The 280,439-nt window shown below is 56.6% G+C and overlaps 2 protein-coding genes and 3 long non-coding RNA genes across 18 annotated transcripts; 1 reads left to right on the top strand and 4 right to left on the bottom strand.

The window, feature by feature from the left end:
- Positions 1 to 8,758: 8,758 nt before the first annotated feature.
- On the bottom strand, positions 8,759 to 10,241 carry LOC121817281 (uncharacterized). The gene is made up of 2 exons (XR_006057121.1): positions 9,918 to 10,241; positions 8,759 to 8,994 (listed from the first exon to the last, which is right to left on the bottom strand). It is a non-coding gene; the product is annotated as an uncharacterized LOC121817281 (long non-coding RNA).
- An 81,796-nt stretch (positions 10,242 to 92,037) lies between these two features.
- LOC121817280 (uncharacterized) lies at positions 92,038 to 95,211 on the bottom strand. The gene is made up of 2 exons (XR_006057120.2): positions 95,088 to 95,211; positions 92,038 to 94,391 (listed from the first exon to the last, which is right to left on the bottom strand). It is a non-coding gene; the product is annotated as an uncharacterized LOC121817280 (long non-coding RNA).
- Positions 95,212 to 109,526: 14,315 nt separating this feature from the next.
- LOC114109385 (uncharacterized) lies at positions 109,527 to 128,592 on the bottom strand. Its single transcript, XR_003586027.3, has 4 exons — positions 113,977 to 128,592; positions 113,552 to 113,645; positions 112,627 to 113,365; positions 109,527 to 111,503 (listed from the first exon to the last, which is right to left on the bottom strand). It is a non-coding gene; the product is annotated as an uncharacterized LOC114109385 (long non-coding RNA).
- Positions 128,593 to 129,267: 675 nt separating this feature from the next.
- Positions 129,268 to 211,083, top strand: SLC6A6 (solute carrier family 6 member 6). 11 transcript variants are annotated; one of them, XM_042236441.2, is made up of 16 exons: positions 129,485 to 129,544; positions 141,264 to 141,301; positions 161,459 to 161,574; positions 172,909 to 173,150; positions 175,049 to 175,183; positions 176,471 to 176,705; positions 185,801 to 185,933; positions 192,470 to 192,604; positions 193,776 to 193,879; positions 194,016 to 194,140; positions 197,789 to 197,901; positions 201,690 to 201,827; positions 202,863 to 202,965; positions 203,540 to 203,640; positions 204,728 to 204,898; positions 207,199 to 211,083. In XM_042236441.2, the coding sequence occupies exons 4-16, from the start codon at positions 172,922 to 172,924 to the stop codon at positions 207,337 to 207,339; spliced, it is 1,863 nt and encodes a 620-aa protein (XP_042092375.1). In that variant the 5' UTR covers positions 129,485 to 129,544; positions 141,264 to 141,301; positions 161,459 to 161,574; positions 172,909 to 172,921; the 3' UTR covers positions 207,340 to 211,083. The 11 variants fall into 11 exon arrangements, with proteins under 11 accessions (XP_042092372.1, XP_042092373.1, XP_042092375.1 ...); XM_027957815.3 differs by having other exon boundaries at positions 172,905 to 173,150; XM_027957819.3 differs by lacking the exon at positions 161,459 to 161,574.
- A 17,224-nt stretch (positions 211,084 to 228,307) lies between these two features.
- GRIP2 (glutamate receptor interacting protein 2) lies at positions 228,308 to 272,619 on the bottom strand. 4 transcript variants are annotated; one of them, XM_027957813.2, is made up of 24 exons: positions 272,576 to 272,619; positions 264,036 to 264,116; positions 263,417 to 263,552; positions 262,004 to 262,149; positions 261,253 to 261,339; positions 260,343 to 260,418; positions 258,872 to 259,017; positions 257,628 to 257,775; positions 257,348 to 257,517; positions 255,584 to 255,709; positions 255,145 to 255,294; positions 251,288 to 251,474; positions 250,631 to 250,776; positions 249,854 to 249,934; positions 247,813 to 247,879; positions 247,569 to 247,714; positions 238,540 to 238,684; positions 237,466 to 237,605; positions 236,680 to 236,859; positions 235,569 to 235,746; positions 233,787 to 233,892; positions 232,487 to 232,630; positions 231,393 to 231,539; positions 228,308 to 230,433 (listed from the first exon to the last, which is right to left on the bottom strand). In XM_027957813.2, the coding sequence occupies exons 1-24, from the start codon at positions 272,613 to 272,615 to the stop codon at positions 230,275 to 230,277; spliced, it is 3,132 nt and encodes a 1,043-aa protein (XP_027813614.2). In that variant the 5' UTR covers positions 272,616 to 272,619; the 3' UTR covers positions 228,308 to 230,274. The 4 variants fall into 4 exon arrangements, with proteins under 4 accessions (XP_027813614.2, XP_042092369.1, XP_042092370.1 ...); XM_042236435.1 differs by lacking the exon at positions 249,854 to 249,934; XM_042236436.1 differs by lacking the exon at positions 255,584 to 255,709.
- Between the last annotated feature and the right edge of the window lie 7,820 nt (positions 272,620 to 280,439).

Here is a 280,439-nt window from a genome sequence, read left to right as displayed (position 1 = left end):
AACACGGTGCTGTCTACGTGGTGCGGTCAACACAGTGAGGTCAGCACAGTGAGGTCTATGCAGTGAGGTCAACACAGTGCCGTCTACACGGTGAGGTCAGCACAGTGAGGTCAACACAGTGCAATCGACGCAGTGTCATCTACACAGTGAGGTCAACACAGTGCCATCTACATGGTCCAGTCAACACGGTGAGGTCTACACGGTGTGGTCAACACGGTCAGGTCCACGCGGTGCGGTCCACACGGTGCGGTCCACACAGCGTGGCTACACTGTGTCCTCTGCTCTGTGCCCTCTGCACTGTGCCCTCTGCACAGCCACACAGGTGCTCACAGCGCCAGGCTGCCACTCTGCGTCCCGATTCCCCCGACAGTCAGGCCAGAACGAGCCCTGAAAGCAGTGTGTCCCACACCCCACCCGCCTCCACTGCCAGCCCTGCCGGGCTTTGGCGTCAGTCTGAAGAGATCACATTCTCTCTTTCTGCCCAGAGTGCGTCACTGCGAGAGCCCGATCTGGGCCGGGTGACTGGAGGAAACTGGATGGGTTCCCGGCCTCTCATGAATCAGGTGTTCACAGCCTCATCCTTTCGTTCAGAATGAATTCCTGGAACATAACCTGCTTTCTGATCAGACAGAAACACCTCCACTGACACATGGTGTCCTTTGGGATCACGTCCGTGGACCCTCAGGGCAGCCTGTCTTCAGAAGGAGAGTCGGGCGGGGAGAGGCAGGCAGCTGTCCGCTTGGGCAGGGCCTCTGGCAGCAGAGGAGCTTGGACTTTGAACAATGGGAGCCACTAGAGGGTTTCAGGCAGTGGCAGGGAGTGACCAGATAGTCACTGTGAAAGTCAGCTCTGTCAGCAGAGGGCTGTGGGATCCTGGGAATGGAAGGATGGGGGAAGCGGCCTGGGAGGCTGCTGGGCTGCCTGTCCATCCACTCATTTCTTCCTTCTCCACAGAGCACTGCCCTCCAACCCTGTGTGCAGACCCGCTGGACCTCAGGTTCCCTCCCCTCTGCCAGCTTGTGGGAGAAGGACCCCAGGAAGGTGAACGAAGGGAAGCGATCATTCCGGAGTGCCCGGATGGCCCAGTGGTCCAGGGCCTGAGCTCAGCCACAGCCTGAGCTCCGTCTGTGCTCAGGGAACATCCTGCAAGCCATGAAGTGCAGCCAAAAAATTTACTAAACAGATAAATAAAACTAATTAATTAATTTAGAACAGAGAAGAGATTCATTCAGATGGTGGCACCTGCTACGCAGAAAATAAAACAAGGTGTTCCGACAAAGAGCTAGCAGGGGGCTTCCGTGCTGGCTCAGTAGTAAAGACTCTGCCTGGGCATGCAGGAGACACGGGTTCGATCCCCGGTCCGGGAAGATCCCATGTGCCACCGAGCAGCTCAGCCCACGCGGCACAACCACCGAGCTTGTGCTGCAGAACCCGGGAGCCTCGGCCGCTGAGGCCCTGCTCCGCAACAAGAGAAGCCCGAGCAGTGAGGAGCCAGGCGCTGCAGCCAGAGAGAAGCCCCCAGAGCAGTGAAGACCCAGCGCGGCGGACAGTGAATACACTGTACATTTTAAAGAGCGAGCAGGGAGGGAGCTGACGGTCACTTCGGAGGGCTGAAAGAATGGTCTTTGTGAGACCTCAATAACAGGAATGGTGAGTCATGTAACAGTGAGAAGTTGGCCCCTGAGTGCTCTAGGCAGAGGAAGCGGCCAGCACAAAGGCCTTGAGGCCAGAAGGCGCTTCTTGTGGCACTGGGGGACCCACCTGCCCTGCAGCTCCTTGCCGCCCACATCAGGAGCTGGGTTTGACTCTGCGGGGATGCGGAACCATCACAGGGTTTTGAACAGGGGCACCGATGAGCTGCCGACCACAGCCTGAGATCAAGCTTGCCGCCTCTTTTTTGAAAATAAAGTTTTATTGGAACCCAGTCTCGCCCATTCATTTCCGTGGCGTCTGTGGCCTCTCGCAGGCTGCATCAGCAGAGCCGCATGGTGGTTGGGACAGAGGCCGCCTGGCCCCCGAGCCTTTGGGTGTTTCTCATGCTTCCTCTCTGGCCCCTTTAAGGGTAACGTTCCTTCCGCTGGTGCAGTTGATGCAGGCAGAGGCTGTTCTGGCCCCCGGGCGGGTGGTGTCTTGGAGGAGAGCTACAAGCTGCCGCAGGGCAGAGGACAGTGAGGCCTTCCCCCAGCCCCTGCGGGTGCATGCGGCTCTAGCACGGAGACCGTGTGTGCGGGGCGAGCTGCCTGGCGCACGGCAGCCAGCCGAGCCGGCCCTGCCTCGCCGGGGGAGCTCGGCTGCTCGGGGGCCCTCCGCCCAAACCGCAGCTGCCTGTCTCTTGTCTGCGGCACCTCGTCACCGATCTGGGGCTTCGAGCCGCATGCAGGCCAAGCAGCTGCTTCCCATTACCTGCTCGTCCCCTTTCAGCAGCCCGTGGCGACTGCCGAGTGTGCCCACCCCACTCCCAACAGACAGAAGAGACTCTGTGGGAACGGATCTCATTTCCAGACTCCAGGGCAGATTGGTTTTGTTCGGTTTCTGGAGAAAAACATCAGCTAAGGAAAACAGTTGAATATCGTGTTAGAAGCCTAAACAGCAGGGGTTGTTCATACCATGGGATCTTATTTTCATTCCTTTGGTTGTAACTGATAAATATTCACAGAATAATTGAGTTAGTACTTTTTTCAGAAGAAAAATCTTTTGTGTACAGAAAGTGATGCTGCGGGCAGGGACGAGACGACAACACTTGAGGTGACGGGTCAGCTGTCCCTAGGCAGCTGTCGGTTGTGGGGGGTGGGGGGGTCAGAATGTACTTCAGATTTACCTGAACAAGCATTTATCGAGGCGGCACTAGTGCTAAAGAACGCACCTGCCCATGCAGGAGATGTAGGAGACGTGGGTTCGATCCCTGGGTCAGGAAGGTCCCCTGGAGGGGGGCAGGGCAACCCACTCTAGTGTTCTTGCCTGGAGAATCCCCACGGACAGAGGAGCCTGGTGGTCTGTGGTCCATGGGGTCGCAGAGAGTCAGATATGACTGAGGTGCCTGGGCACACAGGCCCACTGTGTGCTGGGGAACCTGAGGCCCCTGCTGTCAAAGGCGCCGTGACGCCGTGGCAGGCTGGCAGGAGTCGTGCACCGGCAGGAGCCCGTGCGTGCCCACAGCGCCCTCCTGCATGGTTCTGTTTCCCGTTTTCATCAAGATTTGACAAGTAAAGTCAGCTCTGGGTTATGAAACCAGATCCGCTTGCCCTCAGAGCCCTCTGCCACCCCTCGGACTGGCAAGGCTGAACCAGTCAGTGAACGCTGCAGCAAGGCTCTGTTTCAGCTCAAGAACAACAGGGGCTACTCGGGGACGTAAGAGCTGCATGTCGCGGGCAGTGCAAACAGGCACTTACAGAGCCTTAGAGGAAACGTCAGTAACCAGTCTCTCTCTGTGCCTTAGCTCCGCTTCCCTCGGGCGTGGCTTCCCTGGCAGGTGGGTCCCTCCCAGTGGGGGCCAAGGTGCCCCCAAGGCTCCAGGCTAGTGTCCTGTCTGCCTGGTAACCTCAACAGCAAGAGGGCCCACTGGCAGCAGCCCAGGATTAGCTCTGACCAGCCGGGCATGGCCGAGCCAGTCCCTGGGCGTGGGTGTGGACTTGCACTGAGTCAGCTGCCCCGGCCCGGAGGACTGGGGATGGCCGGCCCTGGTCCCCCTCTCCTGAGCGCCCCCAGTGCCGCTCCTCCCGTTGACGCAAAGGCGCAGGCTCCTGGAGGTGTGTGGACGGAAGGTCACAGTGGCCAGCAGAGCGGGAGGAGGGTGGAACCAGGGCTCAGCCACCCGGGTCGGTCACGGACGTGAGCGCACACGCCCCCCCATCTGAGCCCCGTCGGTAAACTGGGGGCTCACAGCCTCTCCCTTGCTGGCCACAAGCGGGATGAAACTGGTGCGTTCACAGTGCCTGGCCCAGGAAACGAAGCCCCCCTTTCCCCAGGGAGGGATTTATGTGAGAGGGGGTTGCGGAAAGCCAGGGCTAGTCTCAGGACCAGGATGCAGGATGAGGAGGGTGTAGGGGGGTGGCCAGTGATTCAGCCAGGCTGACAGCCGCAAGGCCACATCCGGCTGCACAACGGACACGGGGTCTCCACAGGCTCTGGGATGGGGCTGCTCAGATGGCTGCTCGTAAAGGCCCAGCCAAGCCTGTTTCCCTCTCTAGCTTCTCAAGCTCCAGCCAGATCACCAGCAAGCACTGTTCCCAGAACCAACTGGCTGAGCTGCTTGCAGAAATGCCTCCAGGAAAGGACAGTCAGCTCTGGGCCCTGGGCTTTGGTAAGGGTCTGCATTAGACCCAGCTGACTGGGCGGAAACGCACTCAGGGTCTTCTCTACAGTGCCATCAGAAGGAAGGCCTGGCTGTCTGCAGGTGAGCCTAGCTGTGCCCACCGCCAGCCACCTGACCAGAGGCAGGACAGCCCTTTCGCATCTGCGGAGTGGGGCGCTGGTGGTGAATACGGTGTCTGCCTCAAAGGTCGGCAGTAAGGATCACGCGGGTCCTTTTTATCTCCGGCCGGTGTCGGTCAGCAGCTGGTCACTCAGCAATTTCACCCGGTGCAGGCTGAATGTCTTGTTACCGAGCAGGTGGCCACAATGGGCACGTGCCTTCTGCGGACATCACGACAGTCCTGTGGGGAGGGCACCACTGCCCCTGTGCGGTGGGAGCCTGTGGCCCCTGAGACAGGAGGGCGCTGCAGACGCGGCCCGCACCTGAGACCCCGCCTGACCGCTCTTCTTGGCTCACTCGTGGCTGGCCTCCACGGCAGGACTGAAGACGTGGTCCTTTGTTCTAATCGGAGTCCTTATCTGAGGATCCAGGTGATCAATTTCTCTTAGAAGTCCATGCCAGGGGGGTTAAAAAAAAAAAAAATCTGTCTCTGCTAATAAACTGGTGCAGGTCCTTTCATCTGAGAAAGCCAGGGGGTCGGAGCAAACACCTGGGCTGGATTTCCAGAGATGGTGACTTTTTATTATTCTCTTTATCGTATCTGCCACTGTTGTGTGAGTCGCTCAGTCGTGTCCGACTCTTTGCGACCCCATGGACCATAGCCCTCCAGGCTTCTCTGTCCACAGGACTCTCCAGGCAAGAATACTGGAGTGGGTGGCCATTTCTTCCTCCAGGGGAATCTTCCCAACCCGGGGATAGAACCTCCGGCATTGCAGGCAGATTCTTTACCACCTGAGCCACCGTGGAGCCGGTGGAAGATTAATTATGAGCAAGCCGTGGCGTTGGGGGCACCGCATGAACGATCCTGGCTACTCAAAGTGTGGTCATTAGACCAGCAGCAACGGCATCAGCTGGGAGCCTGCCGGAAATACAGCGGCTCGGCTCCTCCCGAGACCTGCTGAGTCCAAACCTGCATTTTAACAAGATGGCCGTGGGTCTCGTAGGTGCAGTGACTGGGGCATCCTGCACCGTGGCACAGTCCCCGCCCCATCCGGGAGGTACAGATATCAGTCCGCAGAGTGAGCTGAAGCCCCTGACTCAAATCACATCACTGGGATTCTGCCTAACCCAGAGTTTGCATCTTCGCTGCTGCCCAGCCCTTCAAAAGTCGGAGGAAACACTGTGAGCAAAGCTGCAAAGGTGGGCAGGACTGAGAACCTTGGGATGGCCAGATGGTTGAGGGTGTTTCTGAGCCAACTCAACACTCTGGGCAGCTTTCCCAGAGGTTCAAGGAACTCAGAGCTGGCAGGACTCCTAGGTGCTCACGGCCAGGTGACAGTTGGCAGCCCTGGAACCAAACCCTAGTGTAGAGGGGAAGAAGCTTAGGAGTCAAATCAAAACCCACTGCCGAGCATCCTCAGGCCTGTTGATACAACCTCGCTGAGCCTCGGTTTCCTCACTTACAAATGGGGTCGAGTGTATCTGCTGTATTCTTTAGTTTCATATTTTGAATAATTTCAAACTAACCAAAAGTTGCAAGAATAGTTCACAGAACTCCCATATCCCTGCCACCCAGGCCCATCAGTGGTCATGTTACACCCCGTCTCCTTACCTTTTCTTCCTTCCTTCGTTTCTCTGTCTTTCTCCCTCCCTTCCTTTCTATATAGCACGTATTATATATTTAATATATATCACTTTATGTTTTATATGTTATTGTTTACAAATTGCCATGTACGACTTTGTGTCTTAACTGTTTGAGAGTAAATCACAGACCTGATGCTCTTTACCCCTAAATGCTTCACTGTTTCTAAGAATAAGAACATTCATTTACATAACTACAGTACAATCAACATCGAGACGATAACGTTATCTAATCTGCAAATGTTCAAATATCACCAGTTGTCCCAATAATATTTGTTTAGCAATTTTTTTTTTTTTTTGCCCAGAATCTAATCTGGGATCGTGTACTCTATTTAGCTTTCATGTCTCTTTACTTTCCTTTGATCCTGAGAACAGTTTCTCAGCCTTCATTTGTCTTTCTTTTGTAAAAACCAGTTTTGTGAGCGACTGAACTGAACTGAACTGATTCATCTTTGGCCGCGCTTCTCTCTGCGGTGGCTTCTTCTGCTGCGGAACGCAGGCTCTCAGTTGTGGGGACAGGCTCGGTTGCTCCGCGGCTCGTGGGCTCTCCCGAGACCAGGGATCGAGCCCACGCCTTCTGCGTTGGCAGGCAGAGGATTCTCTACCACGGAGCCGCCAGGGAAGCCCCTATTTGTCTTTCCTGAGAGGAGTCCGGGCCAATATTTCACAAAGCGTCCCCCAGTTTGTCTGGTGTTTCCTCCTGACTGACTCAGATAATGCCTTCTAACAAAGATTTCTCTGCAGTGGAGTTGTGTCTTTCTCCAGAGACCTCATCAAGATGTGAATTTGCCCCATTATTGGTGATGTTCACTTTTATCTCTTGGCTAGAATGGCGTCTAGGTTTCTCCACGTAAAGTTACTATTTTCCCCTTTGTAATCAGTAAATAATTTGTACGGTGAGACTGCTCTCCCATCATGCAAATATCCTCTGCCTCATCAAATGTCCCCCCACGAGGTTTAGCGTGCTTTGATGAAGATTCTTGCTCAAATCAATTGTTCCTGCCATGGTTGCAGAGGGTACCTCCTCACTCCAGTCATCCACTCTACATTTATTAGTTGGCGTTCTGTTGAAAGGATGTGGTTTCTTCTTGTGGGCCCTTTTCACTTAGAAAGTATTAATACCTATTTCAGCATCTCAGTGTAGGGCCGGCACTAACCACCTAGAGATTCCACCAGTAAAGGGCACAGCTGCCAGCAAGACTGCCTTACTTCGGAGGCCAGCTGCACTTTGGGATTCACTAGGTCACCATTCTGACCAACTGTTGCTAAGTCGCTTCAGTCATGTCCAGCTCTGCGAGACCCCATAGACGGCCTCCCACCAAGCTCCCCCGTCCCTGGGATTCTCCAGGCGAGAACACTGGAGTGGGTTGCCATTTCCTTCTGACCAACTGACTCGCTGCAAACTGGGGAGGCTCTCACAGTCCCCTTGGCTTGATAACTTGCTTAGATGACCCCTGTCCCTCAGGAGCATGTCCTCCTTGAGATCACAGTCGGGTATAGAGCATCTCAAGCAGGGCCAGCCCCACGGAGTGACATCTGGGAGCATCTTCTCCCGACAGGTCTTCAGGGGCGTCTGCTTGCTGCCAGGTCCCATGCCGAGTGGGGAGAGACCCGTGGCCTGCCCGTGAGAGGCAGGGCAGACCCCCCAGGCGATGTGGTGGGTCCCCAGCAGGATCCGAACCCCCGGGCACAGGGTTGTGGAGAGGGAGGCTACCCTGCTGGGCTGCGCCCCTAAGTGTGCACCTCATTCTCTGGGCCGTGCGGAAGCAGAGCCTGGGGCGGAGAATGAGCAAAGGCTTCTGCACGTGGTGGGGGTGGGTCACAGGGAGAGGCTGCAGACGGCAGGAGCAGGCTTTCAGAGAAGAGGCAGGAGGCGGAGGTAGCCGCTGAGGTGGGAGCTGTGGGCGTGCAGAGCAGGCGCGGATCAGTGGGAGCAGAGAGGCTGCAGGGGGGTGGGCGTCAGGGACCCCCATGAGGGCTCTGAGCACCCGCTCCCACTCCGGGTCCCACCAGTGAGAAGCCCGGTCGTGGGCATCAGTCTGAGAGGATGCCTCCTCTTCCTGCCCTACCTGGTTGCCAGTCTCCCCAAGACAGGGGAAGCCTAAAGAAATTCATACAAAGTCACGTCGTAATTAAACTGCTGAAAACCAAAAACAAAGAAAAATTCTGAAACTAGGTCAGATGCAGTGTGGCTGATTTACAGAGTCAATAATACTCCACTGTGCACACACCCTTCGTTAGCATGCTGTTTTTGCCAGGTTTCGGGTATCAGAATCATGCTGGTTGCATAAAAGGAATTTGGAAGCTTTCCTTATTACTCTACCCGTTGAAATGCTTTAAATAACATTGGTGTTATCATGTCTCTATGGTTTTGGTTGGACCTGGTGATTTTCATTTCTTTTTTCCCCTCCCTTTTTAATAGCATCTTTATTAAGCTGTTCCTCTGAAACCATCAGCACAAGCAACATGACAGACAGCCCCGTGCCCCTCAAAAGTTTCCTTGTGCCCCTTTGCAGTCTATCTTTCCCCCAACCCTGCCCCCAGGCAACCCTGACCTGCTTTCTGCTAGTCTAAATTAGTTTGCATGAGTTTGAATGGACGCCGGGAGTTGGTGAAGGACAAGGAGGCCTGGCGAGCTGCATCCCATGGGGTCGCAGAGTCGGACACAGCTGAGCGACGGAACAACAAGACATTCAGGTCCAAGTCTGAGGTTGGGTCATACGTGTTATTTAACGTTTTAAGAAACTGCCAGACTGTTTTCCAAAGGGGCCGTTTCGCGTTGCATCCCCATCAGCAGCATGCAGGCGTTCCCGTGGCTCCACGCCGTCTCCAGCGTTACGTGCGGCCGGTCCTCCTCCGACTCTGAGTGGTTGCGGTTTGACCCCTTGCTGCTTCTTCTCCTGTCTTAGGCTGGGGTGCCTAACTTGGGTGCTGCTGTTTCCCTGCAGAGTGGGGCGGGGAGTACGGACAGGGAAACCGGGAGAGAAGCAGGACGGAGCGAAAGCAAACATAAGGTGCGCTGCTGAGCTGCTCACAGCTGCGAGAGAGCAGGGGTCACCGAGCCGCGGGAAGCACCCAGGGCAGCTAACGGGAGCCACAGCACCTGGGTGGCCAGAGCGTGCGAGAGACGACGGCAGAGGAACTGGTCCCGGAGCCTCCTCCACCGCCTGTCTCTCACGGGTCCAGATTTACCCCCCGCAGCCAGAACTCCCCTGAAAGTGCGTGCCCCCTTCGGATGACTGCTGGGGAAGCCAGAAGCATCACCCCAGGGCCCAGCGCTTCCTCTGAGTCTGTAAGCTAGAGCCTCCGTGCATCCAGTCGGGCTGGACCAGGGCGTGTGGTTCCCCCTTAATTAATGGAACCGTGATGATAATGGTGGTGGTCCAAGCTTGGACCACTGCTGGGAACACAAGAAAAGGCGGTTACCCCGACCCCTGCCCTACAGGAGCTCATGGCGTGACACCACCCAAGGGAGAAGAAAGACAATGACCTCCGGAGAAGGAAGTGGCACCCACTGCAGTGCCCTTGCCTGGAAAATCCCATGGACAGAGGAGCCTGGTGGACAACAGTCCATGGGGACGCAAGGAGTCGGACACGGCTGAGCGACTTCACTCACTCAGTCTACCATGAAGGGCCCTTAGCAGGTTCTAAGCGGGGCATGATGGGAGTAGGGAAGACCCTGCGGGAAGCAGGAGGGTCAGAGGGTGGCACCGGGGTTCTCGTGGTTCCTCGGATGTGCCCTGACCCACCTGTCTCCCCACCGCACACACTGCCCTCTCGCTTGCCCTCCCTCCCCACGCCACGCGAGCTCATCCTTCCGATCTCTGTACCCCAGCTGTCGCTGACCCCAGGTCACCCCGATCACCTGCCCAAAGACCCCGCGCTTCTGTCCCGCGGCAGATGCTTGGTCCATCCCGACGCCTGTAATGCGCGAGCGATGGCCTGGAGGCGCCCATCTCCTGCACCAGACTGTGAGCTCCACTGGGTCTGGAAGGTTCTTCACTGTGCCCCAGAGCATGGCCCAAGTGCCTGGTGAGTACCAGGCCTGGACAGGAGAGTTGGAAAATGAACAGACGCCCGAGAGAAAACACTCTCTGGGGCAGAATATCCAAAACCTCTCCATCCTGAAGCGGCAGGGAGGAGAGAGAGGTCACCATCTTCCTTAGAACTCTTCCCTCGAGGACAAACTGGTCCCTCCCCGGAAGCCCCCAGGACTCTAGCCTGAGAACACATTTAATTCAACTGACAGATAACCCATCCCACCAGCCCTGGCTGAGCAGAAGGTTCGTAAGGAGAGACCAACACTGACGTGGAACACTGAGTTCCCAACACGGACTTCTCCTGCAGGGTTTTCATCATCCATGTGAACAAGGAATGCTTTTCACAAGCCTTGCTTCATAAACAAGTCTGTGATCAGAGGCAAACAAACAGCCCCTGTGTGGACATCTGACATCTGGAAGGCTTCATCTGAGCAGCCCCAGGAAGACTGCGCAGAGAAGCAACAGGGAGCTGGAAGCAACCAACACCCTGGCGGCCTTATTTTACTGCCCCGAATAGGGCAGTCACTGGCATCCCTCTCCTCCCTCTCCCGGAAGCCCTCCTCTCACGCGGAGCTCCTGGCGTACCCAGAGCTGTCTGTGGGCTCCTGTGTCCGTCTGTCTCTCACTCCTGCTACTCACAAGTTCAGTGAGGGCGAGGGCAGAGCTTGCTCACCCACTGTGTTCCCCTGGAGCTCAGAGCTTGGCACAGAGTTGGCTCCATCGGTGTCTGCTGATTGGATAAGCAAAGGTGAAAGGTCGCGCTCTAAGTGCGAATGGAGAGGGCAGAGAGGCTGCGAACGGGCTCTTGTACCAGAAGGGTAAAGCTGGAAGCCTAGCAGAGAGGCGGAGTGGAGGCCGGTGGGATTGTGAGCCTCTGGACCAAGCCACACCTGAAGCCTTTGTCATCACTGGGGTTTTCAGCCATTTGTATCAGAATATTTCCTTTGTCCTTTAACCCAGGTCCACACAAAGACTTTTACATAAACGTTCATAGCATCTTTATTCATAATAACTAAAAACTGGAAATAACCCAAGTGTCCATCAACAGGTGAGTGAAGAAACCAATGGAGACATACCCACACAGCAACTTTATCTGATAGACTACTACTCGGCAACTCAGGAATAGCAGGAGCAAACTACGGATGCGCGCAATGGTGCTGAGGAATTGCGTGAACCGCGTGCTGGGCTTGAGAAGCCAGATTCACCCGGTTACATGTTGTGTGATTTCATTTAAAGGAATCTGTAGGATGGCTTAACAACACTGTGATAGGACTCAGATCAGGGCTTGGAGTTGGGAGCTGACTGGAAAAGGACATGAAGGAACTTTCTGAGGAGCTGGAAATGTTTTCTATCTTCATCTGGTTGGCAGTTACATGCATGTACACATATGTAAGAGCCAGGAAGCGGTATATTAAAAATATATTCATTTTACTGTGTGTAAATTATACCTTAAATTTTCTTATGAAGATTGGATTAGATTCTATCTGAAATCTTTCTAATTCTCTTGAGTTTAGGGATTTCGGTGCAGAGTACAGCTAATTACTTATTTCTCTGGGCTCCTTTGGAGGCAGGGGTCTGTAGCTAGAAAGACAGAGACGCAGAGAGACAGGGACAGAGATGCAGAGAGACAGAGACAAGACAGAGACCCAGAGAGACAAAGGCAGAGACCCAGAGACAGAGATAGAGACCCAGAGAAACAGACGAGGGAGCGCAGGTCGCGGCCTGCTGTGCCCCCGCCAGGCGCTGGGCTCCCTGTAAGGGTCGCCTGGGCACCGCACTTGTCCCTGGGCCTCCCTGGCCTCCCGCTGCGCCCGCCCTCTGCAGGTGGCCCTCCTGCACAGCCCAGAAGGGGCCCGTGATGTGCGCTCACTCCTTCCCAGCCTGTCGGCCGCCCCCAAGCACCGGGAGCGTCCGGAGGCCAGCACCTCATCACCAGGCTAGTCATCCAGACGCCACACTTGGCCCTGGGGGGCCTGAGTCAGTTGGTTGGGTGCATTTGTTAGTTCATTTTTCCTGCCAGGAAGCGTCTGAGGCAGCCCCACCCTCTGGCTGTGCCTGGGACGATGCCCCCAGCCTGGGCCCCCCTGGCAGTTAGTTCCTGCTTGTGGGGCTGGGGGACACCAGTGTGGGTGCCATCTGCACCTCCGGGCACCGTGCCATCACACAGGACAGGCGCAGCACTGAAGCCAGGAAACCCAGGTCGGAAACTGAAGGAGGGGAACCCTGTGTGCCAACCAAAGCATGTGGGCCCCACACAGGAAAAGCAGTCTGCCGTGGACCCCGAGGCCTCTGGAGACCAGAGTTCACAGGGTTCAGACTGAACCGAGCCAAGGTGTGGGAGGACCAGGGCCTGGAGTGCCAGAGAGACCGGGCGTGGGCCTGGTATGTGTGTTACACAATTTTCCAGGGGGCGTTGAACTTGGGCCAAGTGACCAAAACCAAGATCCCCTCGCCTCCGCCTTCCCTGCAGGCGTGCGGATGGCCCAGCGTCCCAGCTGCGCGGATTAAGCCCTAAGTCATCACAGAAGTGGCCCACCAGTCTCAGGGACGGCAGCAAGTCTGGGCTGTGCTAGACCTCTCTCATCCTCTGCCAAGCCAGCTTCTCTTGAGGAGAGCCCTAACCACAGGCTGGCCGTGCCTCGGTTCAGCGTCTGGGGTGGCGAAGCCCACGGCCTCTCCAGGGGCCCTGAGATCGGGGCCTTTTCCACCGCCGAGTTCCCAGACACCCAGCCCGAAGCCCTAGGCCTTCAGGAATGTGTTTTGCCTGGGCCCCGGGGGTGGGGCTCCCGAGGTCTGAGTTCCCTTCCGCTCCCTCAGGATGGGATGTGGTCCTGAGTGTGGGTGGAGGAATTCGCCAGCTTATCTGCATGTTTGTCCAGCCTCAGGCAAGAAGGCAGGCCGGGACTCAGCGTCCTTTCAACAGGAGCTGCGCTGGGGGTCTCTGTCTGCAGGGAGGGGCTTCTCTGGAGAGGCGGGGAGGAAACAGGGCTGTTTTCGCTTTTCCTCCCACCTGCCTGTGTTTTCCAGGCCTCTGCGTGAACAGCTGTTTTGGGGGTAGATAAAATGTTATTTCTGGGTGGGTCTGGTCCACCATCACTGTGTGACTGAGCCACTTCTTGCCAACTTGGAGCCTCTCTCAGCTTGGTGACTGAGGGACCTCTGAGCCCCAAACCCACCAGTCCTGTGAAGGAAATCACAGCTCTCCCCGCTTCTCAAAAACAAAGGACAGGAATGGATTGCATGGTTTCTCAGGGGCTGAGGGTAACCGGTGTGATGATCCACCCTCTCCCCAGGCTGTAGAGGGCGAAATCCGAGTTTACACCAGAACCTGCCCAAACCTGCCCAGGTTCCAGGTCTGCATCCTAGCATCCGTTTGGCCCCGGCACCCTCTGCCCCTCAGGCGTGTCCTCCCCCTGCAGCGCCGCCTCCCCACCTCCCTGGCCCTGTCCTCCCAGGTGGGGTGAGCCTGGTTCCCGAGGGCACCTGCGGGGAGTCCCACGGCCTGCGCCGTCCTGGGTCTGGCGTCTTCAGGGCAGCGTATGTGGCCAGTGAAATTCGTCCCTGTGGTGTTGAGAACAGCTTTTCCCTGTCGAGGTGTGGTCAGGTGTTGCCACCACGGACTCGTCCCTTCTCTCGCGGGGGGCCATTTGGAGCGTCGCCAGTCTGGGCCGCCAAGGAATAAAGCTTCTGTGAACAAGGCTTTTGCGGACAGAGCGCTGGTTCCAGAGGGACGTCCCCCCGGGGAGAGTTTGCCGGCTGCAGGCTGTTTCTGCACCCGTGGCTCTCAGCAGACGCCGTCAGACCGTGCTCCGAAGGGGCGGCAAATTCCGAACCAGACGGCACTGCCTGAGCCTTCCGGCTGCTCTGAGTCCACGTCCTCCACAGGCCGGTGCTGTGATGGAGTCTGGGCTGCCAGGCGTCTGTGAGGAGAAAGGGAGAGGGGTCGAACGGGCCAGAGGGAGAAGCTGGTAGGCGACGCAGGCCAAGGCCCCATCCGCCGGCAGGGAGCCCCGGGGCGACCCTCCCGTCCCAGCAGCCGCTGCAGCAGAAACAGCGGGCCTCGCTGCAGCGCCGGGCGCGGCCGCTCTGCGGGGACCGTGGCCTCCGACGGGGCGGCTCTCTGGAGCCGAGGCAGAGGCGGCGGGGCGCTTCCCGGAAGGGAGGCCTCTCGGGTCCACCACACGCACCTGCCAGCGGGGGTGCCGGCAGGGCCGGGGGGATGGTGCCCTACTGAGACTTAGCCAGCCTGTCCATGACGGCCGTGACGCGTCTCTGCTTCCTGGTCGTTCGAGGGTCTCCTTCCTTGCGGTGGCTGTGCAAGGTTTTACTCATTTTTGAAGCTGGAGTGTTCTCCAGTTTCTTACTAATTTATAAAAGTTCTTTGTGTATTCTAGATGTGAGCTCTTCTTCGCAGATACGCTGCAAACATCTCCCAACCTGTTTTAAGGAATTTTTGCATACCTCAGGGTCATGAAGATATTCTTTTTTTTTTCTGGGAGAATTATCATTTTACTGTAGATCTAAGGCTAAATTAGTATTTGTGTGTGGCATGAGGAAGGTTCATTTTTTTTCCCCATGTGGTTATATCCAACTGAGCTAATACTATTTACTAAAAAGACCCTCGGCTTCCCTGGTGGCTCAGAGGGTAAAGAATCTGCCTGCAAGGCAGCAGACCTGGGTTCTATCCCTGGGTGGGGAAGAACCCCTGGAGAAGGGAATAGCTACCCACTCCAGTATTCTTGCCTGGAGAATTCCATGGACATATAGCCTCATGGGTACACTCCATGGGATCGCAAGGACTTGGACACAACTGTATGACTAACACTGCTACACTACCCAGTTTTGAGCTTCCCTGGTGGCTCAGAGGGTAAAGTGTCTGCCTGGAATGCGGGAGACCCGGGTTCGATCCCTGGGTCGGGAAGACCCCCCTGGAGAAGGAAATGGCAACCCACTCCAGTACTCTTGCTGGGAGAATCCCATGGAGGGAGGAGCCTGGTTGGCTCCATGGGGTAGCAAAGAGTTAGACAGGACTAAGCGACGCACCTGACCTGCCTCTTGAGAAATCTGTATGCAGGTCAGGAAGCAACAGTTAGAACTGGACATGGAACAACAGACTGGTTCCAAATAGGAAAAGGAGTGCATCAAGGCTGTATATTGTCACTCTGCTTATTTAACTTCTATGCAGAGTACATCATGAGAAACGCTGGGCTGGAGGAAGCACAAGCTGGAATCAAGATTGCCGGGAGAAATATCAATAACCTCAGCTATGCAGATGACACCACCCTATGGCAGAAAGTGAAGAGGAACTAAAAGCCTCTTGAGGAAAGTGAAAGAGGAGAGTGAAAAAGTTGGCTTAAAGCTCAACATTCAGAAAATTAAGATCATGGCATCTGGTCCCATCACTTCATGGCAAATAGATGGGGAAACAGTGGAAACAGTGTTAGACTTTATTTTGGGGGCTCCAAAATCACTGCAGATGGTGACTGCAGTCATGAAATTAAAAGACGCTTTTCCCTTGGAAAGAAAGTTATGACCAACCTAGACAGCATATTGAAAAGCAGAGACATTACTTTGCCAACTAAGGTCTGTCTAGTCAAGGCTATGGTTTTTCCAGTGGTCATGTATGGATGTGAGAGTTGGACTGTGAAGAAAGCTGAGCGCAGAAGAATTGATGCTTTTGAACTGTGGTGTTGGAGAAGACTCTTGAGAGTCCCTTGGACTGCAAGGAGATCCAACCAGTCCATTCTGAAGGAGATGAGCCCTGGGATTTCTTTGGAAGGAATGATGCTGAAGCTGAAAGTCCAGTACTTTGGCCACCTGATGCGAAGAGTTGACTCATTGGAAAAGACTCTGATGCTGGGAGGGATTGGGGGCAGGAGGAGAAGGGGATGACAGAGGATGAGATGGCTGGATGGCATCACTGACTCGATGGACATGAGCCTGAGTGAACTCCGGGAGTTGGTGATGGACAGGGAGGCCTGGTGGGCTACAGTCCGTGGGGTCGCAAAGAGTTGGACATGCCTGAGCGACTGAACTGAACTGAACCTACTGAATGGCATCACGTAGCCTAGCCTACCGTACACATGCCCAGAACACTTACATTAGCCTGCAGTTGGGCAAAGTCATCACACAAAGCCTATTTTGTGATAATATTTCGTGCAATTTATTGAATACTACACTGAAAATGAAGAACACAACAGTGGTGAGTGTATGGGTTGTTCGCCCTCCTGACCGTGGGGCTCACCAGGAGCTGTAGCTGCCGCTGCCCAGCATCACGAGAGAGGATCGTAACCAGATCAGGCTAGCCTGCAAAGAGATCAAAATTCAGGTTTCTACTGAATGTGTATTGCTTTCACAGCAGTGTAAAACTCAGCGTTAAAACACTAAGATCGTGGCATTTGGCCCAGTCACTTCGTGGAAAATAGAAGGGGGAAAAAGGGGAAGCAGTGACAGATTTTATTTTCTTGGGCTTCAAGATCACTGTGGACGGTGGCTGCAGCCAAGAGATTAGAAGGTGCTCGCGCCTTGGAAGGGAAGCGTGACAAACCTAGACAGCGTGTTCAAAAGCAGAGACGCCACTTTGCTGACAAAGGTCCGTACAGTCAAAGCTGTGATTTTTCCAGTGGTCGTGTATGGATGTGAGAGTTGGACCATAAGGAAGGCTGAGCGCCGAAGAACTGATGTTTTCCAACTGTGTTGGAGAAGACTCTTGAGAGTCCCTTGGACTGCAAGGAGACGAAACCAGCCCATCCTAAAGGAAATCAGTCCTGAATGTTCCTTGGAAGGACTGATGTTGAGGCTGAAGCTACAATACTTTGGCCGGCTGATGTGAAGAGACAACTCATTGGAAAAGACCCTGATGTTTAGAAAGATTAAAGGCAGGAGGAGAAGGGGGTGACAGAAGATGAGACGGATATAGCATCGCTGACTCAACGGACATGAATCTGAGCAAACTGTGGGAGACAGTGGAGGATAGCCTGGCGTGCTGAGGTACATCGGGTCATAAAGAGTCAGACAAGACTTGCTGACAACAACAAAGTCAAAAAAACCCTCAGTCAGGACCGTCTGTATACAAGTCTATCTGGGGAGAACTGCCATCTTAATAATATTAAGTCGACCAGTTAGTGAACACAGCATTGCCCTCGATTTATTCCGGTGGTCTCTAGTTTCTCTGGGCTTCTCCAGTGACTCAGGTGGTAAAGAATCCGCCTGCAACACAGGAGACCTGGGTTCAATCCTTGGGTTGGGAAGATCCCCCTGGAGAAGGAAACAGTACCTACTCCAATATTCTGGCCTGGAGAACTCCATGGACGGAGGAGTCTTGCAGGCTGCAGCCCATGGGGTGGCAAAGAGTCAGATGTGACTGAGCAGTTTCTCTGCAGTGTGTATCAGTTTTTAGCGTTGGGTCTTGCACGTCTTTAATTAGATTTATTCATAAGATTTGATGATTCTTGATATTATTATAAATGACTTAAAAATTTTCATTTTCTAGATGTTGCTAGTTTATAAGAATTCAATTAATTTTTGTACATTGATTCTATCCAGCAACCTTGTTAAATTTGCTCATTCATTCTAGTATTTTAAGATTATTTTGGATTTTTCCATGCCCAGTTTCCTCGTCTGAAATAATGACAGTTTGTATATTTCCATTCCAATCCTTGTTTGTTTTATTTTTATCTCTTGCCTTATTGAGATGACTGGGTCCTGCCATACAGTCTGGAGTAGAAATGTCAGTGATGGACATGCTTTTCTTGATCCTAGGAGAGTCTTAGGAGTAAAGCACTCAATATTTCACCAGCAATGATGTTAGCTCTGTGTGTGCACGTGTGTGTCTGTCTGTCCGTCAGGATGTGTCTCTGTGTTTGCCAGGTACCCTTTATCAGATTAAGGCAGTTCTCTTTGATACTATTTTTTCCTTAGAGTTTTTATCTTGAATAGGTATCAACTTTTCACAAATATCTTCCTCTCTGTTGATCTCTGCTCACTTGCAGCTACAGCTCTGGAAGCTGGGAAGTGGTCTGTGTCTGGTCCCCGGCCGGAGGTTTCAGAGGCGGTGGTGCCCTCGCGGGGGCCGGGTGAGATGGCTGTGGGGGTGGGGGGCCGTGTGGAGCCCTGCAGAGCCACGGCAGTGACACGCGAGCTGGCCCACCTCAGTCCTTGTGAGCTCCTGCCCTGCTCACTCCCAGCAAGGCCTTGGGCTCTGTTTTCTGAAAGATAGTTAATCCCTTTTGCACAGCCCTGTGCCAGGCCCTCTTGTTGGTCGTCGTGAGGGACACACGACCCTGGTGCTAACCGTCTGGGGCCCGCAGGGTTCGCGCAGCTCCCAGGAGCCTGATGTAGGCCAGAAGCAGGGGCCGGCCCGCGTCTCTCCCTTCCGCCCCCACAGCATCCCCCTCCCTGACCAGAGGCCCTCGGGGGCAGTCAGACGATGCCCGAGCGGGCAGAGAGCCGTGGAAAATGCTCCAGCTGATCCCACCCTCAGCATTTCATCCCCTGCCCAGTTGTCTTGTGGAGTCTTGGCCTTCCCAGTGCGGTCTGGGAAGACTCGGAAGGCTTCCTTCCAGAGCCCCAAGAAGCCAGGAATGGGAGCTGCCCCAGGCCATTCCCGTCCCTGGGTGTCCTTTCAAAGGATTTCTGCATGGATGAGAGAGACTGTGGCCTGTGGGCAGTCAGGGGAGAGGGCATTTCTTAGTTTCAGATTTCTGGGTTAGCTCGTCTGTTCAGACTCTGCAGCTCCCACACTAGATGCTTCGATCCTCTGGGAGTAAGAGTCACGCCTGCAGGAAACGGTCACCACATTCGCTGCTCTGCTCAGGCCCCCTCCCTGCGTCCATGGCAAGTCTCTGCCTCCATCCCCTGCGCCCCTGCCCAACCCCAGGCTAGCGCGGAGTCAGAAACCTGGAGCTCACAAGCGTTGGGAACAAATGGCAGACTAGCCCAGTCCTGAAAAGAGGGGACATTTATTGGTTCACAGATCTGCGACTTCGAGAGGGAAATGACTTCAGGTGTGGCCGGATCCAGACGCTCCGACACGGCCCTCCTGACTGTGACCCCCTCTGTCTTCCACTCCGGTTTCTCCTGCGCAGGTTCACTCTCAGGCTTTCCCTTTGCTCTGGCAAGGGAGGTCTGGCTCCAGTGGAAAGGCAACACCCTCTTCAACAGAGGAGGCAAAAAAGGGCAAAAATCCCAGGAGAGGCTCTCATTGGCTCAGACCGATTCATAACGCCCGTATTGCGAATCGGCCTCACTGCGAACACGGAGAATGTGGGAAGGGTGAATCCTGAGAGGGAGAGAGGATTTGCTACCAGAATTAAATGTGCCACATCTGTGCTCCCACGTTTTCCTTTCTGGAATGTTGTGCTCTTTCCCATGATTAATGTGTCCATCCTTCTGATCCTCACCTACCTAGAAACCCAGACTTCCAGACGCACCGGCCTCTCCCTTCTTTAAATGCAGCGTGTGCCAGTAATTACACTTGACTTTGTTTTAAAATGTTTATAATTTGACTTTCTTCTCATTATAGCACAATACCACTTGCTCCCCCCAAATAAATCAGGAAATGCAAAGATGAAGTTCCATTACCTCTGGGGAGGGAACACTGTGCCCAGGCCTGGACTTTGAGGTGACGTTTCAGACGGGAGAGGGGCAGAGCCAGGCGTGTTTGAGGGCCGGGGACCAGCACATGCGAAGCCACAGGGGCTGGAGGAAGTGACAGCAGCTCAGCAGGTAGGGGTGGAGTGCGAGGGCCGGGGCTCTGAGAGCAGGCCGGCAGAGGGGGGCAGGAGCCTGCTGGGGGATTTTATGGGAGGCGGCGTGCTCTGGCTGGCATTCGGCATCGCTCTCTTGGCTGAGGTGAAGGCAGAGGTGATGCTGGCTCTGCCCAAGGTGGTAGCCGTGGAGATGGAGAGGAGCAAGGCAATTGGAGCCGGGGGAGAGGTGGGGGAGAGGCCTGAGTGAGTGCTGGGTTCTGGCTCAAGCCGCGGTGTGGATGGGGAAGATGTACCAGCCATTCTCTCCTGGAGGGACCCGAGGTGGGTTTGCACTCGTGTCTGCATAAGCTGCGTGGGGCTGCTTTGATGGGGGCTCCTTCCCCTCTCTGCTGAGCATCCCTCCGTATCCATAGCACATCTTCATGGCACCCTTGGCAGCGCCCGCACGGTGAGTTTTAACCAGTGCTCCGTGGATGGGTACTGAAGTTGTTTCTGTCCTGCCCGTTTAGTATCTGACCAGCGGCCAGCTTGCTCTGCGTCTCCGTTATCCGCCCCCGTGTCTCATCTTCAGTTCTCTCAAGTCAAGGAGCTGACCCCTCCTGGCTCTTCTCCTCAGCGGCTTGCATTTTGGCCACTAGACGGCGTGATTGCATAGCATTCCCGGGAGGCTCCAGCCCCGACTCCAGTCTCAGGGCTGAGAGCTCAGAAGGGCACCCAACCTCCCAGCTCTGACCTCCACCCGCAGCGGGACTGCCCGGCCTTGCGCCGAGACCCCTGTATGGGTGGACCTCGTGTTCTCAGTGCCCACAGAATTGCCCTAGGGGGCAGCGATCTGCTGCCCGCTTGCAAGTGGGTGTTTCCACGCTTCCTTCCCTGCAGGAATGAGGGGTTGGCACTTTGCGCAGCGGCTTCTGAAATGTGGTATCCAAATTGCCGGTGGTGCCTGGGGTGGTTTGAGGGGGTGCCAGGATCTACATTACCAAAGCTTCTTTGGTATGTTTTTAGAAAAGTAGCAGTTCGTACATCAAATCCACGATTTCACAGAAACCATCATTATTTAGAATGAGGTGAAATTAAAAGAAAAAGGTTTGAATTTTAGTTTTATTTAGGTTTAAAGAAAAATCACAGTATGGGTCGCATACAAATAAGTCACTGACTTCACTGCATTTACGAGGTTCCAGCTATGAGTCTAGATGAGACAGGACATTGGCCACATAAAATCTTACGAGGACGGAGTGTAAAGGCTTAGACCCTGGAGGACGAGTCTTAAACCCTTGGAGCCTAGAACTGGAATCTCTGAACCACAGTATCTTTGTGTGATTTTCAAAAATACCATGGAAAGACAATATTTAATAAAGAATCCTTAGAATTCTTGGAGTCCATGAGAATCCTGGGAGATTAGACTTAGGGGATTCTGAACGCCCAGGACCCTTGTGTGAAGGGGCTGCCTCGGGAAATGGCAGAGTCAAAAGGGACCCTCGGGGACGTGCAGGGAGCCTGCTGAATGGCAGCCGTGGAGGCTCGAAGCCCACCTGAGCCTCACCCTCCCTGGTCCCTCAGTCCCCCTGTACCCCGCGGCGCTCAGGGCTTCCAACAGGTTTCTTCAGGAAGATCCCCTGCAGGAGGGCGTGGCAACCCACTCCAGAGGAGCCTGGCGGGCTACAGTCCATGGGGTCACGGAGTCAGACACGACTGAGCATGTCTCATATTCAGAGGCAAACGAGCAATCTGTGTCCCCCCCGCCCCTCCCGCGGCGAGTCACGTGTCCTTCCCGCAGAATGCTGCAGTCTCCAGGGCGGTGCTGATGGTGGGATCTGAGGCAGTGTGGCCCGTCGGTGAGGACAGTGTCTGGAGGGCCCAGTGTCTTTGGATGTCCTTCAAATCCCTGCCTACTTAGAGCCCCGAGTTTGCTCTTTGTTCTCACCTGGAAATGAGGTACCTGGATTGGGGATGGCAGAGATTGGGAACCCAGGGAAGGCACCTTGCTGTTGTGTCCTTCCTGATCTCAGTGTTCAGATATCCACCTGGAGATGAAACTCAGTACCTTCTAGAGTTCTGGACATTTCTAAATCTGTCCTGTCTTTCAAGACTCAACTCAGGGTCACCTCCTCTGAGAAGCCTTCCAGGATTACCACCTCCCCCCACCTCCACGGAGCTGAAGTTCTCCCATGGGCTTCATCGAGGTGCCGCCCCTCATGCGCCTCCCGGCTGCGCACTCCTCTTCAGACAGTCCCAGTGGAGTGATCATTCCCCAGTCTCTTTTGATGTCTTGAAATTAGTGACCCAGACTTTGCCAGCTCAAGGGCCCCAGGGGTCAGCTCCAAACGTGGAGGACTGCAGGGAACGCGAGGATTTACCAGAGTGGCTGTTCCTCACCCCGCCCAGTGACCGCATCCGGGAACAAGGGCAACCAGTGTTACCAAATCTTACAGGTTTCCTAGAAATCTGGATTTTTTAAAAGTAAAACCTACCATTCAACAAATGTTGGTCATTTTTTTTTTTTACATGAAAATCTCTCTGTTCAGGCTAAATCAAACACTTCAGCAGAGTAAGCCCCTGAACAAACACTCAGGGGCTTCCACCTCAGGCCCTTGTGGACTGGGGTTGGTGTCGTCTCAGACGACAAGGAGGTTTTCAGCCACCGTGATGGCCACCTGTTAGAGCATCTCAAACCCCATATTCTCTAAGACTTGTCCCAGAGGTTAAGGATGTCAGTCTGGAGACACGACTCCCGGGTTCTTTGTCAGCCCTTCCATCAGACCCTTGGTGTGACGTGGACCCTCCTTCCCCTTGAACCTGGGCTCTTCTGCGTGTCCAGCAGAGTCTGGCAGAAGGGACACTGGGCTGGATTCTGGGACTCCAGCTCTGGGAACCTAGCCTCTGCTCCCTGAGGAAGCCCCCACAGCCCGTGAGGAGGAGATGGGGGGAACCCAGGACCCCGCCCGCCCCTCCTGCTGAGCTCCCCTGCAGCGGTGGGCACACACCCACCATCTTGGAAATGCTTCTTCCAGGCCCCCACTTCAGCGGAGCCAGCCGACACCACCCGGAGCAGGGACCGCCCTTCCCCAGCACAGCCCTCTGGCAGAGGAGCAGCGTGAAGGTTAGCGAGGCCCCGTGGCTCGCGCCGGGAAATGCAAGGGAGACCACGTGGAGCTGGGGTTCTGGGGAGAAGGGGGCGGCCTTTGTGTCAGACTCTGCCCAGACCGCCGTCCCGTCTCCCCAGACCCCGTTCCTCCCGCCCAGCCCCCCGGCCTCTGGGTCCCTGCTGCGGCCAGGGTTCTTCTCCAGGAGGGTTTGGGCTGCACAGGGCTCAGGCCAGATGGACTTGGGCTGAAGGGGCAGGGGGTCAGGGAGCCAGGCCTGGGGAGGCGGGGTGCAGTCAGTGGAAGCCCCAAGACCCCACAGGTCTGCTCATGGTCCCTGGGATGCTGCGAATGCCAGGGCTGTGGGCCTCACACAGACCACCCTCCACGCCACCCCTGGTTTCCTTCCCCGAAACGTGACAAAGGACCAGCTCACATTTGCCGGGAGCCAGCACCCCATGAGAATCTTACGCCTGTTAATGGATTCATCCTCTCCGCAGTCCTGACCCAGTCTGTCCTGGAGTTACCCCCATTTTTCAGATGAGCACACTGAGGCCTAGGAAGGGTAGGTCACTCCCCCAGGCCACACAGGGAACTGCAGAGCCGGAATTTCACCCCCCCCCCCCCGAATCCTGGCCTGGAGTCCACACCCTGAAGGACACAATGCAGCCCTGGCCTCACAGCGGCGTGGCCTGGAGGCAGGGCTCCGTTCACCCCGCGATACAGATCAAGAGACTGAGGCTGGGCGGTTCTGCCAGAGGCTCCAGGTTCACGGTGGCGTCTGGACCTGAATCTAGCTGCTGGCGGGGAGTGGGGGTGGAGGAGCTACAGGGCAGAGAGACTGGCCCAGAAGGAGGGGTCTGATCCTCCCAGGAGGAGAGCTCCCCACCCCTTCAGCACAGCGTCAAGGGAGCCCAGAGGAGGTGGTGTGCCTGGGAAGGCATTGAGAAATCTGCTTGGTGAGACCGCCGCTCCCAGGGGGGCTCCTGCTTTACCCCAGCTCTGGCCTGAAAGCAGAAGGGTGCAGAGGAGAAGGAACACAGATCCTCCTACCTTGGGCTGGGAGGAGAAGTCTGTGGCCCCTCGCGGAGCCACAAGAGCTCTGACACCTTCACCGCCGTGAGCCGGCCCACCTGACCTGCGACCCTCCCCAGCCCTGCAGACGCGGCCACTGCTTCCATGCTCTCGCTGGGGGAGGAGGCCCAGGCTCGGCGGGCCCCGGTCTCAGGCCCCCACTTCCGATCCAGTTAGAGGCCAGTCCGTGTTCCTTTCACTGGCTTGCTTGATTTTGTTGTAGTTCAGTCGCTCCGTCGTGTCCGACTCTTTGCGACCCCACGGACTGCAGCACGCCAGTTGCTCAAACTCACGTCCATCAAGCCTGTGATACCATCCAGCCATCTCATCCTCTGCCGTCCCCCCCTCCTCCTGCCCTCAGTCTGACTGTGGGAAAACAGATACAACGTGAACTTGATCATTTTAACCGTGTTGCGTGTCCGGTTCAGTGGCGTTAGGTACACCCACACTATGGTGCAGCCGGCAGCACCAGCATCTCCAGAGCTTTCTCGTCTTCCCAGACTGAGTCTCTGCCCCGTTAACCACTGATGCCCCCTCCGCCTGCCCCTTCAGCCCCCTGGGAGCCACCGTTGACTCGCTGTCTGGATTCGACTGCTCTAAGGACTTCATATCGCAGGACCGTGCAGTATGGGTCCTCTTGTGACCCGCTGGTTTCCCTGAGCACCGTGTCCTCGGGGCTCACTGATGTTGTAAGCATGTGTCAGAGTTTCCTCCCTTTAAAGGCTGGATAATATTCCATTGTACGGGGAGACCACATTCTGCTCATGCACCCTTGGGTTGCTTCCGCTTTTTGGCTGTGAGTAATGTTGCTCTGAACAAGGGTGTACAAATATCTCCTCAAGACTCTGCTCTCCGTTCTTTCGGATATACGTCCAGAAGTGGAACGGCTGGATCACATGAGAGTTCTGTTTTTAGTGTTTTAAGGAACTGCCATCCCGTTTTCCATTCCCCCCAGGGCTGCGCAAATAAATGTTCCAGTTTCTCCACGTGCTCCCGACGACGGTTTCTCTCTGGTGCTTCTTCTTCTTTGGTCCTGGCATTTCAGTCGCCGTCCTGATGGCTCGGACGTGGTATCTCAGTGATTTGCATTTTGCTAACAGTCGGTCCTGCTGAGCATCTCTCCAAGTACTCTTTGGCCATCTGAGTATCTTCTTTGGAGAGTTGTCTACTCAACTCAACTCCTGTGACCATTTTTAAAGTCTGGTTTTTGCTCTTCCTTGTCGTTGAGTTGCAAGAGTTCTTTACGTATGCTGGATATTAACCCCTTATCATACAGGTCATTTGCAAATACTTTCTCCCATTCTCGAGGTGGCCTTTCTTTCTTTTTTTTTTTTTTAAAGAAATCTCTGTTTCATAACCTTTTGTCTCACATGCATAAAGAAGCGGGCATGGGACACAAGTGCCTGGGGCGTTGAAGATGCCCACACCCATGTGGCTGCCGCTGGCTCCTCCTCCCCCCTGCCCCCAGCCCCCTCCCCTCCCCTCTTCCCGAGAGGCCCCATGATGCTGACTTCTCCCCGCTTAGGTTAGCTTTGCCTCCTTTCAGGCTCCGGACGGGGAACAGCCCAGCGTTTGTTCCTTTTTCTTCGAGGCTCTCTCTTCCCTCTTGGCCGCTTATCCCCACACGGAGGCCCAGCTTGGTCTCCCTCACTGCTCTGGGAGGTCCCGTGGACGCCCCATCCCCAGTCCCCGTCCGCCCGGTGACGGACAGGAGACCTGGACGGCTTCCTGGAGCCGAGGTCAGCCCGGGGCCCACTGTCCGAGCCTGCGGGGGCCGTTCATCTCAAATGCTGTCTGCCCTAAGCTTCCCCAGCAGGCTCACGAGACAGTACGGAGGCGGGCGCTGCCCACCGTCTCCACCCCAGCCCTGTCTCTCTCCTCCAGCCCAGGAGGCCTCCCCATCCTCACCCTGGGGCCCGGCTCAGCGTCTGCCCCGTGGATTCTGGCCGCGAGAACCCAGTGCAAGTCCGTCTGGTTAGGGCAGGAGGTCCCGGGTGTGTAGGGCTGCAAACTCCATGGGGACCCTGAGCAGGAGCTCCCAGCTTCAAGAGGGTGTTGCTGCGTGGGGACGGGGACTCGTGGGGCCTGAGAAGCAAGCACTCCGCTGAGCGGCCTGGCAAGCATCCGCTGTCGCGGGGGCCGCATGTGTCCACTCCACTCCTGGTTGTCATGGACACGAGCGTGGCATCGCTTCCCAGCCCCGCCAGCAGGAGCGGGTGCCCTCCCTGCCCGTCAGTTCCTCCTCTGTGTTCCCAGCCTCCCGCGAACTCAGTGGAATAGCCACCTTGCTGCTAAAGTCTTGGTCCCCAGGACACTGCCGCTCTCCCTCCTGGGCTGTCCTTGGAGCCTCTTGGAGGCAGGCAGGCAGCTCCTCTCCCCCAGGGCCTCAGATCCCACTCTCAGGTTTCAAAAAAACGACCTGAAACGTTGTAAAGGGTGAGAGACAGCCGCAGCACGAAAGGCGGGCGCTTCCAGAGGAAAACTGAACGGGCAGGTCTCCCCCGCACCCCGCAGCCCCGCCGCCCAGCTGCCCTCCGCGCGGCCCCAGCATTCCCAGTCCCTGTGTCTGTTTCCAGAAATACCGCGTTCTGTCACCGACAGGAATCCTGCATTCACATCACACAGATGGGCCTCGCTCCACACGCATTCTTTACCTTGTTGGTTTTTTTTTCTTACAGCAAAAATAGCAAATTGAGCCAAGTAGCCCCCAAACAATACTACTTAATTTTTTTTTCCATTTTGAGATACTTTAAGACTCACGAGAGGTTGCAAAAATAGTACAGCGAGTTCCCATGGACCTTTCCCCTGCTTCCCCCAGCTCCCCACTGTGATAACATCTTACATAATCACGGCGCATTGTCAAAACCAGGAAACTGACATTGGTGCAGTATTATTAACTCAAAATCAGACCTTATTTGGATTTCTCCAGTTTTTACATGTAGTAATTGTTTTGTTTTTTGGTACATAGTTCTGTGAAATTTTATCACATGGATAGATGTTGTAACCATCAGGATATAGAACTGTTCCAATCCCCACAAAGAAATTCTCTCACACTAAACGCTTTGTAATCACATCCTTTCCCAGCCCCATGCCCTGGCAACTACTGATCTGTTATCTCTGTGATTATATCACTCTGACAGTGTTATAGATGGAATCATACAGTACGTAACTTTCTGAGGTCGGCTGTTTTTTTTTTTTTTTTTTTTTGCTCAGAACAGTGCCTTTGAGACCCGTTTAACTGGTCGAGTATCACTAACTCATCCCTGTTGATTGCTCCGCAGTATTCCATTCAATGGCGCACCCAGGGCGTTTATTCAGTCACCTGTTGAAGGGCAGTTGGATGGTTTCCAGATTCTGGTTCTTACAAATCCAGCTGATGTGTATGTTCGCATACAGATTTTCATATGAGCCTAAAGTCTTGGCTTTCCTAGGAGAAATACCCAGAAGTGCAATTGCTGAGTTGTATGTAAGCCTGAGTTTAATGGCTGAGAAACTGCCCCACTCTTTTCCAGATTGCTGTACCTTCTTACCCACCGGTGTGTGTGAGAGTTCTGGCTGCTTTGTGCCCTTGTCAGCCCTGGGTACTGTTACTCTTTGTTTGTTTCTTTCTTTTTTTAAGCCTTTTTGGTAGGTTTCTAGTACTATCTAATCAGAGCCCCATTTTGCGTTTCCCCAGTGGATAGCAATGTGGAACATCTTTTCTCGTGCTTATTTGCCATCCGGCTTTGGAGAACTCTGTGTTGAGAATCTCTGCCCACTTCCCAGTTGAGCTGTTAGGTTTCTCGCTGTTGGCCTTAGAGTGTTCTCTGAGTACTCTAGATACAAGTTCTCCTAGAGACGGGGTTGGAAGTCCTTTCTCCCGGCTGGAGGCTTGTCTTTTCATCCTGGAGGCAGTCTCTTGCGGAGCACACAGCGTTCATTTTGCTGAGGTCCAGTTTATCCCTTTTTTCTTCTTAAGGAACGTGCCTTTGGTGTCCTGTCCAGCAGATGGCTCAGTGGTAAAGAACCTGCCTGCCAGTGCAGGAGACTCGGGTTCAACGCCTGGGTTGGGATCAACCTCCTGAGAAGGGAATGGCAGCCCACTCCAGCATTCTTGCCTGGAGAATCCCATGGACAGAGGAGCCTGGCGGGCTGCAGTCCACGGGGTCTGAAAGAGTCGGACGGGGCTGAGCGCGCGCACACTAGACGCCTTGCGTTTTCCTCATTGCGCATTGTGGATCGGTCCATATCCGTGTGTAAAGGGCTTCCACAGTGTGTCTCTGTGGCCACACGTATGCCAGCGTACAAAGCGAGCGCCGTTTACTTCACCGTCCCCCGTGGGGACCGAGCCGTGAGCCACGAGTGAGGGCCGCAGTGAAGAGCCAGGAGCAGACGCGCTTCTGCACTGCAGCCTCAGAGCTGCGGGTGCGGTTCCGGAGCGCGGCTGCCCGTCCAAGCTCGAGCGTCTGTGTGCCCTGGTGTCTCCGCCGGCCCTCCCGCTCCGACTCCTGCCCATCGCTGCTATTCCCCCACCTGTCACCAGCTCAGGACTTCTATCAGACGGCGGAGCCCTCGCCAGTGTCAGGAGGGAAGGGCCTCCAGGTGGCCTCCGCTGCGCTCTCTATGAGCTCCCTGTGTGTTCTTTCTGTGTCCCTTTGGTTCCTCTCCTGGGGGCGCTTTCCTCCCGGGATCCTGTTCTGATTGGAGAGAGGAGCCCAGCCGTCCCCTCCGAATGGGGTGTGCACATGGGGCTCCATCCCAGGGCAGCCCTCACTTGCTCACTGCCCCTGCCCTGCTGCCCTGAGTCTCTCTGCCGCCACGTGGACTCAGTGTGCCCCTCTGTGAAATGCGGATAAGAGCCGCACCTCCGCAGAGGACTGTGGACAGGGTGTCTTCAGTAAATGCACAAGAAAGCACTGAGAGCTCCGCCTGCCTCGGAGCTAAGGAGGCGTCGGCTCTGTGCTCATCTGTAGTTAATAATGTGTATTGAATGTGATCTTAAACACCGTCATCACAGGAGAAACCTCGCAGCTGTACGTGGTGATGGGCTGATGGATGTTGTCTTGTGGCGGCGATCACATCACAGTGTACACACGCCTCAAATCATCAGGTTGGATTCCTGAACCTGATACGCTGCTACCTGTCAGTTATATTTTAATTTCCTTTTTTTTTTTTTTCTTAAAAAGAAGTGCTAGCCCTTCTATTATTATTATCCTCTATGAGGACCAAGAGTTCAAACAGGTGTCTTCCTGCCCTGGAAGTGGTTATCCTGCCCGGCTGGACTCTTCCCAGCAGGCTGTCTGCAGACAACCACAGGTGGTTCCACGTTGCCATGGGAACCTCTGTGAAGGCCTCGTCCTGATACTGACTGTACAAGCCTTCCAACTGCCCCCTTCCAAGGGAGACCCCACTGGACATTGCCTGGTTCTGTGCTGCAGGAAAGCCTGTCTGAAGCTTGACCAAGGACATGGTGGGGATGGGGAAGCGTGTGGTCAGAGCCAGCGAGAGGAACTGCGTGGCCGGGGCCCCAGAGACCCTGGGTGAGCGGGATTGCCTGGGTGGCCTGCACTCGTCCTCCCGGCCCTGGCCTGCTTCTCCATGGCCTCCTGCACCTCTCGCCACCCCGCCACCCCCAGAGATGAGGGAAGGGGCCCCAGAGAGGACCGGCCCGGGAGGCCGCCCAGCGTCACCACCAGGAACACGGGCCCGGGCACCTTGATTTGAATCTTGGCTCTTGGCTGTGTGACCTTGAGAGAGTCCCTTAACCTGTGTGAACCCGTTTCCCCATCTGTAACGAGGATGGACAGAAGCTTGTGCTTCTTATAGCAGATGGGAAAGCTGAATGGGACAGAGCCGGTGAAACGCCTCTCCTGGCAGGGAGATTGCCTGCACAGGGGCCGTGGTGGTGCTGGTTGCTGGTGATGGGGAGGCCTTTGTGCCTAGAGCACCCTCTACCTGGAGGCGCTTTCTGCTCCCTCCATCTGGCCAGCCCTTCCCACAGTAGGCGGCCAAACCATAGCAGGCACACAGCCTTTTCCCCGAGTGGTCCTATTGGGCCAAGAGATTCCCAAACGGCCCTCACAGGAGCCTGGAAATAGAACGGCTCTTTCTGGCACCTGCCCCTGCTCTGCTTGCGGAAGGGTGTCAGCGGGAACACCCAGGCCTCGCTAGCTCAGGAGGCATGAGCCTCATTCCATTTGCCGGAAATTCCTGCCCGCCCCTTCCCCAAGTGGTTGATGTCACGGGAAGCTATTACAGTGGCCTCTTCATCACGGTGAACCTTCATCTCTAGGACCCAAGCGTCTGAGAAGTCCCGTCCTGGGGTCCTTCTAGCCAGGCAATGAGAGGTGTGGGCTCACGTCCCAGCTTCTCTGCTACACAGTTGAGTCTCCTGCCATTTGCTGCCTGTGACGGAAGACCAGGCTCAAGCATAGGGGCCCTTGTTGATTCCTGTAACTGGCAAGTGCTGGGGTTTCAGGCGGGGCTGGAGTCAGATGCGCAAATGTTGTTCGATACTGACAGAGGAAGCAAGGGAGGCATACACTTGGCCTGAGGGCACACAGCAAGGCATTCCCGTCTGTTGGCTCTGATCTCCTCTGCTGCTTCATTCTAGGACAGCCTCACCTGGGCTGATGGGAAGGTAGCCACCAGCAGCTCCAGGCTGCACTGGACCAGCCCAGAGAACGCCGATGTCCCCCAGCATTTCAACATAAGTGCCACCAAGGCCTGTCACTGACCACGCTTGGGACACCTGCCCATTCCTGCATGAGGATTGTGCCGGGGGTCTGGGCTGCGAATGGTCTCTCCTGGGGCATCCACTCCCCTCTGATGCAAAGGCAAAGAGCTGCCCTGCGTGGGTTGCCCAGATGGCTACACTGGAGTCAGTGTCAGAACCACAGTGGCGGCGTCCCTGGGAACTGGCGTCCTTGGGCTGGCTGTGCAGGACAGCAGAGGCCGCGGGCGACCGGGGAGGAAGGGGACTCTGCTGGCCCCGTGGCTGGCTTGGGCAGAGGCAGGTGGGCAGAGGGGGTCGTTCCCGCCAGCCCCGCACCGCCCTCTCACACAGGCTCACCGACCCAGCACCCCTGAGCGAGCTTTAGACTCATTGCCGCTGGGTCTCTGGAGAGACCTTGAGAGACTTTCGCTGAAAATGTTTCCCCTGATATCTGCCTGTTTTTTAGATGATGGGACCAGTCAGTTGCTGTTGTTGTCATTGTTCAGTTACTCAGTTGTGTCCAACTCTTTGTTACCCCAGGACTGCAGCACGCCAGGCCTCCCTGTCTGTCACCAACTCCTGGAGTTTGCTCAAACTCATGTCCATCAATCAGTGATCCCATCCAGCCATCTCATCCTCTGTCATCCCCTTCTCCTCCTGCCCTCAACCTTTCTCAGCATCAGGGTCTTTTCCAGTGAGTCAGCGCGTCACATCAGGTGGCCAAAGTATTGAAGCTTCAGCTTCAGCATCAGTCCCTCCAGTGAATATTCAGGGTTGATTTCCTTTAGGATGGACTCGTTGGATCTCCTTGCTATCCAAGGGACTCTCAAGAGTCTTCTCCAACACCACAATTCAAAAGCATCAGTTCTTCAGCACTCAGCCTTCTTAATCGTCCAACTCCCATATCCATACATATCATAGCCTTGACGAGACGGACCTTTGTTGGCAAAGTGATGTCTCTGCTTTTTAAAACACCATCTGGGTTTGACATAGCTACTCTTCCAAAGAGCAAGTGTCTTTCAATTTTGCGGCTGTGGTCACCGTCCACATTGATTTTGCAGCCAAAGGAAATGAAATCTGTCACTGCTTCCGCAGTTTCCCCATCTGTTTGCCATGAAGTGATGGGACCAGATGCCGTGATCTTCGTTTTTTGAATGTTGAGTTTTAAGCCGGCTTTTTCACTCTCCTCTTTCACCTTCATGAAAGTGAACCTGTCGGGAACCTGTCAGTGCTCATGGTAAGATACCGAAACAGTTCAGGAAGATCTCAAGTGGTTAGTAAGACTCTCCTGCCTGCCTGGCCCCCAGCCCACACAGAGGTGCCCGGCCAGGTACCGCTCGCTGGTTCTGGGCCCTCCCCTGGGGCAGGTCGTGGGGAAGTGAGGCTGGAGAAGCGTGTGCTTGCTTTGTCTGCAAGGGGCCTGGTCTACGTGCGGATTCCTGCCCGGGGCCTGAGCCAGAGGTGCGGTTCCTAGAGGGGGGTGCGGGGTCAGGGGGGACTGGGAATCTGCCTCGTAATTCGGGGAATTCCCGCGGAACCACTGGCCTGGGAGCGTCTGGGAGTTTTTCCGGACCCTGAAGTTCTGGGAAAAGCATCCGTGCCCGGAGGCCAGGATCAGCCACAATTCCCCAAGAGCTGCTGGGTCCTCCCCTTAAGGCAGTGATGCGGGAGGCACCGGGGCCAGGCTGGCATGAGCCTGGGAGGACCCTGAGGGGCAAGGGGAGGGGCCTGGGTGGGTGGTTGGGGGAGGCTGGGCTCCCTTAACCCTGAGTTAGCCACTGGGGAGGGATGGGGGTGCTGCTCGGGCGCCCCCCACAGGGATCGTGGGACTAGCCCTGCCTTCTGGGGACCGCAGGTCACGGAAACAGTTAGGACCACCGACGCCTTTACCCAGCGTGGCTAACGGTGCACTTGCTGGCACCCTGACAAGCCACTGCAGGATCAGCTGTGGTCCAGGGGCCTGATCCCTGCCTCTGACCACAGTTGGACTCTGGGGCCCTGGGGCCAGGAGGCCAAGCTCAGGGGGCACCCAGCCGCAGCTCATGGGGCTGCCCAGCTTGGGACCAGCCCCCTGGCCGTGAGGGCAGCTGCGCAGCAGGGAGCAGGGCTCTGGCCAGGGCTGCTGCCTGGGCTCGGCCTCCGAGCCTCAATACCCAGCGCCCAGCAGCCTCCTTCAGGCCCTGCACATGGGCTCCCGAGATGGGAACCATGGCCAGGCCTGTGTGCCATCCGAGACGGCCGCCCCCAGATGTCTTCCCGGCAGCAGAGTCCACCGTGGCTCTGGATGTTAGGGATCTCTCTCTGCCCACTTTCACCTCCACTTGACTCCCTCCCCCGCCCGCCTCGGACCTGGGGCCAGGCACGGACGTCTCCTGCATCCTTGAGGAAGACATGCATGTCTTGACCCGACCCCAGGTCGCGGCTCAGGGCGTGCGGGCGGTGCATCAGGCCGGGCCGGGGGGGCGGCCCCCCCGGCAGCAGGAAGGGAGGTGGAGAGGCGCCTGGGTGTGGCCCCGGTCACGACCATCAGTGCCCAGCGCCTTGCCTCCGTGTCCCCTTGGATAACAACGGCCTCTGCACGAACCCCTTGGAACTGGGCGCAGAACTGGGTGGGCTTGTGCCCTGGGGCTAGGGGTGGGGCTCTAAGACCTTGGTTTTTAAAATCAGATTCTTAAAACTGTGTGTGATTCTCAAAGGAACAGAGGTGCTAATTTGCTTTTTCCTGTGTGCCGTGAGCCAAGCATTTCATGTGCTCTGATATGGGGTGGGGGGTTAGTGTGCCTCATGGGGTCAGCCCGCTGGGTTCAAATCCTGACTCAGGAATGTGTTTACTGTGTGACCTGGAGCAAATAGTGTCACCTGAAAGCCGTTCATAAGTGTTGGCTGTTGTTATGGTCTCATTTCTTCGAAAGAGCCCCACACCGGAGATACCGTAGTGCCAGAGAAAGTGCTTTGACTGCAAATAACGGAGCACCATGGGGCTTCCCTGGTGGCCCAACGGTAACGAACCCGCCTGCCAATGCGGGAGGCACGGTTCCCACCCTGAGTCGGGAAGGTCCCCTGGAGGAGGAAACGGCAGCCCACTCCAGTATTCTTGCCTGGAGAATCCCGTGGACAGAGGGGCCTGGCGGGCCGCAGTCCAGCAGGTTGCAAAGAGTTGGACACGACTGAGCGCCTGAACGACACCACCAGGGTGACGCTCAGGGTGGTTTCCATGGCGAGAGACGAGGGCCACTGCAGAGCCGGCTCCGCATCTAAAGGCGTCCCTGAGGACTCGCTCTCCTTTTTGCTCTGGCGTCTCCTTAGCAGGTCGATGGACACACTGACGGGAGGGCCCCAGGGCTACGCTGCAGCCGGGCGGTCTGGACAGGCTTCCTCTGTGCTCACGGCCGGCAGTGCTGCAGCAAGGGGAACCCCTTCCAGGGCCCCGGAGTGGGCTCGTCTCAGAAACGAATGGGCTGAGGAGGCACGCATGCCAGCAAAGCATGAGGCTTGTTTATTGGGAAGGGGTGCCCGGGCGGAGAGCAGGCGGGGAGGAAAGCCCGAGAGGACTGCTCGGCCACGTGGCTCGCAGTCTCGGGTCTTACTGAAAGGGCTAGTTTCCAAGTCGTCTTTAGTTAACCTTTCTGACCCAGGGTCCTTGCTGGGGTGGGGTGCACTTCGCTCAGGCGAGATGGATTCCAGCGAGAAGGAATCTGGGAAGACAGACGGACAGGCATCTCCTCTCTCCTTCGGACCTTTCCCGAATTCCTCCTGTTGATGGTGGCTTGTTAGTTCCTTGTTCCTTACCAGGACGTCCTGTTGTAAGATAACAGCACACGCCCGTGGTTACTCCCGGGCAGTTTTGGTCAGCGGTTCCCCTGGCAGCAGAAGCATTGGGAAGGGAGGCAGGACCTCTTGACGGAAGGGGTCGTTGATGCTACTCCATCAGCACCCCCGTGTGGACTGAAGGACACGTCCAGGATGAGACATGGTCTCCTGCCCTTGACTTCGGCCAGTGGAATGGAATGGAGGCGAAAACGTGCCAGCTCCAGACCTGACGTTCAGGGGCCTCGTGTGCCCGTCCTCGCCAGCTTGTGCCTCCGCCACCGCCATGAGAAGAGCAATCACAGCCAGCACACTGGCCCACAGAGGGCGAGAGGGACAAGAGGCAGAACCGCCCCGGCGGCCCATGGGCCTGCATGAGCAGACCACCCAGCAGAACCCGGCTTAGTCTGAACACCGGTCAACCCACAGGCCCACGAGAGTGAACGGCTCTCGTTTCAAGCCCCTGAGGTTTGGGCTGGTTTGTTACATGGCATCAGTGTGGCGTCACTGACTGATACATCCTCCAGACAGACAACTGTTGGGCAATGAGAGCAATCTTGTTAACTGTCCATCTGGTTCCCCTTTATCTGAACCCCCTTTCTATGGCAAACACATCCCCTCATTGCTGGGTCTCGGAGGAAACCAAGGAAGCCAGAGAGGCAAGGCACTGGCCTCCCTCTCTCGCCTGGAAGCCACCTCTCCGGCCCCTGGTCTCGGGGACTCTGATTTTCAGCGACAAGTGCCAGGATGCAAGGGCAGTGGAGCACTCCCTCCCAGAGGCAGTGGTGCTGAGACGGCGCAGCGGCAAAGACCTAGTTCTTGCCCCGTCCACCTTCCCTGTCCTGGCCCTTATCTCCTGCTGGGCCTCGTTCTCCAGTCTTCCTGAAGATTCCACGAGTACCTGGCAGCCTCTCCATAAATTCTTCTTCATCCTGAAATGGCCAGCACCCAGGAGCCCACCTGGTGCGCGTGGGAAGCGTATCCCTGTGGCTGTGTTTCCTCCCGTGGGATCAGAAACTACGATAACAGCACCACTTTCTCAAGCTGAACCGGAACAATCCACCCAGAGGGCTCAGCATGGTCTGCACCCAGCAGACACTCAGTGCCCACTAGTTGTCAGCACCACACATACCCTCGCGTCTGGGGAGCTCCAGGGGAAGCCAAAACTATGCTTCTTGAAGCCAGATGTGTCTTTGTGTCCTTCAACGTTACCTCAGGGAACTCCCTGGCAGTTCAGTGCTCAGAACCCAGCACTTCAACTGCGGGGAGGCCCAGGTCCAATCCCGGGCTGGGGAACTAAGATCCCTCAAGCCATGAGGTGCAGCCGAAATAATACCAGTAGTAGTGAAGCTACCCCAGAACCCAGAAGGGCTGTACCCGGCTGCCAAGTGATGCTGGAAGTGATGGTGGTGATAACGACTATAATGACGGCAGCCGACATGGCGTGCTGCGTTCTTACTGCCAGGCCCTGTTCTAGGTCCTTTACAAACAGATCTCATTTAACCCTCACAGCCAGGAGGAAGGAACGGTCATTTCCTCGTTTTGCAGATGTGAACATTAAGTGAGGCGTGGAGAGCGGAGGTGGCTTGCCCAGGGTCCTGTGAGCTGTAGGCAGTTGTGTTGGGGTTTGACCCCAGCCATCTGGCTCCAGAGTCTGCGGCTGGAGGATGGAGCTGCAGGGACCTCAGCAGACACTGCACAGGGGCTGCCTCTGTGAGGGGCCCCGGAGAGAGGCCTCTTTCCCTGCGCCTGGGAGAGGCCCTGCCTCCGTGCCCGCTGGAAGCAGCAGCCCTGGGGCTTGGGGCCCGTGGTCAGAGCTGTCCTTGGCGGGGAAACGTCGTTCCGGCGGGCCTGCTCCCGCCCCCTGGCCGCTGCCTGCCGTGTGCGGGGCCAGCTTCACTCCGGCGGGGCAGGCACGCCGCCCCCAAACCCCCTACCCCGGGGAGGCGCCCACCTGCCCCGAGGCCCTGGGCCCAGCATGCTGCCGCTTGCCCTGCAGACGCGGGTTTGAGCCCAGGAAGCAGGCGTGATCACTGTCGCCCAGGGGCCCGAGGTCACTTCCTGGGGCCGCACAGCTGCTCAGTAGTGGAGCCCGGACATGAACGCACGTCGGCCAGCCCTACGGCCCCCGGCGGTCACCGGAAGGGGCATGTGGCTTCCATTAGGCGCACGTCTGGCCAGCAGTGGCTTGGTTGTGGTTCCTCTTTCTAACAAATAATAAAGAAGCTGGTCGCTGACATTTATGGAGTGTCAGTTACTGAGGGCAGGCCCTGCACGGTGACCCCATCGATTGCCCCAGCTCCCCTCTAAGGACCGGGCCGCTTGGACGCCCGGCTGCAGAGGAGAGAACCGAGGAGCAGGGAGGCGCGCCCCCTGCCTGCCTCGCATCCTGCACCACCTCTCCTGGGGGTGGGGGGCGCCCCAGTCTCCACACCTTCAGCCTTGGCCGTCTGGTCAAGACCGTCAGTCAGGCGCCCTGCTCCCCGCTAGGAGGGGCCGCGACCCCCAGGGTCCGCCAGTCAGGTGTCCTCTCTGAGGACTCTGCCTCGAGCCCAGTGACACGTCTTTCCTTGAACCCTTCAACCTGAGCCCTGATGATTTTGAGGCTTTGATTCCAAGAGGGACCCCCTGTCCCTACAACAAGGCCCCGGGTCTTCGGCCAGAGTCAGCTGAGCCACTGCTGTGGCTTGTGAGCTGAGCCCCAGCCAATGGGAGGGCGCCCGAAGGTCACGTGGGCCGCGCCGGGCCCCACACCACGTGGCCTGATGCCGAGTCCTGTGTCTGCTGCTACCTGGGCGGGAGCTCTCAGGCCTCCTGGGTCCCAGGGACCTCTCCCACAGTGTCTGGGATACGTGCATCCTCTTGCGCAGAAAAAGCTACACTGTCTTTGCCAAGGATAACGTGTTAAACCACGTACAAGTGGGTTTTCATTGTCCTCTGTTTTCAGGCCTTCACGAACCGCACGGACCAGATCCTGGCACCCAAAGGGGTGTACGTGCCCCAGTTTCAGACACTCGCCTGAAGAGCTTTTGGCTCCGTGTCACCACCCGGGCCTCTGCTCCGACTGCCCACCCGCATACCGCTGCTCCAAAGTGGCTGGCAGGACCAAGGCCAGCGGGACCCGCTCCAGGGGTCGGGGCGGGTGGGGTCCAGCCTGGCAGAGCTTCTGCGGACGCAGGAGGTCTGCCGGCTCTGTCTCCCCAGTTCGGCCATTCTCGTCCCAACTCCACATTTTATTGCTCTCACGTCCCTCCCGCACAGTCGTTCCCTTAATATTTTGTGTTCAGTGGGCATTTACTCATCCTTTACTTAAGGCCATTAAAAAAAAACTCAGAAGGCTTCATTCATATCGCCGCGGGAAAGGGCACTGGGACACCGCACAGACAGAACACAGCAGGGCCCGGGAAGCCATGTGCGCCACAGGCCAACCCGACTCCACAGCTGCCTGGGGCGCCGGGCCAGCAAGGCCTGCAGGGGTCAGCAAGGTGTGCCAAGGAGTCAGCACCGCCCAAGCCATCCTCCCGGAGTGTGATCAGAGGGGCGGGTCCGAAGGGAATCAGATAAGGAGCAGTCTGCGCGTGCGTGTGTGTGCGTGTGTGTGTGTGTGCAGACTCCTGTTATTTAAGGCCATGTGGCATGCTTCACATTCCAGGAAGATGGGCCTCGTGTCTGGTGAAAACAGAGAGGGAAGGTGTCTTAGCCAAGGCCACACAGCGCACTAGAGAACAGGCGCTTGGATCAGGGCTATCCCATCCACATTCTCTTTTGGTGGCACCTTGCCTCTTCCCTTTAAAGCATTTCCGATGCTCCCAGCAGCTCCTGCTGGATCTGGGACCACATTCTAATCTCCAGCAGCCACACCCCCTTCCATCTGCTGGGGTTGGGCTGGCCTCCCCACACCCCCACACCCCCACGGCCCCCAGAGCACCAGTTGGTGTAGGCTCTGCAAATGCAAACTCATTTAAATGTCAGCTGGAGCAAGATGAAGCTAGAAAGGCGAACAAGGGACAGAAATAGAGGCGACAATCACAGTCTCCTCGACTGTCAGAGGCGCTTCTCGGCCTCTTAACCCTTCCTGGGGCAAGCAACCCGTGAGCAATCAGGAGAGCGGGGCTTCCCACCCAGGGAGCACTCACCAACGCACGCGCGTGCACACACACACACACACACACACACACACACACACACACTGCCCGGGACTCTGGAGGGCTCGATGGCCCATCCTGCCTTGTGTTTTTATCTGCCTCACGGTCTGGGTTTCCAAGAAAGAATTTGTTTGCAAAATGCAACCTGATGCCAGGTCTTTGGAAACAGCCTGCCTCTGACTTTTCAGGCAGCCCCGGTTAACAAGCCATGCAGGAGGGCTGAGCCCGGGAGCCTGGGCAGCGGTTCAGGGTCTACCTTTTGCCACCAGAAAACCTCACCCCCCACCCCCACCCCCTGACTTATCTCCTGGCAGGGTGAACCTTGGGGTTCATCTGAAGGACAGTGGCACTTCTGTAAAGTCAGTGAAACTCTTTGACCACTTTGAAGAGGATCTGAGGCGAGATGTGAGGGGTGGGGGGCACGGTCTCCCTTCCCAGCCTCGGGGCCACGACCCCTCAAGGCCTGCACCGTCCCAGGACACCAGCTGCACAGAACTCCAGAGCAGGCATGCCTGCGGGCTTATGCAACTGCGAGGTCCTGGCCAGGTCCTGAGGGGCCTGCATGCGTCCGCCTCCCTTTGGGCTCAGCCCCACATCTGTACACAAGGACCAGTGGCTTTGTTTCTTAGAGGGGATTTGGATAAAATGACGTCTCCCTCCCCCACCACCCCCACCCCGACAGGAAGTGGCGGGGACCGAAGCTGAACAACAATAGGGCTGGAGAGAGAGCCCCCAGAACAGGAAGGACAGATGAGAGGGGAGTGAGAGGCTGTTGAAACGGCCCTTCGGGGAGAGAAGAAGGGCCACCCGTGGCAGCTGGCCAGGCAGTGCACTCTGAGGACTGGGGGTCTCCGGACTGGGGGTCTCTGGACTGGGGAGCGGCAATTTCAACCTGTGGCTGGGGGCCCACCGGGAAACCTGACCCGGTCATGCGTGGCACGGTGCTAATAGCCTCGGGGAGCTGGCACGGTGCAGGCTGGGCTGGGAAGCCAGGTGCCGGGGCAGGCCGGGCCAAGAGGCACGGCCCACTTGCTGGGTCCCTGCCATGAGCCCTCTGCCTCTTGGGTTTCTTGCTCGGTGTTTGCTGGAGAATGTTCCCCAGCCAGGACCGGCTGGGCTCCGAGGTGCCACCAGGCACAGGGTCTGAGGAGGAGACGACCCCGCCCGCTCGCCTCAGTGTCCTCATCATCTCCAGTAATGCTGGGGGTCAGAGAAGGGTGCTGGGCGTGGAGGGCCCATCCAGGGTCAGAAGGTGGCCCGCAGACCCAGCCGATGCCCTCCCTGAACCCACGACTCGGAGGCCGCAAACTGCGATGACTGTGTCCTCCGGGGACGAGGCGCTGCGTGTTCAGCCCCGGGCCCGTTCCTCCCGTCACTGAGATGCAGGCCCGCGTAGGCCCTGGAGCCTCTGCACCCAAGTCCTTCTCCCCCGTAACTGCATTTATGCGTGTATTCCTGGCTGTGCTGGGCCCCCTGCGCTCTGAGGGGTCTTCTCCGCGGCGGCGGGCTGCGGCGCGCGGGCCTCTCACTGCACTGGCTTCCCTTGCCGCAGAGCGCAGGCTCCAGGGCTTCACCTGCCGCGGTGCTCAGCTTAGTTGCTCAGCAGCAGGGGGGATGTTCCGGACCAGGGACTGAACCCGGGTTTCCTGCACTGCAGGCGGGTCCTTGGCCATCTGAGCCCCCAGGGAAGCCCCAGCTGTGAGCCTCTGCGTGCCAGCCTGCTCATCTGCGAAGGGAGGGCTGAAGGGCCAGACTCATCGCTGGCAAGCAGCAGCCCCTCTGTGCTTCGCCTCTGCACCCGGGGCCGGCGTTACCAACTGATCCAGACATCAGCTTCTCCTTTTCCACCTTCGAAAACGTTGCAGATTATCAGGAAATCCTTTCTCACTGAGCCTCAGAACCTTACTGTGTCCAGAGCTCCAAGCAGCCACTCGCAGTACGTAAGATGTGGCATTTGAGATGAAGCCGTTTGCCATCTCTCTTACAATGTCTCCAGAGCACAATTCCTGGCACAGAATTTAAGTGTCCAGAAGCTGCTCAGTGCGGGAACCCTTCTCTGTTACCCCTCACTTCTGCTTGCTCCCCTCCAGCGACAGGGAGCTCACCACTTACTTTGCTTGCCATTTTGTGCTGGACAGTTGGGATAATTAGGGAGTCCTCATAGCTTCCTCCCCGCACCTCCCTTCCCCCTCAGATAGTCTGTAATTCTACGGCAAAGCGCTTCCTTCTTTCCTGGATTAGCTGTCAGTACGGATTGAGGCGATTTATTTTTAGGTGATATATTTGAACCAAACCTCCTCTCAGCTTGCATGCGTTTGATCCCAGACTAACCAAGCAGCTCTGGCATTTGATGGACATGTTTGGCGGAGTGTGTGTGTGTGTGTGTGTGTGTGTGTGTGTGTGTGTGTTGAAATGTGTGGGCGAAGGGGAGAGATTAAGAGAGAAAGATCGGGTGACAGAATGTATTTGAAATCCTCATGATACACCAGGCCAATGTCACTTCTTATATAAGCCTAATAGCTTCTCTGAGGATGGGGCTGGATTCACGGCCCAGTCATTAGCTGATTAAGCCTGATTATTCCAAGGGGAGGGACAGCAGAGAGGGACGTGAAGTTATGTAACTCTCCGTTTATTTGGATTTAATCCACACTTCTAAATTTAGGAGCTGGAAGACTTCAAAGATGAGCCCTGTTGTTTGGAAGTGGTGCTGGCTACAAGGGCATCCAGTGAGTGTCGGAGCCCCAGGGTGAGGGGGCAGCTCAGGGGCCCCCTCTCCCCGAGCCAGGAGAAGGTGTGGGGAGACGGGTCTGCAGGGCATCACAGCCACAGCAGAGGCGACAGCCAGCCCCTGGGGGGAAAGGGGAAACCTGGTGTCCCAATGTGCGGGCCAGTTCTAGGAAAGCCTGGACAATCACGGTTGCCCCTTGGGCTACAGCTGTGACCACCTGTGTGGTCAAGTGTGGCCACTTCCAAAGGGGTCTCCTTTCTGCTGGGGTTCAGAGCTTTCTGCAGGGGCCTGGAGAACCACCCTGCCACTCAGGGTGTGCACTGCATGGGGGCACCACCCCTAAGTGAGTACCTCACACACCGAGGAGAACACGGACCCACACGTCAGGAGGAGGGTTTTAACAGCTGGCCCAAAGGATGCTCTCACAGAACTGTTTTTGCAGAGATGTCCCTGGCGGTCGGGTAGTTAAGTCTCTGCACTCCCAGCGTAGGGGCACAGGGTCAATCCCGGGTCAGGGAACTAAGATCCTACATGGCACACAGCGCGACCAAAAAAAAAAAGTTATTATAGTGCTTTACTGGAGGCTGGAAGTCAAGTGTCTCGAGCAGAGGGAGTCTTTTTTTTCTGACGTGCACAAAGGCATTGATGGGTGAGCGGCCTCTGGACTTCCCAGAGTCTGGCTCACAGCGTCACAGTTCTGCAGTCGCTCAGGCGTGTCCGACTCTTTGCGACCCCACGGACTGCAGCACGCCAGGCTTCCCTGTCCATCACCAACCCCCAGGGTCTGCTCAAACTCACGTCTATTGAATCGGTGACGCCATCAGCTAGCAGTGGGTGCTCTGTAAATACTTGTAAATACTCTCAACACCAATTTAAGTATCCAGGCCATTTGAACAGTAGAATGCAGGATTTTCTTTGAGACCCTATATGCTTAAAAATTGAATGCATTTTCCTGGCTGAAAGAGGCCTGCATACCTGACTCCCTGCACACCAGGCTAAGCTCATGTCCTCCCCCACCCCGCCGCCCCAAGTCTCCCCCCACCTCCCTCCACTCCTCGCTGTTCCTGCCTCACACCAGGCCACGTCCACCCCAGGGCCTCCCTGCTTGCAGTTCCTCTGCCCTGAATGCTGTTCCCGCATCTTCCCGCTCCTTCTGACTGGTCTGGTCTCAGCATACGTTACCCCTCCGTGTAAAGGAACCCCAGGCACCTCCTACAACCTCACCCTGTCTTCATTCTCGGCACGCCTTTATCGGTTTACTTCTTTGCTCACTTGTGTATTTTCTGTCTCCATCACCCAAATCTAAGCTGCCCGAGAGCTGAGGGCTTCATCTGCCTTGCTCGCTGCTGCCCCCCAAACCACAGGCGTTTGCTGACCAGCTGAGGCAGGAACGGTGTTCACGGGGCGAATGCGGAGAGGCACCTTGCCCCTGGCTCTCCCCTCTCTCTCCCAGGGGTCCCGGCTCTCTCTGCCCACACTTCTCTCCTCTTCCACTATGTGACCCCCTGCGTTCTTTCTTGATTCCTTTGCTCGTCCTCCTGAGAGCTTAAACCTCCTCATTCTCTGTGTTTTCAAGGTTGGTGTGACCAGAGCCTTCCATGTCTCTCATCTTTCTGAGCCTCTGCCCGTTAGGGTCAGTGGGTCCTCTTCTCTCTGAAGGGACAGGGGACCCAGGGAGCAGGTGTGGGGGTCCTGGGTGGGAGTAAGGCGCCTGCTGCCCTCTGAGCTACAGTCCTCATCCCTGAGGCCGTGTGTGGAGGTTGAGTTACCGCATCCCAGGTTGCTCCCAGCCCCACCCCGGGAGAGCCCCAGCCCCAGCTGCTGCCCCACACAAGCTTCAGTTCAGTTCAGTCGTATCCGACTCTTTGCGACCCCATGAATCGCAGCCCACCAGGCCTCCCTGTCCATCACCATCTCCCGGAGTTCACTCAGACTCACGTCCATCGAGTCCGTGATGCCATCCAGCCATCTCATCCTCGGTCGTCCCCTTCTCCTCCTGACCCCAATCCCTCCCAGCATCAGAGTCTTTTCCAATGAGTCAACTCTTCTCATGAAGTGGCCAAAGTACTGGAGTTTCAGCTTCAGCATCATTCCTTCCAAAGAAATCCTAGGGCTCATCTCCTTCAGAATGGACAGGTTGGATCTCCTTGCAGTCCAAGGGACTCTCAAGAGTCTTCTCCAACACCACAGTTCAAAAGCATCAATTCTTCTGCGCTCAGCTTTCTTCACAGTCCAACTCTCACATCCATACATGACCACTGGAAAAACCATAGCCTTGACTAGATGGACCTTTGTTGGCAAAGTAATGTCTCTGCTTTTGAATATGCTATCTAGGTTGGTCATAACTTTTCCTCCAAGGAGTAAGCGTCTTTTAATTTCATGGCTGCAGTCACCATCTGCAGTGATTTTGGAGCCCAAAAAAATAAAGCTTACTTCCTCCTTAAAACCTGGTTTTGACAAATCCGCCAGGACCCTCAGTGAACTGATCAGTCGCTTGAGTGTGTGTGACTCTCTGTGACCCTACGGACTATAGCCCGCCAGGCTCCTCTGCCCATGGGATTTCCCAGGCAAGAATACTGGAATGGGTTGCCATTTCTTACTTCAAGGGATCTTCCCGACCCAGGGATCAAACCTGCATCTCTTATGTCTCCTGCGCTGGGAGGCAGATTCTTACCGCCGAGCCCCTCTGGGAGGCCCTTCTGCCGTGTACTTCACAGTTGGTAAGTCTCTCTCACGGGTCACCCATTCAGCAATTTTGTCTGTTTCTGGCTATGATTTGGGGCATGTGGGACCTTAGTTCCCGGACCAGGGGTTGAACCCACAACCCCCTGCACTACAAGCGCAGAGTCTGAACCACTGGACCATCGGGAAAGTCCCTCACCAAATGTTTAATAAGCACCTACCCTGTGGCAGAAACAGACCCAAGTGCTTTTCATATAATAATTTGTTCACAAGGCAGCTGCTTCTATTACCATGTTCCCTCCATTACTGACGAGGAGGCCGTGTTCCAGAGCCGGTCTGACCGTAAAGCTCAGGGCCTCCCTCAGTCCTGACTGCTGTAACAGACTGCCTGGGCGGCTCATCAACAGCAGAAATGTGTGGCTCCCAGTTCTGGAGGCTGGATGTCCAAGACCAGGACGCCCGCGTGGTCAGGCGAGGGCCCTCTTCCATGTCCCAGGCTGCTCGCTGGGTCCTCACACCTCGAAGGGGCTGGGAGCTCAGTGGGATCGGTTTTATACGAACACTAATCCCCTTCACGAGGGCGTCGCCCACACAATCTACCTACCTCCCAAGGGCCCCACCGCCTCAAACCATCAGGTTTGGGGGTTAGGATTCAGCTAACCGGTGGATGGAAGGGGGGCATGTTCAGGCCATAGCGCTCAGAAGTCTCCAGGGCTCTCCTGCTACAGGCACCTTGCCTGCTTCCGGGCGGGCCCCCGGTCCTTTGTCCCCTGGTCATGTGTGCAAGATTCGTAAACGTCTTATGTTCCACAGGCAAGCAGCCTCTCTTTCCACTATGTCCCTCTTTCTCTCATACTGAGTAGTATTGGGGTGGTGTGGTTATCGGGGGAGTCTAGCTGAGGCGCAGTTAAGTTGGAAACACATCTGAGTTTACTGAGGTACTGTATGTAATTGAAAATATGACTGAATTATTGCCAGCTGTGCTGATATAGAAGACAGTCTCTACCCAGTTCTCTAAAGGGTCATACATGAACTTGAGGGAAATTTTTCCAACTCTTGACACTGTTGCTAAAGTGTGTGTGTTTTTATAAGACATTTACAAGTACACCTTCTGAGATAAAGAATTTTCCTGAACAGTCTGTAGTAAGAAAAACTGTTCAACAGGGCTCCTTAGAGGAAAGGCTGGGTTATTGTTTAATTCCCTACAAATAACAGACAAAACGGTCGTCATATAAAAGTGATTAAGGAAATGCTGGGGGGAAAGGATTATAAAGGTATCTCAGTTACTTAACACAAATGTCTTATTAACTCCTCTGGATTTTATGATGTCTGTGGCATTTGCCAGCTTTCAAAAATTTCCAGCTTGCCATGATTCCTTTTTTCATTCTAAATCTCACCTATCCTACCTAAGTTTCGATTCTTTTCCTTAAAGGGGTTCCCAAACACTATAGGCTTTGGACTGTGTCTGTGAACTGTCTCCATCACGTCGCCTCCAGGGCAGGAGCAAAGGCAAGCTCTCTTCCTGCACCTTTTAACAGAAAACGTAGCTTTCCTCGCCCGGCAGCTGCGGGTGGGGACCCTAGGGCAACAGCGAGGGGTGGGGGGGGGGGGATGGTGGGGTCCCCAGGGTCCACGGGGTGTGGAGGAGAGGCCGATTGGGACGCAGTTCTAAAGAGTCGAGGGGAACAAGCAGGCCACCCCGTTCGGGATGAGACAGTGAAAAGGAAGACGTGAGGCCTATTTCGCTGCGTGTTTGCGCTCCGTCCGCCCCCTCCCCTGCCCCCAGGCCGGGAGTCAGGCTCTAGGAAGGCGGAGGTGGAAGGAGAAATGCGCTCTGCAGCTCTGGTGGGCGGGGACTCGCTCCCCCAGCCCCGCGGGGCCGAGGCGGCCTGGAGGCCTGCCAGGCCCGGCGCCGCCGCCGGCCACGACCTGCCCGACCCTCCCCGGGCAGACAGCCGGGCGCGGGCGGCCACGTGCGGCCCCGCGTGCGCCCCACGTGCGGCCCCGCGTGCGCCCAGCCCCAGCCTCTGCGCTCCGGCCCCGCTGCCAGCCCCTGGGCAGGATCAGACGCCTGCAGATGGGCCCTACTGGGAGCCAAAACGGGGCTGGAGGAGGTTGAGGGGCGGGAGCTTGGTCTCCCTCTCTGTCCGCCGCCCAGCCGGCTGTGTGAGCTGACCAAGGGACCTGCTTCCTTACTTCTGCCTTTCCCGGGGTGGGCGCAGGAGGTGTGCTTCCTGGAGGAGGACTCTGCTGGCTTTCTGAGCTAAGCAAACGACAGCAGCAGCAGTGATGGTGAAACTAATAATAAGGCCAGACATTTACTGAGCGCTCACTCCGTGCCAGGCACCCTGCTCACAGGATCCGTCAGCAACCCTGTGATGCCAGCGTTTTACTGTCCCCATTTGGTGGTGGTGGTTGAGTTGACTCTGCCACCCCATGGACTGCGGGGAGCCAGGCTCCCCTGTCCTCCACTACATCCCAGAGTTTGCCCAGGTTCACGTCAATAGAGTCGGTGATGCCATCCAACCATCTCATCCTCATCTCGTCCCCGTTATAGATGCAAAAATGAAGGCGCAACAAGGCGCTTATGTGATGGTTTCTATTACTGCTGATAAGCGTGAAACAAGGGCCAGTATCAACAGCAGTGACCCCGAGCGGGCTGTGGCATACGGAGGGCTTGCCATGTACAAGCAGTCCACACACAGGACAGCGCTCAATCCCCGCACCTCTCCTGTGAGCGGCATGCATGTCGCCCCCATTTCACAGGTGAAGACTGAGTCCCAGGGGTGTGACGTCCCTTGCCCATGAAGACACAGCGGTCAACTGGTACCCGAACCGATGACTGTCTGAACAGACTTGCAGACGTGATTGCCACTGGCCACTCCTGAAGGGATCGCTCACCTGTGATGGGGCGTCTCCTCGCCCACCCCTGTCCCTTGATCGGGCGGGGTAGTTACGGTCTGCGACCACAGGGTGATCATTCTGGCTCCAAGCCTCTGCCCAGGAAGCGGCTGCTTTGCCCAAGGGCGCACAGCTGGGCAGGGGACGAGGGGACCGAGAGTCGGGCTCGGGACACCCTCCTCCCGCTTGCACAGTGTCCTGAACCTGCTTCTGGGCTTGGGCGAAGGAGCCCAGGGAAGCCGCTTCCTATAGACATCTTTCTCTTGGAGATTTCAGGCTGGTCAGGCTGCTGAAGACACCACGTCTTTCCTTACCGGGTGCCTGGTGGTCTTGTCACCTCCCCTGGACCTGCTAGCCTCCGCCCTCGTGGACTAAGCAGGGCTGACTAGGAGGCTCCCCGGCAGGCCTGCTATGCTCGTGAGAGGTGGGCACCTTGCCCTCTTGTCCGGAAGTCTCCCAGCCCTGGCCCCAGTCCACCTGGAAAACCCCTGCGCTTCCCTGCCGTGGCGCACAGACCCACAGCCCCAGCCTGGAGAGCCCCCAGGGCTCGTCAGAAAACTGGATCATCCGGATCTGATGGGGTGGACGGGAGGGGAGGGTCATGCAAAGTCACACTGTGGCTGAGAGGGTGAGGCCACCTCACCCTGCAGCTGGCTGGGAGGCCCTGCCTCCGTGAGCCCCACTCAGCTGTGTGGCTCTCTCTCACCGCAGTGCCAGGCTGCTGGAATGTGAGGCTCAACCTGGGCGTCAGCCGGGCCCTTAGGGACCAGCCCGGGCCTGAGTGGCTGGGGTCCTCTGCACTCAGATATATTCCCCCCGCCCCCCGCTGCCGTGGCCTTGCCCTGAGACTCAGAGGCCCCAAGGACAGTGAAACCCCGCAGCCACACTGGGGCTTGAACCCACAGTCTCGAGGCTGAGATCACGCGCCTGGTCTCAGGACTTCATGGCATTCAGGTTCTTGATGTCTCACTGCAGAAAGAGTTCAGTGAGAGAGAAAGCGATAGGTAAGAAGTGGATTTGTTTAGAGAGAAACACTCCACAGACAGTGTGGGCCATCTCAGGTGAGAGGCCCTGAGATAAGGGGTGGTTAGTTATTATGGGCTGGGCAATCTCATAGGCAAGTGAGAAGGAAGATTATTCCAGCTATCTTGGGGAACGGGTAGAGATTTCCACATGAGGGGATACCCCATGTCCAAGGTCAGGAGCAGTGGCTGTGCTTTGCTGGAGTGGCCGTGAAGAGATACCCCATGTCCAAGGTCAGAGAAACCCCAGTAAGACGGTAGGCGCTGGAGCAGCTGTGAGGAGATACCCCAGGCCCAAGGGCAAAGAAGCCCGAGCAAGACAGTGGGAGGGGCGAATTCGCGTTTAGAGTGAAACCCCATACCCGGCAGAAAGGCTCAGAGGGCTCAAACAAGCCTTGTGCACACCAGGACCCGGGGACCCCACGGAGATCGAGACAGAACTGTGTCTGAGCTCCTGTGGGGTCTGGGTCAGCAGCGGCCTGCTGCAGGGACAGCGGCTTGGGTGCAGCAGGCCTGGGTATGGCACAAGCCGTCTTGGAGGAGGTCGCCATTAACGCCACCGTAGAGCCGCCAAAACTTGCTCAGGACTGGGAAACAGACTCTGGGAGGGCACAACAGAACCTTGTGCACCAGGACCCGGGGACAGGAGCAGTGACCCCGCAGGAGACGGTCCCGGACTTGCCCGTGAGTGCCCAGGAGTCTCCAGCAGAAGCGTGGGTCGGCGCTGGCCTGCTGCAGGGCTCAGGACACTGAGTGTGAACACGCACGAGGGAGGCGCCATTATCTTCGTCACCTCCACCGTAGTTTGGCCCCAGGTAAAGAGCAAGGAGGTAACACAGCTCCACCCATCAACAGAAAATTGGATTCAAGATTTACTGAGCTCGCCCCTGCTCATCAGAACAAGACCCAGTTTCCCCCTCAGTCAGTCTCTCCCATCAGGAAGCTTCCATAAGCCTCTTATCCGTATCATCAGAGGGCAGACAGACTGAAAACCACAATCACAGAAAACTAACCAATCTAATCACATGGACCACAGTTCAGTTCAGTTCAGTCGCTCAGTCGTGTCCAACTCTTTGCGACCCCATGAATCGCAGCACGCCAGGCCTCCCTGTCCATCACCATCTCCCGGAGTTCACTCAGACTCACGTCCATCGAGTCCGTGATGCCATCCAGCCATCTCATCCTCGGTCGTCCCCTTCTCCTCCTGCCCCCAACCCCTCCCAGCATCAAAGTCTTTTCCAATGAGTCAACTCATCACATGAGGTGGCCAAAGTACTGGAGCTTCAGCTTTAGCATCAGTCCTTCCAAAGAAATCCCAGGGCTCATCTCCTTCAGAATGGACTGGTTAGATCTCCTTGCAGTCCAAGGGACTCTCAAGAGTCTTCTCCAACACCACAGTTCAAAAGCATCAATTCTTCAACGCTCAGCCTTCTTCACAGTCCAACTCTCACATCCATACATGACCACTGGAAAACCATAGCCTTGACTAGATGGACCTTAGTCGGCAAAGTAATGTCTCTGCTTTTGAATATGCTGTCTAGGTTGGTCATAACTTTTCCTCCAAGGAGTAAGCGTCTTTTAATTTCATGGCTGCAGTCACCATCTGCAGTGATTTTGGAGCCCCCCAAAATAAAGTCTGACACTGTTTCCACTGTTTCTCCATCTGTGTCCCATGAAGTGATGGGACCGGATGCCATGATTTTCATTTTCTGAATGTTGAGCTTTAAGCCAACTTTTTCAGTCTCCACTTTCACTTTCCTCAAGAGGCTTTTTAGTTCCTCTTCACTTTCTGCCATAAGGGTGGTGTCATCTGCATATCTGAGGTTATTGATATTTCTCCCGGCAATCTTGATTCCAGCTTGTGTTTCTTCCAGTCCAGCGTTTCTCATGATGTACCATGACCACAGCCTTGTCTAACTCAATCAAACTATGAGCCATGCCATGTAGGGCCACCCAAGATGGACAGGTCATGGTGGAGAGGTCTGACAAAACGTGGTCCACTGGAGAAGGGAATGGCAAACCACTTCAGTATTCCTGCCTTGAGAACCCCATGAACAGCATGAAAAGGCTAGGACACTGAAAGAGGAACTCCCCAAGTCAGTAGGTACCCAATATGCTACTGGAGATCAGTGGAGAAATAACTCCAGAAAGAATGAAGAGACAGAGCCAAAGCAAAAACAATACCCAGTTGTGGATATGACTGGTGATGGAAGCAAGGTCCAATGTGGTAAAGAGCAATATTGCATAGGAACCTGGAATGTCAGGTCCATGAATCAAGGCAAATTGGAAGTGGTCAAACAAGAGATGGCAAGAGTGAACGTCAACATTCTAGGAATCAGCGAACTAAAATGGACTGGGATGGGTGAATTTAACTCAGATGACCATTAGATCTACTACTGCGGGCAGGAATCCCTCAGAAGAAATGGACTAGCCATCATGTCAACAAAAGAGTCTAAAATGCAGTACCTGGGTGCAATCTCAAAAACAACAGAATGATCTCTGTTTGTTTCCAAAACAAACCATTCAAATCATGGTAATCCAAGTCTATGCCCCGACCAGTAATGCTGAAGAAGCTGAAGTTGAACGGTTCTATGAAGACCTACAAGATCTTTTAGAACTAACACCCCAAAAAGATGTCCTTTTCATTATAGGGAACTGGAATGCAAAAGTAGGAAGTCAAGAAACACCTGGGGCAACAGGCAAATTTGGCCTTGGAATGCGGAATGAAGCAGGGCAAAGACTAACAGAGTTTTGCCAAGAGAATGCACTGGTCATAGCAAACACCCTCTTCCAACAACACAAGAGAAGACTCTACACATGGACATCACCAGATGGTCAACACTGAAATCAAATTGATTATATTCTTTGCAGCCAAAGATGGAGAAGCTCTGTACAGTCAGCAAAAACAAGACTTGGAGCTGACTGTGGCTCAGGTCATGAACTCCTTATTGCCAAATTCAGACTTAAATTGAAGAAAGTAGGGAAAACCACTAGACCATTCAGGTATGACCTAAATCAAATCCCTTACAATTAAACTCTGGAAGTGAGAAATAGATTGAAGGGACTGGACCTAATAGACAGAGTGCCTGATGAACTATGGACGGAGGTTTGTGACATTGTACAGGAGACAGGGATCAAGACCACCCCCAAGAAAAAGAAATGCAAAAAAGCAAAATGGCTGTCTGAAGAGGCCTTACAAATAGCTATGAAGAGAAGAGAAGCGAAAAGCAAAGGAGAAAAGGAAAGATATACCGATTTGAATGAAGAGTTCCAAAGAATAGCAAGGAGAGATAAGAAAGCCTTCCTCAGTGCTCAGTGCAGAGAAACACACATACTGTTGAAGCCTGGCTTGCAGGACTTTGAGCATTGCTTTGCTAGCGTGTGAGATGCGTGCAATTGTGCAATAGTTCGAACATTCTTTGGCATTGCCTTTCTTTAGGATTGGAATGAAAACTGACCTTTTCCAGTCCTGTGGCCACTGCTGAGTTTTCCAAATTTGCTGGCATCTTGAGTGCAGCGCTTTAAGGCCTCAAGGTCTACTGGAAGTCACATCTTCAGCCACCTTGGACCTAGTTGGCTCTAACCGGTTTCGTCATGTCCAGTGGCTGTCATTCTTTTAAAGGTTGTGCCCTGCCCCCTTCCCTCCTGTTTTAATTGTGTCACGGCTGGAATTCAAGCCTAGGGCTCTCACACTGGGCTACCATCTCTGCAATTTGAAAAAGCATCTTGGTGTGTGAGGGATTCCTCTCTGCATCCCCATCCCAGGGATGGAGACTCTGCACCAGCTGGGGATGGGCCTGAGGAGACAGCTCGCCTGGGCCCCCAAAGGTGGCGTGTGAGTTGTCAGCAGCCTGCAGTGTGGCCCCTGCTCACCTCGGGCTTGGTTCCCAGAAGACCCGGGAGCCTGGGGAAGGACAGAGTGATGGTCCGTGCTCGCTTAGAGGGGCGCACTGCGCCATTCTGCACACTCATTCATGCGCGCGTTTCCCTCTCCCCTCCCTTATCTTGCTTTCCCTCGCTTCAGGGCTGCCTCCTCCAGCTGCCCACGCTGTGCACTGCACAATGGCAAGGGCGCCAGTCACATGGCCTGCGATGTGAGTGGCACCCCTGGAGCTGGCCAACAATGGCCCTGCTCACAGCAAGCCGGGAGTGAGTGAGGGCCATTCTGTAGCTGGTGGCGGAAACTGATGCTCAGAGATAGCCAGTGACCTACCCTCGGGTCAAAGAGTGAGTCAGCGGTGGGAACAAAATCCATGCCATCTTTTGTCTCCCTTTCTCCAGGCACTTTAAAAAGAATTCTTTCTTTCTAAAACGTAGACTTATTTTTTGTTATTGCTTTGGCATCTTCTTTAAATATATATATATATATTTTAATTGAAGTGTAGCTAATTTACAGTATTGTGCCAATCTCTGCTGTACAGCAAAGTCAGTCGGTTTTACACATATAGACATTTTAAAAATATTCTTTTCCATTATGGTTTATCTGAGGAGTGTGTGTAGTTCCTCACGCTACTAGAGTAGGGCCTTGTTGCTTATCCATTCAAAGCATGACATCTTGCTAGATTTACTTTAAAAACAAGTCATTTGAAAACGTCTGTTTCTGAAGAGGAGCCATATTCACAGGACAGAAATCATACGGGTGCAAAAGGGCGCAAGGAGGAAGCTGCTCCCTGTCCACCCCTGACCCTTGGGCGGCCACAGCCGTTCTGTGTCCCTGCCAGACTGAGTCTGTACACCTTTCACACAGATAGACACATACGGTGCCACACGCACCTCACACGTTCCGCAACAGAGCCGAGCACGTCAGGCCGTCCGAGTGTTTTACCGTCAGTGGGATTCCATTGTATGGAGGCCTGGATGGGTATTCAGGCAGGACCCGCTGATGTTCACCCAGGGGGCTTCAGACAGAGATGACACCCCCCCAGCAGCCGCTTCTCCACATGTGTATCATTTCTTGAGGCTGGAAAAGAACACCTGAAGGATAAATTCCTTATTTCTCTTGAATCAGATTGTTTCATTTTGGAGGGCGATCTGTGGTTAAGGCTCCACGCTGCCGATGCAGGGGGCACTGATTTGACCCCTGGTCAGGGAACTAAGAGTCCCACACGCTATGCAGTGTGGCCAAGAGGTTTTTTTTTTTTAAGTTTCATTTCTGAAACAAAAATAAAACATCAAGAAAGGACACGTGATAAATACAAGAGAAGGCAGGAGCTGCCCACCCCTATCGCTTCTACTCCCTGGAGGTGACCGACATTTCACACAATTTTCACAGCTCTCTTCTGTGGCTTCATAGATGTGGCTGGTTGTAAAAGTGGCCACAGCCCCTCAGAGCTCCCTGTCTCGTGCCTGTTCCTGTGTGACTCTGCAGGTCCCCCCATCAAGAGGCAGTCTAGTTCCACTGCCTTGAACCTGGACGTGGCCAGATGCCTTGCTTTGACCGGAAGAATGCAGTGGAAGAGATGGTGCCAGCTCCGAGTCAGGCCTCAAGAGGCTTTGTGTGTCTCTGTTAACACTTCTGGAGCTTTGTTGCCCAGGGGATTAAGCCTGCAAAAGCCTACGGGAGGATGAGAGGTCCACAGGCAGGAAAGTCAGCCCAGTGGCCCCAGTCAAGGCCCCGGAGAGTGGGCAGCCCAGACACGACCAGCAAAGCCACCTACCCAACCGACGCCTGGTCACAGGTGTGTGTAGGAGCCCAGCCTGACTGCTGACCCTCGGGTTCTCAGCGCTATGAGCTAAACGCATAGTTGTTTTTAGCCACTGAGTTTGGCAGGATCTGTTCTGCAGCTTGGCCATAGTGTCAGATTACTGATACAACATGTAGACGTACCCCCCCCCCCCCACAGCCATCTGGTCAACCTCACCCTCGCTCACAGCTGCGGAGTGTTCCATCTGTGTGAAGGTGCCACGGTTTGCTTCTCCAGTGCCTTCCTGGTGGGCTTTTGGGTTGTTTCTTTGTTGCTGTGCCTCAGTCTCTTCATCTGTGAAATGGAACTGATAACCCTGCCTTGAGGTCAATGTTTGAAAACTGGCATTGGCTGATGTATCACGGCGGACCCTTAGAGAGTGATGCTTAGAAAGTACACGTTTTCTTTCCCTCCTTCCTATGGGACAACTTCCTCTCAGATAGGAATAGCAAATACGTTTGTCTCAGTGCCCCCAGGAGCTCGTACCCAGCAGAGCCCATGAGGCCACGCTGGGTCGGAGGGGAACAGCGCGGCGATTAGCGACGCCTGCCGCGGCCGAGGAGGCGCTGAGAGGGCGTCTTCACCCGCTGGTGCCTCCTCTGCGGCTGAGAGGCGCTGGCTCCCGCTCAGTCAGAGGCCTGAGAAGAGGGCCCTTCCCTCCTGCGCCTCAGTCTCCCTGTCTGTCAATGAGCAAGTCGGTGGCGGAGCTGGAACGCAGCCCCGGGCCCCCCGCCTCCCTCCTCTCGTCGGGGACGGGAGGCTGGACCCTCACGGGGCAGTCTGGCCTGGGGTGGTCACGGCCGGGAGCATGCCCGCCCCTGTGCCCGCGCTGTGGGCCCCCAGAACCTGCTGAGTGTCTGGAAGGTTGAGGCTGCGGTCTCCACAGGACACCTCAGCCTGGGGGGCCATCTGCTGGGGGCGGCAGCCGGGCAGCGGACTCCCGGGGGGCTGGTCCCTTCCCTCAGACTCACCCTGAGGGGCAGCCCTCTGAGGGCGGCGGGAGGGCCCAGCTTTTTGTGGCAAGAGGCTCCTATTAGACGGTTCGTCCTGAGCAGTCCTGAGCTTCTGCGTGTTGTGGTGCTGGTTTAGTTGCTAAATCGTGTCTGACTCTTGGAGACCCCGTGGACTGCAGCACCCAGACCCCTCTGTCCATGGTATTTCCCAGGCCAGAATCCTGGAGTGGGTTGCCATGCCCTTCTCCAGGGGGTCTTCCCCACCCAGGGGTTGGGAAGGTGGGTTCTTTACCATCTGAGTCACCAGGGAAGCCCCATTATTAACATTTATGTATTCTTTTTTTCAAAAATACCTACAAGAAATTTTATTTTAAATTCCCCTAAAAAAATAAAGTAAGGAAGAGGATAGGATAGCAGGATAAACTAATTTATATATCATGAGAGCAGGTGGAGGAAAAGGCGTCCCTTTCTCAGACTGACCTCCCTGCCGGATCTCCTTGGCCTGACTCTGAGCTGGAGGCTGGCTGAGTGCGTGTGCAGCCCTGCTCCTCCTTCCCTTGCAGATATTGCTAATGAGTTGCCCAGCTTCTCTCATTGAGTCTAAGCACAACCTCAGGCTCCTTTCTGACACAGCTGTTTAGATAACCGTCCTCCACACAGCAAAGTTGAAAACTATTTTCATGCCTGGTTTAGAGTGACGCCCTTCCTAGGGATTTAAGAACCTGAGGGAGAAAAAGAATCAGAAAGAAGGACCTGAGGGAGAGGGCTGAGGCCTCAGAGGAAGAATTTGTGGCATCAGCTGACAGCTGGGTGAGGCCTTAGGATCAGGAAGGACAGGCGGGATTTCACTGCGGAGAGTCAGTGCTCCTGGCGCCTCCCCGGTGGGTGGCTCAGCGGTAAAGAACCCGCCTGCAATGCAGGAGACACGGGTTCGATCCCTGGGTCGGGCTGATCCCCTGGAGGAGGGCATGGCAACCCACTCCAGTATCCTTGCCTGGAGAATCCCATGGACAGAGGAGTCTGGCGGGCAAAGAGTCGGACACGACTGAAGTGACTTAGCACTCTTTTTCCTGTTCCCTCACATACACGCTCTTCTGCCCCAGTCTTTCTACCAGCTTCTTTGTCCTCATTTGCAGCTGGAAGGGTCTGGAGAAATCAACCTGACCAACCTGAGCCTGTGACTCTGGCTGTAGATGGAGATTCTGAAGGGCGGAGGCTCCATACTCACACAGCTCTTCCCCTACTGGTTTCACGCTGTCTAGAGCTAACTCCCCCTACGCTGAGCCTCATCTTATAAGGGAGGAAGGTAGCACTGCCCACCTCTCAGATCGTTGGACGCATTAAATGAGGGTCACTGGGGACAATGAGGCTCGGGATGTCCGCTGGACAGGGGAGAGGGTGCCAGGAGGCAGCCGGACACACAGGTCTGGAGCCTGGGGGGCGGGGTGAGGAGGTCTGGCAGGACAAGCGCTCGTGGAGTGACCAGCGTCTGGACTCAGGAGGCCACTAGGAGATGCATGTAGACGAAGGGGAGAAAAGGGCCACGCACGGAGCCCCAGGGCTCCCGACAGGCAGGGGAGCAGAGCGCAGACCCACAAAGTGGGGGAGGAGCGATCCCAAGCCCGAGGGAGGGCCGCTGGGGCAGGGCCCCTGACAGTGGAGGGGCCTTGGGAGGGGACTGCGGCAGAATGGGGGCCCCATCCCGGAGGGCCTGGAGCACTTGGAAGAGAGCACCCAGCCCCCGGCGGCTTGCAGAGGCTTCATCACCGGACTCTGAGGTCCTCAGACCTCAGCGTTTGGCTGTAAATGTTTCTCCCCTTCCCCGCTCCCCAGCGCAAATGTGCACCTTTCTGTAAAAATGTTTAAATATGAAAAATGATGACTGATATCTTTCCAAGGGATTAAGTAGCTAAACACCAGCTTTTACTAGATCCAGACATTGATCTTCAACACCCTCTCTTTCCAAAAATAACAATAAGAAAAAAAACCCCAAAAGCCTAAGGTTTTAACAACCAAACTGACACCCGCCTTGCTTCCAGAGTCAGTCAGAGCTGAACCGTGCAGTGAAGGAAGGCCTGCTTTCCCCGGGGTGAAGGCCCCTGTCAGCAGATGAGCTGGTGGGGTGTCTGTCCTCCTGAGCTGGGCTGGCTTCATGCTCTGGGCTGATGGGCAAACTCTCCACCAGCTGGTTTCCTGGTTTGGGTTTGGAGGGTCCGTGCTTCCCTGCACGGCGGGCAGCCCCTTCCTCCAGGAGACCCCTGGTTTGACCACAGGGGTCCAGCCTCCATGGACTTTGGCTGAAGACTCCTCACTCCTCAGGTTGGCGATCGAGGCTCTTCGCAGCTTCCCAAGACCCTCTGTCTTCAGACTCGGTCCTTCCGTGTGAGCATCTGGAGGGTTCTCCCCCCTGAGCCTCCCCAGCTGCTGTTCCCTCCATGGGCTCTTCCTGCCAGTCCTCCCAACCTTGCATATGCAAATTCTCTCCAGCTCTTAAGACCAAGGCGACCACAGAATCTGACTGACCTACCACCATCCTGGTTTACACCGGTTGTCCTGGTGTAATTATTAATAACATCCCCTACAGACTCAAAACGATCCTGATGTGGACGACATCCTAACAGTAGCCACCTGACAAGAGGCCCAACTCTAATGCCTCCTCCAGGAAGTCACCCCTGCTTCCCAGAGCAAAGGTCTCCTTTATCCTGAGCTTGCCCAGCCCCAACTCGCTCTCCTGCACACACCACACTCTCAGAGGCACCCTCCTCGGTCTCGCTCCTTGGCTGGGCCAGACTTAGTGTTAGGGGTTAGACTGTTGTTATTTGGTCTCTACATCCCGTCTGACTGTTTTCGACCCTGTGGACTGCAGCATGCCAGGCTTCCCTGTCCTTCACCGTCTATCTCCTGGAGTTTGCTCAGATTCATATCCATTGAGCTGGTGATGCCATCCAACCTTCTCATCCTCTGTCTCCCCCTTCTCCTCCTGCCTTCAATCCTTCCCAGCATCAGGGTTTTTCTAATGAGTCGGCTCTTCACATCAGGTGGCCAAAGTATTGGAGCTTTAGCTTCAGCATCGGTCCTTCCAGTGAATATGCAGGGTTGATTCCCTTTAGGATTGACTGGTTTGATCTCCTTTCTGAAGACTTTCAAGAGTCTTCTCGAGCACCACAGTTTGAAAGCATCAACTCTTTGATGGGGTTAGATTCGATCCCCCACAAAAAATACACTGAGGTCCTAACCCCAGGTACCTGTGATTGTGACCTTGTTTGGCAAAAGAGTCTCTGCAGATTGAACTAGGTTAAGGTGAGGTCATTCGGCTGGACCCGATCCAGTATGACTGTGGCCTTATAAAAAGGGGACATGTTGTTTTTATTTCAAAGAATACAATTCAGTGGATTTTTTTTTGGCATATTTACAGGGTTATGACTAATAGAGTTTTGCCAAGAAAATGCACTGGTCATAGCAAACACCCTCTTCCAACGACACAAGAGAAGACTCTACACATGGACATCATCAGATGGTCAACATCAAAATCAGACTGATTATATTCTATGCAGCCAAAGATGGAGAAGCTCTATACAGTCAACAAAAACAAAACCAGGAGCTGACTGTGGCTCAGATCATGAACTCCTTATTGCCAAATTCAGACTTAAATTGAAGAAAGTAGGGAAAACCGCTAGACCATTTAGATATCACCTCAATCAAATCCCTTATGATTATACAGTGGAAGTGAGAAATAGATTGAAGGGCCTAGATCTGATAGATAGAGTGCCTGATGAACTATGGAATGAGGTTCGTGACATTGTGCAGGAGACAGGGATCAAGACCATCCCCATGGAAAAGAAATGCAAAAAAGCAAAATGGCTATCTGGGGAGGCCTTACAAATAGCTGTGAAAAGAAGAGAGGCGAAAAGCCAAGGAGAAAAGGAAAGATATAAGCATCTGAATGCAGAGTTCCAAAGAATAGCAAGAAGAGATAAGAAAGCCTTCTTCAGTGATCAATGCAAAGAAATAGAGGAAAACAACAGAATGGGAAAGACTAGAGATCACTTCAAGAAAATTAGAGATACCAAGGGAACATTTCATGCAAAGATGGGCTCGATAAAGGACAGGAATGGTATGGACCTAACAGAAGCAGAAGATATTAAGAAGAGGTGGCAAGAATACACAGAAGAACTGTACAAAAAAGATCTTCACGACCCAGATAATCATGATGATGTGATCACTAATCTAGAGCCAGACATCCTGGAAAGTGAAGTCAAGTGGGCCTTAGAAAGCATCACTACGAACAAAGCTAGTGGAGGTGATGGAATTCCAGTGGAGCTGTTTCAAATCCTGAAAGATGATGCTGTGAAACTGCTGCACTCAATATGCCAGCAAATTTGGAAAACTCAGCAGTGGCCACAGGACTGGAAAAGGTCAGTTTTCATTCCAATCCCAAAGAAAGGCAATGCCAAAGAATGCTCAAACTACCGCACAATTGCACTCATCTCACATGCTAGTAAAGTAATGTTCAAAATTCTCCAAGCCAGGCTTCAGCAATACGTGAACCGTGAACTTCCAGATGTTCAAGCTGGTTTTAGAAAAGGCAGAGGAACCAGAGATCAAATTGCCAATATCCGCTGGATCATGGAAAAGCAAGAGAGTTCCAGAAAAACATCTATTTTTGCTTTCTTGACTATGCCAAAGCCTTTGACTGTGTGGATCACAATAAACTGTGGAAAATCCTTCAAGAGATGGGAATACCAGACCACCTAACCTGCCTCTTGAGAAATCTGTATGCAGGTCAGGAAGCAACAGTTAGAACTGGACATGGAACAACAGACTGGTTCCAAATAGGAAAAGGAGTACGTCAAGGCTGTATATTGTCACCCTGCTTATTTAACTTCTATGCAGAGTACATCATGAGAAACGCTGGACTGGAAGAAACACAAGCTGGAATCAAGATTGCCGGGAGAAATATCAATAACCTCAGATATGCAGATGACACCACCCTTATGGCAGAAAGCGAAGAGAAGCTAAAAAGCCTCTTGATGAAAGTGAAAGAGGAGAGTGAAAAAGTTGGCTTAAAGCTCAACATTCAGAAAACGAAGATCATGGCATCCGGTCCCATCACTTCATGGGACATAGATGGGGAAACAGTGTCAGACTTTATTTTGGGGGGCTCCAAAATCACTGCAGATGGTGACTGCAGCCATGAAATTAAAAGACGCTTACTCCTTGGAAGAAAAGTTATGACCAACCTAGATAGCATATTCAAAAGCAGAGACATTACTTTGCCAACTAAGGTCCGTCTAGTCAAGGCTATGGTTTTTCCAGTGGTCATGTATGGATGTGAGAGTTGGACTGTGAAGAAGGCTGAGCGTTGAAGAATTGATGCTTTTGAACTGTGGTGTTGGAGAAGACTCTTGAGAGTCCCTTGGACTGCAAGGAGATCCAACCAGTCCATTCTGAAGGAGATCAACCCTGGGATTTCTTTGGAAGGACTGATGCTAAAGCTGAAGCTCCAGTACTTTGGCCACCTCATGCAAAGAGTTGACTCATTGGGAAAGACTCTGATGCTGGGAGGGATTGGGGTCAGGAGGAGAAGGGGACGACCGAGGATGAGATGGCTGGATGGCATCACGGACTCGATGGACGTGAGTCTGAGTGAACTCCGGGAGATGGTGATGGACAGGGAGGCCTGGCGTGCTGCGATTCATGGGGTCGCAAAGAGTCGGACATGACTGAGCGACTGAACTGAACTGAGCTGAACAAGGTTATGCAACCATTGAGTGAGTGAGTGAGTGAAAGTTGCTCAGTCATGTCTGACTCTTTGTGACCCCATGGACTATACAGTCCATGGAATTCTCCAGGCCAGAATACTGGAGTGGGTAGCCTTTCCCTTCTCTAGGGGATCTTCCCAACCCAGGGATCGATCCCAGGTCTCCTGCATTGCAGGTGGATTCTTTCCCAGCTGAGCCACCAGGCAAGCCCAATAATTACCACTATATACAATGCAGCCTTTACCACTATACAATTTTAGAACATTTCATCACCGCAAAGAGAGCCCCAATGTCCATTAACAGTCACTCTCCATTTCCCCCTCCCCCCGGCAGATATTAATCTGCTTTGTGTCTCTATGGATTCGTCTCATGTCTGACTTCTTCCACTCGGCATATGTTTCCAAGGCTCACCCATGCTGAGCTTGTATCAACGCTCCATCGCTTTTTATGGCAGAGGAATAGTCCATTTCAGGGAAAGCTCACAGTATCTTTATCCGTTCATCAGCTGATGGGCTTTCGGGGTTTTCCATCCTTTGTCTAACGCTTGACAAGATAATGACTTACACTGTTATGAACACCTCTACACAGGTTTTTGCTTGGACACATATTTTCAGTTCTCTTGGATAAGTAACTGCTTTCAGTTGAACGACGATGCCTGCGCATGGTGAACGAAGCTGCTAGTGGCAGAAAAAAGCGTATGAATGAACAACTAACAGCCAGAGTCCTTCTCTCCTGGGCGGAGTCTCCCTCCCCAGAGAGCACCGGTCCGTCTCCTTCCTGTCCTCCCGGAGATGCTTTCTGCGCACACACTCAGGTAAGTGAACATTTCCTTTCTCGAGCAAGAATGCGCCCAGTGGTTCTAGCCCTTGTTCTTCCCACCCGTCAGTACCTCCGGCTCCTTCTCACCGTTGTGTAGGGCGGCACTTTGTTCTTTGAGCGCCTGCCTCACTGAATTGTCTAGACGTACCTTCGAACATGCCCTTTGGTATCAAACCGTCTGAAGGTCATTTAGGCGCTCTTAGTCTTTGTCACTACAGATATGCCACCCCGAACTCGCTTCTGCACCCGTGCAAAAGTTTCTGGGCGGTAGACTAGAAGGCCCAGGGGTGGACTTGCCGGAATCCAGAATGTGAGCTTATTATTATTATTTTGGTTTGAATAAGAAGATGGTCCTGAGTTTCTCAATATTGGGGCTGAGTCTTGGTCACTCTCCTGCCCCACAAAGACCTATGAACAGCTCAGACATGCACCCAGTGGGGAGATGGGCAGAGCTTGCCATGGACCCATTTCTGCCCTTGAACCTATGTGTTCTGAGCCCTGTGGGGTGAGCAGGAAGTTATGCTGGACAATAACTGCTAAGTCACTAGCCAGTTGGTGACCTCTTATAGACGTTTCAGCCCACCTGCAGAAAAGTCAGACCCTTTGCAAGCCCACTTCCATAAATGCTAAAAACGAAGCTCAATTAATTCTCTTAAAAATAGTCACTTCTGAGAAAGTGGAAGTCTGCAACCTTGAAGCCAGCCAGACGAACAAAAATAATCTTTCTGAATTATGAACTTGGTACGACGGCTGTTGTTGTTCAGTTGCTCAGTCACTCTGTGACCCCATGGACTACAGCAGGCCAGGCTTTCCTGTCCTACACTATCTCCCAGAATTTGCTCAAACTCATGTCCATCGAGTCGGTGGTGCCATCCAACCATCTCATCCTCTGTCGTCCCCTTCTCCTCCTGCCCTCCATCTTTCCCAGCATCAGAGTCTTTTCCAGTGAGTTGGCTCTTCGCATCAGGTGGCCAAAGTATTGGACTTCAGCTCCAGCATCAGGCCTTCCAGTAAATATTCGGTGTTGATTTCCTTCAGGATTTACTGGTTGGATCTCCTTGCTGTCCAAGGGACTGTCAAGCATTTTCTCCACACTACTGTTCAAAACCCTCAGTACTTTGATGCTCAGCCTTCTGTATGGTCCATGATATCATGGTATAGAGAGGTTTTTTTTTTTTAACTCTTGCTAACTCAAAGACAGGCTTTGAAAGCACACCTCACTGACTCTGCACCCAGAGTTGGTCAGTTCGACCTTTTTTTTTTTTTTTTTTTTTTTGCAAATCTGGTTTCTTGTACAGTATACCTTAAAAGTTGGCAGTCCAGTGAGCCAACCCCATCCCAAGCCTGACCCTGAATTAGCCCGGTTGGCCTTGAAAGTGTCTCCTATCTTCTCTAGGTGGCAGTTTACTTCACAAAAAAAGTGAGGGGGTAGATAAGATGGAGGCTCTGGGATCATAAACTTAGGGAATCCAGCTCATTTCTGCATTTTGAAAGCTCTCCTGTGCCCACAGGTGGATGTGAAACCTTACCCGCAGGTAAGGGGTTAATGTCAAATGGACTCTCTAAACCTTGGTATAGCTTGAAGTGCGAACAAAGGGTTAACGGCACATTGAACCATCAGAATGGGCCCTTTAGGGGCCTTGTTCACCCAGATAATCTCAGCGCCAATCCTATTAGCCCATGCAGGGACCTTTGGCAGAGGTTTCTGGGTGGAGATGGAACTGGGGAGTGGCCCGGGGCTCGCAGATGAATTAGCATTTCTTCCCTGGCTCATTACCGGAGGATAAAGGCCGCCTCCCGCAGCTCCCAGCAGGTTGGGAGCAGGAAGTTGGGTGGTTTGGACAGCAGGAATCTGGCTCCACAAAGGCTGCCGCAAAGCCATTGTTCTAGGGCTTTAATGGGCCCCTTTCGTGGGCAGCTCCCTCCTGTCTTCACCCAAACACTGACAAACAGCAGATGGATGCCAGGATAAGCTTGGAGACACTCCTGTGCCAGCCAGTCACTCCCCTGCTCAAGGACTGTCTGTGCCTCCCCTCTTCCCACCCACTCTCCGCTTGGCACTCCAACTTGGCAACAGTCCAGCCTGATCACCTGGCTGGCCTTCGTGCCCACGCCTTCTCAGAGTTTCATTTTAGCCGCCTGCATCCAGCATCCGGCCTGAGCCCGGCACTCCGCTAAGTGCTGTGCAGGCATCTCGTTTCATCCTGATGCACGTTCTTAAAGAAGGTCTTAGCTGGACTTGCCCGGGAGTCCGGTGGGTAGGACTCTGCGCTTCCACCACAGGTTCAGTCCCTGGTCAGGGAACACGTGTCACGCACCAACCACGCTCAAATGCTGCGACTACAGAAGCCACAGCTAGAGTCCACGCGTCGCAACGAAAGATCCAGCGTGACACAACGAAGCAGCTGAGATCGACGCACCCAAATTAAATTAATTAGAGCATCTCCTGAGCACCTGCTATAACAGTGATGTTATAACCACTACTTACTGAGCACTCAGCATGTTCCAAATCCTATGCCAAACCCTTGATCATAGGACTTCATTTAATCCTCAGTCAACAGAGATGAGAACTGGTAGCAGTCCCATTTGACAGGTGAGGAAACTGAGGCTCCCACAGCTGAGCCCGGCCCCTTCCTGGGTTCTCCTCGTGATGCTCCGCCAGTCCCTCACCATTCTTGCTCCTCTCAAATCGCAAAGCGGCAGCTGTCTGCCCCCCAGCACACTGCCCACCCGGAGCCCCCTTCCTTTGTCTTCAGGAAGCCAGGCCCAGGACACCATATTTCATTTCCTTCCCCCCAGAAGGGACTGTTGCTATGCCAGGTCCCAGGGTCCAGATTCCTGGCCCATCCACTGTTGGCACGGTAATGATGTCATATGGCCCAGGTCACCAGTGCCCAGGCAGACACCATCCTCAGAAGGGGGCCATGCACCTGGCTTCTACAGCAGTTCCTGGATTACTTTGAAAACCCACTAGAACTGGCTTGTGAAGTGAAAGTCACTCAGTGGTGTCCAACTCTTTGCGACCTCATGGACTGTTGGAATTCTCCAGGCCAGAATACTGGAGTGGGTAGCTGTTCCCTTCTCCAGGGGATCTTCCCAACCCAGGGATGCAACCTAGGTCTCCCCCATTGCAGGCAGATTCTTTGCCAACTGAACCACTGGGAATCCCAAGAGTAATGGAGTGGTTAGCCTATCCCTTCCCAACCCAGGAATCCAACTGGGGTCACCTGCAGGGCAGGTGAATTCTTTACCAACTGAACTATCAGGGGCTTAGCCCAAAAGTAGAGTTTAAGGCAATCACAGAATCCACGGGGGTGTTGAACCAAAACCTGGAATCAGGCACCCAGACCGCCACAGCCCTCCGTGTATCAGTCTGTCTGCTTCTTGAGGACCATCGCAGGGCAAAGGTGGGCAGCTGTCTACCTGGTGTCCCCTCTCATTTAAAACAGCCCTGGTTACGTTCAGCCCGGTGCTCAGCTAAACACTCTTTCCCAGCTTCCTTTGCTGCAGCCGTATAAGACACAGTTTCGGTCAATGAGACATAGCAGACATCTGCTGTGGGTTCTGGAGAAGTTTCCGGGTGTTTTTTTGTTGTTGTTATAAAAGGCATCAACTATAGCTGGCCTAGCCTTCCTCCCTTTCATCCTCCCTTGAATGCAGATATGATGCCTGGAGCTGCAGCAACCATCCCACAGCCAGGAGGGAAAGGCAAGGAGAGCACAAAGCTCCAGCTCTGATCTCACTGAGTGAATGCATGCCTGAGCTCACCTCCCTCTAGATTTCTCATCATATGAGAAAAATACAATATGACCCACCAAGCCACTGGTGGCCAGATTGATTCTGACTTGCAGGTGGAAACTGTCCTAGTGGAGACAATTGTGGCTTTCACTAAGCTGCCTGAGTGGAAACATAATTGCCCCAGCCCCTGAGTTTCACATTTTACGGCATCTGGACTCGACCTTCTGGGTCCCCCATTCAAAAAAAATTGCTGGGTTGAGACTCGTTGTCCCAAATAGATGGCTCGCGCCTGGGCCAGTCAACCCTGACCGGGGAGGGCAGGCTGTGACTGGTCCAGTGGGTGTGAACCCCTGGACCCTTCCACCCTGGCCAGCTCAGCAGTGGGAACAGGACAGTAAGAAAGCCTCTGGGCAGCTTGACCTGTCGGTGTCTGCTCCCTCAGCAGAGGGACTCCCCTCACCCCGTCCAGCTTCCATTCATTCCGCGTTCAGGAGGCATTCGCTGTCTGCCGCAGGTGCTGGCCGTGGGGCGGGACAGGGAGCCGGTCCGCAGCCTGGCTGGTTTCCACCGCTAGGCCCCAGGGCCGCCTGGCTGTGTGCAGGCCTCGGGGTCAGTCTGTAGGCGCGGCGTCGGGCCTGGTCTCTGCCTCTCCCTGGCTGGTCCTGCCCGTTTCCCGGCTCAGCTCCGTATCAGGACACCCAGCTGAGTGGCATCCTCTCCTGGCTTGAGGGAGCTCTGGAGTCAGCAGCTGGCTTTTATTGCTCCTCTGCCCCTTCCTGGCTGTGTGACCTCCGGGCACCCGCCTCACTTCTCCGCCAGTGAGCCCCCATCTGTAAACCGAGGGGCTAATCCTGACCTCCCGGGCCGTTGGAGTAAGAAGATTTATGAGAGAACTCTGGGTCACCCAGGAGGTGCTCAATAAATCCTAAAAATAAAATTTAACAGCCCTGAGGGAATGTATGACAAGCCAGAGTTCCCTGGGGCCAGCTGCCCAGGAAGAGGCTGGACTCTGGTCGGGGTCCAGTGCCCCACTGCCCCCCCTACCCCACATCCAGAGACCCCGCTGGGGTGGGCGGACAGCACAAGCGAGGGGCCACCCAGACCCCTGCCCCGGGCCTCCACGTGCGCTTAGGATGGGCTGGCATTCGTGGGTCAGCGGTGCGTGCCAGTCCCCAGGGTGAGGGCGGCAGAAAGCTGCCCCGGTCCAAGGGAGGGCTGCCAGCCGCTGGGGCCACCTCCTCGTCCGAGGGAGACGAAGGGCAGCTCTCGGGGCCTGTTGGTGGCAGCTGCTGGCCACGCAAGGGAGGCTGACCTTCTCTGTCCTCCGGGAGCCGAGCAGGCTGGGCAGGCGGACAGAGACTCCCGTCAAGGCGTTTGAACAGCCTTCCTCGTGCTCCAGCCAGGCACCGAGCAGCATGCAGAAAACAAAGCTTCCGGCCCGACAAGCATCCGCCTCCTCCCGGACCAGGCCACGGATGGGGCTTTGGAGGAGGGCTGCCCTGCCCTCGGGAGGCTCACTGACCGGTGGGCGAGGAAGCCACAGGCCAGGTGGAGACAGCTCCTGTTTTATCAGGGGTCTGCTAAGCATCAGGCCCCGTGACCCGCATGGTCAGGGAGTCATCACTAGAGGACCTGCCTTTTTTTCTTTAAACGAACATTTCTTGTGAACACTTCCAATCAGAAGCTTTAATGTGAGGTATTTGTTTGGGGCTGTGCTGGGTCTTCATTGCTGGCGGGCTTTCTCCTAGCTGGGGCACAGGGGCCCCTTGCTGCAGCAGCCTCTCCTGTGCGGAGCACGGGCTCAGTAGTTGTTGGGCTTAGTTGCTCTGATCTTCCCGGACCAGGGATCTTCACACCTGCATCTCCTACACTGGCAGGCAGATTCTTTCCCGCTGCACCACCAGGGAAGCCCTGAGGACCTGCTCTTATCCCCATTTTACAGAAAAGGGAACCGGGGCCCAACGGAGTGAGCTGGCCTGCCCAGGGTGGTACGGTCAGGAAGCAGGGGCCAGAACTCCTGACCAAGAGCGGAACCCCAAAGAGTGGTCTGTTTTCTCCGGCGCAGCAGTCCAGGGAGCAGGCAGAAAGTCAGAGCGGCATCGGGGTGTCATGGGAGGCAGCTGGGCTGGGCGTCAGGGGATAGTCCCTCGTCCTCTTCATCCCCACAGCCTGGCCTGGCCGTCTGCCTGAGCCGCCTTTCCCCTCCTCTCCACAGCCAAGCTCTTCCATCCACCTCCAGGTCTCCATTTAGATGCCGCCGCCTCTGGGAAGCCCTCCTTGATTCCGCAGGTTGGAGCTGCCCCCGTCAGCCCCCGCAGCACCCTTTGGCTGAACCCATCTGTCTGCTGCAAGGGGCCAGACAGGGTCTGTCAAATCCCCGTAGTGTCTTCAGGGTGTAGCAAGGCGCCTGGCACACAGTAGGCCCTCAGTAAACATATGTGGAATGCGTGGGGTAACAGACTCCCACCAGACCCTCTCCCCAGAGTTTCTGGGGGGTGAGGATGGCATCTCTGGGCCAAGGGGAGCAGGGCAGGAGGGGTCCAGGACTGCCTGTCAGGGCCCTCTCCTCCCCGCAGGCCGAGATGTGTCCCCAGGCCTGTCCCGTTGCGTTTTCTCCTGCCCACTCTCCCTGTGATTCATTCTTAGCCTCTGGCTCGCCGGGGCCGACCCAGAGGCCACAGGCCCCCGGTGCTAAGTTTAGTGACTGCAAAATGCGCCCGTGAAATTCCAGGCAGAGCCGGGGGCTGGCGGCACATTCCACCCAGCTTGCCTTAGGCCTCCCGCTCATCGCCGGGGCCTGAAGGGAAACCAAGTGTCCTTCCAGTAAGTGGCCTGGAAGGACTGGGTCCCCCCCACCCCCCAGTCTTGGGCCTTGACTCACCACACGCTCAAGGACAAAGGTGTCCTTCTGGTCTCGGGTGGCCTCGGCCAGCGGCGGCTGGAAGCAGGATTTCAGTCCCCGGCCAGAGACGGAGGTCGGGCTCCGGCAGCGAGGGCGCTGAATCCTGGCCACCGGACCAGTAGCCGGTGACAAGGCCCGGGCCCTTCGGCTTTGCAGAAAGGAATTCCCACAGAGACGGAAAGTAATAAAGAATGTCCAGTGTTTATTAGGGGGAAAAGGTTTACTTGTAGATAGCCAGGCGGCCTCAGAGAGAGAGCTGCGCCCTTGTGGCGGCTTGAATCGCTTTTACGGGGCATCTCTTCCAGGCTTCCTTTGGCCAGTCACCTTGCTTGGCCAGATTCTGAGCCTGGATTCGGTCCATCCCAGCGTCCTCCCATGTGCCCTGGGCGTCTCTGAGCCAAGAGGGATTCCAGGAAAGAGGCCGATGGATAGGTTGACATCACTCCCCTTTTGACCTCCAAGGAGCTCTCCTACACATGTACAGTTGGCAGGGTCTCCCTGACTCTGAGAATGAGAGCTGTGGGGTCCCTGTCTCCTACCTGGGCAGGGCTCAGGTCCTCCTCACCTGGAAGTATCTGTCCTCTGGGGACACGCCGCTGCTGTTCAGCCGGGGGCGCCTCTGTCTCCTGCCTCCCGTTCACGGTCGGGGAGCTTGGTGTGGAGGGATGGGAGCCCGGGAGCCTGTGGATGATTGCACCACGGGGAGAGGGCCCCGTCCCCTGGGAATCCCGACAGGTTAGACAATCCTAGGATCAAACTTTCCGTCCTGGGGCTAGGGTCTTCCTCCCCCACGCCTACCTGGGGGATAGAAGTGTCCTGCTCTACCCTCTGGGCCTCAGGCCCACCTTTCTCCTGCTCTTCCGAGGACAGGCCCCCCAGCCCTCTCCCGCTGTAGCCCCCTCCAAGTGTTCCCGCTCCCGGAGACGCGTCAAAGAGCCCCAGGCAGGGTTGGACAGAGGAGAGGAATGGAAATGGGAAGGACTCCTGCCTCTCTACCGGACACAGTAGAAACTGTGTGTACATCGTGGAGGCAGTGGATGAGGTCTTTCATGACCTTAAACCCTTGACTTGGGTTCAGCTTGTGGCCCACTGAGACCTTCAGATCGTGTTCACGTTAACACGCTCCCCGGGAAGGCCTCCCCAGCAGGTGTTTACGCAACTGGTTTCAATCAGTTCCTCCTCCACCTTGGAACTTTCCCAACAGGAGAAACCACATGTGCCTCGTCACAAGTCAGAAACCTAGGTGGCCTTGGGGGGCTGTCCGCTCGGGGCGGGGAAGGGCTATTAGGCCACCACTTTCTCCACGGCCCTGAGCACAGTGCCTCCACAGAAGAGGGACTGAGGGGGGCGGGGTCTTTTTTTTTTTAAGTGAAATGTATGCAAAAAAGAGGAGTACACAATTTACAGAACAATAATTTTTAAACGACAAAGCAAAGCATTAAGTCAAACCCATGGGAAAGGAAAACACCTTTAACAAATGCGGAAATGGGATTTCAGAGTGGGGAGAAAAGAATCTCAGCTGCTCCCTCACTTCCCAGACAAAAGACAGTTTGGAAATAAGAGTAGAGGCAGGAGTGAGCTGGGAGGGGAGGGGTGCGTCTGTGGCCTGATGGTGGTGATGGTTTCACGTGTGTGCACTAACCCTCGAATTCACTGAGTTGTATACATTAAAATAGGCAACTTTTTACATGTTAAAATAAAAAATCAGTTTAAAATGGATCATAGACCTAAATGTAAAAAGCAGAACCAAGATTTCAGAGGATACAGAGCTGAGTATCTATCTTCCTGTTATAGGAAGGCAAAGGTTTTCTGGTCAGGATACAAAAAGCACTGACCTTAAAAAGAAAAAAACTGAAACTCCCTGATGTTTTAGGGGGAGAAGTTTTTAAAGTTGGGGTGAGGGCTGCGGGGTCTGTGACTTTCTTCTGATTGGTTGGTGATGTGGTCACAGGGCGGTGCTCCAAGTATCCTGGGCTCTAAAATTACCATCCTCCACCTGGGTGGGGAAGCGCTCCAAGATATTGTTAAGTCACCAGCTCGATGGACATGAGTCTGGGCAAGCTCCGGGAGATGGTGAAGGACAGGGAGGCCTGGCGTGCTGTAGTCCATGGGGTCGCAAAGGGGTTGGGTGTGTCTGTTTGGGCACGCTAGATAAGTGGAATGGAACCGTTCTGTCTGTTTTTCTGAAGCTTGCTGTTTTCCCTCGGTTGTGTCTCTGACATCCACTCGGGCTGTGCGTAGCTGTACCGCGTTCATCACCGTGCTCTAGGCGGGGCTCCGGGCGGTCTGTAGTGCAGGGTGTTTCTGGCTCTTGCCGACGGCCGCTGGTGCTTGGGTGTGTCCTCTCGGGCACGTGTGTACGAGCTCCTCTACCTATTGATTTTGGACGCAGCCGCAGCAGCTGGAAGTGAACCCTGGTCACCTGGGTGTAAACCAGCAGCCCTACCGCTGCCCACGGAGGCCAGTGGCTGGAGCCTAAATCCCCAGCCCATGCCAGCCTTGACAAGAAAGTTCTGATAAGGAGGCGGAAGGTAAAGAGAATACCGCAACGTTTGTTGGAAAAACAGAGGATATGCAGAAAGACGCACAAGCAAACTCAGCCAGGGAATCTCGAGAGCCGTGCTTGGGATGTTGAAACCATTGGTGAGGGGACAGTCCGGGTCTGGGTCTGCCCTCTGGCCAGTCATCTTGTTTTGCCCCCTCCCCCCGCTAGCTTGTCTTAAGACCCTCCCGTGGGTGTGCTGGCGCCCCCCCAGCCAAGACAGATTTCAGTGCAAGGGTTTCTGGGGAGGGAAATGGCAAGACTTATTATGGCCTGGGGTCCCCTGCCTCGTGACCCTGGAGGAGCCTTTGTGCGCGTGTGTAGTGTCTCCCTTGCCCCAAGGAGGGCAAACATGTCAACTCTTGATCTTTTTTCTCAGACAGAGTTTAGCCTTTTTGTCCCGGCCGTCAGAAGGTTAGTTGTGAGTGTCCAGGCTGAAACCTGCTCTTCCTCTCCCGGGAACTGTAAACAGGAGGCCAGCTGCACATGCCTAACCTCGAGCCCGCCCGCCTCCTGCCTCCGTATAAACCCAGGATAGGAGCTGCAGGGTCATGGCAAACGCGTGTCTTCAAGTCACAAGATAATTCCTACTGCGCTAGAAATGACAATAGTTTGCAGACTGGCCCTGGACAGCTCTCTGCAGCTTACACAGCCACAGCTGAGGGTGAAAGCTCTGGTCACTCCACACGCTCACCAAGCCTGGGACTCAGTAGGCCTTGGAGAACAAGCTCAGATGCCTGGTGGGCCCTGAGAGTAACCGGTGACTGGGCTGGGGGGCAGTAGGGAGAGGTGAGGCCTCTGCCAGACCGAGTCACGTGCTGAAAGAAATGACCTCAACTCTGTGTCCTGACTGAGTACATATCCGGAACTGTCAGAGTTCTGGAATGTTCCAAAAATAAAGAAACCCAGATTTTTTTTTTTTTAACCTGGACTCCAATTTTAAAACGTGAACGACTCTTTCAGTTGAATTTGTAGCTCTTAGAACTCACTGGGACTGTGGCAGGTGACCTCAGCTCTGCACGGCTTGGGCGCTTATGGGCTCTGTAGATGGTCATTGCTTGCTGGCAGGAGCCCACTCTCTTTCCTTCTCGTTTGTTATTCAGAAGCTCAGTTTTCCACAATCCTGTTGTCTCTGAGGAACAGGGTCACGTGCTGCTCTCGTTGGCGGTGAAGTTGATCATCTCGAGCTACTGGGGGGAGTCTTTCCCTCCCCCGTCCCCGGGTCCCCTTCCGTAACTGTTCTCCACTCAGCAGCCAGATGTTCTTTCAGAACAGAAATCAGATGCTGTCACCTCCTGTGCTTGAAGCCACTAGTCCGTACCTGTGCTCCTCGCAAAGAGTTTAAGCTCCTGGCCCAGGGCCCTTCACGGCATCTTCGCCGCATGCAGTCCTTCCCCCCAGCCAGCCAGCCCCGCGCACTCAGCCTCGGCACAGCGGCTTTGCACGGCTCCTCCATCTGCCTGCGTGCGCCTTGCCCCTGATCCTCCCCTGGCGGCTCCTTCTGAGCCTCCAGGCGCGGCATGAACGCCTCCTTCCCTCAATGCCTCCCCTGACCGCTGGTCTATGTACCAAAGCCCTCCCCCGACCCTGCCCTGTCCCTCTCGGGCCCTGTGGACGTCATCCTTTGGGCTCCACCATCTCACACAGCTGTGTTCGCGTTGCTGACCACCTCACCCAGCACAGGGTCCACCCCAGAGGGCCAGGGGCCTGGAGCCGCCGTGTTCTCAGCCCCTGCTGTGCCGGGGCCATGGGGGGCGAGGCAGTCCGGGCCTCAGGGAGACAGGACGTGGGAGAAGAGGCCTGGCCACGCACGGAGAGCCACAGGGGCAGGACAAGCGTCTCCCAGGCAGGGTGCTGTCCACTGTCCCAACACGGCCAGCAGGCGCCCGTCCTGACTGCTGGGCCCTGCAGGGAGCTCAAGCTGAGATCAAAGTCCAGCAGAGCAGAAGGGACTTGCGGGGTGGATGACACGGGTCGGGATCCCAGCTGCGTGGCCGTGGGGAGCCCCAGTGAGAACAGGTGTGGGAAAGCACCATGGACCAGTGCCTGGTGCAAAGTCAGGAGGTCAGAGTGCAGACTGGGGTCGGGGGACGCCTTCTGGTGGATGGAAGGAAGTGAGTGGGAGCCAGGTGACCAGGTGAAGGGGTGTGAGACGCAAGCAGGCAGGACCCGGGGCTCCCAGGCCTCACGCAGGCGTCCTGGGGTCACGTCTGCCCTCTGACCCTCCTTCAGACCCTCAAGGTGCTTCCTCTCTGAGCCTGAGAGGCTGCTGGCCATGGGCTTCCTGAGCAAGACTGGGGTGCCCCTCACCTCGCAGCCTCCAGGGGTGCAGGTGGCCCCTCAGCAAGCTCAGTGACCTCCAGAGGCCGCCCTGCAGGCAGGGGCCCCCGCTTGCGGGAACACCGCTGAGGAGTAGTAAAGGGACCGCATTTATGGAGTGCCTGCTGTATCCCAAGCCACGAGAGAGCAGATTTCGGAGAAGTCAGGTTAGCTGCGCGGGGTCACAGCGACGGCTCTTCTGACCCTCAGCCCCGGGGTGGGTATTGATGAAGAACCCTGATTGCACGCCTGGTACTATGTGGTCATTTACGAGAGCCAGAGTTAGCACGGCTAATCCTCATAGCAACCCTGCGAGGCAGGTAATTAGCCCGGTTTTCCGGAAGAGAGGTCTGAGGGTCAGACAGAGGCAGGTGGGAAGCGGATGAAGCAGAACAGCGATAATATGCGTGGATGGCGGCAGCGGCGGTGACCAGCGCTTTCAGAGTGATTCCTCTGCGCCCGGCCCTGTCCTGAGTGCCACACACAGACTCACCCTCCCAGCTCTCATACCCTTCAGAAGCGCAAGTCAGAGTGTCAGTCGCTCAGACGTGTCTGATCCTTTGCGGCCCCGTGGACTGCAGCTCGCCAGGCTCCTCTGTCCGTGGGGTTCTCCAGGCCAGAATACTGCAGTGGGTTGCCATTCTCTTCTCCAAGGGATCTTCCCGACCCAGGGATGGAACCAGGTCTCCTGCATTGCAGGCAGATTCTTTATCGTCCGAGCCACCAGGGAAGCCCCCACAGCCTTCAGGATAGATGCTACTTTTCTTCTCACTTTAAAATCAGGAAAGTAAGAAAGAGAGCTGTTAAGTCCTTGAGCCCAGGTCTGTCTGACGCTGGAGCCTGGGCTGTAAGGAGCCAGCTCCCGACTCAGCCCCGTGTGCTCTGAGCCAGGCACCTCTGGCCTGTTATGCTGCCCCGCTGGGCAACGCCAAGGCCATCCTGATAGGTGGCAGGCCTCCTGTCCCGGGAGCCTGCAAAGCGAGGCGGGCAGGCATGCTGTGGGCTCTCTGTGCCCCTTGTTCTCATGCCAGGAGGGGAAGCGTCTGCGCTCCGTACCCCGTCTCACCCACCCAGCACAGGCTCCTGCAGTCCGGGTGGGTAGTGGGCACCAGAGGGGCCCAGCAGAGGATTTGGCCCAGGCTGCACTGGCCACCTCGAGGTTTGGCACCTCTCTTTGGACTGAGCCTAGAGATCTGAAGACTCCACAGGGCCTGGTCCCTCCCTGCCCTTGCCCTCAGAGGGCACTGACCTCTCCTGAGTGCAGGGGGGCACACTGAGGAGCTGCCTGGCAGCTGGTGGGGCAGCAGACGCTGCCCTTGTTAGCCTGATAGCTGCGCTCTGCATGCCCTGCAGACGGCCCCCCAACACTGCAGGCCCCCCGGGGCCCAGCAGGGCCGGCTGCTTGGTGGGACGCCCGGTGCCTGCCTGGCTGGAGCCCGCCGCAGGCCTCTTCTGTCCTCTCCTCCCTTAGACCTCTCCTGAGCACCGACTATTCACCAGGCACACTCTGCCTTGGGTCCTCACTGTGGCTCTGCATATCTTGGCTCCATCTCTTCAAGTGTCTGCTTCCTCTCCCCCGCTGCTGTGCTGGGGAGGAGGGTTCTGATGGCCCGGGTTCGAGCCCAGGGACCGCCCCTTGCACACTGTGTATCCTCAGGCAAGTTTCTCCCACTCTGTGAAATGGGTTGACAGCTGTGCAGGGCATAGCTGTGAAGGTGCCGGGGGCTGAGACCCTCTGCGGGGACTTGCCCGAGATCGCCCGAGTGAGCCAACGGCAGAGTCAGTGCTCAGAGAAGCCTTCTGGACTCTGTCTCCAGTGCTCTTCTCAAAACAGGGTCTCCAGGGGCAGCTTGGAGACGGCTGGTGAAGATCTCCACTTGGAAGTTTGAGGGGCTTGAGACTGAATCCCAGCAGCCTCCCAGCTGGGCTGGGGGCAGCTCATTCCACACTTGCGAAGCTCAGCCTCTGCATCTGTACGTGGGGGTGGCAATCATGTTATCGTTAGGGGGTCCGAGGCCCCAGGCCCTCGGGGCGGGAGCCAGAGAGGGGGCCGGCCGCGGTGAGCATAGACGGGAGCCCAGGCTCCGGAGCCCGACTGCCTTGGTTCAGAGCCGCGCTTGTGCCTTGCCAGCTGTGTGACTGTGGACAGGTTACTTAACCCCTCTGTGCCTCAGCTCCCCATCTGCTAAAACAAAGCACAGAACCTCTCCTTGTCAAGGAGTTAACAATCAAGAAGTGCTTGGAATGCGGCCTGTTACAAGGCTTACCAGCAAAAAGAAAGTGAAAGTGAGGTCACTCAGTCACATTCCAACTCTTTGCAACCCCATGGACTGTAGCCTACCAGGTTCCTCCGTCCATAGGATTCTCCTGGCAAGGATACTGGAATGGTTGCTTTTTCCTTTTCCAGGAGATCTTCCCAACCCAGTTATTGAACCCAGGTTGTACGGTAGGCAGACATTTTACCGTCTGAGCCACCAGAAAATGCAAACATCTGCCCAGGCTCCGCCTGCAGGAGGTTGGAGGTTGGATGCCTTCCTGCCTCCAGGATTCACGGCCTGGTCCCAGAGCCCAAGGGAGGGGTCTGGGCCACCCGCCCCTGGCCCAGCCCCTTCAGCCATCTCCCTGGATGGAGGCCGAGCTCTGGACGGGGCAGGGTTAGCAAAGAAAAGATGGGAATGTTTGCATCCACTCATGATCCTTCGAAAACTTCCATTCTGAGGATGTGTTTTATGATGGATGGAATGTGCTAGTTCAGTAACATGTGTCTGTACTTTATAAATACACACACATCAACGGGGGCCGTGCGCTCATTCAAGGCCGGAGACTGTCTGACCTAAAATAATCACCGTCGAGACATTACGCCCTCAGGCTCCTTGCCCGAGCACCTTACGTGCACCTCCACCCATCGATCCCCCTGGGAGGTAACGCTCTTGTGATTCCCACCTTCCAGATGAGGCGACAGAGGAAAGCGAGGTGGCTCCCAGGTTCCCATAGCTGGGAGGCCCGGGGTTCACGCCCCACAGGCCCACACCCTGCGGGGGACCACTGGGCTGAGCTAGCTGTGGTCTCCGACCTGGGAGTGGAAAGCAAAGGACAGGAGCGCCGCCCGCCACGTGGACTGATTTTGTCTGCGTCCCTGGCACTCACGCACACCAGCTGCCTGCACCCGTCAGGCTTGTCTTGGGGAAAATGGATCCTCGTGCTAGCTGCCTTTGACCCTGTTTCCTGGAAACCCGGACTGGCTCCATGAGCTGGGGGCGCCTCCTCCCCTGCGATGTCTGGGTCTGCCCTTACAGGGTTCTCCCGAGACCACCCTGCGGGAAGAGACTTTAGTTCACTGCACCAGGACAGGCAAAGAGGGTGTGCGTGACAAGCTGGGTGACAATCGGTCTGGCTGTTTGTCTGTCTGTGAGAGTGGTCTTACTCGCCTCCCCAGCTCCCCCAAGTCAGAAGCAGGGCCCACTTGACTCAGCTTTGAGGCCCCGATCAAGGTACCAGCAGCTCCTCCGAGGATCCTCCTCTCTGAAAATAAAAACTCCTGTCTAGTCTCCAGGAAGCTGGTCAGGAGGCGGTTTGAGGTCCTGCTGCTGGCTGAATTCCAAATGAAGCTCTGGAGGAGATTCTTAGCATGTAAGAGGAAGCCAAAGGGACTTTGAGAGGCCAGCGCCACAACCTCAATCGATGAAGGAGAAACTGAGGCTCCAAGAGGCACCGGGAGGTGCCTGGAGTCTTCAAGCTCCGTATGATATTCTTCTTGATAGCCAAGGATGCTGAGGTCCAGAGAGGCGGACCACACTTGCGCAAAGTCACGCAGTGACTGCCAAAGCCAGGGTCTGGACTGACATGACTCACTGAGGGGCCTGGTCCCCTCAAGGACCCTCTTTTTGGGTTCTTGGCTCAACTTGGCAGAAGCTTTAGTACTACTTAGGCACTGGAATGCATTTTTAAATTGTTCAAGAAAGATTATTGTTCTTTCCCCCCCAGATTGAGAGGAAGCAAAACGTTAACCATAGAGTTACCATATGACCCAGCAATTCTACTCCTACGCGGATACTCAAGAGACACGAGAACACGTGTCCACACAGATTTGTACATGAGCGTTCATAGCAGCATTACTCATAGTAGTAAAAAGTGGTTAAAAAGCCACATGTCCGTCAGCTGATGCCTGGATAGACAGAATGCAGTCTGCCCACGCCATGGAATACTCTTCAGCCATGAAATGTGCGTGTCCTGCGCAGGTCACAGCGTGGATGCACCGTGACATCATGCTCAGCGAAAGAAGCCAGTCATGGACACCTTGACTCTGTACAAAATGCACAGAACGGGTGAATCTGGAGAGACGGGAAGTAGATGAGGGAGTGCCCTGTGCTGGGGGAGGGCGGGAGAGATGGGCAACGACCGCTGGAGCTGGCAAGGCTTCTGCTGGGTGATGAAATGTTCTACAGTTAGGTTGAATGGTGACTGCGCGGCTCTAATCATGATGGAAAATGCTGAACTGTGCATTTTAAATGGACGGATTTTATGGCGTATGATTACATCTCAGTAAAGCTGTTTTTTAAAAAACTAAAAGCAAGCAACTAAATGTGGAGTGTGCTGGACAGGACACCCTCTCTGTGAGTCAGCACGGCCCCTTCAGCTGGGCCCAGGCCCCTTCCTGCCTTGGCTCCTAGCTGTTTGGAGGCATAAGGAAGGTCATGGAAATGAACCTGGGGCCCAGGCTTCACTGATCGCGGCCTCATCAGGAGAGAGCTTTCTCGGCCACCTTCCTCCTTGTCCGTCCTTGTAGGCTGCACACCGTCTCTCCTGCTTATTCATCCTTTCATTTATCCGTCAAGCATTTGTTGTTGTTCACTTGTTAAGTCATGTCTGACTGTCTGCAACCGCACGGACTGTCGCGCGCCAGGCTCCTCTGTCCTTCACCGTGTCCCAGAGTTTGCTCAGATTCATGGCCATCGAACTGATGATGCTATCTAAGCGTTTCATCCTCCGCCACCCCTTTCTGCTTTCACCTACAATCTTACCCAACATCAGGGTCTTTTGCAGTGAGTCAGCCCTTCACATCAGGTGGTCAAAGTACTGGAGCTTCAGCTTCAGCATCAGTCCTTCCAATGAATATTCAGAGTTGATTTCCTTTAGGATGGACTGGTTGGATCTCCTTGCAGTTCAAGGGTCTCTCAAAACTCTTCTCCAGCACCACAGTGCAAAAGCATCAGTTCTGTGCTCAGCTTTCTTTATGGTCCAACTCTCACATCCATACATGACTACTGGAAAAACCATAGCTTGACTAGACGGACCTTGGTTGGCAAAGTAATGTTTCTGCTTTGGAATACCCTGTCTAGGTTTATCATAGCTCTTCCTCCAAGGAGCAAGTGTCCTTTAATTTCATGGCTGCACCTACCGTGTACCAGGTTCTGAGCTGGTCACCACACAAACCTGCCCGAGTCCCTGACCTCAAGAGATGAACACCTTGTCAGGGAAGGAGACCAGGAGAAGTAAAGCACCATCTGATAGGACAATCTGCTCATGTACGTGATGAGTGTTTCTTGGGCTCTGACTGCATTCGGGCCTTTGTTGGGGGCGGGGCCGTGACCGTGCTGCCCAGGTTAGGCCCCTGCTCAGCCGCCGACCAGCTATGTGATCCGCTCTGTAACGTGGGGATGGAAGCAGAATCTCTGCTCTGGGGCTTCTGCTCAGAGCGGGAGCCGCCCGGTCTGTGCAGGGCAGCGATCATCATTACTGGTGTAGTTTCACTGGTGTAGATGCGGACGGTCTGAGGGAAGCAGTGAGGCTGTGCGTTCCAGCCTGAAGGAGCAGCTCAGCTGGGCAACGGGCGTAACAAGGAGAGGGGGCAGCTTCGCAGAGCACCGGGGAGGCGGGCCGAGGAGAAGAGGTGAGGTGGTCCTGGGTCTCCTGTTCTCCCTGCGCTGGCCCTGTGTCTGCCTCTCCCTGCAGGTCCCCAGGCAACCTCACAGTCCAGGGAGGCCTCCGGAGCTGCCTCTCAGGGCCCAGGTTTCCCTCGCTCCATCATCACTGCCTCCAGGAGGTGGGCGTGTCATTATCCCCATCATGCAGATGAGAAAACTGAGGCTCAGGGGAGGGGAGCGCCTGGCCAGGGCCACTCAGCCAGTGAGCAGAGGCGCCGAGGTTCACCCCCACGTCAGTTTCGCTGAACCCCACATCGTTAGCCACCAAAGTGGAGGCTGGAGCCTTGGGGGAGGGTCAGGGTTAATGAATCAGGCCTTGCATTAGATGGGGGTTAGACTTCTGGTGAGGGCCTCCCATGGGCCTCAGTTTCCTCCTTTGCAGATGGAAGCAGCAACTTCGGCCCAAGGCACATAGGAAGTGCCAAGCACCCCCCAAGTGACCAGGATGGACACCTTCTGCTTGCATGACCTCGGGCAAAGCTCCTACTGTCTCAGGCTCAGATCGCTGATGGGGAAAAGTGATCTCTAAAGTCACTCTCATCTGGAAATTTTCCTGACAGTTGCCTGCCTGAGCTTGTACTGTGGGAGCTGATAAGAATGATTTCAGGGTTACTGACAGCAGGCAAGCATGCAGGCTGAGTGGGCAAATGGTTTCCAGATTTAGGAAATAGCAGTAAAAGATACTTACCCAAGCGAGAATTTCAGATAAACAAACAAATACTTTCTTACTCTAAGTATGTCCCATGATATATTTGGGACACACTAATACTAAAAACTTCTGCTTGTTTATCCGAAATTCCTCTGTAAGTGGGCATCCCATGTTTGACCTGCAGCCTTAGCAGAAGTAAGGTTGGCCATCGGCTGGTGAGACGATCTTGACCTCTCCCGCCAGAGAGGCATGGCCCCAGGACGACAGAGCGGTAGGAAGGGCAGAGGGCAGACAGGCCCCCCGCCACCCCTCCCAGAGTCCTGCCCGCTCTGCTCTTGATAGAAACTCACCCCTGCTGTTGGCTGAGCCCTGGCTCAGCACGTCACCTAGAGAGATGGACGCGCTCTAAGACAAGCCTTTATCTGATGGGCAGGCTCACAATGGCTGTTCAGGGCTCAGGACGGGCTCCTGACCCCAAAATACCTGTGTCACCCCCCCGACCCCACTTGCTACCCCTCCACTATGCCAGGCACCCAAAGAGCACTGGGTTTGAGGCCAGCCTGCCTCCTCCCAGGAAGCGCTGCTTGTGCCCCGAGGTCCGGTCCACAGCTCAGCGGGGCTCCCAGACTTCTTCATGGGGAAGAAGCCCTTCTCTCCCCCGGCCCCGCTCTCCCCACCCCTGTGACATAGGATTGACTTCCTCTGACCGCTCCTGCCTGGGGAGAGAATGTCTAAGCCCCGCGGCCTGGGCCTGGCGCGCGGCGGCCTGCCCTCAGCCATCTCCTGTCCAGCCACGGCACCTGCCCCGAGCTCCTCCACGTTCTCCTGACCCAGGGCCGCTGCTTGATCTGGGTGGGTCCCATTCAAAGGCAGGAATAAGGCCTGAAGGGACTGGGATATAAACTTTTCCATTCTTTCGCAGTCTCTGTCTCTCTATTTTCTTCACCCATCTCCCTCTCAACCCGACATGGTATTTTTTATTTGCTACTCAATGGTGCTCTCTTGGGCACAGGGAAACTGGTGGGGAGCCACGCCCTCCCCTGGGGCCTCGCCCACAACCCAGCCCCCACGTGCCCACCAAGTCCCAGGTTCCCCCACCTGCAAGCTGCCTGCCCGGCACACCAATCCCCGGACGAGGACGGCTGACCTGGGATCTCGCCTTCCCAGGCTCCCCCACCGTCCGCTGGGTCCTGAACGCTCCCTGCTGGGCGGTGTCCTCCCGCGGGGTACCTGGCCCCCTGTGGAGTAGCCCCAGGTGCCTTCTGGGGCTGCCAGCTTGGGGCAAGAACACCGCTGCTCTGCCCTTCTCCCAGACACGTGCAGGCTGGTGACCCTGAGCCTCTCTGCCTGGGCCTGGCCCTGGGAAAAAGGCAGCCACGGTCACCACACGGGGCCCGGGACGCAGGGGGCAGGTCATGGGCGGGAGCTTGGATGTCCCGGGAGGTGGCAGGAGGCTGCAAGTCTCCGCGCAAGCTCCGCATCGGACTCCAGCAGCACAAGTGCAGATACAGCCACTGGGAATTTCAAGTCGGCACCGGGGAGCTCTCAACCCCAAGCACGGAGCTCTGCTGAGCAACTGCCCCGGTCACAGCCATCAGAGCAGCCTGGATCTGCTCCCTCCTGCTCCACAGCCTTTGCAAAGGGTGCTCCCTCAGCCTGCAGTGCTGTGCCCGCCCCTCCTTCCCCAGTGAGACTCACCCACACCTCACTTCCCAGGAGGCCAGTGTCAGCACCCCCCCGGGGCTGGAGGCTCCTGAGAGCAGGAACCAGGGGTCCGCTCTTCAGCCCCAGGACCCTGGGGCCTGTCCACAGAAAGCGCTGGCTCGGTCTGGGGGGCTGAGCCACTGGCCCAGCGAGGGGCCCAGGGGCGTGGGAGGAGGGTGTGGCGAAGGCAGTAGAGACAGCCAGGCAGGTGGAAGGCGGTGACCCTGTGTGTCTGAAGAGACAATGCCCCCAGGCCACTGGGCACGTGGAGGTGGGCGAAGAGCTGCCCGCGATGTCCAGCTGAGCATGAATGCCCAGCTGTGTCCTGGAGAGAGCTGCTCCCCGGGGGGGCCCTAGCCGTACCGTGTTGTGGTGGAGCTGTGCAGAGGGCAGACTGGAGGCGGGGGGCCCTGCGGGGCCGGAACAGTCGTCTAGACCGGGGCAGTGATGGGGGGTGGGATGGGCGCGGGGGCAGAGGCGGTGAGCGGCCGCCCTGGTGCTGGGCCCGCGCGGCCTAATCCCTCCCCCTGGCGTGGGGTTAGGTGAGGTTCTTAAGAGTCACGTGGCAGCCCAGCCTATGCTCCAGGATTACCGTGGCTCGGGTGCTTCCCGGGGCCCTGGGATGGACGGGCACACACACGCAGGACCACAGCCACGTCTGAATCCCTCACTGAACCAGGGCCCGGGGTCAGCTCTGAGTTTGAAAGAGCCCCCCTCCATGAGGTGGGGGACATAGGAGACCTCGAGGCCCCGGGCCAGGGAGTATGGGCAGAGGAGAGCCGATGTCCACCCTGGAGAGAAGGTGTTGGTTTCCGGGGTTTCGAGGTTCAGGAGTCCTGTCGCGGGTGGAGGGCCACCCTCGGAACCTAGGGACGTCCTCAGCAGGCAGATGTGCTGGGTGAGGAGGGGCCGCAGAGTAGGCGCGACTCTCACGGGAGGGCAGGGCTGATGGGTCAGAGAGCTCCTTGGCTCCTCCAGGAGGGGACCCTGACACAGGCAGAGGTACCAGGCAGGACCCCACACCGCAGGCTGGACTGTCCTGGCGTTCCCCCACGGGGCACCGCTGGCCGCCTATCCTCCCCATCCACTGGTGTGCCCAGCAGGACCTGAGGGAACTTCGCCGGCTGGTGTGCCCAGCGGGACCTGGGGGAACTTTGCCAGACATCGGGGAGGAGCGAAGGGGTCAGAACAGCAAATGAGGAGAAGAGCTCATTCAGCAAGAGTTAGGTTAGTAAGCACATGGCTGAGATGGGAGAGAGACCCCCAGGTATGGCTTCTGCCCTTGAGGAGCTTCTGCTCTTAAAGTCACTGGGTTCCTTTCCAGGCCAAAGAGCTCACTGTCTTGAGACAGAAGTGCAGCCATGGAGAGTCAGAGGAGGGAGGGCTGGAGCTGGGTACTCCTGTGGCCCACCGTGGGCTCTGCGTGAGCCGGGGGGAGGTTCCGGGCGTGCGTGTCCCCTGTGTCCCTGGAGCAGCAGGTGGGCCCGGAGGGAGCATGGAGGCTCTGGGGGCTTGTTCACACCCCGGCTGCGACCCCACCCTTGGAGCACCAACCACGAGGGGCAGGTGGACCCAGGAAGGAGGGTTTCCAACAAGGTATGGATGGTGTAGGGGGTGGCCCAGGAAATGTCCCTTGAGAGCGATGGACCGGCGTGTCTTCAAGCCTTGCTTCAGCCCCATAACCTGTCTTCCTGCACCAAGAGCAGCACCCTTCGCTGCCGTACTAACTGCCCGTCTGTCCCTCCTCCTCCGTGGCACAGACGCGGGCTGAAGCAGCCCCTGTTCAGGCACCACATGGGGTGCAGAGGTGCAGACCCACCCACTTCCCTGGGAACCGGGCTGTTCCCAGGAGTGAGCGAGAAGGAAGCCGCTGCCATGGGGGCGCAGGCAGCACGGGGGTCATCAGGACCACTCCCTCCGTCTTTGGGCACCCAGCTTCTGGTGCTCAGAGCCAGGGATCCAGCCGGACCTGGCCCTCAACACCCCAAGCCACAGGTGTCTGCTGCCCCCAGTGAGGAGGAGCAGGCCAGGGTTAATGTGGCCCCAGGCGTCCCTGGCCTCTGGCTTCGGGACAGGCCAGCCCCAGGTCCTTCCAGAGCAGCAGCTGCCTGGGCTCCGCCTCTCTGCCCACCACTTACAAAGCCCTGTGTGCCGGGGCTGCATGGAGTGGTGATGGGCGTTTTGTTACCTGAATTCTTCCCGAATAAAGAGCCCAGTGAGTTGGCCACGCCTGGAGGCTGCCAGGGCGGGAGGCTCAGCGCCCGCCTCCCTCCTGCCACCCAGTTCCTGAGAGGAGAGAGCTCTGGGGGCTTGGTTTTCTTCTCCGAGGTCACCTTCCTCCAGGAGCAGCTACCAAGAAGTTGCAGTCATTCCCGCGCCCACGTCCTGTGCTTGGCATTTGAGGCCCCGGGCAGCCCGTTCCTCTTCCCTCTCTCTCCTCCCCGCTCCCCCAGCTTGGCAGGGCATCCACCACTGAGGACCTCATTCCCCCCTCTTGCCTTTGCTGGGGCTGTTAGCGCCCGGGCTGGGGCAAACAGGGCAAGTGGGTCCTCCGGCTGCCCCACCTCTGTCCACACCCTATCCAGGCCCCGCACCCCCAGATGGAGGGGTACACACACATGGGATGGAATAGGAATTCACAGTCCAGCCAGGCTAAGGGGACCTTAGATTCCGGCCCTTGATTCACGGCCAGATGACCTCCTCTGGGCACAGGCTCGGCCCTCTGCTGCCGTTGCCTCGCCTCGTGGGGCCCATTTTATGGCGAAAAGTGCAAGTCTTTGGGAAGCCAGAGGGATAGAGACTTGGTGAGGAGCGGCGGCAGGGGTGCAGAATGAGCGTGGGTGTGCCTTCCTCCACCCCCGCCGTGGGTGGCCTCGGACAAGCCACGCCCCTCCCTGAGTCCAGTGACACCAGGCTTATGATACTGTTCTTTTAGGGGCATCAGTGAACAGCAGATCGTTTTATTATGACGTTCAGCCGGCAGCCCATGGCAGACGGAGGGGCCAGAGTTCTGCAGCCAAGTGCCCTGTGCTCCCCAGGACGTGAGACACGGGCCCACCACCCAGGAGAGGTCCCCTCCCAGGGCCTGAGACCACCCAGGCGGCGGGGCGGGAGGAGCAGCAGGGCTGGGCTGACCCCTCACCTTCTGGAGCAGAAGGGGACGCTGAGGAGGCGACCTTTGGACTGAGACACAAAGATGCGGAGGGACCAAGATCTGGAGAAACATTCCAGGCTGAGGGAACAGCAGAGTGAAGGCCCCGAAGTGGGAACCAGCAGGATGCGTCCCAGGCCAGTGGGGCGGCGGTAGGAATTGTGGTCAGGGAGCCCCGTGCCGATGTGTGAGTGCCGCAGATGTGGGTCCCGCGAGGTCGGGTGAGCCACCCAGGGCCACACAGCAAACTCGGGAATGCAAGGCTGCAGCGGGAGCCACACAAGTCTGTGCCGGGCCCTCGAAGCTGCCCGTGGGGCCCTGCAGCCTGGGCCCAGTGGAGGAGGCTGGTGCCCATGGCCAGGGGATGTCAGGGCCCAAGGCCTGACCGCCTGGTGCCCTGCTCAGCTGGGGCAGGGTGCCTGGATCTGACCCAGGAAGGTGCAGCCTGGGGACGGGGGCCGAGCAAGGAGAAGCAGAGCCCGGACCCCAGGATGGGCAGGGCAGACGCCTCAGAAGGGCTGGCTGCACCGTAGGGCCTGGGCACCGGGTTCCAGATGCTTCTGAGTAACATGTGGCTTGTCAGCAAGGCGTGCCTCTGGGACTGAGGTCTGCTGCGCCTGGGAGAAGTCGCGGGGCCCTGTACCCACCACCCACCCACCCACTCACTCCATCATTCACTCGTTCACGGGCCCACTCATTCATTCATTCCCTTCTTGATTCATTCACTCATTCACACTCACTCATTCACTCACTCACTCATTCATTCACTCACTCACTCATTCATTCATTTTAAAGTTTCACGGAGAGCCAGGTCCCGAGTCAGGAACCAGATCCTATTTACAGCCACAGAGCCTCAGATCCCATCAAGGTCCTTCAAAAAATTCCCCAAGAGAGACTTGGCCCCAGGAAGGGGTCCCCTGAGGTGCTGATGCTGTTTGAACTGAGTCTGCGGAAGGTCTCTTGGATAAAAGGAAAAGGCATTCCGGGTAGCGGATGCAGACGCCAAAGGCACAGAGCTGTGCGCTAGAGTGCTTTCAGGGTGGGAGTCAGGGCATGACAGCGTTACAGGGGGCAGGGGTGCGGAGGGGAGGGAGGGGCAGGCAGGGGCGCGGCAGGGCAGCTCCGTCCCCTGTTATGGCTCCCTGACTGGTGTCCGAGCTGGCCGGAGCCCCTGGGGTCTCCCCCTCTTCTGCAGCTCCGCCACTTCCATCTTTCCCTCCCACCCTCCCATGAGCTCCAAGGCTGGGCGCACAGCGTCCCCACAACACCCCAACACCCGCACTCACCCTGAGTTAGGGCTTTTCCAGGCCTGAGCCCACCCATTTGCTGGAAGGAGACATCGAGGCCCAAAGCTCAGAGCCCTCCTATCAGACCTGCCCCAGCAGAGCTGTGGATGGCCCTATAGTTTGGTCATTAAGTGCCAAATAGGGGCTGGGTCCCTTGTGGGGTTCAGCGCCCGCGGACAGCATCTAGAGGAAGAGATAGGGCTCATCCTATCTCCGGTTTATAGTTCACACGAGCAAAGAACGCGCTGAGGACCTCCTTCATCCATTCAGGGGGTTTGCCTTCAACATCCTCACCCTTCCTTATGACCCCCTCGGGCTCCCCTCCCATTTCGGTTGGGTCTCAGCCTCGTGTGAGCCTACCTGTAAGATCTTGGCTGAAAGTTAGGATTGGCTAATAACCAGATATTAGCTGATCACTAAGGTGTTGGCTGAAACACTACTCAGTTAATAGATAACTAAGGTGATAGCTGATAACAAGTTACTTGTCTCTCAACTGTGCGTGCCCGCTTAGTCGTGTCTGACTCTTTGTGACCCCGTGGGCTGTAGCCTGCCAGGCTCCTCCATCCATCGGATTTCCCAGGCAGGAATACTGGAGTGGGTTACCATTTCCTTTTCCAAGGGATCTTTCCGACCCAGCGATCGAACCCGAGTCTCTTGAGCCTCCTGCTTTAGCAGGTGGATCCTTCACCACTAGCCTGGGAAGCCTGTCTCTCAACTATAGTTGGTAATTAGCTGTTAATTCAAAAGTAAGATTTCTATAACTCAGTAATGAAATGGCTAACCAGATAGCATAAACTCAGAGATATTTATATATTCATGTATTGACAGCATTATTATTATTATAGGTGAACATGTCCATTGACAGATGGCTGGATAAACAAAGTGTGGTCATGCGCCCAGTGGAATATTACATAGTCTTTAAAAGGAAGCAAGTTCTGACACCGTGTTAGACTGACATGGAGGATATCGTGCTGAATGAAATAAGCCAGTTATAAAAAGAGATACTGTAGGAATCCACTTAGTTGAGGTCCTTAGAGTAGTCAAATTCACAGAGACAGAAAGCAGAATGAGAAAAATTGTAAGCTTTATGTTATATATCTCTTACCACAATTTTAAAAAGTCAACACAGTTTAAAAATGGGCAAAACAAAAGCTATATGATGGCCAATAAACATGTGGATGCTTTTGAACTGAGGTGTTGGAGAAGACTCATGAGAGTCCCTTGAACAGCAAGGAAATCCAACCAGTCCCTCCTAGAGGAAATCAGTCCTGAATATTCATTGGAAGGACTGATGCTGAAGCTGTGGCTCCAATCCTTTGGCCATTTGATGTGAAGAACTGATTCATTTGAAAAGACCCTGATGCTGGGACAGATTGAAGGCAGGAGGAGAAGAGGACGACAGAGGATGAGATGGTTGGATGGCATCACTGACTGGATGGACGTGAGTTTGAACAAACTCTGGGAGATAGTGATGGACAGGGAGGCCTAGCTTGCTGCAGTCCATGGGGTCACAGAGTCAGACACAACGGAGCGACTGAACTGAACTGAAACACACGGAGAGATGTTTAACATCGCCTGTCACCCAGGAAATGCAAACGAAGCCCCAAGGAGGTACCGGCACTTTTGGAACCGAAGTGAGAAGACTAACCACGCCAAGCGCTGGCAAGGAGGCAAGCGACTGCAATTCCCAAACAAGCTTGTGGGAGCGTGACCCGGCCCAGTCACCCTGAGACCAGGGCTCCGTTCATGACTGAGTCGAGGGGTAGGTCTACGAGCCAAACTAGGGCTTCATCTGGGAACAGGTTTAGCCTTAGACTGTGACGAGGCTCAGGGCTCCATCTGGAACCAGAACCAGAGCTCCATCTGTGAATGGCATCAAGGCCCAGGTCAGGAGCAGCATCATAGCTTGGCTTCTGTCTGAGGCAGTGCTGTGACCAGGCTGTGTCTGGGACCAGGAATCCTGCGAGAGCTGGAGCAGGACTCAGCCTGTGTCTATGCTCAGAAGCTCCCCCATGGGTGCCTGGTGAGGAGGAAGCCCGAACACGGCTTCCAGAACCGTTTAGCTCCCTCCCTTCCTGCAGCCAAATGAAGCTGCCTCTATGCCTTCCAAACCTAGCTTCTGTCTCCAGGCACTGTCCTGAAAACTGCCCGCGTGGCCAGAGGAGCTATCTCTGTGTTTGCTCCCAGACCCCAGCCTCCCACCTCCCTGCCAGGGAGACTCCTGGCTCCAGGGCTATTAAGGGAGGGATCTGTGGGAAGCCCCAGGTAAACAAAGTCCAAGCTAGAGGGCTGGGGCCGGCGCCTGTCCCTCCCCCAGCTCAGTGGGCTGGCTCTGAGAGAAGCCCAGAGTGCGGAGCGGGGGATGTTGACAAGAGGCTTAATGAAATCCAGAGGGAGGCGCCCTGGCAGGGCCCACCTGGACGGAAGCCCGGGACGGTAATTAAATTAATTCTGGGGTTTGTCCCAACAAGTGCAGAAGCGAGAACTGAGGCCAGGGCCCACTCGCTCGGGGCTCCAGGAGTTTGTCATAATTGCAGGGAAAAATAAGTTTTGGAACTTACGTAACCGCACCGTTTCAGGCCCTGAAGGTTGGGCCCAAATTGCTTTCTTTTTCCAGGAAATGCACAATTGCACGGCTGCACCTGCACCCGAGGGTCACCTCTGCAGCTCCCAGGACGTGCCAGAGCACAGGGCAAGAGCTTGGTTCTTGTCCCCATTTCTCAGAAGAGGCCACATGAGGCTCGGGGGCAGAAGGGTCTCGCGCAGGGTCATATGATCTGAACAGAGGACAGTCTTCTGGGCCCAGATCCCAGTCATCCTGCCCCCAACCTCTGGCGGGGAGACTGTGGGCGAGCGGGACATGGGGAGAGAGGGAAGGAAGGCCCCGGAAGCGGCGCCTCCTTGAAGGATGAATGGGGTGGGCAACCGAGAAGGTGGAGGAGTGGATGCACCGGGCGGAGGAAACAGCTTGGGGCTGGAAAGAGCAGAGTGCAAAGAGAGGAAGGGATGGACCCTTTGGGCTGGGGAGGAGGTTGAGGCAGGCTGAGCCCCAGACCGGAGTGGGGGGGGAGACGCAAGAAGGTCCCCCCAGCTTGTCTTATTCAGCCCTGTGAGGGAGGCACCTCATTGTTCCCATTTGACATATGAGTAAGTGGAGGCTCAGGGAATTTAGGACACACAGCCCAGAAGTGGTCTTGCTGGGTTTAGACCCCATGGCTGTAGGGCTTAAAACTGCCCCCTTAACCATGCTTCAGCACCACTAACTCTCCTGGCTTCCTGATTCAGCTCAGCCCGGGTGTCGAGGCATGATGGTGCTCCAGGCTGGGGTGGGAGAGGGGAAAGAGAAGAAACTGTTTGCCAGGGGCAGGGCAGTGGCGGGGAGCTGACTGCTGACCCCAAGCCTCTGCAGGGCCCTCCCCAGGGCAAGGAAGCCAAGACCTTTCACGGCAAGGGCAGGTGAAGCCAGTTCCAGCTGAACTGTGTGTGGGCTTCCTGGCCAGGAAGTGAGCCTCCCATCCTGGGAGGTATGTACGCAGAGGATGGACAAGGAGGCACCAGGAGGCGGTCTTGGATCAGATCGCTCCTAGATCTGCCCGTTGGAGCTCTGGAGGCCCCACTGTTCTGGAAAAAGCCCTTCCCGGCCACTGGCTGTTGACGGATGCATCAGGGGAAGCTCTAGAAAGAGGCAAGGCCCCTGCCCCTCTGCGCCCCCACCTGAGGGATTTGTCTGCTTCTAGAGCTTTCCCGTCTTCTCAGATGTCTCCAGCACCTCGAAACACAGTCCCGGAACAGAATCTGGAGGAAAACGTCCGTCTAGTGTGCGGAGACCTCTCTGTGGGGGCCTGTCTCCCTCGAGCAGCCCAGGCGGGCCTCCAGGACAAGGGATGTGGCCAGGCTCAGCCCTCTGGGCAAGGCCTCTCTTGGTTAGAGGGCTGGAGGGTCCTCGCCATCGCCCTTAATCAGGGATGAGAGTGTTTTCGGGTGAATATTTCCTGACCGCGGACAAGACCAGACAGAACTGTATGCCCCAGATTTCTGGCAGCCTGGGACCCTGCACTGCGGGCCCTGCCCGCTCACCTCGCCTCTTCCCGGTGGCCTAGTACTCACCCCTGAAGCCCGAGGTCTGGCCGCCAGCTTCTTTGAGAACTCTGCTTGTGGCATAAAGTGTTGGCAAAACTCCCTGCCTCTCCTTTTCCCGTCCTTCCAGTCTCCCTGGTCCCTCCCCTCAGACCTCATCTCCATAGCCCTTAACCTGGGTGGTTGGCATCTCGTTATATACAGCAAGGACAAGCATCTCGGGCAGGGGAACCACATGTGCGGTAGCCCAGAGGCATGACCACAATGAGGGCTCTGCAGAGCAGAACACGTGTGCTCGGACTTCATGCCTCCTGACTCCTGAATACTCGATCATGCAGCCCCTAAGAGCAAGGACCTTGCTCCACATAAGTACGTCACCATTATTACGAGAGAAAATTACAATGATCCACCAATTCTCCATCCAGACTCAAGTTGCCCCGGGTATTCCACGTGGCTGCGTCTTCCCTCCTTCTTCTTTTCTTTCCCAGAACCAGGATCCTTTTATTTATTTTATTGTATTTGGGCTGCACTTTGCAGCATGTGGGATCTGTTTCCTGACGAGGGACTGAACCCGCGCCCCCTGCATTGGAAGCACAGAGTCTCAACCACTGGGCCGCCAGGGAAGTTCCTGGAACCCAGGTCTAGAGAAGGCATATGCGTCGCACTTGACGACCAGGTCAATCTCTTTAAGCTGGAACAGTTTCCCAACTGTTTTCCCCAACACATGACTTTGTGAAAAATTTATTCATCAGATTCCCTTTGAGATTGGGGTCTGTTGCACATCACTGTTGCTGTTCAAGTCAAGTGGCCCTTAGGAAGCATCACTGCAAACAAAGCTAGTGGAGGTGATGGAATTCCAGTTGAGCTATTTCAAATCCTAAAGGATGATGCTGTTAAAGTGCTGCACTCAATATGCCTGCAAATATGGAACCCTCAGCAGTGGCCACAGGACCTGAAAAGGTCAGCTTTCATTCCAATCCCAAAGAAGGGCAATGCTAGAGAATGTTCAAACTACCTCACAATTGCACTTATCTCACACGCTAGCAAAGTAACACTCAAAATTCTCCACTCAAGGCTTCAACAGTATGTGAACTGTCAAATTCCAGAGGTTCGAGCTGGATTTAGAAAAGGCAGAGGAACCAGAGATCAAATTGCCAACATCCACTGGTGGTGAGGAGACAGAAGGGCAGGGGTAACCAGCTCCCTAAGGCCCAGAGCATAAGGACCTGGGTTTCATCCTGGAGCAATGGGGAGCCCCAGAAGTTGAGCAGGGGACGTGCCATCTCAGAAATGTGTCCCAGAAAGCTCCTGACGGATTGGACAGGTGGAACCATGGAAGCTGGGAGACTGGGGGGTGGAGGGGACTGGACTGAGAGCCCAGCGCAAGCAGGGTCCAGAGAAAGGGGCCAGACAAGCACTCCCAAACAGGGAAGGGAGGGCCGGGTGATGAACTGGTGGTGAGCCTGACACCTGGACACCAGGAAGGGAAACTGAGGCTTAGAAGGAAGTGACTCGGCCACGATCGCTTGTCTGGGGGAGCGGTGGAGCCAGCACCATGGACCCAGGTTCAGCAGTGTCTCCCTCCCCTGCATCCCCCTTCGCCAAGGTCACCAGCTTGGCCCTGTGACTTGTGAGGTGATTCGCTCGCCCTAGCCAGGCCCCGGTGACCTCGGTGGCCTGGGCCCGCAGTGGCCTGAAGCAGGGTTTCGGTTCCCTGACTGAGGCCGGGCAGTGGCAGAGAGCGCGTCGAGTCCTGGCCACCAGACCCCCAGGGACCAGTGGCCAGTGATGAGGCCCTCGCTTGCCGCCTGTGCAGAAGTGAGTTTCCACACACAGATGGAAAGTAGCGAGGCAAGTCCAGTGTTCATTAGGAGGAAAAAGGGTTCGTGTGGATGGTCGCGTGGGCAGGCACAGAGAGAGAGTCACGCCCCCGTGGTGGCCTGGATCACTCCTCTGGGGCATTTCCTCTGGGTCTCCTCTGGGCAGCCCCTTACTGCATCTGGTTCTGCGTCCGCATTTGGTCCGTCTCAGCGTCCTCCCGTGTGCGTGTGCCTCTCTCTGAGCCAAGATGGATTCTAGCGAGAAGGCCGGTGGGTACGTTGACATCACTTACTGTGAGGCGATACCCCCGCTCTTTTGACCTCCAAGGAGCCTTTCTGTGCGTGCGTAGTTAGGAAGCTCTCCTTGACCTTGGGAATGAGCAATATGTGGTATTTTCTCTCTCATCTGGGCAGGGCTCAGCTCCTTTCTCGCTCCTGCTAATTTTGCTGCCCAGCCTGGGACCCATCTACCTTCTGCCGCACGAGTGAACTCCTGTTCATCCCTTGATGCCCAGCTGAAAGCTGGGTGATGCCACTCAGTCTCCGCCTCCTCCTCCTCGGGGAGGCCCTCTGTCTCCGTTTCTCCAAATTCCAGGGACATTGCTTGTCAGTCTGCCCCACTGCCTGGGACGGCCTTGGGGGCAGAGGGCCTGTCTCATCTCTGTCTCCCCAGCACCCAGACCAAGGCCAGGTATACAGTAGGTGCTCTATAACTGTTGATGAGAGAGAGAGAGAGAGTGAATGAATAAACGGTAAGTGAATGGAAGGATGAAGGAAGCTATTTTGTTAAACTTTATTGCAGTATAGTCGCTTCGCAGGGTTGTCTTAGTCTCCGCTGTACGGCAGAGAGAATATGCACAGATTCTTTCTTTAAATTTTTTCCCGTGTAGGTCATTACAGAATAATGAAAAGAGATCCTTATGCTGTTTGGTAGATCTTTATGTCGAATCTACAAATATGGTAAATAACGAACTTATTTACAAATAGAAATGGGGTTACAAGTATCGAAAGCAAACTTAATGATGACTGGGGGGAAAAGCGAGGGGCAGGGGGGCAAGCGATGAATGGGAGACTGGGATGGATATAAATACACTGCTGCTGCTGCTGCTGCTGCTAAGTCGCTTCAGTCGTGTCCGACACACTGCTGTGTGTGAAATAGATAGCTAATCAAAGTCAGGCTTTGACGTTAGACAGGCCCAGTTCAGGGTCTGGGTGGCCCGTGGCCCTGGGGCTGCAAAGCCCCAGACCTCAGCCTCCTCCTCTGTGGAGTTGCCTCTGCGTGCAGCCACCCTGATGGTGGACGGCTCAGGGAGCTCTCCGTGCTTCACGGAGCTGGCTGGCCTGGGGCTCAGCCCTTGCCTCTGCCATTTACCATGCGGGGGTTTGGACAAGGTGCTTGCTTGACTGCTCCGTGCCTCAGTTTCCCCATCTGCAAAATGGAGCCTAAGGACGCTCACCTCATAAGGCTGTTTGGAGGAACAAATGAGGCAAGGCATATAAGGTGCTCACAATAGAATGTGGCAAGCGGACAGCGCCAAACACAGCTTGCTTCGTCAAGCCACCGGTGACGCACCAAGGCACGTGGTGTGTGCATCGCCCTGGCCAGGGCATGGGGCTGCGCTCCCAGCCCCTTCCTCCATCCTGTGGCCCAGGAGGGGTGCTGCAGGGACGCAGCAGGGCAGAGGGGGCTCTAACTAGCTGCCAAAGCCGCAGCCCTGCTCTGAGGAAACATCCCTGGGTCCAACACTGCAGGACTGATTCCAGACAGAAAGCCCACGTAGCCCTCGAATTCACTGCCCTCGTCAGCAACACTGGCCTTCGCTTCAGAATCCTTGAGGAGGAAGACATCAAGCTTGTCTGGCTGTGACGGGACTTCAGCATAACAGTTTCAGCCTCCGAGCTCGGTTCCAGAAGTCCCTTTTTGACATGCTCCTTTGAAATCCCAAATCAGGGTGTCCCCTTCCACTTGGCAAGGTTGATGTTGCTGTGAGAAGGATGAATTTAGGTGCCCTCTTTTTTTTTTTTCTTTTGAGCTCTAAGTTCTAAGCAATGGACCCAACTCATATGCTTTAATCCCTTCAGGCCCATGACAAGAGTGTCCCTCCCGATAGAAGGAGGAGACTGAGGCTCAGAGAGGTTGCCAAATGTGCCCAGGGTCACCCAGCACACAAGCAGAGTCCAGAGTTGAGCCCACACATGTGTGATCCCAAAGGCAGTGCTCTTCACGGCTGTTCTCAGCGCTGGCCACGTGTCGGGATCAAATGAGGAATGTGACGATGCTGGTTCTGGCCTGTGGCCTGGGTGTCAGTGGTTGCTGTTGGGTTTTCTGGTGTTTTGTTGGCCGTGCAGGGTCTTGGTGGTAACATGCGGGATGTTCAGTCTTAATTGCTGCATGTGGGGTCTAGTTCTCTGAAAAGGTGTGGAACCCCGGTACCCCTGCCTTGGGAACATGGAGTCTTAGCCACCGGGCTGACAGGGATGTCCCCGGGCATTAGTTTTTATAAGGTTCCCCGGTAGATCAGCCAGGCAGCCAGGCTGGCAGGACAGATCCAGAGGATGGACCCACATGCCCAGGGAGAGACGGAGCCTATGAGATGGTAACCCGGAGCCCCTGAAGCCCCAGAGACAAGGTCATCATTCAAGCCCAGACCCCAGGCTGAGGACTTCCGGACAGCTGCACCACCATCCGGAGTCAGATGGAGGCAGCAGGGGCAGAGCCTCTTCCAGGAGCCGCTCCTGGGCCGGAGGCCTGGCCGCGACCCCCAGACCCGGCTTGGGCCCCTCGCCCCATCACAGCTCAGCCCAGGCCTGACTCTCCGACCTTTTATTCCTGTGCGAGCAGTGGGAGGATTTCTTCAGACAAAATTTGGGGAATTTGGCTTGAGCGGACTTTGACTCAGGCCCATTCCTTCCGACATTCCAATGAGATGTCTCTGACCCCACAGCCTCCCGCCCAAAGCTCCTCGGAAATCCACAAATGCTGAACCTGGTGGCTCATCCCCAAGGAGAGCGGATTCCACAGCCTCCAGGAAGGCGCCGACGTCCAGTCCTGTTTCTGCGGGTTCCCAACTGAGAGGCCTTGGGATGGTGGTTTACCTTATCTGGGAGTCTCAGTCTCCTCATCTGTAAAATGGACACCTACTTCACATTCATAGAAGATTACAAGAGAGGATGCCACACTCTTCGCCAGTGTCTGGTGTGCAGGATTCACACCCCACGTGGCCTGCAGCTCTGACCCTGTCGTGGCCCTGCTGTCAGAGACTGACCCCAGGCGGCCGTCCTATAGGTCAGAGGCTGGTTACCCCAGTACACTGCCGTCCCCTTCCCCCTAGCCGTCACACCAGCTCCAGTAATACAGTGAGCCTGGCCAAGAGACCCACTGGGTACCACCCCCCACAAAGCTCTCCCTCCATCCCGACTGCCACCCTCATCCAGGCCCCCAGCAGGCCTCATTCCTCCAACCCGCCTGCAGGCTCAGCCCCTTGAGTGCACTGCCCACCCAGCTGAAGTTGCAAAGCACTGCCATCATCTGTCACGCTCCTCCCCAGCTGCCCAGGCCCTCCTGCTCAGCCAGCCTCCAGCGTCCTCTTGGGCCCTGGCCACAGGCTCTCCATCCCCTCTGGCCTCTGTGGCGTGCCCCGCCCCCCGCCCTGCACCTCTTGGCACTGCCCAGGTGCGCCAAGCTCTCTCCTGCCTCTGAGCCTCGGCACACGCTGCTTCCCCTGTCTGCTGGATACCCTTTCCCCATCCTGCCTGCTGGTCAACTCCAGGTCATGCTTCGGCTCAACTGGCAGGAGCCTTTGAGTTTCTCCAGATTACCTGGGCTTCCTGACAGCTCAGTGGCTGGGTTCCAAGAGCGAGTGTCCCAGAAGAACCAGGGGGGTGGTGCCTTGCCGCTATGACCTGCCCTGGAAGCCTCCCAGCATTGTTCTGTCTTTGCCACAGACTCAAGGGAAGAGAACGCAGGGACTTTACCCCTCAAAGAGAGGAGTGTCATGTCATAAGACGAGCTCGTGCAAGGGAAGGCGTAGCTATTCTTGCAAAACCAAGGGCAAAAAGAGGGCAAAGGAAAATGACAGAGGTCAGCGCCCAACTGGGGCCACCTGTGTGGGGTCAGGTGTCCACGACCTCACTGGCTTACTGCGGCTCTGACTCGGTCAGGAAAGCTTAGCGGTGTGAGTCTGGTCAGCAAAGCGCCTAAGGAGCCGGGGGAAGCTTTCTGTCCGTACTGGAGATAGCCCCAGTTCAAAGCTCTGGGTGTTAGTGGCCTCGAAAATCTCCCTGCAGGGCTGGAACAGGAGGAGGGGCCACAAGTGATTTCAAGAGGCTTGGGCAGGGACGAGGGGGTAATGGTCTCAGTACACCTGGCCCACTGGGGATCACGTCCTCTGAGGGTCGTCAGGGGAAAAGGCTCCGCCTGGTGCCCAAGGCCTGGAGTGTTCTGGGGGGGACGTCCCATGGGTCCTGCCACGCATACCCTCCTTGCGGAGGCGACAGAAGGGAATTGCGGGGCGGGGCAGAGGGTGCTGGCGTGAGCAGAGCCAGCATCAGGGTTCCTCTTTTCTTCACCCTGGGATCTCGTTCCTCTTTCCTTTTGCCAGCTGGGCCCGGATAAATCATATGTCCAGAACGTGAGGGCTCGCAGGCCCCACGGAGGGGGGGCCATCACTTGCGGCCCCTCCTCCTGTTCCAGCCGCTGACGCGCTGTTCTGGCGGTCACAGCCGTTGCTCCATCACCCTTGGGCTGCATCACGTGGGTCTCCGGGCCTCCAGCGCTGACACCTGCCGCGTCTTGTTGGCCATCGTAGGTGAAGACCTGTGACCCGGAGCACACACAAAAGTGGTTCGTGAAGACAGTCTGACGGGCTGGATGGTTAGCCCTGGTGCTTGATAGTACAAAACTCCAATCCAAGAGGAGAGCGAGTGTGCGCGAACCTTTTGCTGAGCATTTACTGAGCGCCTCCTGGGTACCAGGGCCCAGGAAGCACCGTGGACATGCTGATGCCGGGACATATGTGGGCCCTACCCTTGAGGGCTCACTAACTGGACTATTCCAGAAACAGCAGGTGAGGCCTAAGCAGAGGAAAATGAAGGAGAACTGGCCAGATGCGAGGGGGGAAGGGTGCTTTCCCGACAGAGGGAACAGCGTACACAGGGCCCAGGGGCCAGAGAGGGGAGGGACTTCAGGAATATAGAGTCTGAGCACAGACGGGAAGCTGGAGGGGGTGGACAGTGAGCTGTCCTTGTTCAGTCACTCAGTCATGTCCGACTCTCTGCGACCCCACGGACTGCAGCACGCCAGCCCTCCCTGTCCATCACCAACTCCCGGAGCTTGCTCAGACTCATGTCCATTGAGCTGCTGATGCCCTCCAACCATCTCATCTTCTGTCGTCCCCTTCTCCTGCCTTCAATCTTTCCGCACATCAGGGTCTTTTCCAATGAGTTGGCTCTTTGCATCAGGTGGACGAAGTATTGGGGCTTCTTCAGCTTCAGCATCAGTCCTTCCAGTGAGTATTCAGGACTGATGTCCTCTAGGATCGACTGGTTGGATCTCCTTGCTGTCCAAGGGATTCTCAAGAGTCTTCTCCAGCACCACAGTTCAAAACTTACCAGCCACGATCTCCGCTCATCAAGACTGAATCCTGAATGCGATTGGAAAGCCGTCTCAGTTCACCCAGGAATGGAAGCTGAAATGCAGGGCATCCACCACATGCCTGGTGCAAGCCAGTTGCTTTTCTCTTTTTTTATTATAATTTTTAAATTAATCATGTAATTAAGTTCCACCTTTCTTGAGATCTAATTGACGTATGCTGGTTGTTTTTCAAACTCTCTGATTTCAGAATTCCCGTTTCACAGATGAGGAAACTGAGGCTCTGAGAGGCACAGAGACCGGCTCAGAATTTCCCAGTTAGGAAGCTGAGCCCCAGAGTTCAAACACAGCTATCAGTTATTCCATTACCACCACGCCCCCAGCCTCACACTAGACACCCCCTCCCCAACCTGAGCAGGACTCACCCACCGCACCTGGGCCTCCTGGCTGTGCCAGGCTCTACATCCCAGCAGGCTGGTGGAGACAGGCGTGGGCAGAGCACATCTGCAGGCCGAGAGCCCCTCCTGCCAGCCCCCAGGCCCTCACCAGGAAGGGAGCTTGCAGGGGTGCGAGTGACGACCTCGAGAGCCAGGCGCAGGCTGGGGGCCGGCCCGCTCCACCCCACGCCCCCCCCCCCCCCCCCCCCCCCCCCCCCCACCCCCCCCGCCAAGACGGCGTTGTCAGTCTCTGCCCTCCTCTGACGCACCTACAAGTTCAGGGCCAAGACTTATTACGGAAAAGGTAGGGCTGCGGACGGCGGACACGGCGCGGTCAGTGGCTGGAGATGATGCCAGCCTCCAGGAGGGGGGCTGGCTGCCGCCACCTGAGCACCGTCTCCTCCAACGGGAACTCTTCCACACGATTAGAGACTCGGGGTGTGTCTGTCTGTCCCGGTGTACTGTCGCCTGGGAGGACAGAGAGACTCGATCCCACGGGGGCGGGGATGCAGAGCTGGACAACCTGGGCTTGGCCACTCACCTCGGCAGGGCCTGGAGACGGTGACTTTACCTGTCCGGGCCTCTTTCCAGGGAAGGAGGGAGGAGCATAGTGTTCCGCTCCTGAAGCTTGTGAGTATGCTGGGGAGTAGTACAGGAGAAGCGCTCGTCCCCGCAGGTGCCCAGGACGGCGAGCCATTGCTGCTGCTAGCGCTATTAGAAGTGAAAGCGTCAGTCACTCATCAGGGTCCGGCTCTTTGCAACCCCATGGACTGCAGCCCATGCTGCAGAGAACAGGCTCCTCTGTCCGCAGAATTCTCCAGGCAAGAATACTGGAGTGGGTTGTCAGGCCCTCCTCCAGGGGATCTTCCCAAGCCAGGGTTTGAACCCGTCTCTCCTGCGTTTCAGGCAGATTCTTTACCATCTGAACCACCAGGGAAGCCCAGCAGTGTTATTAGCATTTCATCATCGCCGTCATCATTGAGCCCTGAGCCTTTAAGATCCACGCGGACCCGAGCAGGCGCCCTATGATTCTGCGCAGTGACTCAGTGACAGCCAGCCTCCTTGAGGCGGAACCGGGGGCTGCGGCCTGAAGGGGTGAGGGAGCCGGGTGTGAGCCTGTCAGTCCCCACCTTGCTGTGTGACCTTGGCAAGTCCAGCGCCCTCTCTGGACCTCCATCTGCTCCTTGATCACGGGCAGACGTGCACGAAGGCCCTCCCAGCTCTGTGGCTCTGTGACTAAACTTGTTAAGGGCACCTGCTGTGGGCCTAGCCCAAGGCCAGGTGCTTGGTGGGGACTTGATATCCGACGTGTAGGGGGCTTGGGACCCCTGGGCCTCCCAGTCGCTTGGAGGGGTGCCTGTTTTCTGAGAAGGAGGGATTGGGTCTTGCTGGTTATTTGGTTCCGCAGTGTGCACCCTTCCACCCCCAGCAGCCTGAGGTCCATGCTCCTTCCCTGCTTTGCGAAGCTCCAGCCTTTTGGGACCAAGCCAGCCCTTCCTCTTTCTTTCACGCTCAGGTCAGCGCCACCTCCTCCAGGAAGCCTTCCTTGCTGAGTTAGTTGCCTTCCTGGGCCAACCTCGGGGGCTCCTCTCATAAGATGACACCCTGACTGGGCAACCTAACCAACAAGCAACCAACTTGTTGGCAAGTAACCAACACACCTGAGCCTCTGTTTGGTCAACTGTTACGTGGGGGACGTTCAGCGTCATCTCAAAGATGAAAACAACGTGGATGGAGAACCAAGCACAGCCCTCGAGGAGGCTCTCGGTGTGCGAGAGCCCTTCCCTTCGCTGACCTAACGCCTTCCGTCCTCCCGACCTCGCTGAGGCCCGGCGCAGGGCGGGGCGTCCTGCACACCTTTGCAGAGGCTGTCCTGTCCTTCCAGCAAACTGAAAGCAGGTCTCTGCTCAGAGCTCTGCCAGGCAACAGAGTCTCGCGGAAGTCATCAGCGCAAAGCTGTATTCTGTCTTGATTGCGTCCGTGTTTCTGGTACCTTTCGCTCATAGCAGCTGTTTCTCAGATGTGATGCGGCTTTTCCGATCTAAATACGCTGACCTCGGCTACAGTGTCCGGCAGTAGAGGACTTGAGCTCAGGAGCCCTGGGCCCTCGGTCCCGGTTCAAATTCCATCTCTGCCCCGCCATTGCCCTGCCTTCAGGAACCCCGTCGGGCCTGGGGGCTGTTATGAACGTTGATGTGTGTGCAGTGCCCGGAGCCTGGCCCAGGGCGTGTTCAGGGTTACCCCTTGCTGTGGAGACTGTTTATAAAGGGACTTGACGCAGAGAGTGCTTGGGGCTTGGCCTGGCGGCTGCAAACCTTACACCCAGCCTGCCTCCCTCTGCGGGGCCTGCTGCTGCCTGCCCACCTCCCTAGTGAGCCCCCGGCTGCATGGAGTTTAATCTCCCGGCCTATAAACACGCAATCATGTTTCCCAGGCTTTGTCCTGTTACTTGCAGCCGTTTTCAGGCCCTGCGCACTCCTCCCACCCTGAGTCCCAAGCCCCCCCTGATTCCCCCTGTCCCTCACCCATGCCTCAGTTTCCTCATCTGTGAGGTGGGAGAGGGGGGAGGTGGGCAACAGACCAGCTGTCACCCCACAAACGGGCCTCACGCTGTGCTGGGTGATGGCGCAAACCCTTGATGGCGGGCCCCCAGAAGACGCCGCTGATCCCCGCATCCTCCTCCACTCACTACCCGTCCCCCTACCTGGGACCCTCCCCCAGAACCCCCTCCCGCTCTCTGCTGTCCCCCTACCCCCCGGGTCTGACATTCCACACTATGGAACCCAGGACTTCACCCGCCATCTGGCGGGTGGACTGGGGCCAGGAAGGCTGGCAGAGGCAGGCCAGCCTGGGGGTTAGCTGCTCACGTGCCTCCACCTGCCTCGGTTTCTGCATCTGTAAAATGGGAACAGTAGTGCTCGCCCACTCTTGCCGCTGTCCTTGTGGGGCCCGGCGCCCCCTCGTGCTCCCGCGGCTGTGTGACTGGCACTGCCATCGGTGAGAGACGGGAGGCGGCCCTGCCTTCTGCAGGTGCTGTCTGGCACCGTGTTGGCTATCAGCAGAGATGGAAAACCCACCGCCTCCATCGCTGCCCGCATGTAGCTACTTGGGCAGGGCGGCTGGGCACCTCTTGTGTCTTGTCACCCCTCTCCACGGAGGCTGGAGCGGGGGGGGGGCGGCACGGCTTCCAGCCCCACCTCTGAGTGTCTCCTCACCACCCCTGCCCCACGCCCGGTGCTCGGGCCTGTGGCTCCCCCAGACCTGCTCCCACCGGGGCTCCAGCCCCAGACCTCCTGGGCCAGCCTGGCCCGTCACCTGCTGAGCTCTCCCTACTCCTGCCCCAGCACCTCGGGCTTTCTGAACAGGGCTGGGGGCCGGGGTCGGCCGGGCTTGGTGTGGACCCCGTCTCCACCACCCATGTGCTGCCCAGCCTTGGCCGAGCCACCCATCTTCTCATAGCCTTGGGCTCCCCCAGCCCGGAATGGCAGGGTCATGATGGAGATCAAGGAAGCATGACTTACGGAGCGATCTCCAGGCACCCAGCCAGCATTTCGCCCGCATGACCTTGTTTTCCCTTCCCGATGTCGCCGTGACGTGGGCAACGCCTAGTGTTCATGGGCGATGGCGTTGCCAAGCACTGTTCCCAGCGCGTGAATCCATTTAATCCTCGGGACAATGCCGTGCGCGTGCGGCTAGCGTCATCCCGGTCACGCATCAGGGGACTGAGGCAGGGCGGCAGACTGACAGATCCAGGCGGGCGGGCTCCAGAGCGCACGCCCTGGGCCCACGTGGGTGACATGACCTCTCAGGAGACCCGCAGAGGGGGAGTGGCTTGTCCACGTAGGTGGGGCACAGCAGAACGGAGCTCAGGGTTGGGACAGTCCAAACCCTACACCTGTGAAGCCGGGCACCTGGCTGAGCCTCTGCAGAGCGATTGACTCGGGGTTCCACTCACTGAGGGGAGGTCACTCCCCAGGAATCCGCAGGCTCCTCGTAAGGGCCCCGAGCCTTCCTGCTTGGGGTGGAAGTGAGCTGTGAGCAGAAGCCACCCCCCTACCCACCGGGGAGCTCCTTAACCATAGAGACTTCGGCTCATTCATCCGTCCGCTTACCTACTGGCTCATCCTTCCAACCATCCACACACACACACCATCCGTCTGTCCAAGCATCCGTCCATCACCCACCCACACACCCATGCATCTATTGCCCATCTCCCACCCTGCCTTCCACCTGTCCACTCGTCCACACACCTAAGCTCCCATCTGTCACCCGCTGCCCACGCTTCCTTCCATCTCTCCACCCATTCACACGTCCGTCCACCTGCTCATCTCTCCACCTCTGTGCATCTACTCACCCGTCCTTCCGCCTGCTCATCCGCTCTCCCTGCCTTCTTTCCCGCCTTCCTCCCGTCGCGCATTCATCTCTTCATCTTTCCAGCCAGCCAGTGCCTCTTCTGTGCGAGACGCTGTGCTGGGCAGTGCTGAGAACTTGGGTAAATTGTCTACAGTCCCTCCTATGCAGAACTTACTCCCTAGGAAGGGAGTTTGACTTACAATTCAGCGTCAGAAATGCCATAACTGAGGCAGCATGAAGGGCCGTGATAGACCAGGGAAGCAGAGGACTCTGCTTAGGGATCAGGGAAGACTTGCTGGAAGAGGTGTCCTTTGAAGGATATTTGTATGAGTCAGGGCTCTCCAGAGGAACAGAATCAGTAGAAAGTAGGGATAGAGAGAAAGATTTAAGAAATTGGCTCATGTGAGTATGGAAGCTGGCGAGCTCTCCATCTACAGATTGGGCCAGCGGGCTGGAGTCCCAGGGAGAGCTAGTGTTACCGTTCAAGTGTGGAAACCATCTACTGGAGAATTCCCACTGCTCAGTGGAGGTCAGTCTCTCTGTGCTCATTCGGTCTTCAACTGATTGGACGAGGCCCACCCACATAATGGAGGGCAATCTGCTTTACTCAAGGTCTGTTGATTTAAACGTGACTCTCATCCAGAAGCACCTAGAAGAACAGCTGACCATATATTTGGGTACCATGGCCCAGCCAAACTGACCTAAAGTGAACCATCACAGCACTCAACACGCAAAGGAACTGGGGTTTGAAGCACTCTAGGCGGTGAAAACGACTCTTCCGTTGCCCAGAGGTGGGGTGTGGCTTTGGGACAGCGGGTCCTGCTCAGGGTAGATAATGTGGGCACCGAGACCAGCGAGTAGGTGGTCCCATCCTGGCACCTAGGAGGGGGCAGGGGCTGAGTTCTGAAGCTGGAAAAGATTGAGGGCAGGAGGAGAAGGGGGCGACCAATGGTGAGATAGTTCAACAGCATCACCGACTCAATGGACACGAGTCTGAGCAAACTCTGGGAGCTGGTGAAGGACAGGGAAGCCTGGTGGGCTGCAGTTCTTGGGGTCGCAGAGCTGGACGTGCCTGAACAACAACAAGAGGCAGACCTGGTGGGTATAGGGTTGCTGCGATTTAGGGGATTTAGGGCAGATTGCCCTGCCCCTCCATTCCCCTCCCCAACCCCATGCCCTGCCAGGCCCAAGCTGGATGTGGTGGGCAGGCCAGAGGGCCTGGCAGGCCGGGCTGCTCAGCTGCCATTTCCAGCTGCTCCGGCCTGGGGCCCCCGTGCCTGCTGTCGGCGAGAGGCAGCCCTGGCCAGGCTCCCCATGCCCGCCTCGCTCTGATCTCTCTCTCACCCCCACCTCCGCGCCTCGACCCGTGGACCTCCTCTGGTCTCTCTGCGTCCATGCCTCGCTGTGTCTGCCTCTCTTCTCTCCCTCTGCCCATCCCTGAGATAGGCAGGGCAGACATCAGTGGCTCTCTGCCTCCCAGACATCCAAGCATCCCCAGGACAGAAACTAGCCTGCCAGAAGCATCTCAGAGACCACCCTGTCCAACAGCCGGGACTCCTGAGGCCTTTGCATCCTGCCCAGGGTCGCTCACCAGTCTCAAGGGGGTAGGGAATGCCTCTCCCCACCCCCCACTGACCCCCTTCCCTCCAGCTCCAGCGGCAGCTAAACCTAGAAACAGCAGTTAAATCCCAGGCATGCAGGAGGGGCTGGTTGCCAAGGGCCAAGGACTCTGCTAGGTGAAAACTAGGCTCCTTGCAAGTCTTAGAGCAAGAGAACCACAGGCAACCCAGGAGAGGTGGTCGGGGCGCTGCCGCCTGTGGGCCTCTGTCCCTCGGCCTTTGTGACCCTGACCACTCTTGGAGGCCAGGGCTGGGGCCTGGCTGGGACGTCGCGACCCGGCCCCTCTCGGACCTGCACCCTCAGAGGCACGCACACGCCCTGCACTTCTCTCTGCCTTGGGCCCACAGTCTGTGGCCCAGGAACATGAAGCTCTAGCTGGGTGGCCTTGGGCAAAGCAGGCCCCCTCTTTGTAAGGACGGAGCCAAATCCCCTCCTGGGCAAAACTCTGGGGACCACCAGGTGCCAAGTTCCTGGCATTAGTCTCCGTGTGCCTTGCTTTTCCTCATCTGTAAAATGGGGAGACTGGCATGTACTTCCTGCTTTCCTAGAGCAGCTGTGAAACCGAGGGAGTCCGTGGTAGGAGTGCCTCGAACAGTGATGCCGAGCGCGGGGCCGCGGCCCTGATGCTGCTGTAATTCCTATTCCTCCCCGACCCCGGCGAGACACTGAAGACGCTGATCCCAAGTGTGTCCGCTCTGGAGACACGTCTGATGCTCTGATCTCACTACCAGGGCCTCCCCATTGGGCAGGAGGCCTGGACGCTCGGCTTAGCTGTGGCTCGCTCCATGCCTCAGTGTCCCCCATCCGGGTCAGGATTGCGTCCCAAAGCTTCTTCCAGCTCTGACATGATTCGTATCTGGGAGATTCTGGCAGGAGTCTCAGCCCACCTATTAAACCCGCACTGTTGGCCCCAAGAGCGGCAGCGGCAAGGTCAGACCCAGGCTGTGATCCTCTCGGAGGTGGCAGGGAGGGTGGGCCTTGAATCACCTCTCGATGGGTCGTCCTGAAGGCACTGGGGGCCTGGGGGGGGCGGAAGAAGACGGAGGCTTACATAGACGAACCAACAGGATCGGGGTGGAGGGACCCTGGCACTTGGTGACACTCCAGATAAAGTGTCCCACCGGACCTGCTGCAGGCGGAGCCCCGAGCCGCCTCTGAGGGTGACCTGAATTGGCTCCTGGGCCCAGGTTCTGCCTGTGTCCAGCCAGCGCCTCCTGCCTGAGGCTCCCCTGGCAAAGGCCGCCGCTGACAGGATGCTGAGGGCTGAGGGTCTGTGGTGGGCGGGTGGGTGGAGGGCCGTGGAAACTGAGAAGCCGCTGCCTACCCACGGGCCGTGGAGGGCGGAGGCGGAAGGGGAGGGGTTTCTCTGCCCTCAGCCTTGGGGCAACGTGCCTGAGCATCTGGGGCCTGAGCTCACTGACCCTGATGGTGTCCACGGCTGCATCCCAGGGCCCGCCCAGTGTGGGGACCGTGCCAGCGGCCAGCGGCCCTGGCCACCAGCATGCCCACTGAGGCCTGGGCAGGGCCGTGCCCTCTGCCCAGATCATAGGGGAGAGAGGTGGGCCACCTTCCTGAGGGCACGCAAGGGTCAGGGGAGGAAACAGGTGCAGAGAGAGCAGGGTGGCCCAGCGTGGCACTGCCGGCACGCGCTGTCTGACGGAAGCCCTGTCTGCCGCCCCCTCTGCCCCGTTCTCATCACCGCTGGGCCCTCACGGCTCCACCGAGCATCTGGCCCAGAGCAGGGGCCCCACGAATGTTTGTGGAACGAATGAATGATGCGCCAATTGATCAGTCTGGGGAAAACCGGAATAGAAGCACCTCAAGACCCTTTAAGATCAGACGCTCTGAACAAGGCTCAGGGCTCCCTCTGAGCACGTACCACGATGTCTGCACAGTCTCAATGGAGCCGGGTTCTGGGATGTTGGACTTGTGCTCTGAACCTGAAAGTGTTAGTCGCTCAGTCGTGTCCAACTCTTTGTGGCCCCAAGGGCTGTAGCCCGCCAGACTCCTCTGTCCATGGAATTTTCCAGGTAAAAATACTGGAGTGGGTAGCTGTTTCCTTCTCCAGGGGATCTTCCCAACCCAGGGATCGAACCTGGATCTCCTGCATTGCAGGCAGATTCTCTACTGTCTGAACCACCAGGGAGCAGGTACCATGATTATCCCCAAATTACAGGCGAGAAAACCAAGGCTTCAGGTGGAGTCTGCCTCAGAATGGGCTTCTTCGGCAATCTGGGCAGGAGGGGTCTTACGCAGCCAGGTGGTGCCCCTGACTTGTGTGACTGCGGTGACTGTGGTGGAGAGCGGCCCGTCAATGGGGTTGGGGCTGGGGTGGTTCCCCACTGTCTCTCCACCGTCCCAGTGAGCGTCACGTCAAGGTTCCCTCTTGGCCACCTCCTGAGGGCTGAGATTGCCGCAGGGCTTAGCCTGGCTGTGCGGTCTCTTCTGCTCAGGGAATTTTATATAAAGGACTCTGCTGAGCCCCATCATTTGGGACTCAGCAGGAGAGTTTCTGCCCCTTAGAAACGGACTATCGCCAGACAGGCCCCTTAATCTCACTGAGCCTGCTTTCTCATCTGTGACATGAGAACCAAAAATCACATCCATCTGAAGCGGTGGGAGTGAAACAGGAACAGCTGTTTGAGTAAGAGCCTTTCCGCAGAGTTCTATACAGCAGTGAAGAAGGACTGTCCTGAGGTGCAGGTAGCGACTCGCTGAATCTCAGACGCACACTGCGGAGGGAGAAGAGGCAAGCTCCAGGAGACCGAGCTCCTGCGGTCCTCTCTCTATAAAAACAGAAGACACAAGCAACCTTTGGTGTAACACAGACGCAAGTATTAACAGGTAAAGAGTAACAATACATTTGAACAAGAAACACCCAGTTCAAGACCTGGTTATCTCTGCGAAGGCCGAGAGGCGCCCAGAGGTGTGTGTTCAGCTTGCCTAGGGTGCCCGACGTCTCAGCGCCCGTTGTCCCGCCTGTGCTTCATGCAGGCGAGTGACTCAGGAGGACGGGACCAGCACAGCGGCCAAGGAGAGGGAGAGCAGGGTGCTTCACTGCTCTATTTTGGCAGGCGTTGCTTCGCAGTTGCCTGAGCCTTTGGGCGCCTGGCCTGACCTCACTGAGCTCAGTCCTCTCGTCTGTGAACAGGGACACCCCCGCACGGAGGGTGGCACGGACTCGGTGCAGTCATGCCCCTAGGACCCTCGGGACATTGCCTGCCTCGCCCAGGTGCCCGTTCAGCCCCAACGGCCTTGACCACTACTTTCTCTGCAAATATGGGGCACAGAAGAGGGGAAGCCTGTACAAGGCTGTAGGACTCAGGACTCTGAAGCTGAGGCGGCCCCCAGGCCCCCAGGAGCCCAGAGTCTCCGCAGCTCTCCCCGTGGAAGGAGGTCAGGCCTGGGGACATTTTGCTTCACTTCAATCCGCAAAAATCCCTTCCCATGTGACTCATGGGCCCCCATAATCGGTCATAAGGTTGACTGTAAGCACGGAGGCTGAGCCACACGACTCCACGCCACCCTCCTCCCATGGTGTGAAGCCCTGGGGGTGGGGGCGGTCTCCTGCCTGGTGGAGGACATGTCGACCAGCACATCCCAGAGAGCCAGGCCACAGGCGCTGGGCCAGCATCTGCCTGGCCCCGGGCACCCACTTACAAGGCTCGGGAGTAAGTCTGGTTACAAGGACCTTAGCCAGTCCTTCCAGCCCTGAGCCTCAGTTTCCTCAGCTGTCAAATGGGGATACGGTTGTGTGCTCACGGCCATCAGATGATGGCTAGACATGGCTTGGCCAGAACCGAGCGACTTTACTGACCATTAGTAACAATCTCAAGGGCATCTCCAGGCCCTGTCCCTGACTCAGGACCATACTGTGGAGCACCGGAGGTCTGTTTTGTCCACAGCTGGATCCCAGTGGCCAGCTCAGGCCACGGCACAGAGCGCAGCATGTGAACCATTGTGCTGGGGGCTGGGTGCCTCCGGGGGTGTGGGTCTGAGCCCCACATCTGCTCTGGCCCCTGTGTGACACTATCTATCCCCCACCTGCCCAGTTCCCCTGGACGTCAGAGCCAGCTCTCAAACGCCACCTCCTCCTGGGGCCCTCCCTGACTGCTGGGCCGGGAGCTTGCTCTCTCCTAGATCCTGCTGCCCTTCGTCCGAGGACTCCGGGCACATCAGCCATGTACGTGAGACCCTTGCCGAGGAGGTTCTATGTAGGGTTGTAGCTCATTCATCCTGCATGGCCCACAGAGCTTGCCCACCTAGCGACCCCTCTGAACGGATGGAGGTCTTTCTCTGCCCACCTCGTCCCTGCATGCCCAGGCCTAGCAAAGGGCCTGGTGCACACGGGCATGACTGGACGGTGGGCGTCTAGGCAGAGGTTCTGCCCTGCTCGTGGCAATCGATCACCCGTGTGCCTCCCAGGCGGGTCCCACGCTCTCCCCTCCTGACGGGAGCCCCTCCCACCACGCAGGGCTGTGCAACCCTGCAGGACATTGCAGAAATGACAGTGCGAGGCTTCTGAGCTTGAGTCATCGTGGCTTCTCAGGGGCCACTTCCTCCAGGGTCGGCGGCCTGTGCAGAGGACCCGAGGCCTCTCGCCAGTGGCTGATACTGCCGGCCAGCCCTGTGGGTCGGCCACCAGGAGAGTAGGGCCTCGAGCCCCTGTCAAGCCTCCTGGTGACAGTGAGCTCATGAGTGACAGCCCCCAAGGCCAGAATCACGTGGCCAAGCCACTCCCTAATTCCTGGCTGACAGAAAACACGAGCTGTGACCCGTATTTGTTGATGACAGAGGTAATGTGTAACAGTGATGGGTAACCAACCCAGGCAACCTCAGGCCAGAAGGATTCAGGAAGGCACCGCCCACAGGTCACGCAGGGGCCTGACCCTCACCCCTTGGGCCCTGGGCCAGGGAGGGGGGTGTGTGATGTGAGCCTAGGGACGGGGGAGGCCCCATCTGGGAACTTTCCATCCCCAGGAGGCAGGTCTGACCCTTGCCAACGTGGTTTGTCCCTCCGGGGTGAAGTGAGTGGCGCTCCCCGAAAGCAAGGAGGCCTCTCTGGTGATTCCTGGTGTCTGCGGGGAGGGATGGGAGTATTAATAGTCAGAACCACGGCAAGGCCTTGCAGGGTAGCCAGTTCAGACTCTTGTTCTGGTTTTTGTTTGTTTGTTTGTTTGTTCTTCTCTTTTGCAGCATCTGATCCCGCAAGTCACTGTTGCCCCAAATTCAGGCGCACCCAGGTATGACTGGGACATCTTCTCTGCCAGGCCCCAGGCTGGGCACTGGGAGCTGGGCACGCGGAAGTATGCAAGCCACAGCCCCTGCCCTCTGGGCGTTCAGCCCAGACAGGCCCACATGGGAGGCGGGGCTGCCAGCACCCCCAGGCCCTCCACTCCCACCCTGCAGCCCTGCTCCGCGCTGGGCTGTTGCCGTAGCCCCCTCATCGGCCTCCCTGATCCGTCCTTGCCCCCTACAGCCTCTTCTCCCAATAGAGCTCAGGGCTGTCCTTACAAACAGCGGATCAGACCACGTGACTCTCCTGCTCAAAACACTCCACTGACCGTGGTGGAAAACTTGCCTTAGCAGTGGGAAGTCCCGGGGCCACTGCCCAATCACCCGAGATCACAGTCAGGGGGACCACCCGCCCTCCAGGGATTCTGGGTGCAACGTGATGCCAGGGGCAGCTGCGAAGCCCTGACTCGGGGGGTGCTCGGCGTCTCGGCCACATGAGATTAGGACACATTAGCAGACACCGTGAGGAGCCCGGCACCACCACTTTCCTCTACCCCTTACCCAGAGTCATCAGACACACCCCAAAGGCCCCCAGTGAGACGACAGGAAAGTGTGTTCCGCCTGGGGCTGAGGTCCCAGCCACACGGTACCTCCCGCAGGCACTAGGCTGAGCAGAAGCAGGCCTGCCTGGGAACCACGTGATCTGGCCCCAGCTCCAGGACCCCCCAACCGCATAGTGAGGGATGGACCCGTGGCCTCCTCAGGTGGCATGGGACTGCTTGGAAAAGCGGAGGGAGCCTTCTGAGATGCTGGGAATGTTCTCCCTCTAGACGTGAACACAGCCCCCGGGCCTCATCCTGGAGATTTGTTCATGAAGTGCGAGACAGTGAACTTGAGCAAATCCCGGGACTTGGTGATGGACAGGGAGGCCCGGCGTGCTGCAGTGCGTGGGGTCGCAAAGAGTCGGATACGACTGAGTGACTGAATAACAACGATAACCTTATTCAGTCGATCAGTCGTGTCGGACTCTTTGTGACGCCATGCACTGCAGCACGCTGGGCCTCCCTGTCCATCACCAACTCCTGGAGTTTACTCAGACTCATGTCCATCAAGTCAGCGATGCCATCCTCTCATCCTCTGTCATCCCCTTCTCCTCCTGCCTTCAATCTTTCCCAGCATCAGGGTCGTTTCCACTGAGTCAGTTCTTCGCATCAGGTGGCCAAAGTATTGGAGTTTCGGCTTCAACATCAGTCCTTCCAATGAATACCCAGGACTGATCTCCTTTAGGATGGACTGGTTGGATCTCCTCGCAGTCCAAGGGACTCTCAAGAGTCTTCTCCAACACCACAGTTCAAACGCATTGATTCTTCGGCGCTCAGCTTTCTTTATAGTCCGACTCTCACATGCATACATGACCACTGGAAAAACAATAGCTTTGACTAGATAGACTTTTGTTGGCAAAGTCATGTCTCTGCTTTTTAATATGCTTTCTAGGTTGGTTATAACTTTTCTTCCAAGGAGCAAGTGTCTTTTAATTTCATGGCTGCAGTCACCATCTGCAGTGATTTTGGAGCCCAAGAAGATAAAGTCTGGCACTGTTTCCATTGTTTCCCCATCTATTTGCCATGAAGTGATGGGACTGAATGCCATGATCTCAGGTTTTTGAATGTTGAGTTTTAAGCCAGCTTTTACTCTCCTCTTTCACTCTCAAGAGGCTCCTCAGTTCCTCTTCACTTTCTGCCATAAGGTTGGTGTCATCTGCGTATCTGAGATTATCCATATTTCTCCCAGCAATCTTGATTCCCACTTGTGCTTTACGCAGCCTGACATTTTTGCATGATGTACTCTGCATATGAGTTAAATAAGCAGGGTGACAATATACAGCCTTGACGTACTCCTTTCCCAGTTTGGAACCGGTCTGTTGCTCCATGTCCGGTTCTAACTGTTGCTTCTTGACCTGGATACAGATTTCTCAGGAGGCAGGTGGTCTGGTATTCCCATCTCTTGAACAGTTTTCCACAGTTTGTTGTGATCTACACAGTCAAAGGCTTTGGTGTAGTCAATAAAGCAGAAGTACATGTTTTTCCTGGAATTCTCTTGTTTTTTCTATGATCCAGTGGGTGTCAGCAATTTGATCTCTGGTTCCTCTGCCTTTTCTAAATCCAGCTTGAACATCTGGAAGTTCTCAGTGCATGTATTGTTGAACCCTGTCCTGGAGAATGTTGAGCATTTACTTTGCTAGCGTGTGAGATGAGTACAATTGTGACGTAGTTTGAACATTCTTTGGCATTGCCCTTCTTTGGGATTGGAATGAAAGCTGACCTTTTCAGGTCCTGTGGCCACTGCTGAGGGTTCCATATTTGCAGGCATATTGAGTGCAGCACTTTAACAGCATCATCCTTTAGGATTTGAAATAGCTCAACTGGAATTCCATCACCTCCACTAGCTTTGTTTGCAGTGATGCTTCCTAAGGGCCACTTGACTTGAACAGCAACAGTGATGTGCAACAGACCCCAATCTCAAAGGGAATCTGATGAATAAATTTTTCACAAAGTCGTGTGTGGGGGAAAACAGTTGGGAGACTGTTCCAGCTTAAAGAGATTGACCTGGTCGTCAAGTGCGACGCATACGCCTTCTCTAGACCTGGGTTCCAGGAACTTCCCTGGCGGCCCAGTGGTTGAGACTCTGTGCTTCCAATGCAGGGGGCGCGGGTTCAGTCCCTCGTCAGGAAACAGATCCCACATGCTGCAAAGTGCACCCCAAATACAATAAAATAAATTAAAGGATCCTGGTTCTGGGAAAGAAAAGAAGGAGGGAAGACGCAGCCACGTGGAATACCCGGGGCAACTTGAGTCTGGATGGAGAATTGGTGGATCATTGTAATTTTCTCTCGTAATAATGGTGACGTACTTATGTGGAGCAAGGTCCTTGCTCTTAGGGGCCGCATGATCGAGTATTCAGGAGTCAGGAGGCATGAAGTCCTCAACTTTTCTTCAAATTCTGAGCAGGAAAAAAAAACAAAAAAAGGCACATGTATGTGAAGATAAGGAAAATATGCCGAAATATCAACAGAGGTTGAACTTAGGTGAAATATAGACAAGCATCTATTCCATATTCTTTCAAGATGTCAAATTTTAGGACATTTTTATAATAAAAGTTCGGGGTGTGTGTGCGTGTATGTGTGTGTGTGAATCACTCAGTCATGTCTGACTCTTTGTGACCACATGAATTGTAGCCGCCAGGCTCCTCGGTCCATGGGATTCTCCAGGTCACCATGCCCTCCTACAGGGGATCTTCCCAACCCCGGGATCGAACCTGGGTCTCTTGCATTGCAGGCAGATTCTTTCCTGTCTGAGCCAGCAGGGAAGCCCCAAAAGTTAAGGTTAGGATGCTAAAGCTAACCTAAGAATCTAAAGCTCTGGTTGTGGTCCTGGGTCACCCAGCCCCTGCCATCCCCGACCTCACCCCGTCACTCTCCTCCTCACTGTCCCTACTCAAGCCACACACACATGTGCACACACACGAACACACGCACGCACGCGCGTGCACACTGGCCCAGGACACACCGGGCTCCTTCCTGCCTGGGCCTTTGCACCAGCTGTCCCCTGTGCCTGGAACACCCCTCCCCTCGACTGCCACACGTCTGGCTCTTGTCACTCAGGTCTCAGCTCTGATAGACCCCAGGAGGCTCAGTAGCTCAGTCCCTGTCCCAGAGACGCCAGCACCTTCTGACTGTCCACCGGCGGCGATGACACCATCCTCGGCATGTCAGAGGTGCCTTCCCTCGTGGACACAGATGGCGGCTGCGGCTCCAGATAGCAAAGTGCCCTGAGCAGCGAGAGGTGGGGCAGGGCCACGGCTACCCGCCTTGAACCATGAGGTGTCTCCCTCTCCACGAGGAAAACCTTTCCCCAAAGCCGCTCTGCAGCCTCTGTCTTACATCTCATCGGCTGGAAGCCGGTGGCTCACCCAGCCTGGACCCAACAGTGGCTGCGGGCAGAGGGAGGGCTGGGGTTTCCTCCCTCGAGAGCAGAGTCCTCCCAGCCAGAGCAGGTGGCTACCGCGAAGACCCCGCTGGGGTGATCTTCCCCCGCGTCTAGAACTTGGAGATGACAGCGCTCACCTCGCATCGGGGCCTTCTTCTCATTCTTCCAGCCGAAGGAGCAGCTGGTGGCCTCACGTCCCACTCTACAGATGGGTAGATGGAGGCTCAGAGAGGCACAAAGACCTACAGAGTCCTGGACGGTCCAACCCCAAATTCTCTGTAAGTGGAGAGGCTGCGAGGACAGGGTGGGCAAAACGTCCGTGATGTCCCGGGGGCGAGGGGCAGAATTCCACGGGACTGGGAAACGCAGCAGGCTGCCCGAAGGGGGTGGCCCTCCGTGGCACCTGGAGAATGGAGGGGATTCGGCAGGCGCTACGTGAAGCATCAGGTGGGGAGACCGGAGCAGCCAGGGTGAGGAGAATCCGGGGCGGGCATCTCTGGGCCCTGAGGATGGAGGGGACAGGCTGGGAGGGGCGGCTGGGTGTGACGCTCCTGGAGGACCGCCTGTTCCTTGTTCTGCAGGCGGCAGGGGACCACCAACAGTCCTGGGGGCCACGAGCCTAGCAGAGACAGCCCAGAGAGGACTGGAGGGGCGAGAGGGGGGCCAGGAGACCACAAGGACGATCAGGACCACTGCAGGGAAGGTCTTGGCTTCCTGGGTGCTGGGGCCGCGTCTGCCAAATAGCACCTGCAGTGCCCACACCCTGCGGGGCTCCTGTGAGGACTGAGGTCCTGGCAGCTCTCCGGGGCGTCCCCCGCCCTGGGCCCTGTGCTGAGAACGGCGCTTGCTTCACCTCGAACCGAGTTCTGCAACTTCCTGTGAAAGTGAAAGCGTTAGTCACTCAGTCGTGTGCGACTCTCTGTGACCCCCTGGACTGCAGTCCACCAGCTCCTCTGTCCAAGGGATTCTCCAGGCAAGGACACTGCAGTGGGTTGCCATGCCTGCCTCCAGGGGATCTTCCCCACCCAGGATTGAACTCTGCATCGCAGGCAGATTCTTTACCTTCTGAGCCACCAGGGAAGCCCCCTGAGGGGCACATTATTTGAAAGGCCTCTTCCACAGCACACAGCTAGGGAGGGAGCCTGGCCACCGCGTCCTAGAAATCAGAGCATCTGTCCCAGCTGCCATGTGACCTCCTGCCTGAAGCACCACTGAGTCCGCCAGCCCAGCTCAAGAGCTCCCGGGACCCGCAGGGGCCTCCGATGACCTTGCCTCCCCTCCAGCCCAGCTCCGGGCAGCCCCTCAGGACCCCCAGCCTCATCTCCCGGCCCAGGGCTCCCTCCTGACAATGCCACCGCCCCAGGGCCAGGCAGAGGGATCTGAGCCTCCGGGAGGCCAGAAGGCTGGGCTCTGCGCCAGGCACCACCTGCCAAGCCCCGGGCACCACAGTCCTGCCCTCAGGGCGACCTGTCCCCTGGAAGAAGCACCTGGAGTCGGTGAGCAGCGGGGGTCCTTCCGCCATGACTGCCGTGGCGTTGCAAGTCGTGGGAATGGGCGTCGGGTGCCGCTTCTCAGGGCAGAGCCCGCGCGGGCAGCGGCGGCCTCAGGTAAGCCTCTGGCCGGCGGCTCGCGGGCTTCGGCAGGTGCAGGACTCGGGGCTCCAGCTTCTCGGGTTTGCTCAGGGTCGGAGGCCCCCTGAGGCCTAGGCACTCAGTCTCGGCTGCCTGACGGTCTCTGGTGAATAGCGAATCCCTCGGGGGCTCGCCGCCTGTGGCTCCTTGGGCCAAAATCCCACCGCCACCCCGCTCTCCCTGTGAGGGGGTGGGGGGTGCAAGGGCTACAGAGAGGGCCAGCCTCTATGCCCCACCATCCCAGCCTCAAGGAGCTCGGGACTAAATGGTGCAAACTGTGCGGTGGTGAGACAGGGTGCTGGGCTCTGTCCCCTAATTCAGGAGGAGCCCTCGGCTTGGCCTGGGGAGCTGGGGGGCCGGCTGGACCCACGGAGGAGCTGCCCAAGCAAAGACGCAACAGTGGGAAAATCCAAAGGAAAGAGAAGCCTTCCGTGTGGCCGGTCGGAAGCGGCTGGCGCAGCCGGCGGGCTGTCCGGGGCGAGCGGCTAGGCTCTCTAGGTGAGAGCTTGAGGGTCGACTGAGGGACTGGATCAGTTGGAGGACAGAGGGAGCTGCTGAAGGTTGTTAGTAAGAAAGGGGCGCGCAAGTTGGCTCTTTCCCTGGGGGCTGCGGGAAGCCAGCGAGGGAGCTTCTGCGGAGGCCAGGCCTGAGTCAGGGACAGGCCCCCCGCGGACACCATCTCTCAGGGCGTGTGGGCCTGCAGGCAGGGGCTGACTCGGGGCTCACTGCGCAGGGTGTTGAAAGCCCCAGCAGAGATCAGGAAGAGGCCAAGGGAGGTGGGTGTTTCAGGACGGCTGGGCTCCGCCCCTCTCTGGTCCAGAGGCTCGGAGGCTGGTGTGCTCAGACAGCCACCCCCTTTCCCGACTGCTCTGGGATCGGGCTGCCAGGATTCCAGTCCCGCCCTGCTCCCCGGGGCCTGTCACACTGGGCGGATTGCTGGGCGGATTGCTTCACTTCCCTGTTGGCGCAGTGCCGATGACCGCAGCACCTGCCTCACCGGGGCCGCCGTGGGGATTAAATGCGCTGATGCCATCAGAGAGCTGCGGATGGGGGCTGCGCTGGGGGGCAGGGGCGCTCTGGAGCCGCCCCTCCCTCTCCCTCCATCCCACCTCCCTGTCTCCACCCCACACCCCACCCGGCCCCACTTTCTTCTTCCCTCCTTCAAAACCAAAAACAAAACCCACGAGCCACTCACCCGGTCAGGTGTGTTTCATGAGAACGAGAGAGATCAAACACAGCTCCCAGGGGCTTTGCCAGCCGGGAAGAGCCTCTCACAGCCGCTTGCTGACCCCTGGGCCGCCCTTCCATCAGGCCCCTGGCTCCTCCTGCAGGGAGCCTGATGCCCGCCCCCTGCTCCACAGCCCAGAGAGGTGCAGCCACCTGCCCAAGGTCACGCAGCTTGTCAGTACAAGAACTGGGGCCGTCCGACCCCAGAGGCTGCGTGCCGGACCCCAGGGCTATGCGGGGCTGGGGGGAGGGCTAGCCCTGGAGGGCGTTTCCCGAGAAGACCTCACCTGTTCATCGGTTCATTCAGTCACTCACCCACGGTCTCTGCGTCTCCTCGCGGACCTCGTGTTCCTTGAGGATGTCGACTGTGCTGTCTACTTCTGTAGCCCCCAGATCCCCGGGGCTTGGCGGTGCTCCTCAGGGAAGGGGAGAAGTACGCACATGAAGGGATATTTGGGAACATGACGTGTCCACGCTGCAGGCCTTCACTTGCCCCCAGCTCGCCCCCTGGGCCACTGCATTCAGACTTGCGTTGCTCGCTCTCCATGGAAGCCCGTCTCCAGGGCCACCGGTGGCCGGGCTCCAGGTGGACACGTCCACTTGTCACTGTCAATCCTCGTCACCGGCTCTGTTAACCCCTCGCCCTTCATGGTTCACACGCCTCTCTCTGGGCTCCCAGGACGGGCCTTCTCCCCTTGATGCACCCGCTCATGTTGAGGCCCGTTTATGCAGTCCTCTTCCGAGAGCCACCCCTTCCAGGCTGGGGTTCCCGTCTCTCTCAACATGCTCTCCAGAGTGTTCTGCTAGATTCCCTGGCATCTAAAGCACGGGTCAGTGAGAGTATGAGGGGTACCTGATGCCAAACCACCCTCAGGAGCCCCTCTGTAACCGAGACATGGAGAAGGCGACCAGGCGCAGGCAAGATGAAGCAGGTGATAAAAATCACCAAGTCCACAAGAGGCTGCCTCTTCTTTCTTTCACTGAATACTTTTGGCTCAGGGGCAGAAGCGCGGCACTTAGCGGGCATCGTCTGTGTGGTGGGCACGGTCCAAAGTGTTCCTTGCTCCTTCCCAGGATTGGAACAGGGGGTAGTAGTTAGCTCTAGTTGCGTAACAAACATCCCCAAACTAAAGGGCTTAAAACACCAACAGCTTATTTGGCTCACAGTTGGGTGGGTTGGCAGTTTGGGCTCGGCTCAGCTGGGCGGCTCAGACTTAAACTGAAGAAAGTGGGGAAACCACCAGACCCTGCAGGTGTGACCTAAATCAAATCCCTTACGATTAGACAGTGGAAGTGAGAGAGAGAATTGAGGGACTAGATCTGATAGAGTGCCTGATGAGCTATGGACAGGCTTTTTCACGTGGCAGGGGAAAGGTTCTGAGACAGCAAGAGCAGAAGGTGCAAGGCCCCTCACGAGGTCACGCCACCTCATTCTATTAGCACGAGCAGGTCCCAGGGCAGCCCCAAATCAGGGGGTAGCAGCAGACCCCACCTGTAGATGGGGAGGACTACAGAGAATCAAGGGCATCGCCCAGTCTGCTGTGGAGACAGCCTTCGTTTTCAAAGGAGGCTGGCGGGGATGGAGCCGCAGAGTGGACTCCAGCCCGCTGACCCTCCTGCACACCCAGGCCTCTGGGCCTCTGAGCTAGGGAAAGGCATGCCCCACCGAAGAGGGTGCTCCGAGGGGTCCCAGGCAGGCCGGTGACAAGCAGGCGCTTGACTCAAGAGGAGGATTAAGGACACTAAATCCGTCCCCGCGGCTTGAAGGGTGGCCAAAGCGGCAGGGCACCGCTCCAGGGGCAGGCCTCCCCACCCGCTGCCTGGCTCCAGCCTTGGGGGCCCCTCCCTCTGGGAATCTGGGCAGCTGACATGTGCCAAGCCTCCGATGACAGGGGCCATGGGGCCTGTCCAGACCAGCAGGGCACACAGGTGCCACCAAGAGCTCTCGGTGCTCCCCGAGTGTGTGTCCCGAGGGTCAAGGCACAGAAAAGCAGGGCTTCTGAGCCTGCCTGTGGGGAGTCCAGGGGGGTCAGGCCTCGGGCAGGCTCCTGCGCTCTGGGCCCAGGTCCCTCCTCCCTAATGTGGGGTAAAAGGTACGCTTTCCTCACAGGGAGGGGACGAGGGTCAGAGAAGGCAAGCACGTCGAGTACTTCTCCCGGGCTGGGCCGCTGCAATGGTGTCCAGAAACGTTAGCCACCCACAGCTATACCCAGGGGCTTCCCTGCTGGCTTAGCGGTCAAGAATCTGCTTGCTGTGTAGGAGATGCAGGTGACGAAGGCTCGGTCCCTGGGTGGGGAAGGTCCCCCAGAGAAGGGAAAGGCTACCCACTCCAGTATCCTTGCCTGGAGAACTCCATGGGCAGAGGAGCCTGGTTGGCAACAGTCCATGGGATTGAAAAGAGTGCACGACTATGTGACTGAGCTGGCACACACACAGCTCTAGCCCAGGGCGCTCAGTCCAAGTCCAAGAGTGGCTGGGGACATAAAAAGCCACGCAGTACCTATAGTACAAAGCATCTCCCCTGGGGGCTGGAGCAGCCCCCCCACCCATCAGATTGACTTATCTCCACTAATGCCTGTCTATTCATAGCGCCTGGGTTCAAGTATCCAGATAGTTTCATAGAATTTCAGGTTTTCCCATGAAAAAACAACCTGTTTTTTTCCCCCCTATTTCATGTTTCAAAACATTGTTGGCTATGAGAAGTACAGATGAGAGGTCCTCTGGATCAGGGTAATAATTACTCAGCAGTTCTGCCCTGACTGCGTATTAGAATGAGGTGGGGAGCAGGTTTTCAAATGCTATTCTTGCACCTCTCACCTGACCAAAGGAATCACATTTCAGGACTCTGATGCGTAGCCAGGCACGAAATATCCTCTTGAGATTATAAAACAGGGAAGGGGCTTTGCCGGTTTAGGAGGGTCAGGGGAGACTTCTCCAAAGCAGAGGGTAGCAGCAGACCCCACCTGATGATGGGGAGGACTACAGAGAATCAAGGGCATCGCCCAGTCTGCTGTGGAGACAGCCTTCGTTTTACAAAGGACCAAGCTGATGGGGTAAGACAGGGGAAGGAGACGCTCCCCAGCAGGGACTGTGGGCGGCAGCATCCCTCGGCAGGGAGACACTAGACAGCAAGTCTTAAGGGAGTTAAGGGAGTGGAAAGGTCCTCAGGGGGCTGGAGCAAGGCCAGCTGCCTCCTTGGGTTCTTTGGTGGGGTTCGGGGGGCGTTTTGAGACCAAGACCTCCCTGCAGGCAAAATCTGTGCAAAGAGGCTCTTTCTTCCCAGAGAAAAGCGAGCGGCAAGGCCGGGGAAGGAGAATGAATAACTATCAGCATGCGTCGGGGTCATATAGACCCAGTAACCACATGGCTTTTCAGCATTTTTACCTTTTAGGTTATTTTGGTGCCTTTTTGTTGAACTAAATATTTTGCCACTGTCCCTATAATGGTTGGAGCAAAGCGGTGGTCATGTAGGGAGTCTGGAGTCCGACCGCCTTTGACCCTTGGGACTCTGAGAAACCGAGGTGGAAAACCGCGGGACTGGGGCAGGCTGCTGGGTCCCTGGCTTCATTTCCTGTGCCCCTTTGACCTGGGCAGAGTTCCCCGAACTTTGTCAGCTAGGTTTCCCTGTACAAGTTTTCTTCGGCCACACAACTCATGGATAGAACTGTGTCCATAAAAAAGATATGTCGACATCCTGACCCCAGTACCTTACTCAGAAATAGAGTCTGCGCGGATGTCATCGAAATAAGATGAGGTCATTAGGGCGGCACGCGTTAGGGTGGCCCTAATCCAAGTGACCGGGCTTCCCTGGTGGCTCAGCAGTAAAGAATCCGCCTGCCAGTGCAGGAGATGCAAGAGATACGCGTTCCATCCGTGGGTCGGGAAGATGCCCTGGAGAAGGAAACAGCAACCCACTCCAGGATCATTGCCTGGGAAATCCCATAGACAGAGGCGCCCGGTGGGCTACAGTCCATGGGGTCGCAAAGAGTCGGCACAGCTTAGCAGAACAACAACAGTCTGAGTGACCGAGGTCCTGATGAGAAGAGGGAAATCTGACCGCAGAGGAGGGTGGCCGTGTGAACTCAGAGACGCGCAGAGAGAAGGCCAGGTGACCCCAGAGGCAGAGGTCAGGGCGATTCAACGGCAAAAGAAGATATGGCGAAAGAGGATGGAGACCACCAGAAGCTAGGAAGTGGCAAGTAAGAATTCTGCCCAGAGCCTCAGAGGGCGCACAGCCCTGCGGACACCTGGATCCCAGACTTCCGGCCTCCAGAAACAGGAAGGGAAAAATGGTAGTGGTTTTAAGCCATCCAGTGAGTGGTGCTTCATGACGGGAGCCCGAGGCGCTAACATACTCCCTAATCCATCGCTCAGTTAGTTTCCCCCCTTCAAACAGACTCGCGTTTAAACAACTAGCACACATTTTGTTAAAAAGTAAACCTCCCACTGCTGCTATAAATGGAAGGCCACGCTCCTCTCCAGAAATAGAAGGCGCCTTAAACGTAAAGACAGTGGAAACCAGCTAGCGGAGCGCCGTGCAGTCGCCTGAAGGCTCTGATCTGGGGGCATCCTGGTCGGAAAGGAAGATGACCAGGTGAGGAAGGGCGCTGAAGCCACAGAAGCACCCAGCAGAGACCACTCGACATGTCAGAGGGAGGAAAGGAGGACGGAAGAGGGCAAGCTCCCTTACTGCCCGAAAACGTCTCACCCTGAGTCGTCTCCCAGCGCTCAGGATTCAGGAGTGGCCATCCATCGGCCCCCACCAAATCCACCCCCGTCTTCTGTCCTGAGCAGCTCGAGGCCCAGAAAGCTTCAGTGATTGGCCCAAGGTCACACGGCGCTGGTGGGCAAGGCTGGACGTGAGCCGAACTCCTAGGCGCTTTCCAGGAAATCACGCGTGGGAGACTCCGTGGTCCCGTCCAGCGGCCCCAGGTCAGGCCTGGGCTGCCACAGACCAAGCACAGTGACGAAGAGGAGGGGCAGTAAACTCCGAGGGCCGAGCAGACAGACTCAGCCTGCCCTGAGCCCGCAGCAGCCACGGCCACTCGAAGGCCACGCAGACTCATCACCGCGCTTCAAGGCAGTCGGACGCTAGCACAGCTGGGCTCACGCCGAGGGCTATAATTCAAGTGACGATCACAGCCTCTTACTTCCTGCTTCATGGGACTGTCCGTATGGAAAATCAGGGTTGGTGCAGACAGCTTTCCCGCTCCACACGTGTGCATGCTCAGGCGTGTCCAGCTCGTTGCGACCCCACGGACTGTAGCCCGCCAGACTTCTCTGACCGTGGGATTCTCCAGGCAAGCATGCTGGAGTGGGCTGCCATGCCTCTCTCTAGGGGAGCTTCCTGACCCAGGGACTGGACTGGCATCTCTTGGGTCTCCTGCGTTGGAAAGCGGGTTCTTACAAGCGCCCCCGGGAAGCCCTCTGTTCCACGCAGCCACATGCTGAACAACGGCAAGCATGGGGCACGTCCACATGGGCATCTCCTTCCCCTCATCTGGCCAGGGGGCCACCCCCTTCCGCGTTCCCCCGCTACTCCCTGTCTCTTAGCTTCCACTGCCTGCTCTGGCCTGGGGGAGGGTTGGCGAGGCTTAGAACATAAAGTCTGATGCTCTCGAGTTCACACCCCAGCTCCACGGTGCGGCCTTGAGTAGGTGGCTCAGCGTCTCCGAGCCTCAGTTTCCTCATCCGGGAAATGGGTCCCTTCCTCCAAGGTCATGTCTGTGAGTGTTTGGCTCGGCGCCTGCCACGTGGCAGAAGCTCTGTAAACACTGACTGTCTCCACCTGCCAGAGTGAGCGAGAGTCCTGCAACGGCCAAGGAGAGGCGCACACACAGGGCCGGCGTGCTCCAGTACCCCAGCCCCAAAGGTCCCCTCTCGGCCTCTCTCCCATCCATCCGAGGGCGGAGAGACCCGTGGTGTGCAGCAGGCCCAAAGTGGACAAGAGGGCTCTTTGAGGCAGTGCGAGTGTGGTTGAACTGGGATGGGAGGTCGGGATGTCCACACAGGTCATGTGCAAAGCTGCTCAACGGTGAGGGTGGAGCCAGGGGTAGCAGGAGGGGGGTGCGCTAGCCACGGCCGCATGCGGAGGGTGGGTCCTCCCCTGCCCCCACTTGCGGGGTAGAACTCTGAGGAGACAGGGATTTTCACTCCAGCCTGGCCCCTGGGTCACCATGGCAATACAGCTGCCGGGGCAAGAGAGCAGGCTGGCCTTTACTCAGCGGCATGGCAGCCTGGCAGTCGCCTGGCGGTGTCGGGACAGATGCTTGCGGGCCTCTGCCGGTGCGAGGGATGGCCTGGTGTCGTCTGGGTTTGCTTGGCTCCCGACCCTAGACGACAGCACATTCATCAGGTTAAGGGATGTCCTGGGCCCAAGGCTTTCCATGGGCTTCCCAGGTGGCGCTAGAGGTAAAGGACCCGCCTGCCAATGCAGGCAGATGGAAGACACGCGGGTTCAATCCCGGGTCAGGAAGATTCCCTGGAGGAGGGCATGCCAACCCACTCCAGTATTCTGGCCTGGAGAATCCCATGGACAGAGGAGCCTGACGGGGCTACAGTCCATGGGGTCGCAGAGAGTCGGGCACGACTGGAGCGACTTGGCACACAAGGCTTTCTGCACACAAGTGGTGAAGACCAGGCTTAAAAGCAGCAGGCGGTGCACAAGCGCAAGCGACGGTGACGCTGCTGGAGACCAGGCTCAGGGCCCACGTGGCAGCCACTGCTCCCTCGGGTTCCGCACTCGCACGAGGAGGGCGCCAGCTTCTGTCCCCCCGCACGGCCTGGCTAGGTGACCTGGGCCTGTGTCCCCCTCCCACCCGCCAAAACGAGCCTCTCATGCCCGGTCAGGCCCCTGAGATCTGACCGGTAACCTTTCTCACCATCCCCAACGCGGTCTGCTCGCTCCCTCACGCCAGCTGGTTTTGTCACCTTGACTTTGACCTTCACAGTAACCCCGGGAGGGACCCCAGCCCCATCCTCGTTTTACAGATGGAGAAAACTGCAGGTGCTAGGCGCTCAGTCTTGTCCAACTCTGTGCGACCCCACGGACTGCAGCCCGCCAGGCTCCTCTGTCCGTGGCATTCTCCAGGCAGGGATACTGCAGCCGGTTGCCACACCCTCCTCCAGAGGATCTTCCTGAGCTAGGGATCAAACCTGGGTCTCCTGCATTGCAGGCAGATTCTTCACCATCTGAGCCACCAGGGAGAAACCAAGGCTAGTTTGGGACTGGTCCTTTGCCTAAGGTCACAGCTGCTAAGGGGCAGGGCCTAGAACCGAACAAACATCTCTCTGAACCCCAGAGCCCACACGCCTGCCCTCCGGCCGGAAACCACAGAGGAGAGAGGTCTTCTCGGCACTGCTGTGTGTCCTGGGACAAGCCGCTTGCCCTCTCTGAGCCTCCATCTCCCCAGAAGTGGCCACAGAGGGCGCCTGGGGTCACCTAGAGCTGACGGGTTCTGAGATTCCAGGAGTGGAGCTGGGGCGGCCAGCACGCCAGCGGCCCACCCCGGCTGGCTCAGACGACCAGTCCTGAGGACCCAATCAGGACAGCCTTGGATCAGGCCATAAGTGGGAACAAAACAGTCGGGGAGCTTGCCTCCTCGGCTTTGTTTATTGTCTGGGAGCTGGGAATATTTTGAATTGTTGTGTTTGGGGAGGGAGGGAAAAATAACCAAATATAAGAAGGCAGTCAGTGAGCGGCCCGGGCAGGAATGCAGAGGAATTAGGCCTGCCTGGGTATGTCTGGGAGACGGGGATGCTCCCAGAGGCCCAGCACCCTCTGTGGCAAGAATTCTCCACTCCGACAAGACGTCCAGATTGTCTGGACAATGTCAGTTAAAAAAAAGTCTCGTTTCCAATTAAATTAGGATTTTGGAGGGTGGGAGCCAGACAGGAAGGTTTTTAAGCTTCCTGGGTGAATTGGGAGGATGAGCACTGAGGCTGAGAGCCAGGGCCGCTCACAGCACCGCCTGTCCAAGGTCCGGGGGGTCACGATGGCTGGCCTGGCCCGGAATTCCAGGTTCGGGAGGGCTGGGCGGGGCCTGGGACTGGGCATTCCTCACAAGCTCCCGGGCACCGCTCCTGGTCTAGGTGGGGAGGGTCACCCTCTGGAAGCCTCCTCACTGTGCTCATGACTCAAAGTGTGGTCTGGGGAGCTGGGGCATGTGGGCTCATCAGAAATTCAGAACCTCGCCCTGCTAGCAAAACTGCCTGTGAACCCGTCCCCAGGAGGCCGTGTGCACCGCAGCTGAGCTGGCCGAGGCCACCGTGGCTAGCCTGTGGTGCCGTAGACAGGGAAACTGAGGCACAGAGAAGCAGGCCGTTAAGGATCCCTCGGGGGCTTGGATCTAGGTCTCTCTAGCGAGGGTCTCTCGTGCAGGGTTGACTGCAGAGTCTTCAAGACGGGTGCAGCGAGGGGCTTTAGCCCCAGCTCCACAAACAGTCAATTATACAGCTTGTGGACCCGAATGTGTGGAAGGGTGGCCCGCTCAGGGGTGGTGGGACATCTGAGGGTGGCTCTGCCCCCTTCGTTTGCTCAGCAGAGGCCTGGGGGCACACCCCGAGAGCCGGGCCCCACTCTAGGCCTGAGACCCGGCAGACTTGGCTCCGCCACAAGAAGCAGGCAGCCTCGACGTGGAAGTGGATATGAGCAGATGGACATAAAAACCATCAAGGGGCACCGACACGGTTCTCCAAGTTAGGGTAGACGTGTGACCCGGTCTTGAGGGAGGAGACGCTGGCCGGAAAGACAGGAAGGAGCCAGCCTGCGGAGGGCTGGGGCAAAGCCCTCTGTGAGGAGGAGCGGCCAGCAAAGACCCTGAGCCTTCGCTTAGGGTTTGCAGGAGGCCTGGAGGGCTGTGTGGCTGGAGGGGGAGGAAGAGGCTCGAGACAGAGCTGGGGGTCTCAGAGGCCGCGGAGGCTGTGCTGCTGGGCCAGCCGGCCACGCGTGGGCTGCTTCGAGGGAGGAGGAACTCAGTGCATCAGCGGCTCTAACTTCTGATTTTTAAAAAAAATATATTCAGTTCAGTAGCTCAGTCATGTCCGACTCTTTGCGACTCCGTGGACTGCACCATGCCAGGCCTCCCTGTCCATCACCAACCCCTGGAGTTCACTCAAACTCATGTCCAGGGAGCTGGTGAAGTTATCTACTCATTTATTTTCGCTGTGCTGGGTCCTCACTGCAGCACGGGTGTTTCTCTCGTTGCGGGTTCACGGCTCGCGGGCTGCAGAGCACACCCTCAACAGTTGTGGCGCCCGGGCTCGCTAGCGCTGCTGCTCGTGGAACCCTCCCAGGTCGGGGATCAGACCGGTGTCTCCTGCATTGGCGGGAGCAATTCTTCACCACCGAGCCACCAGGGAAGCCCTCTTTTTTATTTTTATTGGAATATTCATCGCACTGAGGGATAAGTTCAGACCCTACGTGTACAGCATGGGTGTCTGCAGAGGCAGACGCCCCCCGGGATGGGGGGGAGGGCATCACCAGATTGGGAGAGGGCAGCCTTCCAGCCCAAGAGGTGGTCTTTCCGGCAACCCCTCCCTCACTCCAGGGGCCACCACTGCTCCTATTTCCAAGACCACAGCTTCACAGCACTGACCTAGAGTCCACGTGCGTGGCCATTTAAATGGCAGTCTGTGGTGCTGGGTGTCTCTGCGACCTCCCCTCTAGTTCGGGGGTGTCAGGAGTGCCCCAGCAAGGTTTTCCGTCTCGCATCCTCCTGTGCGTGTCCCAGCCTCCGGCTCTCTCGGGAATAACGCTGCCGTTCACACGCTTGCACAGTCCTCTGCGGACCTCTGTTTTCCTCTCTCTCCGGTCAGCGCCGCTGGTGGTGCTGGCAGTTCAGTTAAATGGATGTTTCACCTTCTGAGACATCGCTGAACTGTTCTCTGCAGCCTCTGTGGCATTCCTGCTCCCCACCACGTGGGGAGGGGAGTCCCGGACCCCTCCGGCTGCTCAGCGGAGAAGGGCTGGGCGGGAGGGCGATCGGGCAGGAAGCCTGAAGTCACCAGCGGAGGGGATGGGGGGAAGGGTGGCCTGGCCTGGGGGGCTGGACAGCCGAGCTGCCAGGTGAGAACACGGGCGCACTGCCCCCTCCCTCGCAGGTCTGTCTGCCACACCAACACTCTCCCCCGCCCCGGGCAGACCTGCTGTTCCCACCCAGGGAGACAAGGAAGGGTGCCCCGGAGGCCTGCCACCCACAGCCCACAGCCCACAGCAAGGGCTTCCCAGGATGTGCCGGGCACGGCTGGGCACCTTTGCCTTCCTTCTGGGTGCTCCCAGTCTGGCTGAGATCCTGGTGGCAGGGAGGGCAAAGGGCAAAGCGCCCCAGGGAAAGGAACAGCATGGGGCAGGGAACTGCTCGGGCGAAGTCCAGGCCGTAGAGAAGCCCAGAGCGTGCAGGCGGGAGAGGGTCGGCGAGAGTCTGATTAACCAAAGGCTGGGCTCCGTGCCATCATCGCCCTGCATGCTCAAGTCTTCACTTACTCTTCAAGACAACCGGGCACAGGGGTTCTGCCCAGTCTGCTCTGATGGATCAGGAAGCCGAAGCAGAGAGGGGACACGATTCCCTCAGGGTCCCGCAGCCTGTGAGAGACGGAGCTGGGGCTTGACCGTGGGCCAGAGGAGGGTGGGCAGGCGGGAAGCCAATTCCCGAGGCTGCGATGTGCTGAGGAAGCCTCTGTGGTGCCACCATCTGTCCGTCCACATCCAGAGACGTGGACATGGCTGCGCCCGGGAGAGAGGGACCGGGTTCGGGGCCGCTCGGCCGCTCCCCCACCATCCCTTCCTCTCCTCCGGGAATGAGGGGCACGGCAGCCCACCTCACGACCCTCGCGCTGGCCTGATGGCTCAGCATGGCTGGCCCCCAGCAGTATCTCAACCCAGCCTGATACACCGATGAGATGGACCATTCCCTGCCTAGGAACGAAGGGTTTTGTTCAAAGCCCTGGATCGATTTGGCCTTATTATTGCCGGCTGCTGAGAGGGAAGCATTGGAGAACAGCCTTTTCAAAATCTCATCCAATCCCTTGGAGTCCAGGGCCTTCCGTGAGCTCTCCCCAGTCGATTTCCGTTCCTGGAATGGGAAGTTAGTCCCCAGGGAATTTCAGGCCAGAATGGGGCTTCCAAATGGAACCTCTGCCCGGGTTTCCTTGAAGGTCCCTCCTCCCGCCAATGTGTCCTCTTCCTTGGTGCTCACAGCCGGATCCCGGAGCCTCGGCTGCCCCCTGACTCCCCAGCCTCACACTCAGCCCTCCGCAGGGAACTGGCCCCTCGGGGAGCCACACCCCCTGTGAGGGGGAGGCCGACGCCTCTGAGCTCCAAGTGACCGTAGATAAGGGGCCCACGGTGGCTCCATCTTGCCACCTTTTCCAGAGAAGGCAGATGTTCCAGTTGGTAAAATTCTTGCAACTATTTGTTCACAGCAATTAACTCAAAATATTTTAAAGTCCAGTGGAGTCCAAGTCAGTGCAGACATCCCCACCCCCAACCAAGTTTGAGACCTGTTGTCACGATGAGGCCAGACTCTGACCATCCCCTCAGGCCCAGACAACAGGCCCGCCGGCCCAAGGCCCACAGAATGCGGTGGGGCGGGGGGCACCTGAGGGGTGGACCCTGGGGGTCTCCAGGCTCTGGGTGGCTCTGCTTTGCCCTGGGTGGAGGTCAGAGCACTTCCCATCACCTTTCCGCCTCTGCTCCCCTCCCCCTCTCCCCCTTCTGCCCTCTGGGGCTGGGTTGTGTCCAGCAGCCACTGAAGCCGCCCCCACCCCTCCGCCCCAAAACCTTTCAGTTACGAGTGTGGCCTCTGGAACTAGGTGGCCTGGGTTTGAATTCTAGCTCTGCCACCAGCCCCCTGGCGAGCGACTTCATTTCTCTGTGGCTCAGTTTTCCTTTCTGTAAAATGGGGAAATCACCGGCGCCACCCTCACAGTGTGGTCTCGGGAGTCAGCAAGTTATTTAAATGCGTCTACAGTGCCCCACAGGCAGCGGTGTGGCTCAGCGCCACTCAAGCGTTCCTTAGATAAACGCAACAAACATTTGTCGAGTACATTCTGTGTGCCGGGCCCAGGGCTTGACCGAGCCACACAGGACAAGGTCCTGTCCCTCAGGGAGCGGGTGGGCCAGAGGGAGAAAGCAGGCAGTTGAAAGGGCCCCATCCGCGCTCCTGTGCCCATATGGGCTGCGCTACACTGACCCACCCGGAAGTCAGCTGTCCCGACAGCCTTTCCAAACTGAATCCCCGGACAGGCCACTGCCCAGCTCAGCGCCAGTGGCCCCCCAGCCCACGCTCACTGGCTCAGTCCAAGCTTCCTTGCAGCTCAATCCTCAACGCCACAGTCACCTCCCTGCACGGGGACCTGCCGCTGTGTGCAGTGACGGGGCTGCAGGGAGGCTTTGCGGGGTGTCTGCTCCTTCCTTCAGCTCAGGGACAGCCCCGTGCACCCCAGGAGGGGGGCAGGGTGAGGACTCAGCTGCCCAGCCTCCAGACTTTGGTCTCCTCACCTGTAAAAGGGGTGCAGGTGCTTTGAACTCGAAGGAGAGAGCTGAGGGGGCCAAGAGTGGGCGCCACTCGGGGCAGCTGCCATGCTGCAGGCACTGCCAGCCCCTGGGGGCTTCCTGGAGGAAGGGGCACCTGGGTCAGCAGAGGGGGTCAGCCAAGGCCTGGAGAAAGGTGCGGGAAGGCAGGGGCCAGGAGCTGGCTGGGCTGGAGCTGAGGGGTAGGGGGCAGCCTCTAGAAAGTCAAAATGGACAGCAGGGGCCTCAAAGAGCAGAGAGAGATCTGCCTTCTGGAGGGCGCTCCAGAGTGCCTCCAGGCACTGGACTCAGGCTGGGCCAGGTCTGGTGTCAGGGGTGGCTCTCTGCGGGGCCCTTGTTTGGTATCTCTTCTCTCAACCTCAGTCTAAAAGGTTCTCTGCACACAGCTGGCCAGCTGCGGAGGCGGCCTGAGAGGTGGGCGGTCAGCGCTGGGCTCAGAGAGGGGAAGGGCAGGCTGGAAGCCACACAGCGCGGTCCTCAGGCTGGGCACATGGTCTCTGCAGCCTGCCCATGCAAATAAGGACAAGAATAATGGCACATTCCCCATTTTCATTTAAAAATAGACACTTGCTTGGCACTTCAATGCTGGGGAGCTGCTGTTCTGAGCTGTCTGCACTCTTCACCTCGGTCTTCCTCGAAGCCAAGGAAGATGTATCCCCGTCCCTCTTCCCCGTGTTCCCATTTGAGAGCTGAGGAAACTGAATTAAGAGAGGGAGCCCGAGCAGTGCCCTAAGGTCACCGATGCCCTAAGGTAGAAGCCAGGGCGCTCTGTCCCAGGGGTCACCCTGAGGCCCCCGGGAAGAAGGTGGGAGGGCAAAGCGGTCGCGCGGGTCTTTACGGGGGGTGGGGGGCATCCAGAGGCTCAGAGAGCCTGGGAGGAAGCAGAGGCGTGGTTTGGACCCCACCGCTCTCGGGAAGCCCTGGCCGCATCCCCTGAGCCCGGGGGAGGGCTAGCTGTGGGCTTGGTGCTTCGCGCTGGGTTGGGCTCTCCGGCTCCTCATCGGAAGACCGGTGGAGGGGGCTGAAGACGCCCCTTCTTGGCGCCCCCACCCGCACCCCCGCCTCGCCCTCCTTGGCGTCAGGCGGTAACTAGGTGCCTCGAAAGGCGCGCTCCACTGCGGGGAGCAGGGACTGAGCGCTCGCCCGCCGCACGAGGCCGTGTGCGCGCGCTCGGCGAGCCCGGGGCTCTTTGTGTCCGAGCTCGAGCGCGCGTGCGTGTGCGGCGTGTGCCTGTGCGTGTGTGTGTGTGTGTGAGTGAGAGTGAGAGCGCGCGTGTGTCCCCCGTGGGGGCGTGGCAGGCGCCCCAGACCCGCCCCGGGCCCGCCCCCGGGCCCCGCCCCCGGCCCGGCCAAGCTGGTATTTTTCCACCCAGCAGGATGGGTGATGCTGAGAGCTGCCTGCTCAGACAACAGACACGCGAGGTCAGGAAGAAGCCGCTTATAAATTACTGCTTCCTCCGCGCCGCCGCCAGCGCCGAGCTCCGGGTCCTGGCCGCAGCGCGGCTCGCTAGTCAACGCCGAGCCCTGAGGACCGCGAGCTCCGAGATCGGGCCCCGCCGAGCGGGGGCCGGAAGAGCGGACCCCGCGGGCCAGAGATCGCGCCGGCGGGCAGTCCCTCGGCGCGCGGAACCGAGCGCGGCCGAGCGCAGCGCCGTGGCCGCCCCAGGTACCGAGGGAGACGGAGCCGGGCGCGCGGAGCCCCCGCCTAGTCCCCGCGCCCCCCGCCAGCCCCGACCTCCTCCCCGCCCCCGGGGGGCCCCCAGTTCCACCAAGGGCGGGACGAAGGGTCCTTCGCCCGGTCCCCCAGCGGGGCTGTTATTGTTTCCCTGCGAAAGGGCTGGGGCGTCTCAGCAAGGAGCCAGGTGTGTGTGTGTGTGTGTGTGTGTGTGTGTGTGTGTGTGCACGCGCTCCGGTGTCTCCATCTCACTAGGGATCTGCAGATACCTCCGTGTCCCCGTGTGCGTGTGTGTCTGTGTGTTTCTAGGGGTGGCTGTTTCCCCGGGCACTCGCGTGTCCCCGTGTGTGTCTGCTGTTCCGTGCTCTGGGCAGTGCGCGTGAATGCTCGGGTGTGTGTGTCTGTGATACCTGTGCGGCCGTGTCTTGGGATGTGTGCCCTTGTGCCCCCTGGAGTGCGTCTGTGTGAACCTGTGTGTGTGTGTGTGACTGTATCTCTGAGTGCCTGGCTGTGCACGTGTGTGTCCCTAAGTGGGGCTTCTGCCTCTGGCTCCCCATTGCGACATGTCCTCAACTGTACCTGAGGGAGTGTCCCCGGGTGCCTGGAGGACCAAGCGCCCAGAGCTGGTTCTCCAGGGCAGGGCCGAGCAGGTGGAGGTGACAGGGTGGCGCGGCTCCGAGGGTGCGGCGGGCAGGTGGCAGTGCCAACGTCCAGCCACCTGGAGCGGCAGGATGGAGGCCCCCAGGGACAGCCAGCAGGGACAGCGGGACACATCCTTCTCAAGATCTCTCCCTTCCTGCTGGGGGTTCCTCTTTTGTGCCGGAGGCTCTGGTCCCCCTCCCACCTGGGGAAGTCAGAGGGAGGCTCTCAGGGGCCTTCGCCAGCGGCCGGCGCCCGAGGCTTCGTCCTGGACCGGAGGGGAACCTGTGGGCTGCCCTCCCGGGCACTCGGAGGGAGGTGTGTGCTGGGCTGGGCTATTTTGGTCACTGCTTGGGCTTTGCCAGATCCTGGCCTCCCCCAGGACCAGCCCCAGAGGCTTGGGAGGCAGCCCTGGCCCCCGTTTCCTGCCTGGGGAAATAAATCAGCTCAGTAACTGCCCGGACACTTGAACAGAGGGTCTCGGGGCTGAGGTTGAGTGGTGTGTGGCTCCACTTGGACTTGGGAGAATCGGCCCCTGCTTTGGCACTGCTGCCGTTCAAATAAATGTCATGGGGGAGATCTTTTTTTAATTTCTTTTTAATTTTCTCTTGGCTGGAAAGGAGGGGAATCTCATCCAGAGACTCCCAGCCAGAAGGAGTTTATTTTTATGAGAGCGAGCGGGTGGTGAGCGCTTAGCAACCGCCTGCCTCCCTCTCGACCAGGGAGGCATCCGGGGAGTGTGGGGTGGGCACACAGCGAGCGGGGTGCTGTGGGGGTGCAGTGGGGGTGGAATTCCATCCGAATGGCGTGGAGTGGCTGGCGGGCCCTGGAGGAGAACCCCCCGTAGCGTAGGAGTGGGGAACTGGCTAGAGGTCTTGGGCCTGGTGCAGCGCCCCCTGCCCCTATTGACCTTGGGCAGCCTTTTTTTGGGGCCTCAGTTTCCTCATCTGTAAAATGGGTGGAGTAAACTGGTTAAGGGGTAATTGGAGAATGAGAGGCAGGAGCTTGTCCCCAGGGAGCCAAGTCCAAGGACTGCGCCTCTGTCTTAGCTGGCAGACGACCTTGGGTGATTTCCCCTGTCCACTCTGAACCTCAGCTTTGCAGTCCAGGCAGCAAGGACGCCAAGCCGGCCTCACGGCGTCCTTGAGGGGATTGAGGGAGATGAGGCTGAATAAGCCTGTGGTAAGCTGTAAAGCCGGGCTCGGCTTCGGAGCTGCCGATTAGAGGGTGTCACGAGGTCCTGGGTCACTGTGGTGTGTGGCAAGGGCCGAGTCTCAACCTCAGGCTCTTGTCCTCTGGGGCTGCCCTTGGATGACCTGTGGCGCAGCTTCGGGCGCCCTGCCCCGCCCCGCCCCGTCCTGCCCATCTCACCCTCAGGAGATCCGGCAACACCTGTGTAGTCGGAAGGCCCCAGTGAGCGGGTGGCGCCCATTTTACAGATGGGCAAACTGAGGGCTTCCCAGAGGACTTGGCCTCGATTGGACAGCGCCAGGGTCAGGCTTCAGAAGCATTCCCTCAGCCAGCCATGAGTTTGGGCTCTGTGGAACTTTAGTCACTGCAGAGTTGAAATTGGACCAGCACCTGGGGAACATGACGGACAAAGGTCCTCAGGGTTGGAGGGTGAGTATGTGGGCCCCTCAGCACCTTAATTCTGCCCCTAGTTACTCATGCTCCCTCCTCTGTGCCTCTCCGGGGGCCCCTCCTACCCCACTGCCAGCACCCCCCCCCCACTGGCAGTGTAGGCTCTGAGGGTGGCGTTTGCTCACTGTCTACCTGTCAGCTTGTCAAGGGATTCGGAACCCTGTCAGGCTTTATCTGAAGGCCTTTCCAAAGGTCCCGAAATGATAAGACACTCGCGAGTCATTCAGCACGTTCCTGTATACAGGAAAGAGCTGGAAAATAAATGACAGAGGACACCTGGGGTGCAGCCAGGCTATAGCTGGGAGGGGTCCGAGTGGGAATCCAGGCTGGCCTTGGAACCCCAGGGTCAGCGGGCAGGTGTGGGCTGCCTCCCGACCTCTGCCAAAGGTCATCAGTGAGGGTTGGAACCCCAGGGTCAGCAGGCGGGTGTGGGCTGCCTCCCAACCTCTGCCAAAGGTCATCAGTGAGGTCTTCAGGGTCACGTCTCACTCCTCCGTGATGGCCAACTTATCTCGGCCAAAGTGAATTTACAGGTTCTCTGGGGAGGAGCCCTGTGTGCGGAAATTCCCGGCGGGGGGTGGAGGGGTGCTTTCAAGTGTGAGTGGGAGCTCTTTTCTTTTTTTTTTAAACGTGCCTCATTTCTTTGCTCTGGTCTGTTCTCACTGGGCTCTGGATTTGGAGTAGAATATTGGCCTTCAAAGAGCTCGCAGCCCAGAGAGAGGGAGCTTGGCAGGATGACCGCCCCTGGTGACCCCGCCGCCCGTGACTGCTCTCACTGGGTGTGAGATGCCAAGGGTGTAGGCAGGAGACGTTCCAGCTTCTCAGAGGAGGTGATGCCGGAGCTGGCAGAGGGACAGGGCGGGCTGGCATTCCAGGCAGGGGGGCATAGCGGGTGCAGAGGCACAGGGCAGGCAGTAGACAAGCCTCGCGGGGCACCCAGCTGGAGAGAGGAGTAGGAACCAGGCGGTGGAGCACTAGGCACACGGGCAGTGGAGATAGAGATAGCATCAGGCCGGGTTTAGGGGCAGCGGCGTAGAAGCCAGGTCAACCTGAGGGGGCAGGAGACCCTCACGGGGAGTACGGGGACCAGGCAGAAGTCCGGGACCCAAGGTGGCCAGGCTACTGCTCGCCAGGGCATAAAAGCATTTTCCGTGCCAGCGAATCTTGCCTTGAGCTCTTGTCGTAAACACGGGGTGAAGGCCCGGACACACTGTTTAACAGGTACACAGGCCATTAACTGTGCCTCTGACCTCCTCAGAGCAGGTAGCCCTGGCGCCCGGGCTGGAGGGCATCCGCCCTGGACAAGGCGTGGGTCAGGGCGTCCCTGCCCGCCTCACCTGCTCCGAGGCTTCGTTTGGAGACCACGGCTGAGGGGCAGGGGTTGGGGGGGGCAGGGAGAGGGCAGAGAGGATGGAAATTGCTCTTCTGTCTCTAAACACCAACTTGCAGATGAGAAATCACCCAACACAAGCAAAGGGGAGGGGTGCGCAGGCAGGGGGGGCGGGTCACCTTAACCGGAGTCTGGCAGCAGAATTAGCCTGAGGGACTTGGTACACATTCAGGTTCCCAGGCCCCAAGTCCCCAGGGGATGGAGCCTGGGCATCGGTATGTTTCCAAGTTTTCAACTGTGGCTGTTAAAAAAAATCTATTAAAATCGAGATATGATTTGCATTCAGTGAAATGCAAAGATTCTGTTACGGTTTGTTGAGTCTTGTCAGATTGCTACACCTGTGTAGCCACCATTCAGGTCAAGCTGGAGAACATTTGCAGCTCCCCTGGAAAGTGGACGTGTGCCCTCCCGCTCCCGGAGACAACCAGTTTCTGATTTCCATCACTGTTAGGTTTGCCAGGCCTAGAGCCGGGTGGATTTTACGGTACATACCCTTCTGTGTCTGGCTCCTCTCCGCTGGATGATTTAAGGTCCATCCGCGCTGTCGAGGGTACCAGTGGTGCTGCTGAGGAGTGGACCGCTGGGGGGACGCCCCTCGGTTTGCTGTGTCCACTCTCCTGTGGAGGGACATTTGGCTTGTCTCCAGTCCGGGGTGGTTATGAATGAAGCCCTTGTGTACAAGTCTCTTTGGGGGCATACATTTTCATTTCTCTAAGAGTGGAACGGCTGGGGCGTAGGGTAGATATTTGTTAACTTTATGAGAAACTGTCAAGAGGGGCTTTTAATTACAGAAACAGTAGAGCTCAAGCAATACAACACTGCACAAAGTAAAAGTGGTCCTTAAAGATCCTTTTTTAGGAAGTGCAGTCTAGGCCTCAGGCTGTGCGTCTGGCTGACATTCTGTCTCTCGTCTCTGCCGTCTACCCCTTCCTATAATAACAGTGAGGCCTTTAAGAGTATACGTTGCCCTCTGCATGCAGCTTTGGCTGTACCCCTCAGATATCTAGATGGACACGTATTCCTTCTAATTCCATTCTAGATCAGTGTTCGTTTCAGTTCTGATTTCCCCTTGGGCCCAGGGTTGGTTAGGATCTGTTCGGCGAGCTAGCTGCAGTTCTGGTTTGTTGTTAATGACCAGGGCGTCATCCCGTTCTCGGTTCTGCCGTTTTCTCTATTCAAAGAGCAGACCACTGCGGAGCTGACGCTCGTCCGAACATACAGGTCTCCCGGCCATTCTGAACAGCTAGCCTGCACCTGGGAGTCATTGACTGAGCCTGGCCTGTCTTATTCACCCCGAGTGCCGCCAGCTCAATGAATGAAATGCCCCCACCCGACTGCTTTGAACTTACCCTGAAAGTGGGCAGAGAAGCCGCCGAGGGCCGGAACCAATGCTTATTCAGCCCTGGTGGGTCTTAAATCCCTTCCTGCATTTAAACCCTGTGCCTGCACCGGGGGTTCTCACCTCCATCGCCTGGAAAACTTTGTCCACCCTCAGAAAAGAGCCTTCTCACCCGTCACACAGCTGGGACCTGGAAGGACAACCAGCATCTCTGCCCCTCCTTTCACTACACGGGCGTTTTTTTACTGCGCGTCTTCAAGGCTTCCGGCCTAGGACAAAAGCCGGAGGGAGGGATGGTACATAGACCAGCCCCTGGGCTGAAGGTGCTCCCAGTCTAGGGAAAGAAAATCTGTATCAGAAAGGAGTTAATGAACAATCCCAGGGCGTTTCTCCAGGGGCTAGGAACGCTAGGGAAGGTGGCTGGGGGTGTGGGGACTTTGGGGTCAGGGAGTTACGCGGACCCCACACACCCATTTAATGGATGGGGAGACTGAGGTCTGAAGGGAGCCTCCATCGGCAAGAGGCCCTTGTTCACACACTTGTGGTTCTGCCTGCCCCCTCACCAGCTTGGCCCTCAGCCTACCCTCCCTGAGCGGAGGCTGGGACGATGTCTCTGTGGGCTCCCTGGTGGGGACATTCTGTGAGTCTTCCCCTTCCCACCACTCTCCCCTCCGTACAGGATGGAAGAGCTGCCGCGGGGTCCCCGCAGAAAGTCCTTAACGCCGCCAGGGTGCTGCTGCCTGCTGGGGGTGCAGAGTGCGGCTGGCCTTGGGTTTCAGCCGAGTCATGCTCCTTTGGGGCAGGGCTCAGGAAGGGGGCGGTCCTGAAGGCTCTGCCCTTCCGCCCCACGGCCAGCCGGCACCTGGAGACCCAGGGCCGCTCATGCCTGGTGGTGGACTCAGGCCTTGATCTTCAGAACAGCCGTTCTGTTACCCGATGGCACCTGGTGACTCCTCTCGGGGTGAATGCCACCCCAGCCCAAGACCGCAGCCTGCTCACCCAGATAATGCCTCCTGGGCTTCGCTTTCGTCTGTGGGGTTGCCAGGAAAGAGGGGGCTGGGCAGTGGGGGTGTCAGCTCTCACCAGCTCATCACTGTCCGGCTCCCAGGCCGGCAGGGGCTCCCTAGTGCTTCGTGAAATCAGGCCCAAACTCCCCAGCCTGGCATTCAGGGCCTCACCTGATCTGGCTCCCATCCAGCGCGTGTTCTCACCTGCTCCCTTATCTCAGCGCCCCGCGTGATCCGGCTGGTTTCTGCTCCTAGGCCCAGCCTTGGGCTCTCAGCCCACCCCATACCTCGACCCAAAAGGCCCTTCCTTCCTTCCCTCCTAAGTCCCACTCCCCCAGGGCCAGCTTGAGGCCCCCTACTCCATGAAGGCTTCTTGCAGCCCCTTAATGATGCTGGCACATCATAAGCCCCCCAAAAAGATGATCCGCCTCCAGGTGGGCTTAATCTCGCCTTCCTCTGAGCCCCAGAGGACCTCTTCTCTGCCTGGAACCCAGACCTGCGAGGTCTTGCCTTTTATCCAGTCACCTGACTGAGGTCATGGCATGCCCAGCACACAGATAACTGCTGCCTGAGTCCCTTTGTCCTGAAATAAGAGCCTGCAGTTTGACCGTCTGAGTGGGTCCAGGCTTGGAAATTACATCCACCCATCTCCATACATCCCTCCAACAAATGTTAGTTCCAGACCCTGTCCTGGGCCCCAGGCAGGTGGCAGGTGGACTGGGCAGACCAGCTCGAGCCCTCATGGGGCTGACCACAAGAGTTAAAGGACGTGTTAAAGGGCACCACAGCATCAGGGTTTGAGAGCCCTTGGCCATTGGCTTGCTGTGTGACCTAGGCAAGCCCTCCCCATCTCTGATTCTAACCTGTAAGGAAGTATCACTTCCAAGGGAAATGCCTACTGAGTGAAGCTGGGAAGGACCCTTTTTTCTCTCTGTTGGGGAGCACACATCATCAGCACAGGGGTGGTGGTCCTGTGGGGCCCCCTTTAAGGATTCAGCTGTGGTCCTGTCGGTTTTCAGGGTGTCCAAGCCCTTGCTCTGCAAGGGGCCACCTGATCTGGGGCCTAGAGTTCAGAGATGCTCTGTTCAGAGCTGTCGCAAGAGGTCTTTAATGAAAAGCTCTTCCTTGGGGGAAGAAAGTGGGGTTTTATTCCATCATTGGTAGAAGAGCATGTTGTTGTTCAGTTGCTAAGTCGTGTCTGACTCTTTGCAATCCTATGGACTGCAGCCCACCAGGCTTCCCTGTCCTTCACTGTCTCCGGGAGCTTGCTCAAACTCACGTCCACTGAGTCAGTGATGCCATCCAACCATCTCATCCTCTGTCGTCCCCTTCTCCTCCGGCTTCAATCTTTCCCAGCATCAGGGTCTTTTCCAACGAGTCGGCTCTTCGCATCAGGGGGCCAAAGTATTGGAGCTTCAGCTTCACCATCAGTCTTGAGAGTCCGTTGGACAGCGAGGAGATCACACCAGTCCATCCAAAAGGAAATCAACCCTCAGTATTCTTGGTAGAAGAGTATAGGTCAGAATGAATCTTTTAAAAAAAGAAGCCCTGCCTTCCAGCCTCTCTCGCTGGGGACTGAGCAGAATTTGTTGCTGCTTCCACTTCTCATCAATGGAAGTTGTGAGTTTGCAAAGATTGCATCCCAGGCCTGAAGAAAAGGGTACAAGTCACTGCAAGATGGTCTCCAAGGGGCAGCTCCGGGCCGCCCGTGTATTTTAAGTTGTTTACTTGGTTTTATAAAATCAAGCCAGTATTTTTTTCAAGGTGGATATGTTTTTATTACTGCTGGCAGCTCAGTGTCTCTGAAGAGCCCCTCCGTCTCACCCAGCACACGCCTGGGACTCTGAAGCCTGCCCAGCCCACCACCCCTTCCTAGGTGTAGTCCAGCTGCTGGTGGGTCCCAGGCGGGTGGGAGCCTTCCTGCTGGATTCCTTCAGCAGGGCTGGCGGGGCGGCAAAGGGTAGAGGAACCCCCAGCCCTTTCAGGGGCCCCTTAGTGCTTTTGAGGGGGTGTTTCAAGACTGGAACTGGAGGAATCCAGCCACCCCCACCCACCCGCCCACTTCCACCTGGGCACCACTCCATGAGTCCTGGGGGCATTGTTGGGCCTGGCTGCAGCGGGCACCTCTCAGGGCAGCCTCCCTGCCAACTTCTGCTCTGACTGAGTCTGATCCACCTCCTTAAATGTAAAACATTCAACCTTCTGCAGAGAGGACCAGACAGCCAGTCTCTGCTGAAAGCCCCAAAGCTGAGACCTGGAATGTTGTTGCTGTTTTATTACCTAGGCTGAACCATGAGTTAAGGCTAGTGGTCCACTTGCTAAGCCTCAGGTCCCCTCCCCTCTCCTGAGCCATCCAGGGGCTTGTCATTCGTTGGGAGGCTGGGAGAACCCAGAGGACTTTTCTCCCCTCGCTTACCCTTTCATGACCTCTGATCCCTGCCTGCCATCCCCCAGGCCTCTGGGGGTTGTCATCTCTGCCCTGGGATGTTCCAACGACCGGGGATGGTAGCTGAGCCCTGTGCCAGTGCTCAGACCCGGAAGGCGGAGGCTTCACTTGGGATCTTGTTAGAACGCCCCTTTCCCGGCAGAAGGACGAAGGTGGGGCCTGAGAATCTGCATTCCTCACCAGCTCCCAGGGGCTGGCGAGGCTGCTGGTCTGGGGTGGGTGGGGTGGGCACGCTCTGTAAGCCAGGCCCTAGGCCTTATGAGAATCTGTCTCCCTAATCACCAGAGGCAGCTTCCTTCCCCTTTGCACATGGAAAGCGCAGGCCCCAGAGAGCGCAGGTAACTTGCCTGAGGTCCTGAAGCTGGGAGCTGTGAGCCAGGCCAGGCCCTCTGGGCCAGTGCCACCTTGGAAAGGCGGTTAGCGGGGAAGCCGTTTTCTGTTGAACAGTGTCCCTGGTCCAAAAGCCACAGGAGGCTTTTCAAGGCAGCCAAGTCGGATGTAAGTCAGGGAGAGCCAGGGCCAGCCAGGCTGCACGGTATGGGGTGCTGGCATGTGGCCTGGTGGGGGGAGAAGCCGGAGACGGGGTGCTCACAACTCCCGGCAGACCAGCATGGGGCCTGCCCGGAGCCCAGGGAGGCACCAGGTGGCATTTTCTGCCTCCTCGTTGTTTAGATAAATCCCAGGGTGGAGAGCTGACTAGAAGGGTCAGCAGTGGGACAGGCCAAAGCTGAGACCCGGTGCATCAGTCGTTTAAAGGCTGGCCTCTCCTTGCAATTGCAAGGGCGCTTTTCCTTAACTGGGGGTCTGCTTTGGGGACTGAAGGGTTATGGTCTCCTGCCTGGCTGGGCCTTCACTTTTGCACTGGGCACCTGCTCCAAGCAACTGGGAAGAGTGGAATAGATTTAAGGTCTGGGTCCTCGAAATGTGGTCACTGGCAGGAGCAATCTGAACTTCGAGGGGAGCCTGTTAGAATGCAGAACCTGGGACCCTGCCCCGAGCATCTCCACCCCAGCCCTGCTGACTCAGAACCTGGCGGGAGTGCCCAGTCCTCTGGGTTTTAACAAACCCTCCAGGCTTCACTCGGGAGAAGGGCTGATTTCTCTGTCTCCAGCCAAGTACCCAGGGGTGGGGGAGGGTCAGTCCTAACCTTTGCAACTGGCTAGAGTACCAAGGCTGCCAGGGGACCTCAGACATCATTTCCTCTGTGGCTCCCTTTTCTGATGGCCCGGGTGTCAGAGAGAGAAAGGGACATGCATGAACTCACACTGCAGTTTCCAGGCTGATGGAGTCTGGGGTCCTAGGGCGGCAAGTGGCAGAAATCAGTTCACACATATTCTGACTCCTTTAAGGGAAGAGCCCAGAGTCACACTTCAGGTGTGGCTGGATCGAGGTGCTGAGAGAGGTCACGGGGCCCCGTTTCTTTCTCGTTTTTCTCTGTGCTCCATGTCGCCCCTCTGGTGGCCCCACTCTCCCTGGGGCGCCCCCAGCTGCGCAGCGTGTTGCCCACCCCCAACCCCCCGGCAGAGCCACCTCAGCCTAGAGAGAGCTTTCCTTTTTTCCCAGGGTTTTCCGCACAAGCCGCTGTCGTCCTCAGCGTCCAGTCTTGGTCCTGTGCCTGTCCTGGAGCCAGTCATGCCAGCCCTCCGATGGGCTCAGTCCAGCTCGCATGCCCACCCCTGGAAGTAGGAGGTGGGCTTAGCCCACCCAGAACCCCGGGGGCTGAGAGGAGCGGAGGGGGGGGGTGGTCTCCCGGGAGAACAGATGCAGGGAACAGACCCAGAGAAAGGGGTCCAGGTGCCTGCACACTAGCGTGATGCAGAGGGACTTGGCCATTTTTCCTCTTCTCCGAGCTGGGCTGGCCTCATGTACCTGCTAAGGTCTCACTTTGGGCCCAGTTATCCTCCTCTGTGTCTGGTTCCTTGAGCATTGCACCTGTAATTGTACACTGAACATGCTACCTTCCTCACCCCCTTTGCGTCTCTTCCCTGGGCATGGTCCTGGATAACAGCCGTGCCGTTTCCACCACCCGCACCCGCTGCAGACATTACTAATCCACCCAGAGTTCACAGAGCCACGTGTCCACCCAGAGAAGGAAGCCTCAATGGCATCCTTGTCAGCCTTCGCCCATGGGATTCCAGGCTCCAAGAGAGCGAGGCCCTCAGCTGTCTTATTCACTGCCGGGCTCCCAGGGCCTCCAACAGTGCCTCCCATGTAGTCGATGCTCGATAAATAACTGACTCGGCCTTCCTACGCCCAGTGCCCGGGACACAGCAGGGGCCTGTGTGAGCCTGTGGGGACACGGGCCCCGTAGACTGCTGGAACCCAGCTCTGAGTCTGGGGAAGAGGCCCTACGGGCAGGGCTTCAGGTACAAAGAGGAAGTAAGTGCCCAGTCCTGGAGGCCTCTCTGCTCTAACAACCCCTCCCCACCCCGACCGCCCCCACTAATCCATTTTACTGTTCATCGAAGTGTGAGGCCTTCCTTGATAAGGAAGCACTTCCTGGTTTTCTGCATTTTTTTAATCCAGGAAACCTGGAGAGCCTTCCAGCACAGCTCTGCTGGTGAAATGAGAGGCAGACGTGATCCACCCCCACTTGCCTTGTTTCTCAAACCGAGTCCCAAAGAACTGAAGGGGTCTATTTAAAAAAAAAAAAGTTTTGAAGGTCAGTCACATCTGGGGACCACTTGACTCAGCCCAGTTCGACAGGTGTCCCTGGAGCACTGAAGCTTAGCCTCTAAGCAGAGGATGAGTGTTATTAATACAGTCTTCATCTAGACAGTCACTCACAGCCCTGGGCGCATGGCTGAGCCGGGGGGGGCAGCTCATGGGAGCGCAGGTTTTGGGGTTCGAGCTGGGGGTGGGGGCGCTTACCCCCTCTCAGACAGCAGGAAGAGCCTTCCCCTCTCTTGCTGCTCCTCCCAGCTCTGCTTCCTGGCCCTGACTACTTTAGGGACCCTGCACCCGGGCGAGGGGTGTATGAGCGTGTGCCTGTGCGTGAACATGTGGTGTGTGTGTGTGCTCACTCGTGTGTGTGTGTGGAGGCACCAAGTGCCCCTGGATGTGGACGGGTTCCCAGGGCCTAGAGCAGTGCCTGCCATGGCAGACGCTCAGTAAGGAAGTGACTCCGCGTTGCTGCCCCCAGCGCTGCGGGCTGGGTGGTCCCGCGGGGAACAGACCCCAGGGTCCTGCGTGCTTCACAGCCTGACTAGGCCTCTTCTTCCCTTCTCTGCTGCCTCTCCTCGCCACAGGTCCAGAGCAACAGCGCTTTGTGAGAAGCCTCCAAAACGTAAGTGGCGTCTGACCTCCCCGCAGTCACGGTGTCTTGCCATGGGTGGCAGGGACCTGTGGGGGTGGCGGGGGGGGTGGATTGCAAGATTCCAGATCGAAGTGCCAGGACCCTGTCTGCAGGTCACCTCCGGATGTCCAGGACCCTGTCCGCAGGTCACCTGGGGATGGTGGGTCCACGGCCCAGCTTGGCCACCAGTGTGCGTTGGTGGCAGGGAGACGGCCCTGCAAAGCTGCTGTATGCTGATTCCGGAGTCCTGGCCCGGCTCCCTGCCTGGCTCCTCACCGGGCATGGAGGGGCCCCTCGTGGGGTCAATGCGAGGTTCAGAGTCGGGCGCGTGTGAAAGGGGCTCCCAGCTGATGGGATGCTCGAGAAATCGGGCTGCCGTCCCAGGCATCTTTTCATTGCATTTTCTCTTTATTTAAAAAAAAAAAAAGGAAAACCTTCAGGGCAGTTGCAAGAATGTTACAGTGAAGGCCTGTATGTCTTTCCATTGCATCTTCCCGCTGGGAGCAGTTTCGTCCTGGGCTCCGTGGCTTCACCGTGAGCTGTGAAAACAGCCGCGTTTGCGTTTACTGTGGTTGCCTCTGCGGGGAGTTCTGGGTGGTGCCTTTTCCCTCTAATCCTTCCACCTGCCCTTCGTGAGAGCAAGGACTTCCGGTGCAAGCCCTCAGTGATCAGCCCTGGAACATCTCACGTTGACACGGTTCTGTTATCTAATCGACGTTAATAGCGTTTTGCGTTTTGCTGATTGTCTAGTGTGCACAGAACTCCCCCCCACCCCCAACCTCCACTCCAGTTCAGGGTCACAATATGCTTTTTTTATTTATTTCTTTTTTTTTATTGGAGGACGATTGCTTTATGGTGTTGCGTTGGCCTTTGCCGTATACCAGCATGAGTCAGCCACAGGTATACCTATGTCCCGTCCCCCCGGAGTCAGCCTCCCGTCCCACCCCCTCCCCACCCCTCTTAGAGCACCTCCCCCACCTGTCGCACAGCACTGGCTTGAGCACCGCGTGTCGCACAGGGCATCCCGCTGGCTGTTTATTTTGCATACGGTGAGGTGCATCTTTTCTTGCTGTTCTCTCAATGTGTCCTACCCTCCCCTTCCCCTGGGCCTCCCCTGTGGCTCAGCTGGTAAAGAGTCTGCCTGCAATGCGGGAGACCTGGGTTCGATCCCTGGGTTGGGAAGATCCCCTGGAGAAAGGAAAGGCTACTCACTTCGGTACTCTGGCCTGGAGAAGGCCTAGAGAATTCCTGGAGAATTCCATGGACTGTGTAGTCCATGGGGTCACAGAGAGTTGGACACGACTGAGCGACTTTCACTTTCACTCTTTCTCCTTCCTCCACTGTGCCCACAAGCCTGTCTTCTACGTCTGCATCTCCCTTGCTGCCCTGCAAAACGTTCATCAGTACCATCTTTCTAGATTCCGCATGTGCGCATTAATGTACGATATTTGTCTTTCTCTTTCTGACTGACTTCAGTAGTGATTTTAATGTTTGTTAAAAGGGTTTGATAGGGGCAGGAACCTGACTGAGGCCACTTTTCTGCAGTTGCCTTCTAAGCCTTGATTTAAACATCCTCACTGTGTGTGTGTGTGTGTCCAGCTCGTTGTGATCCCACAGATTGGACCCTGCCAGCCTCCTCTGTGCATGGGATTCTCTGGGCAAGAATACTGGGGTGGGTTGCCATGCCCTTCCCCAGGGGATCTTCCCGACCCAGAGATTGAACCCAGGTCTCCCACACTGCAGGCAGATTCTTCACCATCTAAGCCACCAGGGAAGCCCCTAGGGTTTTTCAAAGAAGTCTTTGAGTCGTGACATTCAGTAAGAAGCACGCTTCTTGACAGGATGCGGCGAGTACTTACACACGCGTGAGACCGAAACCAAAGTTTCACAAAGTGATACGCGCAGCCTCCCCGTCTGCAGGACTCTCTTCTGTCCTGTTCGCCTTCTTAACAACCATCACCCTGACCCCCTCGGTTGATTTCATGACCCACTAGTACATCTTCGTTTGGAATTTGAAAACCTGGCTTCCTAGGCAGAAAGTTCTGCGCATCGAGCTCCCCAGGGCTGGGTTTGGTTGACTGGGGTCACCTGGGAAGCCAGGACTGGGAGAAACGCCTGAAGACCCTTGGTGTATCCGATTGCACCCTGCCATCAAGCCCCCAGCCCTGGGTCTCTTATCACCAGCAGCCATGGGCCCTGGCACCCAAGACCTGTCCTTCGTGGCTTGACTTCAGGTGCAGAGAGCCAGGCTGGCACATCCCTGGCAGCTCCGCACACCTCCCTGACCAGCTGCCAAGTGGCACGGAGCTGCCCCCGCTCTGGGTCAGCCTCCGGACTCATCACTGTCATAAACAGAAAGAGGAATCATCTCGAACATTTACGGAACTCTTTAGCAACGTTCGCTGTGCCTCCGAGGGTTTGAATGACAGTGGGTTTTCTCCTGCGGTGGCCCTGTGACGGGCACGGTGCTGCCTTGCGTAGGGACGACCACCAAGCTCTGCGTGCCATCTCTGTGTCAGACTCCGCTGGCACCGCAGATGCCCGCGGCCCTCGCAGTAACCGTGCATGCCGTGGTGGTGCTCCACCCCACAGATGGGGAAACTGAGGCTCAGAGCGGTGGTCCAACTGCCCCTGCAACCCCAGGTCACACAGGACGTGAGCCCTGGTCAATCTGACTGGTGCCCACACCACCCAGCAGGGCCCTCCCCTGCCCGCTCCCCCAGGCTGGAGCAGACTCTGGTCCAGCCCTTCCCCCCTGAGGCCTCTCACTGGTTAATGAGTAGCCCAGGGCAGCCTGGAAGCCAGGTGCCTACCGCCCTGAAGCTGGAATGTGCATTCTGCTCCAGATAAAGACACTCTTGTGCAAGGGGCTTGGCCCTTAGAGGCGATCCACAGAGGCAGGCCACGTGTTCCTCTCTTCCAAGGCTTGCTGATCCACCCACACTCCGTGGGAGCCCATTTGACAAGAGAGGCTTATCTGATGCCTCCTCCGAGCAGCCCTCCCGGTTTAGTCTTCCTGCTGGGTCTCCCTGGCCCCCAGACTGGCAGGGAACGGGGTTTGGAGGGCGGTGTCTTTACAGAACAGTTGCCTTCTCTGACATCTCAGCCCCGCTGGGTGTCTGGACTTCAGTTCCCTCCTAAGAAAGGGGACGATAATCACTCAGGGGCCCCCACAGAGTTGAGGATGTGATCGATGTGTGTGTGTCTGTCGGCTGATCAGCAGACCCTGGGTTACTAATGAACCCACCAAAGGTAGTAATCCTGACCCAGAGGGCAGCCCGTGTGGTGGAAAGTCCATGGAGCTGGAGAGTCAGCCAGGCCGGGCTCACATGCCAGCTCCAGCCCTGGCCAGCTGTGTGACCTTGGGGGCGGTCACTGGCCAAGCCTCTCAAAGCTTCCTCTTCCCCACCTAGCTGTGAAATGGAGCAGTGAGAGCCCGGGAGGAGGAGACAGTGGAGAATCAGGGAAAATGACCAGTCCTGAGTCGGACACAACTGAGCCCAGGGGGTTTGGGAGGCTGGAGCTCCTAACAGAGTTGGTGCCAGCGCCCAGAAGCATTTCTTATCTCCTCTCCCAGGTGGGATCCCTGAACAACACCCCCCACCCCGTCACCTGAAAATCAGATCCACCCTCTTGGGTGCCCCGGAATCTGAGGAAGGGGGAGTCTCTTTGGGCTTATCATAAGAGTTCCCGTGGGCCTTCTACACCTGCGCCTTCTCAACCACCCGCACCCCACCCCGCCCCAGCTTGTAAACTCTGACAGGGGTGGGGTGTCAGTACAGGCAACCGGCGACCACCCGCCAAAGGACTTGCTGCTTCGAAGCGCCTAGACAGAAACTTACTCGTTTGCCCTGACTATGTTGCACGCCTTTTAAAAAGCTGAGATACCTTTGACACACAACGGTAGTGTGACTTCAAGGTGTACAGCGTCTTGACGGTATCCATTGCTGTTGCCCCATGAGCGTCACCGTAGCATTTAGTTACCACCGCCGCTCCGTCACTTAATGATTTCTTCTGGTGTTGAGACGTTATATGCTTTTCATACAGAAGCTCAGAGAGCACAGAAAACTCGTAAGAAGAAAATCAAGTCCGTCTCTAGTCCTGCCATCCAGAGATAACCACCATAACGGTGCGTTTATCAGCATGTGGGTAATGTGCCTTATTTAAAATTTTCCAAACCGAGCTCATAACGTGGCCCTTTAGGAGCCAGTGTCTCCCACGACACACCCACTGCCCCCTGCAAACTATTTCTAGGAGTCTTTTGGGGTCTTGGATCTTCTATCTCCAGGGTTGGCAAACTTCTTAAAGGCTTGGCCAGGATGTGCTGTGGGCTTGGGGGCCGTGTGTTCCCACCTCTGCTGTTGCAGCTAGAACCCAGCCGACACAACAGGCAAAGGGTGGGTGGAGCTCTGTGCCAATAAAACTTTATTTGCAAAAGCGGTGCTGAATCTGGCGGGGGCAGGAGGGGTGCAGTTTGCACACCCCCTGTTCTGGTTTGTTTTCATTTGTTTGGGTAACCTATCAGTTCTTTAAGTAACCCCCTAGTGAGGAGAGACGGGCCATGTGCAGTTTCTTTCTTGAAAACTGCTCCGCTGTGAGCACCTTTTTTTGTTCTTCTATTTTTAATTGTGGTAAAATACACTCAACATAAAGTCTGCAGCCCTAACCGCTTTAAGCTGACGTTTCAGTTGTGTTAAGCGTGTTCACGTTGGCGGCGGTCTCCAGAGCTTTTCATCTCGCGAGACTGCAGGAAGCAGACAGTTTGCACGTCGGCCTGGTCAGGAAACTGGAACGTCTGGCCTGAAGGGGCTGTGCATTTTTAAGATGCTGGCGCTTGATGCCAAGTTATTGACTCGCCAGAAACTACCCTACTGTCATCAGTGACAACCGCAGTCCTTGAGAGGCGGCCCGTCCCTGGGGAATGTACCTCCAGGGTCTTAGGGGACAGAAGATTTAGACCAATTCATCCCAGAGGAGGGGGCTTCCCTGGTAGCTCAGCCGGTAAAGAATCCGCCTGCAATGCAGGAGACCCCGGTTCGATTCCTGGGTCAGGAAGATCCCCTGGAGAAGAGATTTGCTGCCTGCTCCAGTATTCTTGGGCTTCCCTGCTGGCTCGGCTAGTAAAGAATCTGCCTGCAATGTAGGAGACCTGGGTTTGACGCCTGGTTGGAAATCTCCCCTGGAGAAGTTTATGGCTCCCCACTCCAGTATCCTGGCCTGGAGAATCCATGGGGACTACACAGTCCATGGGGTCCTGAAGAGTTGGACACGACTGAGTGACTTTCACTTCCATGCTCACTTTCATCCCAGAGGCACTGCTGCTCCCAGTCTACCAGCCTTCCTTTTTGGGGGAAGAACATAAGAACTCAGGAAACAAAAATGCTGTGAATCCTAGACCTCCTCCTCCAAGGCTGATAAATACACTCTTTAGAGAGAGGAGAGATATGTTTAAGACCTATTCTCACAGTGAGTCTGAGTGTAAATGTCTTTATATATATGAGATGGCACTGTGGTAAGGAAATCCAACCAGTCCATCCTAAAGGAGATCAGTCCTGAATGTTCATTGGAAGGACTGGTGTTGAAGCTGAAACTCCGGTACTTTGGTCACCTGATGCAAAGAACTGACTCATTGCTGGAAAAGATTGAAGGCGGGAGAAGGGGACGACAGAGGAGGAGATGGTTGGATGGCATCACCGACTCAACAGACATGAGTTTGAGTAGACTCTGGCAGTTGGTGATGGACAGGGAGGCCTGGCGTGCTGCAGTCCACGGGTCACAAGGAGTCGGACATGACTGAGCGACTGAACTGAACTGAGCTAGTGGTAAAGAACCCGCCTGCCAATGCTAGGAGACATAAGAAACGTGGGTTCAATCCCTGGGTTGGGAAGATGCCCTGGAGGAGGGCACAGCAACCTATTCCAGTATTCTTGCCTGGAGAATCCCATGGACAGAGGCGCTTGGCAGGCTACCATCCATAAGGTGGCAAAGAGCTGGGCATGACTGAAGCGACTTAGCACATACAGCACACGTGTATTTTAAAATATTTGTTGTATTTACTTGGCTGCACGGGTCTTAGTCACGGCGGTCAGGCTCAGGTGCTCCGCAGCGTATGGAATTTTCCTGGACCAGGAATCTAACGCATGTCCACTGTATCGCAAGATGGATTCTTAATCGCCGGAGCCCTTGTAAATGTCTTTTGGCCTCTGCGCCAGGGCCTGTCGTTTAACCTCTCTGGGCCCCAGGGTCTTCAGTCAACATAGAGGTGATATAGAATCTCCCTTCTCCGGTTGTTGGGAGGATCAGGGGAGAAAAACTGGGGAAGTTCTCGGCACAGCAGCCCACGCAGGGCGGTGACTGCAGGTGGTACTTACTGTAACTGGTCGTCTCCTTGCTGCTGCTATTGTTGATACATCAGGGCAGGCTGAGCACACGGACAGTCGGGTGTGCAGCCGTTTGCAGTTCTCAGAAAGGCCTCCCACCTGTAGTACTGGCGTTGTCATACCGCGTGGTTCTTACTGTCCCCATGCAGCAGGGGAGAAGACGTGGGGCTGAAGGCGGCGGTGGCCCGCTTGAGGTCAGCGCATTTCGGGACAGAGCCTGGGGTGAGCCACGGCTTCGGCTTCTAGTCGAAGTCAGAGCTGCTGGGAAGCCTCCGGACCTCGGGGTCTCAGGCTGAGAGGAGATTCCTTGGATGCATCTTCCCGTCTCAGCTCTGAGCCCCACCAGGGATCACACTGGGACTTCTTCCAGGAGAGAGCTGATTCCTCTAACATGTGCGGTTCTTCCCCCAGCAGCACCAAGCAGCCCAACGCCGGCTGAGCATCGCGCAGCCTGAGTCAGTACCGACGCAGCTCCTGTGCTGATTGTTCGGTCGCTCAGTCGTGTCCGACTCTTTGTGGCCCCATGGACTGCAGCACTCCAGGCGCCCCTGTCCTTCACTGTCTCTTGGACTTTGCTCAAACTCCCGTGGTAGATGCTCAGATTCCCCAGGGAAGGGCTCAGTCCCACCAGACGCCCCCCCCCACCCCACCAAAACACACACCCTTCAGCCTGAATGGCTAGGACTCCAAGGCTCCTACGACCCCCTCCTTGAGTTGGGTTAATTGGCTCCAACAGCTCAGCGACCTCAGAGAATCACCGTTTTCAGACTGAAGGTGTAACACAGGAAGCAGATGAGAGAGACCCACAGGCAAGGCGTGGGGAAAGCTCAGGGCTTCCATGTCCTCTCCGTGCCCTTTCTGTGTCCCCAAATCTCCCTGTGTTCACCAACCAGAAGCTCCCCAAACCCTGTCCTTTTGGGATTTTCCGGAGGCTTCATCACCTAGGCGTGATTGATTCCACCTCCAGCCCCTCTCTCCTCCCCAGGGCTGAGGGGTCGAGGGACTGAAAATTCCAGCCCTCTAATCACAGGCGGGTTCTCCTGGCAACCAGGCCCCCTTCTTTAGCCGCCTCCGGAGTCGCCTCATTAACATAACAAAAGACACCTTGATCGTTCTCACCACTTAGGAAATTCCATGGGTTTTAGGAAGTCTCTGCTGGAACCTGGGATGAAGACCAACTTTATCTTTCCAATTATACATCGCAAGATCACAGAAGCTGACAGGGCCTTTCAAACACCAGAGCGTCTCACCGCGGTGAAACCTGAGCGCTTTCTGGAAGATACTGTTATCTGTTAGTCTGTGCTCAGCCAGCAGACAGCAAGTCCAGAAACCCAGGCTCCTAAAGCAAAATGGGCACCTCCCAGCCCCGGGCCCAGTCGGCCTGGCTCCCCAGGGGCAGTCCCGTCTAGCACCTCCTTTATTTACCCATTTGCTGGGCACCTCAGACAAGTCCCTCCCGTTCTCTGGGCCCTGGGCCTGCCCTGTAAGACTGGGGGTCTGGAATCACCTCCCTGGGGTAGCTGCGCTGAGCTTTGCTGGCGGACGTCAGCTCTGCCGTTTCAGAGCTGGTGGCCAAGTGTGAGGGGTCCCCCTCTGTGAGCGGGGTGTTCTCTGTGAGAGCTGAAAGCACGCTGCCCCTCGGGGTCTGCATCCTCAGGAAGGGGGCCGCCCCCACGGCAGCCTGGCCCGCCCTCCATGGGGCCTCACGAGGGGACCCCTCCCCTCCTCACCCCCCAAGTCTCCCCCAACCCCTGCCTCTCCCCCTCCCCTCTCCCCAGCTCTGAGAGTCCCCCGAGACCCAGGCTGCCTTGCTCAGGCCTGCCGCAGTGAGGGCAATGCGGCTCTCAGGTCTGTTTTCAGGGTCAAGTACCGTGAGCTTCTGCTTGTCTCGCCGCCACCTGATTTCTTTCTGGCAGCTGCCCGCCCCTGACCACCTCCCTACCCCGCCTTTCTCTCCTGTGTTAAGTCCCTGAGGCCCAGAGACACCTGGTTCCGATGAGGAATCCCAGGCTGAGTCCTGCTCAGTGGGAAGGAAGCCGTGATGGGTTAGTTATGTCTGTCGGGGCGGGAGGGGAGAAGGCCTGCATGTGGGCCATCCGGACCCCCTTTGGGAGCAGACGCCTGCTTTGGAAAAACTAGGGGAAAAGACGGCAGGCTGAGAAGACTGGGAAAGGTCTCTGCAGCCACTGGACAAGAGGCTTCCTCTGGGTGGGAAGAAAGGACCAGGACTAAGGAAGGTGGTGACCGTTGAGTCCCAAGTGGCGCCATTCGTGTCTAGGTGGTTTTCAGACCAGCGGGCTCCCCCGGTGGCTCAGACAGTGAGGAATCCACCTGCAATGCAGGAGACCCAGGCTCGCTCCCTGGGTCGGGAAGATCCCCTGGAGAAGGGAAGAGCCACCCACTCCAGTACTCTTGCCTGGAGAAGCCCATGGACGCAGGAGCCGGGCGGACCACAGTCCACGGGATCGCAGAGAGTCCACACGACTGAGCGACTCACGCTTCCGCTTTTCACTCTTCCCGACCAGGCACCCAGAGTGTTTGATTCCGTATTTCCGGGGTCTGGTGTCCTGTGCTGTGTAATGAGTGGAGGTGGGCGATCACACATCAAGACCCCCCAGCGGAGGTTGCCAGATAAAAGGCAGGAGCATCTGAGGGGCACGGCACCCTGCCCAAGGTCACACAGCACGTTGACGTTGGCGTCTCCCCCCTACCGCTGCTTGCTGGCTGTGCCACCTCAGGAGTGTCCCATCCCCCTTGTGAGCCTCCGTTGCCTCATCTGTCAAAGGGGGACTGAGGTGGGGATGCCCACTGGGTGAACCGGCGCACGTAGGAGAAAGCAGCCCGGTGTGTTAAAAAAGTTGAGGTAATGATTTCTTATCAGCATGACATCTGAGTACCGGCTGTTATAGAGGACACTCCAGCTTTCAGGATGGGGTTAGCCACACTAAACGGAGCAGACACAAGGTGACGTCTCTTGCTCTAAAAGAGACAGAAGGGGAAACGCGTGGAGTGTCCCAGGTGGCTGCTTCCAGGCACTGATTCCCGACACCCTGGACCCCCGCGTGGCTGGGGCTGAGCGCGCCATGGCTGGGGACCCAGCCTGCAGGGCTTCTGGGGAGAAGGGTCCCCCTGACTTTATTAAATAAATTACTTTTATGTCATATTCATAAGCATCATGACAAGTGCTGGGGATACAAATATAAGGAAGACATAGCGTCCGTGTTTTAGAATTTTACAGTCCAGCAGGTAAGCCTGTGCGAACATGTAAATTGCATTAAATTTTGCTGGGTTTTTTTCCCCAGTTTTATTGAGACTAAACGACATCAGTGTATGAGTTTCAGACGTCCCGCGTCATGGCTTGATTTAGGCGTATTATGAAACAATTATGAAGATTGGTTCTCTTAACGTCCATCACTTTGTGTAGGTACATCAGCTCCCAACTTAAGGGCACAGAGAGGGGCAGACCTTTGTCTCCTCTTTGCCCCTTCCAGTCCATTTAAGAAATTTGCATGCTTTGCAAACCAGCCCTGCCGAGTCAGGGGAAGGCCCAGGTAAAAACGTTTTATGTCAGGGAAAGTTTGGGGAAAACCTGTAAGCATCTGAAAACTGAGAATTGAAAGTCTGCTCATTCAGTTGTCAGGAAGTGATGGACTTTTCCTGTGGGTCAGGGACCATGCTGGACCTTGGGTCCCCAGAGATGAGCCTCGCTCTGTCTAGCTTAGGAACCGCCTGGCCAGCGGGGAGATGCTGCAAGTTGGGCGTCCATCGGCGGGGTCTCTTGAAGATGCTCGGGCACTCAAAGTTCAAAGAGCTTTCGCAGAGGCCTCAAGTGACAAAGCATGCCAGGTGGGCACAAGACGGGAAGGGTGTGCCTGGTGAGGAAGCCGCGCATGGAAGGGCCGGCTGAGCGTGACGTGGCATTCGAGACCCCGGGGTCCTGGGGGCTGGGCGGCTGGGCTGCGTGTTCGGGGGGCCTTCAAGGAGCCGTGTGGGTGATAGTCTCGCCTGGTGACCCCAAGGGCCCTGCTGGCTCTTTGCTCACTTTGGGGACCAGCCTGGATCCGATCCTTAGTTAGTGTTCCCCGATGGCCCTTCAAGGTGGTGACTGTGGAGTTGTTTTCACAGCAGGCTTCTGCACAGAAAGAGAAACAGACAAGCCCAGCCTTCACCCAGACCCGCTTGTAGGAACCTCACTGGCATGGTCAGAGGTCCCAAGAGGAGACCACTCTGATGAGACGTCTAACCTGGTTCTGCTGACTCACAGGGTTTTGGGAGCGTGCAAAGTGCCTTGGGAGGGAATGGTGGGGCCAGGCGGGCTTGGCTCCTGGCTGGACATAGGACACCCGTTGGAGAAAGTGTTTATTTGGTATTTTCTCTGCCTGACAGACCAGCCCTGGGTGTTCACTTCTGCCTCTCCCAGCATTTCACTGGATGATGCTAACGAGGGGTGCAGTCCGTGTTTGCTGATTAGCTCCATGCAATGCAGGGACAAACTGTTTCTCCTGCGAACAGAGCCAGGCACACACTGAGGCACTTCCTGGTACCTGCCCTTGGGTAACGTGAGGTGACCCATTTTACAGATGGTGCAGCTGAGGCCCTGAGGGGAAGAGATGAGGCAGACTTGCAGCTGATCAGGGACAGAGTTGGGCTCCAGCTGAAGTCTCTGACAGTGGCTCAAAATAGGCAGAAGTAGAATGAGGCAAAGGGTGTTTGGGGAACAGAGTCTTATGGGCGGGGCTGGGGCGGGGGAGGCGGGAGGCTCACTCGTGGGGAATTCAGAGAACAAAGCTGGAGAGGCCACGTGGGTCCTTCCTCTCCACTGACTGTATATACACCTCTGCCAGCTGGGGGTCAGCAGGAACTGACTGATGGAACAGAGAGGTGAGTCAGGGAAAGGGGTCAACAGGTGTCTCAGGCATTAATAGCTCTGGCCCTGATCTCGGCTGTCCTTGCCCCTCCAGGAGTAAAAGGAGTCTTTGTCAGATGGCCCAGGCTCTGCACAGGGTGAATAAACTGAGTCCCGGACTGCAGTGCTTGGGACGCTTTGCGGGGGAGGGGGGAGGGTGAGCCCGCTCAGAGGAGGTGAGGGCGGTGCTCTCAGGGCTGAGATGCAGGCAGGTCGGGGGGCACCACGTCCAGAAAGGGTGCGGGCTGGCAGACAACGCCCCTGCACACCATCCTCTTCCTCTCATCAGTTCACTGAGGTTAGCCCGTCCGCAGACCTTAGATCAGGACAGTCTGAGTTTAAAGGGTTAAAAGCTGTTGCTGGCCTGAGGGGCTGGTATTTCCCCAGCCCAGCAGGTGTACAGGATTAAATGGGAAGGTCCAGACTCAGCACCCTGCGAGGTTGTGGTCACTGCGGTTCTGTGGCTGAGGCCACTGTGTCCTAGTCATGAAGACATGTGTGACCTGGGCCCACTCAAGAGACCTGGATTTTAATCCTGTTGTTATTCAGTCTCTCAGTTGTGTCTGACTCTTTGTGACCCCGTGGACTGTAGCATGCCAGGCTTCCCTGTCCTTCACTGTCTCTCAGAGTTTGCTCAAACTCATGATGTCTGTTGAGTCCGTGATGCCATCCAACCATTTCATCCTCTGTTGCCCCCTTCTCCTCCTGCCTTCAGTCTTTCCCAGCATCAGCGTCTTTTCCAATGAGTCAGCTTTTCACATGAGGTAACCAAAGTATTGGAGCTTCAGCTTAAGCATCATTTCTTCCATTGAATATTCAGGTCCCTTTAGGATTGGCTGGTTTGATCTCCTTGCAGCTCAAGGGACTCTCAAGAGTCTAACCCTAGTTCTAATCCTAGCTGGTGAATTTTCAAAATGACATCCCTACCTCTTACTGGCCTCAGTTTCCTTCTGTGTCAGGTGAAGAGGGGTCCCTCCTAAAATTCAAAATCATGGCCAGGAGATGCCCCAGAGCCCTGTGGTTGAGGACTCGGGGCCCTCAAGTCCTGCCTTTCCTGGCTGGGCAACCTGGTGAAATCGACCCATCTCTCTGAGCCACAGAGGTGGGTAAGATCCTTCATCCCATAGGGTGGTTGGTAAGGACCAGATAAAATACAGAACCCAGGTGCCAGGTGACACCCCAGGCGCCCGGGAGCTCAGCCCAGGGAGCTGGTATTTCTCTCTGGAACTGACTGTGCAGCTGGAGGATTTTTTCCATACATTTGAGTCATTTCAACAGCGCATTTTCTTCTCTTAGGCTCTCTGAAAATGCTTTAAAGTCCCATTACCTTTGGACTGGCTATAGAAGAAAAGCGAGCAGCGATAATCAGTGAAAAGTGATTAAAAGAAGAAAAATATTTAGCATGATTTTTTAAAGTTACTGTTAGCTGGAATCATATCAAGTGCCCAGCAGTGCCAGACACATAATCAGTTCAGTTCAGTTCAATCACTCAGTCGTGTTCGACTCTTTGTGACCCCACGGACTGCAGCATACCAGGCTTCCCTGTCCATCACCAAATCCCGGAGCTTGCTCAAACTTGTGTCCATTGAGTCAGTGATGCCATCCAACCACCTCATCCTCTGTCGTCCCCTTCTCCTCCTGCCTTCAATCTTTCCCAGCATCAGGGTTTTTTTCTAGTGAGTCAGTTCTTTGCGTCAGGTGGCCAAAGTATTGGAGTTTCAGCTTCAACATCAGTCCTTCCAATGAACACCCAGGACTGATCTCCTTTAGGATGGACTAGTTGGATCTCCTTGCAGTCCAAGGGACTTTCAAGAGTCTTCTCCAACACCACAGTTCAAAAGCATCAATTCTTCGGTGCTCAGCTTTCTTTATAGTCCAACTCCCACATCCATACATGACTACTGGAAAAACCATAGCTTTGACTAGACGGACCTTTGTCAGCAAAGTCATGTCTCTGCTTTTTAATATGCTGTTTAGGTTGGTCATAACTTTTCTTCAAGGAGCAGGAGGCTTTTAATTTCATGGCTGCAGTCACCATCTGCAGTGATTTTGGAGCCCCCAAAATATAAAGGCTCTCACTGTTTCCATTGTTTCCCCATCTATTTGCCATGAAGTGATGGGACCAGATACCATGATTGTAGTTTTTGAATGTTGAGTTCTAAGGCAGCTTTTTCACTCTCCTCTGTCATTTTCATTATGAGGCTCTTTAGTTCTTCTTCACTTTCTGCCATAAGGGCGGTGTCATCTGTGAATCTGAGGCTATTGATATTTCTCCCAGCAATCTTGATTCCAGCTTGTGCTTCATCCAGCCCAGCGTTTCTCATGCTGTACTCTGCATATAAGTTAAATAAGCAGGGTGACAATATACAGGCTTAACATACTCCTTTCCCAATTTGGAATTGGTCATTGTTCCATGTCCACTTCTAACTATTGCTTCCTGACCTGCATACAGATTTCTCAGGAAGCAGGTCAGGTGGTCTGGTAGTCCCATCTCTTGAAGAATTTTCCACAGTTTGTTGTGATCTACACAAAGGCTTTGGCATAGTCAATAAAGCAGAGATAGATGTTTTCTGGAACTCTCTTGCTTTTTCTATGATCCAGAAGATGTTGGCAATTTGATCTCTGGTTCCTCTGCCTTTTCTAAATCCAGCTTGAATATCTGAAGTTCAGGGTTCACCTACTATCAAAGCCTGTCTTGGAGAATTTTGAGCATTACTCTGCTAGCGTGTGAGATGAGTGCAATTGTGCGGTAGTTTGAGCATTCTTTGGCATTGCGGACCTTTTCCAGTCCTGTGGCCACTGCTGAGTTTTCCAAATTTGCTGGCATATTGAGTGCAGCACTTTCACAGCATCATCCTTTAGGATTTGAAACAGCTCAGCTGGAATTCCATCACCCCCACTAAGTTTGTTTGTAGTGATGCTTCCTAAGGCCCACTTGACTTCACATTCCAGGATGTCTGGCTCTAGGTGACTGATCACACAACTGTTGTTATCTGGATCATGAAGATCCTTTTTGTATAGTTTTCCTGTGTGTTCTTGCCACCTCTTCTTAATATCTTCTGCTTCTGTTAGGTCCATACCATTTATGTCCTTTATTGTGCCCATCTTTGCATGAAATGTTCCCGTGGTATCTCTAATTCTCTTGAAGAGATCTCCAGTCTTTCCCATTCTATTGTTTTCCTCTATTTCTTTACATTGATCGCTGAGGAAGGCTTTCTCATCTCTCCTTGCTGCTCTTTGAAACTCTGCATTCAGATGGATATAGCTTTCTTTTTCTCCTTTGCCTTTAGCTTCTCTTCTTTTCTCAGCTATTTGTAAGGCCTCCTCAGACAACCATTTTGCCTTTTTGCATTTCTTTTTCTTCGGGATGCTCTTGATCACTGCCTCCTGTACAATGTCACGAACCTCCGTCCATAGTTCTTCAGGCACTCTGTCTATCAGATCTAATCCCTTGAATCTATTTGTCACTTCCACTATATAACCGTAAGGGATTTGATTTAGGTTATACCTGAATGGTCTAGTGGTTTTCCCCACTTTCTTCAATTTCAGTCTGAATTTGGCAATAAGGAGTTCATGATCTGAGCCACAGTCAGCTCCCAGTCTTGTTTTTGCTAACTGTATAGAGCTTTTCCATCTTTGGCCGCAAAGAATATAATCAATCTGATTTTGGTGTTGACCATCTGGTGATGTCCATGTGTAGAGTCTTCTCTTGTGTTGTTGGAAGAGGGTGTTTGCTATGACCAGTGCATTCTCTTGGCAGAACTCTATTAGCCTTTGCCCTGCTTCATGTTGTACTCCAAGGCCAAAGTTGCCTGTTACTCCAGGTTATCTCTTGACTTCCTACTTTTGCATTCCAGTCCCCTATAATGAAAAGGACATCTTTTGGGGATGTTAGTTCTAGAAGGTCTTGTAGACCTTGACACATAATATCAGCCACAATTATTGTTTCCAGGATGTCAGAAGAGTTGGAATTAGCACAAAGGGTTGCTATGACAGTGCTTTTCCAGGGTCCTCATTCGCTGCTGCCTGGAAGAAGGTGGGTTGCTTGCCCTAGAGCACCCAGACGAGGGGAGGAAGAGGCCAGGATTACAGCTGAGGAATGACCACCTTATTCCACTGGAGATGGGCAGGGAGGGGATGGTCAGGGAAGTCTTCCTGGAGGAGGTGGCATTTTGAGGATGGAGAAGCGGTGATGTGCGTTCCAGGGCCTGGAATGAGCTATAGAAATGCACCAAGCTGTGACAGTCGGGAGCCTCACAGGTGATGCTGTACAGAGATGGTGAGTGCTGTGATGGAGGAGACCCCTCTGACCCTAGTTTTGCCAAGAGATGTTCCCAACTGGTGGCATTTTTCTGGAGCACGTAGTCTCCAGGCACCTCGGTGGTGCTGGAAGGGCCATTGTGACCTCATGAGCAGATATTCTGAGGCCTGGAGCCAAGGTGCCGGACATCTGTACCATCTCAGATCGCCGATGCCTCCTATTTTCCAGTGCCTTGGGTGAGTCAGCCACGCGTTTCTGCCTGCGTCTCTGTTTGCTCACAGAGCCTCTGTCCCCTTAGAGCCACGCTGGGCTGCCTTCTGTGGCCCAGGCTTGTGAGGGTTCCAGCAGCGGCAGTTGCCTCGGAGACGGTGTTCAGGGAGACTGCCTCGGAGGGGGGGCAAGGGACACATGTGGGAACCCTCCGGGTCAGGTTCCAGCCCAGTGGTCCCACTGGGGGCCTGGCGGGAGCAGGGTCTTCCTCAGAGGCGTCCAGCTTGGAGCAGGCCATGGCTCCCCTGCCTGGGACTGCTCACCCAGGTCACCCACCCCAGACCACCAGTGGGACCCTCTGTTTACCCACCTCCTCAGCCCAAATCCTTGCGTGATGGAGCCTCTTGGCCCCTGAGCTGACCGCAGGTAGGTCGCTGGGTGAAGAGGCAGGGCCTTCCCTTGGGGTCAGGTGCCTCTGTGGGACTCGGGCTCTGGAATTCCTGAGCCTAGGAAACGGGTCCCCGAATCAGTAAGGAAAGGAGCTGGTCCTGGTCCCCCAAACAGTAAGGGCTGGAGGGAAAGGGTGCTAGCTGTGCAGAGTGCAGAGCTGAAACTTGGGAGCCTGAAGCTGGTGCCCCCTGGACCTCAGTTTCCCCACCTGTAAAACAGGCACGCTAGGTCAGATGCTGCTGCTGAGTTTCACAAACTAGTACATGTCAGGAGCCGAATTGGCACTAAGAATAGGAGTGGCCCACCCTCAGGCCAGCACACTTATTTCACTTCAGGGCAATTCTGTGGAAGTGACCATCTGCTCTTACCATAATGTTGTGAAAGAAACATGCTTTTAATCCCCACCTCCAGACAGCAAGGCTGTAGTGTCAGAAGGTGCTGTGTCTGAGAGCGAGTCCTGGGCAGCCTTCCGTTGCAGGCCTGGCCTCCCACCGTGCCGTGGGCTGCAGGCGGCTCTGTCCCGGCTGCCCGGGCCTGACGTTGGGCAGCTCACAGTAGGAGCTCGGGACCACACCGGGGCCCGCGCCCTGCCTCACCTCCCTGCTGCCGGGCCCTTCCTTGAGGCCAGCCCCTCTGCTTCTGGCCTTAGCCTCCTCATCTCCGGGCAGCAGCTCCCAGGCTGATCTGTCTCTCAGTGTTGGCCAGAAGGGGGGTCTTGGATACCCAGGGACCTCCAGCTAAGACCCTTTAGGTTTCTAGGTTCTCAGGAGCTGAGGGATCACAGAATCTGATTTCTGCAGCTTCAGCCGTCCTGAGGGACACCGGCGAGGCCACCTCTCTCTCGAGAAGATTTTCTTCTCAGCTGCCCAGGGTCTCCGACTGTGATCGGAGTGTGGAGGGGGCTGCTCGGGCCCCGTTTGAGTAGCTTGGTCTGCAGTTCCTGACGTGGTGGTCGGGCGACGCTGCAGCCCCTTTCTTTTCAGCAGCAAAGGCCGTGTCTGCTCTCGGTCGAGTTCAGACCCCTCCCCTGTGACATCTGCCTCCCCTGCTTGGCAGGCGCCCTCACCCCAGGGTCCAAAGGGTGCCGCCTGAGATGCACTCCAATCCCACCCCAGTACTAGGCCAGGAAGGTGAGGAGGTGTCCACAGCCAAGCTCAGATCCCAGGGAGCACCCACACAGGGCCCCTCAGTCCCGCCTTCCACCTACGGAATGGGAGAGGAAGTTGGAAGTGGGGTGGTAGGTGATGCCCCGAGCCTCAGAGCTGGCTGGCCCTGGGCCTGGCTCCTCGGCGTATCTGTCAAATCCCCAGCAGGCCTGGGAGACAGCCCGCAGGGCCCTGGCCATGAGTCTAGGCTGCCTCGGCTCTCAGGGAGGCTGTGGATGACTTTGCTCACCGTCCTGACCACGTCCAGCACGCACGTGGTCCAGGTGCTGCTCTGAGCGGTCTGCACATACCTGCCGTTCATCTCAGCGGCCCTAAGAGGCAGGCCCTGCCCCTGCCCCCGTTCTACGTGTGGGTAAACTGAGGCACAGAGGGTGTGTCAACGCTATTTTCTGCTTCCCTGAGGGCAAGAGGGCTATGTGTGTGCACGTGTGTGGGGAGGGACAGAAGACTGCTCCTCCAGGCTGGGTCTCCTGCTCGGAGGGTCTAAGCCACACCCTGGAGAGGGCAGGCCTTGCCTTGATCAAGCAGCTGTCAGAGGCCAGACTGGCCCTACAAGGCTCTGGGCTTGACTGGGGGAGAGGGCAGCGGCACCTGAGGGACTCGGGGTTCTTTCAGGCAGGCCCCACCTACCGCCTCCACCTTGGAAAAAAATGCCTGCCAGGGCAATGGCCAGAGGGGTCCCCAAGTCCTAGGCAGCGTGCCTTGCACGCCCTGTCCTCGGAGAAGCGGCCCAAAGTCCGCTCGGCTGGACTCTGCCCTTCACCAGGCCTCAAAGCCAGCTCCCAGCTGCCTGTGTGTGTGCCCCTCGCCCACATGGGGGGCTCTCGGAGGCTCGTGCCACCCCAGGACCCCACGTGCCCACTCAGCTCCCTGCCCCAGAGGCCCCAGCAATGACCTGCCGGCTCTCACCTGCAGCTCTCAGGCCCCTTTTTACTGAGCCAGCGGGCAACACGGAGCGCTGGCCTTGCCCCGGGCTCAGGCCCGGCTGCCTGCCACTCACTGGGTCATCTTGGGCCAGGCCTGGCTCCTCTCAGAGCCTCCGTTTCCTCCTCTGCAGGACGGGGCAGAAGTACCCGTCCCCCAGAACACGGTAAGGAGCAGTGCCAGTAGGAAATACCAGGTCTGGGGCAGGTGGTGTTTGGGGTGGCCCAGGGCTGGCAGAGATGAGACCCAGCCCCCAGCTGCTCCGTCTGGCCGAGGAGATCACACACACGTGCAGACGCGCACGCTCCCACGCGTCGGCATCGCTGAGTCCATTTCATAGGCTGCTTTTCTTTTGCATTTTCCCGAGAGCCTGCCAGTCCATTAGCACCACTGTGCCTGCCTCACATGATGCTAAGATTCACCTGGGGGCTGCTTCACCGGCTTTGAAGATTCAGTCACTAGGGGGGCCAGGGAGGTGCCTGCCTGTTCAGCCAGAGCCCCGGGTGCCGCCGATGTTCACGCACCCGTGAGGGTTCTGGGCATCTGCTAGCCCTGCCTGAGAGCCCAGAGACATCACCCAGGGACGGCTGCACAGATTAGGAGGCCCATTTTACAGGAGAAGAAACTGAGGTTTCCTGAGAAGACCTTTGAACTTTGTCCAGAGCTGCACAGTTCTGAACAAGAGCCCAGTGCGTGGGGAATGTGGGTGTGGGGGCGGGGGAGGGTGACCCTGGCCAGAGGAGGGGAGGGAAAGAGTGGGATGGGCATGAAGGGCTTCCTGGAGGAGGTGACACTTGAGCCAGGTCTTTCAAGGCAGGTGGGATCCACCTGAACATGAGGGAACCCACAAGCAAAGTGCAGAGTGGAAGCGGGTATTGCTGGGGAGAACGAGGCGGCCCCGGGATCCAGGCAGGACCAGAGAGGGGAGGTGCGGTGTCAGAGACTGGGGATGGGGCGAGTATAACAGGCCTCGGGTCCCGGTCGGGAAGTGTGGATGACAGTGAGCCCCCTGCGTACCGACCTGCCGGCTGCAGACCTCCACAGGGTCACACGTGTGTTCGCACGTCTGGTCGCGTGAGTTGAGTTCACGTGTCTGGTGAACGTTGGCACAGGCGTGCATCCTCCACAAGCGGCCGTGCTCCCGTGCCCTTTACGGCCCTGCACAGACCAGGCCGCCTTCGCCCCCCTCCACACCATAGCTCTTCTTGCCCGTTGGCTCGGTGCCCACTCCTCTGTGCCAGCTGTTGCCCTGGGCTACTGTACCTTTCAGGGTACTGTACCGTAAGATTAAAAATCTCTCCTTTATTTTTTTTGTGTTTTTTTTTTTTTTTTTAATGCAGTATCTGTGTGAAAAGTATCACAGGCCTATTATAGTGTGGTTCCGTATAGCCCATTATGTTAGCTGTCTTCCTAGGCTAACCTCGTGGGACTCACGAACAAATTGGACTTGGGAACGCACTCTCGGAACTGAACTCCATAGGCAGGGGACCTTGTTCTCCAAGCAGCTGGGAACCACCGGTGGTCCTTGAGCTGAGGGCAACGTGGCAGGCCGGGTTGTGGGGAGTCGGGGTGGTCTGCCGGAAACAAGCTTGGCTAAGCCGGTTAGAACAGAGCTCCGGACACGCCTCTGGGGAGCCCCCAGTGGCCGGCGGGGGGCCTCGTCTTGGGGCGCTGTGTGAGCTGAGGCCTAAGGGGATTGCAGTGAAAAGGTCGGGGCTGTGGCGGCTGTCTGTCCGGGCAGCCTGGGAGGTGGTTGGCACATGTGGGAAGGCCACAGGGGAGGGTCAGCCCTCCCTGGAGCCTGCCGCCGCCCGCCCCGGAGTGGATTTTAATGCTGACCTTCTCTTGTAGCCCAGCAGTAGCTGCTCATAGTCACCACCTTGTAGCCCTGGAAGTCGCCGCCGCTGCCACCGCTGCACCAACAGTCGCCAACCTGACATTGTTAGACACGAACGCGGTCCACCCAGGTTTGGAATAAGGCCCTCACCCTCTGCCTCTGGCCTCCACTGGATTGGGGGTGTGAGGAGCCCGTCTGTGTCTCCTGCGGCTGATCCGCTGTGGGTCCAGGGCCTCAGTTTCTCCGTCTAGAAAGTGGGCTCGCGTTCACGCCTGCCACGACCCCTAAGGCCCCACCCGGAGCCTTCGACGTGTGTGCAGGGTCCTCCTGTGGGACCCCCAGCACTGGGGCAGACCCTCAGGGGGACCAGGGAGAACTCACTTCAGATCCTCTTCAGAACAGGTTCAGAGAACATACCGTTTAATGAAAATCGGTATCCTGCAGGCTTGGGGCTCATCCCTCAGTGAAAAGCAAAGCTTTGTGGGGTCCTGGCCCTTTGGGGGGGTCCTGTGCTCAGATGCTGGGGACACACCCCTCTCTGTCCCTAGCGGAGGGTGAGTGTGGCCCGTCCTCCCCTGTCCACGGCCCTGCCCGTGTCCTCAACACCTGCTCCTCGTTTTTTTTTAGCTTTTATTTATTTTGGTCGCGCTGGGTCTTCGTTGCCGGGCGGGCTCCTCTCTAGCCCTGGCGGGCGGGGACTCCTCCCTGTTGCGGCTCCCGGGTTTCTCATCCTGGTGGCGTCTCTGTTTGCGGAGCACAGGCTCTGGGAGCACGGGCTTCGGTAGTGGTGGCACACGGGCTTCGGTTGCTCCAGGGCGTGTGGGGTCTTCCCGGACTGGGGATCGAACTCGTGTTCCTGCCTTGGCAGGCGGATTCCTGTCCACCGCACCACCAGGGACGTCCCTGAACGTCTGCTCTTGCCCTTTGCTCCGTCTTTGCTCCCTCGCCCTCGTCGAGGCGGCCACACCACTGCAAAGTGGGAGAGCTTTACTCCCGCACCGAGGGTCCCCCACGTCCTGAGCCGCAAATGTTTCATCTGACAGATATCCGTGTTTGTCGAGCCTGGTGCTGCGTGCGGGGGAGCAGGCCCAGGGAGTGTGGGGCAGAGGCAACGTGGCCTGTGCCATCCGGGAAAGCACAGCGGGGAGACCGGGGGTCTGCCAGGCCGTTGTCTGGGGAGGTTGCCTGCGGGTTACGCGGGGAACTGTGTGCCGGGCCAAGGGAGCCGCAGGAGCCGAGGTGTGCAGGCTGTGCGGCTCAGAGGCCCTGGGCGTCCTGCTGGGGACTCTGGGTGCTGGGAAGTGGACGTGTCAGCTGCTCAGTCGTGTCCGACTCTTTGCGACCCCATGGACTATATGAAGCCCACCAGGCTCCTCTGTCCATGAGCTTCTCCAGGCAAGGCATTCTGGAGTGGGTGGCCATTTCCTCCTCCAGGGGATCTTCCCCACCCAGGGTCCAAACTCACATCCCCTGCCCCGCAGGCAGATTCTTTACCATCTGAGCCTCCAGGGAAGCCCCGGGTGGTGGAGGATGCTTCAAACGCGACTTTCAGGCCCAGGAAGTGAAAGCGCAGGCAGCCAGCCCCTTCCCTCTGCGCTGCGGGCGGCCGTGCTAGTGGGCCACCCCGTCTGCCGAGCTGAATCGCGGGCTGTTTCGTTCCCCGGGGAGCAACCTCTCTTTGAAGTGAGGCAGAGGTGAAGTGTGGAGCTGGGCGAGGAGGAGAAACCTGCTTGAAAGAGGCAAAGTGAGGACGGGGAGCTTGTTTACAGACATGGGTGAGCTGGGAGTTGTCCACCCCTGCAGACGGCACGTGATAGCCATCCTTCACGCGGTGACGCTGAGGCTGATGGCTGTGACTTGCTTAAGGCCTTGCCACAAACACACGGCCCCGGCGGGTGTCCCCAGGGCTGTGACTTCCGGCAGAACCCTGGGGACGGAGTCGGGGTGGCCGGCTCTGAGCGGGCGGGGGTCCACAGGCGAGCCCTTAGCTGGCCCTGGTCTGTCTGTCTGTCCCCCTATCTGTGCAGAGCCGGGGAGTGGCTATGTGCGCTCTTTGCTGGCAGGGCGAGATGCAGGCGGCTCTAGGGGTTCTTCCAGCTTGAAAGGGGACATTTTTTGAGAAAATGGAAACCGAGCCTTTCTTTGTTTTCTCTCATCTCCTTTTCCGTGGCCTCCAGCAAGGATCTCTGGTTCAGCAGCGCCCGTTTAGGGATCGTGGTTGACCCGCTACACCCCGACTTCCGGCAGAGCCTGGGGCAGGGTGGGGGTGGGGGTGGGGTGCAGGGAGGCAGGCGGGGGGGCGGGGGGGGGGAAGAGTGACAGGCTTGTGGCGGGTGAGTCAGGGCCAGGAGGCCGTTGCCTGCTGACTCACCGCCCCCAGGCGCCAGGACAGGCCCCCCGCGCCCTCGTAGCAGCAGCGGCCTCCGCTTTACCCGAGCGGCAGTCACTGCCCGTCCTGGCAGTCTCCAGGGTGGCACTGGGGCCCGAGCCCCCCCACCCCACCCCCAGATAGACCCCTGCAGCCTGGCTGTTCCCGGAGCCCCGCCTTCCCCCAGGGGGTCCAGTCCAGCCGGCCACGGGTCCTTGGAGGCTCGCTCGTAGCAGACACCGGACTGTGTCCTCCTTGACCACTGTTTCTGCGACATCATGACAAAATGAGCCCCCGCGTCCCTGGAGACTAGCATCCTGAGGGCAGGAAAGGTGGTCGGGCTCAGTCCAGGCGGGGCCCTTCCTGGAAGGGGTCCCGGGGAAGTGACATGTCCCTGGAACCTACAGATGGTGTAGGGTCCAGGCTAACCCTGGTTCTTGCCAGTCCCGTGGGCTTTACCCACCACGGAGGGGACAGCGGTCCAGCCTCACAAGGGTGAGTTCTCCCCTGGGTCCCCCACGTTATGGCCCTTGGCCACGGGGCGGCAGTTCCAGCCGCCCACCCTTGGTTGGCCCCTGTTTGCAGAAGACAGTGTCAGCCTGTCTCAGCGGTGCTCCACTCGGCCCAAGGAGGCCGGCGGCTCTGGGGCTTGCGGGTTCGGGACTCAGGACTAGAAATTCCCTCCTGGGAGCATCTTACAGAGGAAAGCCCAGCACAAGCTCGAATCCCTCTCAGGGTGGGAGGGGGCCAGGCCATGTCCCTAGGGCAGCCCAAAGCTCTCTGCCCCGGGCAGTTCCACATTCCGACCTGGCCTTCGCCAGGCTCCGTGTGACCTCTCCACACACACCGTCCCTGCCCAGAGAGAGCCAGGCTTCAGGGAGCGCCTGCTGTTACAAAACCTCCCCCGCTTGGGGTGGAGGGGGCGGGCCCTAACTCCCCGTGTCCTCATCCTCCTGTCTGTCTTCTCTTCTGCAGTAAATATTTACTCGTGTGTGTGGGTGTGTTTAGCGTCTGGGTCCCCTTCTGGAATGTCAGCTCCGGGGCTCACCTCCGGGCCCTGGGCCCTGGGCCCTGAGCAGCGCCTGGCACCCAGTAGAGGAGGCGCTGGGTCAGTTTCCTCCCTGTTCGCTGGAGCTGCCCACACTTCACTCCTCCCCAGACACTGTTTGGCCCGCAGAGCTGGACCCAGAACCAGCCCCAGCCCTCTTGACTCCTCGCCTACTGCCCTGCGCCCTGACTCAGCGGCCTCCAGGGCCAGTGCCTGGGGGCCCATGTTTGGGGCATGTTGGGTGCCCAGCGGCCCTTCCCCTCGAGGGCAGCGCTGGCTATCCCGCCCCCGCCTGCCCAGCCGCAGAGAATGGCCTGCCCGCAGCGCCTTCCGCCCCCGCCCCCTGCAGGCCTGGTGATGGGGAAGAAGGCTGTACCTCGGGCCCACATCCTGCCCCCACCCCGCCCCCAACGTTGTCCTGGAGGCCAACCCTCTGCAGAACCAGCTCACTCTCGCCCACTTTTTCCTCTGCAAAGCACAGGTGGAGAAACACTACCCGCCCTACATACAGGCCTCTACCCTGTGCAGAGGCCGCCTTGTCCTGGGGTGGCACCGCTCGCCTGGAATCAGGGGCGACTCTCGGCCTGGCCTGGTGGCCCTGTGCCCCGGGCACCCCCCTCCCCACCCCCTCCGCCCTGTTCTGAGCCTCAGTTTCCCAATCTGTGAAATGGAGAGGCTCCGCAAGGCTGGGAGCAAAGTCAGCACTCCTGCAGGTTGAAGGCTGAGGCTGAGCCAGTCTCGGGGTGCTCTCAGCAGCGTGGGGGATCTCCGGTGGGGTAGATGTGAGTCTCCGTGGTGGGTGGGGAGGACCGCACCCACGGACGCTGAGCCCAGGAGGTCACAAAGCCTGTCCCCGGGAGCTGCCGTGCTGAGAACAATTCTCCGGGCAGAACTCACTTTCACTAGGACCGCAGAGTCCTCGCTCTTTGTTTCGACCTGGTTCCTGGCAGAACAATGCTGGGCTTCCTGGATGACCTCACGGGGGCGAGCCACCCGACCTCGGAGGCCGGGCCGGTCAGCATCTCCAGCCGAGCCTGTCCCGCCCTTCGCCACGGCTGCCTTGGGTGACCAGGAGCAGAGGTCTGACCAAAGAAGACAGACTGGGCGCCGGGCCCCCAAGGGTGTGTTGTAGACATTGGAAGCCGTCTGTGCACAGACGCCTCAGATTCACTACCTCTTGAGAATTTGGAGGGTCTAGCCCCAGTGGCCTCAACCCCAAAAGCCTCGACCACAGTGGCTGAACTTGGGAGCTGCCGTCTGGAGCCCAGACTCCCATATTCTGCAGGCCCTTTCCCCCGGGACCCCGTCCTTTGCCTGCCAGGTCCCCGGAGGCATTTGAGCCCCTGTCGTGCTTGAGTTAGCCTGAGTTAGGAATGGATAACCAAGACAGGAGGATACAGACTACAGGATTCAAACAGACGATCGGATCTTTAAAAGGTATAGCTCTTCATGGAAGAGAATTTTTAAAAACCCTTTAAAATTTATTTTCACTTTCTTTTCAAAAACAGCTATCCCTAGTATTGAAATAGTGCTCTCAGCACGCCTCTTGGTTTGTTCTGGCGCTTTGCTGTAAACATTCTCTAGGGCCAGGATGGTATGTGTGCCGCGTGCTGGGGCAGACCTTACTTTAACTGATCCCAGGCTGTCTCATCACTGAGCCCGTGGGGTCAGTGCTGAAAAGAGCCCCTTCAGAGCTTATCAGGGACGTTCAGGAGACTCTTCCTGTCTGCCAGAGGAAGCCTGCAGTCCGTGGCTCCGCTCGCCCCACCCCAGCCTCTGAGCCGAGCCCTGTGACCCTGGGCGCTGACTTTGCCGCAGTCCCCAGGCCCGGCCCCTTCAGTGTCTGTCCTGCGGCCCTCACTTCCCCGTTCGTCTTCACCTACTTCCCTAATCTGTCAGCCCGGCCCGGTAGCTTGAAGCCGGCCGTAAAAGCACCAGACCCGATTTCCCGTAGTGACCAATCCAGAGCGAGGGACCCGAAACAGCTGAGCAGCTGAGAACTTGAGAGCCCAAAGGAGCCCTGGGGCCACGGGAGGCTCCGGCGGCCTCTCACTTGCTGTGTGACCCTGGGCGAGTAAGCTCACCACTCTGCGCCCGGTCAGCAGAAGGCACCCACGGATGGGGCCCACTCCGAAAATGCTTGCAAAGCGCTTCGCACAGTGCTGGATAAACGTCCACGCTAGCTAGTGTGCGTGCCGCCAGCACCCCGCCAGTGGAGCCCCCTTTCTTTTCCTTTCCTTCGAACACTCAGGAGGTCACCTAAGGGAATAACGTTCCAGCCTGGCCAGATGTTCTCGTCAATAATGGCTAATAGTTATTAATCACTTGTATGTCCAGGCACCGTGCACCCATGGTTTGCAGGCGTCATTCTGTTTGATCTCCGTGAGGCGAGTTTTAGGTTTAACCCCCAGTGTTTTAACCAGTGCGGAAACTGAGGCACAGAGAAGGCTGTTAGTTGCCCCAGGTTACACGGCTGGGTCATGGCCTCTGTGAGTCCAGAACCGGGCTCTGGAGTGGTCGGGGGAACGAGGAAGGGAGAGAGCAGGCGGGACCCCTGCTCTGGAAAGGGCCGGCAGGGCGCCCAGTCGTGTGCTTCTTCCCACGGTTTCCCAGTGGGCTGGGGGCCGTGCAGCTGGCAGCTCCCGACCTGTGACATGAACGGCTCTATGTCCAGCTCCCCACCTCGTTCTGGGGTCCTGGGAGTCGCTGGCCTAACCCCCCAGAGGTCAGGCCCAGAGATCAATCAGATAGCCTGGCTGTGCGCTAGGCCCTCTTAGGGTGGGGGAAGTACCCCAAAAAGTAAAGAGAAGAAGTCCCTGCTCTCTTACTTGAAAAACCTGGTAGGGACTCCTGAGGGGTTAAGTCTGTGATAGCGGGTCAGGTCTGTGACCTGGCTCACTGTCCTTGACAGGAGAGAGCTGGGTGGGAGACTGTTTACTTGCGAAGGTTCTGATTCTGCAGGGAAAGGTGAGGCAGAGTTGGGGGGAGGGCCCAGAGCAACATCTCAGTTCAAGACACAGCTGGCTGGCGCAGGGGCACTCGCGGTTGCCAGCCCCCCACCAGCTCCGCAGACCTTTCCCCCTGGCTTCACTGTCCCTGTCGGCAAGCCTTGCAGAGGTCCCTGTAACCTTCGCCCCGGTGCCTCTAGCACCGGGCACACCAGCTGGGCACTCTGCCACCAGCCTCCTTCCACTCACTTCCCTGCTTGAGCCTCGACTCCCCATTAAGAAAACAGCCCTAAAAATTCCTGCTGTAGCGCTGAGGGTGTTTGAGGAAGAAATGCTGCTGCTGCTGCTAAGTCGCTTCAGTCGTGTCCGACTCTGTGCGACCTCATTGACAGCAGCCCACCAGGCTCCCCCGTCCCTGGGATTCTCCAGGCAAGAACACTGGAGTGGGTTGCCATTTCCTTCTCCAATGTATGAAAGTGAAAAGTGAAAGTGAAGTCACTCAGTCGTGTCCGACTGTTAGCGACCCCATGGACTGCAGCCTACCAGACTCCTCCATCCATGGGATTTTCCAGGCAAGAGTACTGGAGTGGGGTGCCATTGCCTTCTCCAGAGGAAGGAATAGAAAACTGTTTATAGGCAGCTCAGCCCACACTTCAAGGACTCCAAAACCTGGTAGCTTGAAATTAGGAGGAAGCCAAGGAGCGTCTTGGAACCCCACGGCGTTGCTGGCGCAAGGTGAGATCTGAGCGCATGCCGCAGCGGCCGAGGTGACGTGCAAATCCGTCTTCAGGTGCGGCTGGTTCTGGCTTCCACCCTGGCAACACGGGACTAGGAGCCTCATGTGGGAGTCTGGTCCCAAAGCCTCTGTGTTCGAGCGGATTCTCTGATCACTTGTAGCTGTAATGAGCAAAGAGGAAGCTCTTAAAATGGGGAATCATGTGTCACGGTCGCTGCAGAATAGCCCTGGGCCTGGCGCCAAGGGAAACAGCACTTGGCCGGCAAGGCGGCGGGCCGCCGGGCCGCCCGCAGAGCAGGCTCGCCCCCAAGTGCTTCCTGAAGCAGGGGGCGCGCTCTTGGCGGGTGACGACCAGCAGTGAGTGAGCTGCATGGCGAGTCTGCCAGGATGGACGGGCTGGACCGGCCAAGCGACGCTGAGGGCAGAGCTGAGGGCCCCGGAAAGCCGCGATTGCCGTCGCGCCCGGCTTCATGACCTCAGGAGCGTCGCTTGGCCTCTCTGGGCCCTGTTGATCTCGCCCTGTGTAGGACCAGCGCCTTCCATACCCCAGGGGCAGTGGACCCCGTGATAGTCACAGTGGCGGCGGCGGCGGTAATGCTGGCCTGCACGCTTGTGCGCAGTGCTGTCTGCCGCTTTGCGGCCGCGTGGACGGTAGCCCACCTGGCTCCTCTATCTGTGGGGAGTCTCCAGGCAAGAATACTGGACCGGTTTGCCATGTTCTCCTCTAGGGGCTCTTCCTGACCCAGGGGTGGAACCTGCGTGTCTAATGTCCCCTGCGTTGGCAGGCAAATTCTTCACCATTGAGCCACCTGGGAAGCCCAGGAGTACTGGCAGATAACTAGTGAAGGGGTATTTGCTCTGGGAACCCCCTTGTTCAGTCCTCACAGCATCCCTGTGAGGTGGCCACAGTTATCCCTCTTCACACTTTGACACACTGAGGACCCAGAGGGGTTGCGCAACTTGCCTGAGGTCGCTCAGCTGGGAAATGGCCCTCAGCTTCCAGGCCAGGGCTCACGCTCTGATTCCTGCAGAGGCCAGGCTGCCTGCAGAGGGCCTGAGGCCTCCGTGCAGGGAACCTGAGGCTGAGGAGTGGGCTGAACACAAAGCGGTTCCGTGGGGCCAGCGTCCCAGAGAAAGGGCCCATGCTGAGATCCAGTAGGCTGTGGAGGATGTCTTCTTCTGCTGGGAGAGACGGAGCGCTGGGTAGGAGGGCATTGGGATCTGAAAGTGCTTTGTGAGTTGCTTCCAGCTGGGGTTTTGAGAACAGAGTGTAGGGGTGGGGTGGGCAGAGTAGCAGCAGGGGGCACCCGGGCGGAGGCTGCAGGGGATGTCCATGGAGGGCTGTGGGGCCTGCGCCAGCTGGTTGCCGGGGTGATGGAGACACGTGGGTGGATGTCAGGAACGTACCGGAGGCCGCATCTGCGGGTCGTGCTGCTGTGGGCTTCCACGGGTACGGGGCCGGTCGGACGCTCCAGAGGGGCTTGGAAAGAGCCTCCCCTCCGAGGGGAAGTCGGGGTTGACTGCCCGCGGCTGACCTCGTCCGGGCATGTGTGCGTCTCGAGTAAAGCGTGGGCAGGGCTGGGCTGTGCGTTCCCGAAGGCCAGCGAGCTTGTGACGGGGCGGCCACAGGTTGGGGGGCGTCCCTGAAGTACATCTCCGTGGACACCTTAGAAATGAGGAGTGGGGCACCGCAGACGCCAGGACATGACGGGCTCCTGGTTCAGCTACAGGCGTCAATAAGATGAGTTCCTGGGTGTGGGAAAGAGGGGCTGAAGTCTTATCTTACCTGGCACCAGAGAGCCTGGAGCCGAGGGGCTCAGGGAGCTTGTATTTTGCCCCCTGGCTCACGTTTCAGGGCTTCCCGGGGGGCGCTAGTGGTAAAGAACCCGCCTGCCAATGCAGGAGACACAAGAGACGCGGGTTCGATCCCTGGGTCTGGAAGATCCCCTGGAGGAGGGCATGGCGACCCACTCCAGTACTCTTGCCTGGGAAATCCCATGGACAGAGGAGCCTGGCGGGCTGCGGTCTAGAGGGTTGCAAAGAGTTGAACACGACTGAACTGACTGCACGCACTCGTTTCCCGAGGGTTCTCTAGGGCCAGAGGGGGCCATGGGCCTGGGTCCAGAGCTCAGAGCCAGGACTCAGGGTGGCTTTCGCAAGCGCCCACAGGCTGTATGAGCAGCCACCAGTCACCACCCCCTCCGCCTGGCTGACCTGGTGAAGCGCCTTCCGGCCCCAAGATCCAAGGAGAGCCTGAAAGGGCGGCACCAGCCCGTCTTGATGAGGAGACTCCAGGGTCATTCCCTGGAAAACATCTCTACCAGGAGGGAGTGGAGTCCCACATCCTCCAATTATGCTGCCGTCCAGCCGGGCCACAATGGGCCCAGAGATAACCATCGGGGGCTGCAGAGCTCCGTGCTGGAACAATGCTGGCCGCTCGGGCTATTTTTACAGTAGCCGTGCGCTCGGCAGAACCCCGCGTCGCCCCAGGGGAGCAGGGGAAGAAAGGCCTGCGGATGCCCCGCCGTCTGCGCTCCGGGAGACAGAGGAAGGCCCGGTGAGCCGCCCGGCGGCTCCAGGAAGCCTTTTCTCGGTCTGCTCACTGCCAGATAGCAAAACAATCGGGGTCCCCCACCCCGAGCCAGGGAGAGGAAGGAGGCGTGGGGGAAGCGGGGATTCTGTGTGCTTGCGTGCCTCTCCTCCTCCGAGCACGGCCCCCCGAGGGCCTGGCTGCAGGGGCCAGGGCCAGGGCCAGGCCAGCGTGCCCTCCTCGCCTCCCTTGGTCCTTGGCAGTTGTCACCTGGCCCGGCCGGACCTCCTTCAGGCCCCACGGTATCCCAGGGTTGGGAAGCAGCAGAGTTGGGGGGTGCCACTGGGCCCCAGCTACCTGCGTACCTACTCTGGGAGCCAGCGACCCAGCCGTTCTTAGCTGACGACCTACTGTGCACCAGCTCAAGACACCCAGCCATGGGCAAGGCAGGTCCGGCACCCTGCAGACTCCATTCTAGTTGAGGAGGAGACTGTTAGCAAGGAAGCAACCAAGGCATTTTCAGCTCATGCCACTGTAACTCAGTGCAGACTCAGATGCCCCTGGACAGGTCCTGGGGGCAAGCTGCCCTGTGCACCAGGGTGATGGCCCCCCCGGTCCAGCGGATGGCCGCCGTAGGAGTGAGTCCAACGTAGGGTCCACCTTCTGGTTTCTCCAGGAAACCTAGAAATCTCGACTTTACCCCGGAATCTGAGAGTCAGCACTGGCCACCCATTTGGCTCATAAAGACAAGCAGCTGGCTCTGCATCAACACCCTCTGCCTTCATCCTTTTCGTTCTGAAGTCGGGGAGACTGAAGCTCCCCGCTCTTCATGGTCCTCTGGCACATGGGGGTAGGAGGCACCTTCTCCTGCTGGGCGGGACCCAGATGCTCTTGCTCTCAAGGTCAAGCTGCCAGGAACACTGAGGACTCGGGGACCAGACGCAGTACAGAGAGGGGGTTGCCGCAGTGGCTGGTTGTAGACTTCTGGGATGAGGTCCGAGCAGGGGGCCACTGAGGGTGAGCATGAGCAGCTTAGAGGTTTGATAACCCTGGGCTCCCCCCCTTGCTGAACCCACAGGGCAATCAGCGGGCCGGGGCCTGGGTGGTCCAGGGGTCAGGGTGGACCGGAGCACAGATGATGAGGGCTGGACTCGTGGGAACTACCAGGAGTCCTTCCAGAGTCCTGTCCCGGCGCAAATCCCTGTCCTGATGCTGCAGGCATGCGACTGGCTAAGAAGACGCCAGTGTATTTCATAGGCTCCCGTGGTCTGTATTTTATGGAAACCCTGTTTCCAAGTACTGAAACACATGCTTGGAAACACTGGAGCGTGAAAACATGCCAGCCTGAAGCTCCGTTCTTTAAAACCATGAGGGGTGAGCACCTCCGCTGGGCCAGGGCCTGCCCCGCGGCACCAGTTTCTCTGCAAACCTGAGATTCGGAGACGATCTCTAGAGGATGCAGGCAGGCTGTGATCTGGAAGCGATGCTAGACCTGCGTGGAGGGTGTTGTGTTCTGCGGAGACACTGCCAGGGCTGGGTGGTTTTGTGCTCATCTCCCTGCAGGTGCAGAATGAGGGGGTGGCATTTGGGGCTGGTGGATATGGGCCCCGGTGCTTCTGTTGGACAGGTGGCTAGGGGATGGCAGCTATCGGTCCCCAGATCCTCAGGCTCCCGATCACCTGGGGTGGGGGGTCCGAGGGGTGGAAGGACGAGGGGGTGGCAGGCCCTCTGCCTCAGGCCCGGCAGGTCAGAGGTGGCCCGCGGGGTCGTGCCAGGACGCGCAGCCTGCCCCTTACTGACGCACGTCGGGGTCTGCTCTTTCCGCCATAGAAAGCGAGGAGGAGGATATGGCCACCAAGGAGAAGCTGCAGTGTCTGAAAGATTTCCACAAGGACATCCTGAAGCCGTCCCCCGGGAAGAGCCCGGGCACCCGGCCGGAGGACGAGGCCGAGGGGAAGCCCCCGCAGCGGGAGAAGTGGGCCAGCAGGATCGACTTTGTGCTCTCCGTGGCCGGCGGCTTCGTCGGCTTGGGCAACGTCTGGCGTTTCCCCTACCTCTGCTACAAAAACGGTGGAGGTGAGCCTGGGCTGGGCAGAGGGCGGGCTGGAGGGGTTGCCGGGGCACAGCGAGGGGGCTTCCCCCGCCCAGCGTTTCAGGCCTCCGCCTCGACCTCCCCCAGGTCAGCCTGCCTCCGCTCCCACCGCGATCCTCAGAGGCGGGAGATGAACGTGGCCGGGATGGCGTTCTATCAGAGCCTTCCTGTGTGAGCTCGAGCGGATTCCTTACCCTCTCCTCCAGTCTACCATCTCTGAAGGCCGCCACAAGGCCAGGCCCAAGCCTCCAAGGCCTCATAGCTCCGCACCCCCCCACTCTGCCTGACTGTAGAACTTTTTTAACCCTTGCTCTTGCTTTTCTAACTTAAACCAGTTGTAGTTCAAACCCAAGTTTCGTGTTTCCCACTCTGAATAGAAAACCAGTGTCTTTTGCAGTAATGGATAGGTATCCAGGACAAAAAAAAAGTACAACGAAGATGTTTTTAATTTTAATTTTTTTCAGTTTTATTGAGATAGAATTGACGTATAGCATTGTTTTAGTTTAAGGCATACAAGATGACTGATGTCTTTACTGTGAAATGATCACGGTAAGTCTTGTTGACATCCATCACCTCATATAGTTACATATATTTTTGTCTTCTTGTGATCAGAGCTGGTAAAGCTTTACACTCTCAGCAACTTCTTTTTATTTTTTTCCCCCGCATGCGGAATCTTAGTTCACCAACCAGGCATCAGACCTATGCCCCTTGAGTTGTGAGTACAGAGCGTTTCCCACGGGACTGCCAGGGAAGCCTCTTAGCAACTTTCAAACACACCATCCGGTGTATCGTGACTGGTGTGCAACCATGCTGTACACGACACGCCCAGGACGAATTTATCTTCTAATCGGAAGTTTGTGCCTTTTTGACCCTTTTGCTTAGCGATGGTATTTTCTAAACATAAGTTCTCTGTTTGGTCAGTTGGTTAGTTGGTTGGTCTGTTCTTTCAGTTTTTGTTTGATTTTTTTTTACTTGCTGGAGGCCCTGAGTTAGCATCCTCTGACGTCAGAGGAGTTCAGGCTAGGCAGCACGTCCTGGAGACCTGCTGGTCAGTAGGAGCTCAGCAGTAAGAACGCCCTCCCTGCTCCTTGTGGTGGTCTGTGACCTGGCTGGTAGCCAGCAGAGCCGGGCACACGCACGCTGCCCGCCCGCCCACATCAGAACCACCTTGCAGGAGGTCCTGCCCTTGAGCCTGGTTTCTTAACCTTCTGGAGGCTCAGGTGCCTCTGGGACTCTGATGAGTGCCCTAGACACTCCGGAACAAAGCACATACCCATCGGCCCAAGTCACCCACACTTTCAAAGTGTGTACGGACCCGCTGAAGCCAGTAGTGGATGCCAGGTGGGAGCCCTCGCTCTACTCTTCGCCACCCTCCTCGTACCCCGGCTCCCACCCCCGGCTGGAGAGGCCCATCTCTCGCTTCCCAGCACCCTTCCCAGCTGGTTCTCAGCTTCCTGCCCTGGCTGGGCCACGGAAGGCCAGCTGAAGGCTGCAACCAGGAGGCCCATCTGAGCCGGATGTGAGGGCTGGGTGGTCCTTCTTCAGAAGGACAGACCTGCGGAAGACAGGCAGGCACAGAGCTTCAGCAGAGGCTTGGAGGCTTCACGCAACTGGGTAGATCGGAAGAAGACAAGAGGGCAGCCTGGAAGGGTGTTGCTGGCTGGACAAGAATTTTCAGCCAGGTCTGGGAGTCTGCCCTTCACCATCACGTCCCCAGGTCGGGAAGATTCCCCTGGAGAAGGAAATGGCAACCCACTCCAGCATTCTTGCCTGGAGAATCCCATGGACAGAGGCGCCCAGCAGGCTGGCTGGGAGGGTTTGGGACGGAGAATGTGCAGGCCTCGGCCAACCTGAGCCTCACCCCGCTCTTCTCTCTCTGCAGGCGCATTTCTCATACCATACTTCATTTTCCTGTTTGGGGGCGGCCTGCCTGTGTTTTTCCTGGAGGTAATCATAGGCCAGTACACCTCTGAAGGGGGCATCACCTGCTGGGAAAAGATCTGCCCCTTGTTTGCCGGTGAGTACGGGACAAAGGCCACCCGGGGCCTGGCGTTCCTCGGCTCAGCAAACGCTTACTGTGCACCTACTATTTGCCAGGTACACTGGAGCCTCACGCAGGCCGGCTTGGCACACGGCGGCGGCGGCTGCTCACTCCTCTCTGGGGTGTCAAAGGACGGGAGGCCCAGTAGCCGCTGAGCAGTAGGGTGTAGAAGAGAAGGCTTTCAGGAGCCCGACCGTCTGGCTTCAAGCCGCGCTCCCTCGTTATGCTAACTCTCGTGACTTTGGGGAAAGTCCCTTCATCTCTTTGTGCCTCAGTTGCCCTCTCCATAAAATGGAAATAACACGCATACTTCTAGGCAAAGCAACAGAGCCATGTAAAAGCACTTTGTACGCAAAGGAAGCCCCAAGCAGCAGCGGCAGCTTTGTTACCGCTGGGCTTCCCTGGTGGCTCAGATCGTAGAGAATCTGCCTGCAATGCGGGAGGCCCAGGTTCGATCCCTGGGTCGGGAAGATCCCTTGGAGAAGGGAATGGCAACCCACTCCAGTGTTCTTGCCTGGAGAATCCCCACGGACAGAGGAGCCTGGCGGGCTACAGTCCACGGGGTCGCAAACAGTCAGACACAGCTGAGCGATTAACACTTGTTATTATTGTAGCGTTTAGTCCTGTGCCTAGTTCCCAGTATGTCCTCATGAGATAATACCGTCCTGATTATAACTGGCAGGGGTGGGAGAATGTGCAAGTCTGTTCACTACTCGGTCGTCCATGTAAATCTACCCATCTGTCTATCCATTAAACCTTTCTTTTATTAAACTAGTCGATAGTTACACAATCCATGTGTCCATTTAACCATGCTCTCTCTACTTATCCATCCATCCATCCATCTACCTAACCTTCCAATCAACCACCATCCATCCAACAAAGTGAGTATCCATCCATCATTCCAACATCCAGCCATTCACCTGAGTCCATCCAGCCATCCGTCTATGCGTCCATCCATTCATCCATTGATCTGCCCATCCATCCCTCCATCCATCCACCCATCTGTCCATCCGTTCATCCAGTCATCGGCCTACCCCTCTTCCGCACATCCGTCAGTTTGTCCAGCTGTCTGACTCATCTGAGTATCTGTCATTTTCCTATCCATCCACACAGCCATGCGTTCCTGCTACACTTGTTTGCTGGTCCCTGTTGAAGGGCCCCTGCTGGCCCCAGGCCTGCAGATCCCAGGGGCTCCTGGTTGAGGGTGCGGCCTGGCGGGTCTGGCCTCCCTCCGATCCCCGTCTCGCTTGCCCCCGCTCGCAGGCATCGGCTATGCCTCCATCGTGATCGTGTCCCTCCTGAACATATACTACATCGTCATCCTCGCCTGGGCCACGTACTACCTATTCCAGTCCTTCCAGTCGGAGCTCCCCTGGGCAAAATGCAACCACAGCTGGAACACGCCCCATTGCCTGGAGGACACCTTGCGGAAGAACCGGAGCCTCTGGGTCTCCAATAGCACCACCAACTTCACCTCCCCTGTCATCGAGTTCTGGGAGTAAGGCTGGCCTCGCGGAGGAAGGAGGGGGTGGGGTGCGGGCAGAGGGCACCCCTTGCCCTCATCTTCTCCCTAGGGGTGTGGGAGCCACTCCCTTGCGGTGGGGTGGGTGGAAGAGGGGGTGCAGATTTGGAGATAAATCCGTGCCTTTGGTCTCAGACAGGCCTGGACTTGAATCTCAGTTCTGCCATTTTATTGGCTGTTTGACCTCCAGCAAGTCACTGCCCCTTTCTGAGCCTCAGTTTCCTTAACTGTCAAATGAGGGCAATGAATCGTTCCTACACCCATGGGATCTCTGTGAGGATTGTTTCCCAAAGGCAGGTATATGTCCTTATGTTGTCTGAAAATGATATAGTTTTCTTAATGTATTTTAGAAAAAAATATATATAGTTAGCACATCAAACCTGTTATTGCCCAGAGTGGGGGAAAAAAAAGGCATATAGGAAGCTTGAAGTAGTTACTCAAGTGAGCAGGTGAGTAGATAGAGTGAAACATATGTATCAGTTAGCGTTTGCTGTGTAACACCCATCCCCAAATTGGAGCAGCCATTTGTTTGACTCATGGTCCTGCTACTTGGCAGTTGGGACAAAGCTTGGCTGGGCAGTTCTTCTGGGCTTTGCTGGGCTCCCCCCATTAGGTCAGCTGTATGGCATTGGGGTCACTCTTTTGGAGACTGGCTGGCTCCTGGCTGGGGTGCCATAGGCAGCTGGTCTCTATAGTCTCATCACCCTGCAGGCTAGCCTGGGCTTGTTCCGAGGCAGCTCAGCATCCCAAAACAACACACGGGAAAGCCCCAGTGTGAGAGCACTTTTCCAGCTTTTGCTGGTACCATTTTTGTTAAGGTCCCGTTGGCCGAAAAGAGGCCTGAGACTCAAGAGGCAAGAGGTGGGGGAATAGGCTCCGTCTCGTTAGGAGAGGAAGGAGAATTACGGGCATGTTTTGAAGTTGCCCACGCTATAGCCAGTGAGATGCGTACACACGGCCAGTCCTGGGGAGGGCGGACCACGGAGGCCTGCAGTCGGGTAGCTCTTCGCTGACGTACAGGGTCGTCCTTCTAACCCAGTGCTGGGAGCCCATCAAAAACGGATGAGTGCCTTGCTTTCCCTGCTCTCCACAAGCTGTTAAACGGGTGCTCAGCAGCCCCTCCAACCCTGGAAGGAGCAGGCAAGGCCCCGCGTGGGGTGAGAGCCAGGGCAGGGAACGGTGTTAAGGGACGGCCTTGTCGCCGCCAGACAAGACTCCCTCTCCTTCGTGTGTGGATTTGCTGCGTCGAGGAGCCTCTCCCCCTCTTAGAATCTGGCCCCGGCACTGGCCCACAGAAGAGGGAGCTAAGCGCTGGCTGTTCCCAGCCTATCATCAGGGCCGGTGGGGGGCGGAACTCAGGCTGGAAAGGGCCACTCGGCCACTCCCCCAGGTAATCCACGTCTCCCTCCTGACCTCAGGCCTTCAGGATGTGCTCACCTCCCGAGGCTCCTGCAAATGGGTTCTTTCCTCAGAGGTGTTTTCCGCTTGCAGACAAAGACCTTTACAGGCACAACCCCCCGCCATCCCTGGACAGCTGAGTTGGCAGACAAAGAAATGCAGGCATTTCTTTCTTCTCACTTGAATGGGGCCAGAGTTCCAGGGCCCTGTCCGTTCTCTGCTGTGCCTGGCACAGCCTGACCACCCAGGGCCTGCCCCACCCAGGATGCCGGCACTCCACCCAGCCCCTCTGGTGCCCGCCAGGGCCTCACTGCCTCGGGCGCAGGTTGGCCGCCTGGGAGGGGGCCGCCGCTCTGCCAGTGCTGGCTGGGGCTGGTGCCTCTTCCTCTCTGAGCCTCAGCGTCCTGAGCTGTACTTGGGGAGGTCGTAATCCTGCCCTCCCAGGGCGGTAGGACACCCCCCACCCCCCACCAACAGAATGTGACCCTGCATGACCATCCCTGTCTACTTAGTGTCCCCGTTGTGGATGAAACTGCCCCCTGCCCAGGGACACCTGAGGCTCAACTTCGGGGGCACTAAGAATGGCCCCTTCCTGATGCCCGTGTGACCCCCCCCCCATCACAGAGGGGCTGTCCCCTCTGTCTCAGGCCTGAGCCCTCGTGATCCGTGAGGTCCTCTCCCGTGCCTTCTCCCGTGCCTGTCCCCCAGCCTGGGCCCTGCTGGGGGACTCCAGGGCTCCCGCCTTCCAGAACCCCCATCCTGAGCACCCCAGCTCCCTTCCCTGGCCCGCATGGTCCACAGAGAGCAGCTCCGTCCAGAGACTGCCCACCGCCCACCCGGCCTCCCCACCCCACCAGCCTTTGCAGCCTCCCATGGGCCCTGGCTGAATGTCCACGGATACCCTGGGGAAGACTGTAGTCCCTGGAGGAGGAGGCTTGGCCGAGAGGACCTGCCTGCCACCGGAGGGGCCGAGGCTGCCTGCCTTCAAAGGCCTCCCCTTCTCTTGGGTGTGAAGAGGGCGAAGCAGAGAGAATCGTCCCAGGGACTTGCTCTCGGCATTTCATCCCCTCTTCATGGAGGCCGTTTATGGAGGGAACACATCTAGGAGTCGTCCTCAGCTCCTCTCAGCTTCAGCCTCAGACCCCACCCCTGTCTGGTCCCCTAAGCTCTCTGTGTAGAGTATAACCAGATGGCCGTCCTCCCCACCCCCGGAAGACCCCCGTCTCCCCCAACCTCACCCTGTTACAGGTGCGTCTCTGCAGTCAGCTGTGAAGCCAGACACGTCATCTCTCAGTTTGGAAGCCTCTCCTGGCTTTTCCGTGCTTGTAGGCTTGCCCCAGCCAGGGAGGGTTAGGGTTAGCCTGGGGCAGCACATCACTCCCTCTCTCTGGCCTCGTTTCCCTGTCAGCAAACAGAGGGGCCAGGTGAGCTGGGCTTTGGGGGATGAGTAGGAGTTCACTAGGCCAGAAAAAGAGGGAAAGACAGCCTAGACAGAAGGAACAGCCATGCTGAGGCGTGGCGGTCGTAAAGCTCACGAGTGGCAGCACGTCCTTGCTTTGGCCCACGCGTAGGACGTGCGGAGCCAGGGAGAAGGGTGGAGCCTTGGATGCTAGGCAGAGGAGGATGCACTTCGTTTTCTGGGAGGAGGAGCCACGGGAGCTAGAGAAGGGGCGGAGAATCACGTGATTACATCTGTGTTCTCTGGACCTGCTCAAGGAACATACTAGGGAGAGACAGGCTGGGACACATATATTAAGCACCGACTGTATGCAGGGCCTCAGGGGGCTTGGCCATCAGAAGATGGGTTTCCCTTAAGGGTGAAGCTCAGCTTGTACAATTTCCCCTCAGAATAGCCACCGGCCTTGCAGTGACTAGCTCTGGGGTGTCCACGGAGAGAGGCTTGCTGGGACGGGACTGAGGTGTCGCTGGCTGGTACCCACTGGGCTGCCGAGCTGTGAGCATCTTCTCAAGGCCAGTCTCCCGGTCCTTGAAGCCAAAGCCCAGCCCTGGCCTTCGCTTTCTTCACCCTCTCAGCTGCACCAGACACGTGGGACCCTGAGCTGGCTGCTCCTTTTGCACATGAGGCCTGGCAGTGCTCAGGAGCCACCTGGGCTTCTAGATAACTAGGCGCCATAGAGCCGAGCCTTCCTCCTGGCCCCCAACAGGGAAGGGCCTGGACGCTCATCCCTGCCAGGCCCCCCTCCCTCTCTGGTTTTCCACGAGGAGCTAGTGGACAGCCGCTGGCCATGCTGCCATCCCCTCGATCCTAGAACAGGGACCCTGACTCTAGCCTGGGGGCCCAGCTGCCCGGCCTCAGGGCGGTCACCCGTCTCCAGGGTTCTCAGAGGTAGCGAGGTCCCCATCACCTCATCGCCTGGCTGAGGGTTAAAGAGCATGGGCCTCGGGCCTGGCTTATTAGGTGGGACACTGAGGATCAGAGTGGTTAAGCGACTTGCCCAAGGTCACACAGGCAGCTCGGTGTAGCAGAGAGCTCAGCCCTGAACACCTCCTCTCGTGACTGCGTCCCCACCGGCCGTAAGTCCAGGGCAAGTCTGCAGCCACAGGTGTGTGTGCGTGTGACCCCACCCTCAGGTGACACCTGGGGTCTCCTCTTGGCCTGGATCCCCACACCCACCCTGTCTGCAGCACACTGAGGCGTCAACCCCAGTGGGAGCCGATGAGATGCCCTTCTCCCTTGAAGGGTGCCTGGGACCCTGAGATGGTCATTTCACGCCAGCTTTAGAATTGAACTCTTGAGTCGCTCGGAGATGCAAAGGCAGAGTCTCTGCCTGCAGCCCGCCCCATCCTGCTCACCCCTGCCCTGAGGTCACCTCTGTCCCGGGGGTCCTGTTTGTTGCCCCCCGGCCCTGGAGGACAGGCGGGGTCAGATCTGGCCAGATGCCCTCCATCAGCCTGGAGCCATGCCTTCCTCCCCAGTTCCTCCAGGGCCCCCTGGGAGCTCAGCACATATCATTAGACTTTATTAGAATCAAAGAAATGAGTCATATTTGCAAACAAGCCCTGCTCAGCCAATCTCCCCCTACAGCTGTCAGAAGGTGGAGGCGGCGTGGAGAGAGCCCTGTGTGGCCTCCTTCTCGGGGCGGACGGGCTCTTTTATAATTGTTGCCTCCACCAGTCTCCAGGGAAGAGCTATCGCCAATAAATGGCTGGCCGGCATTCAAAAGGAAACGATTTGGCCCACTCGGAGGACGTATTTACATCTCTGAGTGCCGGCTGGACGGCAGCGGGGCAGCCGACTCCAAACAGACGTCCAGGCGGTTTTTTTTTGGATCCCACCCTGGAATGAATCAGTCCTATTCTGGGACAAGAATGCAGCTCACCTCTCGATCTCCTCCTCTCTGTGTGAGGGGTGCGGAGAAGCCTGGGCTGCTGGGGCCTCTCACCAAGGATAGCATCATACCCAGTGGTCCGCAGGGTGGCATCAGAGAAAAAGAACCAGGCCTAGGGTTGATTGTTTTTGTTTTTTTAAAACCTGGGTAATTTCAAGTGAATTCCTGAACCTCTCTGAGCCTCAGTTTCCCCATCAAGCAAATGGGTGTAATTAATCGACTCTGCTCATGTCTGTTGAGCACTCACTATGTGCCAGGCGCTGTTCTGGACCCAGCAACAGTCAGGACAGATGCAGGCCCTGCCTCCGTGAAGATGACGCTTTTGTAGGACAGACAGACATGAGACAGATGGTGCGAGTAGCATTGTAATAAACGAGCAATGATACGTGAAGGGAGAAAAAGCCTAGAGAGGGAGGGAAAGAGAGTGACCGGGAGTGCTTTTCCCATCGGGTGGCCAGGAAAAGCTGCCTTGGTGAAGGGGTGGGGCGCAGCCAGTTCAAAGGTCCCGAGGCCGGGGAGGGCTGGACCTGTTCAGGGCACATACCAGAAGCCAGTGCGGCTCAGGGAGGAGGGGCGGCCGCCCTGGGGATGAGGAGGCTGTGCACGGAACTTGTCCCTGTATGCCCGTGGCCCCAGCCTCTTCTTAACAGGCACCACCCTGTCTCTTTAAGATGTCTGCGGCCGACTGTCAGAGTGCGTGGCCAGCCTGTTCAGGGAGGCAGGAGGGATTGGGGCAGGTAGGTGGGAGCCTCGGGAGGTGTGGGCAGAGGCCGAGCGTCACCTGCCTTGGGCGTTGCCAGGTTCTGTCTTCATAAGAACAGACTGGGGTGAGAGTGGAGGCTGGAATATCACTGACGAGGCTGCTGAAACAGCGCTCGGGAGCAGAAGGGGCCAGGACGGGTAGGGGCAGGGTTGGGGCCCCTCAACCTCCGGGGAGGTTGGAGGCACTGGCGAGGGGCAGGGCACCACGGCAGGCCCTCCCTCCCTCTGGGGCCCGGCACTCTACAGTTTACCGAGCAGTCCCGTGCACCAGAGAGGGAAGACCCAACAAATCCTGGGCCGTGCCTCGTGGGCATCCAATAGGAAAGGGTCCTTCAAACTGTGTCCCCTCCAGAGGGATTCCGATGGGCCTGCATGCTCTTCGGCCTCCCAGCTACCCCCGAGATGACTTTGGAAAGGATGTTGGTTACTTTGGCCGCGAGCCCACTTCGGGCTCTGTTATGACAACCCCTGATTGACGGGAGGACTTTCGTTCCGTTCCTAGAACGTCTGCACTGCTGGCCCCTTGCAAGCCTTTGTAAGAACCTTAATTTTTGTGAAGGTGATATGCGCCCATTAACAGCATTCAGATGGTTTAAGAAACACATTCCCTGGTAAGGCAGCCCCCCTCCCCTGCACCCCCCCGGGCCAGCGACTGCCCCACTGTTTCGTGTGTCCTGGTCACTTGCCTCACCCCTGGGACATCGCCCCTGATCAGCGCGCAGGGAGATTCCTGAGGTCCTGTAGGCTGCATGACGCTCCGCCACGCGCCTGCTGCACGCCTGCTCGGACCCCTCCCACGGCCCTCTGGGTGGCTGGTTTCCCATGTCTGCTGCCGCAGACAGAGCCGAGGTGAAGAGCTCGAGGTGTGTGCTAAGTCGCTCAGTTGTGTCCGACTCTTTGGGACCCCATGGTCTGTAGCCCGCCAGGCTCCTCTGTCCATGGGATTCTCCAGGCAAGAATACTGGAGTGGGTTGCCATGCCCTCCTCCAGGGGACCTTCCCAGCCCAGGGATCGAACCCGTGTCTCTTACATCTCCTGCATTGGCAGGTGGGGTCTAAGGCCACCTGGGAAGCCCGAACAGCTTGGGGTGGACCCTGTCATTGGCCATATCCAGGAGAGTCTTGGGATAGAATTGCTGGATCACAGGAAAGGTGGCTTCAACGGTTACTGCTGGCGCTTCAGAGGGGCTTTGCCACCAGCAGCGGGGAAGCAAGTGCGTGACTCGATTTCCCCGTTGTGGCCTCTGTGGCTGGGCGGCTGCCAGAGCAAGGCCACGCGGCCCCCTCCCCTCCGTAGTGGGCACCACAGGTTTGCCCAGCGCGGCAGTGGGAGCCGGCAGGAGGGTGCCTATGACCTAAGCGTGGGGCTGGTGTGGTCAGGATGGGGGCTTTGGGGTCTCGGGCCCCTAGGTCAGCTCGCCCCTGAGGAGAAAGAGAAGACCTCTTGTGCCTGGACACGCCGTGGCACTGGCTGAGCACCTGCTGTGTGCCTCATCTGCGGAGTGTCTGGAGTCTGGTAGGCAAGACAGGCTCCCCTGAGGGCGACATCCAGGGTGAGGGGGCGGCCGGGGAGCCGGAAGGACACCAGGCATCTGGAGCATCATGGTAGACCTCCCCGGAAGCCTGGCGGCAGAGAGGGGCCTCCCCGAGGCCACCCATTCACACGGAAGCCTTGGCTGCTGCCCAGCAGGCCCCGGCTTCATGGAAGGAGCCAAGCCCTGGAGGCCGCGCCAGGAAGGGCCCTGTTCTAAAGCCACCTCAGGGCCAGGCCCACGTGCTTGTACTTGACCAGCTGCACAGCCTGCCTCGTGAAGAGGCCCCCGGCCCTGAGGGTCCCGTGAGCCCTGCCGAAGCAAGGCCTGGAGCAATTCTTGTTAAAGTGAAGGCTCTGATTTCTGTATTAATCAGAAAAGGCAGTGGAGCCGGGAGAGCACCGGCTTTGGGGGTCAGACAGCCCTGATGTAGGGTGGCAGCTCTGCCACCTGCTGGCCATGTGTCCGTGGGTGATTGGAACTCCAAGCCTCAGTTTTCCCCATCTGTAAAACAGGGCCAGTGACTTCCAGCCCTTGGACCAGATGAGGTAAATTAGAGAAGCCTCGTTGATGTGGCCTCGGTGCCTGAGGGAGCCCCTGGATGTTGGGGGTGAGCCGCAGAAAGGCCTCACCCGAGTGCCAGTTGAGGTGGGAACCTTGGATTTATTCAAGGTCCTCGCTTTGAAGCGTCTTTGGAGAAAACTGAAAAACAATGAGGACGTGTCCTGGGCCAGTGGGCCCTCTGAGCCCTGATCCTGGGGATCGGCCTGCTCGCGGACTGGCGGAGAGCTGTGGGTGGTCTGGGGGCCAGAGCTCGTGTTTGCGTTCTGCGGAAGAGGAAATGGAGGGCGGGTTCAAACGCCCCTCTTGCCGCTCCTGCCCGAGACTGTGGCCCTTGAACAGGGAGCTGGGTCTCTAGGGGGAGCCAGCTTCTCGGGAACAGGAGCCTGTGACAGCAGAGCTCACGGGACCAGTGTCCCTGTGCTCAGCCTGGCTGCCCTGGGTCACTGCCTCAGCAGTCGGAGCTCCGGGACCACGGGGTCAGTTTCTGGGTGTTAAGTTTCACGGTGTCAGCAGCCTGGGGGCCCCAGCCCAGTTCCAGGAGGCGTCTGCCCCTCAGGGGCGTGTCTGAGTAGCACTGTGGGCGTCTCCCCTGGTCAACAAGGCTCTGGACCCCAGAGGCCCAGGCTCTGCCATGTGATGCTGAGTGGAGCTGCTGGCTGTGCTGATTGTCCTTCAGACGGTTCGCTCACCTCCTCCCAAGCCCGTCACAACCCCGGCTTGGGGCAGGTGAGGAAGCAGCCCTCCCTGGGTGCCCGGAGCTGCCCTGGGGTCTCAGCCCCAAGACAGCAATGGCCGCCGCGGTCTGCTGGCCGCTGGCGGCGTCCGGGGCCAGTGTATTTTGCGTGGCTTTTCTCTTCCCCCTCGGAGAGGCGTGTGGGTGTCCTGCAGCCCCAGAGAGAACCAACACCCTGGAGACCTATCTTTCAGTGAGATATCCAGATAAGGAATGGGGGCAAATACAAAAACAGGGACAGGACAGAGAATGTGGGCTGGCGGGGTGGGGGGAGCGGGTGGTCATTCCCATTTTAGAGATGAGGAGACTGAGGCAGGCAGTTGGATACCTAGCCCCCAGTGGTTAAGTTAAGTGGTTAAGGCAGTGGTTGGACGCTGGAGCCCAGTCGGAACCCAGTGTCTGGCCCACAGGGAGCACTGCAAAGGTCTGTGAGAAATCGATCACATGGGAATCAGTACCTAGTTCACAGACGAGGAAACTGAGGCTTAGGGGTTTAACGTAACTTGCCTGAGGCCTGGCTGGATAGAACCCACGTGCGCCCGACTCAGGAGTCCAGACCCATCCCCTGGTTGGCTTCCCTAAGACTCTGTGAAACTGGTGTTAGCTAAGATTTCCCAAGACCAGCGGGATTCCGCAGCTTGGAGGCACGGTTGAGCCCCAGACTGCTGGAATCCTGGCGCTGGCTCTCCCAGCCCTGGTCCGGCCCATCTGACTTGGCTCTGTTTGCTTGAAGGCGGAAGGTGCTGAGCTTGTCTTCTGGGATTGACGAACCGGGCGCTCTGAAGTGGGACCTTGCTCTCTGCCTCCTCCTGGTCTGGCTGGTCTGTTTCTTCTGCATCTGGAAGGGCGTCAAGTCCACGGGCAAAGTGAGTTGTGCTCTCATCCCGCCTCGTGGAGCCTGGCCCTCTGCAGGGTCGGCTCCTGTGCCCCTGGGGCCCTCCTGCTCAAAACTGGTCCTGATTAACCAGTTCTCCTAGCAGCCCCCTCGGTTGTGGCGTTTGCCCATTTCACAATGTAAATCTGCCCAGCGGGTCCAATTTCAAGTTATTGATGGTTTGACAATCAGCCCGCAAGATTCCTGAAATGGGGTGGTGTGCTCTCCAAGCACCCACACACCACTGGTACCCCATTAGGGAGTGGTGGGCTGTGAGGATGTTCAGTTCAGTTCAGTCACTCAGTCGTGTCCGACTCTTTGCGACCCCATGAATCGCAGCACACCAGGCCTCCCTGTCCATCACCATCTCCTGGAATTCACTCAAACTCATGTCCATCGAGTCAGTGATGCCATCCAGCCATCTCATCCTCTGCCGTCCCCTTCTCCTCCTGCCCCCAATCCCTCCCAGCATCAGAGACTTTTCCAATGAGTCAACTCTTTGCATGAGGTGGCCAAAGTACTGGAGTTTCAGCTTTAGCATCATTCCTTCCAAAGAACACCCAGGACTGATCTCTTTTAGAATGGACTAGTCGGATCTCCTTGCAGTCCAAGGGACTGTTAGCGGATAACAAACCCTGAGATACCACTGCAAAGTTAACCGGTAACGGTGTTGTTAGCTACCAACTGCTCACCAGCCACGGGGACCCTTGCGACCTCAACATCCCCTGTCGACCCTTTAGAAATGTAGACCCATGGGCTGACCCCAGACCTACAGAATCAGAAGCTGCATTTGAACACTTTTCCCCCAAATGTGCACTGAGGTTTGAGAAGCAAAACTTCTCAACGCATTTTTGCCGCTAAGTCAGATTAACCGAATTAACTTAGGCCTTACATTTCAGCTGTTAACTAGGAAGTTAGTTATTAAGGAGAGCTCTCACCGATCGTTAAGTCGTTTGCTCATAACCGAAGTGCTGGCTGTCGCTGAAGCATCTGCTGCTGGTTAATCTGTTACCTAGTGCCAAGACATTACTGTTAGCAAAGGTGGTAGCTGAAAATTCGTGTTACATTCATGCAGGCTTTAGGGTTAGCTGGTATACTGTCAGTGATGAAACTGTTAGCCTGTAACCGAAATATTACCTGTTAACAGAGCCGGGCGATGGATGACCTGGTAAGCAGAACACCAGCCAGTATAATACCATAGTCATCCTGGTGGCGAAAAACCCTCCAGAGGGTTCCCTTGGGCTCACCGGGCTGAACCCAGGGCACCAACAGCCACAGCGTAGGTGTTGGCTGGCCTACCCTTACGTGACCCCCTGTCTGCCATCCCCCGACCCCCATCATTTGCATCTCCATCCGGGACAATCTCTCTAAGACCAAGAAGTCCTCAAAGGTCAAAAGAGTTGAGTTAAGGTGGCTTTTGAAGGACAGTGATGGGCAGTGGGTGACGTCATTGGGAGAAGGGGCTGTGATTGCGAGTTCTCCCCGGTGAAGGGCCTCTTAGGTAAAGTGATCTAAGGAGACAAGAGCTAAAGGGGGCGCGTGACGTGGTGGAGGAAGACAGGCGTGCCGGGTGTGGTTTCAGGCAAGGCTCACCAAGAAGGGCGCTTAGAGGCGTAGATTTGTCGGAAGTGAGGGGTAAGCCATTCAAAGGCCCAGAGATGTGTCCGACCAGACCCTCGGGGAGCCCCTGGTCCAATGGAGGAGCTGATGTCCGCCAGGAACCGTGAGCCTCACCCGAGACACATGCAGGGGCAGGAGACCAGAGTCGAAGTGAAATGGAGAGGGTGCAGGGCTGTCCCTTGGCGGCTGACGGACGTGACTGGCTGGAGGTCCCCCTGCTGCCCCCAGAGAAGAGGCTCCGGGCCCCCAGGGGCAGGCGTGGCCCCCAGAACAATAGCAGGGCTGGGCCAGCCCCCGGGGAAGCCAGGACAAACACAGGGAGGATCCGAGGACTTCCTCGAGCTCCTCGGCGGCCACCGCTGGCCATGACTTCCAGCCCTGGCCATAGACCAGGTCTGCAGCCACCGTGGGGGCCGGATGGCCTCGTCCTGGCTGTGGCCTTGCTCAGTGGCTGACCCCGGCATGGCCGGGCTGGGGAGGAGGGAGCTCCTGGGCCTGGGGGGCTCAAGACCCAAGTTCAGGTCACTTGGCTTCTCTGGATGTCAGTTCCCTTGCGTGGAACAGCATTCGTCCTTCTGAGGGTCTGACACTTGGCTCAGAGTTCACTGCTGCTCAATTCTTCCAAGAGATTGTGATCGTGGTGCAGACGCTCTGCGCCTTGCTTGTGTGCCAGGCACCGTTCTCAGCTCCGATTATCAGCTCCTTTAGCCTCCTGATGTCTGATGTATGCGTGGTTCCTACTCCGCTTTACAGAAGTGGTAAGAGGAGATGTTCTTGGGGAAATGGTGGGGCAGAGAGGTTGATCTGTTCACGTCTACACAGCTTGTCGGTAGCCCAGGTGGCATTTGAGCTTGGGCAGCCCAGCGCCCAGCCTCGGGGCCCTGCATTCTCCCGCCTCCTGCGGCTGCCTGCTCTCACAGCACGTTAGGTCGCAGGAGGTGACAGGGACTCCAGACCCTCCCACAGGAAGGGTGGCCTCATGAACCCCACTGGCAGTTCAAATCCCAGATGCAAGCACAGGCCGGCCTCTGCAGACCTGGTGTGGGGTCTCGGCTCTGCACCCGCAGCCGGCGTGACCGAGGCCAGTCCCTTCCCCCCGGAGCCTCAGTTTCCGCCTGTGTGAAATGAGTCGTGGTGTTCTCCTGCAAACACACACGAGGTGCTTGGGGCCTGCCAGGCCCTGGGTGCAGACCCACGGCCCTGGGCCTCTGGGGTGAGTGACCCACGCTGCCCAGACGACCTCCCCAGAGGAAGCCCAGGGCAGCAGAGACCAGCACGTCCCCCTGGTGCCTGGCCGGCCACCCTCTCCCCGCCATCCCCGGGGGAGGAGGAGGCACTGGCTTTGTAAGTTTCCAGGGCACTTGGGCCACAGGGCTTTTGGGTCACGGGCTCAGAGCAGCCACGGAGGTTTGCCAGCAAGAGTGGAAAAATACCGCATCCTGGCGCAGGGCCCCCGCCAGAGCTGCTCCCACGGGGATCCCGAGAGTCACCGGGAGGCTGGGAGTTTGGGGCTCAGGAGCTGGGCCCCCGCCAGAGGCCCACTGGTGGCGGCTGGCAGAGCCGCTCCCACGGGGACTCCGAGAGCCACGGGGAGACTGGGAGTTTGGCGCTCAGGGGCTGGGCCTCGGCAGATTCTGCAAAACAAGGGTGTCCTGCCAGAGAGGCTGCCACGGTGGCGTGAGCAGGTGGGCTGTGCTGCCCTGGGCTTGGGGAGAAAGCGTGCACACACAGACACACACTCAGACACAGACATACACACAGACACACACTCAGACACACATTCAGACACAGACACAGATGCACAGACACATAGACACACACAGACACAGACACACACACAGATACACACTCAGACGCAGACATACACACAGACACACACAGACACAGTCACACACACACAGACAAACACAGACACACAGATAGACACAGACACACACACACAGATACAGACATACACACACAGATACACACTCAGACACAGACAGACACAGACAGACATACAGATATACACACACAGATATACACACAGACATACACACAGACACACAGGCGCACACACAGATACAGACATGCACACATGCACAGACATACAGATACATAGACACACACAGACACAGACACACACGGATACACACTCAGACGCAGACATACACACAGACACACACAGACACACAGATAGACACAGACACACACACACAGATACAGACATACAGACACACACAGGCAAGACACATAGACACCTACAGACACAAAGACACGCCAGCCGGCCTGGCCCACATCCCGCCCCTGCTGCCGGCTGGCCCTGGGCCCCTGATGAGACCCCCCTGGGCCTCTGTTTCCTCATCTAGAAAATGTAGGGGACAATCTGCTCCTTGCAGTCGGGAGGATGAGTGAGTTAATAGCTCCTGGCACACAGCAAGCGCTGCGGAAGTGCTAGGGAAGCGAATTAAATGTGTGGAAACAGGGAACCCACCCCCCACACACACCCTGGGAGGCGTCCTGTGTCCCTGACGCAAAGCCCCCAGGCCCCTGCCTGCCTGCCCAGCCCAGGGCCCCCGTGCGCTTTGAAGGGCGGCCCTCTGCCCTCCGCCCTCGCCCGCCTCTGTCCGCACCATTGTTCTCCGCCGGGGCCGGGGCTGGGGGCCAGAGCAGCCTGCGGGCCAGCCGTCTTTCTTTCGATCCTTTGGTGGCTTCCTGGCCGGCCCCGCCCTCCACATATGCCCACTGGTCCCCGGGACGCAGAGGGCTCTCCTGTCTTCGGGAGCAGCCTGTAGGGCAGTCGGGGAGAGGGGCGTCCAGGGAGGGCACGGTGGAGGCGGCAGGAGGTCGGCCCTTCTACCCCGGGTCCTCTGGGGGGCCTACCGCTGGGCGACCCAGGACGCGGAGGCCGAGCCACCCCTCTGGGAGGGCCCCAGATACGGACTCCTCAGCAGAGTTGGAGGGAACTTCAGAGCCCGGCTGGTTCCAGTGGGGACACGGAGCCCAGAGAGGGGCCGTAGCTTGCCCAGGGTCTGCAGCCAGCCTGCTGCAGAGCCCGATCTGCGGCCTGAGCCCTGGAGCCCTCGGGAGCCTGCTCTTGGGGAGGACCGGACAAACCATAGACATCGGGGGCTCTCCCCTGCTGAAGCAGGTTCTAGACCATCCAGCTCTGCCACCTGAGTGCTGGGTGACCCGTGGGCAAGGGCCGGCTCTGCGGGCCGCAGTTTCCCCATCTGGGTCAGGGCAGGACCCGCTGAGTGCAGGAGTTACTGCTCAGGCATCCGCAGCCGGCTCACAGGAAGCGCTCGGGAGACCTCGGCTGCTGGCACTGGCCCAAGGCAGCCGAGCCCAGTGGGCCCTGAGAGCTTCCTTTGCGCCCTTTTCAAAGCCCGCTTCTAGTTGTTTCTACTCAAAGGGATGGCGGCTGCATCCGAGAACTGGCTCCATCCAGGCTTCCCGCGGCAGCTGGGCGAGGTTCGGGGCTCTGTCCGTTACCTGGGTCCCGGGAGTGCCCCATACTGTCCTGGCACCGTCCCCTCCCCCAGCACTGCAAACCTTCATCCTGTTCTCTGGGCCTCAGTTTCCACACCTGGAAAATGGGCGCATTGGCCATGCAGCAGCCCCCTCCCTGGTCCCCCGGCCCCTTCAGAAGGAGCTGGGGGCTCTGTGAGCTGTCTCAGCATTTCTGCTGGTCACCACGGACTTTCACAAGTCCTCCACCACGCACCAAGATGCCCTGGGTGCAGTGGTGGTTTGAAGATGTCTGGGAGCCCCACCCAGCCCATTTGTCCTCCGACAGCAAGGCGGCCGGCACACACCGATTTGGGGACGTGCTGAGCACGGAGTGGGCTGCTGCTCGGGAGACCTGGCTCAGCCAGCGCCTGGGCGAAGTAGCGGGATTTCACTGTCCATGCCCCTGGGCACCCTCGAGCCCCGCTCAGGCACACGCCTCCTCCTAAGGACTTCTTGTGTTGGAGTGAAAGTTGGGAAAATCCAATCTGTAAGCGGAGGCCACAGGAGGTTTGAAGGCCGGTGCTTTGGGGACAGGCCGGGAGAGGAAGTAGGGCCGGGCCCTCGGGGGTGGAAAGGCGGGGCCTGGGTCGTCTGTGGTCCCCGCCTGGCGTTGACCTCACCCTGCCTGGGACGTGAGGCGCGACCCATCCTGGTTTCCTCTCCAGAAGTTCCCCGGTGCTTCCTGCACAACCACTCGGCCAACAAAAGACCCCCTTTTTTGCACGTCTAAGCAGCTACCTGCCTGGTGCTGTTTTGACCACGTTGTGAGCCTCATTCCCTTGAATCCTCGCCTTGCCCATTAGTGAGCAATTTTGTTTCTCTAATCCCCATTGTACACATGAGGTGACAGGCCCAGAGAGGGTAAACATCATGCCCAAGGTCACACAGCACACGAGGGGACGGCGCAAGAATTTGAACCCACACTTAACTGGTTCTGAACCACAAGTTATACTAACGCTGCGAATGTTTGGTCACTCATTGGTGTCCGACTCTGAGACGCGGTGGACTGCAGCCCTCCAGGCCTCCCTGCGAATGCTAGCTGATCCGTGCTGCGCGCTGCGGGCCACCCCCTGGGCGTTCACACGCGATCGTTTGCTCTCTTACTGTGCACTTCCCTTTTGCCACCCGCTGGAATGTCGGTTCCATGAGGGCAGGGACTGGCTCTCTGTATTTCCAGGGCCCCGTAAATATTTGCAGGATTCGAATGTCAGTAAGCCTGTGTGTGAGGTGGGTGCTTTACACCCAGGTTGCAGGTGAGGCGCCTGCAGCCCAGAGAGGGTGGGCACCACGCCCCAGGTCCCTCAGCAAGGGCGGCACCGGGCCCGGCTCTGGAAGGCCTGCCTGGGAGCGGATGCTGGGGCTCGACCCACAGCAGGCTGGCCTGCTGAGCGGCTGAGTGGCTCCCGCCCCCTGCAGGTCGTCTACTTCACGGCCACGTTCCCGTTCGCCATGCTGCTGGTGCTGCTGGTCCGTGGGCTGACGCTGCCCGGCGCAGGAGCAGGCATCAGGTTCTATCTGTACCCCGACATCAGCCGCCTGGAGGACCCAGAGGTACCGCGGGGCACCGTGGCCTTCCTACCCCTCCCCTCGCCCCCAGGGCCGGCATGGGGGAGGAAACCGAAGCCGTGCCCATGCTCTGGCCCCCAGGTGGAGCCGGGAGGTACTCAGCCCTGGTACTTTTCCACTGGGCCCCGGCGGGTTGCTCATGGTGCCCGCCGGCCATCCCGGCGGCGTGTATCTTTTTGCGTCGAGGCCTCCGAGGTGGCCAATTATAGAGGCTGCTTTAGGCACTGTGCCAGGTAAGGCAGAGACGTCTCCGGAAGCTGGTCGCCTCCTCTGCTCACAGCAGCCTTGAGGCTGCATCGTGGGGGCGCCGTGGGCTGAGGGCGGAGTTCAGAGTTGTGACCTCTTAGAAGGTCGGGGGGCAGACACTAATGGTTCCCCCCGCCCCGAGGCACTCAGCCACGTGGCCGCGGGGGGTCGGAACTCTCACTGACCCGTTTCAGGACCTTTTGTCCCCAGGGGCCTCAGCTTTTAGGTTGTCCCCAAGGGCCTCACAGGCCGCTTCGGGTCTCTTCCCCACAGTCCTCTCGCCCTGGGTGGGAGGTGGGGGGCAAGGGCTCGGCCATACGAGACTCACCAGAGGACAGCTGGGAGACGGCTGGGCAGCCATCAGGAGCTGCCTGCCGAAGGTTCTGGAGAACGGCTTTGCCTGCATAATCCGTGTGGGAATTCCTCCCACTTCCAACTCAGGCGGGGGTCCCCAGACAATAGCAGTGACCATAAGGATAGCAGCCTTGACTTGCAGGCTTACCGTGTGTCTGGAGCTGGGCTAAATCTTAACTCTTTGAACCTGCCAAAAAAAAAAAAAAAAAAGCGCTGTGGGGCAGGGGAACGGAGCCCACTTTACAGGTGTGAAAACTGAGGCTCCGGGAGTCGTATTTACTTGCCCATGATGATTCCGTGGTTGGACTTGAGGTCCCTCTGCTTCAAAAGCAGGGCCTCTTAACCCTGATGCTCAGTGAGCTGGGGTGGGGGGCTCTTAGACGTCTGGGGTTCTGCTTGCATCCTGGATTCCAGCACCGTGCTCCAATCGCATGGAGAGTCTGCAGACCTCGAGGCGGAGTCTTTGGGACCCCCGCCGCCGCCTCCAGGAAGCCGGCTCTGACGACCCTTCTTGTCTTTTCTTCGCCACCTTCCCCCGCCCCCGCACCCTTCCCAGGTATGGATCGATGCTGGGACCCAAATATTCTTCTCCTATGCCATCTGCCTGGGGGCCATGACCTCGCTGGGGAGCTACAACAAATACAAGTACAACTCGTACAGGCAAGTGTTGCGCCGGCAGGCCTGGTGGGCCTTAGACGTGATGATGTTTAAAGAGAAGAAAAAAAAAAGAGAAGTTAGGGAGCGTGGCTTCCTTGTGTTGTGAATTAACTTGCTCCCTGACATATGTGTAACATAGGGACTGTATGCTGCTGGGATGCCTGAACAGTGGTACCAGTTTTGTGTCTGGCTTCGCAATTTTTTCCATCCTGGGCTTCATGGCACAAGAGCAAGGGGTGGACATTGCTGATGTGGCTGAGTCAGGTATGGTGGTGTCGGTGGCAGTGGTGGTGGGCACTGCCACCTAGTGTGTGAGCCAAGTACTGCAGGCATGAAGCCAGACCCCCCGACCCAGGGGGCTTTGTGGGGGGATGAGCCTGGTTTCTGAAATGGACCCCCACCCCACCTCCTTCTCACACCACGATGTCCCCCAGGTTTCAAAGAGTTCAAAAGCTAAATTGGAAACATCTTCACTGCGGTTTTGCCCCAGGGATGGCAGAAACACGAGGGCTGGTCAAACTGGGAATATTCAGCGCTTCTCAAGAGGTCTTTCCCCCGCACCACCCACTCCCTGTCCTTCCCTATAGCAAACTCCTGGTTTCAGCAACAGAAAGCACTTTCCTAGCTCAGGGGCAGGGCAGCTGCCCGTCGGCAGCCCGTCGCCACCTTCTCAGCTTCGGTTTCTGTATTTGGCACTTTGCTCTAAGCAACCCCCTCATTCATCCCACCGCTGTCTCCTGTTTGACTGGGTCTCTGCCCTGTGTCAAGCACCCACCGTTTTTGCCCAGGCTGGGGAAGGACCGGGTGTGACAGGTCGCCCTCTGGGACGGTGACAGGTTCAGTTTGGGGGTAGGTTGTGGGGACCCCTCCACCCCTCGGGGGTGTGGGCTCCACGAGTGGGACGTGCCCCCCCCCAGACAGCTGCAAGTGGAGGTGGTCTTAGGGTCAGATTCTGCAGAGCCTGGAGGCTGAGGCTGGGATCCTGGGGTTCCAGCAAGATAGTTCTGGAACCTGAGAATTGTGAGGGCTTCAGCTACCAGGACCCCAGAGCCTCAGAAGCCTAGGTGCCCCGGTTCTAAGAGGTGCTCCCCACGAGCTCCGGGTCCTGGGCCCACAGCTCTGAGCTGCAGGGCTTCCATGTGGCGCTGAGAACCTCACTCCCCGGACCTCCGTTCCTCTGCCCTCCTCCCATCCTGCCCAGGTCACCCAGAGGGCGGTTGTTGCTCTTGTGCCCAGCCTGACCTCCCAGCTTGCCAGGACCCCTCGGGTCCCCGAGGGGCAGGTGAGGGCCCTGGGCTGAGGCTTCTCCCAGGGCCAAGAGGAGACCGCGAGGTCCTGACTGTCAGGGCCCAGACCAGAGTCCTTGCCCTTGTTGGAAACACAGGGTGGTGTCCTGGTTCCGCAGCCGGAGACCCTAGTACTGGGGCTTGGGGACCTCAGCATCGTGTACTCAGAGGTCAGCTCCCCCCTGCGACCAGCAGCTTGAGAGCAAGGGCTGCTCAAGGTTGGATCTGCGGTGTCCTGGGCAGGGTGCCCACCAGAGGCTGGACAGGCCCCTCTCACGTGAGGAGGTGCCCCCTCCGGCCTCCCCATCCCACCCTGCACGTATGTGACGACCTCTGGCCCGTGGTATGTGAGCCTCTCAGAGCCCCAGGCCCCACTGCCCCCCACCTCGGCCCCCTCCTACACCTGGTGCCGCAGGGCAGTCCTGGAAAGCCCACGCTTTGGTCCCACGCTCCTCTGTCCTGTCCTGGGCCCCAGATCAGACCTTTAGACAGAGTGTTCCTTCCCTGGGAGCCCCCAGAGGCAGGGCCAGAGACTGAGGGACACAGGAGGTAGCTGCAGAAATGAAGACGCCATGCCCATGTGGGAGTTTGGCAGAGTGACCGAGGGGAGACAGTTGACACCCCCTTTGCAAATGGCTTTTCTTCAGCTGAGGGCTTACCAACCAATTCTGATTGGAGGGGAATGGCCAGGAGCGCGGAGGGAGTTCAGCGGTGGGAGGTAATCTGTCGGTTTATGAAACAGATCCTTCTCTGCGGACAGCTAGGTACCGTAACCTACGTCTTCACCGTCAAGCTAAGTGGTGTCTTATTCCCGTCCACTTCAAAGACCTTGTCGTTTATTCCCCACGGTGATGTCTGAACAGCCGACACATCAAGGGTGATTATGTCGCTAATAAGCATTTTAACAAGTGCCATATTGAGCGAAGTGCATTGGAACAAGATAATTATTTAGCCACGAGGAGCGCACATTACGAAGGAGGCGTAGCGTGGGCGTCTCTGCTGCCCCAGGGGCTCCGGCGGCTGCCGCGTCCCCTGCCCTCTCTCTTCAGTCCCCTTGCTTTCCGAGAAGGATGCTCACACCCTCTCCCTGAGGCTGGCTCGAGAAAGGCAACGCACTGAAATACAGAAGTAGCTGTCAGAAGCTTCAGGGCCTAGCGGTCGGGCGGGGGTGGGCTGGGGTGGGGGCCCCATTTTACATCTGTCTCTCTGCGGCTGGGTTGACCCCTCCCAGTGCCGCCTACAGTCAGGCTGGAGCTGACGTGGGGGTCTCAGGGAGCCCCAGCCTCATGGAGACGAGGGTACTACTGCAGCTAGGGCTTTGGGGTCGGGACGAGTGCCCTTGCACCCCTCCTGGGTTTTCCACCATCGCCTCCAAGGACACGGTCACAGTCACGGTTGGACTTTGCTCACATCGGGGCGGACTCCGGACATACAGGGACTCGCCCTCGCTGCCACGCGTGTGCTCAGCGCCGTGCGATGTGGTTTCTGGCTGCAGTTCGTTTCAAAGTTGTTTTTTGTTTTTCTTTCTTAGACCATTCATTTTGTTCCCGACCCCTGTTTTACTGTTTTAAATATCCTGTCCTCCAGCCCTGTTTGTTTCACATTTCTTGACTTTTTTTTTTTTTAGTTGTGGATTTTACTTTATATTTTTTCTTTAGCCCAAGCCCTTCTCTCTTTTGCGGCCCCCAACCCTCTGGGAGACCCACAGGTCTCAGTCACAACTCAGCCCTTCCCCTGGTTGTCTTCTCTCAGGCCCAGCTGGAGGTGGGAGGGGACGTTTGCAATTGGAGGCACCCCCCAGAGCTGGTGGGAATTCTCCCTGAGAATATGTCAGAGCACCCCCTGGAGACCAGAGCCCTTTGCCAAGGAAGTGGCCCCAGCACCCGATAATCTGAGCAGGAGAAGCCTCCTTGGGGTTGACTTACGGGAGCCTGCCCCCGACCCCTGCAGGGAGACTGCCCCCTGAGGGCGCGTGGTGATGTGGAGAGAGGAGGTGCTGGGCGGAGGACTGCACAGCAGCCAGGGGGCTGCCCGCCTGGGGTCTTACCCTGCTCACCCTCCCCCAGCTTTGGGCCTCAGCTGTCATGGTGCTCAGGTGGGTGCACAGATGCACCCCGGAGACACGTGGGCCCCACAGGGCGTGGTTCCAGGTTCTTTTTTCTGGCCACGCGGTCATTGTTTCAGTGGAAAGCTTTTCTCTGCAAACCGGGATTGGTGGTCAGATAACCGGAGCACTCCCTGGTCTTGCTTCCTTCCAGCAAATGTTGGTGCGGGTCTCTGGTTTTGGGGGAGGGGGAGCCCCTCCTTTCCCCAGCTGGCAGACCGAGTCCCAGCTCGGTCCCATCTGCCACTCCCATAACCGGTGTCCGCTCAGAGCCTGGGGCCTGAGGGGGCCAGCAGTGCTGCTGTGTAGGAGACAGATGCTAAAACGGGCCCCCGCCTGAGCCCCGGCGCATCCCATCCCGAATGAGAACAGGCCTGGTCTCTCACCCCAGGCGGGCCCCTGCATCGGGGACTGGGGAGACCCGTCCCGGACCCCGAGTGTCTCGTATGGCTCCGGGGCTCGGGGCAGCTCAGGCACTGATGACCCCCTCTCCCCGCCCCCCCCCATCTTCTCTCCCCTTAGGTCCTGGCCTGGCCTTCATCGCCTACCCAAAAGCCGTGACAATGATGCCGCTGCCCACATTTTGGTCCATCCTTTTTTTCATTATGCTTCTCTTGCTTGGACTGGATAGCCAGGTATGTGCAGAGCGAGGGGATGGTCCCCAGGCAGGTCTGCCCCTGGGCGAGGGAGGAAAGGCCCCCCCAGAAACCTGGTTCTGGCAGAGCCTCCCTCTGTGCTGTGATGAGCTGGTGGCAACCCCCAACACACACACACACACACACACACACAGTCACACACAGCCCACAGCAGCTGCAGCCAGCGAGGGTTCCTGGACCCCGGGGGAGGGAACAGCCCAGGGGGGCAGCAGGATGTCATCTGCGCCAAAGCTTGAGCCTTTGACCTCAGCGGGGAAGAGAGAGACAGTCTTGGGTGTGGGCCCAGGGGTACAAGGAGAAGGGCGAGACCATAGTTGGTGGCACGCGCCGCGGAGCACAGAGCCCCCGGGAAGGCCCCAGCAGGACCCAGCACACAGGCCGTTCAGGCAGGCGGCCGACACGGCTGTCCGGGGCGTGAGCGGCCACTGACAGTCCTGAGCGCAGCCACAGAAGCTGGAACCGGGCTGTGCTCACCACCTCCTGGGGCACGTGGATCAGCGAGCTTGGCCCCCACAGGGAAACCGAGCCCCCAGAGCCTCGCTTAACCCCCCCACCCTCCCCACACAAGCAGGACCCCCCGCTACCCTGTCGTCATTCCCTGCGCCTCTTAACCCCCATGTCCCAGCCCTCCAGGGCTTAAGCCTCCCCCTCCCCGGGGTGTGTCCGCGTGTGTCAGCCGGGGCTGCGTCTGCCTTTGGAGTAACTCAGTTCCCAGGCCCACTTGCCCCCACAATGTTGCTTTGTTGAACACGTTTCTTCCACCCTTGCCTCAGTTTCCTCATCCGGTAAATGGGTACGATTGTATCTTTGTTGCCTTAGGTGAAACGCCAGGCGCACTTCCTGATTGGAAGCAGTAAGTGGTACCCAGAGGACGTTAGAGCGAGCCCCTGGGACACCTTTCCCTGGAAATAGGAGGGGGCAATTAGGGTGTGCAGGGCAGACTAGTCCTGTGCCCAGGGCCACCCAAGGGCCTCCATCTGAAGTCAGTCACTGACAGGCAGCCTCGTGTGCCAGCTGGGGGTCCAGATGCCTCACAAAAGTCTGGTCAGCTGGGGCCCTGCGATCAGTAGGGGCTCTACCCCTTCAGGAGAGAGCCTTGCCCACCGTCCATCTCCCAGGCAGCGGCCTCGAAGCCAGTGAACAGATGGGCCCCTGGGGACTCAGGACCTGGGAGGTGAGAAGTCTCAGAAGGTCAGGCAAAGGAGAGAGGGTGGTCCGCGAGCAAGGTCCAGAGCAGAGCGGAGGGTTTGCCAGAAAGAAGACTAGGATTAGCAGAGAAGACTGAAGGAAAACATTTGGGAGACGGGAAACAAAAATAACTTGAGCAGTTGTTGATGAACTGAGCTGTGTAAACAGCGAGAGGGCCCCATCCATCAGCCCTGGTTAATGAGCTTGGCCTTCAGAGGCCCCCAGAAGCCAGCTTTTATAACCTCTTCCAGAGCTCTCAGCAAAACCCAAAAAGAGAAGACGGAAAGAGGTTAATAAATTAAAAAGCAGGCCATCTCCAGACGGGCCTCTCGGGCTCTGGAAGGGGCCCGGGTGGTTATTCATTAGATTTCCCCTGGGAGGCAGGTGGGGCCTGGTGGAGGCTGTGTGCCTCGGAGCCGGGCCCCCACGGCCCTTCACTTCGGGAAGCCTGAAGCTCTCCAGGGCAGCGTCGCCCTGAGCAAGCTCTCCTGGTTCAGAGCATGGAGCTCGCAGCACCAAACGACCTGCCTAATTGACGCATCAGGACTGGGTGTGGTGGGATTTGAGCCCTGGGATCCCTCTGCTGCACCTGTGTGAACCTGGGAACGTGGGGGAAGGTTTTACAGTCACACCACCACCAGCCACGATAAGGGCCTGCCCTGTGAGGTGTCCACTGGGACCAGGCTCCACGGGCCACGTGTGGGAAATCCTATAACGCAAAATTGACCCTCTTAGCCATGTTTGAGGGCTTCCCCAGCGGCTCAGAGGGAAAGAACCTACCTGCAAAGGAGGAGACGCTGGTTTGATCCCCGCGTCAGGAAGATTGTCTGAAGAAGGGAATGGCAAACCCCTCCAGTGTCCTTGCCTGGAAAAATCCCACTGGACAGAGGAGGCTGGCGGGCTACAGTCCATAGGGTCGCAAAGAGTCAGACACGACTGAGCGACTGAGACCCATTTGTAAGTGCTTGTTCAGTGCATTAAAGACACTCACGTCATCGTAGCCGTCACCAGCATCATCTCCAGAGCTTTCTCATCTTTCCAAACAGAAAGTCTGTCCCCACCAAAACCCCCCTTTCCTCCGGCTGCCACCTGGCTTTTCAGCATCAGCAGGATGCGCTCACTTTCCAGCGAAGGAAGCGGTGGAGGCTCTGAGAAGATGGGCTGTGGCGCTATTATCTGAGTCAGGTCTGGAGAGGCTGGCGGAGGGGGCATGGTGCCCCCAGGGCCGCAGCAAACTCGGCCAGAGGGGCTGGTGCTGGTATTGGCCCTGACTCTCAGCGACCCGGGATCTGCCTGTCTTTGATTTTCAAATCTCAAAAAGGGAAAGAACCTCTGTCTCTGACTCCTTTGCAAGGTTAACGTCAGAGCTGCTGGTCTGCTCTAGATCACTGGCAGTTTAGACTCCGCACCGCTTGGGTCTGAGCACCTGCCCCCTGTTCTCTTGGGACCCCTTCCAAGAGCTTCTCGGTCATCGTTTCTCTGAACTCCCGGCCCCTTTGAGCTCATGGGAGGGACCTGCTGCCGTGTGTGTGTTCCCTGATTCTCCTGTGATGCTTCCCAGAGAAGCCAATGGTTGGCCGTGTCTTGCAGGAAGGCTGTGGGAGCAAACCTCCCAGTGTCTGTCCCAGAGGAAAGAGCCGACGGGTTGAGGTTTTAGCTTTTGGATGTCGCGTGGACTCCGATGACCTCAGAGGGCGTGTTGGCTGGCTGAGCCGTTTGGCTGTGGCCATTCCAGCTAAAATGTGTCAGCGTGCCCTTTCACCCCAAACTGCACCTCTGGACTAGTGTGCTGCGGATGGCGGTGCCTACAGACAGACATGGTCCTGCCCAGGTCGGCCGCCACGGGAGCTGGAATCGGTCTGCGGGGCACCTTCACTTGAGGTCGTGAAGCCACTAAGATCCTTGCGATACGTATCCAGGGGATGGGGTTAGTGCCCCCGTCTGAGAGCCGAGGCGGCTCCATGAACTGGTGTGGAACGTTCCCCAGCCCAGGATAAATTGTTAGGGGCAACGATGGGAAGGTTTAGAAAGACCGAGGGTCACCCTCGAAGGTTACCTATGGACTGGCCTTTCTATCACCTTTGGGAGCCCAGGGATGAGTTCCGGGAATCGTAGGCAGCATTGGACTCACGCACATAGGCCTGTGGGCGTGCATGCAACGTGTGCGAAATCCTCCCGTGGGGCCCACGGTCCCCACAGGGTTAAAGAGCACCAAGTGTCTTCAATCTGGGAACTGAAGCCCAGGCCTGCCTGGGTCACCACCCACAGCTCACGTGCTGCTGTGTACCTGGCCCGGCTGGGTGCCCAAGGCCCAGAAATAGGAGTGCACCACCTCTGCTTCCAGGAAAACCCAGACGCAAGCAGGAGGTTGCCTGCGTTGACACACCGGCCAGCAAGTGTGCCGGGCGGAGGGGCCTCAGGGGCGTGGACTATCTGGAGAGCCGTGCAGGGCCCACTAGGCCTGGCCCGAGGGGCGGGACTCAGCACGCTGAGCCCCTCCACGGCGCGGACGCGACCCCACCCCTCTCTGAGCCAAGGGGTTGCTGGCCTGCTGCTCACGGCTCTCCTTCCCTCCCCAGTTTGTGGAAGTGGAAGGACAGATCACGTCTTTGGTTGATCTGCACCCGTCTTTGCTAAGGAAGGGCTTTCATCGAGAGATCTTCATCGCCTCCATATGCTGCGTCAGCTACCTTCTGGGGCTGATCATGGTGACCGAGGTAGGTGGCTCCCGCCTGGCATGAGGGGACCACCCCCGCCCCCGGGAGGGCCCTAGGTGCTCTGTGTGTTTCCCAGGTCAGTTCAAGGCCACACCGCCCCCCTGTGCCCCCCTACCCAGTGGCTGGATGAGAGGGCCCGGCCGACTGAGGTCTTCTCTCCTTTGGGGGTCCCATCCCACCCAGGGGCAGCAGGAGGTGACTCACGACCTCGCTCTCCAGCCAGACGCCCCTCCCCACTTCCATGTTACCCTGGCCACACCGTGGCCACCTGCCGCCCTCCTGCCCTCCTCGTCCTGAGAAGGGAAGGGGCGCTCCAGCTGAAATCCCCTTTGACGGCAGCTCCATCCCCACCGCTGTGGGCAGTGGCCCTTCTCGGGCCAGTCTGCAGGGGAGCCGAGCGTATGAGCCTAGCCTGGGCCGTGGGCTCATCTCCCCAGCTCTCACCACCCATCTCTCCTTCCTCTCCAGCACAGGGTTGCGTTCGACCCCCAGATCAGGATTTCACGTCCCCAGTCTTCCTTCCCGGAACTCAAAATAAATGCATTTCTCGAAGGGTCTGTAAGAAACACCCCCTGAAAGGCAGATCACAGGTTCACACACCGAGCAGCTCAGTCTCGCTGAAATCTTCTCTGTTGGCCACCGAGGGTTTTAAGCCCCTCTGTTGGAAACAGGCTTCAGCAAACCCGTTCGTTTTTGTGCTAGGAAAGACATGTTTTGCTTTCGTTTCTTTCTGTGTGTGGCTTTTTAAATTAAGTTTTTACTTTTTGAATTAAATTAAATTTGTCATGCCTGGAAAATCCCATAGATGGAGGAGCCTGGTAGGCTACAGTCTATGGGGTCGCAAAGAGTCAGACACGACTGAGCGACTTCACTTTCTAATCATCTTTTAACACAGTTATTTGGTCCTCATGGCCTCTGCCCAATTTCCACCCCTGACCCTGGGCTTTCTGTTTCTTGTTGACGGACCAGAACTCTTTATATATGGAGGGACTTAGAGGCCAAATAGCAAATTCTTCTCTGGCTTTCTCTTTGCAGGGTGGCATGTACGTGTTTCAGCTCTTTGACTACTACGCAGCTAGTGGTGTCTGCCTTTTGTGGGTGGCGTTCTTTGAATGTTTTGCTATTGCCTGGATATATGGTGAGTAGAGACATTTGCCTACTTTTCTCAAGTCTCCCCTTCGGGCTTCTTTCTTTAGAAGCTCCAGAAACAGAATTCTCGTGGGAATTTCATTTTGAGTCAAACACAAAGGCCGTTCCCTGCCTGGACCCTTCTTCTCCAGGCTCCCCTTTCACCACAACTATGAACATAGCCACCTGGAAGCTTCTCCCCAGGCTGAAGGTTCAAGCTGTGACCTTGACACACACAGAGCTTGGCCTTGCAGGGGTCTGTCTTTGATGAACCACCCCTGAGGTCCAGGAATGGTCCATTCCGACCTTCTCGAGTCCTTGGGATGGCCACAGCAGGCTTTGGGACCCTGCCTGAGGTGGCCGGTATCTACCCAGTGACCCGTGAATTTCAGATCCTTTCAGATACATGCGTGCCAGGTCTGTGTGGTGTGGAGGTACACACACCTGGGTGAGGCCCTGGAGACACCCCCTCCTCCTCACCCCACCCCGGCCCCACGGCCCTTGAGCCCCTGCTGTGGGGTTCCCAGGGCGGATGCCACGTCTGGGACGCCGGATCACCGTCCGTCCGCCTCTGACTCTTGCAGGCAGCGATAACTTCTACGATGGGATTGAGGACATGATTGGCTACCGGCCGGGGCCCTGGATGAAGTACTGCTGGGCCGTGGTCACCCCGCTTCTCTGTACCGTGAGTGTCCTTCCACGTGGCCGTGGGCAGCTGTCCCTACCCCAGGGCTTGATGGTTTCACCCACCCGCCCGTTGGGAACTCGGCGTCAGCTCAGTGCTGGCCTCCGACAAACCCGTGTCAGCAGGGCCTCGGGGCAGGGGTCGGGCTGCCGCTGTCCGCTCAGACCACGGGGAGCTCAGAGGGTAGACTGTCCCCCCTGTTTAGGAACCGGGTGCCGGGGGATCCCCCGGGGATCTCTGCCTCCAGGCCACTGTGTCCCTTTTTGTGGGGCCCCTGTGTCCCCATTTGTTAAGCAGGCCGACCGACGTGGGGCTGAGAAGCAGTGGCCGCGTAGGCCGCCACTTTACCCCTGGGAGTGGCTGTGCCTTTTCTCACCTGAGCTGCAGACTGCCCCCCCCAAAATGCCAGCCGCTGTAGCAGCCAGCGGGCTTCCCAGATGGCACCAGTGGTAAAGAACCCACCTGCCGACGCAGGAGATGTAAGAGACATGGGTTCGATTTTCCCCTGGGTCGAGAAAGTCCCCTGGAGGAGGGCACAGCCACCCACTCCAGCATCCTTGCCTGGAGACTCCCCGTGGACAGAGGAGCCTGGCGGGCTGCGGCCCGTGGAGCTGCACAGAGTCGGGTGCAAGTGAAGCGACTTGGCACCTGGGCACACGGGCATGTCTGCGGTTCATCGTAAGGGCACCCTGAGGGTCCTGCCCAGCTCCGCCCGGGTGGTCAGGGGCACAGCAGGAGTTCTCTCTACCACTCGAGCCACGTGGGCAGCCGGGATGCAGAGAAGATGCGGGAAGGCGGTCCCGTGGGCAAGAGCAGCCTGCCCAGAGGTCCCAGGGGGTGCGGGGTGAGGGGCTAAGACACTGGGAGGAACCGGGGGAGCCGGAGCATGGCCATGCAGGAGGGGCAGTGGGCAGGGGGCCGGGCATTGCTGGCCAGAGGAGTGGCTCGCGTCCGGAAGGCCCTGGGGAGCGGCAGGGGGTTCTGAGCAGGGCAGCCGCTCCATCAGCAGAGGCGGAAGAGTGTAGGCCCCTCGGGTGGGCCCCACCCTGGCCCCAGAAGCCCCTGACAACCGCTTGTCTCCCCACAGGGATGTTTTATCTTCTCTCTCGTCAAGTATGTGCCCCTGACCTACAACAAAGTCTACAGGTACCCCACCTGGGCCATCGGGCTGGGCTGGTGCCTGGCCCTGTCCTCCATGGTGTGCATCCCGTTGGCCATGATCATCCGCCTCAGCCAGACCGAAGGGCCGTTCCTCGTGGTAAGCACCCGGGGCCGCCCAGCCTGGGGGATCTGGGCCGGGGGCAGGATGCTGAAGGCCAGCCAGCTGGCAGTTTGCTATGTGACCTGGGGCGCCGCGCTGGCCCTCTCTGAGCCCCAGGCCCCTCTCTGGCCCTGCGGCGTGGCTGGCGCTGTGGGCAGGAGATCGCATGGTGGGAAGATGGGGCGGCAGCGCCTTTGGGGGCAAGGCGGCGGGCCAGGGGCAGCGGCTTCAGATGCCAAGATGAGAGCCAGGGCTTCACCCCAGAGCAGGGGGGCCAGGCTGTTTCTGAGACAGGAGCTGGGGGAGGGCTGAGCCCAGCCCACGCTGGTGTCCCCCTTCCCAGACCGGCGGCCCCAATTGCTGCCAGACCCTTGGAGAGAAGCCACCTCTGCACCACTCAGAAGCTCTGGCTCCAGGGTCTCTGCCCCCACGGGTCTCCCCCCCCAATCCCCTGCCCACCCCCCGGACCCTGCCGCCATCCTCTCTGAAATTCCTCCAACAGTCCTGGAGACTGCAGGCCCTGGCTCTTTCCAAGAAATCCTTTTCTTAGACTTTCCCTTAACCTTTGGGCTTGGGCTGGCTCCAGGACGGCACTGTTTTGTTCTGGGCTGTTTTTATTGTTATTCTCTTAAAAATCTGGAGCCAGGATGTCCGGGGGCCCTGGCTCCCTCCTGGGTTGGGCAGTTTCCTTGTGGGCAGGGGACTGGTTGTGGGGGGAGATGTCGTTGGTTGGGGGTTGGTGGTGGTGGGGGGAGGGGCCAGGCCTTCCCGAGACAGAGGAAGTAGGCAGGGGTGTGCCAGGGAGGAAGCCGTGCGGCTGGGGTCTGTCTGGGCCAGGAAAGCCTCTGGGGTGTTCCTGCCGCACTGGGTCCATTGTGTTTCCTCAGAGGCCACAAGGAAGGACCCCAGGATTCAGCCAGAATGCTGAATAGCCCTCTCATTTATCAAAGCACCGACATAATGTGCCTGGGACAGATCCAGCCCCTCCCCCAGGAACTTCCAGGAATTCCTCTTGCCACCCAGAGGCTGAAGGGTTAATTGGCTGAGTTGGATGGCAGTGCCCAGTGCTCAGCGCTCATAGCTGCCCCAAGAGATCACTGCCTTCTGTCCCTTGGAAGTCTAATTTTAAAATCCTGCTCCATCTCAAGTTTAGAGGTTGGGCAGAGTGGGGTTGGTGTCGGGGAGGAATTCAAGACCACCCCCCGGGTCACATCCGATCCTCACCCCCCAGACCCAACTTGACAGTTCCCCGAAGTCCCCTCCTCTGAAGGCAGCCGGCCTCCACCCACCTGTGTTGGCCTCCAGTCTGGCTCCTCCCAGGCTCAGGCAGCCGCCCCAGCTGGGGTATGGGGGGACTGGGGGCAAGGGCTCGGGCACCATCCCAGGAAGTGGTCAGGCTCCCAGTTCTGGCGTGCCCCCCACCCCGGGTTATCAAGGAGATGTGGGCCTCGGCTTGCCAGATCTTGTGGTTTTTAAAGAACAGGTGGAAATTTGGACTTTCAAACGAAATATTGTAGCTTTTACCAAGGAGCTCTTGAGCCTTGATATAAACCTGCAGTGAACGTGGGTGCCGAGACAGGGTTTCCTGTTAACTGCTGCTTCCTCGTGAAGCCTCTGAGTGGCCACCGGCAGGAGGTGGGCTGGGTGGCGGGAGCCCTAGGTCAAGTCTCAGCTCTGCTTTGGTTTCCTGGGTGCCCTGAGAGGGGCTTTTTTTTCCCCTCACCCATCCCGTGACCAGGAAACCTGGGGAAGGACCAGCTGCCCTGCGCCGAGCGGTGGTCCAGCCTCTGGCCTCTCTGATGGGCAGGGCAGCGCAGACACAGGCAGCGTGGTCCCCAGGCCCCCAGCGGGGACGCGGAGAGGGAAGGACCTGTAGCTTGTGGAGATGGGGGAGTTTGGGAAGGTTGGGAGCCATGGGAAGCTCAAGAGAGTCATCCAGCCTCGGGCATCCGAACTGCAAAACCTCAGCTGCTTCGCAAATCAGGGAGATAGCAGGGACAAGAATCCCAAGGAGGCGCATTTCAGCTCTATGGGGGAAAGAGTGTGGAGGCATGAGTCCGCTGGTGCTCAGGTGTGTAAAGCAGGACTTGGCCAAGAAAGCTACCCGCCGGGAGCTCTGCCCTCGTTCAGGGCCTGGGGCACCTTGGTTCAAGGCCCCTGTTTGCCAGCGGATGAAAAATGGGAGGTGCAGAGAGGGCAGGGGTTTGGCGAAGGTCACACAGCCCACTGGCAGGAGGTGAAGAGGGAAACCGCAGGGCCTGACCCATCGGCCCACACCTGCCCCCTTCCTTCTCCAGAGACTCAAGTACCTGCTGACCCCGAGGGAACCCAACCGCTGGGCCGTGGAGCGCGAGGGGGCCATGCCCTACAGCTCCCGCACAGCCGTCAACAGCACGCTCAGGAAACCCACCCACATCATCGTGGAGACCATGATGTGAGCTCTCTCCGGCGGACAGGCTGCTCTCCTGCTGTTTACTAACATTAGATTCTCGTAGGACCAGGTTTACAGAGCTTTATATTTGCACTAGGGTTTTTGTTTATTTTTTCAATTGTCACAGAAAATGTCACTCTGTGTGTGTGTGTGTGTGTGTGTGTGAGCGTGTGCACGTGTGCGTGTGTGGTGTTGTGTGTATGTGTATTTCCTTTTGATTTGGGGATGTTTTGTACAAAAAAAACCAAACCCACGGGCAGCTGTCCGGGGCAAGGCAGAACTTTCATACGGAATTAGATGTATTTTATGGGGACTTGGTAAATTTTCTTTGTATTTTTTTTTACATGTAACTATGTACACACATAGAGATTTTCAAACACTTTCACCACTTGAATAGCTCTTGCCAGCAATAGATCTCATTTTTAAAAGCAATCCTTTGGTGCTTGTGCAGCTGGGAGAAGGTTCTGCCTCCCACCCCCCACCAGAGCACTGGGTGGAATTTTAAAGGTGTCGTACCTGCAGTCCTGGTTCAAGTGAAGCAAACAGCTATCTGGCCAGACCCTGGGGGGCTGGAGAGAGGAAGGCACCTTGTGACGCTTATCTTAGCCAACAAGAGAGATGCCCAAACCGTAAACCAACCCCTCAAGTAAAGGGACTCAGAGTCCACCGAGGAGGCCCAGTGACGAAAGTCTGATAAAAGGGAGGGTCCCTTTTATTTCAGGATTGAGGGTGGATAGTCAGGGCGAGAGGGAGAGGCATCCTTCCCTGGGGTGTCCCCTGGAGTGAGTGGAGGCTGGCCCCGTAGGAGCTGGGGGTCTTAAGGCTCCGGACCTCACACGGATGGGTCTGTTGCCTTAGAAGGGGGCTCCTGTCAGCTTCCGGCCGACCCCGCAGCTGGCATCTCTCGAAGCTGCCTGTAGGAGAAGCATGGTGTATTTGGTGAGGGGCGAGGGGTGAGCCAGCGGACCAAAGGATGTGCGCCCAAGTGCCCGGATGGGGCCCAGTGTCAGGGAAGGGGATGCTCCTCCCCGCCTCTCTCCACCCTCAGCTTGTCCTCGTCTCCCAGAGGCTCTTGTTGAAGACCCCAGCCAGGGGCCACCCTGGCGCCTAGCAGGGAGTGCCAGGAGCAAGCTGTCACTGGGGCGAGGTGCTCCCCAAACTCTCCTGCAAGCTCAGGCACGGGTGCAGCCCACGCAGGTCACGTGGGAGCTGAGGTAGCGCTAAGGTAGCGCTTTCACCTCCTCCCCTGCAGAAGCCAGGGTCAGGCGTGCAGTAGGTGGGGACTGCAGGCAGAGGCTGAGTCAGGGCAGGCACCCTCCAATGGGCGCCCCTCTCTGAACCAGGACGGAAGGCACCCCACCTTTAGAATCCCGCCCAGCTCGCATCTGGACCTAAACTGTGCCATTTAAACAGACACTTCCAAGCCCAGAGTCTAAAGTAAACCCAAACGGCATCGTGCACGAAGGGCAGTGACGCCTTGGGGGCTGTGGAGCGCATGGTCCAGCTCAGCGTTCAGAGCAGGGGCTCTGTGAGTCCTGGGACCCCCCCTCCCCAAGCCCGGGCAGGGGTGGGGCCTCAGGTGTCACCCTCCCAGGCGGCAGGGGGGACTCTGAGCCTCCCATCTTTGGCGTGTGGTCGCAGTCCCCTGTCTCCACGGCGTATACTCTGCCGAACAGCGCCCCATCCTCTTCCAAACCGTCGGCGAGTCTGCGTTCCCATCTCGCTGTGTGTTTATGGTTGCCACTGTGTCTGAGTCGAGGGTGGTGTTTTTGTTTTTTCCCAGTTTTATCGAGTAGCAATGTGACCTATTCTCCTTTGTCTTATGGAACTTTAGTAAACTAACCACTGTCAGTGACTGGGGACAGGTCACGTGCAGGGGCTCGGGGGTCCTCGGACCCCGGCGAAAGGCCACAGCGTTTCGGGATGGTTGGCAAATCGCAACATTCTGGAAAAGGCCTGAAAAAGGCCCCTTCTTCCACGATTCCCAGACCAAATTCTAGACCAAAGACACACGCAGACCAAGTCCCCAGGCCCCGCCTGGAAGGAAGGTCAGCCACTCTCCCAAACTGGGTCCAGGGCGCCTGGCCCCAGTCGCGAGCCTCCTGCCTGACCCCCTAGCTCCTGTGTATCCATAGAACTCAGCTCTGTGAGTACCTTTGTAATGAGGTGTGCCTCTGATGTCTCCGCATAAAGGAAACTTGTCATTGGAGCTCATGAGTCTGGTTTGCCTGTCTCTGGGCAGCCCGCCCCCGAAACCTCCGCCCGCGCTCTGCCTGGGACGGAATTCTGATGTTTGCAGCCAGATCTGGAAGGGAGGCAAGAGGGAGGCTTAAAGGAAGTTTCTAGGGGTGCAGAAATGGGGACGGGCCCCAGGACAGTCTCACCTGGGGAGATGCTCCACGGAGCTGGGCCTGCCTGGGCCCTGTTCATCGCTGCAGCCCCCAGTGATGGTGAGGCTTCCTGGGTCCCCCAGTCAGCGCCCTCATTGGCAAAGGGGCACGTTCGCCTTGAAGACCAAAGACCAGCCTTATGGCAAAGGGCATGCTCTGTGCCCGGAGTCCGGGGACCCTGTGAGCGTCCTCAGGGGCCGGCTGGACCCCAAGCTGCAGTTCAGTGGGACAGGCAGCCCCGGCCCCCCTGGCCCCCAAACCCAGCAGGCCTCTGGGAGCCAGGCGTTGGGAGGCTGGGATGCAGGAGACGGCGGGATCTAGCCTGAGGCCACATGGGACATTCGCAGCCATCACAGAGCAGCCTCAGATGGTTTCTGGGCCCTGGGCAGCTCCCTCTGCAAAGCCTCTGGCCCCACATTCTCACCCCAGGTCCCCAAGACGGTGGAGGAGGGCAGTGTAAGGGGAAAGGGGGTCCTACTCAGCCTGGCCCCATGTCCCCGGGTGCCACACAGCGGTCAGGGGCCCAGCCAGCATCTCCCAGCCCTCCCCCCCTCACCATCCCTCCCCACCCCCAGGCCTCAGAGACTGGCCAGGAAAGAACCCAAGGGAACCCCCTCGAGGCGGCCAGAGGTCCCATCCAGCCCTCAGACCCAAGGCCAGGGGGGCCAGGCCGTCCGCGTGGACGCCGAGAATATCACTGTGCAAAAAACCCAACAAGCACAAAACGACACAGCTCAGGCATCAAAACTCGGAGAGGGGCGTGGACACCAGGTGCCAGGGAGCAGCCTCTGTCCCCGAGGGGCGCCCTCTCCAGGGGTGTCGCTGCAGACACGTTCTGCTGTGTTCCCTGGGCAGGGGGCTGCTGAAGCATCTTATGTATGTGACTTCAAATTGAGATGTCTGCTTCATTGTGTGTTTTTTTTTTTTTAACCCAATTAATTTTCAAATCCCTAGCAACTGTGACTGTATTTAGCACAAGAGAAAGCTGAGAACGTGGGTCCTTGCCTCCTTCCAGAAATGTCTGGTTCATCAGGACTTTTTTTGAAACTTCAAACTATTTTTAAGATATTTTAAACTTTTGTAAAAGAAAAAAATATATAGCAAGCAACAAGAGACTCTTCTGAGGAGCATTTGTATTTGAATAAGATCCTTGGTGTGTAATTCAGTCTCGCTGTATACAAGCTTTTGTGTATCAATGTTTTCTGATACGAATCCCTGTATTTTGCAGGGTGTTTCTTTTCCTCTTTGGCTTTTTAGATAACTATGTATATCAATATTTTAAATTCATCTTTGCTTTTTTTTTTAGAGGAGTTTGTAATCACCTTTAACATGAAAATAAAATTTCCTTTTAAAATCCGAAACGTGTGGGTTCCATTCTGACACAGCCGTTTCTCTTTATGTTTAGCAAGCTCTTTACCATTTACAGAGGGCTTTCAGCCCTGCCCCGGGGACATTCCTCAGAGCGGGGTGTTATTCTCTCAGGTTGGAGACACTGAGGTGAATGTTCTGGAGTCCCAGCTCTGGTTGGAAAAGAATTTCCAGGCACGGAGTATTTCAGAAAGGAGTGGGTTTATTGAGAACAGATAGCAGAGATAATGAAGGCAACAGACCAAGAAGAGCCGAGGCAAGGTTAGCAGCCAGTTCTTATAGTCTCAAGACAGAAAATTCCTGCTGGAAGGCTGGCATTAGGTGATTAGTTGGGGCTTCCCTGTGGCTCAGACGGTACAGACTGCCTGCGATGCAGAAGACGTGGGTTCGATCCCTGGGTTGGGAAGATCCCCTGGAGGAGGGCAGGGCTACCCACTCCAGGATTCCTGCCTGGGGCATCCCATGGATGCAGGACCCTGGCGAGCTATGGTCCATGGGGTCACAGAAGAGTCGGACACGACTGAGCAACAAACACTTCAGAGCAACCTAGGCTGAGTGCCAGGGTGAGCGTTTCTGCCTAGTCTGCAGTCAGGAGGCCCTGCTGGTGATTCCCAGGGGGCTTTTGGCAATCGTGATGGAAGGGCTCCGCCCGCCTCGGAGGGGACCTTGGTTCTGGGCTCTGCTTCTGTGGCCGTGGGGCGAGACTCTGCAGTAGAGTGAAGAGGGGACAGTTTGCCTCAGGGCGCAGGAGTCCCTCAAAGTGTGGGCAGTGGAACTCGAGCCCCCGAATCCCTGGTCGGCTTCGGCGGCTTCTAATAATAGGACTCGGACAATCACCCGGGCCCAGGGGGTTCATCTGATCGAAAGCGCCGCGGGCCCACCGGAGGTGCTGCCCACCACGCGCCGACACCAGGCACCCCCCGGCACTAACACCCTGGGGGTCGGGCTCTGATCGCCAAGGCCCGGGGACGCTGAACGTGGGGCGGCTGTGAGAGACCAGCCCCGCCGGGACGGGGCCACGGACACTGGGCCCTCAGAAGGGACAGCCGTCAGGACCCCGAGGCCAGGGTTGGTGTTGCCACGGTTGGCCTCCGGAACTGTGAGCCCAGCCCGGCTGGCTGCTCTGGGGTCACGGGGCAGGGGGACATCTGGGGCGGCATTCACGCCCACTGGCCCAGCCGCCTTTCTGAGTGTGCGAGGTCAGGGGGCTTGAGGGGTCTTTCCCCCATTCCCGAGACCAAAACAAAAAGTGAAACCCAAAAAACAACGCCTCTGCCTAACTCCTGACACAGACAACGCTGGAGTAAAACCTCGCTCCCCGCCCCTTCCGGGCACCGAACCACGTGGCCGTGTTCGAGTCCTGGTCCATCCCTGACTACCTGTGTAAACTCTGTAACCTCTCCGCTTCCAGCACCCCTTTCTGCTCCTGGCATGACGATGCAGCCACCTCCAAGGCCGCTGGGAGAATCTGGAAGGGAATTTTTTTTTTTTCTTTAGGTGGCTCAGTGGTATGGTAACGAGTCCATCTGCAATGCAGGAGACAGAGGTTCCATCCCTGGGTGGGGAAGATCCCCTGGAGGAGGAAATGGCAACCCACTCCAGGATTCTTGCCTGGGAAATCCCACGGACAGAGGTGTCGCTAGAGAGCTGGACACTTGGCGACTAAACAACAACTCGTTAATCTGCAGCGCTCGGTTAGTTTCAGGTGTAAAGTGACGTGATTCAGTTATCTGCACACGCGCTTGCTGTTTCTGATTCTTTCCCACTGTAGCTTATTACAAGATACTGAGTACGGTTCCCCGTGCTATGCAATGAGTTAGTCATTCAGGCGTGTCCCACTCTCTACGACCCCACAGACTATAGCCCGCCAGGTTCCTCTGTCCAGGGAATTCTCCAGGCAAGAATGCTGGAGTGGGAAGCCGTTCCCTTCTCCAGTTTTACATAGTAAGTCCTTGTTGTTTATTTTATGTATCTGTGTGTGTGTTAATCTCAAACTCCTAATGCGTCGCCTCATCCCCTTTGGTAACCATAACTGCGTTTTCTATGTCTGTGAGTCTATTTTTGTTCTGTAAATAAGTTCATTGGTATTCTCTTTCTTTATTCCACAGATAAGTGATATCATACGCTATTTGTCTTTCTCTAATCTCTAGGTCCGTCCACATTGTTGCCAATGATATTATTTCATTCTTTTTATGGAAGGTTCCCTTTTCTCCGCACACTCTCCAGCATTTCTTATTTGCAGACTTTAAAAAAACAAAACAAAACTTTTGGGGGAGTCTTAGTTGCATCCTGTGGGATCTTTCTTTGCGGCACGTGGGCTCCAGAGCCTGCAGGCTGGGTGCTTGGCGGTACACAGGCATGGCAGTTGAGGCCCGTGGGGTCCACGTGGCACACGCCCAGCAGTTGCCTGGTTGCACAGGCTCTGGAGTCGCGTGGGCTCGGATGCCCCGTGGCCTGCGGGGTCCTAGTTCCCCGATCGGGGGTGGAACCTGCATTCGCTGCATTGCCAGGCAGAGTCTCAGTCGCTGAACCACCAGGGAAGTCCGTAGACTTTTGAACGATGGCCATCTTGATGGGGATAAGGTGATATACCTCATTGGAGTTTTGATTTGCATTTCTGTCTGACAGTTAAGGATGTTGAACATCTTTTCATATACCTGTTGACCACCGGTTTCTCTTCTTTGGAGAAATAACTATGTTTTCTGCTAAGACTGATTGGATGTTTTGGGGTTTTTTTTCCCCCATATGAGCTGTTTGTATATTTTTGAAATTAATTAATTAATTCTTTGTCAGTCACATCGTTTGCAAATATTTTCTCCCAGTCCATAGGTTATCTTTGTTTACAATTTCCTTTGCCGTACAAAAGCTCTTAAGTTGGATTCACTCACTCACCAAGTTGCTTCAGTCGTGTCCAACTCTGTGCGACCCCAGAGACGGCAGCCCACCAGGCTCCCCCGTTAGGTCTCATTATTTATCTTCGTTTTTATCTCCATTACTCTAGGAGACGGATCCAAAAATGCCCTGCTGCAGTTTATGTCAGAGTGTCAGGCTGATGTTTTCCTCTAGGAGTTTTATAGTATATGGTCTTATTTCGAGGTCTTTACTCCATCTTGAGCTTATTTCCATATATGGTGTTAGAGAATGCCCTAGCTCTACGCGTTCTTGCCTCCTCTGTTGTGTGTTAGCTGACTGCAAGTGTGCGGGTTTATTTCTGAGCTTTCCATCCTGTCGCACTGAAGGCCATGTCTGTTTTCTGTGCCGCTGTTCCTGTGTTTTGAGACTGCAGCTTTGTAGAACAGCCTGAGGTCAAGGAGCTTGATTCCTCCCTCCCGCCCCGTCCTTTCTCAAGATCGCTCTGGCTAACTTTTGTGGGTCTTTTGTGTTTCTATACAAACTGGAAGAAAAAAAACTGTTGTTCTTGTTCTGTGAAAAACACCATTGGGAATTTGAGAGGGATTGCCCTAACTCTTTTGAACTGTGGTGTTGGAGAAAACTCTTGAGAGTCCCTTGGACTGCAAGGAGATCCAACCAGTCCATCCTAAAGGAGATCAGTTCTGGGTGTTCATTGGAAGGACTGATGTTGAAGCTGAAACTCCAATATTTTAGCCACTTGATGAGAAGAGATGACTCATTTGAAAAGACCCTGATGCTGGGAAAGATTGAGGGCAGGAGGAGAAGGGGGTGACAGAGGATGAGATGGTTGGATGGCATCACCGACTCAATGGACATGGGTTTGGGTGGACTCCAGGATTTGGTGATGGACAGGGAGGCCTGGTGTGCTGCGGTTCATGGGGTCACAAAGAGTCAGACAAGACTGAGCGACTGAACTGAACCGCCCTGCCTCTGCAGATTGCCCTGGGCGGCGTGGTCATCTTAACAAAACTGAGTCTTCCAGTCCGAGAACAAGGTAGACCTCCCCATCTGTTAGAAGCAACCTTGCAGAGCACTCAGACATGCTGGGCTCGCAGCCAGGCTGTAGGACCAGGGTCCCCTCTCCGTCTTGCTGGTCCAATCCACACCTCCTTCCCATCTCAGATGTTTCCCTCGCCTGTCCCCGCCCCCAGCACTAGGGAGAACCGCAGTGCCCTGAGCACGTCTGACCCCAGCTACGCCGGTCCAGCCACGCAAACGCACCTGGTGTGACCCAGGGCCTGCCTGCACCCCTCCCAGACACGGGGCTCACGCCATCCTGCGGAGCTGATGGCGGGACGGCACTTGCTCTGCCCACGCAGAGCCGTGGTTCCCCCAGCCAGGTCCATGCTGCCCCTGGGCTCCTCCTGCCCTGGAGGCCCGGAAGAGACTCAGGGGCATCCCTGGGTCCCCGCCCCCAGGCGAAAGGGGCTCCATACAGCAGACCCACTGCTCACCCGCGTCAGCGGCTTCCCCTGCACACAGGGTAAAATCCGTAGTCCCCAGCCAAGCCTCACTACTGGGCCCTGCGACCTCCAGCCCTGCACCCCTCCCTGGCCTGCTTTCTCTTCCTGGGCCCACCAGGCTCTGTCCACCTGGGGGTCTGGGGGTCCTTGCACTTGCTGTGTCCTCTGCCTGGACCCTGTTCCTCCAAATCTGAGCATAAATGTCACCTTCCTGCTCCCTGAGCTAAAACCCCCCTGGTCACTTTAGCCTTTGACCCTCTGTTGTCCCAGCCTCCAGGGCCTCCTGTCCCTCCTGGAATCATTAGTGGCCCACTCACTGGTTCACTGTCTTCCACGAGAATATAAGCCTCCCGCATGAACACAGGCCTTCGTCTGTCTCGTTTATGCTGTTGGCCCAGGCGGGAGAATGAAGTGGTGTGTGTGCGCTTAGCTGCCATCTGTGTCTGAGTCTTTGCGACCCCATGGACTGCAGCCCACCAGGCTCCTCTGTCCATAGGATTCTCCAGGCAAGAATACTGGAGTAGGTTGCCATGCCCGCCTCCAGGGCATCTTCCGGACCCAGGGATCGAACCCAGGTCTCCTGTGTCTCCTGCAATGCAGGCGGACTCCTCACCTGCTGAGCCACCAAGGAAGCCCAAGCACATTAACTACTTTTTGAGTTCACGAATTACTCAAGAGCAGATGAGCTGTGACAAGATCCAAAATAAAGATGACTCTTGCCAGGCTGGGATGTTCCTCCTTCGTTTTTTTCTTAAAGATGTTTTTTGGATGTGGACCATTTTTAAAGTCTTTACTGAGGTTGTTGCAATATTGTTTCTGTTTTATGTTTTGGTCGTTTGACTGTGAGCCCTGTGGGATCTTACCTCCACGGCCACGGACAGAGCTGGCAGACCCTACACTGGAAGACGAAGCCGTAACCGCCGGACCACCAAGTGGGTCCCTCTTATTTAAGTTGATGTATATTTAACTTCTATGCAGAGTACATCATGAGAAATGCTGGGCTGGAAGAAGCACAAGCTGGAATCAAGATTGCCGGGAGAAATATCAATAACCTCAGATATGCAGATGACACCACCCTTATGGCAGAAAGTGAAGAGGAACTAAAAGCCTCTTGATGAAAGAGGAGAGTGAAAAGTTGGCTTAAAGTTCAACATTCAGAAAACGAAGATCATGGCATCTGGTCCCATCACTTCATGAGAAATAGATGGGGAAACAGTGAAAACAGTGTCAGACTTTATTTTTTTGGGCTCCAAAATCACTGCAGATGGTGACTGCAGCCATGAAATTAAAACACGCTTTTTCCTTGGAAGGAAAGTTATGACCAACCTAGATAGCATATTCAAAAGCAGAGACATTACTTTGCCGACTAAGGTCCATCTAGTCAAGGCTATGGCTTTTCCTGTGGTCATGTATGGATGTGAGAGTTGGACTATGAAGAAGGCTGAGCACCAAAGAATTGATGCATTTGAACTGTGGTGTTGGAGAAGACTCTTGAGAGTCCCTTGGACTGCAAGGAGATCCAACCAGTCCATTCTGAGGGAGATCAGCCCTGGGATTTCTTTGGAGGGAATGATGCTAAAGCTGAAGCTCCAGTACTTTGGCCACCTCATGCGAAGAGTTGACTCATTGGAAAAGACCCTGATGCTGGGAGGGATTGGGGGCAGGAGGAGAAGGGGACGACCGAGGATGAGATGGCTGGATGGCATCACTGACACCATGGACGTGGGTCTGAGTGAACTCCGGGAGCTGGTGATGGACAGGGAGGCCTGGCGTGCTGCGATTCATGGGGTCGCAGAGAGTCGGGCACAACTGAGCGACTGAACTGAACAGAATATTTCACTTACAACGTTATGTGAGTTTCTGAGATACACCAGACTAATTCAGATATATACACAATAGATACAGGTATTCTTCTTTAGATTCGTGTCATTACAGGTTATTACATGATACTGAATGTAATTCCTAGAGTGATTTCCTAGAACACTGTTGAGTATCTGTTACATGTTCAGTGTTGGTGTTCGGTCGCTCAGTCAGGCCCGACTCTCTGTGACCCCACAGACTGCAGCACGCCAGGCTTCCCTGTCCTTCACTATCTCCCAGAGTTTGCTCAAACTCAAGTCCATTGAGTCGGTGATGCCATCCAACCATCTCATCCTCTGTTGTCCCCTTCTCCTCCTGCTTCAATCTTTCCCAGCATTAGGGTCTTTTCCAATGAGTTGCTTCTTTGCATCAGGTGGCCAAAGGGTGGGAGCTTCAACTTCAGCATCAATCCTTCCAGTGAATATTCAGGGTTGATCTCCTTGCAATCCAAGGGACTCTCAAGAGTCTTCTCCAACACCACAGTTCAAAAGCATCAATTCTTCAACGCTCAGCCTTCTTCACAGTCCAACTCTCACATCCATACATGACCACAGGAAAAACCATAGCCTTGACTAGATGGACCTTAGTCAGCAAAGCAATGCCTCTGCTTTTGAATATGCTATCTAGGTTGGTCATAACTTTTCTTCCAAGGAGTAAACGTGTTTTAATTTCATGGCTGTAATCACCATCTGCAGTGATTTTGGAGCCCAAAAAATAAAGTCTGACACTGTTTCCACTGTTTCCCCATCTATTTCCCATGAAGTGATGGGACCGGATGCCATGATCTTCGTTTTCTGAATGTTGAGCTTCAAGCCAACTTTTTCAATTCTTCGGCACTCAGCCTTCTTTCTGGTCCAACTCTCACATCCATCCATGACTATTGGAAAAACCATAGCTTTCACTAGATGGACCTTTGTTGGCGAAGTAATGTTTCTGCTTTTTAATATGCTGTCTAGGTTGGTCATAACTTTTCTTCCAAGAAGCAAGCGTCTTTTAATTTTATGGCCGCAATCACCATCTGCAGTGATTTTGGAGCCCCCGCAAATAGTCTGTCACTGTTTCCGTTGTTTCCCCATCTATTTGCCATGAAGTGGTGGGACTGGATGCCATGATCTTAGTTTTTTGAATGCTGAGTTTTAAGCCAGCTTTTCCACTCTCCTTTCTCACCTTCACCAAGATATTCCTTAGTTCTTCTTCGCTTTCTGCCATTAGGATGATATCATCTGCATATCCAAGGTTACTGCTGTTTCTCCCGGCAATCTTGATTCCAACTTGTGCTTCATCCAGCCCAGCGTTTTGCATGATATACTCTGCATATCATGTATGCAGGTCAGGAGCCAACAGTTAGAACCAGACATGGAACAACAAACTGGTTCCTAATCAGAAAAGGAGTGCGTCAAGGCTGTATATTGTCACCCTGCTTATTTAACTTAGATGCAGAGTACATCATGAGAAATGCTGGACTGGATGAAGCACAAGCTGGAATCAAGATTGCCGGGAGAAATATCAATAACCTCAGATATGCAGATGACACCACCCTTATGGCAGAAAGCAAAGAATGAGTGAGCCTCTTGATGAAAGTGAAAGAGGAGAGTGGAAAAAGTTGGCTTAAAGCTCAACATTCAGAAAACTAAGATCATGGCATCCAGTCCCATCACTTCATGGCAAATAGATGGGGAAACGATGGAAACAGTGAGAGACTTTATTTTTTGGGGCTCCAAAATCACTGCAGATGGTGACTGCAGCCATGAAATTAAAAGACGTTTGCTCCTTGGAAGAAAAGTTATGACCAGCTTAGACAGCATATTAAAAAGCAGAGACATTACTTTGCCAACAAAGGTCCATCTAGTCAAAGCTATGGTTTTTCCAGTAGTCATGTGTGGATGTGAGAGCTGGACCATAAAGAAGGCTGAGGGCCAAAGAATTGATGCTTTTGAACTGTGGTGTTGGAGAAGACTCTTGAGAGTCCCTTGGACTGTAATGAGATCCAACCAGTCCATTCTAAAGGAAATCAGTCCTGAATATTCATTGGAAGGACTGATGCTGAAGCTGAAACTCCAATACTTTGGCTACCTGATGGGCAGGACTGATTCATTTGAAAAGACCCTGATGCTGGGAAAGATTGAGGGCAGGAGGAGAAGGGGACGACAGAGGATGAGATGATTGGATGGTATCACCGACTCAGTGGACATGAGTTTGAGTAAACTGGGAATTGATGATGGACAGGGAGGCCTGGCATGCTGCAGTCCATGGGGTGACAAAGAGTCAGATATAACTGAGCGACTGAACTTGAACAGAAACTTGCATATAAGTTAAATAAGCAGGGTGACAATATACAGCCTTGATGTACTCCTTTCCCCGTTTTGAACCAGTCCGTGTTCCACATCCAGTTCAAACTGTTGCTTCTTGACCTGCATATGTTTCTCAGGAAGCAGGTAAGGTGGTCTGGTATTCCCATCTCTTGAAGAAATTTCCACAGTCTGTTGCGATCCACAGTCTGTTGTGATCCACAGTCAAAGTCTTTAGTGTAGTCCATGAAGCAGATGTAGTTCTGGCTCATCTGTTAATCCCAAGCTCCTATTTTATCCCTTCAGCCCGTATTTCTTCTCTGGTGATCATAAGTTTGCCGCCTATTTCTGTTTTGTAAATAAGTTCATTTGTATCCATTTTTCTAGATTTTACATGTAATTGATATCACGTAATATTTGTCTTTGTCTGACTTACTTCACTCGGCATAGTAATCCACAGGTCCATCCATGTTGCCACAAGCGGCATTATTTCATTCTTTTCTGGCTAGTAATATTCCAGTGTGTGTATGTGTGTGCGTGTGTGTGCCTGTGTGTGCCTGTGTGTGCGTGTGTGTGCGTGTATGTGTGTGTGCACGCACGTGTGTGTGCGTGGCATCTTCCTTGCCATTCAGCTGTCAGTGCACACTTAGGAGGCATTTGGGTCTTGGCTATTGTAGGTAGTGTTGCAATGAATGTTGGGCTGCAAGTGCCTTTTTGAATTATGGTTTTCTCTGGTTATATGCCCAAGCGTGGGATTGCCAGATCATAGGGTAGGTGTCGTTTTAGCTTTTCCAGAAAAACCCAAATACTCTGCTCCATAGTGGGGGCTACCCTTGCACATTCCCACCAAGAGTATAGGAGGGCTCCCTTTTATCCAGGTCCTCACTCACAGCTATTGTTTGTAGACACTTATAAAAATTATTTTTTTGCAATATAGCTGCTTTACAATGCTGTGTCCGTTTCTGCTGCATGTATATATATATATATACATATGTATATGCCTTATTTTTGGATTTCCTTCCCAGTTATGCCACCAGAAAAGATTGAGTAGATTTCACGGTGCTAGACAGCAGGTTCTCATTAGTTACCTGTGTTATAAGATCCCCTGGAGAAGGAAATAGCAACCCAACCAGTATTCTTGCCTGGAAAATCCCATGGCTGGAGGCGCCTGGCAGGCTACAGTCCATGGCCTTGCAAAGAGTTGGAAACGGCTGAGCGACTTCACTTTCGCTTCAATTTCATACATAGCAGCGTATATCTTTAGTATACAGTCCACGGGATTCTCCAGGCCAGAGTACTGGAGTGGGTAGCCTTTCCCATCTCCAGGGGATCTTCCCAACCCAGGGATTGAACCCAGGTCTCCCGCCTTGCAGGCGGATTCTTTACCAGCTGAGCCACCAGGCAAGCCCAAAAGTGAAAATGAAAGTCACTCAGTCGGGTCCGACTCTTTGCGACCCCATGGACTATACAGTCCATAGAATTCTTCAGGCCAGAATACTGGAGTGGGTAGCCTTTCCCGTCTCCAGGGGATCTTCCCAACCCAGGGACTTAACCCTGGTCTCCCGCATTGCAGGTGGATTTTTCTGTAGCTCAAACGGTGAAGAATCTGCCTGCAACACAGGAGACCCGGGTTCGATTCCTGGGACAGGAAGATCCTTTGGAGAAGGGAATGGCTACCCACTCCAGTATCCTTGCCTGGAGGATCCCACAGACAGAAGAGCCTGGCGGGCTACAGTCCACGGGGTTGCAGAGAGTCGGACACGACTGAGCGACTTCACCACTGCGAGTGGCGTCTTTAGGTCCCAATGTCCCAGTCCCCTCTGCCCCAGCCTTGCACGTGTTTTCTACGTCTCTGTCTCTATTTCTCCATCGCATAGAAGCTCCTTTTATCGTTTTTGGGGTTCCACATGGGAACAGCATCATGCAATGCGGGTTTTACTCTTTCTGAAGGACTATGCTCTGTTTGATGGTCTCTAAGCCCATTCACAGCTCTGCCAATGGCACGATTCGGTTCATCTTATGAACACCACCCCACTGTACCTACGACACACAGCGTGTTTGTCCATCACCCTGTTGCTGAATGTCTAGACTGCTTCCATGTCTTGTTTTTTAAAATAGAGTTGTGTGAACACTGAGGTGCCTCTATCTTTTGGAATTACGGTTTTTTACAGGTGTATGAAGTAGACATTGTTATGAAACCCATTCTGACTGCTGCGAACTGATACCTTATTTTAGATTTGATTTCAATTCCTCTAATCATTTTCAGTGTTGAGCATATCGTCATAGACTTTCTACTTATATAAAAAGAGTGAGCAAAGTACCTCCTGAAATTGATGCCAGGGACCGTGCAGGCTGTGACTTTTCCAAGCTCCTCGAGACCAGAGGTTTGGACCGGCATCCTTTAGGAGCACTGGGGACTCTGGTCCCAGCTGGAGCCAACCAGACCGTACAGGTTTAAGAGGGGGCTCAACTGAGGGCACCCTGCCCGGCTGTCTGGACCCCACCCCAATCCAGCTGTGGCACCAAACCTTGGCCAGGGCCAAGAACAGGACAGGATCACAAGGCAAAGGGCCTAGGCTATGAAGTAGCCACTGCTTGTCTTCGCTTCCCTTTCATTCCCTGATGCCAGAGCTCTGCTGGAGGATAGCCGACTTGCCGAGTTGTGCTTCTTGTCAGCGCCTGATTGAGGTGTTTCGTATCCCTGAGTATATCTGTTCTATTCTTTGTGGATTCTTTTACCACAGAGATCATTGCAGAAAGTGGGGCAGAGTGCGGGACACGGGTGTTTGTAGAGCACTACAGAAACGGGGGGAAGGAAGGAAGGAATGAGCTAATCCTGCGGATTATCCCTCAGAGTTTCAGATTTCTGTTTGTTAGAGACACAGATGTCCATGTATACGTGGAAAGAAGGAGATAACCCTTTTGATTATCTATTACAAACACAGACTGCTGTGTCTGTGTGAGTCCTGACACCGGGATTAATATCGGACCCTTCAATTTTGGGGGGAGCCCTTTGGATTCTCGGGGACTCTTTTTGGTTGTAAATTACTTGTTTTGCGTCCGTGTCTTCATTTCTCCCCGAAGGGGCAGGATACGGTCTTGCCGCCCTCTGCCTCGCTGACTTCACTTGGAGAGTGAGCCGTCAGACGCCGCCCAGTGGCAGCATCTCACCGTGGCAGTGGCGTTTCTCACGGCTGAGTGCTCGGGCGCCACGCACGTGTGCCACAGCGCCCCAAGGCTTTATCCGCCGGTGCGTACTCTGCGGTTCCCTGTCGTGGATGTTGTGAGCAGTGCTGCAGTGCGTGTTGGGGTGCGCGTATATTTTTGAATGGTGGGTTTTCGGGGGTACAGGCCCCGCTCTGGGTGCGTCACACCCCAGGTTTAGCTTCCCTTGATATTTTTTTCAGGCACTGGGAAACTGTCCATTAGACTGGAGTTGCCCGTGTACATTCCCGCCAAGAGTGGAGGGGGCTTCCCTTCCCTCCAGACTCTCTCCCCCATTTATCATCTGCAGACTTGTGAGGATGGCCATTCTGACTGGTGGGATTGGATTTCTCATCACTTGGATTGGCTTGCCTGCACGAATTAAGGAGACTGAGCATCTGGCCCTGTGGTGGACTTTTCGGGTTTTTTTTCTTTTTCCTTCAAGTGTGTGAAGAAGATTTACCTGTGCCAGTTGGCGTCTTGAGTCACTTGTGTTTGGAAATTATTTCTGCAGTAATCACCCCAGGGCATGTTCCGAGGGCAGCTGTGATTAAGGGCACCTTAATCTATGCAACTGTGTCCTTTAAGCTTTAATCTGTCAGAGATTTTGCTGGTTCTGTGTTTTCATACTGTATGTAGGGTGACAGTGAAGGATCGGGGGCAAGTGTCTTTGAATGACAGTTTCTCAAGATACAGGCCCGTGTATGGGAAGGTCAGATCCTAAGGTTAGCCTCTCTTGATAGTATTTGTGTGTGTGGCATTTTGACACTGTCCATCACACTGGACCTGGCCGAGGTACACTGTTACCCACAGCGCAGGGAAGTTCCCTTTCCTCTGCTGTCTCCCACATTTAATGTTTGTAGGTTTTGAGGATGTCTGTTATGACAGGCGAGATGTGATTTCTCTTTGCTCTTTTGATTGACATTCCTACAGTAATTAGGGATGCTGAGATCTTGTTCTGTGGTGGATGTTGGGGTATTTTATTCCTTAAAGGGTATGAGGATAACTGACCACTGGCATTGGGCTTTTTGAAAGTCAGGAGCTTTGTGATTTTTTTTTTTTTTTTTTTTGCATTACTTAGGCAGGATGTCGGAGAAGGCAATGGCACCCCACTCCAGTACTTTGCCTGGAAAATCCCATGGACGGAGGAGCCTGGTAGGCTGCAGTCCATGGGGTTGGACAGAGTCGGACACAACTGAAGCAACTTAGCAGCAGCAGCAGCAGCAGCAGCAGGCCTTGTGGGTGAGAGGACCAGGAAGCACCAGGGCGCAAGGTGTAGTTACAGACAGTGTCCACACGATGGCAGCACCACCCATGCCCAACTCAGTCCTGGGCCAACTAGTCAAAGTGAAAGTGAAGTCGCTCAGTCGTGACGGACTCTTTGCGACCCTTGGACTGTAGCCCACTGAGCTCCTCCATCCATGGGATTCTCCAGGCAAGAGCACTGGAGTGGGTTGCCATTTCCTTCTCCAGGGGATCTTCCTGATCCAGGGATCGAACCCAGGTCTCCCACATTGCAGGCAGACACTTTAACCTCTGCACCACCAGGGAAGCCCTTAGAGCGGAACAGCCAGCTAGAGCCGAGGGCAAAGTGGGACTCCCAGGACTGAACAAGAGTGGGATGCGCCCGAGGACGCACTTTAGGGCTTCAGTCTCACTAATTCTTCCCCCTCAAGCTGTTCACCTCCCATCTCAGAACGAACGCCAGCCTTGGACACAGCACCCTGCTGAGGGCTTCGGTGGCTGCACACACAGGAACGAGGCTTGGGGTGCGAACCCAGGTCAAGTGCAGGCTCGGTGACTCTCCCGCCACGGTCCCAGTGGAGACTCTGGTCTCAGCCCGAGCAGAGGACACACCGGAAGTTAAAGCGGTTGCTCACCAAGGCCACTCTGCCAGGCCGTCCCGACCTAGCTGCAGTGCAGACAGGGCACTCCAACCGGCTCAGGCGCCAGGGACAGCAGAGGAGCCCAAGACAGGGAGGGCGGAGGGGCTAGAAGAGGCATTTCCCTTCCCTTTCATGCCACCCACGTGCTGTGGTTTGAAGGTCCCGCCAGCGTCTGTTGGAGGAGAGGTGATCTGAGCGCACACCAGCCTGATGCAGGTCTCCGGTCTCCAGGACGATATCGATCCTACACTCCTGGGGTGTCTTTGGCCACGGAGCTTATTTGAGAAGGCCCAGCAATGTGCTCCGGTCCTTGTAGTTTCTCTCTCCCTGATACAGGCCTCTGCATATGAGGAAAAACGGATGGAAAGAACCCGCCTCCTTCCTTCCGCATACACACAGAAATCTCTGTCTAACCTCTAGCAGAGACCTGTAATCAATACTGCAGAGAGGATCTGCCTCCTTCCGGATATGCACTGAAAATCGCGTGGCGAGATAATGGACCAGCACGTGATGCTCAGCTCGGTGCTCGACCTTCTGCAACGAGCTCTGTCCAAAACAGACTAGACTACACAGACTCTGTGGAAAAGCCATGCCCGAATCAGCTGGCTGGACACCGAGGACACGTGCACCGCTACAAATCGACCACTGCGAGAGCGCATCAGCTGGACGCGAGAGGGAGGGGCGCTAGGAAGGAAGGAAAGAAAGGGAAGGGAAGCCGCGCCTCCTTTCTTTCCTCCCACCTCCCTGACTTGGGCTGCGAAACCCACCCTTGGGGCCCAGGGCTGGGCCGAGTGAGGGTCCACACAGCCCAGCAGCCCAAGGTCACCTCTACCGCCTGCTCAGCTCTGGCTCGGCCCGGAGTTCTGATGGCATCCGGGCAGTGAGGATCCTGGAGGCTGGAGTCACTTGGCCTCCGCCTCTCCGGTGCTGGGCTTCCCAGCGCGAGCCTCCTTTCTGACAGTCCAGCTTCCTGGGCAATGAGCAGTCTCAGCAGGGTACAGGGGCCCTCATCGAGATTGGTCTTGAAGGGGTCCGGTGGCGACGTTTTAGGGGGAGTAATGAACACGCACCCTGGGGTGTTTGCTAACGCACATCCCACACTCACTCCCAGCCCAGGAAGCTGCCTTTCCCTCTAGCTTGATGGCCTAAGAACCAGAGGTGGGCACGAAGAAGAGCTGCCACCTTCTGGACATTTCCTCTAACAACAAGTTTCCCGCATTTATGGGTTGTGTCAATAACCCCTATTCTCAGGAAATAGCCTGCAATAGATAATGCCCCCCAAAAATTGAATCTCAGCTGACTTTCAGGAAGTCAATTTGAAGAGGTAAATATTCTCACACTGATGATAGACAGAGAAATAAGTAAATAATCCATACCCCCAAGATGCTCAAGATCCCTAACATTTAGGAAAATGCCAAGCAAACCTACAAAAGAGGGGTCACTCCTCCAAGCAGGAGGTCCATTCATTAAGTCTACAAACAGTAACTGCTGGAGCGACCAAGGAGGAAAGGAGCCCACCTACACTGTTGTTGGGAATGAACATTGCTAAGAGCCACTGTAAAACGCTCTCTGACATCACGCTTACAGCAGAACAGGCCCCTGATCTGCCATTTTCTCTCCTGGATGTATGTCCAGAGAAAGCTCCAACTGGAAAAGAACGCACCCCAACCTCCATGGCGGCACCGTTTCCCTGCGCCCACGCACAGCAACCAGCAAACTGTCCACCCGGAAACGAGTGGAAAAGGAAGCTGTGCTAGAAATAGACGACGGACTGTGAGCCAGAAAAAGGGATGAGATGCGCCACTGGCAGGAACACAGGTGCACCCACGGAGACCCTCCGCCAACTGAGCTACTTTACACAGAGGAGACCCAGGAAGACTCGCTATCACACGCGGATGGGTTTGGGGCATAGACGGAAGAGACCGGCTTTGCAAACGACAGAGTGGCTCAGAGGCTTCAGCCAGAGGAGTAGGCTTACAGAAGCGGAGGAGACGGTGGGGCGGCAAGGGAGGAGGCCTGGATTGACATGCACAGAAATATATATGTGTGCGTGTGTGTGTGTAACAGATAATATAGAAGGGCCTGAGATTGAGGAGGCCTGGATTAATATACATAGAAATACATGTGTGTGTAACAGATAATACAGAAGGGCCTGAGATTCAGCACATGGAACGCGCCTCAAACTTCTGGAATTCTCAACAGCAAAAGAATCCGAAAGTGAAGAGATATGCTCTATGTATAAATCAAGGAGAGCAAACCAGTCCATCCTAAAGCAAATCAGTCCTGAATATTCACTGGAAGGACTGATGCTGAAGCTGAAACTCCAATCCTTTGGCCACCTGATGCAAAGAACTGACTCAATGGAAAAGACCCTGATGCTGGGAAAGACTGAAGGCGGGAGGAGAAGGGGACGAAAGAGGATGAGATGGCTGGATGGCATCACCGACTCGATGGATGTGAGTTTGAGTGAACTCCAGGAGACAGTGATGGACCGGGAGGCCTGGCATGCTGCAGTCCATGGGGTTGCAAAGAGCAGGACACAACTGAGTGACTGAACTGAGCCAATACGTCGAGTCCAGCTGCTGTACATCGAAAACAAACCACAGCGTAAATCAACTATACTCCAACATGTCGTAAAAATGGAACTGGAAAAAAAAGCAATAAAAGGAAAGGCCTTGCAGAATGCTCTGTCCTCCTTGTCTTGGGCTGCTTGGTATTACGTCCCTGGAGCCTGAGCCAGCTTGGGTCCCATGGCTGAACTGCTCTGGGGCTGAGAGGCCTGGCGTGCATGGGCTTGTAACCGAGCCCCACTTTGCTCCTGGAACACATCTGTTTTGCTCCCGATACGACCGCAGTCTCCAGATCTAGGTAGACTGTCCTACAGCTAAAGCAAGCCTGGTACCCCTGAGCGACGGCGGGCCTTCTGGCCAGGAGTTTAAAAAACCTCATGTAGCCTCTGCTTGCCCTGGTGTAAGGTCCCCACCTCAGCCTTCCCGCTCCAAGTTACCCCTTCTGTGAATCACCGGCCACTGAGGAGGCCATTTTTTCAAGGCTTGGGATGTTTTTTTTGTCTCAGGTTGAATCTTAAGGGGGCCTAAGTGGTGAGACGCAGGCCTGTAGTTCTTTGCTCAGGCGCATTCTTCATGAAGAACACATCCCCTAAGGCTCTAGCTCCCCCAGTAAGGACAGGAGGTGTAAAGAAAGGCTACTCATAGGTGTTGCCCATAACAACTTTAGTGTGTAAAAGTATCGGGATTACAGTATCTTTTCCTGTATATTTTTGTCTCCTTTGTCGAAGATTAATTGATGAGATGCTTGTGGGTTTATCTGTGAGCCCTGTATTCCCTTCTATGGATCTATATGTCCATTCTACAACAGGGGCACGCTGCTTTGATGACCGTAGCTTTGCAGTGCTGTGTAAAGTTTGGGAGGCTTATGCCTTGTACGTTCTTTCTCTTTGGGATTTCTTTCTGCAATTCTGGGTCTTTTGTGGTTCCATAAAAATTTTAACAATTACTTTCCCTCGTGTTGTGAAAAACATCATCAGTAATTGGGAGAGGTATCGCAAGCGAATGATTTATTTTTTTAAAGCAGACACCCTAATCCAGGTGGTTGTAAATAGTTTTATTTTTTTAAAAACTCACCCCAACAGCAATCTCCCACCCAACCCCCAAGTCATTGCAACTTGCGGGGGAGAGGTCTGTACACGTGTCCCCAGACAGACCCCAAATGGCCTTTACAATTTGGCGCCGCTTGTCACGTTGTGCTTCCCGAGAGCCCTAAGAAAACCCCTTGTAGAAAAATACTTTACAAGGAATACGCTCTAATCTCAGCCAGAGAAAAATACAGCTTTTAGGGGGTGGGAGGGGCACGTCGCGGGGGGCTGTACTGAAAATGCATAGGCAGGCAGGACGCTCGCCGGGAGACGGGTGTCAGGAAACGTCGATTCTGGGGTGACCAGTCCCCGTGAGAAGACAGAGGAATATTGCATATGAGAAGGCCGGCCGCAGCCAGGAGGCTCACCTGCGGGGCCCAGCTACAGACGTCTGGGGGAGTGGCGGAGGCCTCGGCCCAAGGATGGGGGTGCTGGCCAGGTTCAGGGCGCGTCTTCCTCCAGCAGGCAGAGCTGGCTCTGAGACCATCCCCGCCCTAATCGTGCAGAGGGGTCAGCCTGGATAGGGCACATGGCAACGCGCAGTGACCCAGCGTGCAAACAACACAGCTCTGGGGTCCTCACCAAGCCCCTTGAGGGGAAGAGCATTATTCTGGGGACACAGGGGTGCAAGGTGGAAGGTGCGGGAGGGTGGCGCCTCTGTTTTCCTGGGACCCTGTTAAGAGCTGGGCAGGGTCCAAGCCCGGCCGGAGAACTGGCTGAATGCTTTTTGACCACCTCCATCCCCGGGGTGGGGTGGGGGCCCCAGCCCTGACCAGGTAGATGTCCCAGGCCCTTCTCCAAACCCAAAGGTAGCAGAACATGAGGAAAACCATTTTAAGCGATGCTGGTGCTTCCAAATTTTCAAGCAAGAATCAACTTCCCTCCACGACCCCTTTTGGACACTGTCGCCCCCAGGAGTGAGGAGGAATAGCCTGTCTCCCCCCACCCCTCCAGTCTCTCCATCTGCTTCTGTCCCCTCCTCCGCTGACTTGGTGAAGAGCTGGATCCCCTCACATGCATCCTGCTTCCAAGTTTCCCCATCTTCACAGTCACAGCAGGTGAAGGGAACACCCCTGGGTCTTCGGTCCGAAAACGACTCCCTCCTGCCCTGAGGGGCCTGGGCCAAGAAGGGTGCACTCGTACGGAGCAATGGCCATGTGCCCGATGAAAGCAGCGGGAGAGACGGACAGCCTGAAGCCTGCTTTGTGAAAGCTCACCCAGCAGGCCCAGAAATGCGATTCCAAGTCGCAGAGGCTTCGACCAGAGTCTCAGAAATGGAAGAACTGCTCAGAGGGCCTGGGATTCGAGATGCCCCGGCTCCAAGTCTGCTAAGTGCGGCATGGGAGGATGTGCCGGTGAGCCCTGGACCCAGATTCTGGAGAGAACGGGGTTGGCCCCTTCCGTCTTTCCTGCCGGGAGGCCGTCCAGATCATGCTCCCCTGAGGGGAAACTAACCATCCCTGAGAAGCTGCACATCCCTGCCTGTGACCACGCAGCTGGGATCGGCTCCTCTTGCTCACCTCCTGAGACAGGGAGTTCACTCCTGCCCTGAAGTCACTCGGCTCCACAGCTCTGCTGGGCGATCGCTCCCTGCGTGGCGCTGAGCTGTGCCCACACTGGATGCTCTTCCCAGGGGCCCTGCAGGGACCTGGAGTAGCCCCTTTACTCTTGGCTGAGCGACCTGCCTTCACTTCTATTGGGTGCCCCGCCCCACCCTGGCACATCTCAGAGGCCCAGTTGGAGAAAGACCTCAATGTCACTGGAACAGGCCCAGACCCCTGCCTCCACAGATCTGGAGGACAAAGTCCGATCCGAGCCTACCCGGTGACAGACGGACGAGTGGGTGGCCACTTCTCCAGTCTGGCTGCAGGCGTGGAGCCAGGATCTTCCTGGTTGTCCAGATCACGGGCCGACTTCAGAGCATCCGTGGGCCGCTGGGGCCGGGCGCTCGCGGGGACCGGCTGGTCTGGGCCAGCGGGTTGCGGCTGATGATCAGCTCCACGACATCGCCCGCGTCGGCCAGGAGCGGCACGGCCAGGCAGCAGTCAAGGTCCCGCGTGCGGACGTGGTTGACCTGCACAAGCACACCCACGGGGCAGACGGCGCCCACTCAGCCTGGGCTCAAGCGGGTGAGGACTTCCCAACACACAGACCCTGCCCGGCCCGGACACGTGTCATTCTGCACACTGACACAGAGGCGGGCACTCCCATGTAACTCTCTTAACCCTTCCACGCACCCTTCACCCTCCAACACCTGCACCTTCTCTCTGTTTGTTAACATCACAAGCAGACCACACGCTGAGCCTCCTGCCCAGCAGGGGCATGAGCAAGGGGGTGCCCACTCACATTTCCCAGACTCCCTTGCTGTGAGATCGCATGACTTAGTTGCCATGGAGTCTGGGGCACTTCCTAGAGGGTGGACCCTCCCCGAGCCCAGGTGGAATAAGACCCGCAGTGGACGTATAGGAGATGTGACAAGTAAATGTCCACGTGCATTAAATCACTGAGATCTGGTGACTTCTCTGTTGGTCCAGTGGCTAAGAATCTGCCCGGTGATGCAGGGGACCTGGGTTCAATCCCCGGTCCAGGAAGATCCCACATGCCACAGGGCAACTAAGCCAGCGTGCTCCGGCTACTGAGCCTGCGTGCTCCGGCTACTGAAGCCACCAGCATATCCTACAGCCTGGGCTCTGCAACGAGAGAAGCCACGGCAGTGAGAAGTCCATGCGCCCCCACTAGGGAAAGCCTGAGCACAGCCACCAACAGCGAGCACAGCCAAAACTAAAATAGAAATAATTCAGGCAAGCAGTACTTAAAAACCACTGGGATGTGGGCTTGTTACCGCAGCATAACTTAGCCTAACCTCACTGATATAACTGTGCGGTCAGCCCCTTCTCTCAGATGAAGCAGCTGGCTCTCAGAGACGGGAAGCCACCTGCCCAAGGCCACTCAGCCAGGGTAGACGCTGGGCTTTCCCCCACCCTGGGGCTAGGGAAGACCACTCCATCAAAGGTACCCCGACCCCGGCGTTACCTGGAGAACCCGGTCAAAGGGCCGGAGACCCCCTCGCTGGGCTGGCCCATCAGGGCGCACGCTGTGGACGTAGACGCCCTTTTCCAGGAGGCCGTCGGAGACGCTGAAACCGAAGTCACTCCGCACGGGGTCCTTGTGCAGCGTCACCTGGGAGCCGGAGGGGGCCTCTGGAGCCCTGACCTTCCTCCAGCATCCCACAGGTGCCCAAGTCCCTTGGGCGGGCATCAGATGCCTCTCGGACTCAGCCCCCGCCCACCTGGATGCCCCCCCAAACCTCTGGGGCCCCTCAGTGTGCAGCACTCAGTCACCGCGGAAGCCACAGGAACAGAGTTCCCTTACACTCCTTTCCAGTCTTCCCACTTCCACACCAGAACAGCATCTCCACAGGGTGCCATGTGCGCTCCCAGCCTCTGACACTTCCCATTGCCCTGCCCACCAAAGAGCTCAGAACCCTCTGAAGGCGATTATGGGGCGAGAGGTCTCTTTCCTCCTGCGTATTTTATTTTCCTAGACTGTAGCCTAGTCGACAGAAATGCTGGCCTTTCCTTTAAGTAGTGATATACATGCACGCATACACAGATATGGGCTTCCCTGGTGGCGCTAGTGGTAATGAATCTGCCTGCCAATGCAGGAGACGCAAGAGACGCTGTTTCGATCCCTGGGTCGGGAAGATCCCCTGGAATAGGAAGTGGCAACCCACTCCAGTATTCTTGCCTGGAGAATGCCACGGACAGAGGAGCCTGGCGGGCTACAGTCCATGGGGTCATACAGAGTTGGACTCGACTGAGCGATTAAACCACCACTGCCACACATATATATACACACACGCGACAAGCTTACATATTGTAAATACTCACACACACAATCACTTAAGTGGGATAAAAGTGAGTCCACTTAAAGAAAAGCATCACAAGTATGTGTGTGTGTGTGTGTGTGTGCACCCAAATGGCAGGGGTTTGGGAAAACTCTCCCTTCTACCTAATCTTGTGTGTTACTGGTGGAGGAGAATGAAGCCTGGAGAGGAGTGGGGTCCACCTGGGCCGCATCAGGACATGTGCCCTGGCCTCCCACGCACCCCGAGCCCCAGCACCCACCTTGTGCATCTCCACAGGCGTTGGCAGCAGCAGCTCCTGCGTCTCTTCGGGGGAGGCTCGTAGCTCCCGGCTCCTCCTCCAGGGCCCGTGGCCGGGCCTGCCCTCCGGGGCCACGCTCTGCACGGTGCCTGTCATGATGGATGCCTGAGGGGACACAGCCCTCCACTCAGACGCTTCCCGCTCTGTCTGCCATCAGCAAAGTTTGGCAAGCGTATCCGAAACAGTTACTAAAGCTGATCACATCCTTGGCCACCAAGAAAGAAGTCTTACAAAAACTCCCAAGAGTTAGGATCAAACTGAATGTACTTTCACAACCCAGTGTGAACAGGTTTTAACGTTGGCGTCAAAAAATGAAACCAAACATATGCAGTTCCAAAACCAAACACCCCGCTTCTAGAAGTGTAATTAAAGGGCTTCAGTAGAAATCACAATGGAATTTTTTTAAATATTAGGAATTGAATAGACCATAAAAGTACCACAAACTTAAAGTTTATGGGATGCAGTCAAGCAAGGGCTTACAGGTAAATCTGTATCTTTAAATGTCAGGAAGCAAGAAAGACTGAAAATTAAGGAGTTGAGAAACCAGGAAAAGTATCAGGACTTAAAACACAAGCAGAGTAGAAGGAAGGGGATATGGAAGCAAAATGCACAAAAGGGTTAGACGAAACACCAGTGGAGCGTGAGCGAGAATGCATAGACCTGAAACTGGACTGAGGAGCCAAGCATCTGGCAAGACTAACAGCGAAAAAAAGCTCAATCAAAAATCCAAGGAGCAAAGCACGGCACGAAGCACAGACACAGAGTGCAGATCACTGATCTCGGAGCGGGCAGGCGCTCCAGGAGCGACCCGTGAGGACCCCGCCTGCGCCTCCCCGGCAGCCTGCCCCAGCATGGGGGACGCAGACCTCACTGCAGCCACGCTCACCTCCCAGCCCCGCACTGCCTGCTGTTCCCGATGCTGACATCCAGAAGCTTCCCCTGGGCAGGCTCACAGCCATGTCACACCACTGTACTGCACACACACACACACACACACACACACACAACTGCCCTTCTGCATCGACGTGCGCACACCCGGACACGCGCTGCGACAACATGCTGCACTGCGCATGCCTGAGCATGCTTACACGTGTGCACACACATGCTCCAAGCATGCTCGCAGCTGCACATGCCCGGTCGCACATGTGCCCATCGTGCGTGTGTGCAGCGCCTTCCCCCGGAGGCGGCCAGTGCGTGCATTCACACACACTGCACGGGAGCACAGTGCCACCACCGTGCTGCCTCCCACGGGCACACGCACCTCCAGCTCCCTCAGCAGCTCCGACTGACCGCACGACTCCAGGTCTTCGAGGGCCTCCCCGAACGTGCGCCAGAAGCCCTCCTCGCGGCCGGGGCCAGGGGCTGGGCTGCAACGTAGGAACCAGAGAGCGTCAACTCCCAGGGGCGGGCGGGCGGGCAGGGGTCTGAGGCGTCTTCCAGGCCCTGGGGACCCTGCGCTGGGCTCAGGGGGGGCCAGAGGGTGGGCAGGCGGGCGGGCTGGAAGGCAGGTGTCCTCGGCGGCAGTGCTGGGGCCCCAGGGCAGTGGCTGGTGACACAGAATGGGGGGGAGACGCAGTGAGGGGCCACCGGGACTGGCGGTGAGCGGCTAGAACGGGGGCAGATGAGACGGGGCGGAGAGCGGTGACACAGGACGCCTGGGGAGAGAGACAGACGGACAGACAGACGGACAGAGAGACAGACAAGAGAGGAGATCCATGGTGCAGCCCTGGAGGACAGCCCCTGGCCTCCCCTCCCCGCCCAGACACAAGGCGTCACAGGACAGTGACAGACGCAGCTGGAGCCGGCGTGGACACGGACGGATGAGGATGGAGGGTCTGGGCTGGGGAAAGGGCCGCCCCCGTGATTTCTATCACAGGAGGTCGGGCCCCTTCTCGGCTCTAGACTCGGGCCCCATCAGAACTCAACAAGCCACAGTTTCCTGCTTCACTGCCTGCAACGCCCTTCACTATCGACACAGCCCCAGCCGTTATCAAGTGTGCCGTGATGTGCAAAGCACTCTCTCTCTCTCCGGAAGGCACCCAGGCTTTCATCTCCTGGGGAGCCGCCAGGACGATGATACAAAAGGGGCGGCCCCCTTGCCTTCCCATTTCAGAGATGAGAAGACGGAGACTGAAGGCCGTGCGCTGCGTTCAAGTCCATTCTACAGACGCGCTGAGCCAGGCCCTCTCCTGGGTGCAGGTCCATGCTACAGACGCGCTGAGCCAGGCCCTCTCCTGGGTGCAGGGCCATGGAGGGGACTAAGGTGAGGGCCCTGATCTCACGGCTTGTGTGCATGAAGCTACTGGGTGCCAGGCTGAGTTAGCGGTGCCAGTTAGCGGTAGAAGACTCGACAGCCAGGTCATTAACAGGGAGACCCAAGGCGGCCAGAGCCACCAGCATGCTCATGTGCACGGCCATGGGTTTCAGCAGAGGGACACAGGCCTCTTCCTTATGAGACTCAGGGAAGCCTGCCGCGGGGAGGGGACCTTGAGCCTGGTCTGATGGATGAGCAGGCGTCGGCCCAGAAAGGGGAGGGGACGGCACTCTCGGCAGCAGGCACGGCCGGGTCGAAAGCACTTCCCACGGAGGTGGGAAGAGGGCAGCTGGGACTCCCTGGGATCGCTCCTCACAGGAGCAGTGGGCAGCTGAATTCCCCCGAAGACACTGCCACAAACACCATCACACCCATGGCCCAGGGCTGCGCTCGTGACCACAGCCACCCCAGGGGGCCACTGCCATCTGGGCCAAGTCAGGAGGGTCCGGATTCAACGTCTCAGGTTCTGAGAAGAGCGGATAGCCAGACACGGAGTGGGGTGGGGGAGTCAACCAGGCTGCCTCCCTGCCCCCCACCTGGGCCTCCTGTAATGCAGACAGCTCTGCTCCACGCTTGCTCTCCTCTCCCAGGAGGTGCCTCTCCTGGGGGCCACACGAGACTCATCCATCACACCCACCGCCCAGGCACAGGGACCAGCTCCCTAAGCCCATCCCAGCCAAGAGGCCAAGCCTGCCTCCTCCCCTGGGGTGCCCCCCACCCCCCACAGACCTAGTGGGTGGCTCCCAGTCCTCCTCCTCCTCCTCCTCCTCAGGGAAGCTCTCATTGGCAGGGCCTGGGGTATAGCTCGTCCTCCGGGGCTCGGTCAGGGGGGGACTGCTTCTCAGCCGGCTGGACCGCCACTCCTGAGGGGTCACGGCCCGAGCTGCCACCTGTGGAGTGTAGGAACCTGGCCGGGGGGAGAGAGAGGGCGTCGAACATCCTCTCCGTGTGCCCCGCTGGCCCTCCTTCCTGCCCCACCTGCAGCCTAGCGGGGTGGCCTGGGAGAGGTCTTTGCCTCCTCTGGGCTTGCTGGACCACCCAGGCCCCTACCCTAGAACCCCGTGACCATCAGCAGAGTGAATGCCAGACCTCCAGGACCCTGTCCCAGCTCCATGGGGCTCAGCGTGGCCAAGCCCTGCCTGAGAAGGGGTCCACTCTTGACCATCCCCTTCCCCCTGCCCTGAAGGTCCTGCCCTGTGGGGTGACGCTGACCCAGGGCTGCAGATGGGGAAGTTCAAACAAAGTGGGCAGACACGCAGTGAGGGGTGACCAGGGCCAAGGGCCCCTGAGACTACCTCGAGGCCTCACCCCACTTCTCCCTGAGCTGGGCCTTGGGGAGTCCCCTGCAGTTCTGGGTCAGAGAGATCACAAGATTCAGACATCCCCCAAGGCCGCCCATGGGTCTCCACCTGCATTGGGCAGGGGGGCACGTGTCCTGGGGGGTGGCCTCCCAAGTGGGTCTCATAGGAGGGATAGCAGGGGGCTTTCTGCCTTCCTGTCTTTGATGGGATACAATCAGCACTGAACACTACGTGCCAGCCACTGGGCTGGGAAGGGAGGAGGCAGAAGCCAGACCCCTTAGTCTCAAGCCTCATGGGGGAGATCTGAATGGGCAGCTTTGTGCCACGGATGCCAATCAAAGTCCAAGAAGGCCTGCGGTCCCCGCTCTGAGGGTGAGGGGTCGTCAGAATGGCTGACCGGGCCCGATCAGCTCTGCCATGAGGAAGTGTCCCTAAGGGATGGAGCCAGCAGAGGAGCAAGGAGGCGGGGCAGGGGGAGGGCACGGCCCTGCAAAGGCCCAGAGACAGTACCATGCTTGTCCAGGGGCCCGAGGCGTTACCTGGGCCCCCAAAGCCACCCTCTGTGGCCGAGCTGCCCCAGGACTCCACAGCGCTGTCCACGCTGGGCACGGTGGGCGAGGATCGGGCTGCCAGCAGACCACCTTTCAGCGCCTCTGGCGGGTCTTCATCCGCGTCACTGGCTTCGCTGAGGCTGCCCGACTTGCGGGGTGCGAGGGGGCCTGGGAGGAAGAGCGGGTGTCACCGCCACTGGCTTCCGACCTTGGAGACAGAGATGTCCGTCTGTTTCCCTGCTTCGGCCTGGTTTGGGGAATCACAGGCCCCTGGGTGACCAAGTGGACATGTGAGGTGGGAGGCAGGCTGGTGGGCACACCCATTTCACAGATGGGAACAGTGAGGCTTTGGGAAAGCTGCACCACACACCCAAGGTCACATGTTGGGCAACAGTGGAGCCCAGATTCAAAGGAGAGCCCCAAAGTCTGGACTCGTGTCCACTCCCTACCAAAGCATGGGGGATAAACACAGGGGAAACTGAGGGATGTATAAGTGACAGCCGCAAGGGAAAACAAGCAGGCTCCTTAAGAGGCAGGAGGCCGAGGCGGGAGGTGATGAAGAGCATGGCTCAGGCCCACAGAGCTGCACAGTGGCTGTGTGACTTCGGGCGCATCACTCCAAGCCTCGGCTCCTCATTGTCCCCGGGACCCTCCCACCTCCACGGGGTGAGCAGCCATCTTATGAGGCTGGGCCCTTGAAGCGGGCCACAGTGCCCCAGGGATCTCTCTCCCTAGGTGGGCTGGACGGCCCCCAGGGTGCGGGGTGAGGCTCACGGTCTAGCTGCTTCTTGATCTTCAGGGTGACGGTCTCGCCAGCCACCTGCAGGAGGTGGATGGCCTCGCTCAGTGGCCGGCCCTTGAGGCTAACGCTGTTGATGGCCAGGATACGGTCCCCGACGTGGATGGCGCCAGTCCTGGGGAGGGGGCACAGGGTAGAGGACGGGAGTTAGGGACTTGAAGTGGGGGGGGCCTGCCCTCCGGGAACTCAGGAAACCCAAAGCACAAGCCTGGATGACCCCAGGTAAACCCACCTGTGGGGGATTTAAAAAAAAAAAAAGCCAGTGTGATCGTGTTAATAGAGGAGTCGAGTCTTTCATCTGGGAGGGGATTGTTCCAGCTCAACTCCAAAGTTAGGTTCTAGAACCAGTGTTCAGCATGAATTCTGAGGATGTTTGCAAGGCCACTTGTGAAGTGAAAGTGAAAAGTCGCTCAGTCGTGTCCGACTCTTTGTGACCTGTGGACTGTAGCCCACCAAGCTCCTCCGTCCATTGGATTCTCCAGGCAAGAAACTAGCTACCAATTACTAATGTGGTCTTTTCAAGCTGAGCACTGGAGAATTGATGCTTTTGAACTGTGGTGTTGGAGAAGACTCTTGAGAATCCCTTGGACTGCAAGGAGATTCAACTTGTCCATCCTAAAGGAAATCAGTCCTGAATATTCATTGGAAGGACTGATGCTGAAGCTGAAACTCCAATACTTTGGTCACCTGATGCGAAGAGCTGACTCATCTGAAAAGACCCTGATGCTGGGAAAGACTGAGGGCAGGAGGAGAAGGGGACGACAGAGGGTGAGACGGTTGGATGGCATCCTGCGTCTCCTAGATTGCAGGCAGATTCTTTACCCACTGAGCTGCCTGGGAGGGATTTATCCAGCACTTACCTGAAATCGGGATGGCTGCCAGGGGCTAGCCCCCATCTAAGGAACTGAGGTTCAGAGAGGGATAGGACAGGCCCCAGACCATCAATACTGGAACAAAGCTAAGAGCCAGTTTTGACTGACCCCAAAGCTCAGCTCCTGCCCTATGGGGTCCCTGGCTCACCCGTGTGTGCCCACAGAGCCCTGGCTCACCTCTCAGCCAGGCCACGCTTGGTGAGGCCCGAGATGACGATGGGATCGAAAGGCTCCTCTGTGCCTGAGATGGTGATGCCCAGGGGGCCCCCATAGCGTTTCAGCTCCACCGTGTAGCTGATGGCACCTGTGGTCTCCTGCTCATCTGTGGAGGGTGGGTATGCATCAGAGGTTGGGGGCACATATCGGGGGCTGGGGCATAGGAATGGGCACGCCCAGAACCCCACAAAGCTTTAATGCACCACACTCATCATACGCTTCCATTAATACCCCCCTACCCCCTCAGTCAAAATAAAGTTACCCATTCCCTAAACCACTAATACAGCCAATTTCTCTGCCCTTAACACACACACTCCCTCGGTCACTAATACTCTCATCCCCTTATTCCCTTAACACACCTAGTCCTTCAGTCTTCCCTTGTGTTAACTCAGCCATTCCCTCAGCCATTAATTCAGGCATTCCCTCAGCCATTCATTCAGCCACGGTTTCAAACATTCCCTTAGCATTAATTCAAGTCCCTCATAGCATTATCACACCTATACCCTCAGCCATTAATACACCCGTTGTCTCAGCCCCAATACACAAATTGCTCAGCTATTAATTCACCGATTTCCTCAGCCATTAATTAACCCATCTTGTAGCTACTGATCACCTATCCCCTCGGTCATTCACTCACCCATACCATGTACCATTCGTTCACCAGGAATTCATCCATCCACTCACTCCATTAATATACCCATAACCTCATGCCATGGTTCCACCCATCCCCTCAACCTTTAAATCCCCGATCCCCTCAGCCACTAAGGGAGCCATCCCCTCGGGCATTAGTTTACCCACTCGGTCAGCCCCATCCTCCCATCTCCTAAGGCGTTAGCTCACCCATTCCCTGAGATTCGACTACACCCATCCACTCAGCCCTCAGCTCACCCTCTGCCTCGGCCGTTTGCTGCAGCCATCGTCTCATCCATTAACATACCCATTCTCTCATCCACGAATACACCCATAGATCCTGCATCTAGTTCACGCACTCTCTCAGCTTTAACCGACAAATTTCCTCTGCTACTAATGCATGAGTCCTCTCCACCACTAAATTCAGCCTTTTCTTAAACATGCGTTCACCCATTCTTCCAGCTGCTAACATACCAGTTCCCGCAGCTACTCATTCATCCATTCCCCAGCCATTGATTCACTGATTCCCTTAGGAATTACTTCCCCATATCCTCAAATATTCATTCACCTGTCCACTGAGACATTAAATCACCCATTCCCGGAGCCCGTAATTCAGCCAGTCCCTCAGCTAGTGTTTCACTCAGTCGTGTCGACATTTGAGACGCTGTGAAGTGTAGCCCGCCAGGCTCCTCTGTCCATGGGATTCTCCAGACAAGAATACTGGAGTGGGTTGCCATGCGCTTCTCCAGGGGATCGTCCCGACCCAGGGACCGAACCCGGGTCTCCCACGCTGCAGGCAGATGCTTTCCCATCTGAGCCACCAGAGAAGCCCCTGTTTCACACGTTATCTGCTGTTAATCCAACTCTTCCCTCAGCCGTTATCACCCGCTGCCTCCGTCACTAATGCACCAATTCTTTCACGCCTAACATACCCATGCGCTCAGAGGTTAGTCCTCCCATATCCTCAGCCATCAATTTACTGATTCTCTTCGGAACTAGTTCAGCCTCTCCCTCAGTTCCCTAGTGGCTCAGAGGATAAAGCGTCTGACTGCAATGCAGCTAGATCTGGGTCCGATCCCTGGGTCAGGAAGATCCTCTGGAGCAGGAAATGGCACGCCACTCCAGTACCTTTGCCCGGAACATCCCATGGACGGAGGAGCCGGTAGGCTACAGTGCATGGGATCTCCAAGAGTTGGACACGACTGAGCGACTTCACTTTCCCTTTTCCCTCCCTCAGCCATTAATTAATCCATTCCACACCCATTAGTTCACCCACTCCCTCAGCCTTGAATACGCCATATTCCCTCAGTCATTAATATACAATTCCTATGGCCACTAATTCACCCATCCTGCCTCCAGTAACTCACCCTTTTCCGTAGCTATTAAATCAGGCATTCCTTCAGCTACTAACTCAGCCAGGAACTGAGCCATGAATTCACCCAGTCAGCCATTAGCTCGCTATGCCTTCAAACATTAACACACCAACTCCCCCAGCTTTAATACACGCATCCACTTAGCGATAAGTGTACCCAGTTGCTCAGCCATTAATTCACCTTTTCCCACAAAAATTACTGGACCTATTCCTTCGGCCACTATACACTCATTCTGCTGCTCCTGCTAAGTCGCTTCAGTCGTGTCCGACTCTGTGCAACCCCAGAGACGGCAGCCCACCAGGTTCTCCTGTCCCTGGGATCCTCCAGGCAAGAACACTGGAGTGGGTTGCCATTTCCTTCTCCAATGCATGAAAGTGAAAAGTGAAAGTGAAGTCACTCAGTCGTGTCCGACTCTTAGCGACCCCATGGTCTGCAGGCCACCAGGCTCCTCCATCCATGGGATTTTCCAGGCATCAGCACCTAATTCAGCCATTCCCTCAGCCTTCAATACACCATTTCCTCAGTCATTAATGGAGTCAAGTGCCTCCATTAATTCACCCATTCCCTCAGCTATTAAATCAGGAATTCCTCAGTTATTAACTCAGCTAATACCTGAGCCTTTAATTCACTCATTGCCTCAGTCATTCACTTATACCCTCAGCCATGAATTTACCTGTATCAGTTCAGTTCAGTTGCTCAGTCATGTCCAACTCTTTGCGACCCCATGAACTGCAGCACGCCAGGCCTCCCTGTCCATCACCAACTCTCGGAGTTCACCCAAACCCATGTCCATTGAGTTGGTGAGCCATCCAACCATCTTATCCTCTGTCATCCCCTTTTCCTCCTGCCCTCAATCTTTCCTAGCATCAGGGTCTTTGCAAATGAGTCAGCTCTTTGCATCAGGTGGCCAAAGTATTGGAGTTTCAGCTTCAGCATCAGTCCTTCCAATGAATACTCAGGACTGATTTCCTTTAGGATGGACTGGTTCAATCTTCTTGCAGTCCAAGGGACTCTCGAGTCTTCTCCAGCACCACAGTTCAAAAGCATCAATTCTTTGGCACTCAGCTTTCTTTATAGTCCAACTCTCACATCCATACATGACCATTGGAAAAACCATAGCCTTGACTAGACGGACCTTTGTTGACAAAGTAATGTCTCTGCTTTTCAGTATGCTGTCTAGGTTGGTCATAACTTTCCTTTCAAGTATAAGCTTCTTAATTTCATGGCTGCAATCACCATCTGCAGTGATTTTGGAGCCCACAAAAATAAAGTCAGCCACTGTTTCCACTGTTTCCCCATCTATTTGCCATGGAGTATTGGGACCAGATGCCATGATCTTAGTTTTCTGAATGTTGAGCTTTAAGCCAACTTTTTCGCTCTCCTCTTTCATCAAGAGGCTTTTTAGTTCCTCTTCACTTTCTGCCATAAGGGTGGTGATATCTGCATATCTGAGATTATTGATATTTCTCCCGGCAATCTTGATTCCAGCTTGTGCTTCTTCCAGCCCAGCGTTTCTCATGATGTACTCTGCATATAAGTTAAATAAGCACGGTGACAATATATAGCCTTGATGTATTCCTTTTCCTATTTGGAACCAGTCTGTTGTTCCACGTCCAGTTCTAACTATTGGTTCCTGACCTGCATATAGGTTTCTCAAGAGGCAGGTTAGATGGTCTGGTATTCCCATCTCTTTCAGAATTTTCCATAGATTATTGTGATCCACACAGTCAAAGGCTTTGGTATATTAGTGATGGGGAAATGTGAGAATCCATGGCATGAGGGAATGGATATATCAATGGATGAAAGAATGGTTGTATTAATGGCTGAGGGGATGGTTGGAATAACAGCTGAAGGAATTGGTGAATTAATGTCATACGGCTGTGAGGAAAATAAAGGGTTAGACTTTATTTTTTGGGGCTCCAAAATCACGGCAGATGATGATTGCAGCCATGAAATTAAAAGACGCTTACTCCTTGGAAGGAAAGTTATGGCCAACCTAGATAGCATATTCAAAAGCAGCTACATTACTTTATCAAGAAAGGTCTGTCTAGTCAAGGCTATGGTTTTTCCAGTGGGCATGTATGGATGTGAGAGTTGGACTGTGAAGAAGGCTGAGTGCTGGGAGCCAGCGCGGGAGATCCCACCCATGACAAGGTCATGCGGAGAGGCCTGGTGGGCAAGGCGAGTCAGGTCTCGAGGGGTCCTCTGTCTGAGCATCTCCCCCGAAACCAAAACCTGTCTGTTTCCTATCTGCTATACTGTACTCTTCTGACATAACAGGGGGCTATCCCCGAAAGAGTTAATTCGGAGCTCCAGTTAACAGTCTCCTGCATATAAAAAGAATGTCTCGGGCTTAACCCCTTTGATGGCTTTCTAACTAATCTGACTGGTCTGCCCGGACTTTACAATTTGTGGGTTGTTTACAGCCCCCAACCGTGAGAGGCATGAAGCTCAAAACACCTTAAAGATATAGAGCCTTTTAGAGTTAAGAATTAGTTTGGTGAAGAGTTTGTTGAGTTAATGTTTGCCCCCAGGCCTCCATATCCTTTATCTTTTAGGCACCTGGGAGGATATTAATCAATGTAAACGGGATGCAGAAATAGGAATATAGTAGTTTTGATGTTAGCAACACTAGACTTTTGAGTTAATTAACTTTCTCTTTGTTATAAATCACTGCACTTTTTTCATTGTTATAAATTGTTGTGTCTTTGCTATGTAAGAATGTAACTTTACTTAGCGCTTTCTGAGCGTGGCACCAGACTTTGGGAAGAACAACATTATTAGGGCAAATAAGTCTTCTGGTTGACAAACTCTTATCACAAAAGGGCCATAAAATGTTAATTGGCCTTCTGGCCAGAAGATGATGTAAATCACCTAAGACTTGTGTATACAACTAGGTATGCAGAGAGAAAAGCCTGGTCTTGATAAGAGTCAGGGCTGCTGATGCTACATAATTTTATATTATCCATTGATCTCTATGTACAAAAAAAAGGTATAAAAAGCCTTTCCAACAATAGAGGATGGGCCAGTCACTGGAAAGACTGGTTTCCCCCGTGTCTTCTTTACTCTCTTTTCTGGCTGAATTCCCATCTGGGGCATGGAGGCTCGCCATGTCTACTTACTTGCCCCGGCTTCTAAGATCCACACAAGACTGAGCCCAAGGCGGGGCACTCCCCGCTATTCAAGAGGACGCCGGTGGCCTAACATAGACGGTGCAAGTTCCTTGTCTTGGAACTTTATTGGTTTTCCACGTAAACCAAGTTATTCAGCATCTTTTCTCCACTAAATTTTCCTACTACACTATTCTTTCCTAATCTCTCTTTTATATTTCTAAATAAATAAGTTTTTCCTCGCCACGCCGTCCCCACTTCGAATTACCCTGGATCCACCAGGGCTGGACCCCGGCAGCTGAGTGCCGAAGAATTGATGCTTTTGAACTGTGGTGTTGGAGAAGACTCTTGAGAGTCCCTTGGACTGCAAGGAGATCCAACCAGTCCATTCTGAAGGAGATCAGTCCTGGGTGTTCATTGGAAGGAATGATGCTGAAGCTGAAACTCCAATACTTTGGTCACCTCATGAGAAGAGTTGACTCATTGGAAAAGACTCTGATGCTGGGAGGGATTGGGGGCAGGAGGAGAAGGGGACGACCGAGGATGAGATGGCTGGATGGCCTCACCGACTCGATGGACGTGAGTTTGGGTGAACTCCAGGAGTTGGTGATGGACAGGGAGGCCTGGCGTGCTGCAGTCCATGGGGCCGCAGAGAGTCAGACACGACTGAGGGACTGACCTGCACTCATGATATTAGTTCTTCCGTTCTTCCAGCTGTTATTTCCACCGCTCCCTCAGCCGTTAATTCAAGCGGTCCCTCGGCATTATTTCTGTCATTCCCAGTCTTTGATACACCAATTCCTTCAGTCTAGAATACCACATACCCGCATGCATTAACTCACCCACTCATCAGCCATTAATTCAGGCATTCTCTCAGCCCTAATTCACCCATTCCCTCAGCCATCAATCTGTTCCCACACCCATCAATAGAGCCATGTCCTCAGGCCATATAAAAAGATCCTTGCCCATTTCCTCCACTCTAAATCACACATTCCCAAAGCCATTGATTCCCCCATTCCTCCAGCCACTAATCCACCCTTCCCTCAGCCATTCATTCACCCGTACTTTCAGCCAGTAATACAACCATTCTGCCAGGCCTAATATGCCCAATCCCTCAGGAATTATTTCACCCACCCGCTCCACCATTATTTTCCTCATAACCTCACGTTCACCAATTCCCTCAGGTATTATCTCAACCATTCTTTCAGCTATAAATTCAGCCATTCCCTCAACCTATTTTTTGTCTGACAAGTAAGAAGTAGATGTATTTAGTGACACATTCCATGGACCGGGTGTGGTCCATCTCGAAAAGTGCGAGTGACTTTGGCAGAAACACTCCATAGAGAGGGTGGGCCATCTCCGAAGACAAGAGACCTCCCTTAATCTTTGATACACGAATTCCCTCCGTCATTAGGACACACATCCCTACATCCATGAATTCAACCATCCCCTCAGCCGCATTTCAGGCTTTCCTTCAGCCAACCAACCCCTCAGCCATTAATACCCATTTCCTCATGCTATTAATTCACATGTTCCCTCAGGCCTAATACCAACTTTCCATCAGCTATTAATTCAACCGTTCTCTCAACTATTAGTTTCCCATTATCTCAGCCACTTAAGTTTTTTTACTTAAGTTGTTAAGTCACCCATTCTTTCTGCCGCTGAGCTCAGTCATAAGCCCCCAGCTCACCCAGTCCTGCCATCACTAAATCACCGTTTACCTTAGCCATTACTTCATTCATTCCATCAGGCACACTCACGTCTCTCCTGTGCAAGCTCTCACCCATTAATTCAGCCAATCCAAGACATTTTCAACATTCTCTTGGCCATTAAACTATTTCTTCAGCCAGTAAATCCCATATTCGCTCAGCCATGAATTCCCCCATTCCATCAGCCATTAAGTCAATCCCTTGGCCATTATCCCACCTGTTTCATCAGCCCTAACATGCCAGTTCTTTCATTTTAATAGAGATTCCTTAAGTGACTAGTTCCCCCATTCCCTCAGCCATTAATACAGCCAGTGCCTTCGTCATTAATTCAACCAATCCTGCAGCTATTAACTCAGCCAGTTCCTCAGTGATTATCTGAGCCATTTCCACAGCCTGTGATACACCAATTCCTCCATTAATACACACATTCCCATTCACCCATTCCCTAGCCATTAATTCAGTCAATCCCTCAGCCATGAATTCACAAATTTCCTCAGCCACTAATACACCAAGTCCCTAATGCCTAACACCCGGACTTTCTAGTGATTAGTTCACCCACGTCCTCATGCCATGAATACGCTCATTCCCTGTGTCATTTATAAACCCATTCAGTCAACCGTTAGTCCACTGTTATCTCAATCTTCAGCCACAGATCGCTGAACCCGTAGTGGATCCACTCCTTCAGCCACGAAGTCACCCCTCATTTCAGCCACTAACTCTTTACCTCTTATTCAGCCAATCCACCAAGCACTGCCGCAGGCCTGCCCTGGTGGCTCAGACGGTAAAGCGTGTGTCTATAATGCGGGAGACCTGGGTTCGACCCCTGGGTTGGAAGATCCCCAGGAGAAGGAAATGGCCACCCACTCCAGTACTATTGCCTGGAAAATCCCATGGACAGAAGAGCCTGGTGGGCTACGGTCCATGGGGTCGCAAAGAGTCAGACACGACTAAGCGACTTCACTTCACTTCATCAATCATTAACTTACCCAAACCCTGAATCATTAACTCACCTATTCCTCCAGCCATTAATTCGCCATTCCCTCAGCCATCAAGTCACCCCCTCCCTCATGTCATTACTTCACCCATTCTCTCATGGTGCTAATTCGCCCATGCAGTCATGCCATTAACACAGCCATTCCCTAGCCCACCTCCCCACCCATTTCCTCTCCATTAATTCACCCCTCCTCTCAGGCCTCATTTCACTGTTCCTCCAGCCGTCACTATGCTCATCGCTTCATGCCTTTAATCCACCCGTTCTCCCAGCCATGAATGCAGCCACTCATTCTGCCATTGTGGCAGCCGTCCACTCTGCCATGAATACACCCATTGTTCCCTGCTATTAATCCACCTATTTCCTCAGCCATGAATTCAAACATTCCGCCAGTCATTAATCCACCCATTCCCTCAGCCATGAACACACCCATTTCCCCCATGGGAGGACTTCAGATCGCACCACGTGAGGCCATCTTCTGCTTCCAACAATGTTTCATTCCACCCAAACAGCCATTTCAGTAAGAGCAGAAACACTGAACCAGCATTTTTATAATAAAGATTTCACATACCACGCAGAACCACAAGGATAATGATGGTGATGATGATATTGACTATAAGACGACACCAGATTTCCCGGTTTTCTTAAAAACTCTGAAATCTGCCCACAAGTGATCCTCCTGCCCAGGGTGGGAGTTGGTGGCAGCCCTTCTGAACAAGAGTCTCGCCAGTGGCCACAGTCCTCTCCTTCTCCTCTGCCTACGCAGACTGAATAATTTCTCTCAGCTTCGGCCCAGTTCACTTACTCTGTCACCTGTCCAGCCTCAGGTGTGCCTGAGTCTGCAGCCTCAGCTTATTCACAGCCGCCCGCGCTGTGGCACATCCCCCACCCCCACCCAGTCACCAACACACCCAGCCATCTGCGCCCAGCAGCCGTGGGCAGGGCCTGTTGGGTCCACGTCTGGCTCAAACTCTAGCAGACCTCACATGGGCCTTTGGAGAAGGCCAGACCTGGGGACAGGGACCCATCTGCCATCTTCCCCCCTGGCCACCCCACGTCTTCATCCAAGGGCTCTCCACCAGCAGCCCCTGGGTGGCACCCTTGGTTGGAGGGAGCACCAGACTGCCAGCTGGGCACCGTCTGATTGGCATAGGTGGGTGGGGATTGGGGCCCTCACCCGAGTTGTCCTCATCCTTGCGGATCTTTAGCTTCACCAGGTCCTCACACTGGCGCAGGATTTGCACAGCGTCCTCCATGGGACAGTTGTCCAGGCGGATGTTGTCAATGGCCAGCAGCTTGTCCCCTGGCTCGAGGGTGCCGGTTCTGCAGGAGCAGGGAGGGGACATGAAGGAGTTGGGCACATGCAGGCGCTCAGCCCACTCCCATGGGCCAGCCCCCCGCCCTGCCAGGGGCCCCCCTACCTGTGTGCCACGCTGCCTTTCTTGATGTCAGAGATGACCAGGGGCTCCCCTCGCTTCCTGCTGGCCGCTGGAGGAAAGAAGCCAAAAGCCCATCCTTGGCCACCTCGGCCTCAGGGGCCCAGGGGTTGGGTGTGGACTCAGAGCCCCACACCCCGCTTCCCATGGCTCCTGGGCTGTGTGGACTGTGAGCAAACCAGCTCCCCTCTCTGTGCCTCAGTTCCCCTCTGTAATATGGGGATGAGGCCAGAGTTCACAGGGACATCCGAGATGAACTAGACGAAGCAGGACAACACCTCCCACACTCAGCTCATTCTCCAGCACACGGAGCTCCCTGAGAGGCTGTGTTTGGCTGGTGTCTGTGTCCCCAGCAACACAGACAGGCCCAGGTTCCAGAACCAAGTGACTCTTAACAGCTGAGTTCTTCCTTGCCCGCTGCAGGGAATGCTGGCTGCGAACACTGCAGCAGGATCCTGCTGGGGAATGGCCTTTAGCTGAGGGAGCAGCCTCACCCAAAACAATGTCTACACCCATTGACCGGGCCACTCAGCGGTGCCAAGGCCCAGCTCCCAGCCTCTATGCAGGACAACTCCCGCAGAGAGTGAAAGTATTAGTCGCTCAGTCGTTTCCGACTCTTTGCGACCCCATGGACTGTAGCCTACCATGCTCTTCTGTCCATGGAATTCTCCAGGCAAGAGTACCAGACTGGGTAGCCATTCCCTTCTCCCGGGGATCTTCCTGATACTGGGGTTGAACCCAAATCTCCTGAATTGGCAGGCAGATTCTTTACTGTCTGAGCCACCAGGGAAGCCTCAGCTCCCGCAGCCTCCCCAGCAAAGAAGACTGGGGGAGCCCTCTATTGACGACATTGTAGCCTAGCTCCTCCCAATGCCTGGTCCTACAGTCTCCTCTGCCCACAGGTGTTGATCCTAAGAACCCGCCTCAATAAGGCCCCTATACGTCACTCCTTGTGGGAGAGGCTATTTCCCAGGGAACATGATTTAAGACAATGGATGGCTGAGTTTTTCTGCAGAAAGAATCCATTGGGGTTAATGGGTTTTCCCATGAGTGACCAGGTGTAAAGCGGTCCCTCTAGCCCAAACAGCATCTTTGCCAATGAGACAAAGGGGCCCTGCCTAATTAGTCTGTTGAGAAAATGTCAGAAAAATCTAAGTCTAGCTTGAATGGGCGCCTTGCGTCATGTACAGCTGCACAGCTGCAGCTGGTGGCCCTGGGCTGGAAGCACCTTCTCCCCCTCGGCTGCTCCAGCTTCCACCACCACTGACTGCAGGGGCGGGGGCAGAAAGGACCTGCAGCACCAGCCCTTCTGGTCAGCTGCTCCTCCCGGGTGTGACGGGGAGACGGCAGGAGATAAGGTCAGAAGGGGCTTCCCCAGGGGCTCAGTAAAGAATTGCAATGCAGGAGCCACAGGGGATGCAGGTTTGATCCCTGGGCCGGGAAGATCCCCTGGAGATGGGCACAGCATCTGCTCCAGCATTCTTGCCTGGAGAATCCCAAGGACAGAGGAGTCTGGTAGTCTACAGGCCATAGCGTCTCAAAGAGCTGGACATGACTGAAGTGACTTTGCATGCATGCACGCACAAAGTCAGAGGACTTCGGCTTTTCCGGAGTGAGATGAGGGCTGGGGGAGGGTCTGTGACCGTTCCTCTGCTTGTGTATTCTACTTCTTTCCATTCTGCAGTACCTCACTTTCCTCCCTTTGACAAACATGAATTAAGCACTGACTATGTTCCAGGCCTTTCCTGGGCCCTGGGAATAGAGAGGCAACAGAAAACCAAACCTGGGGCACGTGACTGGTGCCTCACAAAACCACTTAACCACCTCTGGAGACTAAATAGGCTAGGAGACTCTCATTGTGCAGAAAAGAAAACCGAGGCTTCCAGAAGCCTTGCCTGAGGACATGCACTGCAGACAGAGGGAAGCCAGGTCAGCCAGCGCCCCCTCCCACCCAGAGCCTTCCCCTGACCGCCTCGTGCTGGGTGGACTCAGGGCAGGCTGGAGGGTGCACAGGACGGGAACTCACAGCTGATGGTGATGCCCAGCTCCACGCCACGCCTCTTGGGCAGCTTCACGTGGAAGGTGCCGCTGCTCGGGATGACGGACTCTGGGTGCAAACAGACACAAACCGGGGAGACTCAAGCGAATAGCCTCGGGGAGTCCGCACCCCACACTCATTCTGGTCCAGTGGAGGGGGATGCCAAACACAACCCCATCCTGCTTCTTCTACCCACAGAAGAAACTGAGGTACAGTGCACAGATTTGTCCCAGAAAAGCACCCATCGGGTCAGAGCAGAGTCAGGACTGGTACCCCAACCTACAGCTGCCACTGGGGCCCCCTATCCCGGCCCAAGCCATTCAGATCCAGCAAGGACTTAAAGGGCACCTCTCACATAACAGACCTCAGGTGGTGCTTCCAGGAGCTTCATCTCATCGCATCTCAATAACACCCCTTGGGATAGAGGATTCTATCCACTTTACAGTGTTTTTACACTGGGGAAAACTGAGGATGGAGGAGGACAGGCCCTGTCCAGGAGGACACGGCGTCCAAATCAGGAACCAGAATTCTAACCGAGTTGTTTGGGGATCTTTGCATAAACCCTCACCTCCCCAGCACGCGGCTCCTGTTCCCTTGCAAAAACCCTCATTCACACTGGCGCGTGCAATTCTTCCACTCCCGCCCAATGCCTTTCTCCCGGCGTTCTGGGGACACGCTGCAAACGTGGGAAGAAGCGGGGCGGGAGGTGGGGGGCGCAGGGTGGAGAAAGGAGGGCGCAGGGGGTCGCGAAGGAGACCCACTCACCGGCCACGTCGAACTCCACCTCCAGCACGACCTTGTGGGCCAGCGCCGCGTCCCGCAACAGCTGGTTGGCCTCCTCCATCGTCCCGTCCTCGGTGGCGATGCCGTTGATGGCCAGGACGCGGTCCCCTACCTGCAGCAGTCCACACCTGAACCGGAGAGAGAAGCGGCCCCTTTCGAAGCCAGCAACTGGCGGCGCAGGAGCAGGGCCAGGCCCCGCCCATGTCCGGGGCGGGGCGGGGCGGGGGCGGGGCGGGGCGGGGGCGGGGCTGGTAGCGCCCCGCCCCGCGCCGCGCCAGCTGCAGCTCCTCAGGCCGTTTACCCGGGACCCCGGCTCTAAGGGATACCCTCGCTGGGCCTGTTTCTCTGTCCCGTGGGGATGACGCCATGCCTCAGGAGATGTTTACACAGGACTCGGACTTCAGACCACACTGGGGTTCGTGTCATGGGTCACTCCCAAGCTGTGTGACCCTGGGCAGGTGAATCAGCTTCTCTAAGCCTCAGACCCCTCGTCTACAAAACGAGGCCGGCGACGGGGTGGACCGTGATGGTTGGTGAGATCACCTGTGCAGCCAGCCTAAGCGTGTGACTGGACTTCCCCGGCTGTCCACCCCCGAATCGGACAGTGGCAGGACCACGGGGAGGGGGCAGTGGGCTCACCTCTCCGCCGGGCTGTCAGGCTCGATAAAACGCACGAGGGGTGGGGAGGACAAGGTCTCGGTGGCGAAGATGCCGCCCTGGAGCTGGAGGCCGAAGCCGCTGAGGGGGTCTCCGCAGAGCACAACCTCCGTGGTCTCCGTGTGCACAATCTGGCCGCCTGGCCCCACCGTGCTGGAGGCGAGCGACACTGCGGGGCAGGCGGGCACGGCACTCAGGGCACTGTCCCGGGGGTTACTTCCTGCCAGAGCCCACCCACCCTCGGCGGGACCGCCTGGAGTCAGAGAGGGCGCGCGAGTGGGAGGCCCGCCCCGCCTCGGGGCGGGGCCAAGTCGCGGCCCATTCTGAACTTCGGGGTCGTGGGTTCCACCTGGCAGAGCTGCGGCCAGGACCCAGGAAGACAGCTCCTGGAAGGCCATGTCATGAAACAGGCTCCGAGGGTCCGTGATATGACGTCCTGTGATGTTGTGTGATGTTATGCTGGGATCAGTCGCTAAGTCCTGTCCTACTCCTTGCAACTCCACCGGCTGTAGCCTGCCAGGCTCCTGTGTCCATGGGATTTCCCAGGCAACAATACTGGAACGGGGTGCCATGCCCTTCTCCAGGGGATCTTCCCGGCCCAAGGATCAAACCCGTGTCTCCTGTATTAGCAGGTGGATTCTTTACCACTGAGCCACCACTGAAGCCCTGTGTGGTGTTATGCTTCAATTTATTTCATTATTGTACCATATATCAAATATCACATTATATTACTGTTAGATGCGATAGTATATATTATGCCATTTGGGGGCAACAGCTTTATTGAGATATAGTTCAGCTTCCATAGTATTCACCCACAGAATGTACAATTCAATGGGTTTTAGTAAATGTATTATTTAGTATAATCAAGTTGTACAACCATCCCCTCAATTAATTTTAGAAAATTTTCAATCCCTCAAAGAAATCCTGTTTCCATTAGTCACTCAAATCCTCCTGTCTCTCCCAGCCCTAAGCATACTTTCTATGTCTATAGATTTGCCTGTTCTGGACATTTCATAGCAATGTAATCATACTATAAATGGTCTTTTGTGTGTGGTTTCTTTTTAGCATGTTTTCAGGATTCATCCATGTAGCACAGATCAAAATGTCTTCCTTCTTGAGGCTAATATCCCACTGTATGATGATATCACATTTTAAAAAATTCATCCATTGATGGACATCTGGGTTATTCCCACCTTTTGGATATTATGAATTACACTGTATAAACATTCATAAATAGGTTTTGGAGTGAATATGACATATGTTTTCATTTCTCCTGGGTATTTACTTAAGAGTGGAATTTCTGTGTCATATGATAACTCCATGTTTAACTATTAAATATATTATGTAACATTCTATTTTATATTCCACATATAAAATACATTTGTATTATTAATATGGATATTGGATATTATCTATTAAATAAAACTTATATGTCATTCTATTAGCTATACCATTGTGTCTTTATATATTATTTTCTTCAGTTCAATTCAGTTCATTTCAGTCGCTCAGTCGTGTCCGGCTCTGTGCAACCCCATGAATCGCAGCACACCAGGCCTCCCTATCCATTACCAACTCCTGGAGTTCACTCAAACTCACGTCCACCGAGTCGGTGATGCCATCCAGCCATCTCATCCTCCATCATCCCCTTCTCCTCCTGCCCCCAGTCCTTCCCAGCATCAGGGTCTTTCCCAGTGAGTCTTATGCTATTATATATGACACGTTATAATATGTGTAACAAACTTTATTGTTGGATATATTGAGTTATTATATTTCTATTCATTATTTTTTCACTATTATATCTCCAATGATAAAAATGGTATCTGGAATATTGGAAGTATTCAAAAATTTCTATTTAACTAATTAATCGTTATCATCAAGGAAGGAGACAGGTAAGGGGGTCCCAAGAGTCTCCAGGCTCCATAAGCTCCTGCCTGTGAAAAATATTTCTGAGTCTTTTCACCTACATACCGGCTGCTTCAGTGGGAGACAATGGTGGTTGGTAAAGTTGGACTGCAAGGAGATCCAGCCCGTCCATCCTAAAGGAGATCAGCCCTGGGTGTTCTTTTGGAAGGAATGATGCTAAAGCTGAAACTCCAGTACTTTGGCCACCTCATATGAAGAGTTGACTCATTGGAAAAGACTCTGATGCTGGGAGGGATTGGGGGCAGGAGGAGAAGGGGACGACAGAGGATGAGATGGCTGGATGGCATCACCGACTTGATGGACGTGAGTTTGAGTGAACTCCAGGAGTTGGTGATGGACAGGGAGGCCTGGCATGCTGCAATTCATGGGGTCGCACAGAGTCAGACACGACTGACTGAGCTGAACTGAACTGAACTGAAAGTTGAATTTTACTACCTGACTCTGAATTCTATTTCTCTTTTCGCCTTGGCTGCCAGGAAGCTCATAACCATGTTTAGTGCTTTTCAGTGCCAAACTGACTTATATTTCTCTCTTCCCTCACTTGGTTCAATCCTAAATGGCCCAGTTTGACCCTCCATTCTTCCTGGAGGCCTCTGCAATTCACATGGAAGGAGGCTAGGAACACTCTCTACATCAACAAAGGAAAGATTCTTCCCAGGCCAGATTTCAAAATTCAGGGCCCTGGACTTCCCCTGGTGGTCGAATGGCTAAGACTCAGCACTCTCAGTGCAAGGGGCCTGGGTCTGATCCCTGGTCAGGGAACTGGATCCCGCATGGTGCAACTAAGACCTGGAGCAGCCAAATAAATAAACACGAAAGAAAAAAATTCTGGGCAATCTTATGACTTTTTGCTACTTCCACATTATTGTTCATCACCATTCATTTTAAAAAACACTCAAGGGACTTCCCTGGTGGTCCAGTGGTTACGACTCTGCCTTGTGATGCAAGGGACATGGGTTCAATCCTTGGTCAGGGAACCAAGACCCCACATGCTGCAGAGCAACTGGGTCTGCGCACCACAACTCCTAAGCCCACCCGCCACAACTAGAGAGAGGATCTGTGTGCCACAACAGAAGATCCTATGTGCTGAGACTAAGACCCAATGCAGCCAAATAAATAAAAACTAAATATTTTTTTTAATTTTTAAATAAAAAATACTTAAATACCTTCATTTCAAAAGGAACTCTATATAGTGATCACAAATGAAGAGAAGTGTCAATAAGCACATGTTGAGTAGAAATATATACCTAATAAAACTAAAAATTACCATATTCTGGATGGCTAGTTTCAGGCTTCTTGTGTCACTGTCTTAGGGAAAATTAATAAATGTCAGAAAGGTGGTAAAGACAGTAACACCACCCCCTGGAATGGATCAGAGGGTTGAAGGAGAGAAAAATGAGAGGAAGTTACTCTGAGACCTTCGCAGAAATCTGAAAAAGGCAGCCTTTTTTCAGACACTTTGCCACCACCGGCTGGGAATTTTTCATAATAAAGGCTTCCCTTGTGGCTCAGCTGGTAAAGAATCCACCTGCAATGCAGGAGACCTGGGTTCGATCCCTGGGTTGGGAAGATCCCCTGGAGAAAGGAAAGGCTCCCCACTCCAGTAGTCTGGCCTGGAGAATTCCATGGACTGTATAGTCCATGGGGTGGCAAAGAGTCAGACACGACTGAGCACCTGTTGGGAATCTTTCATAATAAAAATATAAGACAAAGTGTACAAATTCACTGTCACTCCTCAGGAGAGCCTTTGTGCAGTGCGCAACCTGCCCAACCATCCGCAGCAACCTGGTATACCATATATTCTATGTAATGCTGCCTCCCCACCCCCGGCCCTGCCCCAAATACCCCACACTTTGGCAAATCTCTCTCTCAGGCATCGTGGCAGCCCAGAGGGGAGAGGAGAGACCACGGCTTACGTGAGCTCTTGTGTTCCCTTCTCCGCGGCCGCCTCCGCCCCATTGTGGTCCGGGGGCTCATGGGCTGGGATCCACGAGGGAGGGTGCTGGGGTTGGTGCAGGAAAAGGCATGGTTCACGGTCGGCGAGGAGAAGGGAGACGAGGATAAGGCTGGGGAGATGAGAGCACAGACCCATGAGCCCAGCAGAGCCCTCCACCCCGCCCCAGGGAGACACAGGGGCGCCTCGCCCGCTCCCACCGCCACCATGCTCACGGTGTGATCTCAGGCCCCTCTCTCCCTCTCTGGGCCTCAAAGCTTACAGGCTTTTCACAGACCTGGTGAAACCCAGCTGCCACACAGGGGCCCCTCACTTCTCTGAGTCTCGGCTTCCTTCCCTATAAAACAGGCTCCAGCCCTCCCCAGGGACAGAGGAGAGTGACCGCGGGGAGGGCACTTTACAGTGGCTCTGGTCCTGGCCGGCAGGGGCGGCCCAGGTGGGCGTCCTGCAGCGGCCGGGCCGGGGGCTGTGGCAGGAGGGCACGCAAGGGTCCCAGCGATGCGGCTGCTCGCTCCTCTGCACCTTCACTGCGGCGGAGGAAGAGGAGAGACAGGCGTTAGGGGCTGGGCGGGTCTGGACGCCACGCCCCAGGAGGATGAGCTCTGTCTGCCCAGAGAGGGGAGGAGAGCGGGAACAGAAGGTCTGGAGTTTCTGAGCCAGGTTGGGCATTCCAGACTTCGCCCACGTGTCACAGACGCCCACTGTGTGCCGGGCCCTGTGCTCAGGGCTCAGCTACGCAGTAGCCTGACAGGCAGGGATCCAAGAGGGAAAGCCGCACCAGCCCACAGCTGGGAGGGCTGGAGGAGCAGGATGTGAACCAGGCCAACCGGCCGGTCAGCTCCAAGGAGTGCGGCTGGCAGACGGTGACCAGCAGGAGCACCTCCGGGGACTGTGGTCATGCTGCAGCCTGGGCAGCCTTGGCCTGGAGCTGGGCAAGCAGGGCACCAGGGCAGGGCGTTTCTGCCCCACGCTGGGCTCTCGGGGGCCACGTGGGTCCCTGTCGGATTGGCCCAGGCTTGCAAGGACCCGCATCGCAGTCTGAGGCTGTCCCCCCTCAACCTTTCACGGGCCTCGACTTCAGTGAACTCTTGACTCCAGGTAAGCCTCTGCTTCCCAGGGGAGCCCACGGACCCTGCCTTTCTCACCTCCCCGACCTGGTCCTCCTCCCCGCAGTCCAGACCCCATTCTGGCTCTTCCTTCCGCTGCAGGACTTTGCGGGGAGTTGGGGGGGATGTCCAGCCTGGGGCAGCATGCTCTTGGATGGACGGACAAGGTCCCTGTGATCTCAGCCCATTGATTCTGCCTCCCTGGTTAGACTCTGGGGCCAGGAGCTGAGCCCAATCCCGGCTCCATCAGTGACCAGCTGTGGGACTGGGACAAGTCCCTGAGCCCCACCCTGTGCCTCGTTGTCATAACTGTAAAATGGGACAAGGCAGCTGCCTCCTAGGGAAGCGGGAGGACAGAGGGAGTTAACACATGGGCTTGGCAGACGTTTATTTAGGGAGAGCCAAGGGGACTGTCGGCAGCCAGGTGTCATCAGAAGGACCTGCACTGCTCGGACCCTCAGAGCCTCTGTACTGACCTTGTAGACGTGTCATGGGCATGTACCCAGATGACCCCTGGGAAGCCCCAGCAGCACAGCAGGGGTGAGAACAGACGCTGGGACACCTGAGGGGCCCACAGGGGCAGCTCTAGGCCCTCCTGACTGCTTGGCTGCCTCCTCTGGACCTGCTGAGGGCCCTGAGGTGAGCCCACGGGTCCAAATTCTGAGTAGCACAGGGCACAGAAGGACTATCCCCTCCCTTGTTCCAGCCCTCATACTTCTATTAATGCGACCAGTGATAGAACTAGCTTTGGGGGTATCCAAGCCAGCAAACTGTCAGATCAGCAAGTGTGAAAGTATTCGTTGCTCAATCCTGTCAGACTCTTTGTGACCCCATGGACTGTGGCCCACCAGGCTCCTCCATCCATGGGATTTTCCAGGCAAGAATACTGGAGTGGGTTGCCATTTAAACACCCGAGTTATTTATCTGCCCTACCTCCGCACCCTCAGCTGCTGCACTGGACACTTTGAGCGTCCCTGTGGGACAAGACATTTGTTCTACTAAATGCTAGCCTGCCCCTTAGCCCTCAGGGTTGAGCCCTGAGATCTGCAGGGGACTCACCTGCCTCTGAGGGCTTGAGAGGCCGCCGGCTCTGGGGCGCAGGCAGGATCTCCAGCCGCACTTTCTCCGACACACTGGCCAGGAGCTTGGTGGCTTCAAGCAGCGAGCAGTGTTCAGTGCTGGTACCGTCGATGGACAGGATGTGGTCTCCAGCATGCAGGGCCCCGCTCCTGGCCAGGTCGGGGAGCAAAGGGGAAAGGGTACAGCCAGACAGCTCCAGACGACTCTCCCCCTGCACCCCCTCAACACACACCACAGCAGCTCCCAGCAGGTGCCCCACCTGTCCACCACGCTGGCCGGCTTGATGCGGTCAATGGTGATGACCGGCTTGTTCCGGTGGGAGCCGGTGGTGAGCGAGATCCCCAAGGCTGACCCTGGCGTCTTGGTGATTTCCACTATCAAGGGCCCCGAAGCATTGGTCACTGTGTCTGGTACGCAGAAAGAAAGAGGAGTTTGAGATGCAAATAAATATTGAGCACCTTCCTCTGTCTCAGCTTAATCCTCACTGCCAGGGAGGGATCACTGCATCCACTTCACAGACAAGAAAACTGAGGCGCCTGGAGGCAAAGGCCTCATCCAAGTTCACATGGCCACTCAGTGGCAGAGGAGGGGCAAGAATTCAGGTTTCAGAGAGGCTCTGAGCCCAAGGCTTTGCTGAACAGTACTAATTTGCTCACATATATTGAGAGCCTGGGCTTCCCAGATGGTGCTAGTGGTAAAGAATCCACCTGCCAACTCAGGAGACAGAAAGAGACGCAGGTTTGATCCCTGGGTCAGGAAGATCCCCTGGAGGAGGGAGTGACAACCCACTCCAGTATTCTTGCCTGGAGAATCCCATGGACAGAGGAACCTGGCGGACTACAGTCCATGGGGTCACAAAGAGTCAGACATGATGGCAGCGACTTAGCACTCAAGCGTCAAGAGCCTACTGTATACACTGAACCGTGGGGTTTCACTGTGAGCCTTCCCCGTCTCAGAAAACAGCACCCCTTGCACCTACCCACCCAGTGGCTGGAAAACAAAACCCGGCTCTTTCCACTCTCTTTCCTGCCCACGTGTCGAAACCTCAGCAAAGCAGGCCAGCGGAGCTTCATCATTTTTCCCAGATCTAACTCCTGTCTACACCCCCGCTCAGCCCCTGGTCCAGCCACCATCACTGTTTACCCACCCGCACGGCTGCAGGTTACAGGGCATCCCCCAGCCTTCCCCATCTCTCTCCCTGATTTTTTTTTTTTGCACACTTCTCATCCTCTGACACACTCTGTATGTGACTTATCCCGTCCATGGTCCATTTCTCCCCACCAGAATGTCAGCCCCATGGGAATGGAGACCTCATCTATGTTATTCTCAGATGGCTCCCCAGCGCCTGGCAGAGCGTGTACCCCCCAGAGGGGCCCAGAGAGACTGCAACTGGGCCAGGGTCACACAGCCCTTGCAGAGATGGGGATGTGTGCCCACTACTCCTTGCCCTCCACCCCGGGGACCTCTTCTCACTGCAACCTGAGCCCTCAGGCCCCAACTCACCTGGGATGGCCACGTCGTACTCCACCTGGAAGAGTGCCTCGTGGCTGCACTGCCGTAGCGTGGCCAGGGCGGTGGCGTGGCTGGCCCCCTGCAGCGGGATCCCGTCAACGCTGAGCAGTCTGTCCCCCACCTTCAAGGAGCCCTCCCTGCGGGGAAGGGCCGGGTCACGCCACCTCGTCCAGCGAGTGAGAGAACAGAGGGAGGGCAGGGAGTGGAGGAGGGAGACAGGGGCAGAAAGGATAAGGGACAGCACGCGTGAGCGAGCAAGCCAGGGAGGCCATGTGGAAGAAGCTGAAGAACTGATGGAAGTCGGGTCAGCAACGACACCCCCCGCCCCGATTCAGTTCAGGTCAGTTCAGTCACTCAGTCGTGTCCGACTCTTCGCAACCCCATGGACTGCAGCACGCCAGGCCTCCCTGTCCATCACCAACTCCCAGAGTTTACCCAAACTCACGTCCATCAAGTCAGTGATGCCGTCCAACCATCTCATCCTCTGTCGTCCCCTTCTCCTCCCGCCTTCATTCTTTCCCAGCACCAATTAGTGCTTAATAAATTCACAGTCCCAGGTCAGCCCTCCAGCGGCTGAGCTGGAGATGCCCTTTGAGGTCACCTCCAGGGCCGCACCAGGGTCGCAGCCCTGCCAGGGCCGCCCGGCACCAGGGGTGGGCCGTCTGGAGGCTTGGAGCTGCCTGCATACAGGGCCCCCGCCCAGGGCCCCCTCCCTGGGTCTCAGCAGTGACTCTGGCCTGGTAACAAACATGCTTGGGAAGGAATTCCGCTGGGTCCCAGGGGAATGGCCTGCGGAGGTTTGCCTCGGCCTGGGTCATATCCCAGCTCTGGAATGCCTGCCCCAACAGGTGGCCAAGGCTATTCTGGGTGGTTCTATGAATAGCTCGTCACAGGCCCCAAGGATGGGTTTAGATTTCTGACGAGGCCATTCCAGGCTTTTCTTAAAATGGCCAGGGGTCGCCCTACGGGAGGTTGGGGGCCCAGGAGCTGGGAGCTGGGTGTGCTCCTCCCTCACCTCCGCTCCTCTTGGAGCTGCTGAGCAGGACCCGGGCAGGGCCAGCCGGCAGTGCAGCCAGGACTGGGGAGGCTGTGTCACGAAGGGCCACAGTGACACCCGTCACCAAGCCCCACATCCCTCAAATCAGTTCTGCAGGGCTCCGCTATTGGGCCCATTCCACAGATGGGAAAATGAAGGCCAGAGAAGAGGCAACAGCACCACACCAAAGCTCTCTACCCTGCAGACAGCAGGTTCTTCGGGAAGAAAGAGCTCAGGGCCCCCCTCATTTGGGATTTAGGGCTGGCTCCACCAACAAGCCGCTGAGTGATGCTAGGCAGGGTGTTCCCGGTCTGGACCTCAGTTTGCTCCTAGCAGACTCTGCCCGATGTCCCCTCTGCCTTCGTCCGGGAAGCTGGGCGAGGGCAGTGCAGGCCGAGGCTGTAAGCTCCCCCAGCTCAGACTCACCTGTCAGCAGGGCCGCCGGGCCGCACGTAGGTCAGGACAAGCGGGCGGGACTTGTGCCCATCTTCATGGGCACCTCCTGGACAGAATTTGACAAGAGATGGCAGTCATCCCGGAGGCCCCAACCCAGACCTTAAGCAGGCTTCCTTCATTCTCTCTGCTCGAGGACTCTACACCTGCTATTCCCTGCCCCTGCTATGAGACATGAGCTCTAAATCCCATCCAGAGGTGGGATGGAAAGTAGGGAACAGAACCAAAGTCCTCTCTCGATTAAACAGCTTGCTTTCTCTCCTGCAATCTCATCTGATTTCCCTTTTTTCCCTGGTTGCTAGGCAACTCCGAACTTCACTTTCTGTTACAACTTTTCCCTTTCACTTCCTCAATCATGCACATTTTATTGGTTGGCCAAGTTTTCCATCTAATATTTGATTTAATGATCCTAGGTTCTTAAAGGTCAGAAGGAAGATTATATAAATATAAATACAAATAAATATATAAATATAAACATATTATTTTATACATAATTATATAAATATATGCTATATTGAAAATATACATATTAAAAATAATATAGATATATATTTTAAAGATATAGTAATCACATATTTATAAATATATTTAAATATAAATATAAACTTAATTTATAGTCATATAATTATTAAATATAAATATATTCATAAACATAAATATATGTTTATTTAAATATTAATGCAAAATTATTTAAACAAATATGTTTACATAAATATATACTTATTTATTTAAATTTAAAATTGTATTTGTTTAAATTTAAATATATACTTATTTATCTAAATTTAAATATAAATATATTATAATTCATCAGAGCAAAGCAAAACACATAGAATTGGCATTAGCCTTCCCGTCCCTTGACCCCAAAGGTGACTCTTACACTGACCTCTGAGGACAAAGCCAAAGCTATTGCCCTCCTTGTAGAGGGAGACATCCACTGTCTTTGAAACAATCCCTGGGTTGTTCTCGGGGGCTGGGGAGAAGTGGAGACCCTCCTGAGTCCTTCCGTCGCATCACCAAACTGGCAGCTGTCCCCAGGGTTCGTTCCAGGACAGGCGGGTCACCAGTCACAGACACTACAGGAAAGGCCAACTCCCCCCACCCCATTTGACAGGCAGGACAAGTGAGGCTTAGAGGCCCCCTCCCCGCTGAAGCCCACTCAGTCCTCCACTTAGAGAGGGGAGAGGGCTGGCCCGGGCTCTCACAGAGACAACGGCAGAACTCAAGCTTGAGTCCAGGGCTGGCGGTCTTAGGCCCGAGCTCAACTCCAGACAGTTACTCAGATTTCAAGACTTCAGACCAACTTTGGAAATTCAGAGCTGAGCTAAAACACCCCAGGCCACTGTACTCGGTGCCGCACGGGAAGGGCAGGGACCGATGTACTCAGTGACATTCCTAAAACCTCCCCCACCACAGGAGAAGCATCTGGAAACCAAGTACGCATGATGGTAAGGGTGTTACAGACAGGCCCACCACCTCCTGGTGACAGCGCACTGCGTTTGCAGCAAAGCCCCGGGTGCCGCCTGGCGCTCTGTGGCCAGTCCCCTGGTCCTGCCCACCCAGGTGCTGGCGGGCAGGCAGCCGCGTCCCCCCGCAACCAAGGCAGTGGAGGGGGTTCGTGGCCCGAGGGCACCCACCGGGCGGGGGCAGCTCAAACTCCACCTCCAGCACCACGCGCTCGCCCACGTTCTTCAGTAGGGTGATGATCTCATCGTGGCGGAGCCGGGTCAGGTGGATCCCGTTCACCGACCGGATGTAGTCGCCCACGTTCAGCAGGTCACTCCTGGGAGAGAGGAGGCCAGCGCACGCGCCGGCTGACACACGCTGGCGTTCACATCCTCCCCACCCACTGAATCCCGGGGTCTCTGCGGCCCCATCTTACAGGTGCGGAAACTGAGGCTCGGAGAGGGCAGGCCTGGTCTGAGGCCACTCGGCGGGTGAGAAGGAGAGTGCGGACCCTACCCTAGATCTGGGGGACACCCAGGCCTGGCCTTCTCCCCACCCCACCGATGCTGGCCTGCCTGCTTTCCCTCCTGCGGGGGCGTCACCCTCACAGTTAGAGCTCTACAGAGAGGCCAGAGTGTCAGTGCTTGCTATTCCTTAACGCTCTTCCTGGGCCCAGAGGGGCAGTAATACAGAGGCTAACTCCTAGGTTTCATGGACCTGAATCTGCCTGCAATGCAGGAGACCCCGGTTCGATTCCTAGGTTGGGAAGATCTGCTGGAAAAGGAGTAGGCTACCCACTCCAGTATTCTTGCTTCCCTTGTGACTCAGCAGGTAAAGAATCCTCCTGCAATGCGGGAGACCTGGGTTCGATCCCTGGGTTGGGAAGATCCCCTGGAGAAGGGCAAGGCTACCCACTCCAGTATTCTGGCCTGGAGATCTCCACGGACCGTATAGTCCATGGAGTCGCAAAGAGTCCGACACGACTGAGCGACTTTCACTTGCATGGTCCAGGGAGTCCCCGAGGTGAAGTAAATAGTAGGAAAATGCAGGCAGTGTGTGCGGAAGGGCCAGCCAAGCAGAGTGGTGCTTCAGCCTGGGGCCTTGGGGGGGCTTCCCAGAGGCAGTGAGGGGGGAGGAATAGGAATTTGCCAGGAGGGTGTCTGGGCTTCCCTGGTGGCTCAGCAGTAAAGAATCTGCCTGCCTGTGTAAGAGACCCAGGTTCAGTCCCTGGGTCAGGTGGAGCCCCTGGAGGAGGGCATAGCAACCCACTCCAGTATCCTTGCCTGGAGAATCCCATGAACAGGGAAGCCTGGTGGGCTGCAGTCCATGGAGTTGCACAGAGTCGGAAACACAACGAGGGGAGGAGGGTGTCTAGGGAAGGGGCCTTCTGGGCAGAGGGTTCTGTGTGTGAAAAGGCCTGGAGGGCCCCGTGAGTGTGGGGTGCTGGGGTTGGGTTGGCTCCGGAGTGAAAGGAATAAAGTGGCCTCCAGCCCTTCCTCCACAGACACCCAGCTCTTACTGCTCTGCAGAGGCCCCGGGACCCCCTCCCCTCCGCCCGGCCCCCTTCCTGCCCGCCCCCTACCCACCGAGCCCAGGCTTCTCACCTGGCCGCAAGTCCCCCAGGCCTCAGGTTGGAGACCCTGGGCTTCCCATCCTTGTCGGTGCCCCCTGAGATGGTCAGGCCCAGCGTGCTGCCCTCCTTCTTGGTCAACTCCACCGTGGTGACCCCTCGGAACTCCTCTGCCAACAGAGAGGGGGTGAGCGGGCAGCATGGGGCAAACTCCGAGCCCCCGGCTCCAGGACAAACAAAACAGATGCTTGGTAAGCAGCGCACATGGCTGCATGATGCTGGGTGAAATCATCTCCTTTTTACGGATCAGAGAGGCTAAGGGACTAGTCTAAAGTCACAGAGCCAACTCCTTGGGAAAGACCCCGATGCTGGGAAAGACTGAGAGCGGGAGGAGAAGGGGACGACAGAGGATGAGATGGTTGGATGGCATCACCGACTGAATGGACATGAGTCTGGGCAAGCTCCTAGAGGTGGTGAAGGTCAGGGGAACCTGGCGTGGTACAGTCCAGGGGACAGCAAAGAGTCGGACACGACGGAGCGACTGAACGACAGCAAGGCCACGGGGTGAGTCAGCGGCAGAGCTGAGGCGGTCTGGCCCCGCCCGGAGCTGTCTGCGCCTCCAGGGAGGAAGGGGAAGGCGGGAGGCTGCTTACCTGGGATGCTCTGCCGGCGGCACGCCAGGGCCCCGGAGGCCACTGCGGCGTCCTGGCCCCCTTTGGTGTAAGGCCCATTGTCTGCAGGTGGCAAACAGAGGGAAGGCCCTGAGCTGCGCTGTCATTCCCATCGGGCAGGCCCCTCCCGCCTCGGCAAGCTTCCGCCGGTTGGAAGCAGCCCTGAGGGGTTCCTTCCTGCCCCCAGCCCCACCCGGGATGCTCTGGAGGGGCCTCATGGCTTCTCCCACAAGGGCGACACTGCCTCTTCTCTCAAGTGGCATGCTTTGGGGCGCCCACCAGAGTCTGGGCGGTTCTCTGCCGTGCAGCGATTCACCATCTCTACAGCCATCACCTCACTTGCAGAGAAGGAAGCTGAGGTTCAGAGAGGGACGACTCGTGCCCACGGTCACACAGCCCTCGGCCAAGGCAGCTTCTGCCAAAGCCAGATGCCTGGCTCCGTGGTCCAGCCCACCCCGTGCTCCAGGTTCCCTGGACCAGGCTCTTTACTCCGTCTCCAAGTCCCTTCTCAGTCCTGCACAGAGCTGGGTCAGGTCAGCTGGGAAGCCGTCAAGCAGGGTGGCTCTCCCATGCTGCCCCTGGGGCCACCCCCTACCCCCAACCTCCAGGCACCTGTACAACCCCCCAGGCTTTTGCTAAAGAACCCGCCTGCCAGTGCAGGAGACACAAGAGATGCACATTTGATCCCTGGGTCAGGAAGATCCCCTGGAGTAGGAAGTGGCAGCCCACTCCAGTATTCTTGCCTGGAGAATCCCCGTGGACAGAGGAGCCTGGCAGGCTACAGTCCACGGGGTTGCAAAGAGCTGGATACGACTGACACACAGGCTTCACCCAAGTCTGCACACGCCCCACCTGCCTCTCAGGAGCCCCCTCTGCGCCATCCCCCTTCACCACTCACCAGCAGTGGGAAGGCCACTCCCTCCCCGGCCCCCTGACCTCCGCAAGGCCTCACTCACAGGACCGTCCCCCTTCCCACACTTCATAAGAGGGGATGAGAGAGGGCTGGGGCAACGGCAGAAGCGTCCCATCCCATCCCAGCCACGTCTTTTTGACGAGGGAGAGGCCCAGGTTAGCATTCAGCCAGAGATGGGGTCAACCGGGGTCACGATCAGGACACAGCCTGGCCAGGGCTCCGGGCTCAGTCAGAGGCAAGCAACGGGGTTCAATCAATGGCAGGTCTCTCAACCTCAACACTACTGACACTTTTTTTGCCGGATGCTGTACCGTGTTTGGGCTTCCCTGGTGGTTCAGATGATAAAGAATCCGCCTGCCAATGCGGGAGACCTGGGTTCAATCCCTGGGTCGGGAAGATCCCCCGGAGGAGGGAATGGCAACCCACTCCAGTATTGCTGCCTGGAGAATCCCATGGAAAGAGGAGCCGGGCGGGCTGCATGCCTGCCTCTAACCACTAGAGGGCAGCAGCATTCCACGCCATCATCACAGCCAAAAATGACCAGACACCCGCCTTGTCCTCAAGGCGAGCAACACTGCCTCCCGACCCCCAGTCGGCCCCTCATTGAGAATCAGGGCTTTAGATCAGGGGTGGAGCTCAGGCTGGGTCCGGGTCACGTTCAGTCTGGGGTCAGGGCTCAACCCAGGACTAAGGAAGCCTGAGAACCTTCACCACTTGCAGCTCTAACCATTGAGAAGCGGTTTCTCCAGACCGGGGACAGGCTTCCTTCCTTGGCTTTGCCAGAAGGTGGGAAGTAACAAATCAGACTGCAGTTAAGCCCAGAGTCGTTTCCAGGGCCCCTGGAGTCAGCCCCCAGCAGCTTTGCTCACCACCCGTGACCCCAGGCCGCATATTCACATTTGCAGCCACGGATTCAGGCAACACCCCATTGAGTATAATGCCTCGTATTACGGTTCCCTCATTCGCACTTCATTTAGATTCAACAAGACGTTTCTGAGCTAATCAAATTAAAAAGACTGGGTTCTATCAACTGCATGACGGTGAACATCTCTGATATTTCAATGTGGGCAATTCTGGAATTAAATGTCTTGTTCCGTGCAAATTAGATTCCGCCACTGGAAAATCCGTCTCTCCTGGGCTGCCCCGGGAAGACCTGAGGTAAGCTTGCTTCCCAGCGGGTGCTCATGGTAAAGAACTCGCCTGCCTAATGCAGGAGACTTCAGAGATGCGGGTTTGACTCCTGGGAGGAGGGCATGGCAACCCACGCCAGTCTTCTTGCCGGGAGAATCCCATGGACAGAGGAGCCTGACGGGCTGCAGTACACGGGGTCGCAAAGAGTCAGACACGACTGAACGACGAACACTTTCACTTCGCTTCAAGTTTGCTGGCTCCAAGTTTGGGAGCCTGGAGACAGGGGAAGGGGGAGATCTTCTAAGGGCAAGAAAGCAGAGTCACGTTTGCCAAATTCAGAGCCGTAGAATCTCAAAGAATGGAGAGGAACGGCAGCGGGTTCCGGCTGATCCTGGGGCAGAGGACCCGTTTCCTGGGGTGTCTCTGTGGCTTGTCAACACGACCTCTCTGTGCTTCCCTCATCCCAATATTCAAATTCTGCTCCAGTGAACGACACGGCACCAACTGGGCTGTGCCCGCACGCTTGGCACGGCTGAGGCCGGGCGGGTGTGGGGACGGGGGCCGTCTGCTGGCTTTGGGTTAACTGTCAGGCATCTGACCACACGATGCAACCTGAGGCTCATACAACTATGTGCGGAAAAAGAGTCAGCAGGCGCTGGGCGAGGACACGAGAGAGTCTTCCTCAGGGAGAGCACATGCATTTTAGGGTGTGGCCTTGATGAGTTCTCCGGGAAGCTGAGGCCACTCAGGACAGCTGACTGCCAGATAAGGGGCTTCTGGATCCCTCGGACCCCTGCCACTTTCACAGAGGCACCCACAAGGGATGCTACGACGTTCACTGAGGCTTGCTCAGAGGGGACCGTCCCCCACTTTCACAAACACCCTCCGGTCAGGGGGAAACAGGCGTCATTTACAGCAAAAACCAACACAGGGCCAGAATTACTAGTTAACTGTGTGACCCAAGTCTCCATTTCTCTTTGAAATGGGGGTGTCTCCCCCCAGCGCAGGCAGGAGAATTTGAGGGAATTATTTTATTTATGGAAAACCCTCAGAGGGCTCAGACCCCAGTCCTGCTCCCTCAGAGAACACGCCTGCTCTCTTTGGCTTGCTCTCTTTTTTGTTCCAGGACCTGGTAATTATATGCTTAGAGATGAAGGCTTTTCAAAAACATCTTTCCCACCAATTTTCAGCTGGAAACGTGCATAAAAAACAGAGATATTTTTATCTGGGTGTTTTTTTTTTTCCCTGTCTCCTCCTTCCAGCAATGGGCAATTATGAGCTTTTGCCTTCAGTCAATCTGTCCTGTAAGAACTCGCTTCAGAGAGAAATTCATTTCCGCAGTGATGCCAAGCCATCCAGCAAACAGGCTAGGCAAGTCGGGGGGCAGGGGGGGGCAGGAGGGAGAGATGCCTGGCAGAACATAGACTTTACACGTGGTCCCCAGGCCCCAGGCTCAGTCCGGGTGGGTGGGCTTCTTTTCTATTTCATTTCTCTTGAAAGCAGTGCTAATTTGCCTTCATTATCTCTGTTTCTCTGGGGCCCCAGGGAGCTATTGAGCTTTGACAAAGGGGAAAGGAAGTCAGCCCCCCGCCAGGCTGCCTTTGCCAGGGTCCTGCCTAAGCAGGAGAGGGGCTGGGGCAGTGAGATTGGGCAGGGGGGCTGTGCATGGGGCGTGGCTGACCTCTGGCTCTGCAGGCCTCGAGGAGGGAGCACTCAGCATCTGAGAGGGGCCACTGGGAAATCGAGGCCCCGGTGGGAGGTTCAGCTTGCGTCTGACAGAAAATGACCGCTTGACTGCAAGCCACCAGCAGGACCAGCCCCGCCGAGTGCCGATGGAGAGAAGGGGGGCTCCCAGTCGCCTCTGGGTCCAACCACAACAGCGCACAGAGTGACCCACAGCTTGCTCCCTGCCAAGTGATCTGCCGAACCTGGCTGGCTTGGCCCCACCTCGGAAGGCATTGCCGGCTCGATGCGAAGGATGGACTCTGGAGTCTCAGCCTGCTGCCGACTGGCTAAGGGGTCTGGAACGTGTCGCTTCGCCTCTCCAAGTCTTGGCACAGCGCTAGTGCCCACCTCGCGGGCTGGTGGGAGAAATCAGTGAGGCTATGTGGTGCCCGGAGCCAGGACGCATGTTAAGCTCTCTCCCTGGCCCTTCCACTCACATCATTAGAAAGATTTTCCTATTAATAATGGTAACTGTTCCTACTGATTACATGCCAGGCTGCACAAGTTTTATCGCATGTATCCTCATCACCTGCTGAGGTGGGACAATCGCCATTCCCATTTTACAGATGGGTGGGGAGTGGTGGGCTAAGGCACAACAGCTTAGGTGACTTCCCACGGTAAGGGGCAGGGCCAGGATTGGAACCCAGGTCGTAGTCTAAGAAACTGCAACTTATTACCACTTTATCCTCACATGGGGCTTCCCAGGTGGCACTTGTAATAAAGAATCTGCCTGCCAATGCCCGAGACCTAGGAGACGTGAGTTCGATCCCTGGGTCGGGAAGATCCCCTGGAGAAGGGCATGGCAACCCACTCCAGTATCCTCGCTGGGAGAATCCCAAGGACAGAGGGGCCTGGCGGGCTACGGTCCGTGGGGTCGCCAAGAGTCGGACACGACTGAGTGTCTGAGTGCATATCCGCAGGTGGGTGGGTGCCATGATCATTCCTACGCTATCAATGAGGAAACCGAGGCACAGAGAGGTTACGGAAACTGCCTAAGGCCACACAGCTCCTAGGTCGCTTAGCCATGGGCCGCTCCTGCCTCCTCCCCTCGCTCCACGACGGTCCTGGGGGGACTCAACTCGGGGGTGATGCCTGCGGCCCTCCTGGCAGCAGCCTCAGCTCCTTTGGGTGCTCCTGACCCACCGAGTGACCGCCCTCTGCCCCCGGCGGGCTGGACCAGGGCAGACAGCCGGATGGAGGAGCAGCAAAGCCAGCTGCGGGCTGACTTCAGAGCGACAGCCCCAACCCCCGCAGCTCACAGGGCTCCCCAGAAGCTGTGGAGAGATCACCAGCTCAGCCACGGGCGACCCTTGCTCTGCTCAGTGCATTTTTTAAGGGAAACAAAAAGAAATTTATTAATAGATTTAAAAGGCAGACACCTGTTTCACTTGGAGCCAAGGACTGAAAAAAAAAAAAAAAAAAACACCTGAAAAAGGAAACCAGAGCCGATTAGCCCGGTGCCTGGCCCGCTCCAAGCTCTTGACGGGCACTGATGTGTTTAACTCCTCTGAGTGATGGGCACTGATGTGTTTAACTCCTCCGAGAGCTCGCGAGCATCCCCCTCTACAGACAAGGGGACTGAAACCCAGAGGGACCACTCAGCCGGGGAGCTGCCGAGGACAGACTGGGATTGGTCTTTCTGGCCCCCAGCAGACCAGATCCTTAATCACCAGCTCTGCCCTCTCCCGCCAAACACGAGGGCAACGGACCCCAAAAGAGGGGTGCCTGGGGAGGCAGCACCCGCCCCGAAGAGCCCCCTGTTAGGGCTCGGGCACCCACAGGCTGGACATGACGAGAGAGGTTGCCAGCCCCGCAATCTCCCTGACACAAGCCGTGTGGGATCCCCAGCACTGGACCCTGAGCCCACGCTCTGGCTCATGTTCCCCCTCTTGGGGCCCACGATGACCCCAGCATCGTGTGGGGCTGAGCACAGGCTCAAGAGGGGCCGGGGCCTTCTGGACCTGTGCTGCCCCACATCCCTCTGAAACCCACCGTATCGGAGTGCATGACCCCCAGCCCAGATCACCAACAGGAGCAGGGAAGACTCAGTTCACCCAGCGGAGAATCAAAGCAGATCTCCCCACAACTGACCGACCTGGGCCTCCCTGACCTCACCTGCTAAAGCTCTGTGCTGGGCCAGCTCCACTCCGTGCAATGTTCCACCCACGCCCAGCTTCCACAGCACCCCAGGGCCTTTGCACTGGCTGTTCCCTCTGCCCAGAATGCTCCTTCCCCGACATCCACAAACCCCCTTCCTCACCTCCTCCAGGAACTTGTGGAATCTTTACCTTCTCATCTTCCCCAAGCAGCTTGTTTGAATTTACATCTGAACCCCGCACCCCTCCGGCACTTCCCATGGCCTTCTTTCCCTGACAGACCTCGCCTTTTTTTTTTTTTCCTTTTAACTTAGTGATCTTTACTATCTGCCCCAGCTCACTATGATGTCAGTCCTGGGGGGCTAGTTTTTTGTCTTTCTGTTCACTGCTTTTTCCAGTATGGAGAGTCTGGCACACAGGAAATGCTCAGTAAATCATTTGAAACGCAATTCCCACGTACAGATTAGGTGAATGGGGATCAGAGAGGTGGAATGAGTTGTCCAAGGTCATGGAGTCAGGAAGAGGCAGAGGCAGGACACAGGCCCAAGTCTCCCTGGGTCTGGAGGCCACAGCCTCCGTGGTCTGGAGCCTGAGGATCCCCCTCACGGCCACGGCCCCACTGAGAAGCAGGAGGTCAGGCCTGCCCGAGGATCCGGGTGGCTCTGGTGAGGGCCCCCACCGCCTGGAGGAGTGGGCAGCTCAGGCTGTGGCAGAAGGACCCCCCCACCACCACCCCGACACACACGAACCCTGTCTGAGCCTCCCAGCTGGGACAAAGTCCGCTTTGTGGCCGGTCAGAGGAGAGTGGACACCGTGGGGCGTGGGGCTTCCTGCCCAAATCTGCTTTCAAGCCTAACTGCACACCCCAGTCCGGGACACACCCCTTCCTGCAGGGCTCGGGGTTCGTGGGGGTGAACAAGGCTCCCAGCACCAAGACGGCAGCAGCAGGGTATGTGCCTGAAAAAGGACTGGTGCTGGCAGAGTCCATCGGGGAGGAGAAAGGGCCCTGGGCACTGCGCCCCACAGGCCCCAAGTCCCAGCCTGGCTCTCCCTGAGGAGCCTGCCTGAGAACAGCCTGCCCGCTCAGGGCCCCAGCCAGCTCTGAGAAATGCCGAGGGTACATGGACTGGCCACCTGTTGGCTGCCTTTGGCCCCGAGCTCCAGCGAGGCCATGTGGCCAGAGGCCCAGTGGGTGGTCACGTGATCCAAGCTGGGTTCATGGGAACCAGCCCTGGGACGTTTGCTGGAAATACCCTTAACCTCAAAGGCACTAGGGGTCCCCTGGGCACCTCAAGCAGAGGAGTCTGCCTGGAAATAAAGCCTGCCTGAAAAGAGGCAGAGAAGAGGCAGAGACCCGGGGTCTTCATCATGTTAACTGAGCACCTGGATCGCACTGTGCCTGAAGCCACATTTTGGACTTTTCCTTTTAAGAAGAAGCCTGAGTGCTGACACCAAGTGAGACAGGGGTGGTCGTGAAGCGATGTGAGCCGGGGAGGGACCACGGTGGAGTCCGCAGGCGTAAGGGAGGGCGTGTCAAGGAAGCTATTCGGATAGGAAGAAGCCAGGGAGATCATGGAAGGCCTTGAATGCCAGGATAAGAAGCTGTGGTCACATCTGAGTCTTAGCAAAAAGAACCCTCCCACAGCAGCATGGAGCGGGTGGGAGAGGGGAGGCCCAGGAGGCCAGTGAGGAGCCTGGGGCTAAGGTGAGGCACAGGGGTCAAATCCCAGCCGTAGCCCCGGACAAGTCGCTTAACACCCCCATGCCTCGGTTTCCCCAACTATAAAACGGGGAAATTAACAGTACTGAATGCACAGTGGTGTGAGGACGCCATGAGAAAAGGCAGAGACAGTGCTGAAAAGCGTCTGGCACAGAGTCCGATCTCAAGAGCTGTCAGCTACTACTATTATTTCCATTATTATTATGATTATCTGGGGGCCTAGGGGCAACTCCGCCACCTGCGATGTCGGGGGGCAGGGTGAGGGGAGGCGAGAGCCTCAGTTCCTGGGCCCTCGGAAGCACGGCGCAGGGAGCTCTGCTATAGGAGAGATCTGGGTGCCAAGCCCGCCTCAGCCCCTGTGGGTCGGCCCCTCAGACCCTCAGCTTCCCCACTGGGACCACAGTCCCTACGCTGGGAGCTGTTGTACGGTGGTAACACCAGGAGTATGCCAACTATGGGAAGGCATCGCTGGGGCCGCTCAGGACACGGGCTGAAGGGTGAGCTAGTGGCCCCCGAGCCCCGCCCAGGGTCCCAGCCCCGGGCACCCAGGAGTGAGACAGCTGAGCGACACCTGCCTGCCCCCTCGCCTCCTTCCCACCGACCAGTCACCCCCGCAGGCCGGGGGCACCGTGAGCCAGGGCTGGAGTTCTCCAACAGCACCCTGGCACCCGCGGGGCACACGGGGCGGGACGTGCCCCCTGGGGCACACCGGAGGCCGGAGCGCTGGGGCAGGACAGCCCAGCGGACTTGCTCCCCCAGGGCCGGGTCAGACGGACAGCCCTGCCACCTGCCCACCAGCCGGGCGAGCGGCCCCCGCCCACCCTCCCGCGCGGGGTCTGGGAGCGGCCATCCCAGGCATGGCCCCTCTCTGGGCGGCGGTTCCAGAGGACTCCGTGGGTTCAGTCCCCCTCGCCCCTCCTGCCGGCCCGTTACTCACCCGCGTCTCCAGGGGTCTCCCGGCTGAACCCACACAGCATGACTGCTATTGTCTCCTGGTGCCACCGGCTCCCTCCCTCGCCCTCCCCAGGGAGGGGCCGTGGGAGGGGAGCTCCTGGCTCCCACTGGCTGGGCACGCGTCCACCCACCGCAGCGGGCGGCCCTCTGCTTAAAGGGGACACGGCCATCGTCACAGCTGATTCCTGGACGGGGCTCAACACCCCTCCCCACCCTCCACCCCACCGCCACCCAGTCCAAGTCTGGGCAGGGGGTCTCTGAAGATGGCAGACGGCCCCCAGGGCCCTCAGGCAGACAGACCCCTGGGCCAACTCTGCGCCTGACGCGTCCCGGGACTTTGGGGAGTGACTGCTGCCCGCCCTAGACTCAGTGTTTCCACCCGGAAAAGGGGAACAGTGCCTGCCAAACTTTTTTTTTAAGTAGCAGATGCTAGTGGAATCTTGCATGGGATTCCCAGGACATGAGGCAGAGGACAACCAGTCACTGAATGAGGCCAGGGTGTGTCTGCAGGTCTCAGTGTAGAAACCCTCACCCTCGGAGCCCCCTGGCCCTTCCAGCTTCCTCTCCCAGGCCTCCGTCTCCTCTCCCCTAAGGTGGGACTTGGGGAAGACGAGCCCAGCACCCTGTTACCCGGAGCATCCCCCAGCTGTGTGGGAAGACAGAGCAAGCCAGAAGCAAGTTCTGGCTTGATGGGCAGGGGCAGCTGGTCACAACTCCAGCCCCCGTTGGGCCTCGGGCCGACACCCCCCTGGGTGCTTCCTCTGCACCAGCTCAGGATGGCCCTGACGACCCTGACTGACACCTGGGGCTCCCCTCCAGCTCTCCAGCTGGCTCTGCTCACCCACCAACGCTGGTACCGGCAGAGAGCCACACACCGCAGAGGTGCTAGAAGGATGGGGGATGGGGACTTGGGGTGTCAACAGCCTGGACAACGAACGGCATGTTGCAATCAGCTGAATGAACAGGGAAAGAGACGGACAAGGTCTCGGCTCCCTGGAAGCACTCCGATGCACGGGAACAGCGGGGCTCATGTGTCCCCAGGTCCTGCAGCAAATGGGAGGGTGCAGCCCGCAGCTGGGAACCCGGGGCTTCATCTGAGGTTCCTCCCCAGCAGGGACGCCCACCACAGAGCCCAGCCCACAATCCCTGGGCTGCCCAAGCTGGCTCCTGCCAGCCCCAACCTATTGGCACCTTCAGGACAAACCGGGACTCTGAGTGCATGGGGGGTCACTCGCACCCCTGAATCCACAGGTCACGTTCCTTGCCTGATGCCCACCTCCCCAGGGTGGCTTCCTGTTTGGGTGACTTCAGGTACGTCCCAGGGTGCAGGGTGCCTTGGGCCTGCGGTGAGGTCAAAGGTCAAAGAGATGCCAAGGTCTCAGCCATAGGAGGGAGGGTGAGCACCAGGTCGGAGAGGGAACCTGATCTGGGAGGCGTTTGCTGGGAGAGGGGCTGTGGGCTCTGTGTGTGGCCCATGGTGCCCTGCAGCCGTCACGATAAGGCCCTCGATGAAGAGCCTGACAATCCCCAGGGCACCGAGAGCTGCCTTGGAGCAGCCCAGCTGCACACCAGGCAGGAAGGGGCACAGCTCTTCACAGACCCTCATCCTCTTCCCGCCGTCCCGCCCCCGCCCCGGCTTACAGCCCAAGGCTTTGGAGTTCCATTCACCCCCTTTCATAAGAAAACATTTGCTCTCCGAACACATGCATTTAAATGAGCGATTAAGACTGAAGGTCTGAACCCTTGCCGTGTTTCTCGCTCGCGCGCGGCTCCTTTGGAATTTACTCTCGTGGACGAGGAGCGGCCGGAAAGGTCACGCCACAGGTTATGGGAGAGCTGCCTTGCAGCGATTCTCCGAGAGCCTGCTGTTCGAGGAGCCAGCGAGGACACAAGCGAGGGCCAACATCTTCCCCCTGCCCTCTGTCCCTGCCAGCCCACCAAGCACGTTTCACTCCACTTCATCCAAACAGTGGGTCTGAAAGCAACTGTCGGTCCGTTCTGGAACAAGGCAGGGTTTAAGCGAATATTTGGCACAGAGAGGTTAGCCGACTTGCCCGAGGTCAACCAGCTGTGAGGGCAGAGCCAGGTGTACACCTAAGAGGGCTGTTCTTTTTTTTTTAGAAGACTGCTTCTTTTTTGTTTTTCCTTTAACATAGAGATGCAGCACTTTTATTTTTTATTTTATTTGGCTGCGCTGGGTCTTAGTTGCGGTACCTGGGATCTAGCTCCCCGACCCGGGACGGAACCTGGGTCTTCCTGTATGGGGAGCAATGAGTCTCAACCATCGGGCCACCAGGGAAGTCCCAGAGGTCTGTTCTTAAAGGCGCGGCTAGATGCCTCTCAAGATGAAGAGGTCTGGGGGTGAGAAGAGGGGGTCCACCAAGAAGGCGTCTTTGAGCCTGAATGTGGAGGATGGGAAGGGCGGTGCCGTGAACACAGCGCCCCGGGGCAAGGGAGGAGGAGACCAGGCGGGAGAAGACGGAGTGACCTCGAAGGGCTGCTGACAGCCGCTCCTCTGGGTGTGGGCTGAGGACCAGCCGCATCAGTGTTACCAGCCCCACCGGGAGCACCCCCAGAAAGGCAAAGCTCAGGGCTCCCTGGGCCTGCGGACCCAGAATCGGCATTTCAACTGGCTCCCCAGAGCATGAGGAAGAAGTTTAAGAGTGCTGTATAATGAGCCAGGCTTTCATCCTGCAAACAGTGGGAGCCATAGATGGTTGGAGAGCAAGGGTGCAAGAGGCTCCGCGAGGACCTGAGACACAGGACACCGGGCCCCGAGGGAGGAGGCGGGAGGGCCTGGGATGAGCAGCAAGGGCCCCTGCTGGGACCTGGGAGGTGGGGGAGTGGGGGGGGACTGCGGCGGGGCCCTGCCCCAGAGATGAGCCCTCTCGTGCACTGCGGCCGAAGCTCCGGGACAACAGAGGAAACGAGGCACAGATTGCTGGGCGTGCATGCGGCTGGAAGCCGCTAGGGGCCGCCGGTCGCTCGTGGGCACGGGGTTTGAGTGTTCTACATTCCCATCACTGTGGATGACCCGGGAGGGGCACTGGGCAGCCTGGGGAAGGAGGCAGGGCCACTGAGCTGACGGGAGGTCCCTCCACGGCCAGGAGAGGCCCTGACGCCTCCGCGTCCTCAGCTCTCACGGGACAGTCAAAGAATCAATAGCTGTGTGACCTGGGGCATGCGTCCAAACCTCTCTGGGCCTCAGCTTCCTTAGCTGCACAAAGGGAATAATAACAGCACCCACCCTCTAGTGTTAGGGAGTCCAGATATAGATTCGGGAAGCATTTATGAGCCCACTTTTCTGCCAAGGGTCCCATACCAATGCCTTGGATGAATGAGGCCAGAGAAGGGGAACTTCAAGGTGGCTGAGCACACAGGCCAGGCGCACCCAGGTTCAAACCCCAGCTCCGCCACCCAAGGACCTTGTCATTCTGGGCAAATCAATTCTGTCAGAACTGCTTCCCCACCGGTGACGAGCAAGGGCACAGAGGCCTTAGGAGGTCTGCCCAGTGCCCTGACCTCCTCCCTGCAGGGCATTCTTGAAGCCTCTTAGGGTGCCATGTGGTGTAGGATCCTGGCATCGCTGACCCCCACCCACCCAGGGACAGTGACCTCCCCCACCTCCATGAGTGGGAACTGACCCCACGCTGCACAGATGGGAAAACAGAGACCCAGAGAAGGTGATGTCGGAGCCCCGCCAAGGCCCCTCGCCCAGAGCAGAGTGGGGCTTGGACCCCAGCCTCTGCCCCTCCTCTCAGACCCCAGGGCTGGTTCGTCATCACCACGCAGACAGACCATGTCCTGAGCTGCCAGACACTCCGTCCTGAGTGACGGCCGGAAATGAAGTCTGGGTGGGAAGGATGCGGAGATGGCGATCCGAGGACAAGAGATAAACCATTTATTGCTGTTCTGTGGCTTCTTCCTCCTTGTCTCCCTCCCTCCCTCCTCACACTACCCCGAGGGCCAGGCGAGGACAGTCACTCCCCTCTCTTCTCGTCAGACATTCCCGTAAGTGGGCACTGTCGTCCCCACCTCACAGATGGGGACACTAAGACCTGGGGTAAAGCCACACCTGGGCTGTGCCCGGGAGTAGGCCCCCAGGCTGACACCTACCAGTCCCCAGTGCCCTTCACCCCAGCCTCCCTCCAGCCCTGGAGGGCAAGGTGGTCTCCGGCGGCTTCGAGAGCAAAGCACGACAGACTGTGTGCAGAGACAGGGAAGGGTGAGGCTCGGGAGGCGAGAGGAACGGCAGCGGGCCCTTCACGGAGAAGCTCTGTGTCCGGCCGCGTTCTCAGCCTTTTACACCTGTCTTCTCGTTTCATCCGCATTCCTCAGACGTGAGGAAACTGGGGCCCAGAGAGATGAAGCCACTTGCTCTGAGTCACACAGAGTCTGAGGACCAAGTGGGATTTACACCCAGGCCCTGCTGTTACTGTCTACATAAACATCCCACTTGCAGGCCCTCCTGAGAAATGCACACTCACAGACACAGGAAGAAAGAGAAACGGGTGGGGGGTCCCCAGGCTGCTGCTCCTCTGACTAGGGCAGGCCACGGGGCCATTGCCCAGGCCCGGACACAAACGGGGAAGCTCCTTGGGGCTCCCTCTCGGCCTCCACGCAAGACACCGGCAATGGCTTCTCTCCTGGAGGAGAAACATGGGCGATGACCGTGTAGGGGCCTCTGGAGCCTCGGGCTCCTCCTCTTAGTGATGAAGCTGTCCTCACGGGGTTTTGTTGAGACTCAGTGACTAAAAAACACGCCTGGAAAACTGCGGCGCGCAGGGCGCATGGAGGTGGCCAGTGTGAACAAGGCCCTGCCCTGCCTCTCTGGTCACTCGGCGCCCAAAAGCACCCACTGCCTGCCAGACACTAAGCTGGGCCCCAGGTTTCCAAGAGGCCAAAGCAGGTGTGGAGCCTACCCCTCGGGCTGCTGCTCTGGGGGAAAGACAGAGATCAGAGGAGCAGAAGTGAAGTCGCTCAGTCATGTCTGACTCTCTGCGATCCCAGGGACTGTAGCCTGCCAGGCCCCTCGGCCCATGGGATTCTCCAGGCAAGAATACTGGAGAGGGTTGCCATTCCCTCCTACCGGGGGATCTTCCCGGCCCAGGGATCGAATCTGGGTCTCCCGCATTGCAGGAGATTCTTTACCATCTGAGCCACAAGGGAAGCATCCAAAGGAGAGAAACCCACAAATGCAGGTAAGTGATGGAGTCAGTGCTAGGGCTGAGGGGCCAGGATAACAGGTGGCAGGCAGGGGTCAGGGAGCCCCTGGAGGAGGTGCCTCTAGGCTGAGACAGGTTGGGAAGGAGCCAGGGTGGCGGCGGGGGTGAGTTTCAGCTGTCTGGGGAGCAGGAGGAGGAGAGGAGCCGGGATTCTGCTCCAGGTGCGGTGCCAAGGGAGGCACCGGGGGGTTTAAACAGGGTCCTGAGTGATCTGACTTGTTTCCAAAAAGCAGCCGGAGGGGCTGGGCTGCCAGGGTGCAGATGCCATGGGGAGACCAGAGCAGGAAGGGCCAGGCGCCTCAGGGGCAGGAGAGTGGGCAGCCGATTTTCTCCGTGCCTCGGGCCAGTCCCTTCCTGCTCTGAGCCCGTTTCCCTCCTCGTGACCAGCAGTGTGAGTCTGGGGACCTGCCAGAGAGTGAGGGCGGAGGGGAGAGGTCGGAAGCCTGGAGTCAGGATGCATCGAGATGCAAAACAGGAAGAAAAAGGAAAGGGGGCCAAGCTTAAAGGAAACATCCCAAATGGGTGCAAGGAAACGCAAATGCGTGCGAGAGCCGCCAGACTCACCGGCAAGCAGAGAGGTGAAGGGGAAGCAGCGCTTCTCCCACTGGACTTCTCAGGGCAGCGAACATGAGAAATGCAGGTGAGAGCAGGCGCTGGTGCCCACCAGGGAGGTGGAGGGGCGGGGCACTGCGGCGGGGTAAACTGAGGCAGCCAGGAGGGACCCAGACCCTCCCCCCCGTAGGCAACCTCCGGCAGTCAAAGCTACGGTTTTTCCAGTAGTCACATACCGACGTGAGAGTTGGACCATAAAGAAGGCTGAGCGCCAAGAATTGATGCTTGTGAACTGTGGTGCTGGAGAAGACTCTTGAGAGTCCCTTGGACCAGGCAATCCTCAAGGAAATCAGTCCTGATATTCACTGGACGGACTGATGCTGAAGCTGAAGCTGCAATACTTTGGCCATCTGACACGAAGAGCTGACTCACTGGAAAACACTCTGATGCTGGGAAAGATTGAGGGCAGGAGGAGAAGGGGACAACACAGGATGAGATGGTTGGATGGTGTCATCGACTCAATGGACATGAGTTTGGGTGGACTCCGGGAGATGGTGAAGGACAGGGGAACCTGGCGTGCTGCAGTCCATGGGGTCACAGAGAGTCAGACAGGACTGAGCGACTGGACGACAACCCTAAGGGGCAGCAGTGAGAACACCATTTGTGAAGATGACCTGCGTCTCCATTCTGGGGGAGGGGGCGCGTAACATGACGGCCACACGCCGGGCACAGCCACGTGGATGGGTTTAGATATATAGTGTCGAGCTCATGGGAGCAAGGAGAGGAGGAGAAGGGAAGGAGGACAGAGGGGAAGAAAGGAGGCCGGGAGAAGGCAGGAAAGATCGTGAGATTTCCCTGTAATATCACGTATAAACAAAAAATACACACAAAGGGCAACGTGTGCCCAAGGGCACATACACAGTAAAGATCTATGTCACAGAGTGAAGGTTTCCAGGACAGTAACTGGGAAGAGGGATAGGGCAGGAGGGAGGGAAAAACAAAGCAACCAGAGTGGGTGCCAGGCTGGCCCAGGACCAAGTGCGCTATGAACAGAAGACTCTAGCTCAACCACTGAAACCTGGGACTAAAAGTAAAAAATAAACAGATGCCTCGAATGGCTTGTTAAGAAGCTGAAGCTCTCTCCTGAGGATACTGGGGAGCCACGGAAGGTTTTAGAGGGAGGGAAGGATGGGGTCAGCCCAGTTCCTTAGAAAAGTAACCGAACTGGGAGCTGAGAGAGCCCTGGGTGGGGGTGGAGCCTTGGCTGACCTCAGTCACCCTCCCCACCAGGACCACTCAGACTGCCCACCTGCCCACTCGCTGCCTGAACAAAACCAGAAAATAAATGGGTAGGCAGTCTGGGCTCAGCCCCGTCATGCATCCTCATCTCAGAGTGCCAAGGACACCATAGCAGTGCCCTCCCCAACCCCCATGCGTGTCCAGCCTTGTAGAGAGCCCTGGGCTGGGAGTCAAGAGATGCAGGTTCGAGGCCCAGCTGCTGGGCCAACTCTGTGCCAAGAACATCACAGGTAATGCAGAACACCGGGGTCCCTTGTGGAAGGGCCCACACTCAATGAGGACCCGCCAGGAGCCCAAATATAGCAAAAGGGAGCCAAAGAGTCAGCCCACTCGGGGAGGCATCAGGGAAGGCTGCCTGGTGGAGGTGGTGTCCGGGCTAAGCCTTAAGGGACGCAGGAACCAAACCCTCCGAGATGCTGCAGGAAGGGCATTCCAGGCAGAGGGACGGCCTGGGCAAGGGGTGGGAGGGGGAAGGCAGTATCGTAGGGAGAGGCACCAGCCCGCGTGGCTGAGGTCGGAGGTCCCCCAGGAGCAGGTGGGCTGGACAGGCAAGGGGCTGAGTCCTGATAGCCTGAGACCTGCTTCAGGGAGAGAATGGATTGCAGGAGGCATCCCGGCACCCTGCGGATAACACTTGAGGAAGGGAGGCTCTCCTCAGCCCCCTCCACGAGATGCTGGCAGGAAGACACGCGGAGGCCCTCCCACGTGACCACGCTGTTGGGAGCAGGGCGGGCGTGGAGAGCACTGGACCCAGAGGACCGCAACGTCCCT

The sequence above is a fragment of the Ovis aries genome, chromosome 19 (genome assembly GCF_016772045.2).
Source record: "Ovis aries strain OAR_USU_Benz2616 breed Rambouillet chromosome 19, ARS-UI_Ramb_v3.0, whole genome shotgun sequence".
Classification (NCBI taxonomy): domain Eukaryota; kingdom Metazoa; phylum Chordata; class Mammalia; order Artiodactyla; family Bovidae; genus Ovis; species Ovis aries.
The sequence above is the reverse complement of the archived record's forward strand: the minus strand, read 5'-3'. Positions and strand labels throughout refer to the sequence as shown.

Bases quoted from the DNA above. Each gene is read 5' to 3' on its own strand.
- SLC6A6 (XM_060402955.1), top strand. From the start codon at position 168,336: ATGGACTGCAGCCTACCAGACTCCTCCATCCATGGGATTTTCCAGGCA. The intron at 194,141-197,788 runs GTATGGTGGTGT...CTCTCCCCTTAG, and splicing joins TGCTGATGTGGCTGAGTCAG to GTCCTGGCCTGGCCTTCATC. The intron at 202,966-203,539 runs GTGAGTAGAGAC...TGACTCTTGCAG, and splicing joins TGCTATTGCCTGGATATATG to GCAGCGATAACTTCTACGAT.
- GRIP2 (XM_027957813.2), bottom strand. From the start codon at position 272,615: ATGCTGTGTGGGTTCAGCCGGGAGACCCCTGGAGACGCGG. The intron at 261,340-262,003 runs GTGGGTGCCCTC...ACTTCTCCCCAG, and splicing joins GTTTGAGCTGCCCCCGCCCG to CCCCCGAGAACAACCCAGGG. The intron at 247,880-249,853 runs GTGAGTTCCCGT...TCTTTCCTCCAG, and splicing joins GCTGGGCATCACCATCAGCT to CGGCCAGCAGGAAGCGAGGG.